At 49.1% G+C, this 238,254-nt stretch overlaps 2 protein-coding genes across 18 annotated transcripts; both read right to left on the bottom strand.

Annotated features, from left to right (window-relative positions):
• Positions 1 to 69,943: 69,943 nt before the first annotated feature.
• Positions 69,944 to 107,934, bottom strand: SDC3 (syndecan 3). Its single transcript, XM_084873103.1, has 5 exons — positions 107,629 to 107,934; positions 78,607 to 78,724; positions 76,338 to 76,954; positions 74,588 to 74,879; positions 69,944 to 73,703 (listed from the first exon to the last, which is right to left on the bottom strand). The coding sequence occupies exons 1-5, from the start codon at positions 107,749 to 107,751 to the stop codon at positions 73,537 to 73,539; spliced, it is 1,317 nt and encodes a 438-aa protein (XP_084729229.1). The 5' UTR covers positions 107,752 to 107,934; the 3' UTR covers positions 69,944 to 73,536.
• Positions 107,935 to 118,499: 10,565 nt separating this feature from the next.
• PUM1 (pumilio RNA binding family member 1) lies at positions 118,500 to 237,774 on the bottom strand. 17 transcript variants are annotated; one of them, XM_084873033.1, is made up of 23 exons: positions 237,530 to 237,771; positions 232,403 to 232,681; positions 207,375 to 207,443; positions 185,784 to 185,892; positions 184,645 to 184,823; positions 174,621 to 174,787; positions 172,414 to 172,684; positions 162,790 to 162,883; positions 161,565 to 161,681; positions 159,931 to 160,082; positions 156,358 to 156,496; positions 154,782 to 154,925; positions 153,371 to 153,667; positions 152,070 to 152,306; positions 141,010 to 141,277; positions 139,571 to 139,700; positions 137,429 to 137,563; positions 132,791 to 132,928; positions 129,834 to 129,959; positions 128,011 to 128,132; positions 124,247 to 124,439; positions 120,225 to 120,345; positions 118,500 to 118,880 (listed from the first exon to the last, which is right to left on the bottom strand). In XM_084873033.1, exons 2-23 carry the CDS (start codon positions 232,403 to 232,405, stop codon positions 118,813 to 118,815), a joined length of 3,279 nt encoding a protein of 1,092 aa, XP_084729159.1. In that variant the 5' UTR covers positions 232,406 to 232,681; positions 237,530 to 237,771; the 3' UTR covers positions 118,500 to 118,812. The 17 variants fall into 17 exon arrangements, with proteins under 17 accessions (XP_084729159.1, XP_084729171.1, XP_084729167.1 ...); XM_084873045.1 differs by having other exon boundaries at positions 137,435 to 137,563; positions 161,565 to 161,666; positions 232,308 to 232,681; positions 237,530 to 237,770; XM_084873041.1 differs by having other exon boundaries at positions 118,500 to 120,345; positions 137,435 to 137,563; positions 232,308 to 232,681; positions 237,530 to 237,766.
• Between the last annotated feature and the right edge of the window lie 480 nt (positions 237,775 to 238,254).

The raw sequence follows: 238,254 nt of genomic DNA, 5'->3' as shown, positions 1-238,254 counted from the left end.
ATTTTTTAAAAAAAAATTGGCTCTCAGAAGAATTTTCAATCGTTGTCCTGTCGATAGTTGGCTCTGCTGACGAATGAGTTTGCCGACCACGGCCCTAGGTGAACGAAGAACCGGAGCTCTGGAACCAGGCTGAGTACGAAGCCCAGCGGCCCCACTCCCAGCTGTGTGCCTCCCGCCTCACTTCCGCTCCTGCAAAACGGAGTCACTGCGGGGAGAGGGCAATGAATTTGCTCCTTTAAGGTGCTCATTGCCCTGACACCGCCCCAAGTGGTTCTGGTGAGGCTGTCGATCACAGGACCCCTCTTCCCAAGCCTAAGGGTGGACATGTGACCTGGATCTGGCCAATCAGAATATCTCATCTCCAATTGGCCACAGGAATTGGCCCAGCCAATCAGACTCTTTCCCCGGGACTTTACACTTGGGTGTTGGTGGAGACTCTGTTTCCCTGGCCCAGTGGTGCCGGTAGCCTGGCCCTCCCGTCCTCATTCACGGCATCGAGGAAGCCCACCGGCCATAGAAGGAAAGGAGGCCACCACCGAGCGACAAGCAGAGAGACCTAGAGGCGACTGAGAAACCAGGAGACACACGAAGATGACGGGGTGACTGGCAGGCAGAGAGGCCGCCAGTATTTCCACCCGAGACCAGCTGTACCCTCGTGCTTCCCAGACTGAGAATCCCGAGTTCTCCAGGGCTCCTTGTCTCCGTTGTACAAACGGGAAAACGGAGGCTCAGTCCGTTCAGGCTGCCGTAACAAACACCACAGACTGGTGACTCACAGCCACAGACACTTATTCCTCACCGTCCGGAAAGCTAGAAGTCCAAGGTCAAGCGTCTGGTGGGACCGGCTTCCTGCTCATAGACCACTGTCCTCACGTGCCCCCACGCGGCGGAAGGACAGGGAGCTCTCAGGTCCCTTCTGTAAGGGCACTGATCCCATGAGGGCATCTGTTCTCATCACTAATCACCTCCCAAGCTCCCCGCCTCCAAATACTATCCCCTTGGGGATTAGCTTTCAGCATATGAATGGCGGGGCCTAGAGCAGGGAGTGACCTGCCTGTGGGGGCAGAGCTAGCATGTGGACAGCCTAGTCCCAAGAGACCAAGGAGAGAAGAGCAAGGGAGGGAGGGAGGAGGGAGGAACGGAGGGAGGGAAGGGATGGAGGGAGGAAGGGAGGGAGGGAGGAGGGAGGAGGAGAAGGAAGGGAGGGTCAAAGGAAGGGAAGGATGAAGGGAGGGATGGAGTAGGGAGGAGAGAGGAGGGAGGGATGAGGGAGGGAGGGATGAAGGGAGGGAGGGAGGAGCAGGAGGGAGGGAGGGAGGCCACTCCGCCTCCTCACACTGCAGGCAGTCCTCTGTCTGGAAGAAGAGAGAGGACCTGGGTGTGCCGTCCAGCTCGGCCCTTGTCTGGCCACGTGAGCTGTGATCACTCACTCCCCTTCTCTGAGCCAGTTTCCTCCCTTTTAAAATGGGGATACCATTCGCTTTGTTACGCTGGCGCAGAACAAGAGGTCACGTGGAGCACCCAGCGCCCGCAGCACCTGGTAAATGCTCATTTCCCTATCCATCCCCACCCCCCTCCCCCATAGAGCATCCTTATGGAACCTCCAGGAAGCCAAAGTGCCTCCGCCTCCAAGGGCTTTCCTATTCTCTGTGGATCCTCAAGGCCCAGTGTCAGAGATGGGGAAACGGGGGTCCAGCCAGCTGGGCCACATGGCCCAGGACACACAGCTGGTTCACAGGCCTCTCAAACTTCCACACGATGCCGAGTCCCTGCCTCAGGCTCTCCGCAGCCAAGGACTGGGGTCCCAGTGGAGACACCGGAGCCAGGTGAGAGGTGGGAGGGGGGGGTGGCCAGTGCCCCTGGAGCCCCTCCCCACCTTCAGGGGCTCCTGAGCTCTGTCCTCCCACTCCCTCCAAACTTAGACTCTGGGTCCTGGGTCCAGGTCTCCCCCTTCTGGCCATGCAGGGAACCCCACGCCATGCTGCTGGTGAATCCCAGGGAAGACATCAGCAGGTAGTTTAGGAGCCTGAGGCGCCTACTCCAAGTGCCTCAGGTGAGGGACCCGCCCCCCTTCTCTGAGCCTCCGTTCTCCCAGCTGCCAAAATGAGATGATAATGACGACGACGCACTGGGTGAAACAATGCAGTGAGTGCTGGCACCCTGCCCCTCCTCCCCCAGCGGGGCGGGGAGAGTGTGTGAGAATCACCAGGCCTGTTCGCCTGTTCGAAGAAACACAGATGGCTGCCCCGCCCCAGAGCTGCCAGTGCGGTGGGCCCCAGGGTCTGAGAATTTGCATTCCTACCAAGTTCTCAGATGGTGCTCAAGCTGCTGGTTGGGAAAATAAGTGCTAGTTTTAAAATAAGAGACCAGTAAGTACACGAAAGGATTCTGAACAGCACAAATTAGTAAGGAAATGCAAATCCAAACCACTTCAGTGCGATTCCACTCCACACCCATTAGGATGGCTACTATGAGAGAGGGGGGGGGGTGAGAGGGAGAGAGAGAGGAAATAACAAGTATTGGCAAGGATATAGAGAAACTAGAGGCCCGGTGCACAAAATTTGTGCACAGGGGGGAAGGGGGGGGGTGTTGTTGGGGGGGGGCCTCAGTCCAGCCTGCATCCTCTCCAATCCGGGACCCCTCGAGAGATGTCGGACAGCCGGTTTAGGCCCAATTAAACCAGCAGTCGGACATCCCTCTCACAATCCAGGACAGCTGGCTCCCAACTATTCACCTGCCTGCCTTCCTGATTGCCCCTAACCACTTCTGCCTGCCAGCCTAATCACACCCTAACCACTCCCATGCCAGCCTGAGTGATGTCTAACTGCTCCCCTGCCAGACTGTTTGCCCCCAACTTCCCTCCTCTGCTGGCTTGGTTACCCCTAACTGCCCTCCCCTGCAGGGTTGATCACCTCCAACTGCCCTTCCTTGCAGGCCTGGTCCCTCTAACTGCCCTCCCTTGCAGGCCTGGTGCCTCCCAACTGCCCTCCCTTGCAGGCCTGGTGCCTCCCAACTGCCCTCCCCTGCTGGCCATCTTGTAGTGGTCATCTTGTCTTCACATAGGGGCAGGATCTTTGACCACATGGGGACAGCTATTGTGTGTTGGAGTGATGGTCAATCTGCATATTACTTTTTTTATTAGATAGAATAGAGGTCTGGTACATGGGTGGGGGTCAGCTGGTTTGCCCTGAATGGTGTCCTGGATCAGGGTGGGAGTTCCCTTGGGGCATGGGGTGGCCTGCGTGAGGGGCCTGTGGTGGTTTGCAGGCCAGCCATGCCCCCTGGTAACCCAAGCAGAGATCCTGGTATCTGGGGTTTATTTATCTTCTACAATTGAAACTTTGTAGCCTGGAGCAGAGCCAAGCCTCCTGCTCCCTCCGTAGCCAGAAGCCAATTCTGTTTAGATTTGTTTACTTTCGATAATTAAAACTTTGTAGCACTGAATGGAGGCTTAGACCGCTAAGGCAGGCAAAAAGCTTGGCTTCTTCCATTGCCTGGGAAACCCAAGCCTCCCTCCTGCTCTCTGTGGCTGTAGCCATCTTGGTTGGGTTTATTTGCATACTCGCTCTCATTGGCTGGTGGGCGTGGCTGGTGGGTGTAGTGGTGTGATGGTTAATTTGCATATTACTCTTTTATTAGGTAGGATTAGAACACTTGTACATTGCTGATAGGAATGTAAAATGGTACAGCCACAGTAGAAAATGGTGTAGGAATTCCTCAAAAAATATCAAACATAGAATCACCATGTAATCTAGCAATTCCACTTCTGGGTATATATATCCAAAAGAGTGAAAGCAAGGATTCTAATAGATACCTGTACACATGTGTTCATAGCAGCATTATTCACAACAGTCAACGGGGGAAGCAGCCCAGTCCCTCCACAGGTGAATGGATACCATGGGGTATTGTTCAGCCTTTGAAAGAAAGGCCATTTTCACACATGCTACAACATGGATGAACCTCGAAGACATGCTAAGTAAACTAAGCCAGTCACGAGTGGGCAACTATTGTGTGATTCTGCTTATAAGAGGGAGGCACCTAGAAGAGTCAAGTTCCTAGAGACAGGAAGTCAGAGAGTGGCTGCCAGGGGTTCGGGGAGGAGTTATTGTATAATTGGTGCAAATTTTGAGTTTGGGGAGATAGAAAGGGGTGGAGACGGATGGTGGTGATGGTTGCACACGTGAATGTCCATCATGCCACTAAACTGGACACTTAAAATGCTTAAAATTTTATATTTTACCATAAAAATAAGTAAAAGGTCACTTAAGCTAAGACCTACAGAATGGACATTCCTCAAAAAATGGAAGCGTGCTGAAACCGGTTTGGCTCAATGGATAGAGCGTCGGCTTGGAGACTGAAAGGTCCCAGGTTCGATTCCGGTCAAGGGCATGTACCTTGGTTGCGGGCACATCCCCAGTAGGGGTGTGGAAGAGGCAGCTGGTCGATGTTTCTAGCTCTCCATCTCCCTCCTTTCCTCTCTGTAAAAAAATCAATAAAATATATATATTTTTAAAAATGGAAGCGTAATTGATCAGAGGGAGCCAGGGAGGCCAGAGCCCCCGGACCGCCCAGGACAGAGCAGGTCTGAGGGCTGATTGGACAGGAACAAACTGACCCTGAGGCCCCTGAGACTCAGTCTCCTCACCCGCAACATGGGAAAGGTCCACTCACGGCACAGAGAGCATCCGCATCACCTCTCCGAAACTAGAGGAACATCCCAGCCAGGACCTCGGTCTCTCTGAGGTGGGGATGTTAGGAGCAGGGTTACATTTGGGGGCCCAAAAGTCTCCCCGAAACTATAGCAATCTCACCTCCTACCCCACCCCTACCCCTACGCCACCCCCTGAAGGAGAGAAAACTGCTTCCCCCAGTTCCTCCTGGCTCTGCCCACTCCAGCAGGAGACTGGGGCCAGGATGAGCAGTGTTCCGGGTCAGCCACCAGGGGGCGCTCCGCACACACGAACCCAGCCTGTGTTCTGCTCTGGACAGAGGAAGAGAGGATCCCAGCCCTGGGGCGCCTTCCTGGGCAGAGGGCTCCGGGGCACGTTGAAAGCTCTCCCCCGCCCCGTCCCTCTGGCCCTGGGGCGGGGAGCACCCTGAGTCTTGGAGTCACAGTCATGGAGACGGCTTGTGTGAAAGGGCTTAGAATGGGGGCCGTTTTTACAGGTGAGGAGCCCAGAGAACAGAAGGTACCCCCATGGTCATGGCAGGTCAGGGCAGATGGAGACTAGAAGTTCCCAGCACCTGCTCCTTCTCGCAAGGCCCCCAGAGAGCTCAACCCGGGAAGAGGCCAGGGTCCGAGACAAAACGGAATTGTGGGGCATGGGGCTATGGCATTCCCATAATCCTCTTCCCCAAAATGCTGAGTCACAAAGACACTGGGGCGCAGAGAGGCAGAAATCGTGTCCCTCCTAAGCAGGGCAAGGCCCCAGTGAGCCTGCCCAGTGCCTCCAAGGGGCTCATTTGGAGACAGTGCTGTGGCCAGCCAGGCAGGCCGGGCCACTCCAGCTGCTGGCTCAATGCCCAGCAGAAGCCATTGATGGGGCTGCGGTGGGGAGGGCACCGGGGTCACCCCATTACAGGCCCCCAGAGGCCACGCTCTCTGATGGGTCCCCGGGGCCCTCTGCAGGCAGCAGCAGGACCTGGAGGGGAGGGAGGGGAGTTCCATGGGCCTTGGCAAGCTCCGCCCCCCCTCCCCCCCCACACACACACACACCTCCCCCCGCCCCCCTCAGCTCCTGCTCCACCTCTCTCCTCAATCAGCACCTCCTCCGGGAGGAGCAGGAACCTCCAAAAGGAACTCACCTTCTGGGAACCGGTCCCAGACTGTCTAGGAAACCAGCCACAGAGACAGCCAGTGCGAGCTTCGCGCACACACGCGCTGAGTCTCCGAACGGCCCTGCGGCACAGGTAAGATTCGTTACCCCTTTTCTCCTGCTGGGGATTCCGATGCCCCCCTCCAGGCCCCCTTCCCCCCCTCCCTCCACGGGCCGGGCGCCTCGTGGTGCGTGCCCACGGGCGTGCTGTCTGATCCTCCAGGCCAGCCACCCTGCCAGCCTGGCTGGTCTGAGGCCACAGAGGAGGAAACTGAGGCCCAGAAAACACAGTGGTGCCCACGTTCAAGCCCTCTAGGCTTCCCGTCACTGCCCAGACCTGGATGGCAGAGGCACCTAAAAAGTCCCATGATCCCCCTGGCTGGACTGGAGCCCCCGCGGGGGACACAGAATGGGTGGGGAGACCACATCAGGCCAGGCGGGAGCGTGGGCTGGCCCCCAGCACCTTTGCCAGCCACCCCTCCAGGCTTCTGAAATGAGAGCTTTGAAGGCTGCTTCATGGTACACCTTCCCGCCAGACCGAGGGTGGGGGTGCTCTGGCCAAGAGATGGAGGTGGGGGTCTGCTAGGAAGGGCTGCTCTCCCCAAATCAAAAGACAACACCTCCCGAGGAGAAAATCTTGGCTCTTCCCACTGCCTTCCTGCCTGGAATGCAAACGCGAGGGCTGGGCCCGTGGCAGCCTCGCTGGAGCTCTAAGGGCAGACCCCACACGTTCCGCACCAGCCCCAGCCCTCTCATTGGGCGAGAAGGATCCGCCGCTGTCCCCTCGGCACGCCAAGGCACACAGCCGGTCCGGGTGTGCACGCCCCTCGGGTTCAGAGCAGCACCGCGGAGGGGTGCAGCGTTCACGCTTCCATCCTCAGCCCACCGGCCAGCCTCCGGGTCACGCCCGCCAGGAACAGCCAGCCACCGGCCCTTCCCCTCGAGCAAGTGGTTCTGTGGTCCGTCTCCTCTCCCAAATGCACCCGTGCACCGGCTGCGTAGGGTTGTGGGGAGGGTTCAACAGGACACCCGCCCGCCGAGGGCACCCCAGAGCCCAGGGCAGAGCTCCCCCACGTAGCCCTCAGCTGTTAGGAGGAAAAAGAAAAGGGCAGTGGGAGGGAACAGTGACCAGACGCCCTCTCCCCGGGAAACGACGCCTGGGAGTGAGGTTTCATTGGGGAAAATGGAACAGCGGCTCCTGACAGATCAGTGGCGCCCTGACACATACACACACACACACACACACACACACACCCGACCAGGGACTCCCCTCCCCTTTAATTAGGTGCAAAGTCCTGCCGACTCAGTTAGCCAGCCCACCAGGCCAGGGCGCTGCTTCTCCGTGGGGGCTGAACACACTGGCACCGTGGGAAGGGCCCCTACCCAGCAGCTGCAGCCTTCCAAGGCTCCCCTACCCCTGCCACATCCCACCATCAGGAACCCGCTCCTCGGGACAGGAAGGCTTAAGGAGCTGGGCTCAGCATCCTGGATGGGACTCGGGGCCCGGGTCTTTGGACAGCTCCCAGGTGACTGGGGCCGGTACTGACCGTGAGGGCTGCTCCAGAGGCCGCTGCTGAGGTGTGCGCGCCTCCGAACGCGCACCCCCCCCTGGGCCGTAGTCAGCAGGGGCGCCTGAGAGCGGGGAGGGGGCTCGCACCCTGAGGCCCTGCCCCACCCCAGCCACGGCCCAGCACGCTCGCCCCTCGCACCACTTAGCACACAGGGTCCTGCGAAAGGGCCTTACCGTCCCCAAGGTGAGGAAAAGGCCTCCGGAGAGGGGAGGCAGGTGGCCAGAGTCACACAAGTGACGTCAGGAGGCTGGGATTCGAACCCCGGCCTCCGCTCTCCATGCCGCGGCCTGGGCTCTGGCCCCGGCTCCATCGGTAGCCGGCTGTGTGATGTGGACAGTTACCTGCCCGCTCGGGGCCTCTCTAACATGCAGGGATTCGAAGTCATGATCTTGCATGAGCTCACCAAGTTAGACACTGCCTGCCCAGTGCCAAGCCCAGACCCACACCTCACCTGCGAACTTACTAATCCTGCTGGGCCTTCACTTGCTCATCTGAGAAATGGGGTAACAGCCTCGCCCTCACAGGGCTGTGAGGGTTAACGGAGTCTATACATGGACCATGCCCCGGGGGGCCTTGTCAGGCACACGTGGATTCTGTCACGCTGTGACTCATCTCGGTCGCTGGGTGGAGAGGGGAGGCGGGCAGCGGGGCTGGGTGTCCGAGCTGAGCTGGGACAGGAGGAGAGCACTCTCCAATCAGAAACAGCCTTGCCAGCGGCGGCGGCGCAGTCACGGAGGCCTGGGCTGGCCCTCGATGGCCCCACAGGAGCCAGGCAGATAAGTCCCAGTCCTCACTTCCTGCCCCTCAAAGGGGCCCTTTGTCAGCCGGCACCCGAGGCCGGTGCTGGTCCCTCCCCGGCCTGATCAGCCTGCAGCGCCGCCGGGACAAAGGGCCTCACAGGGCAGGGAGGCCGGCTCTGCCCCGGACACGCCTGCCGGCCCCCAGCTCCGCGGCCGGGCGGCCCAGGGCCCCACGCACGCACGCACGCACGCACGCACGCAGCCCGGAGAGACCAGAGGCAGGGGGCCAGCGGCTCTGGATAGCAAGACGCTCGGAGGAGGTCAGAGTCAGAGGCTCCTAAGTTCCCCGTTTGGAGCCAGAGAGCGCTTTCCAAACAAATAAAGGGCTCAGCGTCCTCCCAGCTTCCGGTCACCCCCACACCAGACGCCAGCCAGCTGCCCCAGGCCCCCAGCTCTGCCCAGACCGCTGCCCCGCCCTCTGCCTCCTCCCGCTCCCCCTCGGGGGCTCTCTGCCCCGCTCCCCCTCCGCCTGCAGAACTCTCCCCACCGCGTCCTGGTCCCTAGTTCCTGCCTCTCACTCAGGCTTTGCTCTAGGACACATTCCCTGACCCCTGACCTGTGACCCCCAACCCTTCTCTGGCACTGATTCCAGTCGCTCCTGTCCCTTTTCCCCTGGAGCCTACTCAAACTAGATTTTGTCCCCCCTGCTCCTGTCCAAGTCACAAACTACCTGCCTGTTACTGGTGGAAGACGGAGAGGGAGAGGAAGGGGAAGGGAGAGGGAGAGAGGGAGGGGGAGAGGGAGAGGCAGAGGGAGAGGGAGAGGCAGAGGGAGGGGGAGAGGGAGAGGGAGAGGGAGGATAAGAGGGAGGGGGAGAGGAAGAGGGAGAGGGAGAGGGAGAGGGAGAGGCAGAGGAAGGGGAAGGGAGAGGGAGAGAGGGAGGGGGAGAGGGAGAGGCAGAGGGAGAGGCAGAGGGAGAGGAAGAGGGAGAAGCAGAGGGAGAGGGAGAGGAGGGGGAGGGGGAGAGAGAGAGGGAGGGGGGAGAGAGAAAGGGAGGAGGAGGGGAAAAGGAGAGGAAGGGGGAGGGGAGAGGGAGGGGGAGGAGAGGGGAGGGGAGGGGAGAAGAGGGGGAGGGAGAGAGAGGGAGGGGAAGGGGGAAGGGGACAAGCAGGAGGAGGAGGAGGAGGAGGATGATGATTTGGCTCACAGAACTCGAATATTAAAGGGTAAACTTCAGGTACAGTTCAATCCAGGCCTCAGACCATGGCTGGCTCAGGTGGGACACAGGCCACCCCTTAAGCCAATCACTGGGCCAGCGGACTCAGCGCTCTCACTAGTCCAGCCCGGGTATAATACGCCTCCCCCTGGAGTGGGGGTGGGGGCTGTGTCAGCCCCACAGACACCCCAGGACTGAGCGAGGAGCCAGGTGGGACCCCAAAGGACTATCAGGGTGCTGACCCAATAAAAGGGGGAATGGAAGCAGGTGTCCCCCTCACCCGGGAACTCAGTGAGAGAACGAGACCAGAACCCCAGCCTCCTGACCCCATGCCCAGCATCCATCCCACCTCCCCCAACACATCAGCAGAATCAACTAGACATTAGCACGGGGGGGGGGGGGATGCATGGGCGGGAGGGGGGGATAGATAGGGCTGGGGGGGAGCTGGAGGCAGGGGGCGAGCAAAGAGGCCATCGGGACGCAGTAATGAGCCCCTGGGTAGAAACCAGCCAGTCTCCCGCCTCCCTAAGCCACCTCCCCCTCTGACTTTGCTGAGGAAGCATCCGTCCTTCCCGGAGATGAACTGCACACCCACACGGTGATTAATGTGTTTCTAAGTGGTGTTTAGAACCCCCTTCACTCTGAGTAAAAGAGACGACGTGGACCGCTCCTGCCGCGCAGAGAGCCTCGAGGCGCAGGCGCGATGTGGCTGCCTCACCACTCACCCGTGGCACAGCCTCCGCCGGGCGCCCGGGCCCTGCCCACTGTGACTGCCACGGAGAACCACTGCAGGGCGGCGTGCGGGCGAGGCATTGCCTGCTGCTGGGGCGTGTCCGCGCTGTTCTTCTCAAGTCGTTTCGCACGATATCTCCCACCTGTGCGAGGCCCCAGCCTGTGGCCAGCCACCCCTCCTGGGAAGACCTCCCGCAGGCATCGCCGGAGACGTAAAGGTGCTCAGCGCGGCATTGTTTATCACAGAAGCAGACGGGACCTGTGTCCCCCAGAGGACAACGGTGGTTGTGCAAACGAAGGCAGGTCCACTCAAGTGTTTCTCTCTGTTCAAAAAGCTTGCCTCCAGAGATTAGTGACTTCGGACGATTGGACTGGGAAAAGCAGAAGCTTAAGGAAGCTCCAATCAAAAGGAGGGTTCTTTTAAGCATCAGAGGAATTTCCCAGAATTCAGCGGCCAGCCGCACCGCTCGGAGACAGAAACCCTCAGGCAGCATGCATTAGTCACTTACTGCGGCGTAACAAACAGCTGCCCAGCGTTAGTGGCCTCACACAGGACTTCCTGTCTCTCACCGCCAGGGAAGGGTGGGGGGGGGGGGTGGTCAGGAGGGAGGGGCAGCGTAGCTGGTGGTTCTCACTCAGGGTCTCTCGTGATTTTGAAGCTGAGATGCCAGCCGAGCTTCGGTCTTCTGCCGACTCGGCGGGTCCTTGGCTGGAGGCAGCAAACAGGCCCCTCCACTGGCTGCTCGTGGCAGGCAGCTGGCCCCCAACCAATGACCAAGAGTGAGGCTGCAGTCTTTTCTGACCCAGGCTCACAAGTGTCACCCGCCATTCTTCCCCATCGATTTGGCCATACAGACCGCCCCTGGGACGGTGACGGGGGCTATGCGGGAGTGTGAGCACCCAGGGGCCAGTCACCACACATGGGAGACACAGCCTATAACGAGGGTTCCCAAAGCGGATGGTTTTTAATATGCAAATCAAGTGGGTGAACACAGCCCAAAAGAAAGCCTTTCTTGTAAAACTAGAGGCCTGGTGCACGAAATCTGTGCTTTGGGGAAATGGGGAGCCGTGTGTGTCCCTCAGCCCAGCCTGCACCCTCTCCAATCTCGGACCCAGGCTCCTAACCACACATCTGCCTGCCTGATTGCCCCTAACCACTCTCCTGCCAGCCTGATCAACACCTAACTGCTCCCCTGCTGGCCAGATTGCCCCTAACTGCTCTCTCTTGCCATCCTGGTTCTCCCCCCACCCCCCGCCCCAACTGCCCTCTGCTGCTGGCCATCTTGTGGTGGCCATCTTGTGGAAGCCATCTTTGACCACATGGGGGCGGCCATCTTATGTGTTGGAGTGATGGTCAATTTGCATATTACCTCTTTATTACACAGGTTAATGTGCCTTTGACTACTTCCACTAGGACCCCTCCAGCACGTGGGGTTGAGTGACACTCAGCATCCAGTTTTCCACGACCCACCACCAGGCCACATGGTGGCAGCAGGGCCAGAGAGCTTGGGCTCAGACTCAATCAGACACGAAGGGCGGACGCGCGGCAGGCCCCTCGGGGAAGCCAGGCAGGGCTGCCAGGAACCAAAGGCGAACTCTTCATGAGAGAACACAGAGGGCGGGGTGGGGCAGGCTCAGCAGCAGGGCCCCGACGGGGGGGGGGGGGGTGTGGGGGGGGGCGTCCTGGTGTGGACGCATCCCACCCGCGGGTCCCACCTGCTGCGGCGCGGTCACCGGCCCTGCGGGGAGGAGGCTGAGTGTGGCAGAGAGAGCTGAACCGCTGGGGGCCCCACCTCTTCACCCCGAACAGTGAGCTCCTGCAGAGACAGAGGACAGAGCCCGGAGCCGGGGGGCAGGACGGGTGGGATGGGCCTGGGGGAGAGCTGTGGCAGTGATGACTGATGGGGACGGAGGACAAGGCAGGTGAGACTGCCTCTTCTGATTCATTCAGGAGGAGGATTCGCCCACACGCTGGAGAACTCACCCGACATGTGGGGTTCCTGCAGGAGCAGGTGGGGTGTCGAGCCAGCAAGATGTAGATAAGAATGGTGCTAGCTGCCCGAGCTGGTTTGGCTCAGTGGTAGAGCATCTGTCTGCTGACTGCAAGATCCCAGGTTTGATTCCGGTCAGGGGCATGTACGTTGGTTGCGGGCACATCCCCGGTAGGGGGTGTGTAAGAGGCAGCTGGTTGATGTTTCTCTCTCATCGACGTTTCTAGCTCTCTATCTCTCTCCTTTCCTCTCTGTAAAAAATCAATAAAATATATAAAAAATAAAAAATAAAAAAATAAAAGAATGGTGCTAGCTGCCCGAGCTGATTTGGCTCAGTGGATAGAGCATTGGCCTGCAGACTGAAGGGTCCCGGGTTCGATTCCCTGTCAAAGGCACATGCCCAGGTTGCAGGCTCGATCCGCATTGGGGAGGGGGATGGGGCATGCAGGAGGCAGCCAATCAATGATTCTCTGTCATCATTGATGTTTCTGTCTCTCTCTCTCTCCCTCTCCCTTCCTCTCTAAAACCAATAAAAATATATTAAAAGGAAAACAAAACAAAAAAAAAACAAAACAGTGGTAATAGGGCATTTATCACTTATGGTCCTTAGAACCACAGGCTGGAGGAAGCTCCTTAGAAAGCCAGTCCATCCATCGTCTCGACCAGGCATTCAAAAGCTTGACTGCTCCCAGCAATGGTGGCCTTACTATTCCTTCAGGAAATCCATGTCCACTGGAAAGTTCTGACACGGGAAGTTCTTTCTGGAAATTGAGACAAAATCTGACTCCCCACGGAACCCCTCTGCATGGGGAGCGGGTCCCAGTTCTGCCCTCCAGGGCCTCCTAACACAAGTCAGCACCTGCCTGCCCCAGGGGCACCCTCTCCGTGTGCAGGCCGGCTCTCCCCAGCATGCAACAGGCCCCCAGACACCATTCACCGTCCAAAGCGTCAGCAGGAGCCACCTGCTCGCCACCACACACCCGCAGAACGGCTAAAAATGGAGCCCAACCATGGTAAGTGTCGGTGAGGTCACAGAGCGGCTGGAACGCCCCTGCCCGCCTGGCGGGGCTGCACATGGCACGGGCTGACCCCCTAGGGCACTAGTCTTTCCATTGCTAGGGATCACCCCACAGGAACAAAGCATACGCCCACACAGAGGCCTGTGTATCTGTGCTCCCAGCAGCTTTATTCATAGCAGTCAAAAACCGAAATGACCCCCCTTTCCATAAAGTGACCAGACGTCCCGCTTTCGGTGGGACAGTCCCGATTTTTAACAATGTGTCCCGCGTCCCAGGGCGTTTTAAAAAAAAAAGGTCCCGATTTTTGGAAAGGAAAAGATTCTTTCCAAAAATCAGGACTTCTTTAAAACGCTGCGAGATGTCTGGTCACCTTAACCTAAAGGCACCTGGCAGCCCCATGGTGGCAAGCCCACACCGTGGCATACTACCCAGCGGTGAAGCGGAATTCAGGACAAGACGGATGAATCTCAGAAAGTTTATGCTGAATAAAGGACGCGAGGTGCCAGGCCCACACTCTGTGTGATTAATTCTAGGTCTGCAAACGTCTAGAGAAGGCTGCGCTCTCGAGCGACAGGACACTGACCGGTGTGCGCCCGAGGGTGGCGGTGGAGGGGAAGGAGTCAGCGCGGAGAAGTGACAGAATCATTGCCGGATTGTGGGACTCCCGCCGGGGGTGCATCCAGCAACACTCAGCAGACCGAGCACTTTACACAAGACTGAGCTGTGCCCATTAGATAGGTACAACGCATTTTTTATTTTGTTTTTTATTGATTTTTCACAGAGAGGAAGAGAGAGGGATAGAGAGAAACATCGATGAGAGAGAAACATCGATTAGCTGCCTCCTACACGACCCCTACTGGGGATGTGCCCGCAACCAAAGTACATGCCCTTGACCAGAATCGAACCCGGAACCTTTCAGTTCGCAGGCCGACGCTCTATCCACCGAGCCAGGCCGGTTTCGGCTGTACAGCTTCTTTTTAGTTGTTTCTTTAAAACGCTAACGTGTCATCTCTCAGCCGAGCGCGAGGTCAGACCGTGGCCTCGCTGGAGGGCCCCGGGCCCGCACTGACGGTCCCTCTGTCATCCGCTCCTGGGCGGGCCGGCCCAGGCTGACCCAACGCCAGCTCCCCGGCAGGTTTGGACCTTGCCCATCCGAGACTTGTGTTTCCAGCGCTCACAAAGGCCATTCAGCAAGCGCGGGCCGCGGCCAGGGGGAAGCCCAGGCCTCTCCATTCAGCCGGCCAGCTCCTCTTGCCGCAGCGGAAGGAGAAACAGAAGCCGAGCCGTGGAGCGGTTCACAGCTCTCCAGGCCGCCTGACATCTGTAATCTCATTTCCTGGATTAATCCCATTTAACACAGTCGCGGGTGTAATGGAGGAGACGGCGCTGGGGAGACAGGGCTTGTTCGTTTGGGGCAGGCTCCTACTCTGATGGCTCCAGGCCCAGGCTGGGCCATGGTTACATATCTTTTTTTTTTTTTTTTTAATATATTTTTATTAATTTCAGAGAGGAAGGGAAAGGGAGAGAGAGACTGAAACATCGATGACGAGAGAGAATCATTGCAGCTGCCTCCTGCACGCCCCACACTGGGGATCAAGCCCGAAACCTGGGCATGTGCCCTGACCGGGAATCGAACCCTGACCTCCTGGTTCATAGGTCGACACTCAAGTACTGAGCCACACTGGCCAGGCTAGCCATCTTAAATAACCCTCCCGGCTGAAGCATCCTGGGCTTTGGAGTCAGACAGACCTGGGCCAGGATCCAGGCACTGCCGCTTACTAGTGGAAGACCTTGAGTGAGCCATTGAACCTCTCTGAGCCTCGGTTTCCCCCTCTGTAGAATTGGACATTAACTGTCTCACAGCGCTGCTGGGAAGATCAGATAGCAGCATCCAGCTCATAGGAAGCACTCAGAGCCGGGCAGCCTTTATCAGTGTTGTTATTACTGTTATCCTCACAACACTCTCCTGAAGGAGGCCCCTCGTCATCCCCATTTCATCTGCAAAGTGGGGACAATCGCCTCACCCTCACAGGGCTATGTAAACGTTACCTAAAGTCATTTCTCTAAAGCACCGCAAATGCTCAACCAGTGGGGGCTGCGTTAATGACTGTTTCCTGCCTCCATCATCTGAAGTGCCATTCAAGCCCTAATCGGTGTGGCTCAGGGGATAGAGCGTCGGCCTGTGGACTCAAGGGTCCCAGGTTCAATTCCGGTCAAGGGCATGTACCTGGGTTGTGGGCACATTCCCAGTAGGGAGTGAGTGTGCAGGAGGCAGCTGATCGATGTTTCTCTCTCATCGATGTCTCTAACTCTCTATCCCTCTTCCTTCCTCTCTGTAAAAAATCAATAAAACATATTTAAAAAAACAAACACACACACAAAAAAAGAAGTGGCATTCAAGTCGCTTCCCCGAGGGTCCCGGTCGCAGATTCCCCGCAAGTCCACCTGGAAGTTCTCCCAAATATCAGACCACAATCCTTCCTGCTGTTATCACTGCTGGAATGGGATCAAGGTCACAACTCCAGGGAACGCAAGCCCTGATGCATGGCAGAGGCCAGGATGAGGGTCCCCGGGAGAGCGGGGGCAACAGCGGGGAGAGGCACGCAGCCCCTGGGCCCGGGCGGTGGTCACCCAGCTGCTATACACGTTTCCTCAAACGGCCAGGCGTGAACCCACGTGCCCACCCCAGCGCCCAGCAGGCCTGCGCGGATGACAGTGCTCACCGACAGACACCCCCATGTGGGCGTCACCCCCACCTGCCGACGTGCCTCCCGGGCTCAGACACAGGGGTGCGTGCACACTCGCCCTCTCCCCGGCAATGCACACAGGGCCACGTGCCCAGAGCACACCCACGCACAGTCTCCGCGCCAGGGGGTGCGCACACAGCAGGAGGTGCTGGGGAAACACGGAACGTCCACAGATGCTCTGCTGACACCAGGTCTAGCCAGCTCCCCGCCAGGACTCCCCAAAGGGCGGAGACCCTTCCCCTCGTCTGCCCTGGGCTGCGGGAGGAGGCTGTGGCTTCAGTGCTGCTCCGGCAGATCTCTCCTCAAGCCTGCGGCCCGGCACCAACACCGGGGACCTGGTGGGAGGGGAGAAGCCAGAGTGCCCGGGAGGAGGATCCAGCTCTCCCTCCTTCTGGGCCAAGACTGTGCCAGGCCAGCCCTGGGGTTGGCTATGGAGTGGGGGAGTCCCCAGAAGGCCAGGATGGAGGGGCCCTGATGGGCAGGAGGTGGACAGAGTATTGGGGTCATCGTGGTAGGACTGCCTGGTGACGATCACGTGAGCCTTGGAGCAGGGGAGCCCTGCTGTGTGACCCTGGACAAGTTACTGAACCTCTCTGGGCTCAGCTGCCCACTTACCAAATGAAGATGAATATCGCCTAACAGGGTAATACTACAGGGCAGGGACACGGGGGTGGGGTGGGGTGGGGTGGGGAGAGAGCTCAATGACACCACACATGTCCCCCGACACAGTCACACTCACTGGTGTGTTACTGTTCCCAAGGGCCCGGGACCGGAAGGGGCCCCCAGTGGCCGGGTCACCCATGGAAAGTGACGCCCACAAGCCCACGGACAGCCCACAAACAGGCCTTGTTTGGCCCAGACAGTGTCTTTCATATTTTTTTTCCTTTCTCTTTTTAAGTTGTTGCCAAGATTTAAAAATCAGATTTTTCCCAGCAAAATCCAAATTTTCTGCTTCTCCTGAAAGCTCAAACATTTGGCAATCCTGGGCCCACATTCCCGCCAGCCCAGCTCACCCCAGCCCTCCCCAGATCCCGCCCAGCCCTGGGGCACTAGAGTGTGCACCCCCTGAACTGGTCTTGTGCCTTCACTGTGTAATGGGGAAACGGGGCTCCAGCGGGGACAGAGACCCAGCAGGGCCACACAGCCAGCCGGTGGCAGAGGGGGGGGTATGACCCGGTCAACAGATTCCCAGTGTGTCCCCCCGCCCCCCCGGAGTACTGGTGAGATGCTGAGGATAGAAACTGGCTGTGGCCCCTAAGCTCCTATCTCCACAGCCCTTACTGGAGAGACAAGGCCATCCCTGGGCATGTGACTGGCTTCTCTGAGCCTCGGTTTCTTCATCTGTAAAATGGGACAGTAAGAGTCCCTTCCTTGGGGAGATGATGAGGACAGCATGGGTCAAACAGTGGGGCCCTCAGAGCGGCACTGGCACACGGGAGCTGCTTGGTACGGGGCAGCCGACCTCATTGCAGCCGGCGGCTCCTGGCCCGTGGGATGCAGGCACGTGGCTCAGTGGTTCCTCAAACCAGCTGGCCCCGCCTGACAGCAGAGGAAACCGAGGACCAGAGGCTCCTGTCCCTGGTGCCAGGGGAGGGCGCTGAGGTCACAGAGAGGCAGAGACTGCCTGAGGCTGCCCCACGGGGGCAGATGGGCAGGTCTGGAGCTCCCTGCATCCGCCAGGGCAGAGACCTGGGTGTGAGCCCAGCAGGGACCACAGGGCCATTTCCCAGCCCAGCAGGCCTCCCCCTGGGGCCATAAGGCTCTCAAGGTCCCAGCTCTGGCAACACTGACCTTCCAGCCCAAGAGCACAGACATGCAGAGCTCACACACACACACACACACACACACAACTCGCATGTTCACAACAGCCCCGCCACGAAGCAGGGCTGGGGCAGGGGCAAGAGACATCAGGAGAAAAGAGCACTCTCCATAGGTAAGCCTCCAGGCCGAGGGGACTGTGGCAGGTGTCACCCCCCCTTTTCTGTCCCCCCTCCCCCCACACACACACTCCCCATCTCATTGAAGGGTACAACCCATGGCCCAGGCCAGAAGCCTGACACACCCTCAACTCACATCTCTCTACTCTCCCTGCCTCTGAGCTGCTACAGAGCCTCTGCCTTCTACCCTGGCTCTGGGGGCAGAACCTTCCGCCACACTGTCACCCTCCCGCTGGGGGACCGAGGCCCAGACAGAGGGGCAGCCCCCGGGGACCCGGAGGGCGTGCGTCAGTACCGTGGTGTCACCAGCCCAGGGCACCTGCTGACAAACACACTTTCACAAGCATGCACAGCAGGCACGCGCACACACACGCACATGCACACTCACACATATATACACACACACTCACACACACACACACACACTCACACACGCACACACGCACACACGCATACCCTTCCTAAGTTCCCATGTTCCCATTTCATGGCTATCAGGTTACAGTGACGCTGCTTCAAGACAAAACAGGAAATCCTACGACTGACCCAGCCAGATGGGGTGAGGGGCTGAGAATCTGAAACCCCCTCTGCTCTGTGAGATCACCCGCACCCCCTCCGCCCCACACATACGCTCCCCAGGCTGGAGCCCAGCTGCAAGGACCCTCCTGGGGGCGGGGCTCGCCTCCCCACTCCAGGTGTGGGGTTGAGGACCGGGAATTCCTGCTCTGTGCAGGCTCCCTGCCCCACACAGGGCCTCTGGCCTCCATCGCGAGGCGCGGGTGGACGAGCTCTGAGGGTCCTCCCCATTCAGACACCCCACCTTTTATGGACATTCGGTTCTCAGAGCCAGTGGCTGGGAGTCTCCAAAGTCGAAGGTGCAGTGAGCAGGAAGACCAGCAGAGGGCGCGCACACCTCGTTTACAGGCGATGAGATGGAGGCGCCAGGGCCCTGGAAACTGAGTTCCAGCTTGTGGGCGCCCTACGCTCGTTTTTGCAGAGCCCACACAGCTGCAGGGCCAGGCAGCCCCCCTGAAGCCTGTCCCCTCTCCTCTGGCACCACCTCCCCCAGAGCTCTGTATCTGGGTCCTCGGGTCCGTGGCAGCTCTGGCCCTGGACGGGATGGACACCTGGGTGGATGGCGGGCTGGTGAGAGAAAGCCAGCTGCACGCAGCCCTTGCCATTCTCCAAAGCAAACAGCATGCGGTGGGAAACCCCAGGGGAGGAGATCATCCTTTAAAATAATCACTTACTGCCGAAACCGGTTTGGCTCAGTGGATAGAGCGTTGGCCTGCGGACTGAAGGGTCCCAGGTTCGATTCCGGTCAAGGGCATGTACCTTGGTTGTGGGCATATCCCCGGTGGGGGGTGTGCAGGAGGCAGCTGATCGATGACTCTCTCTCATCGATGTTTCTAGCTCTCTATCCCTCTCCCTTCCTCTCTGTAAAAAATCAATAAAAAAAATATTTTTTTAAAAATAAAATAAATAAAATAAAACAATCACTTACTGCGGTCTGAAGGACTGGGCGGAGGCTTGTGCCCAGGATAATGACCCTATTAAGTCCCCCCCAAGCCCCTCTGGTGACAGTAACAATTCCCTCCCATCACAGATGGGGAAACTGAGGCTTCAAGAGGGCAATTGCGTCTCCCAGGTCACCGAGCAGATAAGGAAACGAGGCAGGACCAGAACTCGAGCCTGTTTCACTCTACGCTCTGTTGTCACCCACACGCCAACCGCGAGCTCACCCCATCTGAGCCCCCAGGGCCCTCTGGGGGACCCCAGGAAGCAGACAAACACATCCAGGCTCCAAGCGGATGGGCAGCCCTGGTCCTGGCTTCCCATCCATTCTGTCCTGACTCCCAGCCCAGCACCTTCCCGGGAGCGTGATTCTGAGCCCACACTGTGCGTGCAACCCTGTGATGCCTGTCGGAACCCAGCACAAGGTACATCATCCCGTTTTACAGGTGAGGCAAGCGATTGCCCCGCATTGCACCGCTAACAGGCCACAGAGGCAGGACCCAAGCCCTGGCTGTCTGTTTCCTAGCCCAAGCAACAGGGAAGGAATGTCTATCCAGACTCCCCAGCCTCTGCCTTCTACCCTGATCTGGGGGCAGAACCCTTCACCACGCTGTCACCCCTCCCACTGGAGGACCAGGGCCCAGACAGCGGTGGCAGCTCCCGGGGAGCCCGAGGGGTGCGTCAGTGCCATGGTGTCACGTGGGTAGGAGTGAAGGCTGGCACCGGCCAGCCTGCTTCCAACCTCAGCCCTGCCTTTGTGTGGCTGTGTGGCCTGAGGCCTCTCTGGGCCTCAGCTTCTCCCATCACCCAACTCAGCTTCTCCCACCCTCCCGCGTCTCCTGGCCACGCCTCAGCTGGCCTCATCCTGGAAACGGGGTGACCCTGCGCAGGCCCCGTGACAGCCGGAGTCCAGGCCATGGCTCTGAGACCCAGCTTCGGTGCACTTTCCTCTCTCCCAAGGAGGGGAGCTTTGGTGACGCCGAAAGGAGCCCCTCGCCCTCTCCAGACGCACAGGAGCCCCAGACCCGTGTCCCAAACTGGGATCTGAGTCACACAGATCCTGACTCTGCCATCAACGCTCTCTCTGGGCTTGGGGGGAGGAGGGGTCCTTTCACAGCCTCGTAACGTTGTCAAGCCCCCAGGGCTGCCGGGAAGTCTCCTGGTTCATCCAGAGGCTCACTCCATGCCTGTTCCCCTCCCTTGGACCTTCCAGAGCTGATCTAGAGACCTCCACTCATTCATTCACTCATTCACTCATTCATCCACCCCTTCAGCAAGCCTCTGTGCACAGCTGGTCCACGCTGGGCTCGCTGGGAAGAAGGAGGCAGCAGAGGGGGCTGGGGGAGGCGCTCCCTCTGCAGAGAGGCCAGCTATGCCACGTCAGCGCTGTGTGACCTTGGGCAAGTCACTCCCCCGTCTGTGTTCCCATTTGTCACGTACACAACGGGGACGGACGTGGTGCCCGCCTGGGGGCTGTTGGGAGAACAGTAAATCGTGCCGGTAAAGCCTTCGCCGCACCCACACGGCGAAGCCTGATGGCAGCCACTGGGACCGTGCCGAGGAGCTTCCCCGTCCAGGGAGGAACAGCCAATGGAATCACTGTCAGGCGGCGGGGCCCCTGCTCCCACCACGCTGAGCAGGGTGCTGGGGTGGGACACAGGGAAAGGAGCAGCTAGCCTTGCCTGGGAGAAATCAGGGAAGCCTGCCCAGAGGAGGGGCCGTTGCAGAATAAGTATTAATAGCATTTCGCCATAAGAGTGAGGGAGGAAGGGCGTGCCTGGCGGGGAACAGCAGTTACAGAAGCTCAGAGGCTCTCGGAGGCACAGGGTGCTCCATGAGGAGTTGGTTGTGCCTGTGAAGTTGCGAGACGCCGAGCTGGAAAGGCCTGCCCCCGGGGAGGCTGGGCCCCTCTCCCAGGCCACAGGGGGCAGGAGAGACAAGATCCAGTTTGTCTTTGAGAAAAACGCTCCCCGGGGCAGGGTCCGGGATGCAGAGACGGAGGAGGCTGCCCCTGAGGCGGGCACAGGGAATGGAGGAGACGGAGGAGTGAGGGGACGGGGAGCGGGATCAGACTCTGAGCCCCAAGGCCCCTGTCAGGAAAAGGGGGCTGAGGCAGGGAGAGGCGGGTGGGGTGACCAGACCCGTCAGCCGGGCCCAGAGCTGAGGCGCAGGCGGAGGCTGGGGCGGGAGGGGGCTGCTGGCACACTGAGTCACTCACTCGCTGGCTTATTGGATTTCTGAGAAATCGCTCCCCTCCCCCACGCCCTGGCAGCCGAGGCCGCTCCATTACAGCTGCGTCGTCCGCCAGCTCGGAGCGAGAACCCGGGGCCCAGCAGGGACCGGCCAGGCGCAGAGCGGAGGGAATCCGTGACCCGGGAATGGCGCTCGGGCTGATCCCACAGGGAGGCAGGAAGGGGACGGGGATTGGAGAGTGAAGGCTGGGACCGGCCAGCCTGCGTCCGACCCCAGCCCTGCCTTTGTGGGGCTGTGTGACCTGAGGCCACTGCCTTCACCTCTCTGGGCCTCAAATGGGGGTCATCCTAGGGCCTTCCCGAGACAGTGGGCTGCTCTGAGCATTGTTAAGTAAAACGTGCTGCCCCCGGGGGCCTCTGGGTGAGGGTTGGGTGCTACTGTCAGTGCTGAGAGGGGGGTTACCCGGCGCCCCGAACCCCGTCTCAAGCCTCAATGGCAAAGGCCCCGGAGACAGAATCCAAGCTCCTGGCTGGCGTCACGGCTGCTCACAAGGTGCCCAGTTCCCTTCACCGGCGCTGCCACGCTGGCCTCTGGCATTGCTGCCGCCTGTGTGAGGCTCACACCTCCCTTTGCCCACGCAGGTCCTGCCCGAGTGCCTGCCTGGCCCCGCCTCTCTGGTGAGCTCCTGTTCCTCCAGGGGCCGCGGAACCCCAGGCCTCCTCTTCACGGCTGCGGACCTGAGCCCCTCCTGCCTCTGTTAGGGTCTCCCCGGCCCCTCCATCCCCTCCACCAGGAGTGGTCCCTCCTCCCGCTGCCACGCACAGCCCTGGACTGGCATTTGCCATCCATGGCCTCTGTGTTTGCTCCCTTAGAAGACTGGGGGCCCCCTGAGGGCAGGGATGGTGTCCAAATCCCAGGCCCCACATACCTGTGGGTGACAGCAACTAGCGAACAGGTAAGCACCAACAGCCCGGACACCCGCCAGCTCCTAAGCCCCGCCTAGGAGACAGCTCCATGCCAGGCTCCGTGCCAGGCGCCCTGCACCAGCACTTCGCTCAGCCTCCCAGCTGCCTGGTGAAGCGGGGAGCAGGGTACTGCCCGCCCTACAGCGAGGGCGTCAGGGTCAACACCGAGCGCCGGTCCGAGGCCACCCAGGCGAGACGGGCCGAGCAGAGAGAACTCTGGTCTGACCCCCTCGACCAAGGTCATAGCCGCTGCCCCCGCTGCCTCCCCCCGGAGGCCCGCTCGGCTCTCCTCTGCCTGTCTCCCCCGCAGCTGCCCCGCTCTGCAGCTGGCCAGACACACAGCAGTGGCCTCTGTGGCTGCGAAAAGCCACGTAGAACAGGAGAGACCTCGCTTCCGACCCTGGCTCAGGACACGGGGACCGGGTGCCCGGCCGCAGGACCCTGAGCAGGTGGGAAGTAGGGTTATCGTGGGCTGACATCCCGCACATACAGCGCTGGCACCACCATGCCGGCCTCCCCATCATAATCGTCCGAGAGGGACATCTCCCCATTTTACAGATGAGGAGACTGAGGCTCCAAAAGCCGCCATGGCTTGCCCACGCTCACAGCAGGGGCCCCCCACCTTCCCCCCAGCCTCTCTCTCCACCCAGATCCCCCCTCCGGCTGTCTGTCCGAAAACACCCTCAGCGCTCAGTGCGCCCTCGCTGCGGGCCTGCTCTCAGCCGTGTACACAGGCCAACGTTTCACCTCACAGCCGCCCTGACGAGGTGTGTGACAGCCCCGTCCACGGGGCAATCGAGGCCGGGGAGCCTGGGTGACCTCTCCGAGTCGCCAGCTTGTGCGAGGCCGTGCAGGATGGAAGGCGCCCAGCGAGGTCTGGTCACTGAGAAGCCAGGGTGCGGGGAGGGGGGGGGGCGGCCCAGGACCCAAGCCAGAGGCCCTCCCCAGCCCCTCCCCCATCTCGCTGGCCATGCCTGTAGGTCTGGGGACCGGCAGAGGGTGGGCCAGGGGGCACACCTCCCCCTCCATGGACACACTGGGACACCCCCACCCACTATCAAGCTGCGCCTGGAGGGCCCCAAGGGCTCCCCATGACACCTCAGAAGCCAGGGCTGCGCGGCTCATTAGTGACTTGGCCCCCTGCCTGCCCCCAGCACTGGGGGCAGGATAGGAAACCCAGAGCCTTCCCGGGCCTGCCTGCCGCCTTCCCTCACAAGCACCCACCCCCTGGGACGCCTCCCCGCCCCGCCCTGCTCCCTGGCCAGCTGGCTAACCCGCTTCTGCTGGCCCAGCCCTGCCCGAGGCTCAGCTCACAGTCCTTCACCCTGAGGCTGAGGAAGTAGCAGCTCACCTGTGCCCGCAGGCGCTGTGCAGAGGGCTCAGCCCCCCCCCCCTCATGGTGAGGGCTCCGCCAGCTCCATCTGACAGGGGGGACACTGAGGCCCACAGGCACGCGCTTCAGCGGCGAGACCCGCTCTCTGGAAGCTTCCTCCACGCGAAGGAGAGCAGGCGATAGATGAGTGATATCCCTGTTCTACCGATGAGGAAACTGAGGCGCAAGCAGGCTGGGGAAGGCCCCAGGTCACACGGTTGCATGTTTCTAAGGGCTGGCAATGCCAGGGCCTGGGCAGGGCCGGGGCAGGGTCTGGGCAGGGCGGGGCGGGGCCGGGGCAGGGCCGGGGCAGGGCCGGGGCAGGGCTGGGCAGGGCCGGGGCAGGGCTGGGCAGGTGTGAAGGCTGCAGAGCAGAGAATGTCGGCCTCTGGTCCATGGGTTAAGGACAGGAGAGCTTGGCCAGGGCAGGCAGGGCGGCTGGAATGTGGGGGCAGCGCGGGCACTTGCTCTCTCCTCTTTCTGGAGCATTCTCTCCCGGCCCCTCGCCTGCTGGCCCCTCCTCCTGCGTCTGTCAGCTCCAATGTCAGCCCCTCAGAGAGCCGCCCCCCCTCCCTCGCCCCTTCCCCACCTGAAGGCGCCGCCCCCAGCATCTGATTCACTGTCCTCCGCCCCCCCACGCCCCCCGCACACCTGACGTCTATTTCCCGGCCCATTATCCGCCTCTGGCGTTGGGAGCCCCCTGAGAACGGGGCTCTGTGACTCCGTCGGTGCCTGTGTCCCAGGCCTAGAACGAGGCTTTTAATGAAATAATTAACTGTTTTCACTTGTGGGTCATCCGCCACCCAGCAGTCCCATCCCTGTCGTCATCAGTGTCCGGGCAGAGCTGGCCCCTCCCTGGCCGGCCCGCAGGCACCCCCACACCACTCACAGGAGGCCGGCCCAGCAGACTCTCCTGAGGCCTGTGGTCCCCCTCCCCCGCGCCCCCCCTTCCCCCCCCCACCCCCGCTGCCGCAGACTCTGCCCCCGGCGTCAGGGCTCCCCTCCCATAGGACTGAGCTCAGCATTCCGTTCCCTCAGAGTTAGAACAAGCTCACTCCCCTCTGACTGGCCCCCTAGACCCACTGGCTCCCCTGCTCCCCGAGGGGCCATCCCGGCCCGGTCCCCTGCGGGGCAGCAGGGCAGGGGACAGGCCGAGTCCCTCCAGGGCCCACTCCCCCTCAGGCCCCCCCACCCCCCGGGCTCCGTGCAGCAAAGGGAGTGTCTAGAATCTTATCTCCCCTGATGTGACTTACACCACCACCACCCTTGCCCGGCCTTAGAACAGGACCAGGAAGTGGTACAGATTGTCTGAGATTTTCATAGTAATTTTTTTAGAATATATTTTTATTGATTTCAGAGTGGAAGGAAGACGGAGAGAGAAACATCAATGATGACAGAGATTCGTTGATTGACTGCCTCCTGCACGCCCCCTACTGGGGATCGAGCCCGCAACCCAGGCACGTGCCCTTGACGGGAATCGAACCTGAGATCCTCCAGTTCGCAGGCCAATGCTCTATCCACTGAGCCAGACCGGCTAAGGCCATAGTAAGTTTTCCTCTCTCTGGCTGGGTGGCTCAGTTGGTTGGAGCATCAGCCTATTCACCAAGAGGTGGTGGGTTCGATTCCCGGTCAGGGCACATACCCAGGTTGCAGGCTCCATTCCGAGTTAGGGTGCAAGAGGAGGCAGCTGATCAATGTTTCTCTCATATCAATGTCTCTCCCCCCACCCTCTCTCTCCTCCTACCTCTCTCTAAAATCAATACAATAAATAATTTTTTCTCTCAAACCTCAAACCAGATCAGTCTACCATCACATAATAGCACTTGGCCTCCCAGGAGCCTCCTGTGTGAGCAGGAGCTGTGTCTCCGATTCTCAACGCCCGGTGCCACCTCCCTTCTTGCCAGTTCCCCTGTGGGCAAGGCCCGGGGACCCCCTGGGATGCCAAACGCCACCGCGGAGGCTCTGCTGCCAGCTCCACCCAAGTCACCAGCCGGTCCTTGTTGGCTGACAGCTGCACAGGCCCCAGGGAGAGGGGTCCGTGGGGTCCAAACGGGTTTCCATGTTCAGCGGGAGGAGAGACCGTTCCCTTTAAGAAGCCTGTTGGCCTGAATGAGCGGTTAAAACCGCCAGGCAAAGCACAGGAGTGATCCGGCGCTAATGAGTATTGATTACAGAGAGGAAGCAGGTTAATTGAGTGAGTTTGTAAGCTGGTTGCCACGGTAACGGCTGGGCTCAGAGTAAATTCATGAGCGCGGTGAGTGCCGCGCGGCTGTGCCTGGCTGAGGACCCGCGCGGTGCAGCCGAATCCTTCCCGGCCCAGGACTGGGAATCGGAAAGCTTGAAGCACCGGGAAGTGCTGGGGAAGGGAGGTTTCAAGTGTTCGCTTAAGCCGGGGCTGATTGCTATCCACCCGAAGGCGCTCGTGCTGGAGCTTGAGGACGGAAGCCTCTCCCCGCCTTTGGCTCTCACGGGAGAGGAACGTGGGGTGCCTCTCCGTGGGGTGTGGGCAGGTCCTCAGCTCTCCACCGGGGATGGCGGGAGAGAGAGAAAGGAACTCGCCTCCCGAGATTTCAAAGAAAAGCCAAGACTCTGTTTGCACAGAAGTTGATAGCAGGTTAATTTAGGAGAAAGGTGAGCGGTGGTGGCGAAGGTTTATAGCTTTTCATGTTTTGCTCTGTGTTAACTTGTGGGAAATGCTGAGAACAAGCCACGGGGAAGACCAGAGCAGCACTGACATCCAGTCTAGCAAGTCCTCAGCGCCTGAGGCCTGGGCTTTTATCTGCTAACGGGGCTCTTTGGTCTTATTTTCGTAATTAGCTTTTCTTCACCTCGATGGCCTCCATTGCTTTCATCCTATTACATCCATGTATAATTTAGCGAGTGCCTCAGATGCTTTTTGCAATGAGAGATGAGTATAGATAAATAAAATCCAGGATTTCTTGAAGGTGTTGTGATGATGTCAATTTTTTATTTTTATAATATATTTTATTGATTTCTTTACAGAGAGGAAGGGAGAGGGAGAGAGGGTTAGAGACAGCGATGAGAGATACACATCGATCAGCTGCCTCCTGCACGCCTCCTCCTGGGGATGTGCTTGCAACCAAGGTACACGCCCTTGATCAGAATCGAACCCGGGACCCTTCAGTCCACAGGCCAAAGCTCTATCCAGTGAGCCACACCGGTCAGGGCTGATGATGTCAATTTTTTTTAATATATATATTTTATTGATTTTCCACAGAGAGGAAGGAAGAGGGATAGAGAGCTAGAAATGTCGATGAGAGAGAAACATCGACCAGCTGCCTCCTGCACACCCCCTACTGGGGATGTTCCCGCAACCAATTTACATGCCCTTGACCGGAATCGAACCTGGGACCTTTCAGTCCACAGACCGACACTCTCTCCACTGAGCCAAACCGGTTTCAGCTGATGATGTCAATTTTTAATAGGAACACCAGAGAGGCTGGCTCTCAGGGTTGATCGCCTCCCTCTTGACGGCCTCCGCCTGGAGCAGGCCTCCTCACACACAGGGCTCTCCTGGCTGCAATCCACCGAACCCCAGAGCTCATGTCATGAAAGATAGGACAGACCTCTATTTGCAAACCATCCAGGGAATGGCACTGTCACAGCCTGTAAAACCGTGAGAAATTATTATTATTTTTTTTTGAACTGACGGTCGCCCTCGGTGGGAAGATTTGCAAAATAAGTACCGGTAAGAACACCAGTGGGATGGATGCGTGTGGATTGACGTGGGTGAGGCGCGATTTCATGACACCGCCAAAGTCACACGGATTGGAGCGAGGCGAGCTGTGAGCAGCTGCTCTCCGTCCCTGTGAGGACAGAGCCAGGGGCGGGAGGGCCGCCTCCCCATGTGAGAATCCCTGATGCCTGGGCGAGATTGCCAGTAACCAATTGTTTTTACGGTTGCACACCCCAGTTAGCACCTGGGTGATAAAAATCCCGGGTATTGCTCCCTGCACACAGGCCAACATAGCTCTTCCTAACAAAAATGGGGTTGCAGCGTGCCTCTCGGAAATGTGCTTTTTTATTCACATAGCCATACGTCGTGAACGTCCACGCCCATGAATGACCTTCTACAGCATCGTGTTAAAGGCTACCCTGAATTTCATCCTATGAATGGGGCATGTTTGATTCACTGATTCACCTATGTTTGTACATTGAAAGCAGAGGCTTTTCTCTGTTTGTGTTTTGGGGTATTTTTTTTTCCTGTTATAAACTTCAGATTTATTCTTGCAATTAAATCACTTGACACATCCATGATTATTTCCTTTGAATAAATTCTAAGAAGTGAAATTTCTGGGTCAATTTGTATGCAAATTATAAAGCCTCTCATAGATGGTTCCAAATTACAGAAAGTTTTTAAAATCCAATTTGCATCTAGAAACCATGTCTTTAAAAAGATAATTATTTAAGTACAGAGAGAGAAAAATCAGAAAGGATTATGAGCTGAAGTATGCAAGTCAAAATCACTCATAGTTTTACCACCCACACCTAATGTCTCTCACCGTCTTGGAATCTACCACCTCACTCTCTCTCTCTCTCCCTCCATCCTGCTCTCTCTCTCTCTCTCTTTCTCTCTCTCTCTCTTTTTGCTCACTCTGAGTCTCTGTCTCTCTATCTCTGTCTCTTTTCCTCACTTCTCTCTCAAATCTATCTACCTATCCTGCACCCAACCACCTATCCCTCCCTGTCTTTCTGTCTCTTTATAGATCTTTCTATCTCTACCGAGTCTCTGTCTCTCTGACTCAGTCTCTGTGTCTCTGTCTCTCCCCCCTGTCTTGTTTTCAGTCTCTTTGTCTCTGTTTTCAGTCTCTCTCTCTCTGTCTCATTTTGTCACCGTGTCTCTCTCTCTCCCCCTCTCCTCCCCCCCCCCCACCTCTTTTTCTCTCTCAACAAAATTGAGGTCACGCCCCACACAGAGCTCTGTAGCCTGGACAACTCTGATCATTCCTCACACTCGGCGGACCCTGGGAGCTGGCAGAGCATTGTCGCATGTTATTATCACCCTTTTCCAGGTGAGACCCCACGGCTCAGAGCGGCCGGCCTCATAACAGTCTCTAGGTCAGGCCTTCCAGGCCCCTGCTGTCCTCGCCATTATCCAAAACCACATATGTGCCTGCCAACACACATGCGTGCACACGCCTACGCAGCCTCCTCAGGGGCCGTGTGGCTGCCCCCAGCTGTCTCCGGATGCCCAGGGCCCCCTCAGGACCAGGACGGGAACAAGAAGCAGCTGCCAGAACTAGCCCGCTGTTGCTCCCTCCACCTCTGCTTCCCTCATCTCTCTTCTATCTTGCTTCCCACTCTGCACTTCCTCTCCCCCATCTGCCTCCCCTCCTCTCCTTCAAAAGAATGAGCCCTAGTTTGGCTCAGTGGATAGAGCATCGGCCTGTGGACTGGAGGGTTCCAGGTTCGAATTCGACCAAGGGCACATGCCCAAGTTGCAGGCTCAATCCCCAGTAGGGGGCGTGCAGGAGGCAGCCAATCAATGATTCTCTCTCATCATTGATGCTTCTATCTCTCTCTCCCTCTCCCTTCCTCTCTGAAATCAATAAAGAAATATATTTTTTTAAATGAATGAGCCTCCATCATACTCTATCTCAGCCCACCACTTACAACAACGTGTATTATATTTATTCCCACATCTCCCCTAACAGAGGTTCCATGGGGCAGAAACCAGGTCTCCACGTAGCAGGTGCTTAATAAAAAGGAACCGACCAAATGATCAAATGGTAAAAAGTGCAACCTCGGTGTCCGGGGAGCCTGCGTTCTCCTCCTGCTCTGCCACGTGACGTGGACCGGGCCCTGAACCCTTTTGCCTCGGCGTCATCAGTTATAAATCGGGGATCCTATCTCGTAGAGTTGCCATAAGAGATCTAGGAGGTGGTAACTGCAGTTCTTAGCAAAACAAATGCATCAGAAGCGCAGTAACTAGGTGCTCAGTAAATGTGGATATTTTTCAACACATGTGTTGCATGAATAACCAGCACATATTCGGAGGCGTGGAATCCACGGCTTCAAACCAGGAAGTGACTTGTTGGGGCTCCCAAGGCTAATGGTGTGGACTAGGTCCCCTCCCAAGTCTGTCCAACAGCAGGCGTGTCAACAGCGTGCGAATTCTCCAGAGCAGCGTTACGTGGGGCCGGGGGATGGAGATGGCAGATCGAACAGACAGGCCTCGGAGGCCAGCAGGGCCGGGGGGGAGGAGAATGAAGAGAACACCACTGTGCGAGTAGAACAGACCAGGGTGCAGGCACAGGCAGGCAGGCCGTCCAGCGGTGGCCACAGAAAGACTTGCCCCCAATTTGCTTAAATATAAGGGAATTTTGGTCTCTGTGTTTTTTTAAAAACATGTTTTTGTTGACTTTTAGAGTGAGAGGAAGGGAGAGAGAGAGAGAGAGAAACATCAGTGAGGGAGAAGCATTGATCGGCTGCCTCCCGCTCACCCCCTACTAGGGATCCAGCCTGCACCCCAGGCATGTGCCCTGACCAGGAATCAAACCGGGGACCTCTCGATGCATGGGATGTCCCTCAGCGAACTGAGCCACACCTGCCAGGGCTGGTCTCTGTATTTTATATACAGAGCAAGATGTGTTTTTTTAAATATATTTTATTGATTTTTTACAGAGAGGAAGGGAGAGAGATAGAAAGTTAGAAACATCGATCAGCTGCCTCCTGCACACCCCCTACTGGGGATGTGCCCTCAACAAAGGTACATGCCCTTGACCGGAATGGAACCTGGGACCTTTCAGTTCACAGGCTGGCGCTCTATCCACTGAGCAAAACTGGTTTCGGCTGGTCTCTGTATTTTGAGTTTATGTGGGAGCTTGGAGCCGCCTATGTACCCTGCACCCGGGAATTACCGCCTCTCTGACCTCGGGACCTGTCCTGGCCCCTGCAGGGTGGACGGATGGGGACGCAGCGGCACAGGGACCCCAAGGCGTGGAGGGGTCTGAGGCCATGGCAGATAACGCATCAGCAGGTGGGCCGGAGTCCAGGCCCATCCTAGAAAAGGCCACTGTGAGTTTCCATGGAGCCTGTAGCCATGGTAACCAAACCTCCGCGGCAGGACTCCAGCAGAGCCAGGAAAGACAAGCTCCTTTCTTGTCCATATCCCAGGAGCCTCACTGGAGGGGGCAGCGGGAAGTGGGGACAATCAGGCTTTCTGAGCTGGGACGGGGATGGGGGCAGGGAGGAGGGGAGGTCGTCATCCTATTCAATGGGCCAGCCATAAACCACCTGGACGTGGCACCCTATTTCACGCCTCTGTGCCTCTGCTCACACTATTCTCTCCTAGGGAAGCCCCCCCGCCCTGCCTCCCTGGAGCCCTCCCAACTGTCATTTGTGCCTCGCTCTTTACCTGCTGACCCTCCCCGGGGGAATCAGCCCCTCCCTCCACTGGCCACACACACTCCTCCTCCCGCACACATCCCCAGGATGCCTGGCTCACCCAGGAGCTTGGGGAGAGTGGTGGTGTTAAGAGTACACGCTCTAAGATCCGGGAGACCTGAGTTCAAGTCCCAGCTCTGCCATTAACATGTGGAGTGACGCGTAAGTCTCCCATCTTCTCAGAGCCTCAGCTTCCTCACCTGCCATTTTTCTGCTGTGTGATCGTGGGCAAGTTTCCCGACCTCTCTGATCCTCAGTGTCTTCTTCTGAAAAGTGAGGTGATGCCTGTGAGGTATCTAGGGCACAGCCAGCATTCTCACTGGTGTGAGCACTGCCTCTCTGTCCCCCTGGAGGGGACTTTAGCCCCACCAGGCCTGGGTCCCGGGCTCACACCGGGAGTCTGGCACACAGCACGGTGCTGGCATCTGCAGCCTGAGAGCAAGCATTGTGAAGAAGGCCAGCCTATGGGTTGTGTGCGTGCATGCGTGCATGTGTGTGAATGGTTCTAATATATGCACACACACGGACACATGTACACCCATGTTCTCACAAATTCTCTCACACACAAACATGACATAAGAGGGCGCGAGGACATCCCTGGACACTCTGGTCAGTCTCCAAAGACCACCCAATCACCCCATTTTCCCCCAAACTGCTCCCTCTGGAGCCCAACCTGAGGCTCTCCGCTGGTCATGGAACAGGTGAGGGGAGAAGCAATGGTCCTTCCAGTCTCACCAACCTGTGACTCCAGCTGTGGAAGTGAGCGGCCAGGGCACCATCCGGACAACTGGTCTACCTGAACACTGGTCTCTCCCTTAAGAGCCCCTGGAGACCTGGGACCATGCAGCTGGCACTCCTACTGAAGTGAGCCCTGCTAGGGCCTGTTACACCGCCTGCCCCCAAACCATCCTGCCGCCACCTCCCCCGGAGTTCCCCGGCCACGGGGTGGGGCTCCGGCCCCTAGCTCCCATGTGCTGTCCAGGGCATGCAAGTCCACAAGGCAAGGCCACACCCCTGCCCCCAAGGTCCCTCCATAACCATCCTGAGCAGCAGGCAGAGCAGGCGGTCACCTCCCTCAAGCCACGGCGCTGATAAGTGTGGGATGGCACCTTCCTCTGTGCCAGGTGCCGTGCTGGCACTTCACTGTATTACGCCTTGATCCTCACAACCTCCCTATGAGGGCGGCCGTGTCCTAACCCCCACTTTATAGATAGAGATGAGGCACAGAGAGGGTAAGAAACACAGCTAAGAGGGTGTCCCAATCAGAATTTTCATTGAGGCAGCCTGGGTGAAGGGCTCAAACTCTTGAGTATTTGTTACCACCTTAAGTCTTCTCAGCCCCACGAAGTAGAGAACAACCGGATCTCAAAAAGCGACACCCCAGCTACGGGCCTAAGACACAGCTACCTGCCCTGACCCGTGTTTAGATAGGGGTTTTTACGTTTGGACCAGCCCCTGTGGCTGCTTTTGGTCACGGAGTTTGTAAGACCCGCCATGCAGGTCTCCCCTAAACGTCTCAGATTTAGTATGTGGCCCCCTTTTAGTCCACACGCTTGACCGTTTGTCCAAGGAGAATATATTCATGATTAATTCTTATGGACTAAAGACATTTTCAGTGAGGGGGAGGGGTGGCATAGGGAGTCAACCCCTGTTGTGTGTACTTTTTCTCTGGAAGTCTTTGGGGACATTGGCCAAATACACTACGATGCAGACTTATGAATAGTTGATGGCTTGCCTTTTCCGAAGCGCATGTGCAGCCATTCTATATGTTGATGCCCCAATGGGGTGAGCTCTCTCTACCATCCTTCCCCCGGCCCAGGCTCCAGGTGAATGAACTACTTTGCAATTTAATTCAATTATGCCAGCAACTATTAAGTGCCGATCAAATGCTGAGACGGAGACCCTGAGAGGACGCAACCTGCCCAAGGGCCAGTGAAAGGCAGAGTTAGGGCTGAACACCGAATGCTCTTGAATCTGAGGACCTGAAAGAGGAGCAAGGAGAGGAAGGTGGCGGTGCTAGAACCCCAGTGGTGGGCTTTCCTCCTGTGGAAACCCAGAGGCCAGAGCTCAGCACGGCCCCGGATGCCTCCGGGAGGAAGGACTCAGAGCTGGGGACCAGCAGGGTCTGGCACAGAAGGGTGTGACTGTCTGGCTTAGGGCAAGAAGCAGCTCTTGCTAAAACTTGGGCCTTGGCTCAGCCCCTTCCCTCACCTTTCCTACCAAAGGGGCAATTACTCCAGGCCACCTGGAAGGCCATAACCAGGGGTCTAACTCACCAACATTGCTCTAATCTAGGCTTTTATCTCCAAATGAGGACATGCATGTTATCCTTTAACTTTGTTCACAATATTCTATATATATAAAAGCCTAAGTGACCAGTCAACTGTTAGACCAGTTGCTATGATTGCACTGACCACCAGGGGGCAGACGCTCAATGCAGGAGCTGCCCCCTGGTGGTCAGTGCCCTCCCACAGCAGGAGTGCTGCTCAGCTGACCGGGCTGACTTTTGAGCTGGTGGGAGTGGGAGAATGGCCAATAGCTTCTTTGGATCGCCTTGGGTGGTGCGGAAAGTGGGGCCGGGATGAGCAGGAGTGGCTTCTCCCTGGCCACCTGCCACTTTGCTCACTACTCCATCCCTCAGGGGATGTTGGATGCCAGTTTCAGCCCGATCCCTGCAGGCCACACGGAGGGACCCCACTGGTGCACGAATCCATGCACCGGGCCTCTAGTTAATTTATAAATGTAAACACATAAATAACCAGCATTTTTTTTTTTTTGTCCTGTTATTGGCACATCCTATTTTCTAAACCACATCCAGAAGCCTTAATACATGGCTCTGCTGACAGGTCAGGGGATGCAGCCCAGAGAGGAAGAGTGACTTTCCAGCAAGCCAGAGTCCAAGTCCAAGTGACCGTAGAACCCAGGACTCCCGGCCCCTAACCACGTTTCCCAAAGTTAAAGGGATAACATGCATGTCCTCATTTGGAGATAAAAGTCTAGATTAGAGCAATGTTGGTGAGTTAGACCCCTGGTTATGGCCTTCCAGGTGGCCTGGAGTAATTGCCCCTTTGGTAGGAAAGATGAGGGCAGGGGCTGAGCCAAGGCCCAAAACCTCGCCTGAAAACCTTGCTCTTCAACCTCCGAGTCCTTGCATAGCCTCAGGGACCACCTTTGTGCTGACCCCCCAGCCCAGACCTCTACCACAAACAGCCCCCCCCTGAACACCCCAAGAGACCTGTGGATCCTACCCTACATAAGTCACCTTTCCCTTGAACTCTGCCTCTGCCTGTGCTCCCGCTCCTGCCCCCTCCTCCGTGCTCAAACCAGAAACACAGGCGTTACCCTGGGCACCTCCCTCCCCATCTCCACCCAAGTTTCTAGTGAACCGGCGAGGCCCACTCACCCTACTGCGTTTCCATCTCCTGAGCCAGCCACGTTTCCCATCCCCCCACCGCCTCACGGATGCGGCCTCCTCATCTCACCCCTCACCATCACGGCAGCCTCTGTCCCTCCGGTTTGCGCTTTCCTTCCACAAGTGCCGAAGCGCCTTCTGTGTGCGGAGACTCAGCCTGGAGCAAGGACCCAGCCGCCAGGGTGGGTGCAGGAAAACCTCATCTAACCGCGCCCCTCCCCTCTCGTGGTCCCTTGTGTGGCTCGCCATCACCCCTGGGTTCAAGTGCAAACTCCCCATCCGGGTATTCACATCCCCGCGCCCTCTACCCGCCTCTGCATCTATCCAGACTGGACTCTTGCCTTTCTCACCACCCAAACCGATCCAAATAAGCCATTGGCCATTTTCCCACACACACCAGCTCCAAGGTCACCTCCTCCGTGAAGCCTTCCTGACTGAGCCCGGTGCACACCTGGCAGAGGGATTTTTCCCCTCAGGCATCCCATCTCCTTCCCCTCGGCCGCCCACCCTCCACCGCCACCCTCGGGCGGACACTGGTCAGTGTCCTGTCACTCAGGAGCGCAGCCTTCTCTAGACGTTTGCAGACCCGAAATCACGCAGAGTGTGGACCTGGCACCTGCAATCCTTCATTCAGCCTCATTCTTGGTCATTGGTTGGGTGGGGGCCAGCTGTCTGGCACGAGCAGCCAGTGGAGGGGCCTGTGTGCCGCCTCTAGCCAAGGGTCCGCCGAGTCGGCAGAAGACGGAAGCCTGGCTGGCATCTCAACTTCAACCTCATGAAAGACCCTGAGTGAGAACCACCAGCTATGCTGCCCTCCCTCCTGACCCCCGAGATGGTGAGAGACAGGAAGTCCTGCGTGACTTCCTGACTGAGCCCTGTGCACACCTGGCAGAGGGAGTTTTGTCCCCCTCAGGCATCCCATCAAAACCCAGGAGGTGCGTGTCTGCCTCCCGGAGCCCAGGGGACTGAGCCGGTGCCCGCCCAGAGTCTGGCCCTGAGAGGCACCGCTATGCTGAGATAGATGGACCCACAGGTAGAAGGGTATTGATTGGCTCATTCCAGTGCCTCCTGTTGGTGGTTTTCTGGGAGTCCCTCCAGTTGTCCAGCCGAACCCCCTCCCTCTGCTGTAGCTGCTGGTGTGTGTGCCTGCCCTTTCTCCCGTCTGTTCTCCGCACCCTTCCTGCCCCAAAGCACGGGACAGCCCGCCTCGCCCTCCATGCGGGACATGCCAACAAGAGCCATGTCTGCAAGGCTCTTCCGGGAAAGGCCAGCCGGGCCTCGCCAAGCACTGAGCCCCGGTGCGAGCTTTCCAGCCACGCGGGAGGGTGCCCCCGACGGGCGGCCGGCCGAGCGGTGTGAAGCACTGAGTCACCTTCTGGCTGCGAGTCAGGGCGCTCCCGGCGCCCTTGTTTGGAGAAGGCGCCGGCCGGCGAGGCTGGCGGGAGGGACGGGAGGGAAGCGGCGTGCAAGGCGATGGATACGCATTCACCGCAGAGACCGAGGGGCAGGGCCGAGGGTGGAGAGGATCGTCCAGACCCGCAGGGAGACAAACACAGAGAGAGACCGGGGCGCGGCGCAGAGAGCGCGATGGGAGAGGCAGAAGCAGCGGGGGGAAGGCCGAGGGGCGCAGGGGGTGCGGGGGGCGCGGGGGGCGCAGGGGTTCAGGGGTGCGGGACCTAACGGGCCGGCCCGGCAGAGACGGTCCCAGAGCTCCCCGCGCCCTTTCCAGCCGGTCCCCCTCCCGCAGCCCGGGCCGGGACGCGGTCAAATAGGAGCCAATGAGCTGGAAGATTTGAGCATTACCTCACCAGAACCGGCTGCCATTGGTTGGCCCAGCCGCCGGGGCGGGCTGTTGCTATGACAGCTCTGGCTGGCGCTGGGCAGGAAAGAGTGGGGCGCTCCTCCTGGCAGTCTCGTCCCTATCTCTCTCCAGCCTGTGGCGGGGCTCAGGGACCCCCATGGATCCCCAGGGACCTCTAATTATCCCCCAAGGGGAAAGCCGAGCTCCTGCAGCCCCAGGACCCAAACTCCTCCAGAAGTGCCCACCCACTCCCCTGCCACAGCCTGGCCCCGCTTCCAGTGCCAGCCCCACCCCACCTCCACCCCCCAGCCCGGAACCGAACACCCATCCATTCGCCCTGCAAACAGCGGGGAGCACCCTTCCCCTTCCAGGTGCTCTGGGTTCTGCTGATACAGAGATACGTTCCCGCCATCCCTCCCTGCCGGAGCCCCAGGCTGAGCAAGCACGCGCGCAGCAGCAGGAAATCCCAGGCGGCGTGTTCCAGACTAAAGGGAGGGGAGCCGGGGCCTGCCAGGTCTGGGAGGCTTCTGAAGGAAGGAATGCCGAGCTGCGGGACCTGAGGGAGCTAGCCAGAGGAGGAAGGGCGGGGAAGGGAGTTCTAGGTGGAGGGAGCAACCTTGCAAAGACAGGAGGTGGGAGAAAGCAAGGAGCACTTGGGGCCCTATGGCAGGAAATTAAATAATGGGGGGGGGGGCGGGAAAGGGGGGTGAGTTCAAGGTAAGGCTGAAAGGGGAAGCAGGAACAAGACCCCAAAGGGCTTGGAAGTCATGCCATGGGTCTTGGGCCGTCCTCCCGGGCAGCAGGAGGGATCTGAGGGAGGAGGCTCTGCGGAAGTTTGCGTTAGGAAGACTCCATGCCTGCTGCTCTGGAGAAGAGGGCTGGAGGGGGCGGGACCCATTATTGCAGGGGCTGGTGGAGTTGGGGGGTGGGGGGGAGAGAGACTTACACCCTAACGTGGAGATGAGAAGAACCCAGTTCAGGAGGGCATATAAAGGAGCCGCAGGTGTGGTGGCTGCGGGAACCCGGGACGCTGGGCGGGTTTTCCTGGGGCCAGACAGAATCACCTCCTCCATTTCCATCTGGCATTGATGTCGTATGGATGCAACTTCGGTGTGAAGGGTCCTGCTGCATCGAAAAGGTGTCTGTCTCTTTCCATGCCCTCCCCCACCACACGCCCAGACTGCTGTTCATCTCTGTGTTCCCAGCGCTGGACACAGAGCCTCTGCCGAGAACAACTCCACAAAGCAGATCTGAACCCCGTAAGTCCCCCACCCCATGACTGCCCCAGCCCCCACTCATTCTTCCCATCCTCTGTGCACCTCTCCCTCCCCGCCCCCCCCTTATAGTCATGATGTAGCCATGGCCCCGGAGCTGGGGCTGTCCCCTACCCCACATGGTCTCTCCCTTCTCTCACCCCCAAGCAGGGAAGACAGGTCGCCTGTCGTTGGGTCAGATTTCCGAAGACAAATGGGGCCTGTGTTCCGGTCAGCGGGGCATTATAAGACAATCACAGGGCCGTTAATTACCCAGTGAGTCAGCGATCATGATGACGTGATTAGTCCTGAGTGTCACAGGCTGGGAGAGAGGCCTGGCTAGGACTCTAATAGGACACAGCTTGGCACCTGGGATACGGGACGCTTGCTCAGCTCATCACAGAGTGGTGTGGAGATGTCCCATGGGTCACACACACCCTGGTGATACACTCTCTGGGGAAAACACAACACGGCGTATGATGGTCAGACAAGAATCCTGGATTTGTCCTGACGCCTCGTTAATACCACCCAAACCTCACCCAAACCCCAAGCAGGGTGGGTACAGGTGTCTGCTCCCAAGGAGCAAAGGGAAAACATCCTGGCGGCTCCTTGATGTCCTGAGAGTCCATCCAAATCTTCTACCCAAGGCATCTCAGGCCGTCCGAGCTGGCCGTGCCCACAGAACCCTCTCATTCCACCTTTGGTCTCACAGACGAGGAACTGCGGGCCAGAAAAGGGAAGTCACTGCCCAGAGTCACACAGCTGCCTTGCGGGGCAGCTCTGGGAGGTCTCCAGAGGCCCCAACTTCCGGCTCACCATGCGTTTCTGGCTCTGAACACTAGCTAGAACGCCCTGCAGCCGGGCACACGTGGGACCTTCGCATGCACCACTGCCCTCCCCATTCGTGACAGCCCCGCCGGGTGGCCATTATTGTTCCCGTTTGAACAGCTCAGAAAGACAAAGTGACTCACCCAAGACCACGCAGCATTGCTGGGTGGAACCCAGGTCTGCCAGATTGCAAGGTCCATGCCCTTGGCATGACAGCATGTCACCTCTAGAACCACTCGGTGTGGTTTGTTTGGGGCATCAGAGAGAGCTGCCAACGTCATCACTGAAAGGAGAAGGGGCCCTCGCATCTCTTGCATGTTTGCACGCCCACCTCGCTCTGCGGAAGCACTCCTTAAAGCAATAGGACGCAAAGAGTTCTGCCCCAGCCTGAGGGTCCAGGAAGGGGACCTCTGGGGGGGCTGGTTTAGAGACATGAGCGCATTTTCAGACAGAGACACCATCCCCACATTCTCTGGGCAGAGGGCTCTCAGAATGAAATGCAGGAGAATAAGTCTTTTTTTTTTTTTTAATATATTTTTTATTGATTTTTTTACAGAGAGGAAGAGAGAGGGACAGAGAGTTAGAAACATCGATGAGAGAGAATCATCAATCAGCTGCCTCTTGCACACCCCTTATTGGAGATGTGCCCGCAACCAAGGTACATGCCCTTGACCGGAATCGAACCTGGGACCTTTCAGTCCTCAGGCCAACGTTCTATCCACTGAGCTAAACCGGTTTCGGCGAAAATAAGTCTTATTGCGGTCTCTGCACGCGTCTGTGGGTCTTGAAGGGGTCATAGGTTCAGGGTGTCTTGGAAGAAGGGCCTGGAGGATGAGACCCACAAAACAAGCGTCTGATGAGGCTCCAGAGCGCAGTCCCCTGTGCCTCTTCCACGGTGGCAGCGGGAGGGGAGGGTCCCTCCGCTCTGGAGGAGATGCTGTCCTTCATTCACGAGAAATGGACGGTTCTCCGCCTTCAAGAGGTTCTGCTTCTAGCTCTAGCCAGCACCCTACCTCGGAACCAGGGGAAATGCTGTATGGAGCTTAGCAAGGCGGGCCAGGGAACGCCTCCTTTCGGGACCCTGGAGTTGAGACCTGGATGAGGAAAGGGAAGGTGCCGTGTGAAGGTCTGAATGAGTATTCCAAGCGCTTCTGGAATAGAAGGACTCCGAACAGGAGAGAAGGTGCCGGGCCAAGGAAGACAAGGAGGCCAGTGTGGCCAAAGCATGACACACAGGGAGGGGTCAGAGAGGTCAGCCAGGACAGGACCCTCCAGGGCCTTCAAGACCACAGGAAGGTGTTCGGGTTCCAGTCTGCCCTTCAGTGACAAGAGCATCGTGCATGGGGGGCAGGAAAGTAGAACCAGGAGAAAATGGGGGGCTATGTGAGGCATCCAGGCTGGAGATGGCGGGGACTTGAGGCAGTGAGGGGCGGAGTTATTGTTTAAATGTCTGTTAGCCTCTGATGATAGCTGGACAGCGTGCGATGACTCCAGATGGATGAAAGGCAGAACGCTTTCTTCCTTCAGCTCTGACCCAGAGAAGGCCTCGTAGGAGGATGCACCGAGAAAGAGTAGCAGCAAGCTGCAGCACAGGGGCAGCTCGTGTATGGCTGGGTGGTTTCGGGCCTCGTGTGGGTTGGGCCTTTGAACAATTCCATGGACTCAAGAAACGAGGTCATCCTTAGGTGCTTGGCCTCGGGGTCTCTGGCAGTTAGGTGTGTTGTAACCCAGGAGTGTGCGAGTCCAGCGGGGAAGCAAGGTGCCCATGCATGGGGATTGAGAGTTTTTAGCCAGCATCTCCAATCTGGGTCAAGGCGGCAGCGCTTGTGAAATGTCGCATTCCAGGCTGACAGCTGGAGAGCGGTGGGCGGGGCTGGGGTCTGTTTTAGAAGCAGAGCTGATGGGACTTCTCCCTGATGTGCTTGCTGCACCCTGGACATGAGGCAAACAGCGGAGTCTTGAGTGACTTCCAGAAGCTGAGGGCCAGCCCTCCCACCTCAAAAATAAAGATGCTTGATAAAAATGTAAAAAGCTTCTTCTTCAAAGCAATCAAGAGCTGACAAGATGATAAGAAATGACCAGGGCACATTGGAAAGAAATCTAAGAACCCAGAGAGGAAAGAGATGGCGGAAGCCACTTTGCCCTGAGGCCACTGACCAAGACTAACTCAGGGCTGGCACAAAGGAACAGTATCCCAAATAAAAGGGGGAGGGGCCACTGCGGATGCCGCAGACATCAGAAAGAACATGATGAAAACTTTCATGCCCAGCATATTTGAAACTGTAGGTGAAGTGGACAAATCTCCAGAAAAATATAGCTCACCAATACTGCCAAAAAAAAAAAAAAAAAAAGTGTTACAGTTAATTTAGAAAGGAGTTGGGCTTTTTCTGGGAGAGTTGAAAATAGATATACCCTGTAGCCAGCAATTATAGTTCTAGATATATACCTTCAACAAATTTGTGCATTTGTGTACCAAAAAAAATTATAAGAATATTTTTAGAAGCACAAACACACTGTGCTTAACAGCTGAAAACTGGAAACGACCCAAATATCCATCAAGAGTAGAATGTGGCATATACACTATAGTGGAATCACATGCACCAATTAATATGCATGAAAACAGTTACATACAACAACAGGATCAGTATTATAATGTTGAAAGGAAGAATGAAGACACAAAACAATGTATTAAACGTGACCCATCAATACAAAGTTCAACTAGAGGCAAGACTAGAATATTTATATGTACAGTGGATCCTTGAACAATACAAAGATTAGGGGAACTGAACCCCGCACAGTCGAAAGTCCATGTATAACTTTAGACTCCCCCAAAACTTAACTATTAATAGCCTACTGTTGACTTGAAACCTTACTGATGACATAAATGGTCAATTAACACGTATTTTGTATGATATATGTATTATATGTATTATATGTATTATATGTATTACAATAAAGTAAGCTAGAGAAAAGAAAATGTTATAAAAATCATAAGGAAAACACAATAACAATTTTTATTGAAAAAAAAATCATGTATAAGTGGACCCATGTTGGTTTTTTTTTCCAGTCCAAAATAAAAGTTTATTGAAAAGAAAAAAAAAAGACCTAGTAGATGCTTTACTTTCTTTATTCCACTGTGTGTAACTATTCTGTAGGATCAGAAAATAGGGCCCATGTAGTTTTGATTCTGCGTTTTTCAAGGGTCAACTCTGTGTGTGTGTGTGAGTGTGTGTGTGTGTGTGTGTGTGTAGATAAATAGATTTTTTTTAATTTAGCCATCTACAGGAACTTTGAGGCCTGGCAATGTATTTCTTCGCCTAGAGGATAGTGACATGGGTGTTTATTTATTAAATCATGCATACTGTTTTATGTACTTCCTGCATGTAATTTCTTTTCCACGATATAAAAAAGGATTCAAAGGAATGGAGCTAAGCAACTGGATGAAGAATGGTGTCAACTTCTGACTTGGAGATAGTTTCAGGAGAAGGGGTGAAGAGAGAAGATGGAGAACCTGGAAATGAGAGATCCATTTTGTCATGTAGTTCAACGTGTCCATTGGATGGACGTTCAAGAGGAGATCTTGAGTATGCAATTGAGTATAGGATTTCAGAAAAGAGACCAGACTCTTGCTTTCAATGGAGTGGAAGAAGATACTTACAACAGGCATATCTGGCAAAAAGCTCACATCCAGAATTCATAAAGAACTCCTGCAAATGAATGAATAAAATTTTAAATTGAGTAAGAGAGCCGAAACCAGTTTGGCTCAATGGATAGAGCATCGGCCTGTGGACCGAAAGGTCCCAGGTTCAATTCCAGTCCAGGGCATGTACCTTGGTTGAGGGTACATCTCCAGTAAGGGGTGTGCAAGAGGCAGCTGATCGATGATTCTCTCTCATCGATGTTTCTAACTCTCTGTCCCTCTCTCTTCCTCTCTGTAAAAAAATCAATAAAATATATTTTTTTAAATGAGTAAGAGACAGGCACACTAGGTTTTAATGTAAGAGATTACACAATTGGACTGTTTTATAGGAATGAAATGAAATTTAATGGTCTGGAATCCCCACCATGGGTTTCAGAGACTGGTCATTTCCAGGAAATGACCTTAGATGCAAGGAGTTGAAACATATCCAGGCAAAAGGCAAGAGTTTAAAGCGTACCCATGACATGGCCAACAGAATCTTAGCCTCAGATACCTGGAAAGTCCACCCATGACTGGGCCTCGGTTGTTCTTGAGTATGTTTGGCTCGTGTCTGTGGCCCCATATTTATAGGATTCAACCAAAGGTCACTCCGCCAATGTCACGGAACTGAGTTTCTGCCAAGAACTTTTGCTTTAATGTGACATAGTAAGGTGCTTCATTTTGAGAGGGGAGAGAAATTTATAGGTTGACCCACACATGTTTCTTTGACCATAACAAGATGTTAAAGAAACGAATAATAATGTTGATGCTTTTGTATGTGAGTTGTGTCTATAGTTGTAGTAAGAAATTTTATAATCGTTGTTTTGTTTTTATGTCGTTCTACTTGTTTTGTTTTGTTTTTTACCATGTTGGGAGCAAGATCCAAGCATTAATTTTATGTCTGATTAGATTTACAGAAGTTGTTTAAGTGCTTAGAAATAATTTGTTTGTCATAGTTGTAAATCTCCCTTGTCAGGTGTTTGAAGTGTCTGAATCAGACAAATTGAATTTGTAATTGTAGTTTGAAATATCTACAGGAATCTGCTTAATTAAATGTGTAAGTGGTGTTAAAAGTTTATGGGAATTTAATCTATCAAATTTATAAGTTAATTGAATATGAATCGATGAACAAGTAAATGTGATCTTGCTTTTATATAAAAATTGCTACGTTCATGAATAAAATATCAAGATCCATAAGTTGGAAGTAAGAGCGGAAGAGCTAGGCTCTAAGGTCTATAATTTTAATAAATTCAATATTGATTGAAATTTAAGTAATTGTAATTATGCCATATTAGCTGAATTCTCGTATCTGAATGGCTTACCAAAAACAAATGGCACCCCACGCATACTAAACAAACAGAATAGAGGCGGGAACCAGTGTTCATGTGTTCACTGCTGGACGCACTTCCAGTACACACAAGTCCAAGTGGGTGAAGGTAGCATGAGCAGCAGGTGAATCTCTGCTGTTCTCCTACAGGGACCAGGGGTTTTGCCCAATTGTTTTCCATACATTTTCCTTGCTTCTTCGAGACACCTGGGGGCACTCCCAGCCCAGATCCAACCCAGATGGACGGGAGCATCTCTAACCTGTCCGTCACCGGTTATTAACCCTGTGGCACATGATCATTGTGGTGCAGAAGATGGACCTCCCTCACACCCTACAGTGTCAGTGTGCACACCTACCCACCGCCCATTCATGCAGGGTTCAGTCATTGGATAATTTAAAAATAATCAAGCCGAAACCTTTTGGCTCAGTGGATAGAGCGTCAACCTGTGGATTGAAAGGTCCCGAGTTCGATTCTGGTCAAGGGTATGTACCTTGGTTGAGGGTACATCCCCAGTAGGGAGTGTGCAAGAGTCAGCTGATCGATGATTCTCTCTCATCAATGTTTCTAACTCTCTATCCTTCTCTCTTCCTCTCTGTAAAAAAAATCAATAAAATATATTAAAAAATAAAATAAAATAAAAATAATCACAAGTATACAAAAATAAAATGAAAATATTGAAAAACAGTAAGCAATTTGTATCGATTTTGGTTTAAAATGCTTCATTTTGCCCTAGCTGGTTTGGCTCAATGGATAGAGTGTCAGCCTGCGGACTGAAGGGTCCCAGGTTCGATTCCAGTCAAGGGCACATGCCAGAGTTGCGGGCTCCATCCCCAGTGAGGGGTGTGCAGGAGACAGCTGACCAATGAATCTCTCTCATCATTGATGTTTCTATCTCTCTCCTTCTCTCCCTTCCTCTCTGAAATCAATAAAATCATATTTTAAAAAATTAATGTATAATAATAAAAGCATAATATGCTAGAAAATTCGACATCAGAAAATCTTTCTGGACAAAGCTGGGGCTGCGAGGGAAGCCCGGGTCCTGGGTGCCGGAGGAAGCTGGTGCTGACAGCTGGGCGAAAAGGAAGGCCTACTCTTTTTTTTTTTTTTTTTTTTTTTTTTTTACAGAGCGGGATAGAGAGCTAGAAACATCGATGAGAGAGAAACACCGACCAGCTGCCTCCTGCACACCCCCACCGGGAATGTGCCCGCAACCAATGTACATGCCCTTGACCAGAATTGAACCTGGGACTCTTCAGTCCGCAGGCAGATGCTCAATCCACTAAGCCAAACCAGTTTCGGCTGGAAGGAAGGCCTACTCTTGCATGAATTTCGTGCATCAGGCCTCTAGTAAATAAATAACATGCTTTATTTTAAGCAGAAATCCTTGAGAGGATTTAGCAGTGAATTGGTTGGGAGTTTGGATGGGCGGGGAACACCTTCTCGCCTCCAAAGCGTTGCTTTCACACACCTTCAGGAGTGAAGTGCTCCAGGCAGGAGTCCTTCTCGGACCGGAAAGGCAGCCCTCTGCCCCCTTGTCACCGGGACCCTTTAACTTCCCATTTATGTTCCATCTTCGCGCTTAGAGATGTCTGGGGCCTCCGGAGGAAGGAGGATTGATTGGCCAGGAGGTGTCCTGCACTCCTAGGTCACCGTATTTATACCGAGAGAGCCTCACCTCACCCTCCAACACGATGGTGATGGATGTCCTTCCGGACGGCGAGCAGTGATTCAGCGCTCCCTGCGCAGAGGCCGGGCTGTGGGGCCGCTTTCTGAAGGCCAAGGTTCAGCTCATAGACAGTTAGCACGCGGCGGAGCCGGTGTGGGTATGAGCTGTCACTGCTCTCTGGACCCTTCTCACTGTGGGAAGCTGAGGGTCAGAGGAGGCAGTGAGGTCCCTGGGGACACGGGGTGCTGTTTCTGCTCACTGCCCTCATTGTGTCTTACATTTCTCAGAGGCTCCTGCTTCCTGGGGGGCTGCTGGGAGCTTCCCACACAGGGAGGGGGAGGAGGGAAGGGGGGGATGGGGCTGTGTTATGTGGCTGCTGTTCGTTCAATAATAAAACTGAAGAGCATTGGCCTGCGGACTGAAAGGTCCCAGGTTCGATTCCAGTCAAGGGCATGTACATTGGTTGCGGGCACATCCCCAGTGGGGGGGTGTGCAGGAGGCAGCTGATCGATGTTTCTCTCATCGATGTTTCTAGCTCTCTGTCCCTCTTCCTTCCTCTCTGTGAAAAATCAATAAAGTATATTAAAAATAAATAAATAAATAAATAAATAAAAGACAAGAAAGAAAACTGAAGCCCAGATGGGTCAGGAGCTGCCCGAGACCCCTCACCTGGATCCCACGATCCCGGCGCCCTTCTTCCTTCCAACATCCGGGCCTGCGCACTGCGATTTGTTTAGGGCAGGGGTCGGCAAACTCATTCGTCAACAGAGTCAAATATCAACGGTACAACGATTGAAATTTCTTTGGAGAGCCACATTTTTTTAAACTGAAACTTCTTCTAACGCCACTTCTTCAAAATAGACTCGCCCAGGCTGTGGTATTTTGTGGAAGAGCCACACTCAAGCGGCCAAAGAGCCCCATGTGGCTCGTGAGCCACAGTTTGCCGACCACGAGGTTAGGGCATGGGGGCACGTTACCAAGAAGTGATGGCCATGTAATGAAGGGGAAGAGGTCAGCGCCCCCGCTGGTGAGACGTTCAGAGGTCCTGGCTCTTAGACATTCTTCTCCACTGAAGCCAGGTGACCCCGTGAGCCTCCACTCTGGCCTGGGGGCCTGCAGCGGCATCCTGGGGCGTGTGGACCACGTTAGAGGTGATTCACACAGAGCGGGCCTGAGGTGTGATGAGCTCGCCATCCTGTGTGGGAGCCACAGAAGGAGCGTGGGGCGTGATGGGATCTGGGGGTGACCGTGGAGACCCTGAAGTACTGAGCACCAGACACCAGCACCGCAGAAATGCCATTCGGAACTCTGACCTCCAGCTTGAGGTTTTTTTCTCGCTTCCTCTGGAAAAGTCAATGGCTATGACCTGGGAAGTTGAGGGTGGGGGACTGTTCCTGGCTAAGAAAATTCTCAACCCCCAGCTCTGGAAAATTCTGTTCCCAAGTTTGGGAACATTTCTGTCTGTCGTCCTAGAAAACCCTCCATCTTAGATCTGGAAAGGGGTCCATCCTTGCATCTGGAGAACATTCCCGTGCAGGCTCCGGAAAACCCTGGTCCTGAGCCTAGAAATCAGTCCGTTGCCGGCTCTGGACCATACTCCGTCCTCAGCTGTAGGAATCACTCCCTTCGGGACTAGGAAAAAGTACTCTGCCCAGGGCTCTAGAAAATGCGACATCAGAAAACCCTTCCATCAGAAGATCTGGAATCCCCATCGCCCGTGGCTGCAGAGAGTCCTCCACCCCTAAACCTGGAGGGTCCCCCACTCAATCTGCAGGCCTCTGAGCCCAGGGCTGTGCTGGTGGATGTTTAACAATGGGCCCTTGGTGGGGGAGAGGGGCTGCTGATGGGTAGCGTCTGTCCATTTCCATGGTGTAAATGCTTCCACCATGGCTCATGCCAAGTTATCAGTGTGACATCACCAAGAATGAATTTAGGAGGAGATGCATGTAATTGCCTCATACGATGATCAGTACGAGCCAGCTCCATCACCCCACCAGCTCAGGGGTCCGGAGGCCTTCCAGGCCCGGGGTGTGGACAACACCACACAACGCATGTCCTAGTCTTTTATCACTTGATTTCCGATAACCAGCTTTGAAGCAATTACTTCAATTCCAAGATTTAAGGGGACATAAAAGGCAAGAAGGTCCTGAAGAGCTGACATCCCTAACACCCTAATAAGTCCTGGTATTATCCTAATGAGCTCGATACCACATACTCAATTCAGGTGTTTGCTCCCTAGTGGAAGGCCTAGAATGTGATCACTTGGGAGGTGAGACCTGTTTTCCAGCTAACTCGTGAAAGGAGATGGTTGTTACTCACGCAGGCCAACCCTCTGTCTGAACAGAGAGGGTCCCAGGGATGGAACAGGGGATGATGCGTCTTGATGGGCTGTCAGGTTGAACCTGGAGGTCCTTAGATGTTGCACAGACCAGTCGGTATATCAGGAAGTAAAGAAATGGGGCCTCTGAGTCAAAGACACATTTACATCTACCAACCTCACAGTCCCTGGAGGGCTGGCCAGGGACACTGCCCCGTTTGACAGAGAAAAATCTGGAACAAGTGGAGATGCCCGCTCTGTGCTGAACGAAGTACAGTTCTATCCTGCTATGCCCAGAAGCACCCTGCCTGTGGACTGAGAGAATCCACCCTGGCTCTGAGCAATACCCATTGCCAGCTCCGGAAAAACGCTCAGTCTGTTGTTCTAGAAAGACCCTGCCCTGTCTCTGGAAAAGCCTGTCTCCCTCACCCCAGAAGCAGCCGCCCCACAGCAAGCCTGACCTCAGCGAGCTCCTGGGTCTTGGCTCTGAGGAAGGCCCGAGAGATGCTTCATGCCTGCAGTTTGGTCTCTGCCTTGGGAGGGAGGGCTCTTTCTGACAAACGCAGGCAAAAGCACTTTGTAAATCTGAAAAGCTGGGCCTGGAGTGCGGCAGCTGCTCACCAGCGCGTGTGCGGAATGAAGGAGTGGTCCTGGGAGATCTTTGCAAAGTGCAATGCACAGCACGATCTTCAGATATTATTCTTACTGTGACTAAATAAAGCAGTTATCAGAGGTATTATGGGAAACTCCATATTTCTCCCTAACGAGATCTTTTTCTTGTGAGCTCCCACCAGACAGGAAGCAGAGGGACTGGCTTCACAGTGGGCATCAATAAATGTTTGATAGATGAATGAATGCATGGATGAATAAATGAGGGCTGTATAGATGGATGAATGGCTGTGTGGATGGTGAGTGAATGGGAAAGATGGATGGAGTGGCTGACACAGTTGCCTACTCATCAGCCACCTGCCTCTCCCCCATCCTTCTTCCTTGCTAAATGAGCCCAAATTATATTCCAGTCTTCTGAAGCTTAGGAGGAGACCAGGGCCCCAGGCAACTGATCTTGTTTAGTCTGAAGCCATCATGGTGATTTTCCCTCGCCAGATAGCGGTTTGGGAATAGCCTTGTGCTGTGATTCTGACCCAGGAGACGGGAGAGGATGTCTCCTGGGATCCTTCAGGAAAGCTTTCCTCGTTAGAGGAACACAAAGAGAGGGTGTTCTCGCTTCTGGCCTTTGGGCACTGATGGGTGAGGATGAGATGTTTAGAGATGCTGCAGCCATAGGAGATCAAATGGAGAACAAAAGCCTGACCTTCCAAGTACCCCAGAGCAAGAATGTAGAAAGAGCCTGGGTCCTTGAAGCTTCTCATTGAACCACTGAATTAACTGATCAGTGTAAGTATATGCATGGATGGATGAATGGATGGATGGATGGATGATGGATGGATGGATGATGGATGGATGAGAGTGGTTATACAGTAGATGGATGGATGGGTACGTGGATCAGTTGATGAATCAGTAGGTGAATGGAAAATGTTCATAGGAATGGGGACAGATGGATGGATGGATGGATGGATGGATGGATGGATGGACGGACGGGGAGCTGGATGGTTGGGTGGGTGGAAGTATGAATATATATATATATATATTAACATTAAAGGACCATCAGTAGTACTGGGCCCATTGTCTCTCTCTGAAGAACATTCAGTCCAAGGCACTCAAGGTCAGACCTGGCTGAGGAGAACTGAGCTTTCCCACCACTTCCCTCCAGGCCCTCATTCCTGCTCCCTATTTCACGTGCCCAAGGCCCACCTGTCAGAACCAACCCTTTTCTTCAGCACCTGTCCCCTGGCTCGAAGGACATGTGCCCACCTGACCCTCCTGTGCAGGCCTTACCCTGCCAGAGAGACGTTGAAGTTAAGAAGTTCCGGTGAGTTGAAAGGTGGCCTGGCACGGTGGACTCAGACAGTCCTGGGTCCAAATCCTGCTCTTGCTTTCCATGAGCTGCATGTTGGGTCAGCCTCCTAACCCACCTGAGCACCAGGCTTCTCATCTACAAAATGGGGATGACAGCACCACTGCAGGGGATGACTGCAGGGCTGCACTGGTGAGGAAAGCACGTATGAACGTGTCCAGCACCATCTGTACTTCCCCTTCCCCCCAGTAAATCCTCAACAAATGCCAAGCCCTCCGGTGTCCTCTGGCCAGCTCAGCCATGGCCGGGCAGCAGCCAACATGTGGCTGCAAAGGAGCCCGGGCTGGAAGAGCAGCCTGTGTCCCTCCCTCCATCCTGCTGTGCAAAGCTGCCTCGGGCGTTGGTCCAGGAGCAGCACAGAGACCATGGAAGGACCGGAGGAAACTGAGCAAACCAACATTGCTTCCTTCCTTCTCGTGCCACTGGATCTGGCAGGATGCGCCGGCGACCCCGGAGCCCCAGGAGCTCGCAGGTTCAGGGCTGACAGTGAACAGCTGGCTCAGCCGCTGGGGCGGGGCCAGCCCAGGGTCACCACCTCCCCTCCTGCAGCTTCCGGTGCCTCCTGGACAGAGACAAGTCATCCCAGAGAGCCAAGCTCTCCTGCACCTCCAGGCTATTCCCATGGCTTACCGATCCCTCCGGTCCCTGCCCCTCATCCTTTGATTGAGGTTCCCTCAAGACATTGATTCCTGGCCCTAAGAATTATTAACTGAGTGTCCTCACTGACGCCCCATGAGCCTAAATTTCTTATCTGTCACTCATTGATTCAACAAACACTTATGGAGAATCCACTGGAGGTCTGTTCCAGGGTTGCAGGTGCTAGGAATGCCAGCGTGAGTCAAAAATTATCTTGGCCTTGCCCTAGCTGGTTTGGCTCAGTGGATAGAGCATTGCCCTGTGGACTGAAGGGTCTCGGGTTTGATTCTGGTCAAGGGCACGTACCTCGGTTGCAAGCTTGATCCTTGGCCTTGGTCAGCGCGCATGCAGAGGGCAACCACTCAGTGTGTCTTTCTCACAACAATGCTTCACTTTCTGACTCTACCCTTCCCTTCCACTCTTTCTGAAAATCAATGGGAAAATATCCTTAGGTGAGGATTAAAAAAACAAAAAAAAACAAAAACCAATTTTTTTTTTCTTGGTCTTTGCAGAGCTCAGAGCGCAAGCAAAGAGATGGACCACTTAACCCCAGGACAGTAAAGACCCCATCAAAATCCATGGAATAGAAATATAAAGAGAGTCATCTGGCCCAACCCGGGGGCTCCAAGGAGGGCTTCCTGGAGGAGGTGGCCTTTTGTGCGATAGAAAGGGATTTCACAGCACATGTGAAGAGTCCGGACACAGCATCCATCATAGAGTAGGTGTCTGCTGAAGCGTCTCCTGTTTCCGTCCTTCCCCGTTTTCCATAGGAAGAAGCTAAGACCCAGGACGGGGAAGAGACAAATTCAAAGCTTCCTGCCAGCCAGAAACAAGGCAGGCGCCGGGCCTCACCCTGCTCATCCACGGGACCAGGGGGCTCCCCAGATGCCCGCACAGGCTGGCCTTGTGTCCTGCGGAGGCTGAGATGCCAGTCGGAACCTAGACCATCTCAGCCGCACCGGGCTCTCCTGAGACACTTCATAATCATACTTCATTCCGCGTTTGATAAATAAAGGCAATTGTGGGACAATTAGATTCCCTTCTCTCCCAACGTCTTAATTGGAGCAAGATGCATGAGTCCTCCCGGCGCGCCATCCTGCCAGGTGTACTGGAGGGTTTTCGCGTGGGCGCCCGAACGCGGCGCGGGAAGAGTGATGGCCGGGAGCCGCCGCCGCGACACGCCCCGGAGCCCGCAGGCGGTTCCCACGCGGCCCCTGACTGATCACCGCGGATGTCGCCCGACACACGCTGGGAGGCCCCCGAGTAGATCATGGCCTTGTAACCACCGTTATCAATCACATGGCTGTGGCGCTTTCCTCAGCCTGTGCGAGCGAGAGGCACGTGACTTCAGAGGCCTGAAGATCCAAGTTCAGATCCCAGCTCTGTGATCCCAGCTCTGAGACAGTTTGCTGTGTGAACTCGGGCAAATGGCTTAACCTCTCGGAGCCTCGGATGCCCCAAAGAGGGGAGCTCATCCAGACGCTATCAAATAAGACAACGCGTGTGACGCCTCCTGAAGGCCTGGGCAGTGAGCAACTGTGTGCCGCCTGCCCTCCCTGCCAGCCTCTGTCCACGTCACTGGCAAGACAAAACCCAACCAGGGAGAGGGAAGAACAAACATAAAAACCGACAGGCCCTTCTCTTGACATCAACAGCCCAAAACCGCACACGAGACTCAGGGGCACTCTGACTTCTCACAAAGGCTCCTACACGCCTCCCACTGGCGGAGGTGGGGGAGGGGGCTGTTAACTGGCAAGTTCATTGTCATTAAATATGACTTCCCCCTCCGGCTTCATATGGTCTCTCCGGAGGTAATTCGGTTGCTTTGGAGTGAATGCTCGGTACTTGAGGTTTCCCCTTCCCACTTCTCCTCCGCATACGGCAATGGGAGATGTGGAGAAGCTGGCTGAGCTTCCCGGAAGGGGGAAGGGGATCTCCCCTCTCTGTGACTCACCAGGTGTGACTCACCTGGCCCAGGGATTCCCCCCTGTCCCTGGCCACAAAGTACCCTTCTCTGCTGGTCTCTTGATCCTTGGGAGTTTGGATCCTGGACCTCCTGGTCACCTCACACAGGTCATGGGGACCCAGCAATGCCAGGTCAGCCTCACCTCACCAGACACCCCCTCCCACCAATGTCAGGTTCCCACCCCCACCATCTCATCACTTCCCCATGTTGGGAGTGGCCAAGTGCACTGTCAGCACTGAAGTCCTGGTCTCTGTGGTCTAGTCTCTTTCCCACTATAGGTTGGTGCCCAGGCCATGTCCTCACCCCGGGCCCTCCCCACCAGGATCCCTGTGAGGGCAGACCCCACTTCCTCTCCTTGCCTGGCGGGATCTCCCTCTCTTCATCTCCTCCGTCCTCCCCACGCTCCTCTTGTGATCCCGCAGGCAGCCAGGCTGGGCTCTTGATGTGCAAAGAGGACACTGGGACTGAGAAAGCCTCCCCACCTCTCCACAAAGCCCGGCTTTCAAGACGATTATCTGTCCAAGGACTGCAGGTCCCCATTCAGTCAGAAGCTGAACATCAATTCTTCCCTTTTGTATTCCTGCTCCTGATCCTATTCCTCTCAAAGACCCCGGGTGCCTCTGGCTGAAAAGGGAGAGAGGCACATAAAAGCAGCTGAGAAACACACAGGTGCACTAAAAAATGGTGCTGCTCCTGTGACGCAGGACTGCCTGGCTGCCAAAGAGAAAAGCGCCCGGAGAGAGCTCTCCTGCCCTCTCCAGAGACGACCAGAGAAGGCACGGACTGCCTCCGGCAACACAGCAAGGCCCTGGCTGGGAGGGGCAGGAAACCCGTCCTAGTGTGTCCCAGTGCCAGTCAAAGGCCCCTCCCACCAGCCGTGTCTCTCTCTCTCTCTCTCTCTCTCTCTCTCTCTCTCTCTCTCGGCACTTCCATCTCGGCCTCCTGAGTCTGCACACTTTCAGCTGCTCTTGGAAGCGGAGGCCATGTCTGTCTTACACGTCCCACCCAGCCCGGGGTCTAGAACATACATACAGATGGGCTTCTCCTCTGCGTCACATGGCCCCCGTGGGCCACATCGCCTTCTTCCTTCTGGGGCAGACGCCTCCTCCCATCCAGGGGAACTCCCCCTGTGGGTTCCGGGGCGGCCTGCTCCTGCCTGCCAGCCCCTCTCTCCACGCCAGGTGCTAGGGGCCTCTCTGTCCCACTCCTGCTGTCCTCAGCTTGCGTCAGCCATTGTCTGGCTGAGCCTCCGTTTTCCCACCTTTAACTACAGAGTCTGATGAGATGGTGGCTTTTAGACTTTTTTTTTTCCAGTGGAAAAACAGAGCTGCTTTTTATTTTTTAAGCAAGGAAATGGGGCCCTCACATACATACACATACATTCACATACATGTGTCCCCTGGATCCGCAGGTCTCCCAAAGCACACATGCAACACAAAATATGAAAACACCTGAACTAGCCACTTCCTCGATGTCCTCCCAACACCAGCTTGATTGGAATTAGGGACTCTGAGAATCTAGACACAAATAGGTCAGAAGTAGCTACGAGTCCCAAGACTGAAAAGAGAAAACGGAGTGGGGACTGGAATGAAAGAGGGGTGTGTTGGTTCCCATCTAACAAGGGGCCGGAGGAAGGCGGGCCTGCTGAGAGAGGGCCACCACGGCCACTGGGTGGTGTGGTCTGGGACGTGGCCCGTCACCACTCCAGGCCTGTTTCCCCATTTCTAAGCAGGAGAATTGAGCCAGATCCACCACCTACCAGCTGTGGGGTCTGGGGCAGCTTATTGGACCACCTGAGCCTCAGTTTCTTCATCTGTAAAATAGGGGTAATCATGGTGTCTGTCCCACAGGGTGTGAGGGCTGAGCAAGCTGTTCTGGGTAAGGTGCGCAGTGAGCCTGACAGACAGTCAGAAAGCGGTGTCTGTTCCCGCTGAGTCCCAGTCCAGCTCCGGCTTCTGCCTGCCCGGTGCTGAGTGGCCTGGGGCACGTCCCCTCCCCTCGGGGCCCTAGCAGCTCTGACCGTCGCTCTCAGAAGCAGGCTGGGCTGTTGACAGGACAGGGCTGGGACAGGGAGAGGAGGTCAGCTGTTTCCTGTGGCAGCACGCGCTTCCTGTTTCCCAGAGGGGATCCAGGGTCACCCGTCCCGCATTGTCATAGGGGGCAGCCTTCCCTGCATCAGGCAGCTCCCAGCACCAGCAACAATGGCCCTTTGTCTCCAGCTCTGCCGCCCCCGCCTGGGTCTCAGGCCGGGTCTCAGGCCCATCTTCCAGATGAGAACGTGTGGCACAGGGCGCTGAGGTCACTGCCCAGGGTCATGGGACTGGTGAGAAGTAGGGTTGGGTTGAGAACCTGAGTCATCTAAAAACAGGGGCCCGCCAAAACCAGTTTGGCTCAGTGGATAGAGCGTCAGCCTGCAGACTGAAAGGTTCCAGGTTCGATTCCGGTCAGGGGCATGTACCTTGGTTGCGGGCACATCCCCAGTAGGAGGTGTACAGGAGGCACCTGATGGACGTTTCTCTCTCATCGATGTTTCTAACTCTCTATCCCTCTCTCTTCCTCTCTGTAAAAAACCAATAAAATATATTTTAAAAATAAAAATAAATAAAAACAGGGGTTGGCTTCAGCCAGGGCTCTGAGCCCAGATGGACGCCCCGGATGCTCCAAGAGCTTAGGCCTTGGCCATTCAGGAGCCTGTTGCCCTCCAAGGGGACTCCCGGCCCCTGGACGCCCTGGCCCGCCCTCAGCACACACACGGAGCAGCCCCTTCTCTGACGCTCAGAGACCGAGGCTGTGCATCCTGAGCAAAATAACCAGCAAGCAAGGCAGCCAGGAGCAGGGGCTGGGGAGCAAAGCAGCCCAGGCTCGGACCCTGACCTGGGTGTTGGCCCACTGTGCACCTTGCTCTGCCGTAGCCTCTGGGAGCTTCCGTTTCCTGTCAGTGACGTGGGCTGTGTCCATTTCCTAAGCGGATGCACACACGACTACAAACGTGACAACTTCCAATGACAGCTACTGATTCTCCCACAGTTCTGGGGGCTGGAGTCTGAAATCAAGGTGTCCGGGGGCTGGCTCCTGCCTCTCCTGGCTCCCGCGGCTGCCAGCAATGCCTGGCCCTCCTTGGCTGCGGCAGCATCACCCCATCTCGGCCTCCACCTTCCCCTGGCCATCATCCCTGAGGACGCATCCAAGTTCCCCTGTTATGGGGACAAGAGTCATGGGATCCGGGCCCATCCTAATCGATCATGACCTCATTCTAGCTCGGTTCCACCTGCAAAGACCTTATTTCCAAATGAGGTCACGGTCACAGTCCGCAGGGGTCAGGACCTGAACATGTCCTTCTGGGGGCCACAGTGCAGGACAGGGGCCATGAGCTAACACTTGGGTGTCTGGATTGTGGTGCAGACCGTCTAAGTCAGGGGTCAGCAAACCTTTGGCCCTTTGAGTGTGGCTCTTCCACAAAATACCACGTGCGGCCATGCACGTACAGTGCGATTGGAAACTCCGTGGCCCATGCGCAGAAGTCAGTTTTCGCCTCTCAAATGAAATTTCAATCGTAAATTTGGCTCTGTTGACTAATGAGCTTGCTGACCACTGGTCTAAGTCATCCATGGAAAATGCCCAACCCTGCCTCCCAGTCAGTCCTCACACAACAAGTGCTCTCCCTCTGACTTTGCTGTCCTGGCGTTGACTGTCTGCCTGGTGCCCAGCACCTGTGGGTCCGAAATCCTGCCTGGTGCCGTAAGATGGAGCGAATCACAGCCTCCTTCCTGAAGTCATTCACAGACATTTACTGAGCATCTACTATGTGCCAGGCCCTGTGCTGAGAGCTGGGGATGCAGCAGGGAACACACCTTTAGCAGCATCTCAGGGCCACCTAATGAGCAGTGGGCCTTCCTGCCCCTGTGGGTGTGCCCTGCAGACTCCGGACCCTGCACCTTCGGGAAGAACAAGGTAAAGACCGGCAGGTGGTTCTCAGATGCTGTAACAAGAGGCTGTGGTGCTCAAGGTGCTGAAAAGAAAGGGTGAGAATTCCTCTCCAAGGCCCCCCTGCCTCTGTGTTTTCCAGAACTATCACCCTGCAGGCCAGCCGCTGTCCTGCTGTCAGAGGTGTGGCCACGTGGGAGGGAATGGAAGGCACAGGGCGGGGCTGGCTTCCAGCCAGGGTGGGGCGCAGGAAGCACTCAGTCTGCAGAGGGGAAGCCCCAGGATCCGTCCCAGCCCGCCTGCCCCGAAGAGGGCGCCCAGCCTTCCTTCCGAGGGCAGCCGAGGCAGCGGGCAGCCCCATGCAGGGCCACAGAAGGTCTCCAGATAGGCGTGTGCGTGTGTGCATGTGTGTTTGTGTGTGTGCGAGTGTGTAACCAGTGTGTCTATTTCTGTATGTTTGTGCCTATGTATTTGTTCAACTGGGTGTCTACGTTTGCATGTATCTATACTTCTGTGAAGGTCTGTGTGTGTATTTGTGTGTTACCAAGCCCCAGAGGGAGTGGCCCCTAGACCATCCTCTATACACAGTTACACTGAGGCAGACACAAAAAAATCCCCCTATTAAATCTCCACACAGACACATCCACAGTCTTATACACATACAGATGAACATATATGCATAGACACAGCATTCATAACCACAGACACACACACACAAACACACCTTCACACGGAAACATATTCAGAGACACATGCAGACACCCAAGAGTTGGCAGGTGAAGACTTCGGGGATGGGTGCTATCTAAGAGAGGACGGTGATGGCCTTCAAAAGGCTCACAGCCTAAAGGGACATGGGAATGTGGGTCCCTCACTGGAGCACCCGGCGAGCTATGCCCAGATAGAGGCCAGTAGCAGGAACACAGGGATCAGAGGAGGGAGCCACCAGCTCTGCCAGACTGTGGAGAAATCAAGGAGGGCTTCTGAGAGGAAGTGGCAAAGTGCTTTAGAAAGAGGAGTTTGGCATTTCTCAGCCCATCAGCTCTCAGGGGTATTGGTCTGATGCATCCTTTCCTTTTCTAAAAATTAAATAAGACACTAGGAGCTCAGAGAGAGAAAGGGGAGGGGGGGGAGTTGAGGTGCATTTGGAGTGTGCTCGCTGCTGGAGGAGAGGCACAGAAAGGTTACATCTCAGTCTCTCCCCACATTGGGCCTTCCCACCCCCATCCCTAGTCCTTGTCTCCCATCCCCCCATAGGCCCACTCTCCCCCTCCCTGTCTGCAGACTTTATTGATTGCTGCTGTCTACCCAGAGCCCCTGCCCCTAGTCTCCAGGGAACAGAAAAATGCTTCCTTCCTTAGAGGAATTTCTTTTCCCTTCCTGTGGGTGGCGTAATCCCAGAACCCCAATCCTTGGCCCCAGGCTGGACGAGGGGCCCAGGCCTAGCCATCATAGCATCCATCCCCCTGGCCACAGTGATGGGCCGTGGGTGGGCAGGCGACCCCAGCCAGGTCTCCCTCCCTCGGACTCACAGGTGGCTGCGGGAAGAAACAGGTTCTCGTGCAGGGGGCGAGACATGGCTGCTTGGAAGAAAGCTGCCTTTGGCCACGTCCACCTCCTGCCCCGAGCAGGGAGAAAGGCTGTCTGGAGTGGAAGGGAATGAGCGAACAGAGAAGCGGAGTGGGGAGAACGGCAGCCCAACAACTAACTGTGTGTGAGTCTCCAGTCTAAGGTGCTCTTCCCAGAGTGAGAGCCAGGAACGCTCCCTATTCACCGGTTCTGGTCTGGTCTCTGCTCCCTGCAACTAGAGGAGACCAGACCAGCACAGTCCCCTCATTCTTCCTCCACCTCCATCTCTCACCAAGGCCCCGCCCACTAGGCACTTCCCCACCACCTCTCACTCCTCAATCCCTCCCCCCCCTCACCCTCAGCCCTGCACTACCAGCCTCCCCAGGGGGCTCCTGGGCTCCTGGGCTCCCCGGCAGCTGAATGCCAGGTTCACAGGATCCACAGGTTCCACAGGCCTGCTTTCCAGGGCTGAGTGAGGAACCTGGCCCTCCCTCTGTCAGCAGGCACACACAGAGCAGGCCTGAGGGGTCGGGCCAGGAGGTCTGTGCCCCCTTCTAAGACACCAGCCGCCTCTCTGGTCTTCCCGCCTCCTGTCTCTCTCCTCTCCAACCCATCCTGCAGTCTGCTGCCAGACAGATCTCCCAAAAATGCAAATCTGACAATGTCACTACCTTCCCCCTCCCCCAGGACTCTAACAGCTCCCTGTGCTCTAGGGGATAACAGCCTTTCGCCTTGCTATTAGCTAGCACAAGGTTTAGCTCCTAACGCAGACCTCAAAGAGCAGTGACTAAAATAAGACAGAAGTGTATTTATCCCTCTATAATAATTCACCACATAAACCATCTGTCCTGTTGCTCTATAATTACTGGCTGTTGCCTTCGTTCACATGTCCCAAGAAGAAATGGAAAGAGTAAAGGTAGAAGAGAGGGCTCACCACTCCTGGAAGCAACCCTGAAACTGCCTACAATGCTCTACTCCTATCCTATTGGCCACATTAGTCACATGGCCCCACAGATGCAAGGGAGGCTGGGAAATGTAGTCTTTCTTCCAAGCAGCCATGTCTCATTAGTGTTGAAGGGAGAGTGGATATTAGGGCACAGCCACCGTCTCTGCAACAGCTTGGCATTCAGGGCCCTTCGCGGCCAGCCTTGTTCTGGGTCTTCACACCTAAGTACGTGCTGAGCTCCTGTGCCCACCCTCCTTTCTACCTTTGATTCTGGGAAGCCTTCCTGACCTCCACTGCCCCAGCCTGGATTAAGGGTCTGTGCCCACTGGTCAGATAGTATTGTAGGTAAGGGCCCATCACCCACACTGGATTGGGAGTAACTCAGGGAAGAGGCCACAACTGATTCGATTCAGTGACCCCTGCCCAACACCAAGCCTGAATGGGGTGGGCATTGGGTGATAGAGAATAAAGAGATGAATGAGAAGGTGAACTACCTAAATTGGAAGCTTTTAACTGATAACTGAGTATTGAATGAATGACGACAGCACTGGGGAGGCACCTGTGTGTTGGGTGCTGGCTGAGCAGGCGGCAAGGCCTCCGTGGATCTCGCCTCCACAGATGCCGTTCTCTCTGCCAGAAACGCTCTTGCTCCCTGTGGCTGCCCAGCTCCTGCTCAGCCTTCGTGTCTCATCTTAAATGTCTCTTCCTGAGAACGTCTCTCCTGATGCACCCTGTGCCCCAGCCGAACTGCAGCCCCAAGTCCAAGGCATCTCCCCCGTGGCAGGTCCATCCCACACTCCAGGCCTCTGTCCTGCCCTTGGGGTGTTCGGTCCCGCTGTAAGTAATAAATGTGCCCTTTACTGATTGTCCAGAGCCTGAAAACTCCATTAGGAGGGTTTGTCTCTCTCATCATGTGCCCACGAGGCTGGCACAGTGCCAGACACATACTCGCTGGCACAGTGATGGACGCACACTCACCAGCACAGTGCCGGACGCACACTCGCCAGCCAGTGAAAGTTAAAGTGAGTGAGCCTGACTTCTCAGAGTGTATCCAAAGGGGTTGGTGTTTGGGGCCTAAGTGGGTAGGTGGCAGCCTTAGCTTTGCATGGCAGGTGGCACTAAGGTCTGTGCCCAGCAGTAGGCCTGACTGAGGGCCAGTGGGGGACAAGGGACAAGAAGGAAGCTACGCCCAGGCCCCCAGGCCCAGCGCCCTCAGCTCAGGCCGCTACGGGGGAATAGCCGTGTTTGGAACTACACCCCCGTCTTGTCTGCTGGGAGGACAGGGCCCCCGGAGGCAGAAGACACCGCCGCAGGGATGTGAGTTCCTCAGCCGCTCTGTGCCTGCCTTCCCACTGCGGATAGGGAGCTGTGACGGTGAAAGTGTGAATCCACGGGCAGTGCCAGTTCGGGGCTCGCTCCACTGTAAACGTTGCAGATACGTTAAGAAGCAATAAGAGGAGAAGAAGAAGAAGAAGAAGAAGAAGAAGAAGAAGAAGAAGCAGCAATGAGAGTGCATGTGCCCTGGGCTCAGATAAGCATAAGGGGATCCCAGGCCACCCACCCTGAGCCTCAGTTTTCCCTTTTGTAAGGGGGAGGAGGGTTCCAGTACCTATGCTGGGGGCTTGGAAAGATGTAGTGAGACGAGGATGTCGAAGGCTCCGCTCCATGCCTGGTCCCAAGAAATCCTCTCCCCTTCCCGAGACAGAGACCCAGGCAGACAGAGCTCAGGCTGAGAACGCCTGCCTGCCGTGCCCATCATCAGGGGAAGGGGGAGGCGGCCTGGGGAGGAGGAGGCAGCCTGGTGGATAATCTTGTTAATAGTAATCATCACCCTGATGCTTGTTATCATAATAACACTGGGCTCGCAGCCCTGCCAGGCTGGAAGCTGGCTCCTCCTCGCCTCTCCTCGCGGCCTGGCGGGGGGGGCTCTGTAAACACTCATTACACCCCGGTCCCCGGGGAGGCCGCCAGGAGCGGAGCTATTCTGGGCGCACAGCTCCATGGTGGCGGCGGCTCTGCTCTGAATAACACCACTGCACGCGCTCAGGCACGCACCTGCGCACACGCCCGCTCACACTCTCGCACACACGCTCACACGCTCACAAGGGCTTTCACACATGCAGTCCTGCAGCACTTCCCAAGCTCCTCGCTCATGGTGATGGAGCCTCACAGTCCAGCAGTGGTAGCTGGGCACGTACCAAGCAGCTCCTCCCCCTTCCCCGACCAGGCCTGGTCAAGTGCTCCACTTGTGTTAACACGTTTACTCTAAATGAGAGCAGCTGCTGTGTCCTGTTTTGCTGCTGAGGAAACAGAAGTGCGTGCTGGTTATGGGACTTGCCCCCAATCACTGAGCCCTACCCACCGTGCCACCTCGGAGAGCCTTAGCTCCTTCCGTTCCCCTGGCACTCCCAGGACCTTGTCCTCCTGGTGGACTCAGAGGGGGATTGTCACCGGCCTAGGAACACACAGCGAGGGGCTGACTTCAGAGGAGTGGAAGCAGGGCGGGGAACACCAGTCCTTTCTAATAGATGGAGAAACTGGGGCCCAAGGAGAGTCAGTGGCTTGCCCAGGACGACACAGGGATTGGCTCAGAGAGCCAGGACTAGCTCAAAGGCCGGGAGTCCTCTCCTTCCCAGCTCCCATGCTCACCCCATCCGTGACCCTCTTGCTCAGAGAGAGACTTTATTTCAGACATGGAAGCAGCTGGCTCAGCCATAGCGGGAGCCGGCAACACAGGGTTCAGCCTGCCTGGCTTCCCTCCGGGCCCTCGCCACTCTCTGCCATTGATTCCTCAGCTGTGTGTCCCTGAGCAAGTCACTCCACCTCTCTGGGCCTGAGTTTCCTCAAAACAGAAACAACAGTGGACTCTCCTTAGCGAGCGTTTACATGCCGGGACTGGGCCCTGGCTTGCCAGCTAATGTTTCACTTTGTCTTCACCGCACCTCCGAAGGAAGGCATTTAAAATGTGACTTCGGACCCTGCTATCCTCCGGGAGTCTGTGGCTTCCACGGGGTCTATTATGAAAAATTTTCACCATCCTGAAAAGACTCCATTTCTCCGGGATTCTCAGGTGCTGAAAGTTTCCATCCATCAGTCTGTGGATCACGTTGTTAGAGGTTTTTACCAGTTGGTGATTTGTTGAGCCTCAAGGCAATTCATCAGCCTTCAGCCAGCCCCGAGGGCTGAAGGCCGAAGGCTGTGTTGTCCACCTGGCCCTGCCACGCCCCTCCCTCAGCTCTGACATCAGGACAGGGAGGAGGAGCAGCCTGTCTGTGCACAGCCTGGAGTCCGAGGCCACTGGGGCCCTGGAGGCCGCCTGAGCGCTAAGCGGGTAGGGGGTGACCGCTAACAAAGGGCTCCATGGACCCGCCCCCGCAGCCCAGCCTGGCCTCACACACAATGGAGGGCCCTTTCCAGGCTGCACCCAGCCCACCCCCTCCCTCAGCCAGCAGCACCCAGCAGGCAGCTGTGCTCAGGCTCAGAGCCGCTCTCTCCTGCTCAGAGGGCCCTGCAAGGAGGTGGGGAGGAGAGAACAGGAAGGAAGGTGTCTCACTCATCCTTATCCATCCCTCTCCCTCTCACCCAAGCTTGTCAAACTCAAAGGCTAACACGGACCAAATAAACGAGGCATGCGGCCCCTGGGCTGTGAGTTTGACATGCTTGCTGTAACCTCTCTTCCTCTGCTGTACTGTTCTCAAGCTGGGCACACCCCTCCCCCCGGGGAATCAAGGGCCGCCCCCTCCAGGAAGGCCTGCTGGGTTACTCTAACCCTCACTGATTTCCTCTCTCTCCAAAGCCTGCTGCATGCCATGGGGCACTCGGGTGTGGCTCCGAGTCCAGATCTTTCCTCTCCAGTCTATCTTCCCTGCCACCACAGGGTCTTTCTGGAACACAGATGTGACCTTGCCACGCTCTTTCTATAGACCTGACTCTGAAGCATGGGATTCAAAACCATCCCCAGCTGTGGTTTCTCCCTTCCCGCCAGCTTCCTCTTCTGCTTCGGAGCCACGTACGAAGGCCTGATGGGGTGAAGGGACACCTGCCTTGCAAACATCATGGCACCTGGGCAGCCCTTCTGAGGCTCGACAGCTGGGAGCCTGCCCTGATCCTCCCCCACCCATCACACACACACACACACACACACACACACACACACACACACACACACACGCCAAGACGCCCCCGGGAGGCCCCCAGGTTTGCCGCCTTCCTGTCCCCTAGTACCATGGACAGCGAGGCAGGCCAGGCGCTCCTAAAACCCACGGGCACACATGCTTGTCCCGGGGCGCGGGAACTGCACCCAGCAGGCATGTGTGGCACACCAGCTGCATGCCCCACCCCTGCCAGGAGCCGTGGAAATGCCAGAGGGAGAGACGTGGACTGTCACTGCCCCCAAGGCCCTTCCAGTCTGCTTGGAACATGGATTGCCTTGCCACCAATTTCTCACCTGCCTCTCTGTCGGCTGCCAGAGCCGTGCCTTCAAACCACACATCTGATCACATCGCTCTCAGAAAGGCTCCACGGCACTCCGCCCCTCGTTGCTTCAAGGTGAACTCCAAACCCTTTAGCATGGCATCCAAACCTGCCCGACCCAGGCCGTGCACGCCCCTGCCCCGGCCGGCCCACAGGCCCCCAGCACGCCAGCCTCCCTGACTCCCCCACCCTCTGCAAACATCCTGGGTGCTTTCTCACGCTTGCCCCCTCCTTTAAGGAATATTTCTCCTCTTCTTTCTACAGAGAACTCCTACATCCCTTTCAAAACGCAAGTCAAACACTCCCTCTTCCTGGAAACGCCGAAGGTCGTTGCTTTCTCCTCCCTCCTCCCTCAGGCTGCCTACACACCTGTGCCCCTGGCGCGGCGGAATTCTGGCTCAGGCGCATCCCTCGTTCCCACAGAAGGCGCTGGGCATGACGGGCCAGGTGGGAGGGGAGCGGCGGGTACCAGACCCACAGCGCCTTCCAGGAACCGGGTTACTGCCCACAGTGCCAGGGACTCAGGTTTCACCTCCGATTTCCTCGGAAACCTAAAAACAATGGCAAAGCTGTGCGCTTCGTGTCCGTTTGTCTCTCTAGACACCTGTCTGCCTTGTCTTGGGGAAGAGAGATCATGATTATGTAGACCAGTGGTCGGCAAACTCATGAGTCCCCAGAGCCAAATATCAACAGTACGACGATTGAAATTTCTTTGGAGAGCCACAGTTTTTAAACTTAAACTGCTTCTAGCGCCACTTCTTCAAAATGGACTTGCCCAGGCCGTGGTATTTTGTGGAAGAGCCACACTCAAGGGGCCAAAGAGCTGCCTGTGGCTCGCGAGCCACAGTTTACCGACCACTGATGTAGACCATAGGCCCGATAACAGCTGGAACATGACGAACTAAAACAGCCTCTGGTGGACTAAGGCAGGCGTGAGGCTCCGCCCTGCTCCTTCCGTCCTGTCTTCTCGAGAATCGGATTCCAGGTCCATGTGCCTGCCCCAGCCCGCGTGTCCCTGACGTGGGACTGTGCGTCTTTTATTGTTATTTTATTTTTTAATATATTCTATTGATTTTTTACAGAGAGGAAGAGAGAGGGATAGAGAGCTAGAAAGATCGATGAGAGAGAAACATCAATCAGCTGCCTCCTGCACACTCCCTACTGGGGATGTGCCCGCAACCAAGGTACACGCCCTTGACTGGAATCGAACCTGGGACCTTTCAGTCCACAGGCCGACGCTCTATCCACAGAGCCAAACCGGTTTCGGCGACTGTGCGTCTTTTAATCCCGTGGCCTTGACACTGAGCACAGTGGCTGGCACACAGCAGGCTGTAGGAATACTGGGCGAATGATGAAGAAGCTAGAATGAGTCGCACGGGCTCTGGCCAGGTTGCCTGGCTTCCAGTCCTCGCTTTCCCAGGTGCTGTCACTGTACACAGGCTTTGAGGCGGCCTGTTTGCTCACCTGTCCCGTAGGCGTATCAATAGGGTCTATGTCCCGGGGTTGCTATGACATCTCAGTGGAACACTGTATATAAAGGGCCAGGCACAGAGCCTGGCCAATAGTGAGTGCCCAATAAAGGGCCAACGTTATCGTCAGTGCTGGTGGCTGAGCTGAGTGTTTTTTTATGCGCAAGCTCATGGGACCCAGGGAAAAGAGAGCGCACCCTGCAGCGGAATAATTCAGGATGACCGTTAATGTTTACTAAGCATTTTTTAAAAATATATCTTATTGGTTTTCCACAGAGAGGAAGGAAGAGGGATAGAGAGCTAGAAACGTCGATGAGAGAGATAGATCCATCAGCTGCCTCCTGCACACCCCCTACTGAGAATGAGCCCGCAACCAAGGTACATGCCCCTGATAGGAATCGAACCTGGGACCCTTCAGTACCCAGACCAACGCTCTATCCACTGAGCCACGCCGATTTCGGCTACTAAGCATTTTTTATGTACCGTGCATGAACTTGATTATACCTCGGGACCATTTGACAGGATGGTCACTGTGGTCACCCCCATAAGGAAACTGAGAAGCTAAGTAACTTGCTTGAGATTACTGATAAGGAGAGGAGCCAGGATTCAAACCAGAGCCATTTGGCCCCTGTCTATTTCTTGACTTGTATGTGTACAGCTAGCCTCCCGAGAGCAGGAGACTGACCTTGACCTTGAAGAACAAGCCACGAAACAGAGGCACCCACCCGAGGTGGAAAGGACCAAGAACTTTCCCGTTCACACCCTTCCCAGCAGCCACCAGGGCTCTCTCTCAAGTCCCTGCCCCCTCCCTCAGATTCTCTTCCTCCCACCTTCTCCACCAGACCTCCTCCATCAGGCTCGCTCTTCTCCCTGTCTCACCCTTTCCCACATCTAAGCATTTCCTTCCGGCCTCTCTTCCCGCCCTCACCAGCCCCAACCACCACCTCCCTGGGAGTGTCCGGAGGGCGTAATGTCGGAGTGGGGCTTTGAAGGACCCGTAGCTAACCAGGGGAAGGGTGGAGGGGCAATCAGGTTGACTGTTTTCTTACCCAAAATGGCAACCTCCTTAGAATCTCTCTGCCTCAGTTTCCCCATCCATAGACCTGAGAGTAATAAGAGTACCTGATACCTCCCAGGGTTTGTGTAAAGACTGTGTTCATTCATCTGCTTGAGCTCTCCTAGCCAAATCTATAGACTGGTTTGACTGGTCTAAACAAGGGGGTTATTTTCTCACCGTTCTGGTGGCTGGACGTCGATGCAAGTATTTCTGGGAAGACATGATAAAGGTCTGGACTTGGCCGAGGCTTGAAAATGGGGGTGGAGGGAGGGGGCAGGAGTTGGGGGTGGGAATGACCAAACACAATGTCCTTCAAAGTCGGAGGAGTAATCCCCAACCGGCCCACGGGTTACATGAACTATAAACAAGACCGCGGAGTCCCTGGGACGAGCTCAGTGAGCCCTGGCCCTCTGCCCGCTGCCCATGGGGACGGGCATTCCAGTGTCCTCGCCTGAAGAAGACAAACGCCGGGGGAGGGCACTCACACACTCGCACATGCCCTTTGCCCTCTGTCATCAGCCTTCTCCACCCGCATCTGTGAAGGGGAGGGCGCAGGCCCCATGAAGGTGCTGGCCGTCTGGACGTGGGCGACATAAAGCCAGGGGAGAGCTGACACCGCAGGGGTCCCCGGGAGGGGCGGTGGGAGGGGCGGGGGCCCAGGCCAGGACTCAGGAACCCAGCTCTGCATCAACTGGAGGTGCCACCCTTGGCGCTTCCCGGTGCCCCTCTGGGAATCAATCTTTAACATTTTAATATGGAGCCGGGACATGTTTGGCTCAGAGGATAGAGCATTGGTCCTGGGTTCGATTCTGGGCAAGGGCATGTACCTTGGTTGCGGGCACATCCATGATTCTCTCTCATCGATGTTTCTGGCTCTCTATCCCTCTCTCTTCCTCTCTGTGAAAAAATCAATAAAACATATTTTAAAAAAAAATTTTAATATGGAGACTCTGAAAGTTAACTTAGAGTGGATAGAATTATATAATGATCCTTATGTGCCCAAATATGATCTCCAGCCCCGCTTTATTTCCTGCCACACACCCCTATCCCCCTCTCCCCCCCCACCCCAATCCTCTGTGAGCTAATCCAGATTTCAGTTGCTATAAAGATAAGGACTTTAAAATATATATATATTTTGTTATTGATTTCAGAGAAGAAGGGAGAGGGAGAGAGAGATAGAAACATCAATGATGAGAGAGAATTATTAATTGGCTGCCTCCTGCATGACCCCTTCTAGGGATAGAGCCCACAGCCCTGGGCATATGTCCTGATCAGGAATCGAACCGTGACCTCCTAGTTCAACCATTGAGCCATGCCCGCTGGGCGATAAGGACTTTTTTTAGAAACTGTAACTGGGGGACCATGATAACAGCTAAAAAACATTGACAATGGTTCCTTTATTAGAAGTATTCACTCACCATTCAAATTTCCACTTGTCTCATCTTTAGTATTTTTTTAGGAATTTGTGTGAACCACGCCTCGAATCAAGTTCTGCATTGATTGGCTGGCATGTCTTTGAGGCTTACCTATACATTCCCTCTGCGTTTCTCTCTTTTTCTTGCTTACACCGTGTGGATGTTGCTCATAGGGTCAGTGTGTTTGTCTGAGAATTAACTGAGACAGCGTCTGCGAATGGGCGCTCCCACTGGAAGGCACCCACCAACATCACTGGTTAATGGATATTTCCGGCCTTTCAGTAGCCTGAGGCTGCTGCTCGTTGCCCATAGAGCTGAGGGTCAGAGAAGCTGAGTAGCCTGCCATGCTCATTCAGCTGCTGGTGATAGAGGCAGGGATTGGCACGCTAGAACTGAGACTTTGACGTCAGGCAGAGACCCAGGTTCGAATCCCTCTGCCCCTCTTTCATAGCCTCGGGTTTCTGCTCTTTGCGCTCCCGTGCCTTCATTTGAGAGAAAACAGCCAGCAGGCCAGACCGCATGAGACTAAAAGGAGATGCTAATGTGAGAAGAGCCCTGTGGGGTGCCTGGCACAGCCAGGGCCTCACCGCATCAAGTCTGCAGCCCAGCCTCCGCCCTCACTCACGGCTCTGGCGGTGACCAACCTGGACCCTGGACCCTCCGGGGCTGCCCAGCCCCCCGCAGGCCAGCAGCCGGGTGGGCGGCCCCCAGAAGCTGAGCACACTCTGTTCTCAGGGCAGCTTGTGGCCTCTGGGCTCCGGGGAACAATCAGCCATTCTTCCTCCTTCCCCCTCTGTTTTGCTGCTCATCCCTGGGGCCCAGGAGTCCAGCGGGAACGCTCCGATGCCCAGCAGTGCCCGGCCCACCCTGCAGCCCAGATGTGTGGTTTCCAGGCATCGGCCTCAGCTCTAAGCCTGAGCCTAAGCCAGAGTTCAGACCAGAGCTGGCACCAACATTGCTTTGTCTACTCAGCCTCGTGTCCCTCACTCAGTATCTAGGCCCTGCAAATAATAACAAGCATCACAGCCCAAACTTACCCAGAGCCCACTCTGCGCCAGGCACAGCGCTGAGCACTGTGCCGATTAGGCAGGTACTACGATCGTTCCCATTTCACAGGCCCGGAAACTGAGCGCTTCAATAACTCACCCACGTCACACGGCCCGTGAGCGGCAGAGCTGGGGTTTGACTAAAGGTCTGCCTGCAAAGAGACAGACGTGACAGGGAGGGACTTAGCTCTAGCCGTCAGCTGCTACGGATGCCAAGCTTCGGGCTGGTTGCCTCAATTTATTATCTCATTTAGTCCCCACAACACGTGTGCATGTGGGAAACGGAGGCTCAGAGAGGCTGACGGGGTGCCTGCGTGCACACAGCTGCATCCATCTGACCCCGAGATCGTGCTTTCCAAGCTGAGAACGTGGGTGCTCAGCACTGGCCCGCAGGTGAGGAGGTGGAGGGCCTGCAGGCGGAGAGAACGGACAACGGGCTGCAGGAACCCAGGGGGAGAGCCGTTTCTCAAAGCTTCCTGGATGAGGGGTCGTGTGCAGAGCTGGGGCCCAGCCCAGTGTCAGGAGCCCCGGCGGCAGGGCTGGCCCTCGCCGGTTTGGGGCTGTGCAGACTGGACCTCCCAGGGAACAGGTGTCTGAAGACCCACAGTGAGGCCCAGGCCTCGGCACTCCTCCCTGAACCGTCTGGAAGCGAGGAGGGACTGGAAGGTGGTGGCTGCCCATGTCTTTACAGGCACGAGACTGGCTACTGTCTGTCTCCCCAGCAGACTCAGTGCTCGGAGGGCAGGGCTGGTCTGTCTCGGTGACCTCCCGTCATCCGGTTCCAAGCACAGCGTCGGGCACAGGGTGGGCACTCAGAGACTTCAGTGAAGGGAGGGAATGAGGGAGCGAGGGAGGATGGAAGGAGGTGTGTGTGTGGGGGGGAGGGGCAGCAATGGAGGAAGGGAGGGATAGGATCTTGGACCAAATCAGGGCCTTAGATTCCAACCCACCCAGGACCATCAGGAGCCTGGGTGAGTATCACCTTTCCGGAGGAGTAATTTCCAGAGGAAATATTTGCGGGACATGAGTCGTCTCCCCTGGAGAAGGGATGTTTGTGACTGGGACCTCCCGCCAGGGGCAGAGCCCAGCGTGCCCCAGAGACCGAGGACTGAAGGCGGGAGACGCCGGAGAGGCAGGCTGGCTGAGAAGAAGGAAGACCTTCCCGCCAGGGAGCAACCCACGGGCCAGGGTGCACCAGGCCTGGGTGTGCAAGCAGGCAGGGACAACCCCACTATGGGGCAGGGGCTGGCTCAGAGGCCCCCCTCTTCCCTCTCCTCCCCGCCCCCCTCTGTTCCCTGACTCTCCAAAGAAGTCGTCTGTGCTTCCAGGCCATGGACTCCTGTCCTGGCTCTGTTGCTCTGACACCATCACCCTGTGCCTAGGCCGCCTGTGCCAGGCCCTGTGCTAAGTGCCCCCCCCCGCCCCCCGCCCCACTGAACCCCTGCCCCACTCCATCTCTGGGACGTTGGTCACTGTGATCTCACCGCACTGATGAGAAAGCAGAGGCTCAGAGAGGCCAGGTCACTTCGGAGTCAGAGCCGGCAGATGCCACCGGAGCCAGAAACCAGGCCCACCAGATCCCAAAGCCGCCCCACTCGCCAGGCCGATGCCAGCACCCTCTGGTCCCGAGATTCGATCTCCGTGGCCCGAAACCACAGCTCTTCCTCCGGGGGTGGCCCTCAGGGCGTCCGGGGCCACCACAGCCTGGCCCTCCCCCAACCACAGCCCAGCCACAGCCCGCTCCGTGGTTTCCCGAACGAACGCTCCGCTGGCAGCAGCTTTCACCATAACAGCCCCCACAGGGGGCTGCCGGTCAATGTTCCCTGCTGGGTCCTCAGGTCCTTTAAAGCGGAAGGTGGCTGAGGTCCAAGGGGGGCCGTGGGCTGCTCCCTCCCCTTCCCCGCCCCCCCCCCCCGCCCTCACCCCCATAAATGACCTCTGTGTTTATCTCACACCGGCCACAGCACGTCATTTCAGCTTAATTTTATTTCCTCTTATAAATGGGCACAGCACGGGGCGTGTTAAAAAACCAACAAAAAACCCAAACGGTTCCTTCGCGGGCCTGGGACAGGGGGGCACCCACGGGGGCAGGCGCCTTGGTCGTTCTCCAGTCTTCCTCCTCGACTCCTCCTTAACGTTTTGGCCATGAACTCAGGGTGGGGGTGGTTAATCAACAGGTTATGGAGGGGCAGGGGGCAGGGAGGGCCCGGGGAGGGAGGGACAGACCCCCACCCGCCCCGGGACAGGTCCTCGGAGGGCTCTGTACAGGGGGAGGACGCATGGGAGGGACAGTCTTCGGGGGGCTCCCTGGAGCCACGCTGCCTACAGAAAGTATGTACATGCATTCGCCGCGCCGGGCCGGGGGCACTGCGCTGCCGGGTGGGCACCCAGGGGTGCTGGGCCGTCAGCCCTCAGGCAGTGACTCCGGGCCCGGTCTCAGCATCTCTGTCCATCTGTACAGTTTGTGAGCTCCTATTTACAGGCAGGAGGCCTGGAAAGCAAGTCCAGGGTGGTGGCTGCCAGGAGAAACTCAGAGAGCTGAGGCGGCGGCAGCCATTCCTGCCCGGAAGACAGGTGTGTTTGCTCCCTGTGCCCAGGGCCCCAGCTGGAGGCTGGGACAGAGGACTGTGCCAACCCCAGGGGGGTCCAGCGCTGAGCATCCCAGGCCACCGCCCGCAGACCTGCCTGGCCCAGCCTTTCGGTGAGGTGCTCCCTCTGGCCCCTGGGAAGACAGAGCCCGGCTCCAGACACCACAACTGGGGGTGGGGCCAACCTTCCCCTCCCAGCCAGGCCCCAGGGAGGTCCCCAATCCACCGTGATCCCCCTCCTTTGGCATCGGCCATGCTTCCAGGGAAGGCCAGGGCCCACCAGACACCCTCCCCGGGAGCACGGGGGTGTCTGGGGATCTGGGCAGGCCCTGCCCCCACATTGCACCTAGGAGAGCACCAGCTCATCCTTTGAACCGACCTCGTGGATCGCCTTGCCCGCCTCGGGCTGGCTGGAGTGAACTTGGGCTGGCAAGACCGTTGGATTGCCTAAGGATAAGGCCTGCACAGTGCCCAGGGCTCAGTGGAGGCCCTCAGCCTCTCCTCTCGAATGCTACGGGCGCAGAGAAGAGGTCGGGGCCAGAAGGTAACGCCCCAAGTTAGAAGCCAGGCCCTGAAGTGACCCACGCAGGCCACCCAAGCCCCCTCCAGCCAGTCCGAGCCCGTCACGCATCCTACGCTGGACCCGCCCCCATCCCGCCACAGGTCTCTGGTTTCCCAGCCTCGGCCTGCCCAGGCCTTCTCACCAGAGCTGCTGTCCCAAGACAGCAACCCGCCAGGGACCAGGGGAGGATGGGGCTGGGGCCTTGGTGCCATCCATCCGGGCCCCAGCCCTTCCTCTCCAGGGGTAATCGAGGCCAGGTCACCGTCAACAGTTTGTGGTCCTGGATGCCTCTCCCCATCACATCCCCCTCCAAGGCTGGGACCAGCTGGATTCCTCACAAGGCCCCCGGCCCCGCTGAGATGGGTTTGGGGTCTGCAAGATGGAGCCCCAGCCTGGGAAGAGGAGGAGGGTGAGCAGACAGGCCGTGGAAGCCCGGAGCCTCGCCCTCACCGCTGCAGGCACCCCGCCCTCACCCAGCAGAAGTCTGCTGCCGGTGCATCTTGAAAAGGGAACGGAAATAAAACCTGGGGTCCTGGCTTCCACCTGGGTTGCAGGTGAGGGGTGGGGGTGTGAGCACCAGCCAGCTACCGAGCAGACCACACCCCAGGCTCCAAGAGCCCACAAAGGAGAATTGTGACCCCACCTTTAAAACAGCCCCACTTGCAAGGGAAAAGAAGGGGGAGGTGGGCTGGGGGCCATGACACCCGTCCCCACCTGCTCTCAGCCCTCAGCCTGGGGCAGGGCGTCTGGATGGGCAGCTTCCAACTGCAGGTCTATCCAGCTGCAGCCGGAACTGCCAAGTTGTTTGGCCAAATACGCAGACAAGGTGTCAATGGGGGATGCCCAGGGAGGACCCTGGGCAGGGCTGAGGGGAGAGGGTGCAGAGGGCCCGGGCAGCAGGGCCCACCCTCACAGGCACTTTGGAGACTTGTGTCCTGGGAGGTAGTCAGCCCCTAGCTCAGAGCAGGAGGGGGGTGCAGGGAGGCCAGGAGCCAGACCACCTGCTCCCTCTCCCCCACCCCCACCCTCACCCGAGGCCTTTGGTCCTGGGAGATCCATGCCCCCTCCCCAGCCCTAGAATCCCAGGAACCAGCCTGCCTTCCTAAGCAAGGCTCCCTGCGAGCGGGGGCCTGGCCCCACACCAACCCCTTTGCAGGCTGGGGTGTGCAATGCTCTGAGGGGCCTCGTGGCATCTCCTCCCACGCGCTTTACGGGAAAGGCCAGTGCCCACCGGCCTTCCTCCAGCGTGAGCAGGCTGTGTGGGATGAGGCTGCATCCACGTGGGATTTGTGTCTGACACACCGGGGTTGGTGGCAAGTGGTTGGCGGGGGAGTCTATGGTGAGGGACTGAGTCTGACGGGGCAACTCGGGGGACCCAATATGGGCTGACTGCTGGGCCTGGTTCCACCCTCCCAGCGAGCCTGAAAGCTAGAGGACAGCGTGCCTGGTGCCGGATTGTGTGCACGTGAGTGAAGAGACACAGTGAGGGCAGCTGGCCACGCCGCCACCAGTGGGTGGCAGTGACTTGTGACTTGCATTGTCGTAGGCAGTCGGGGGTGCGTGAGAAACACGTGAGAAGAAACGTCTTTGGGAGGATGTGTGTCTGTGACCTATCTGGGCTGGCGGGGTGGTGTCAAGATGGCGTACGGTTTTGTCATTTCGTGCGTCGGTCTTTGGATGTGACAACATGTGTGACCTTGTGGGAGATGGTGTCTGTGCAGAGTCCACTTGCAAGAGGGAGGTACGAGCCCAGCCCGGCTCACCAGTGACTGCCAGGGCACTCTTGGGAAGCTAATTCCTCAGGGACAGACTGGGAAAGAGGTGAAACCTTCGGGTGCATGTGCAGTGGGTGCGGTGAGGGCTGAGTGAACCCACAACCGGGGCAGGCCAGGACAAAACACACTGCAACAAGGGGCACACTCTTACCCGGGTATCAAGGGGCCCTGGGAAGAAGCAACAGGTGGCAGTGTCTCCATTTCAAGGGCTGAGCTTATAAAGGCTTGTCCTGGAAACTAGCCTGAGTCCCTCTCTGCCCTTAAAAGAAGATCTCAGCAAAGCCCTGTGGGGCCAGGTTGGAGTTCAGGCCCAACCCAAGCCCCACCCTTTCTTCCACCAACCAATCAGGAGCTTCTTTCCTGCTACCCATCTGACACGAGGTCCTGAAGCCCCAGGCGAGTGGAAGACAAAAGATGAGCTCGTAAGGGCACAGTCTAGGGCAGAGGACAGTGTCCCCTGAGCCTTGGGGAAGATCTGTGTGAGGCTGACAGTCTGGGCAGACCTTGCGAGGGTGGGCAAAGATGGACTGGGGCCAGGCTTTCTCCCAGGCCCCGTCCGAGGCCAGGGCTGGTGGAACAGGCTGGGGACTGGGCAGAGGGGCGACGCTGAGGCTCTGGGGAGGCACTGTGGCTCCGCTAGGCGTAGAACTCCTCCTGCTTGTCAGGCTTCTGGTATGTGACGCTCGCCTGCTTGGGCTCCTCCAGAGTGTAGCTGCCCTCGTCTTTCTTCTTCATGCGGTAGATGAGCAGGGTGACCAGGAAGGCGGCGAAGAGGGCGCCCACCACCCCACCCACAATCACAGCTGTGGAGAAAGAGAGCAGAGGTCATGTCCAGAGGAGGGAGTTGGGCTGGGGGACGGGGGGAGAGGAGGTATGGCTTGGAGCCGAGGGGAGTGCCTAAGGAGAGGGGCAATGGCCTGAGGGAAAGGGGCAAGAGTGGGGAGAGGGCTAGGGGACTGGAATCTGAGACTAGAGTTGCTGCCATTGGTAGCCCTCACTGCAGCCTGGCCAGGTCTAGTTGCCTACCACACACTAACCCATCGAAGCCTCGTACAGCTCAAGGTTGGGGCTGTGGTCCCCATCGTCAGGGGAAAGATGCTCCAGTATTTCCTATACCGTTAGGAAAGAACAACTCTGCCAACTCAACTACCACCCATCCCAACCAGAGGCGTTAACGTATGAACAGATGTGCACTAAGAATTTAGTGCAAAACGATGATCTCCATTCTACAGAGGATGAAAGGGGAGCCTTGGGAGGGGAAGGACCTGCCCGAGGCCACACTGCTCCTCCTCAGTGGGGAGTGGGGAGTGGGGACTGGACCTTGTGTCCAGACTCTTCAGGAGCCTCAGCCAGGGCAGGTCCTCAGTGACTGGGGTCAAGGCTAGGGGCAGATCAAGTTAACGAATGGGCTCAGAAATCAAGACCCAAGGAGGAAGGTCCAGTGTGGCCCAAAAAAAAACGGGGGTCAAGGGCCAAGACTGAACTGGGGACAGCGGGTGCTGAGGAAGGTGCTGAAGGTAACATGAAGTCAGAGTCAGGCCCTGAGATGGGTGAAGGTCGAGGGCAGGTCCTGGGTAACTAGGCTCCTAGGAAACTCACACCCTGACCACCGTCCAGGGCTCCTGGAGGGCAAACCGAGGCCCAGCCAGCTGCCCCACCCTGAGCTCCTCCTGGGCCCATGTCTCACCTACAAGCACCTCCTTCCTCTCCAGGATGCTCTTCTGCGGCAGCTGAGCGGCCGAACTGCCCGAGTCGATGGCATTGTCCAGGAGGCCAGGGCCGGGGCGGGCCCCCTTGGGCAGCGTCCCAGGTGGAGGCGATGGCTTAGCCGCAGCCCCGCCCACGGCCACCACCTCATTGGCCGTGTCCGGCTGCGTGGTCTCTTCCTCTGGCAGCTCAAAGTCCCCGCTCGGCCCCCCACTCACTGGCACCTCCGGCTCATCCCGGGTCGTGGTCAGCAGGGACTCTGGAGTTGGGGTCTGTAGAGAGGATGGCATGAGCCCAGGCGCCAGACCCAGCACCCCCTGCCACAGGGCAGCCGCACACATACACACACGCACACACGCACACACACACACACAGTGGACTAGCACTTACCTAGCACCCTCTGTGCAGGCACTGTGCCAAGCACATTATGAGCATTTACCCTCATATGAAGGAAGTATTGTGAAGCCCAATTCACAGAACAGGAAATAGGCTCAGGAGGAAAGCTTCTTCCACAGCCAGTAAGTGGAAGCAGCAGAACTGAAATGCACATCTATCCAACGCCAGCATCTGTGTTCCTCACCATTTCCTGCTACACTGGCTCTGTTCTCCCCTGGCCACCTACTGTCCCCATCCCAGCTCCGTCACGTCCCCTTCCCACTGCCTTGGGGGACTGAGTGTCTATTCTGGGACTTCTGGGTGCAGCTGGGACACACTTGGACCGGGTCCCCAGTCCACATGCCTGAGGTGGAGGTGAGTCGCTTAGTCTAGAGGGGAGTCTGAGAGCACAACTGCAGAGTGTGATGCCCCGTGGGGCCAGGTGTCCGGTGTGAGAGAGAGGAGAAGGCACAGGTCAAGTACACAGCACTGAGCTTCAACCCAGCGACAAGGGGTCCCCAGGGGCAGGCTGCTCACTCAGACACCTTCAGACTAACACCACCACCAGTGCTATGACAATAATACAGAAACACGTGTTTTGTTGACCGCGGCCAGGCATTGTCCTCAGCCCGGTGGATATGTCAGGGAACTTAATTCTCTCAGCACTATGATTTGCATCCTTATTTTCTCCTTTCACAGATAAAGAACCAGAGGTACAGTCCTAGCTGGTTTGGCTCAGTGGATAAGAGTGTCGGCCTTCGGACTGAAGGGTCCCAGGTTCGATTCCGGTCAAGGGCACATGCCCGAGTTGCAGGCTTGATCCCCAGTAGGGGGCGTGCAGGAGGCAGCCGATCAATGATTCTCATCATTGATGTATTTCTCTCTCTCTCCCTTCCTCTCTGAAATAATTTTTTTTTAATTTTTTTTTTTTTTAAAGAAACAGAAGTATAGAAGATATAGAAAGGTTCGATGGCTTCCTGAAGTCCCGTGGCTAAAAGTGGCAGAGGAATTCTGACCTCGGCTGCCTGGGTCCCGAGTCTGCGCTGTTAACAGAACACGCAGGCCCTGGACACACATCACACACATCCCCACCAGCACACACATCACCCTGTTCCTTCCGAATATTCTAACACCCGGCCTGATCTCTCTTCCATCCCCCTCCCTCTCACCCTCCATCCTCATCCTGTGACTCACACCCAGCAGGGGCACTCCAGCCACATCCCTCTCTCGCCCTCCCCATCCAGTCTGGCTCATCTCCAGAACCTTCCCATCCTCACCTCTGCCCGGCTCCATGCCCCGTCCCCAGACCCCGGCCCCCTCCTCTGCTCTCACTCCCTGTCCTCCCCCTGGCTTACCTGAGCCACCTCGGTTGGTCCGGGGGCAGTGGTCCCCAGGGGCAGGGTGCTCTGCTCTGGGGTGCCAGGCTCCTGGGTGGCAGCTGGCCTGGAGGGAAGGGCCCTTGGCCTGGAGGTAGCTGAACTGACCAGCCTGGGTGTTGGGGCCTCAGTGTCCAAGACAGCTGCCGTGGTGGGAGGGGAGGGCGCCTCTGGGGTTGTGGCCGGGGCCGTGGCCGCCGTGGTCAGGGGGAGAGGAAGCAGCCTCCGTACGCCGGTGGTCCTTTCGACAGAGGTGGTGGCCGTGGGAGGGGGTGCTGCGGGGATGCTGGGAGCGGCGGTGGCCGCCGTGGCCGGCACCAAGGCCACGGTCGGGGCCCCTGTGGTGGTGGCGGCGGTGGTGGCCATGGGAGTGGAGATGGCGGTGGCTCTCCGGCTGGGCTCTTCTGGGACCTCCGTCACCACCGGGAGGCTCGTGGCTGGCTCTGGTGTGGGGCGCTCGGAGGGGAGCTCTTCCAACGGGGTGCCCACGGGCTGGACGTCCACGGTAGGCAGCACGGCCGGTGTGGTGGACACTGCCAGGGCCACGTCTGGGCTGAGCCGCATGGCCGTCTCAATGCCTGACTCCTGCTCGAAGTCTGAGGGGTGGGGAGAGGAGAGAGCTAGGGATCCGGGCATGGGGAGCCCAGGGAAGCAATGGCCATCCGTGATGAGCTCCCAACCCTCACTCCTTGCACGGTGCTCCCAGGACAAGAGGAGGGAGAGGGGGAAGGCAGAGTCTGGCCAGGGGTTACCAGGCGGCTGCTCCCCTGCTCCTCTCTGCCTAGCCCCAAGTTCCTCGAGGGGACCGTCTCCTCCAGGAAGCCCTCTCTGACTGCCCCAGCCACCCAGCCTGGAGCTTCTCACAGGCTGAACCAGGCAGTGGGAGGGCCGACTGGCCGCAAAGCTCACCAGAGGTTGGGGCAGCAGGGGAAGGGCATTCTGGGAGGAGGCTCCCTGAGGCACAGGCAGAGGGCAGGGGTAGAACGAGAGCTTCCTACAAGGGAACGCTTGAGCGATCTGGGGGACTCAAGCCTCGTCAAGTGGAAGGGACTTGGGTGGAAATGAGGAGAAAGAAGCTGCAGGCAGCTCCTCGGGGCTGAACCAGGCGCAGGAGGAGCGAGGAGGGGCCGCGAGGTTGGGAGTGGAGGCCGGACCCATCAGAGATGAAGTTAATGAAAATGAACTGGCAAGAGGCTTTGAAGAGTGAGCTAAGTGAGGAGACAGGTGGCGGCGGAGGGCCAGTTCTGTGGACGCACACCTCCCACCGCCTCCCGAGGCCCGTCCTGTCCTCTCCCTGGGCTCAGACCCAGCCACACCGCGCAGAGCTCCCTCTCCGTGCCAGAATCCTACGCGGAAGCCCTCCAGACTCCGCAAAGAAGGTGCATAGACTCTGAGAGGCCAGACTATTATGATCTCTGAACGAATAATAATCTGGCCACTCAGAGTGTGTGTGTGTGTGTGTGTGTGTGTGTGTGTACATATATACATATGCACACATATATACATACATATATACACATATACACGGATATATATCGGATATATATATATATATATATATATATATATATATATATAATAGAGGCCTGGTGCATGAATTCGTGCATGGGTGGGGTCCAGCCAGCCTGGCCAGGGGGAGAGGACAGGGTCAGTTGGCCAGCCTGCCTGCTGGTCTAATTCCTGGTCGAGGGGATAATTTGCATATTAGCCTTTTACTACATAGGATATACACTGAGTGGCCAGATGATTATGTGCTCAGGGATCGCTCTGTGTACATCACCTCTCACAGATAAGTCTCTGAGAGGAAAGGCTTTATAAAGGTGCTGCGGCTGTTGGGTGGTGAAGCTGGGATTTGAACCCACACTACTCCGCTGGCCCTTCCCAGGTGGGCGAGGACTTGCCCCGCCAAGTTCCCCCGAGTGCTGGAGCAGCACTGAACACCGGGCTCCTGGGGGGTGTCGGTTCCCACCGGGAGGCGAGGACACAGAGCAGAGCCGAGGGAGCTGCGAGTCCTGAGCTGCGAGTCCTGGGCGTGGAGGCCGTAGGGCCCTGGTTCCATCCCCAGGACAACTGGCCCTCCGGGAGCGTGAGGCCCACGGGCACCCCAGCCTGGCCTCCCCTCCTCCCCCCGACCGCCTCAGTGAGCCTGCGGGGCCCTGTGGCCTGGGACCAGCCTTGCGTGGGGACAGGAGGCAGACTGACGTGGCCAGCCCGCCCCGCTCGCACGAAGGGAAGGGGCGGTACTTACAGCCCGAGCCGGACCCCGAATACAGGTCGTCCAGCTCGTCGTCGGGAAAGGAGTCGTCGTCCCCGGAGCCCTCCAGGTCCACGGGCCGCTCAAAGTTCTCGCTGCGCCAGCGCTGCGTCTGCGGAGGGCGGACAGGGGCCTGGGCTCAGCGCGGAGGCCGCAGGCCGGACACCCCCACGGGGACAGAGGGGCACAGAGGGGCGGTGCCGGGCGTGGCCTCCAGGTGGGCGGAGCCGGTGGGCGTGGTTACCACTTCCTGCCCGCCCGCCCGGGGGCCAGGGGAGCAGCCCGGGGGCCAGGGGAGCAGCCCGTCCTGCTGACCGCCACCACGGAGGACCCACCGCTGCGCTGCCCCCGGATCAGAACCACTGGGCGGCAGAAGCAGGGTTAGAGCCGGAATGCTGGATGTGAGTCCTGGCTGCACCACTTACTACATCTGTGCCGGACGTGGGGCGAGTTACTTGGTCTCTCTGTGCCTTAGTTTACTCATTACTCAGAGCCAACAGCATCTGCCCTGTCCCGTAACGTGCTAAGAGGTGTGCAGGGCTGAGCACCTCGTATACAGCAGGTGCTCGGCACAGGCTAGTGCTACCCTCCACGTGGGCCCTCTTCCAGAGGACAGAGCGGAGGCCCAGGGGCCCCAGATGTGACCGTCAGACGTCAGATGTGGCTTGGGACCCAGCGTCTTACACCTTGAAAATCCAGACAGGACCATCAGCCCCAGCAGACAGGACCATCAGCCCCAGCAGACAGGCATGGCGCTGCTGAGATCTGGGGCTCTGGGAGGGAATTTCCATGGATAAATTTCCATGGATAGGGGGGACAGGCTCCAGCCCTAGGTCCTCCCCCAAACTAGAGGTCAGCTCCTCTCACCTCCCCACAAAGGATCTCAAAGGCGGAGTCAGCTCAGGGCCTGAGGCTGCCCCGGGGTCTCTGGGGGTCAGGAGAGCAGAGAGGGGCTCCTCCCAGGGTCCAGCTCACCAGGCCCAAGACTCCGCCACAATCAGAACCTGGGGAGACGGAGAACTGGGGCTCCTGGGTCCTTCCTGCAACCCTGGGCTGGGAGCCGCACTGAGACATCCAAGACAGGCCTGCAACCCCCCCCCCCCCCCAGAGGAGCAGGCTCGGCCCACCTCCGGCCACACCTTGACCTGATTCCAGACGGAGCCCAGCCGCAGCGCCTGCCCCTGAGGGCTTTCCAGAGGAAGGCGAGACTGACTCCTGCTGCTCAGAGCGGGAGGTTCGCACTGGAGTCTTCACAGAACACACAGAGGCTCGGGGACACACACACACACACACACACACACACAGCCTGTGCTTTGGCGCTGGTCCTGCCGCCTCCAGCCTCATCCAGGTCCCTCTGCACAGCCCATCACCGGTTCCAGCCGCCCTGGCCCCTCCGTGTCTGGCACAGGCCTGGTCTCTGCTGCCTCTTCCTCACACCATTCCCTCCACCTAGAACACTCTTCCTTCTCCATCTCTGTGCCACAAACCCCTTGCCCTTTCTTCCGAGAAGCCCTCCTGGTTTATCTTCCAGAGTGTTTCCTGCTGCTGGATTCACCTCTGTCACTGCTCTGAGCTGTGGCAGGTGAGACAGGGCGCGCTGAGGCTGGAGAAGGCTCACAGAGGCCTCCCGTGGCCACCTGATGGCTTTGAGTGCAGGCCGGGCACCCGCACCGTCCGGCTGGCATGGAAGCCATGCAGGGCATGTGAGCAGCAGAGGGACTGGATTAGCCCTCACCCGCCCTGACAGGCCCCTATGGAGTTCACACAGAGCCAGAGAGAGGATCCCAAGCCCAGCTCCCTGCCCGCCTCCACCACCTGCTCCAGAGCCCTACCCAGGCAGGGCGGGAGCCTGGGCAGGGGGCCAGGAGATCCCCCTCCCCGGCCCCGCCCCTGTTACCCCCACCACCACCACCACCACACACACAGTCTCAGAGTAATGAATTAATCAGTGTTTACTTGCTACCAGTGAGTCATGGAGTGGAACAATTAGTGTAATTGCTCTCGTGACTAATTGCTGGGCTTCCTCCTCTGAGACATTCCAGGGGCTCAGCGCGCACCCACCGACCAACTTTCCCCAGCTCCCGGCTCCACCGCCCCCACCCTCCCCCCACCCAGCCCAGAACAACCCCGAGCCCCCCCCCCCCACACCCACCCTGGGGTGAGAAGGCTAAAAGGAAGGCTCCCCACACTGCCAGCCTCCGAACCTGGGCCAGCTGAGCCAGAGTCCCTGGGAGACTCTGCTCAGTTCTGAGGCAAATTACCTGAAGCCAGAGACTCGGCTCCTGCCCAGGCCGCCCAGCGGGACGGGGACTGAGTGGGACCAGGGCTCAGCCTCCACTCCTGGGTGGGGCCACCCTCACTGTCTTTCCATCTTTCCAGGCAGGCCAGAGAGCTCTTTGGCTGGGAGGAGAGATTCTGAGAAGTCTGTGGTCCCCAGGGACTTCCAAACAGGGGTGAATGTGAGAGCCAAAGCAGGGCAGCCTATGGCGCCTCGGTGACAAGTGCCACACAGCAGCCCCGAAACCCTGACCCCAGAAAGACCTGCAGAAAAATCCAGAGACCCCCCCACCCCAAAGCCACACAGACCCTTGAAATGAAACACAGAGACACCCAGAAACACAGAGAAGACATATACAGACACACACTCACCTAAAGGCAGCCACAGAGGGTAGCGTGTGTTGGCGTGTCTTTGGGCACAAATAGGCACGTGCATGGGGGGCGGGCACTGGGTAAGGGGTGCATACAGTGTAGCTCTGAGGCTCAGAGACAAGCGTGGAGCCTCCTGTGAACCCATCAGCCTCCACGCAGGTAGCTCTCACCTAGATACCATTCATCCCCAGATCAGTAGCCATTGACATGACAACCGTTACCATGACGACCATCTCCTCCATGCTAAGGACCAGGAGCTCCAGCTCCCCACAGGGCGGGGGGTGGGGGGGAGCAGGAGAGGGAGAGATCACGGAGGAACAGAGAGGATGGCAGGGAGGGGGGAGGGCAGAGCCATGGGGCGAAGAGGCGGGGACAGCGAAGGCCAGGGGTCAGGAGTCCGGGGGGCGGGAGGGGGAAGAGTGGAGGGAGAGAATTCTCTCACATCTTAATTTAGACTCACACTCACCAGACAAAGCTGGGGAAGGGGCCACCTCGGTGATTTTCCAAACCTGCGTCCAGGAGAGCATTCTTTCCAGAAAATACGCAGCCCCTCGATGGGGGTGGGGGGGAGGGAGGGTGGCCAATAGCGCGGTCGCCCCTGAACTTGCCCTGGGAAGCTAGGCGCTGGGAGCCCCTGCAGGGGTGGGAGGTGGGACGCAGAATGCCATCTTGCCCAGCACCTCCCCCCAAGGTGACCGAGTGCCAGCGCTACCCGTCCCCGGGCCAGTGGGGCCCGCCCGGGTGCTGCTGTGGCTGCGGCTCCCAGGGGGACAAAAGGGCAGAGGGAAAAGATGGGGGCGGAGAACAGCCTGGGAGGCAGCAGGGAAAGCCTCAAAAGTCACAAAATGCCAGAGGAGGGCGGTGACAAACAGCCTGTGACCCCCAAATGACCTCTCATTTGCATGCCCATGCATAATTAGCATGATAATTATTCCATTCCCTTAAAGGAGAACTGATTCAGAATGCCCAGGATCCTTTGGCCTCCCCATGACCCTCACTGAACTCCTCCTCCAGGTAAACTCACACTCTCCTATGCCTCACACACACACACACACACACACACACACACACACGCACGCACACGCACACGCACACTGCGGCTAACAGACAATCCAGTGCCATTCTCATGCACACTCCACACACACATCCCAGCACACACAGCCACGCCCTATAAAACACACAGCTATGCCCTCATACTCCGGCGTGCACACACATAGTAATTATGGGCAATGTTTGCTGACCCCAACCTGCGTGCCTACCTTAGCGCTTAGACAACAGAGCCACGTGGGAAGTGGGTGACCATCCCATGATCGCCCACGTACTACACCCCTAGCTACATGTGCAAATGTGCGCGCGCGCACACACACACACAAATGCACCCTGTCCACACCTACCACACCACGAATGCCTCACACAACCTCAGCACCATCTCATCACTTCACCCGGGGCACCCACCGTCCCCTCCCTGTCCCACCACTCACCGCACACATCCCTTCGGAGGGACGCCTGCGGGCTGACACCGAGCCCCGACTTGGAAACGCCTGTTTGCACCCCCACCCCTTACACACAGACACGGAGAGGGTGCCTACAGCAGAAGCATGACCTCTGCTTCCCACATGGCCAGTCCCAGGAGCAATCAGCCAACCGGAGGCCCCTGGGCAGCCAGTGAGGGTCTGAGACCCCCGTGGAGCCGCCACAGCGTCCCTGCCCACCGGCTCTGCCCACCGCAGCCGAGGGCCGCCCTGCCCGGTGCCTCCTCCGGCCCTCACGGCCGCCCAAAGCTCAACTGTCCCCATTGCATAGGCGCAGACACCGGGGCTGAGGCACCAACAGGTCCTCGGTCTCTGGAACCCTTGCCCAGGGCCGTCCCCAACCCGCGGCTTACCCAGGGCTCCGGCACCCATGACCCACGGCCCCCGCACCCCTGCATGACCCCAGCTCAGAACCACCAGAGCCATCCACACACACGCAATGTCTATGCACACTGTGCACACACTCTAGCACCCAACAAACACCCCACCTGCTCTCACGCACCATCTTACCCACACGTTCCTGAAGGCGCCCGCCCCACCCTATGCATGACCCCTCTCTGCTGCCCCCAACCAGCCCCGGACACCTGCAGCCCAGCCCCCTCCACACATGGGCACCGTGCATGACACCTGACACATTCAAGCACAGACAATGCCAGGGGGACGTGGTGGCACCCTTCCCAGTGGACTGACACGGCCCTGTCCTCTTTCCTCACGTCCCCTCATCACCCACCATTCCTCACCCTGGAGGCACCTCAGGCCCCCCCAGCAGCCAGAGGGCTCCCCTCGCTCACCACTCACCCCTACAGAACCCTCCCCACAGAGTGTCAGGTGAGGCACCGAAGCAGCTGGATGTCAGGTAAGCCTCCTTGCTTCACAGCCACGCACTGAGGATGGTGGACGCCGTCCAGGAGAAAGCCGGGCACCTCCCTCTGCCCGCAGCCTTCTGCCAAGACCAGAGGTCCGGGTCTCTCATGCCCAACCCCCACCACCAGTCCTCCAACAGGACAGCACAGAGGGGAGGCCAGAATGGATCAGCGCTTCCCTTGCTACTCAAGGGAAAGCAGGCAAGCCACTTAAGCTCTGCAACCTCAGTTTTCTCATCTGTAAAATGGGGATAATAACAGGATGCCGCTCACAGACTTGCCAGGAGAATCAAATAAGATCATGCAGGCAGCTGAAGCCGGTTTGGCTCAGTGGATAGAGCGTCGGCCTGCAGACTAAAAGGTCCCAGGTTCGATTCTGGTCAAGGGCATGTACCTTGGTTGTGGGCACATCCCCAGTAAGGGGTGTGCAAGAGGCAGCTGATGGATGTTTCTCTCTCATCGATGTTTCTAACTCTATCTCTCTCTCTTCCTCTCTATAAAAAATCAATAAAATATATTTTTAAAAGTAAAATAAAATAAAAATAAATAAAATAGGCAGTTGTCTTAAAAAAAAAAAAAAAAAAAAGATCATGTAGGTAATGAGCCGAGCACTGGACCCAACACCTGGACCTGAGCCAGTCAGTGTAGCTGTGATTATTGTTAGATAGATGTCCATATTTCTATCATCGCTGTTTCTGAAGACCTGACCTCAGTGAGGCCTCCCCATCCTCATGGGGGGATAGAATCGGGACGACGGCACTGCAAATGAGGGTACAAACGCCCAGAGAGGCTGAGAGGCCTTGCCACGGCCACCCAGCAGGGGAGAGAGCAGAGGGAGAAAAGGAGAGGCGGGTGAGGGGAGAGGGTGAGTTACAGACACAGACGCAGACGCACAAATTAGGTCGGCTGGCAGGCCGCCGGGAGCCGACACCCTGTGAGCGCTAACCACGCTGCCAACGCCGGGAATAAACGCTGTGATTAATTCTGCGTGAGCTTCCCTCCCGGCGTTAGCCAGACGCAGGCACCGCTCTCCTGGCGGCTGGCGGGTGAGCAGGGGCTGGGATCCCAGCTTCAGACTCAGTCTTGGGTTCATGTCCAACTCTGCTTATTGGCTGGGTGACTCTGAGCAAGTTATTTAACTTCTCTGGGCAGCTAGTTTAAGACGTCCTGCTTTGGGCGGGACAGTCCCGACTTTTTAACAATTTGTCCCTCGTCCGAAGCCGTTTTAAAAAAGTTTTAAATCAGCCGAGACCGGTTTGGCTCAATGGATAGAGTGTCAGCTTGGGGACTGAAGGGACCCGGGTTCGATTCCGGTCAAGGGCATGTACCTTGGTTGCGGGCATATCCCCAGTAGGGGGTGTGCAAGAGGCAGCTGATCGATGACTCTCTCTCATCGATGTTTCTAACTCTCTATCTCTCACTTCCTCTCTGTACAAAATCAATAAAAAATATTAAAAAAAAAAAAAAGTTTTAAATCAGGACGTCCTTACTCTAGTTCAGGATCAGTGTTTCCCAAAGTGTGGTACGCGAACCCCCAGGGGTACGGGAAGAGGTTGGTGGGGGTACGCGTTGCACCGGAGTTTGGTGGGGAATTAGCTGCGCCTAAGCCTACGTTCTCATGAGTACGAGGGGTACTCAGCGTTACGAAAATTATAGAAGGGGGTACACATGTCAAAGGTTTGGGAAACCCTGCTAGTTGGTTAAATGGGGACAATAATAATGCATATCCCGTAGAGCAGCTGTGAGAGTCACGAGAGATAACGCACCAGACAAGGAGCTGGCCACCTGTTGGTATTTCCACCTTCCCGCCTCCGGGCTCAGGACTAAACCATAAGGCCCGAGTGACCACGGATTGTAACTCTCCCATCTCACAGATGTGGAAACTGAGGCCCCAGGAGGGGAACAGGGGCAGGGTGGGGAATGACCACATGAAGCAGCACTCAGAGAGGTAAGGTGATCTGTCCAAAGACACACGGGACTTAGCCACCAGCTCCTGGGAGCAGGCGGTCTGTGCAGAGAGAGACCCGTGGATCCGCCTGGGCTTCCTCCCCGCCAGTCCCCGTCCCCAAAAACCCTCGGCGCTGTGCGAACCCGGTGCCCCTCACGCTCAGCAGCTCCAGCCCGGAGACCGGAGCGTCACCGCGGGAATGTGGGCCTGGGCCAGGCTCCGGGCAGCGGGACAGCCCGGGCTACACAATGGACGGCCTGGCCCGGGGAGGGGAAGCCATGGTCTCCGCCCCCGCCCGGCCACAGCTGCCCTGGCCGGGGACCAGCTCCCACCGCATTCACTGGCTGCTGGAGGGGGTGAGGGGCGGGAAGGCTGCATCTGCTGGGGAAGGGGCCCCAGAACCCAGGACCCAGCCTGGAAGTGACAGACCATCCCCCCAGAAAACGATCAGCCCTAGCCAGTGTGGCTCCACTGGTGTGGCACCCTCCTGAGCACCGAAAGGTTGCCGGTTTGATTCCCGGGCAGGACACACGCCCAGGTTGCGGACATGCAGGATTCCCGGTGGTGGACATGCAGGAGGCAGCTGATCTATGTTTCGCTCTCACACCAATGTTTCACTCTCTCTCCCTCTCCTTTCCTCTATCAATAAATATATATATATATATATATATTTTTTTTTTTCTTTCTTTCTTTCTTTCTTTCTTTCTTTTAAAAGCCCAGGCATGCATTGTCACTGACACACCCTCTCTCCACTCTGATTCTCAACCCCTCCCCCCACCCCCAGACCTTCCGCAGGGCAGCTCTGAGGACAGGAAATACCCCTTTGGGCCCATCTCGTCTCAGCCAGCTGCTCTGCAGAGAACATCCTGGACATCTTGGCAGCGGAGGCCTCCCCACCCCACACCCCAACTCCATCAGCTCCAGCCCGCCTCCTCCACCACTCTCTCTCTCCACTGCCCACCCCACGGCCTCACCACCCTCTCAGAACTCCCCTCCCCACGGGCACTGCCCTCCTCCATGCCCACCCTGGGCCAGACAGGAGAGCAGGTAACGTCCCAGCTCAGGAGGCCACGGCCCCTGGGACCCGACAGTCTCCTTCTCCCCTCTCAGCACTCCCCTTGCCCCATCTGTAAAATGAACAGTCGAGCTGGATGCTCTAAGGCAGTGGTCGGCAACCTTTGGCCTCTTGAGTGTTCTGACACCACTTCTTCAAAAGAAGACTCGCCCAGGCCGAAAACCGATTTCGGCAAATGGGCCTTGAAGTTTCAATCACACTGGACGTGCGTGCCCGCACGTGGTGTTTTGTGGAAGAGCCACACTCAAGGGGCCAAAGAGCCGCATGTGGCTCGTGAGCCGCGGTTGGCCGACCACTGCTCTAAGGGCCTTTTTGATCCTGACGCTCTGGACATCTAAAAAGTCAACGTTGCTGGGCCGGCGGGGCTCAGTGGTTGAGCATCAACCTATAAACCAGGAGGTCACAGTTCAATTCCCGGTCAGAGCACATGCCCGGGTTGCGGGCTCGATCCCCAGTGTGGCGACGGAGGGAGGCAGCCAATCAATAAATCTCGCTCACGTTTCTATCTCTCTATCCCTCTCCCTTCTTCCCTGAAATCAATAAAAATGTATTTTCAGCCCTAACCGGTTTGGCTCTATCATCAGCCTGGAGACCGAAGGGTCCCAGGTTCGATTCCGGTCAAGGGAGTGTACCTTGGTTGCGGGCACATCCCCAGAGGCAGCTGATCGGTGTTTCTCTCTCATTGATGTTCCTAACTCTCTATCCCTCGCCCTTCCTCTCTGTAAAAAATCGATAAAATAAATATATTTTTAAAAAAATAAAAAATACGTATGTTTTCAAAATAAATAAAAAGTCAGCCCTCACTGGAAAAACCTACATTCCCAACAAGAGGGGCCTAGTTGAATCAGTGAGGGCCAGCCCCGCCCGGGAATATTATGCAGCATCAGTAACGGGGTTCTCACAAATCCACGCCGCTGAGTCGGGTCTTTCAAAGGCCTCTGTGCACATCGGAGGCTTTTATTTTTTCCTTATTTCGAAGGATAATTGAGGACGCGGGTCCGCATGCCCGGTTGTCAGGATGCTGTGTCTCCACACCTGGTGGCTGGGGCAGGCCCTTCCCTCTCAGCCGGGTTTGCCCGGTAAACAAAGGCAGCCACCACCTCTGGGGGGTTCGAGGCAAAAGACCAGGTGCCCACGCGTTAATGAATTGCACAACCAACGCTGGCTATTAATACTATCATCATCGAGTTCTGAAAAGGAAGTTACAACAAATAAATAAAGACCCTGATCCTGACTCGATCGTGCTTTGATGAACTCACTGCCTTCAAGGCTCCACGCAGAATTCCACCGGTGGCTCCCAGCACTCTCTCCGGCAGCCGGACTGCAGACCGCTTCCCATTTTTTGCTCAGGGCCTGGGTGTGAACCTGCCAATTTTCCACCGTGAGCTCCGGGTGCTGTGATCACTGGGAGAGCCCTGCCCTTCTGAGCGCCCAGCTCTGCCCCCTCCGGCCTGCGAAGCTCCCCGGCCCCTCATTCTGCCGAGGCCCTGTGGGGCCTGCCCCAGAGGAAACCGAGGAGCAAACAGAGGAACCGGCAGAGGAAACAGCACGGGAGCCTGGAGGGAGCCGGCGGGCCCGGCGGCCGGGCCCAGCGCCGGGCCTCACTGCAGACGGGCTGCCTGGCAGGGCCCGGCCGCCCCCTCCCTGGCATCGACGTGGCGGGCGGCCACGTTGGCCCGCAGCACCAGACGCCTCCCCCGCCCGCCGTCTCCTCCCGCCGGCCCAGTTCCCGGCCCTGCCACCCCCGCCAGCCCTGGTCAGGGTGCTGGCTGGCCACCCAGAGCTCACGCTGTCACCTAGGGCTCGCCGGAGGGTGACAACGAAACCCTGGGAAAGCCAGCCCCCGCCCCAGCCCGAGGCTGGGACCCTCCTCCCTTCCCGCTCCATCACTTCCCAGCCACCTGCCCTCGCAGCCCCCCTCGGCCGCCCGGAGTCACACTGCCCGTTTGTTCCTGTCCCCCAGCTCGTGCCCGAGCCAGGACCACCCACTGAGGCCCCGGGCAGACTCAGCAGCCTCCTCCCCGGCTGCCCACCCCCCGTGCTCCTCCCACACGGAACCCTTTATGGTTCTGGGAACGCAGGCACTTTCAGGCTTCCCACGTGCCAGTCCCGCTTCCCGGAACACCCTTCCCCGTCTCTGCCGCCAGCACCTACTCAGTGCAAGCAGTATGTACAAGCACCTACTCTGTGCCAAGCGCTGTTCTGGGCGCTTGGGGTCCCACGGTGAGCGTGTCGGGAATGTGCTCGGTCAGCGCCAACCGCACCCACCCCCTGCCCAGGGGGAGTCAGGGGCCCCTGCTTGGGGACGCCACCTCCACTGTGCGGTCATCCATCTGCGGTCATCACCAGCCACGCTCCCGCCGTGCACATGGGCCCCTCCCACCGCGGCTCACGGAGCCCACGCCGCCCCCGGGCAGCGAGCGCGGTGCCCATCCGAGGTGGGCGACAGCAGGATCTGGCCCCTGGCCTCACTGACACCAGGTCCTGTGCTCAGCAAATCCCCGAGCCCCTGAGAGTGCATGCAGGCTCCCAGGGTGTGACACAACCCTCATTTCACGGGGCTCTTAGCCAGAGAGCCTGGGCCATTCCATCCCGTCCCACGAACAACAGTTACAGCCGGCACTCGGGAGCATTCGCCGTGGGCCAGGCTCTCCGTACGTGCACTGCCTCGTTTCTCTCACCACGAGGCACTGCTATGCCCATTCCGCGGATGGGCACACCGAAGTCCAGAGAGGTAAAGCAACTGGCCCAACGCCACACAGCAACGGGGCCCTACTTGAACCCTGGATCAGCTGTGCCTTAAAGGCCAGGCCCTCTGTACTGCAGTGCACACCACCTCTCAGCCCTCACCAATATCCCCCCCCAGAGAGCTCCCCAAGGGGGAGCAGGTGTCAGAGGCCACACAGCCCCTCCTATCCCTGAACCGGGGCCCTGCACAGAGACACCAGACAGACGGACGAACGTCTGGGGATGAGCAGACAGGGAGGTCAGCCCCTGCTCCCATGGCAGGTGGCCTGGCTCAGGTGAGTGGCCCCACCCAGCACCCCATGGCTAGCCAGCAGGTGACTAGGATGGACCCTCCAGGCTCTGCAAACCATTCCTGCCAACAAGCGGGCAAGGGCCCACCCATTCCGGGGGCCTGTACGCCTCCAAGGGACACTCCAGTGTGGGTTAGCTATTCCCCCTCCCCAGCTCGCGGGGCGGGGCCTCCGTGTGCCCTCTGACAAGACGGGACAATGACTCCCAGCTCACGGAGGTGCCAGCTATGAGGTCGGAGCAGGTCCTGCACTGAGTAGGTGCCAGGACATGACACAGAGCCACTACTCAGAGCTCCTTTCCTGCCTGACCTCCAGGTCCACCCGAGTGACCCCACACCCGTCCCTGTCATGACCAGGGCTGCCTTGGAGCTCACCGCCGCCTGAAATTAGCTTGTTTACTGTCTGACGTCCGGCTCCCCTCCAGGGGCTCCTGGGAGCGGTGGCTGCGCCCGCCGAGGCCACGCCCAGGCCCCGGGCGCCCAGAGTATTCCTGGGATATAGTCGACCCCCATCGATATTTGTTCAATGAACACTGGGAGTGGGATCGCCCACTTCCTGCCCCCGGTCACCGCAGTCCTGGGCCGTGCCCTGTCCTCTGGCCTGGCTCCCCGTGTGTGAAACCAGGGCTTTGGGCCAAGGTTCTCTCTGGGGCCCCCAAAACCCAATAACAGGACCCCAACGGAGCTGGGAGGAGGAAAGAGAAATTGAGACCGATGTCAACCTATTTTTTCATGAAACGACTATGCAAATTATATGCAAAGCATGCAGATGAGCAAGCTCCCAGGAGAACCTACAATTCTGGCCACTTTACGAACAGGCTTGGGCTGGGTAGAAAGTAGTATTGACTGAGTCCTACTAAGCGCCAGGCCCCTTACCGACGGAGCCAGGTGAGATGGGCCTCCGTAGACTTAGAGAGGCCGTGCAGCTTGTGGAAGGCCGCAGAGAAACTAGCTTGAGCATCAGGATAGGGGTGACGGAGGGGCAAGGCCCGGGGGGGTGCAGGGGAAGAGGCTGAGAGAGCAGATGGAAGCCCCAGGCCATGTGTGTGGCTCCCATGCCCACAGGGCCTGAGGGGAGATCAGCCCAAAGGGCAGAAGGATCCTGGAGGCTCTCTGGAGCCAGGTGAGGGGGCTGCAGGGACCTCACCAGCCCACGGAACAGCCCTGCTGGAGCCTGCCCAAGCCACGCCCAGCCCTTCCAGCTGTGCTGGCCACTCCACGTGGCTCCGGCATCCTCCCCAGAGCCTCCCAGGCACATGCCAGCCTCACCCTGAGGTCACACAACGCGCACACACACTCCTACAACATTCCCGTCTGCGCGCGCGTGTGTCCGGCTCCCGAGCAGCGGGGCTGTGGCCCCCCTCACCTTCCCGGTTGCTAGGTTACTTAGAACCAGCACGAACGAACACAGGGTGAGATGTGACCCCCACCCCCACCAGCGGCTGCCCCCTGGCTTCTGAGCGGCTCCACTTCAAGACCAGGCGCGAGCGAGCCATGGGCCCCCAGGACCGCCACCACCATTGCCCCGATGGGAAACTGAGACGCAGAGCCTGGAATCAGACACAAAAACAAAAACCCCGGGGAGACGGGCATCGCCCCCAGAGACCCGCCCGGGCCACTCTGGTCTCCAGGGCCACCGCCCGCCCACGATGACACTCGGTGAGGCGCAGCGTGGCTCAGGAAAGGGACGGGACGGGCTGCGGCCCCACCCTCACCCTCGTCCCTTGAATCCCGGGAGGCAGGCAGGGCCTTGTCAAATATAGACGCCCTAAAAATACCTCCTGAGACGAAGCCGGTTTGGCTCAGTGGTAGAGAGTCGGTCTGAGGACTGAAAGGTCCCAGGTTCGATTCCGGTCAAGGGCATGTACCTTGGTTGCGGGCACATCCCCGGTAGGGGGTGTGCAAGAGGCAGCTGGTCGATGTATCTCTCTCATCGATGTTTCTAGCTCTCTATCCCTCTCCCTTCCTCTCTGTAAAAAATCAATAAAATATATATTTTTTAAAAATACCTCTGAAGGATGAATGGGAGCAAGAACGAATGTACAGAAGTCCGAAGCGCCGGCGAGGCTGTGGAGAAACCGGAGCCCTCGCGCTCCGCCGGTGGGGACGGAAAATGGTGCGGCCGCGTTGGAAAACAGTCTGGCGGTTCCTCAAAAGCCTAAACACAGCCCCCACCGCATCCGGCGATCCCACTCCTCAGGTGCCCGCCTCTCCCAGGGAACGGGAGACCTATGTCCACACGCCTTCTTAAATGGCAGCATTATTCATGACGGCCCACGCGTGCAAACAGCCCCTGCTCATCCACGGAGGGGTCGGCAGAAGGTGGGCTGCCCGTGCAATGGAATCTTTTTTAAAAGGAAGCGAGTGCTGCCAGATGGGGAACCCGGGGCACATTATGTTCAGGGGAAGAAGTCAGTCGCAAGAGGACCACATATGACATGTTCCCGTTTACGTGCGATGTCCAAGACGGGCAAACCCACAGAGACAGGAAGTCAGTCAGATGGCCTAGGGCTGGGGCATTGGGGAGAAGTAGGGAGTGACTGCTAATAGGTGTAGGGTTCGGGGTTTTTTGGAGGGATGGTGGGGGGGAGGGGTTGGAAATATATAAAATTGATGGTGACCTGGCTGGCATGGCTCAGTGGTTGAGCATCGACCTATGAAACAAGGAGGTCACAGTCCAATTCCCAGTCAGGATACATGCCCAGGTTGCAGGCTCCATCCCCAGTAGGGGGCGTGCAAGAGGCAGCCAAGCAATGATTCTCTCTCATCATTGATGTTTCTATCTCTTTCCCTCTCCCTTCGTCTCTGAAATCAATAAAAAAAAAAAATGGTGGTGTTTTGTTTTTTTTAAATTGATGGTGGTTTGTACAACTCTATCAGTAGGCTAAATTATATGCGTCAGATGGGTGAATTGCATGGTAGGTGAGTTAAATTTCAATAAACCTTTTGTTTAGAAAAAAAATAAGAAGGAATGTGGGAGTCAGGTTCAGAGAGGGCCAGGAAGCTGCCCAGGGTCACACAGCAGAGCTTGGACTCACATATTCACCTGGGAGCGGCGGTGAACCTTATCCCTGCTCCCCTCCCCTCCCCTCTCCTCCCCAGCGCCCAGGTCCCTGGGCAAACACTGGCTCTGCAGGCCAGGGCGGGAGCGGCCGGCACAGCACCCTCCTCAGTGTTTGTCAAAGGCCGCTCTGTCAGGTGGGACCACAGGAAGAGGGCAGGCTTGGCCCAGAATAACCCACGCGGAGGGCGGCCACTCTAAACCCAGGCCGGCTGCCACCTCCACTCCTACACCCAGCCTGCCCGCTCCAGCTCTCAGAGGTCCTCAGATGCCCCCGCCCTGGCCCTCCGGCCCTGGGGCTGGCCCCTGGCTCCCTCAGGAAGAGGCATGAGGGCACGTCCCTGCCAGGGAAGCGGACGGGATGGTGGCAGGGCCCAGCGTTGAAGCACATCCGAATCTGACAACAAGTCTCCCTGCCTCCCTTCCCCTCCCCCCCCCCCCCCCGCCCGCCCCTGTGGCTGTCTAGGGCGGCCGTGAGGGCAGACACGTCTCTGGGGCCCACCCCTCCTTCCCTGTCCTGCCGCCACTTGGCTCCCGGGCACCGGCCTCCGCCCAGCCCAGCTGGCAGCCACCGAGCCCCCGGCTGGTTTCCGCTTCCAAGTCTCTGCTCAGAGGCCCGTCTGTCCCAACGGCTGGGCCAGCCTCTGTCTGGCAGGTGTTCAGTCCCCACAAACCCCAACTAGGACAAACTCAGGCAAGAAGCCTGTGCCCCTCAGTCCCCTGCCTCCAGCCCACTGCCTCGGTGACCTTCCCATCCTGGCTCTGGCTCTGGTCCCTGTCTAGTCGCTAAGAGGGGAAGAGATGGCCCTAACCAGGTGGCTCAGTTGGTTGGAGTGTCGTCCTATATAATAAAAGGCTAATATGCAAATTGTACCCTGGGGAGTTCGAATGGGAGTCTGGGAATTCAATCACTCGCTATGACATGCACTGACCACCAGGGGGCAGCGCAGAACACAGCAGGTGACCAGCAGCAACAGTGGGGGCACTGAGGGAGCCAGGGAAGCAGGAGGCCAGGAGGCCGGGAGGCAGAGAACCTGATAGTCCCTGGTCACTGGCCAGGCCTGAGGACCCTACCCATGCACAAATTTCATGCACTGGGCCTCTAGTTTCATATATATATCAAAAGGTTGTGGGTTTGATTCCCAGTCAGGGTGCATGCAGGAAGTAACTGACTGATGTTTCTCTCACATCAATGTTTCTCTCTCTCTCTCTCTCTCTCTCTCTCTCTCTCTCTCTCTCTCTCTCTCTCTCTCTCTCTCTGTCTGTCTTCCACCCCCTTCCACTCTCCTTCTCTCTCTCTCAAATCAAGAAACATATCCTTGGGTGAGGATTTTATTAAAACGAGGGAAAGAGGTGACCTCACAGCCTTACAGAGCAGACTGCAGGGCGAGGCCACAAAGGGTCTTGAGGAGGGAAGCTGAGAATTCCACAAGGTCCCTCAGCCCCCCAGTCCCAGCGCTGGGGTAGAGGGAGCCCCAGAAAACCCCAGAGCACCACGTCCTCCCCGACATCACCGCCAGCCTCCTGTGGGCCCCGCACATCCCTCTGCCCAGCCAGCCCATGCTTAGCCCCCTGTCTTTCCGCAGAGCCCCTCCCACGGAGCTCAGCCAGAGGAGGCCAAACGCCCATTAGGAATTAGGGACCCTGAGTGTCTGGCCCCAGGTGCCCTGCAACCCAGCGACCAGGTCACATGTCACTCAAACGTGACCTCCCTGACCACACCCTCCTTCAGGTCTCAGCCCACACACCACCTGACCCTCCACAAGCAGGGTCAGAGGTCAGAGGCCGCAGCCCTGGGCTCCTACCTCCATCAGAGCCCCAATCATGCCAGCTTGCCTCGGCCCCTGCGGGAAACTCCATCAGGGCCAGCCCCAGCCTGACCAGGGCCCAGGGAGGCCCACATGCACGAGCCCTCGACGGTCCGGCCCCGTGTCTGTCTGGGGGGGAGACGAACCTGACTGGAGAAGCCGGCCTCCAAGCTGGACATCAGCAAGGGGCTGCTCCTGGAGCCCAGTCGTCTTCCCCAAACCCCAGGACGAGGACAGGGTGGCGACGGTCACCTCTGTGGGGACACAGCCTCTCATCCCCACTGCCCCATTCGTATCAGTCCTGGGCACCAGCTCCGGGCACTGCACCATGCTGGGCCTGGGCCGAGTGAGCCCTCGTGCTCGCAATGACCCCGCAGTAAGAGGGTCACCGTCAGCTTTACCGAGGGGACACGAGTGCGGTGAGCTGCCCCAGCCGCCCCGTGGACGCAGAGGCGGCAGTCAGGGCCCCAGCGGGCCGGTGCCCGGGCCGCCCTCTCTGCGCCGTCCCTCATGGCCACCCCGTACGGACACACAGACGTGCCTGTGTATCTCCCTCCAATGCCCAGCTCAGGCCTCACCGCCTGCGGGAAGCTCCCCATCCCAACCTTGTCTCGGTGACGCCCCTCCCTGCTCAAGGCCCCAAAGGCAGCATCCTGGGGTTCGGCCTCACCCTCCCACCGGTCCCGAAATGCTCTGATCAGAGTGCGGGATGCCGCGTGCTTAAGGTCGACTCAGGGGCTCAATGACGGGCCGCCTCCCCTGGCCTCTCTGACCCGCTGTCACATTCCTCAGGGACACACACCCCCTCCTGCTCCCCGCACATCTGCACCCCCGGGGTGAAGTCTGCCGGCGCCTGGAGGTCAGGCAGAAGACAAAGCCCTGAGGCCTCTGCACCCGCCCCGCCCCCTTAATCACTGCTGAGGCGGCAGGTGATCAGCCGCCCCTCTGGCCTGGGCTCCCTAGACTCGGGGATTAAGGGCTGGGATTAAGGACGGACACATTCCTGGTAGCTTAGAGTCCCAGATGTGTGTGTGCAGTGGGGAGAGGGGAGCGGGTTGTGGGCGTGCACACGCAGGTACATCCGTGCAAGCACATCCAGGGGTGTTTCTGGGCATGCGTGCAGATACATCTGTGCATGTACCCCTGCGGGCTGTCAGGTGGCTCAGATGCCTGTGTGGGCCTGGGTGCGTGCAGGTGAGTGTGGGGTGGGGGTGGGGGGGCGCAGAGTGTGTATTTCCCTGTCTCTGTGTGTCCAGGTATCTGTGCAGGCCTGTGTCTCCACATGTGTGCACAGGACAAGGGTGTGTGCTCAGGACAGCGTGTTACTTCATATACACAAATGGTCTGCAGGGGTGCACACTTCTACGTGTGCCTCGACTCCCCTGAGGTAGGGGGTGTCTCCAACCTCCTCCACTATCCTCCCAGGAGCTGCGAACACCTTGCCCACCTACCGGCTGGGGCCAGGCCCCCTGCAGCTGAGAAAGCGGAGACAGCCATTTTGGGGACTCGTGGAACTCCTTCTCCGGGAACTGAGATCACCCCCAAAAGCCTCCCAGCCCCACTCCTCCCATGAGCACAGGAGTCAGCCAGGCCAGGGCTCCGCTCCCAGAGGCACCGGGACCACAGCTGTGGGGGAGCCGCTCTCCGCTCAGCCCTGGGGGACCCCGAACAGCCGGCTCCGCCCTTGGGCTGTGTCGTCCTGTGAACAGCAAGGTGAGGGGCCCGCTTCCTGTGGCCTGGAGTCCTCGGAACTACACTTCTGGAGCGGGGGAGGGGGAAGGCAGTGAGAGGTCTCCAGCCCTGACCCACCACCCCTCGGCCCCTGAGGCCCAGGTCCCAGGACTCCTCCGGGCCTGGCCCCACTGAGCGGAGAGGTTCCAGCCAGTCAGGCGGGAGGGAGGCAGAGGCCTCTGGGGAGCAGGCAGGAGGAAGAATCGAGGTTGGGAAGCAGGGGTGCAGGGAGCAGACAGAGGAGGAGGAGGGTAGGTGTGCAGTGGGGAAGGAGGTGGCGGGCGGAGGGGGAAGGTCTCTTGTAACCAAGCCTGTGCCTCCACCATCTCCGGGACGTCCACCCTCTAAAAGGTGGAATCCAGCCGAAACTGGTTTGGCTCAATGGATAGAGCGTCGGCTTGGGGACTGAAAGGTCCCGGGTTCGATTCCAGTCAAGGGCCTGTACCTTGGTTGCGGGCACATCCCCAGTAGGGGGTGTGCAAGAGGCAGCTGATCGATGACTCTCTCTCATCGATGTTTCTAACTCTCTATCCCTCTCCCTTCCTCTCTGTACAAAAATCAATAAAATATATATTTTTAAAAATAATAAATAAATAAATAAAAGGTGGAATCCAGAGGGGCCCAGGCCACCCTCCGCTGCAGGAGGCAGGAAGGCTGCCGGCGGCCCTCGAGCCCACCCACGGCTCCCTGCGGCCCCTCCAGGCTCCTTCCTCTTCCACAAGCCCGGGGACCGCAGGGGCAGGGGGAGGGGAGAAGGACAGGGAGTGACAACAGGGTGAACTCGGAGTCAAGAAGATTGAGGATGTGCAGAAGCGTGCAAAAAAAGGTACAACGAAGCAATGTCAGAATTTGGGGAAATGAAGCCAAAGAGCGTGCGTGAGGCTGAACGGGGGTGATGTCACTGGGGGAGTAGCTGCTGCAACAACGTATCCCAGGGAGGCTCCGCGGAGATGAGGATGGAACCCGGCGGGGAGCCACACACGGGCAGCCATGAGCTCAGCTCAGCACAGATCCTCACGCCCCTCTCTCCTGCCCCCCCTCCTGCATTCCCAGCAAGACCCGACTGGCCTCAAACCGGTCCTCCGGAGACACCACGCTTCACTGTTTGCAACACGTGAGGCAGCGAGGAGCAGGGCTTGTGCACCAGGTGTGACGCCAAGGCAAGCTGCCTGGGTTCGAATCCTGGAGAGTGTGCTGCTTCCCGGCTCTGTGACCTTGGACAAGTTACTTCACCTCTCTGTGCTCCAATGTCTCTTTTAGGAAAATCAAGACAATGGTGCCGCCTTCCTAAGGCTGTTGTAAGGATTGCATTTTTTTGTTTTGTTTTGTTTTTTGTTTTTTGTTTGTGTGTGTGTGTGTGTATGTGCGTGCATTTGTTTTTGCTTTTAAATATATATTTTATTGGTTTTTTACAGAGAGGAAGGGAGAGGGATAGAGAGTTGGAAACATCGATGAGAGAGAGACATCGATCAGCTGCCTCCTGCACACCCCCGCACAGGGGATGTGCCTGCAACCAAGGTACATGCCCTTGACTGGAATTGAACCCGGGACCCTTGAGTCCGCAGGCCGACGCTCTATCCACTGAGCCAAACCAGTTAGGGCAGGATTTATATAGAAGACATTTGGCAGAGTATCCTGCATGTGGCTGGCTCTCAACAGGCATAACTCGATATTAATGTTATTGTACCTGTGCTCTTGCTGGCATCCCATGCCAGCCCCTCAGGGCAGCAGGGCTGCGCCCAGGTGATAGACCGGCATCCTCCACCTGCGGGATGGAGCCCAAAGCCTTGGTTTGGACTCGAAAGCCCATCTTGGGAGCCACTGGGGTCTTTCAGGCGGAGGCCCTGTGGGGTTCAGGCCCAGAACACCCCACGGCACAGGGCCAGGTGCCCAGCGAGTGCCTGTTAGACACAAGAAACAACCCACTCCCACTCACCATGTGCCCCCACACAACAGCCCCTTCACCCCAAGGGAGATACGTTCCCATCTTCCTCTATGGCCCGCCTCCTGGTTGGGGATTGCTACTTCTCACCACGCTACTTCCCTCATATGGCACCACCTTCCCCACCTCTGAGCCTCTGTCCACCCTGGCCCCTCTGCCTGTCCACGTGCTGCCATTCTTTAAGGCCTGGCACGAAAGACGCCTCCTCCAGGGAGCCCGCCCTGATTTCCCAACCTCTCAGTCCCCCCACGCATGTCCTCAGCCCTCTCGTGTGCCGGCTCCCTCACCTCCCTGGAGCTTCCGAAGGTGGGGTACCAGGTTCCCAGTGCTCAGCCCCGGCCAGACGTAGAGGGGCGTCAGCAAACAGAGGTAATGTGACTGCAGGTCTGCAGCTGAGCAGGGATACGGCCCAGGGTCCTGGATTCCCTCCCCAGAGCTCGCCCTCTGCCCAGGAACCAGACTTGCTCCCAGCCAGGTCGGCCAGAACTTGGCTGATCGTGTCTCAGAGGCTGGGAAGAGAAGTGGTGCTTGGCGTGATGGGCAAGGAGAGGGAACCCCACCCTGGCCCAGGAGGAACCACAGACAAGCCTCCCAGCCTCCCCCACCCACCCACCCCCCATCCTCACCCACCTCCCCACCCACACCCACCCCTGCAGCCCGCTCTCCCTCCCCACGGGGCCACCTCCGGTCAGGCCCTGCCCTCTCTGGCCTCGGGTTTCTGGCAGTTCCTCAAATGCAAACATGGAAGGGTCCCTGGGTCACCCGGTCCGAGCTCCCCACTTTACAAACGCAGAAGTAGAGGCTCAGGGGGGGGAAGGCTGCCCTCGGTCACTGGGTAAGCCAGGAGCAGACTCACCTCGGAGACGGCAAATCGCAGGGAAGGTAGAACAAAGAAAATGAGGAAATAAAATTGACTTACCCAGCAGCAGCTCCCTTCAACTAGCTGCCAGCTGCACCTCCCCCACACCACCCCTCAGCACAGCCCAGCGGGTGCGGCCTGGCTGCCCCCCGGGCAGCGGGGACAGAGGCTGTGCAAGGAGTCGCTGCCCCCAGTCACTCTGCAGAGCTGGGATCCGAATCTGCCTCAGAGCGGGAGGCAGGCCTTCCCTCCCTGCTGCTCTTCAATCGTCCCCCCCACCCCCACCCCCCAAAACCTCGCACACCCCTCCAGCAAGGCTCACGGACAAGATGCAGGACATGCCCCCAATAAGCTGCACACCCACAGCCCCCAGCACAGGGCCCGGCATACAGCTGGCGCCCAATAAGTGTGCAGAATGGATGAATCAGTCAAGCAAAAGACGGGCCCCCAAACAACCTGGCTTCTCGGGAAGGGCAGACGGCTGCTCGCTAACTACCTCACCCTGGGCATGTGACTCAACCTGTCGGGCCTCTGTGGGGCGGCAATGCCTACCTCAGGGGTCATGGTGAGAACGGAGATAGCACAGGCTAAGCGCTTAGAGCTGCCTGGTACGTAGCGTGCACTCTCTGAGTATTGGCACCGTCACTGTCAATGGTGTCACCATCTGTGCCTATTTCCCCAACACGGAGAGTATCTTGAGGGTAGAAGCCAGGTAGAATTCAGCTGCAGACATTCCCACCCCGCCATCAAACGCAGCCTGGCCCTGAGCAGGGGGGGAGGGGGTGATGGGCAGAGACAGACACAGTTACCCACACCCCAGCCGTGGGCCCTGGGGAGGGTGGCAGTTTATGGGTCCTGCCAGACACCCCATGAAGTCAGACTACCTTTCCCCGGCTCCCCTGTCACAGCCCCCAGCCCTGCAGCTCTGCCTGCTCAGCCCCCACACAGCCCCCCAGACCCCAGCCCAGGGAGGGCGGCCGGCCGAAGGAGCCACCCTGTGCCCACAGTCAAACTGGCAATCAGTTTGCTGCAATTCGATTTCCCAGATCCCGCTGGTGATTGGTTCTAAATTACCCTTATTAAAGTCTGGGCTGGTGACCAGGGCTGGAGGGGGGCGGGACTGGGGGAGCTGATTGGCAGTGGGTACAGAGAGCTCTCGGAGGCCTTGGGCTGGGCTGACCCCATGGAAAGCAAGTCCACGGCCCATCCCAGCAGCAGGACAGTGGGACGAAGGCCCTTGCCCCGCCCCATCTTAGAAAACGCGGCCCTGAAGGGTGACAGGCCAGCAGAGGGCATCTGGCTCAGGCGGACTCCCCAACGAGAAGGGGGTCCCTGGCCTCATTTCGTGGCACAGCCTGGGGTCACCCTATCTGCTCAACAGGGGCCGCCGCCCCCAGGACGAAGGGGAGGCAGCAGGCCCAGCCCCCAGCCTCAGGCCAGCACCCCCGGGCTCAGGACGAGGAACTCCATCTACTCAGACTGGAACTCCTACATCCCCCAGCCTCTGCCCCTAGCAGTTGGGGCGCGTGAAGTTCAACCCCAAGGTCAGCGGAGGCTGAGTCCTGACCTTCCTCGGGGGGCTCCAGCCCCCGCTTCTTTCTAATTAACTTCCCTCCTGCTCGCTCGCTCGCGGCTCCCGCCCAATTCCTGAGCGACTCCCGTCTCACAAAGGGGGCGTGAGGACACGGTCAGCAATGGGACAGACCGCGTCCCGACGAGGCGAAGGGGCAGTTGAGCCGCCCGGCAGGGGGTGGCACATCTCCAGGCCTTCGAGTGCGGGATCGCCGCCCGCATCCGTCTGAGAGGCCGGAAGGCTCAGTGCGACCACTGCAGGCGAGACCCAGGCCATCGCGGGCCTCAGGGCGCCCTCCGAGAGGGGCAGGCTGTGGGGCTGGCCGGCTCCCACCTCTGAGCGCCTGTGCAAACGTCACCGTCACCTGCTGGGCGCAGCGCAGGTGCGGCGAGAGGAGCCCAGCCCAGGTGCTCCCCGCAGGCGGGACACAGAAGGAGACAGTGCTCCAGGTCCCGGGCTGATGCTGCAGACAGCACGGCCGCTCTGGGGTCCAGGCTGGGAGAACCTCAGGTGCGGCCCAGCCCGATCCTGTGGCTCCAGGCTGCACCGCAGGCCGCCCACAGCCCCGGAGAAGCAGGGCCCCGGGAACGCAGCCCCGCGAGGGCCTGGGAAGTGCCAGCCTGGCCCCCACCCGCCGGCTCCGCCTGGAGTCCTGGCCCACGTCCGCACTCCCCGGGCGGCCCCCACCCCCGGGGTTCTGCTCTGGGTCGTCGGATCATTCAAACTGGGTCCCCACTCTCCAAAGGAAAGCCTTACCCGCACCCCCAAAAGCAACTCCTCCGGTGAGACCGAGAGGGACAGGAAAGGAGCAAAACGGAAGCGGGTACGTGAGAGAAATGGGCACTTTATTATTTCGTGTTGCTCATTCCCAAATGACCGAGGCACTTTAAAAAAAAAGAGGAGACGGCCGAAACCGGTTTGGCTCAGTGGTAGAACGTCGGCCTGCGGACTAAAGGGTCCCGGGTTCAATTCCGGTCAAGGGCATGTACCTTGGTTGCGGGCACATCCCCAGTGGGGGGTAGGGGGGTGGTGCAAGAGGCAGCCAATTGATGTTTCTAACTCTCTATCCCTCTCTCTTCCTCTCTGTAAAAAATCAATAAAATATATTTTTAAACAAAGAGGAGATGGAGGCTCAGAGAGGTTAAGGGAACTCGCCAAGGTCACACAGCAAGGAATTGGCAGAATTGGAATTGGAGTGTCTGCCCCTTCTACTACCTCAGGCCTGGAGAACCCAAAACAGACGGCACAGAGGCCTGGGGAGGGACTCAGGGTGGGGAGGCAGACCTCAGCCAGCTGGGGCACGGATGCTGTAGAACCCTCAGCAGCTGCTCTAAAAGGCCAGCTGTGCCCTCCACCCTCAGCAGCCAGGTAGGGAAGGGGCCAGAGCGTTTGTCCTGGGCCACCCCCGCCCCCATCCCCCAGCTGGGCCCTCCGCCATGGCCGCTCAGACTCCCCTGTAATCACAGCTTCCTGTTTGGCGCTGAGAATAGGCCTGGCCGGTGGGGGAGGGGAGCGGCCATCCCTCTGGCCAGGGCCTGCTCTGGAGCGAGAGAGGGCCGGAAGTCGAGGCTACCCCGCCCCCCTGGAATCTCGGGAGGCTGGGAGCCAAGGCAAGGGGGTCGGAGGGGTGTCAGTGAACAAGTATTTCCCCGGCACTGGCCCCCGATGACCCCAGGATGTGGGGGCCATCAGAGGGACAGCAAGCCAAGCCAGGTGGCCGAGGACCAGCCCGGCCCTGCTTCCTTACAGGGGTGGGAGTTGGGATGAGTGGGAATAAGGGGGCAGGACTTGGGAGAGCTCCTGCCTCTGGCCACCCTGCCCCCCTCCCCAGACACAAAATCACCAGGCTCCGAGCGGCTGGGCCGGAGCCCAGGGCCGCCACAGCACCTCCGTCCCACCCCGTGTGGTGAGCGAGTCCCGGCACTCCGACCACAGGCTCGCCCGCCCCGCGCGGACCCCGGCACCTCCCAGCCCTCAGGTACGCGCCTTGGACCCAGCAGGAGTCTGCCAGCCTCGGTCTGTGCCCCCAGCCCACCTCCACCGGAGAGAACACACAGCGCCATCCTCCTGGCCTCCTGCCCGCCCTCCTGCACTCACCCTTTCATTCATTCAGACCACACAAAGCAGGCCTTGGGGGTTCGGCAAAGAACAAGGCGGCGCCGGCGGAGGCTGCCCCTGGGGGCCCGGGGTCTGTCCAGAAGGCATTCCGACTCTTCTCCCGAAGAGTGTGACTTCCACCGGGTCACTCCTCCTCTCCGAGCCTCCATCGCTCAGGCCAGAGAGAACCGTAGGTGCAGCGGGGCCAGGACTCAAGGCCGGGGCAGCAAGGAGGTAGAGGTGAGCCCCACATAGAGTTCGAAGGACCAGAGGGGACTGAAGGCAGGCAGAGCGACCCCCATCCCTGGGGCACCACGGCGTGTCCAGGGGGAATGGTGGCATTTCGAAGCCCTCTCTCTCATCCTCCGTTCTAAACAGTCCCGTCGCCTGTGCCATGATCACATGGCCCAGACATGAGGCCCCCTCGCACCCCCATTTTGGGGACAGCCTGCACAATCCACAGAGAGCTCTCCTGGGCCCACCCCCCAGGGAGGCTCACAGCGGCCCATTTAACAGGTGACCGAGCATCACCCACCTCCAAGGCCACGGTGGGAACTAAATGAGAAAATACATGGGGCACACCTGGCCCGGAGCTGGGCGGAAAGCAGCCGTTGAGGAAACAGTGGAAACACGGTCCTGATGTGGGGGGGTGGAGGCCCCAGAGGTGACGGGACTTGCCCAAGGTCACTCATAAGGAGGAGAGGCAGCCCGGGTCTACCAGCTGGCCGGGCCGCGGCTCAGCCCAGCTCTGCCACTCGCCGCTGTGTGACCAGGAGCAGTCAACTCCGTGCCTCAGATTCCTCCTCTGTAAACGGGGGTTCTATAACCCCTGCCTCCAAAGGCGATCATGATTAAATAAATGCAGGTTCTCTTATTCAGCCCTCAGAGGACAGGAGGCGCCCTCCAAATCGAACCCTCAGCCCCCACCGGGCTGGGGAGATGGAGACTTCCCACGTCCCGCCCCAGCCCCGTCCCCAGCCTCTTCCCCAGAATGCTCCGCAGCCCCTTCCAGGAGGACCCGAACCTCTCCCCCCGCAGCTCTGGGGGAGGCCCCAGCTCCAGGCCTGTGCCCGACCCGGCTTCTGGGGGAAGCTCAGTCTTACCCTTCTTCACCCTTCAGGTGCCCTCAGCCACCCCCTGCTGCTCTGGCATGGTCCAGAGCCCCAGCCAGAGCTGCCCTGCCCAGAGCTGCCCGCACCCCGAAGGCCCCCGTGCCCCGGTCCCTGGGGTGGAAGGAGCCTTTTGTTTTCAAGCGGTCGAAGTCTCTTCTCCAGCAGGGCTCAGCCCCCACCAAACCCCAACACGAGGAACCGGGAACGAGCTGGGTTCACAGCCGGAGGCAGGTTCCAGCCCAGCTACGCCATGAGGCTGTGGTCACCCCAGCTCAGTCCTGTAAGCCAGTGTTTGTCCCCAGTTGGCAGGTAAGAAAGCCAAGGATCAGGGCGCCCTCCTCCTTTCTCCCCTTCCCTTTCCCCCTCATCCTCTTCCTCCTCCTCCTTCTCTTCCTCCTCCTCCTCCTTTCCCCTCCCTGACCCCGGCTCCCTCCTGGAAAGGCCCCATCTCCTGAGCGCTCTCGGCGTGCAGGTGTGCTCGTCACTCAGGCGCTCACTTCCCATCACCTCCGCGCGGCGGGCACTGTGACTGTCCCCGTTTCACACACGAGGAAGCTGAGACAGAAAGCACTGACCCAAAACCGCACAGCAGTGTCTGTCCCCAGAGCCCCTGCCGGCCGGGAGCTGAGAGCAGCAGACCCTGTGGTGTGCCTTGTCGGGCGCTGGCACAGGGGTCCCTGACTTTTCATTCTGACCGTGAGAACAAGCGTGCCCGAGGAACCCCGCGTTCAGAGAGCACTGGAGGGGAAACGGGTGGGAGCCCTGGGTGATGGACATGGTCGGTGGGGAAGGAGCAGACCACCAGGCCCGAATGAATTCCCATCCTCATGGTCCCTCACCCCCACCCCTACCCCTACCACAGGCCCAGCCACAGAACGGCCACCTTGCGAAGAACAAGAAATTGGTACGTGCAGACATTGTGTTTCGAGCTTTACACGTGAACTCCTTTCATTCTCCCGTTCTCCCCATTTTACAGAGGTGGAAGCGAAGGCTCAGAGAGGGTAAGGAACTCGCACGAGGTCACACAGCCACCAAGTGGTGAACTCCATCACAGGGAGCGTTCCAGCAGGACTCAGGCGCCCCTCCATTCCCTGCCAGCCCCGAGCCTCTCGGCTCCCGTTCCCAGGACCCCGCACGCCAGGCCTTTCTGGGCGGGGCCTTGAGCACAGCAGCTGAGGTGGCCCCAGGCAGATGTCCCTGGGAGTTGCAGTCACGTGGTCTCTCAGAAGAGAAGGCTCCCCCAAGCAGATGCCAGGACACACACACACACACACACACACACACACACACGCGCGCGTCAACGCACCGCCATCTGCAGCATGAATGAGATCTGCTCTTTAACTGAGGTCACTCTGGAAGCCACACACACACACACACACTCTCACACTCACACTCCCTTTCAAGCTGGTGGGCAGACCGAGGGGCCATCTTGGCCCTCTGAGTCAGCCACTCCCCACCTCCATAGTCTCCTCAGAGGACCCGCCACAGAGGCCTCACCCAGCGGAGGCCGTCCCAGCCGGGCTGTCCCAGCTGGGGCTCTGCAAGTCTCACTCAGCCCCTCCTCCGCAGGCATCACCCTTCTCCTCTGGGGCGGCATCCCTGGCTCTGGGCACCACCTATTAACCCTCTGCCTCCCAGGCAGATGAGATGATCCCCCTCCTCCACAGCCGGACCCCAGGGCAGGTGTGAGGCCTGGGGGGAGGCTCGCCGCCCCCCCTCACCCACAGCCTCACCCCTCCTCTCCTTCAAGTCAAGCCCAGCCACATGGGCCTCCAGACCCAGAGTCCCAGGTTTTGCTTCCTCTGCCACCCAGCTCTGTGTCTGAACCACCCCCTCTCCTTCACCCCCAGATCCAGCCTCCCCCCCCATCCCCACCACGCTGAGCCCGCACCACACCGGGGCTGTCACCTGGCACCCTCGCAGACCATCCCTCCCACCGCCTCCCGGGGAACGAATGCTTGGTTTTCGCTTACGAACAAGGAGCAGTCGTTCACGAGGGACGGGGCCTGCCCAGGGTCCCACAGCTCCAGACTCCGGCTGGGCCCCCACGTCCAAAGCATCTTGTCCTGAGCCCCCCTCACTCCGGTGCACACCTCGCACTTCCCGAGCTCCTTCCGAGTATGAAAACACACGTCCTCTCATTTGGTCTTCGAGGAGGGTGTTATTAGCCCCATTTCACAGAGGGGAAAAGAGAGGCTAGTAGGATTCTGAGAGGTGAGATGAGTGGTCAAAGGTCAGATCATGAGCCAGGGGCAGTCGCAGGAGGAGATGGGTCCCATGTGTGTGACCAGGCTGAGTCCGAGGTTGTGTGGCCTTCCGGAAGTGTAGCTGAGAAAGAGACCCTCCTGCCAGGCTGGGCTGGCCTTCAGTCCCTCCCGGGACCTTCTCTCCACACCTCCCCCCGGGAGCCTGGGCTGAAGCATACAGCCACCTGCAGGTACTTCCCCTGGCACTGAGCACCCCTCCCCCTGCCCCAAGCCCCCAGGTGGGCACGGCTGGTGAGCAGCGGCTGCCCAAGAAGCAACCTCTGAGCCCTGCCCGCCCGCCTGGCAGTGTATGGGCTGGCCGGCGGAGGCTCCGGGGAACTTGCAGGGGTAAGTGGGTGCCCTGACGTGGACCCTGAGAGATCTGGGTCCATGTCAGCCGGAGGGGGGCAGGCCGAGTTCCTGGTGGAACCGGAGAGAACGGGCCCAGAAACCCCGGCTCACTCCCAGCCAGGCTGCTGGCAAGTGCCCACGGGGGACTCACGGGGAACCTGAGTTCCTCAGAGGGAGAGGCCCTGGCTCCCTCTTCTCTCCTCCTCCCGCTCCCCCTGTGGAGCTGGGACAGAGCTGACCCCTCCCGGCTGCTGCCTGGTCACCCGAAGGGACACCCAGGAGTCACCTCCTACATCCGCACTCCCCTCTACCTGCACACACCGCCCCCTCCGGTGTGCACGCCCAGGAGCAGCCACCCAGCAGCACCTGCAAGCACACGGGCACCCACTCCCATGGGTGCAAGCACACGCCCACCACGGAGTCTCCCCACACGCACCCCTGCAGCACACACCGCCAGCGCCAGCAGCCACCAGCCCCGGCACCATAGGCGCCATGCACAACGGGTCACCCTCACACCTCCACACACACACAGGTAGGACACGACGGCACTGCCCACCCCTTTCTCCCACACGCACCCCACAGGTCCCAGCACCCTTCACCGGAGGGGGGACACACCCTCCCTGTGTCCCTCTCCCCCTCAGGTCACCTTCACACAGTCACCTTCCACCCCTCCTCTTCTCCGGGCCCCCCTACCCCCATCCAAGCTGCCCGGGCAGGAACCAAAGGCACCCCATCCCCGGGGCGGGAGCAGCCCCCACGCCCTAAAAGTGGCCGCGGTCTGGACACACCCACGAGCGAGCAAAATCCACGTTCACTCCAGACCCGAGACACACCCAGCCCCGGCCACGCGCCCGCGCCCCCGGCCCGCCGCCCGGCCTCCCCGCGCCCCCCGCCCGGGGCGGGCACCCCGCTCGCCGGGAGGGGGCTCCCCGGGCCGCCGGGGGGGGGGGGGGCAGCGGCGCGGGCTCCCGCGGGCCTCCCGCCGCGGAGGGTCCCGCAGGAAGGGGACGAGCCCCCCTAAACGGCCACCGGCGCGGGGTGGTCTCCCCCCTTCCCGATGCACCGCGGGGGCGATCCGGGGGGGTGGGGCGATGGGGGAGGGTCCCGGGTCCGAGCGGCGCGCGGCACTCACCCCCGCGGCGCGCCCGGCCAGCAGCAGCAGCAGCAGCGGCGGCAGCAGCCCGCGGGCCCCGGGCCGGGCCCCAGCGCCTGCCCCGCGGGCGGCGCGGGCGCGGCGCGGCGGCCCCGGATCCATGGCGGCGGCGGCGGCGGCGGCGCCTTTGTTCCCGCGGCGGCGGGGCGGCTGCTCGGCGGCGGCGCGGCCCGGCGGCTGGACCCACCGCGCGCGGCTCTCGCTCGGGGCTCCCGGCTCGGCGGCCCGGCTCCGCCTCGCGGCTCCGCGCCCACGGCCGCCGCGCCCGCCGCCCGCCCGCAGGAAGCGCGCGCCGCCGCCGGGCCGCCCCCAGCGCGGGCGGGGCGCGAGGAGGCGGGGCGGGGCGAGCGCCCCCAGCCCGGGGTCCCCGCCCCCCGCCCCCCGCCCCGGCCCCGGCCCGGCCCCCCGCCCCGGCCCCCCGCCCGGCCCCCGCCCGGAGCCCGCGCAGGGGCCCCGCGCCCCGCACAGGCCGCCCCGCCGCCCCGGCTCCGGCGCCCGGGCCTGGGACGCGGACCCGCCTCGCTGAGCTCGGCCTGGAGGACGGGGTCCCTCGGAAGGCGCCTCCCCGGGCGGCGGGGCGCGAAGGGAAGGCCCCCCCGTGGGGGTGCGGGGCGGGGAACGGCGGGCTGCCTCCTTAGAGGGTCTGAGCGGATGGGTGGCACCGGCGTGATCATCACCATCCTCCCCTAAGGGCTCCTTCGCACAGCACCTCCGGGACAACCGCCACCCCAGAGCCGCCCACCCGGGCCCGGACAGTGGTGTCTCCAAGACGCGGGTGTGCTGGGTGACCTCAGGTGTGGGCAACCCTCTCTGGGCCTCCTCTCCCCTCTGCACCGCGGGGGGCGGACTTCCCGGCCTCCCTGGGCTGCAGAGGGAAAGCTGGGCAGACCTCGAGAAGCTCCACACACACACACTGACCTCTCCCCTCTCCCCCTGAGCCTCAGGTTCCTGGGGTAGAAGGGAGACCCTACCCTCCAGGGCAGGTGCTGTGAGAATATGTCCCTGGGTGGCGTGGTCATCGCGCACTTGTCTCTGGGCCTTATCCCCTGCTTCCCTGGCCTACTATGCGCTTGACTTACTCGCTGGAGTCTCCCACCACTCACCGGTACCTAACCCCGGGAGGGCAGGGCTTGGGGTCACCTTGTTTGCTCTGTGTCCCCAATACCAGCTCAGGGACTGGCACATAGTGGGTGCTCAACACACATTTCTTGAATCAGTGAGTGTGTTTCCCATTCACCTGAGCTCCCCCCCCCCCCCCCAGCTGTCCTGGGAGGAGAAGGCAGGATTTTTTAAGCTCCAACCAGGTGTGGCCCCCAAGGCCTTAAGTGGGTTATTAATTCCTTCAGCAACCCCGTGAAATAGGGGGAGTGGGTATCTCCCCCTCCTTGATGGGAATCTGAGGCTGGAGGTCTCTGCCCTCAGCCCCTGTGTGCGGGGCCCAAAGGAAGGAGGAACTGGCTTGAGCTGAATCTGGAACAATTCCCCGGAGGAAAAGGGAACTGAAACCAGGACGAGTGGAGCCAGGAGCGGAGTGTGCCGGGTGGGCCCGGAGGAACAGACTCTGGGGCGCCAGCCAAGATATGGGGGTGCCAGGGGGCCCGGCTTTGTCCTCGGAGGCCCGTGGAGGAGGACCAGGAGACAAACGGAGCTGGATTCGGAGGTGTTTCCTGAGCGGCAGTGAGAGCCACGTCCCTAAAGGCCCTGTCGGCCAAGCCAGCTACCCTTTGGCAGGGAGATCCTGGAGAGGAAGGGTGGGAAGCCTCCCAGCTCAGATCGAAAATCCCCCTAGGAATTCCGAGGTCTCAGCCTCTGGAGCTCCCATCCCCGGGAACCTTCAGGAATTCTGACCCGGGGCCCCTGGGGGAGCTGGGCCGAGAGAGGCCCAGTGGGTGGGGATTTGGGTGAGACAGCACAGCTGGGAGCTGAGGCGCTCTGACTCGGGGTTGGGCACAGGCCTGGGTTCGAACCCCAGATCGGCCAGCTATGCGCTGTGTGACAGCGGGCGAGTAGCTTTGGCTCTCTGAGCCTCCGCTTCCCAGCTGTAACGTGAGACTAATGACCACAAGGGATCCATTCATCCACTCTCCAGATATCAACTGAGTGTCTGCCTGTGTGCCAGACCCGGGCCAGGAGCCAGGGGTTGAGGTTTAAGGGAGCTCTTCCCGCCCTTGTCCCGGGGTTCAATGCCGGTGGCTGGATGATGCTGGTAAAGGAAGGGGCCTGGGTGAGGGAATAGTCACCCCCAGAGGGGCTGCTCAGGCCCGGGAACAGACTGGCTCTGAGGTGGCCCCAAAGGGCAGTGTTAGCCGCGTGTCAGATCAGTGTCAGGAAGGCCTTGGGGATAGTTGGAGCTGGTCACACAGCAATGGCTACTCTGAGGCAGTGGCCACTGTCCTGGGAGCTGTGCCGGGCTCAGGGAGGCCGTCAGGACCGGCTCCTGGCCGAGGGGAGGGTGAGCATTGCCCATCTTCCCAGGTCCCTGCCTGTCCTGAGCCTCCCCTGACATCCTGGGAGAGCGGGCTGTGGACGCTTTGGGCTGGGCAGGAGCGCCACCTGCTGGTCCTCAAAGATACTGGTCACAGCCCGAAGCAAAGCAGGTCTGGGCCCTGAGTCTCATTCTGCCTCTCAACCCCTGCTCCAGCGCTCCGTGGGGTTCACAGGCGTACACACCCACCCGTTCTCCAGCACAAGGTGCAGTCACACCTCCCCTCCCCCATGGTTACCTGTGCATCGGGCCCCAGGCCAGCATCTCAGGTCTCCCTTCGCCTTCACCACCATGCAGGCATGCCCCCCTTCCAGGCATTCCCCCCGCCCCTGGACCACTTGGGGCCTCTGGGGGGCTGTCCTGACTCCCATCAGGCAGGGCTGGTCCCACCCGGCCCAGCGCCCCAGACAAGCCCCGTCCGTGCGCTCCCCACGCAGCTGCTTTTCGTCTCCGCTGTCCCCCCGGAGGGGGAGCGCCTCAGGGTCCCCGTGGGCAATGACCACAGACTCCGCCGAGCGGACGGGGCGGCAGGGCTCTGCGAGGTGCACACTGAGCTGCCCCCGGTGTGAAAGTGGCAAACCAGGCACGTTCGGAGGTGTTTTAGAAGAGGTGCCCACGCTCACAGCTGGTGAGTGAGAGCGAGATCCTGACCAAACGCGGCAGTTACACTGACACCGCGTCCCGAAGCATTTGGTGAGTGAGTTGGGCTTGGTGTAGGGGTCACACTGTCACATGGACACAGCCAACCCACAGGCATACCCAGATGAGCCTGGAACCCAGATAACTCGGGACAGCACGCCTGGCAGCCATGCCTACCCTCCTCCCCCATCCTATCAGACCCCCCTCCCATCCCCCCTTCCCCGGGGGGCCTCCTGGCTCTAACAAGGCAGCAAAGGGGAGGGGAGGTCTCTGAGCTCCAGCCGGAGACCCTTAGGCAGAGCTGCACCTCCAGGCCTGGCCCATGGTGGGTGCTCAGTCGTTACTGCCTGCCTGCCCCCAGCGGTTCGGCTAAACAGACTGGCTGGTTGAACTCGGGTGACGATGAGAGCCAGGGTCGACCGAGGGCTTCCCCTCCACCAGGCGCTGTCTGGCACCTGCCAGCACCGCGCTGGTTCATCTTCATCCTTCGACGTGGGAACAGCAAGCGGGCTCGCCTCCGGGGCTGCTGCCTTGAGGATCGGGCAGAGCCTGGCCCGCGGTGAGCACGGCGTTCACGTCTGCGCTTCACTTCCTCCTGCTGTGCAGTCCATCCGCTGGGTTCTGGGGGGCTGGGTGATGTGCCCCAGGTCACATAGCCTCGCACCAGGGAACTGGGGGGTCCTCACTGGCAACAAGCCCCTGTCTCCCCAGGGCGCCCCACCTCCCCCTGCTCGCTCCCACCATCCTTCTCCATCACACCGTCCAGCCTTGCTCAAGACTCAGGAAGGAGACCGGAGCCGGGTGTGCTTCTGAGAAAGTCGGGGTGGAGGCTGCCCTGAGGTCAGTGACCCCAAAATCAGGAACCGAAACAGGATTCTGGCAAACGGGCCGCCCCAACACGTAGGGCCCTGCCCATCCCGACGGCGAGGGTCTCACGGGCCAGGCCTCCAGCGGTGTGCTAGCCTGTCAGTGAGACTGGGCGATGTCCCTGGGCACGGAGCTGCCAGGCCCGGGGTCAGAATTGGAGCCCTGGCCTCTTAGGTTTGTAAGCTGGAGCCCAGAGCGATCCCTGAGGCCCCCCGGCAGATGTGGGTGAGACCCGAGGGAGGGACCTGTGGGCACAGAGCACGGCTGGGCTGGCCTCGACGGAGGAGAGCAGAGGCTGCAGAGGCTGAGGCTTCGCCCGGGTCAGCTCTGGCCCAGGCGCCGGGCCAGCTGGGGGCGGGGCGGCACTCTGGCACCTCGAGCTGAGTATGGATGAGGTCAGGCGGGGGTCCCCACTCTGTAGGGCCCTGAAGTTGTACAGTTTGAGGGGATCCCAACGAGGAACAAGGCCTTGGATGGGGGCGCTCTGCAGGCGCGGGGCCCTGAAGCTCAAGCTTCACCCATTTCACTGTAATTTGCCTCTAAATGGAGGCCCACAGGCCAGCCCATTAGACCGTCACATTAGACGGGCAGAGTCCTCCGGGGGGATGCAGGGTAGGGAGGAAGGAGCGGTGGACTGGGCAGGGTAGGGCTAACACCGCTCTGAGGGCTGGGATGTTGCAGAGAGAATCCAGCAAGCCTCGGGGTGTGGTGACACCTTCCCTGAGCCCTGGCGGGCAGGCCTTGGAGAGCGGGTGCTCGGAAGGGTCACACTGAGGCAGAGTCTCCCCTGGGAGGAGGCCTCCGAGGCCCGATATGAGGACACTCCACCCGCTCCGTCTGCCCATTTCACAGGGGAGAACACTGAGGCCCCGAAGGGGAAGAGACTGTGCCAAGGTCACACAGTATGTGGCAGAACACGGGCTGCTCTGCCCTGCCCTGGGGGCTCTCCCCAAACCACCCCCTTCTCCTAGAGTCCAGACCAATCGCCCTATGATTTGGGAAAAGTCAGGGTGGGACCTGCCCCACAACCAAGGCCCTCATTCAAGCCCTCTCCGGATCCCAGGGCTAGGGAATGGCTGTGTGGGGGTGGGGGGAACCCTGACCCAGGAGCGGGTGTTCTCTCCCACCTCTTCCCTGTGAGGGGGGGGGGGGGGAGCGGGGATGTGGAGGAAGAGAGGAAGGGAAGGCAGAATGGTCAGGGAGGGAGAGGGGGGCGAGAAAGGGAGAGAGAGGAGAGAGAGAGAGAGAGAGAGAGAGAGAGAGAGAGAGAGAGAGAGAGAGAGAGAGAGAAAGAGAGAGAGAGAGGGAGAGAGAGGGAGAGAGAGGAAGAGGGAGAGAGAAGGGCCGAGGGCACTGCCGTAGCAGAAGCCGTTCTGCTAACATACCCCGTTCCCTTTTTCCTGGGAATCAATTGGACATTTGGAATCATTTTCCTGGAGGAAAAAATTGCCTCTAAAAATATGTTTCCTTTCTCGTCCCATGCTGGGGCTAGAGCCGCCCAGCTGGTGCCAAGCAGGAGAGTGGCCGGTGCGAGGGCCCCCTGGGCCCCGGAATCCGAGGGAGCACAGCTGTCCTCGCCATATGTAACGTGTCCTGTGGGTGTCTCGGCTTTTTGCAATTTATAGAGACCGGCATTCCGACCCCACCCTGTCGTGGCTGAGCCCTGGGAAGGTCCAGCTGTTCAGACCTGGGCACCCAGGGAGCTGGCATTCCAGGACAGGAGGTAACCCCGTTCACGTGGGACCAGTCCGGCCTCTGTCCCCCACCAGCTGGTGGCCCCGAGCAGGTCACTCCCCTCACCTGGGCCTCGGCCTCCTCCCCTGTAAACAGGAGACCCACTGGAATTGCCCGCAGGGCCCTGGGGCAGGGCCTGGCCAGGGGGCACCAGGTATGGCTCTCGGGAGAGGCCTAGGGGGCTCTGGGGTCAAACCTTGTTGCCTACCACTTCCTGCCAGTGCCCTGGGGCCTCTTTGCTCCCATTGAAGTTAGACTGAGTGACTGCTGTACCTCTCCCCCCGGGTTTGAGGAAGGTAAACAAGATGGCACCCAGCTCAGAGCAAGACCCACAGTCACAACGCCACTGGCCATCATTCCCAGTCTCTCCCTCCGTGCTTGGGACACGCCAGGCCGGAGGTGGGTGGGTCAGGTCAGCAGCGGGCAGGGCAGCCTATGCCTCGGAGAAGAGATGGGAAACGGCCTTCCGATCGGCCCGGGCCGGGCCTGGGTCGCCCGAGGTTGTGTGCTGTGTATTTGTTATCTCCTGATCCATCACGAATTACCCCAACACAGCGGCTTCAAACCACAATGACCTCTAAGTGCTTCACCTGGCTTCTGTGGGGCAGGAGTCCGGAGCAGCTGAGCGGGTGGTTCTGGTTGGGGGCGGCGGGGGGTCTCTCCTGCGGGGGGAGCCGGGCTGGTGGCCCCTGCAGCAGGCGTGGGGAGATCTCTGCTCCCCAGAGGCCTGTGGGACTGGCCAATGGACCCCGGCTAACGGCAGGCGGCTCGGCTCCTCCCTCGTGGCCCTCGCCCCCCTGCGTCCCGGAAAGGGATGGAGTGATCCTAGAGCAAGGTGACCAGACCTCAAAGCGGGACACTCCCGATTTTCACCAATTAGTCCCGTGTCCCGTGGCGTTTTAAAAAAGTCCCGAAATCGGGACTTTTTTATTTTATTTTATTTTTTATTTTATTGAGTTTCCACAGAGAGGAAGGGAGAGGGATAGAGAGCTAGAAACATCGACCAGCTGCCTCCTGCACACCCCCTACCGGGGATGTGCCCGCAACCAAGGTACATGCCCTTGACCGGAATCGAACCCGGGACCCCTCAATCCGCAGACCAACGCTCTATCCACTGAGCCAAACCGGTTTTGGCAATCGGGACTTTTTTTAAAACGCGCGGGACGCGGGACAAATTGGTAAAAATCGGGACTGTCCCGCCAAAAGCGGGACGCCTGGTCACCTTACCCTAGAGAGCACGCTGGAGAGACCGGGTCCTGTGTGACTCGCTCCACCCCGTGCACAACGCTGCTTCCAGGCAGCCCCATCCCGCGGACAGGAGGGTGAGACCCCCAGAAGGCGGGGCCGCTTGGAGGGCGCATACCACACGTGGTCATGATTTAGCGCATCCGCTTTCATGCCTAACAGCATCCCAGTTTGCAGGATACACGAAACGGCCACACTAGTAAAAATTCTGATGTTCCCAACATAGCAGGGGGAAGTGGGAGGCACTAATAATAACTAATAATAATAAAAGCAACCCCTATGTTTGGCTCACTCTGCACCCAGCCCTGTGCCTAGTGCTTCCAATGCTCCCTTCGAAGTAGGCCTGTTGTTGTTCCTGTTTTCCAGGTGAGGACAACGAGAGGGCAGATGTACTTACAAAGGCCACCTGGAGCCCGTGGAGCTGGGAGCTGAGGCGAGGCAGCTATCCGTGCTGAAAAGACCTGGTGGTTTCGGCTGTTTGCAAGCTTGGTGCATGAGATCGGGACGTGGCCCGGCAAGAATCAGCAGGACTCGGGTCACATTAACAGAGCCCCGACCGTCTGGCCTCACACCAGCCCTGAGACGGTGGGAGGGCTGGGCTACCTGGAGAGGGTAGCAGTTGGGGAAACGGAGAAGCCAGTGATTTGCCAGAGGTGACAAAGGCAAAGTTAGGGTCTGAGCCAGATCTGTGACCATCCCAAGCCAGAGTGAGGGACTAGCCCTACGCCCAGGAGCAGCTGTGGAGGACGGAGGGGAAAAGGGGGGTAGCTTAGTCTTAGGGCAGATGCCAGACCTCTGGTCTCTGGGAAAGCCATCTCAGCCCTGGCCTGGCACCTTGAGCCATTAGGTCGCTGTGCATAAAGCTTTCTTTAGGCAGCAGCACCCTCCTGTGGTTATAGCCGGTAACCACAGGTTTCCCGCCCCCAAATGCTTCTCTCTCCAGCGCTTCACACACCTGAAACCCAACACCCAATAGAGACTGTTATTCCTGGGGCTGGCCTTGGAGTCAGGATCCCTCAGATACAACCCTTACTTGGGGTCTCAAACTTTTCACCTGTGAGATGGACTGATAACCTCATGCTACCTTGCTCTGCCAGGCTTTCGTGAGGGTCAGAGGACTCTGTGCATGTGCTCTGTAAAGCACTGACCAGGTAAAGGATTGTTTAAACTGTGGGGAATCTATCTTGGGGGGGGTGGGGGGGACTCTGCAAGGGAGACCAAGAATGCAGGCATCCGTTGGTGGCAGTCCAGTACCCACATCCTTGAGCGGAGTTGGTGGCAGTGGACAGCAGTGACCAGTCAAATGAGGAAGCGGGTGCTGAGCTGAGTTCAGCCCACTCTGCAAAACTCAGTCCTGCAGAGGGAGGGGCGTGCCCCGGGGGGAAGCCTCAGGCCCAGAGTTGGTCTGATCCATCAGAACCCAGAACCGGCCTGCATATCTATGAAATGGGGGGCGGGGGGACCACATTCCTGCAGGACTGTTGTGAATAAAAGGGGGAGGGGACAGTAGTAAAAAAGAGAAAGAACTAATGAACAGACAACAGGGGGAAGGGAGGAGAAGTGGAGGGAGGTAGAAAAGGTAGGGGGGATTAATGATGATGGGGGGAAAAATCAAATCTAATTTTTTAAGAATACATTTATTGATTTTTTACAGAGAGGAAGAGAGAGGGATAGAGAGTTAGAAACATCGACCAGCTACCTCTTGCACACCCCCTACTAGGGATGTGCCCGCAGCCAATGTACATGCCCTTGACCTGAATGGAACCTGGGACCCTTCAGTCCGCAGGTCAATGCTCTATCCACTGAGCCAAACCAGTTTCGGCTCAAATCTAATTTTTTTAAAATATCTATAAACCACCTCTTTAGGTGCCTGGCAGAGTTGGTTCAAGACAAGTGACTTTACGGTAACTTCTTTACATCATGGACAAGGATTGTGCTTCTCACCAAAGCCTGGTGCTGACGGTGAAAGACGATAAATGCATTTATTTAAAACATGTGTGCGGGCCCTGCACGGGACGTGATTTCATCCTTAAAACCAAACTTTGGCATTGGTACTCTGATTTACTTCCCTCCTTTTGCAGAGAAGGAACAGCCTCAGAAAGACGATCCAGGTAATAAAAGGCAGTTGAAATCACACCCTGTATTTATCCGACTGAAAAGCCTGCCAGGACACGGGCTTCCAATAAGGGTTAAGGGAATGATCCTCTTTCTAAGTGCGTACCTTGCTTTGTTACCACTAAAAAAACCCACAGAAATGAAATATTTCATTCAATGCTAAGAGTATTAAGGATATTTTTGTTTAAAAAAACAACCACCGCCGGGACCGGTTTGGCTCAATGGATAGAGCGTCGGCTTGGGGACTGAAGGGCCCTGGGTTTGATTCCGGTCAAGGGCATGTACCTTGGTTGCGGGCATATCCCCAGTGCGGGGGTGTGCAAGAGGCAGCTGATCGATGACTCTCTCTCACTGATGTTTCTAACTATCTCTCTCCCTTCCTCTCTGTACAAAAATCAATAAAAAATATATATATTTAATAAAAAACAAAACAACCACCACCCATGTTATGCATAAACAGTCCAGGTGGAAGAGAAAACCAGCCCGGGAGTGCCCACTGCGCGCCAGGCAGTTGGCGTTTACTGACAACTCTGTCCCACCACAGCGCCTGCAGTCTTAGAGGAAACAGCTCGACAGGAGGCAGATGGGGAGAAACCCAAGCCCCTGCTTGCTCAGCGGCTTCTGCACAGGTCTAGTAAAACCATTCTTTAGTAGCCACGACTTTCCATGACGTGATGGGAGAGCCACTTTGCATATATTTTCACCTTCAACCCATTTCCAGCAAGGAATTTGGTTAAAGAGAGCGTGCACCCAAGGGCACACAGTGAGAAGGGGTTGGACGCATACTGGAACCCAGTCTGATTGCAGAGCCACCGTCGGCAATGCCCCAGCATGCTCTCTGGTGGGCCCACTACCACCTCCGCGGAAGGCTGGGGGAAAGACCTCAGCTTCCATCTATTCCTGTTAGTGACCCTCCCTTACTCCGGGAGGGGAGCACACAGTGATCTTCAGCTTCCACCCTGAGGCTCCACTTCCGGACATGCGGCCACATGGCTCCCCACTGGCCTCCCTGATCCTGTAATGGCCAACACAGAATATTTCAGTGGCCGTTTTTGCCAAAGCCACGTGGCAGTCGAGGGAAGGTGGGCACCCTTAGGCACAGGTGACAGTCACCTTAGTGGCCCAGAGCCTCCGGTACTAAGAGCTGGAAAAGGTCCCCAATTGGAGGAGAAGTTGAGCAAGCTAGGATACTAGGCCAGCCTGCACCAGCCTCAGATGTGGGTGCGGTGGGAGGGTGAGCACGGGAGCAGCCTGGAGGGGAAGGGGCTCGGAGAGGGGGGCCTGGGGAGCTATCCAGAAGCCTCACCTACAGCCCTGCCTCAGCGAAGCAGGTCCCCAACACTTCACTCGGTGGTGACATTTGCCTCTGACTGCATCGTAATCTGGACCCTGGGCTCAGAGATGCTGCCGAGGCCAGGAGGAAGCTGTGATTGCCAGAGGGAACGGGGCAAGCGGCAGGGCACATGCTGACGGTGCTCCCGGTGGTTGGTGCGGACCCCGGCCCAGGGAGGCGAATATTCCGAGTGCTCAGTAGAAGATGGAAATCTGGATTAATGTGGAGTGTCTTGATTTTGAAAGCACTCAGCAGGCTAAACCCAACATCTTTGGGTCAAACTGGACTCAAGAACCAGTTTGACACCCTGTCCCTATTTCAAGTCCTTTCCCCTCCCACTCCTGTTCCCTCACAAAACAAGCAGGAAGAAGGAGGCACAAACCACAGGGCTGTCCTGGGCCCTATATTAGAGAAAGAAGTTAGAGCACAGACTCAGATTCCAAAGTTCTGTATTTTTCAAAATAAAGATCACACATTGTTTAGAGACAATCTACACAAGAGTTACAAAAAATAGTTGCCCAGGCATAAGCATACACAGGTTTGTTAATTATACACATATGGTTACAAGTGTGCTTGCAAAAAAGTTCATTGGAAATATACACAAGGCTCTGGAAATGTACACCGTTTAGTGTTACAATTCTATATTCAAACAAGGAAATTTGACAGTATGTTACATTCACTTACAAGTAGACAAAATGCAAAATACAGTTCATCTTCTGTACAAAAAGGAAGGGCCGTTCACACTTTACAAGGTGAGAGGGCGCTGATTGTAAGGAAAGCTGGGGCAGGGCCGGCCTTTGCACGTCCTTTTGACTGTCACAAAATAAGCAAAACATTACTTTTTAGGATTAAAAAAACACTACTGCGAACTGAATCATCTTAAGTAACATTTAGAAAGGATCCCGCTACAGTCTGACTAGGTGACAAATAAAACCAAGCTACTTTTTTTCCTTTTTAAACATGTAACTAGGCTGTATAAAGAACATTTATTCCTTCAAAAGAAAAAATTTACTTCTGGTTGAAATTACAATTTACAATATACAACACTATATGCTACGACCATAAAAGGTGTGAATATACACTGAATGCACAGGGCTGGCTAATTCTCTTTTCATACCAAAAAACGTGTTTATGTTGATTCAAACTTCTCCACATTTACATTACAGGTATACAAATGTACAATTGTACAATCAAAAGTATGTTCGACTACTAGGGTACATTATAGATACAGATTAGACATCAAAACAAGAAAATACTACAAATTTGTATATATGCAAAGTCTACACCAAGTATACACTATATATTTATAGAAGCAAGACCAAAAGCAGAGTTGGATTTTTTTTCCTCATGCTAAATAATCAAGATTTTGCCTTTCAATGTTAAAAGAAAAATCCAACAGGCAGTAAACAATTACACCCGCCCGGCCTTGAAAGACATTCTGGGAGTTCATGTCTCCTCATCACAAAACAGACTACACCATCTTCTTCAGCATAATAGTCTCCAAAAAAGGCAATTTTGGACGTTTCATAAACTTAATGTCATAAAATGAAGCTTTAGCAACTCTGAAACAATTTTCATTATATATATATATATATATATATATATATATGTATATTTTATAAACAGTGTTAAATGCCAGGTTGGGCTCATTTAACTAAAATTCAAACTTCCCAGGTTTTTTTTTGTTTGTTTTTGTTTTTTACTAAAATGAGGAGTGGGGAAGAGCTATTTGCAAAACTTGCCAGCAAGGCAAATGAGTTAAAAACCTTTTTTCGGTGTTTTTTTAAACTTTTTTTGTTAAACCAACCACCCTGAAAGTTTCCACATGTGGAATATAGATACAACATTGAACAAAATATGTGGCCTCCCATGTACATTGGTTACCTATGTACAAGTATCCTATACACCAGTAAAACAACAGGGCAATTAGTCAATTAAAAAAAATAATTAGTACGTTATGTGTAATAAAATTAAACAAATTTACAAAGGCGTTTCCACTTGTGGATTTGATTCCTTTTTTGGAGGGTAAGCCTGGCGCAACCATTTACCATTCCAGATTCTACGTTAGAACATCTCTGGTTGCTGGCTAGATTCGCCAGTGGGCCAGTGAGGTCAGTGGGAATGAGGGGACAGGGCTGACACTGCTTCAGATAATACCATTAGGGGGGCCACAGATGGGCCCTAAGTCGACGCCATTCTTCATGTAGTACTTCTCCAGCTTGGCCAGGATGTGCTTGCCATACGTGTACTTGCGAAGAGTCGCGATGTGGGGCCGGATCTAGGGAGGAAGCACAGTTTTGTCACTCTGGACTGGAAGCAGAGTTGGGCATGCTCCCAGGAATGCTTCCGGGCACTGCAAATGCCAGGCCACAGCAACACCTCTCACCGGTGCAGCCAGAACACCGAATTCTAGGGCCCCGCTAACCCCTCAGAGGAGAGTCAGCACGTATCCTGAGCGCTGATGCAGGATGTGAGGGCTTTGGAGACTGAACAGCCACGGACCTCACCCAGGACAGTATGTGCAGAAAGGACATCCTCACTGACAGTCACACTGCCCATTGCCCCACCCCACCGCACTGAGCCTTCCTGAGGCAGCTCTCAGCCCTCTGCGAGGGGGGCTTTCAGGGCACCTCGGGTCCTCAGCTCACCGCCTAATCCTGCCCTCCAGTTCACAGAGGATCGCAGAAAGCTACTAGCGACAATGAAAAATGATTCACGTGAGCCAGGTTGGTTCCTGTAAGCCTCCTGAGGGAGGTATGATTGTCTCCATTTTATCGACGAGAAAGATGAAGGCCTAGTGGTGAAGTCACTCACCCAAAGTGAAACGCTAACAAGGGATGGCACAGGCATTTGAGCCCAACTCCCTGGCTCCTCCAGAAACTGTTTCTCTGCCCTGTGCTCTCATGGCACTGCCTCCTGCACCAGCCTCATCCTTCACCCACTGCAAGCCCAGCTGGGCTCAGCTCTCCGCGTTCTCCTGTCTCCCCGCCCAGAGCAGGTCCACGTGGAGAATTACTGTGCATCCCAGACAAGCAGAAAGAGCCACCTTTCCTCTGTGAGCTCACGGAGTTGTCTATATGTCAGTGAGCATGTCGCCCAGGTGCTCACAGCCACTTGCTGGACCTTCCAGCCTCGCACACGCATCTGCATTCCATACTTCGTCCTCAAACACCCTGGACAAGCTCTCTAGATTGCGAGTCCCACGAGGACAGTGGTTTGTCTCTTTATCTGTGTCCTCAAAGCAAGGAAGGGTCAAGTAGCCCTAGAAATCACTTCTGTAGCCCATAAAGGAGACAGACCTGTAGCAGCTATGGCATTCTCACTGAGAAGCCTACGAGGAAAACTTACTCATAATAGTCCTTGGCTTGAATCCTGAGCTGTGCAACCCAGACATCTACCTAGCATCCCTAAACTCATCTGTTAAAAAAAAATCTATAATGCTTCCCTTTCATTTGGATGTAGTGAGGACTGTGTGCGCGCTAATGCTTTATTCATTAGAATGTGCAACTCACCCCCTACTCTCCCTGGGACTGGATGACTAATGAGCTCAGCCACTTAACCTTTACACCTCTCCCTATCAGGACAAAAACACTAACCACCATGTGTACGCACGCACATGTTAATATTATGGAACCCATTTTTCACTTGACTTAATGGGAGGTGAAGAGTAATTAATCACCTGCTCCATTCCCAATGCTTCCTCTGCTACAGAGGATAGAGCTTAGCAGCGAAAGAGCTCAAACCGCTTAGATTTTTAGATTCTCTTCCTCCTCTCTCAACTTCCTCAACCCACTTAACTGCTAACCCGCATTCCATCCACTTCTCTTCAATCCCAAAGCCACCTCCACCTCTTGGCTTAACTATTTCTGTGTGTTTTTCGTTTTTTAGAAAATTCCGTTTTTATTTGGCTTTGTTAACTAATTTCTTCTAGACTGTGGATAGATGGCTCAGATCACTTCCCTGGTGGTTTTGCTGTTTGCCTTTTATGTATTCTGAACGGCTTCCAACGTGCAAGTGCTGGCCTGCCACATACCCCACTAATCACTAAGAACGTCCCCCGAGCTCGGCCCCCACAGAGCTCCCGGGGCTCGAGCTAGGACTCTGGAAACTCTGGGGAAGCTCGGATGTCCGGAAAACGTGCTACCTGTTAGTCTGGGAGACAGGTTTGACTGGCTCTTGGCTTAACGATTTAACAGCCTCCCACCCAGTCTCCTCACTGCCTCCTCAGCTTCCCACGCCCCGGGGTCCTCACCAGCCAGACAGTGATTTGAAATGTAAATGTGACTCTGGCACCCCAGTCCTGCCCTAATGAACGTGCCCGACTGCGTGAAATATTCTGTCCTGTCTCCTGCTTCCAAACCTTCACAACCCAGGTTCCCTCGGCCTCGAGAGCGACATTACTGAAAGGTCCCTCTTGGGGAGCCATCTCTGTGCCCCGCGTTGGAAGAGGCCCTTTGAGCAGTCACACCGCCCTCCCACATTCCCCCGCAGTGCCATGTGAGCTAACACTGTCGTTCTCACCAAGAGAGCGACATGAAGCACACGCATGGAGTCTGTGCTTCATGAGTCTTTGTTGGGTGAATGGACATGTTTTAAATTTCTGCATATTTCCTATATTCCGCCTTCACCAGCCTCTTACCCCAAATTTCTAGGAGCCTCACAGCACAAGGACTTTGGACTCCCCCGCCTCCAACCGCCGTCACCAACACCAATGCAGCGTTTTGTTTTGTTCTGCTTTGAACTGGAAGAGGAGGGTGCTTCGTCTGGCTCAGAACTCGAGTCCATAACAAAGATTCTCGTCACTGAACTTTGTTCTCAGTGAGGGCAAGTGGCTCATCACTGCCAGACCAGGCCACCCCCTTCCCCTGAGAAGGGCTGAGTGAGTTCCCAGTCCAAAGGCTGAGGGTCCAGACCAGAGGCACCCCAAGGCTCGCAGCACAGGCGCAGCTGTAGCGCCCCTATCTGCAGGTTAGTGTGGCTGCCTGCCCGGTGGTCTCTGTGGGGCTGGAGGACCTGCTCTGACTGTTCCTGAATCGCTGGCCTCTGCAGGTGCTTTCTCGGTCAGCTCCCACTCACAGGACCCAACACTTTAGATTTCTGTCCCTGTTCTCTTCTCCTGTCTGACTCCTCTTTAGAGTAGACTTCTCCTCATGCAAAGCCTTCCTTCAGCCCTGACCAGTGTCTCAGTGATTAGAGCCTATATACCAAAGAACTGTGGGTTCGATTCCCAGCCTAGGCACGTCCTTGGGTTGCAGGTTCAATCCCCAGCCCCAGTCAGGGTGCATGAAGGAGGCAACCAAACAATGCATCGCTTTCACATCATTGTTTCTCTCTTCCTCTCTCTCGCACAACCCTCATCCCCTTCCACTCTCTCTAAAAATCAATTAAAAAAAAAAAAAGATTGCTCTGGCCGGTTTGGCTGAGTGGATAAAGCGTCGGCCTGCGGACTCATGGGCCCCAGCTTTGATTCCGGTCAAGGGCATGTACCTTGGTTGCGGGCACATCCCCAGTAGGGGGTGTGCAGGAGGCAGCTGATTGATGTTTCTCTCTCATCGATGTTTCTAACTCTCTCCCTCTCCCTTCCTCTTAAAATATATATATTTTAAAACTATCCTCAGGTTAAAAAAAACAAACAAAACAAAACAAAACAAAACAAAAAACCTTCCTTCAAAGACTCGGGGCATGTGCTGTCACCCCTGCTTTCCATCGCTCTTCCCAAACTGTGCTCTGAGGGCAGGGATCATCTTGGTCATCTCTGTGCTGGTGTCTGGCACAAAGTGGGTATAGGTCAGAGGGGCAGGCCCTCAGTCGGTAAATGGTGGTGGGTGAATAAATAAGAAAGGAGGGAAAAAGGAAATGAGGCAGGCAGGCTGATGTGTCGGACTGAGAAGCTGGTTTCCCAGGAGCAAATGGATGAAAGCATGGCCTAAAATCAGGGAGGGAAATCCCTCTCTAGGACTGAGTTTAAGATTCGTTCACAACAGTGAGTTACTGATAAAAGGAACAATGGGACAATGGCCACTTCAGATCAAAGGAAAAAGGAGCACAGCATGAGACACAGCTCGTGACAAAGTCTGCAAAAAGAAGGAAGATGTCCGCCCTCCTCTGATTTCAGAAATATGAGAACCCAAGGCCTTACACATTTCCCCTCTCACTGCCATCTGCCCAGCCTGGCCTACCTTATGCATGACTATCTTCCGCTGGGCTGGCTCTGCCACATCGATCATCTTCTGGACCACGTAGTTGGCGTACTGGTCCTTCATCATGGTGTATAAGGCACTGTGGGGACCGTCGTTCATGGTGCAGACCTCATCGATGAGCACAGCACGCTCCGTGCGGGAGGCGTGGGTGACACACTTTTCCACAACATTGCTGCAATGACACAAACCCAGGAGCATCACTTAGAAAAGGGACCCAGTGCTTGTCTGGCCTCCGCCCTGACCTCAGAATCAGCAGCAAAAGAGCTTAACATTTTCGGCAGATGAATCCATCAACAGTTTGGCTCGGAGACTCCACCTTTGCCATCTGTGGCTTCCCATGTGAACCATGGCTGAGACCAGCCTCTCACAGAGGAGGGTAACAGGCCCAGGTAAGTGAAGGAACTTGAACACAAGGTTCACAGGCTGGTTAATAGCTGAACGAGTTAATGAGCGTAATTTCATCATGAATAAAAATCTGTCGTCACCTATGTGGGCTTATGAAGCCGGAAACAAGTCTTACTTATGTCTATATACCTAGTGCCAAGCTCTGCTTGGGACTTCACACATTGTGGACAGTAGTTTTATTGCTAGCTTTACCCAGTGGCCAGATTAAGTTTCTATTGAAAGAGTACAAAAAACTTTTTATTTAAATGTTAAAGGCACACTTTAAAATTAAATACCCATTGCATTTTGAGGTTATTTATTACATGTTCTCACAAGCTATTATCTTTTTAAAGTACGATACTTTGGAAAACACTGTGTAATATGAAACGAGAATTCTCGTGCTCTGTCCACAATGTGTTAGCAGAGGCTCTACAGACCTATTAAGTGAAGAAACATTATCATATCTGGCCAGTTAACCTATCAAGTCTAATTAAGACAACAGCCTCTTCCATCTGATACAGCAACATATAAAAACTTTCCCCCCACCTTCCTTCTACAGAACTGTGCAATTCTACCCTGGGCTGGAGGCATGGCAATGTGGCTATGAATCACTGACAGCTAGTGGCTTCTCCCTTAGCAGCAAAGGGAGTTAAAGCATTACCAGGCTGGCTCAGAGAGCACAAAGCCAGCCATAATCTTCAGTTGTTCTGACAAAGAACTCCACACTTTTCACGGCTGCTTGGCTGGGTGTATCTTCGCCCACCCCAGGCCCACTTCCCCTACAAAGCGGTGAGGAACAGAACATGGCCTTCTGCTAAACGGGCTGGGGTCAGGAAAGTCATTCTGGCTGGAAAGCAAGCAGGTAATCAGCTACCACTATGGGATCCCATTTGACTCCCACCTTAATACACAAGAGATATCGTTTCAGTCTTTAAAGTTTATTCTAGTATTTCTGAAACTGTGGTTCCCAGACCATTTGTAGGGCTAAAATCAACTTAGTGATTTGTGAACGGCTTTATTTTAAAAAATGAAAACAGAAGAGTAAGCATCAGGATCAACCACAGACAACACAGCTTCAGTTATGTGTGTGTGTGCCTGTGCATGCAAAGTCAATGAAAAATTTACTTTGTACTCTGAGTCACAACCAAAAATGTATGAAAGCCACTAACCTGTTTTTTTTATATACTCCTACTGATCTGTTTTCCATTTTAATGGCTCTTTCTTCCGGTATCTCTAATTTGATCTTAAGGCTAACCAGTGAATTTTATTTCAGATTACATATTTTTCTATTATAAAACTTTGTTCCTTTTATAATAAAGCTTCCAATTCTCTACTAACATTTCTTATATTTTAATTCATTACCAGCATATTTTCCTTCACATCCTTGAGTGTAAGTATACTAGCTACTTTATAATCGCCTCTGCTAACTTATATTTTAATTCATTACCAGCATATTTTCCTTCACATCCTTGAGTGTAAGTATACTAGCTACTTTATAATCGTCTCTGCTAACTCCAACATCTGGGTGGTGGTATGTTGTTTTGCTCTCTTTTCATTTTACATTTTTTCACTTTTGTTGAGGACAAGTCACATTCTCCTATTATCTAGACATAGAAGATGATATACTGTAGAAACTAAGTTCCGTTGTGTTCCTCCAAAGAATATCACTCCTCCACCCCGCCCCCTTTTTTCCTGGTGGAGTTCAGTTGACTAAACTTCTCCCACACAGGAGGCAGCAGGTGAGCTCTGTTTATTGCTTTTAGACTTTGCTGGGCTGCTCAGAGTGTACAGGAGTGTGACTTAGGAGTCAACCAGATACTGAGAAAGTTTAAATAGAGGCCTCCCACCTCCTCCATGGCTCTCTTCCTTTCCAGATTTCTTCCCTGTCATTTTGTCAATTCTATTGCCATGACTGCCCCCAAACTCTGCCTTCTGGGAATACTAGAGATTTTCTATCCCAATTTAGGAGCCCAGCATGGAGCAGACTTGGAAGGGCCTATAAGCTAAAGGCCAATAAAAACAGGAAATTTCCTGATTATAGTCAACAATACTATATTATAAACTTCAAAGCTGCTAAGAGACAACATCACAATGGTTCTCAACATAATGTCTTAGTGTGACATTAAGGTGCTAGCTAATGCCAACTGCAGTTACAGTGCAATATATAAATATATCAAACCGACACACTGTGCACCGCAAAGTTGCACATTGTTATATGTCAATTTTATCTTAATTAAAAAAAAAATTTCAGATGGGGAAGGGCAATTTCCTCAGTGCAATTACCTGCTTCCAAGTATCAACAGTTCCATCCCCCAATGTACCGCTCTTGTTTCTTCTCTAATGCCTTCATAGTTTTTGGGTTCTGTTTTATTATTTTTATTTTTTTTTGGCATTTTGTTCATAATTTATAATTGTTATCTGTGGGACAACAGGGCCCACAATAGCTGCTAGGTCCTTATCTGAACCCAAGTCTATTGTAATATTAACACTATGTTATATCCAAGGGTGATATTAAATACAATGAACAAAAAAGTAAATAGGACAGTGACCCAAACAAGAGACCTCAGAGATTCTGATCCCTATTTCCTATGGTCATTGGGGGTGGGGGTGGGGGATAACACAGGATCTAAGAGATGACCCTGAAAGGGTTAGGCTATTGAGACAATGACTCTTTTTATTTCTTTTCTGTATTTCCTATGCTATACTGGTATAAGATTTTTACAAACTAAAAATAAGCCATTTAAAAACATCAAGATTATGTCACACATGCCTTGAAGCCTTGAAATTTACCCTAAAAACCAGGGAAGAAAATATTCCAAAAATATGGACTACTATGTTATGTGTATAACAGCATATGCAGATTCCATTTAGAAGACCATACCACTAAGCTATTGGCGGGCCATCAATTTCTTCTCCAGCCTCTGCTACTTATAAGTTATCTACTTTCACAACCTGGGAATAACTAGTGCATTTTACTCTTGAGCTGGCAATATGAAGACTGAGAAAGAGATTCTAAGAATACAAAGGCCTATACACAGATACGATATACTGCTTTGTAATTCAGGTGCGGAAGAGGAAACTGAGTAAAGAACATGTCACAATTCTGAACAAATAAGTTAAGGAAAGTTCAGTTTACCAAAGAACAAAACTTATGTTATGTGCTGACTCTAAGGAAATGAGGACCCCCACTACATGACTTGTTATGTTTTATACTTTGATAGAACCACCTGTTTTAATTAAATTATGCATATTTTAAGAAAATTAAACATTATTTTAAAAGAATGAAAACTATTTTCCTCTCTAAACCCAAAATATTTAATCCTCTCTTTTAGAAAACTATTATAATTCAAAGCCCATACCTTGCAAATTTGTGCTGACTCAATACGAGTACATTTCCTCGAATTTCTGCTACAATTTTACTTTTATCCTCAGGACGGCCATGCTCCAATACATGCTGGATTACATAATTTCCATATTGATCCTGTTTAACAAACAACAAAAGAAATAAAATTCATATAGAAATGAGTTCAGTGGATTACCAAAATCCTTACATCTAATTAACACCTATTTTCCTATAGAACTATGACGGCTTACCTGAATACTAATGAACACATAAGAATTTTTAAATAGGTAATGACAATTTTCCTATGATCACATAATAGGAATACATCACTATTATACAATAGAATAGTTCTAATATATTTATGCCCAAAAGATCTAATTTGATTCTTCATAAAATATTATCTACAAAGAAGCAAGTCTCCTCGAATTTGGAGGAAAATGGAGGGATAAAGAGATACTTTCCTTAAACAGAAAGTACAAATTTCCCTGTTGCTACGTATAACAAAGAAACACTGAAACAAAGCTTATGCCCAACAAAACAGACAATGCCTGATTAAATAATATTACAAATATATAATGGATTTACTCATTCATCTAAAGTGGAAGAGCTTTGAGAGAATAAATGTGAACAAGCAATTCTAGAGGCAAAAATATTTATTTGTAAGATGTAAAAAATTGCCCTAACCGGTTTGGCTCAGTGGATAGAGCGTCAGCCTGCAGACTGAGGGGTCCCAGGTTAGATTCCAGTCAAGTGCATGTACCTTGGTTGCGGGCAACTGTGCAGGAGGCAGCTGATCGATGTTTCTCTCTCATCAATGTTTCTAACTCTCTATCACTCTCCCTTCCTGTCTGTAAAAAAAATCAATAAAATATATATTTTTTAAAGATGTAGCCAAAACCGGTTTGGCTCAATGGATAGAGCGTAGGCTTGGGGACTGAAGGGTCCGGGTTCGATTCCAGTCAAGGGCATGTACCTTGGTTGCGGGCATATCCCCAGTAGGGGGTGTGCAAGAGGCAGCTGATCAATGTCTCTCTCTCATTAATGTTTCTAACTCTCTTATCTCTCTCCCTTCCTATCTGTACAAAATCAATAAAATATATTAAAAAAAAAAAAAAAGATGTAAAAAATTAAGAACATACAAGTAGTATTTTTTTAATGGCCAATGCCAAATGTGTTTGCTTCTGGATGGTAGGATTATGGATTGTTTCTTTTGTTTTGTTGCTGCTTTCTGCACTTTCAAATTCTTCTACAAGGTCTACTGAATAATTTACAATATCATACTTCTCACCAAACAAACAACACCTACAAGACAAACTCCTCCAGGACATCTTTGGACCTTTGAGCCTTTTTAAAGTCTCTTGAAATTTCAAATAGAAACAAATTCTGGCTTAAAAAAAAATTTTTTTTCTTAGTATAACATTCTACATGTAGAAAATGGACAAATGGTTAGTATGTGGAAGAAATTTCTACTGGTAGATGCAAGACAAAGTATCAAAGCTAGAAAGAAATCGATTCATCCATTTAGTTCGTTTTAAACGATAAAACAGACCCAGGCAAATTAAATGACCTGCCCATGAGGACATAGCTTTTGAGTCCATAGCAGAGCTCTGGCAGGCACATCCTCTTTGCTCCAAGACCAGGCTCTATTCACTACCCATATTCACAAAACAACAAGCAGGCTGGTGTAAATGAAAACTTGCCCAGACGCTTCAGTGGGCATGTTAAACACATTAGCATTAGCCTTTACTGGAACGGGTACCTGTGTTGAGAAAACACACAAGCTCTGGGCCTGCACGAGCCCCCAGGCGTTTGCAGTTACTCTACTGGCAACTCCACTACCTGCACAAGTTGCTCGGTGTGCTGGTGCAGCTCCTCCAGGATAGGCAGTGTCTGGTCAGGGAGGCAGTGCTCCAGGATCCGCTGAATCACTCGGCAGCCGTAAGGATGCGTGGACAAGGCAAACACCTAGGCAGACAAACGTAAGAAAGCCAAAACTGACACCTGCTTCTTTTAATGCTTCATATTAATATACATAACCCCACTAATCTTCTCAATGACGTTGAGAGATAATCATGGTATTCTCGGCATACAGATGAGAAAATTGAAGATCCTGTAAGTCTACATGATATACAGTCATACAGATAGTAAATGATAGAGCCAGGATGTGATGTCCTAGTCAAAAGCCCAAATTGTAAATATTACATTAAGTTCTCTCTACAAATAAGGTATGTATGTAAACCCATTTCTTTACTACTCTAGGAAGTCACACATACAAATATTCAGAGATGAAAAATACTTAAGATCATTAAAAACAGTTAAGAGTTCACTGTGTCAAAGGGCAGAGGTAAAAGACATATAAATTTAAAAAACACATAACAACAACAACAGAAAAAGGTCTGTGATCAAATCCTAAGAGCTTTCACATAATCACAGAGCAATGTCCTGAACTGAACTGGGGTGTAGCGGAACTCTTCTATTGGGTCTGGCGCAAGATAAGACACAGGCTTCAGGTGCCCTATCTCAATTCTGCCCTTCCTAGTCAAACTCGCACCTCAGATCTGTTATCCTATATAATAAAGGGCTAATATGCAAATCAACCAAACAGCAGAACGACCAGTCACTACGACAGGCATTGACCACCAGAGCGCAGACGCTCAATGCAAGGGGTGCCACCTGGTGGTCAGTGCGCTGGCTCCCACAGGGGGAGCACTGCTCAGCCAAAAGCCAGGCTCACAGCTGGTGAGCACAGCAGCGGTGGCAGTAGTCTCTCCTGCCTCCGCAGCAGCACTAAGAATGTCCAGCTGCTGGCTTAGGCCCAAGGGGAGCGGGCCTAAACCATCAGTCGGCTATCCCCTAAGGGCTCCAAGACTGTGAAAGGGTGCAGGGCTGAGGGACCCCCCCATGCACAAATTTCGTGTACCGGGCCTCTAGTCAAGTATAATAACAACTGTCCTAGTGGTGTGGCTTAATGGTTAAAAGTGTTGGCCAGGCCGAAACCGGTTTGGCTCAATGGTAGAGCGTCGGTCCCGGGTTCGATTCCGGTCAAGGGCATGTACCTTGGTTGTAGGCACATCCCCGGTAGAGGGTGTGCAAGAGGCAGCTGGTCGATGTTTCTCTCGTCGACATTTCTAGCTCTCTCTCTCCCTTCCTCTCTGTAAAAAATCAATAAAAATATATTAAAAAAAAAAAAAAAGTGTTGGCCAGTGAACCAAAGGGTCGCAGTCTGATTCCTGGTCAAGGGCACGATTCTGGGTTGTAGATTCAATCACTGGCCCCAGTTGAGGCGAATGCGATTGCAACCAATCTCAATCTCTATCTCTATCTCTATCTCTATCTCTATCTCTCTCTCTTTCTCTTTCTCTTTCTCTCCCGCCCCTCCAAATACACACCCCTCCCCCATGCTCTCTGAAGATCAATGGAAAAAATGTGTTCATTGTGAGGATTTTAAAAACAAGTATAGCCTGGATAGTGTGGCTCAGTGGTTGAGTGTCAACCTATGAACCAGGAAGTCACAGCACAATTCCTGGTCAGGGAACATGCCCAGGTTGCAGTGTACAGGAGAAAGCCAAGCAATGATTGCACCATTGCTGTTTCTGTCTCTCTCCCTTTCCCTTCCCCTCTGAAATCAATAAAAATAGAAAATATAAAAATGAACCTGAGCTAGTTTGGCTCAGTGGATAGAGCATCAGCTTGTGAACTGAAAGGTCCCTGGGTTGCGGGCTCAATCCCCCGTAGGGAGTGAGCAGGAGGCAGCTAATCAATGGGTTCTCTCGCATTGATATTTCCATCTTTCTCTCCCTTTCCCTTCCTCTCTGAAATCAATAAAAATTTTTAAGAAAAAGAATGACAGTAATTGTAAGAACAGTAACAACAGCTAACACTTATTAAATGTTTACCATCAGTCACTGCACTAAGTGCTTTATATATGATTTTATGTACGTAGCTTCATGTGCAAAACTAAATACTTTAATGGTATACTGTATGATTCTAAACAATTATAACATTATAAATATGATAAACACAAACAGTCTGAAACAACTTATTTTACTCAACAATACGTTTTAAATATTTACTTATAATACTGTATACTTCCACAGTTTACTCTAGTTATATAGTATAATGTTGAGTAAGTACACAAGGGTTTGTGGGGGGTTTTTAAGGGTCACCAGTTCCAATTCCTGATCAGGGCACATGTCTGGATTTCAGGCTCAATCCTCAATAAGGGGTGTGTTTCTCTCCCCCGTCCTGTTTCTCTCTCTTCCTCCCTCCCTCCCCATCTCTAAAAATATTTTTTAAACTGTCCACTGCATTAACAAAAAAAAAAACAAAACAAAACAAAAAAAAAGCACATATAGGCTCTTATGACATACAGCTAAATCAGAAAAATTTAAAGCTATCTCTACTTATATTGTCACTTAATACAGTTCAAATAAACCTGGTCACCATCCCATCCCCCCCCAAATTAAGCAGGAAACGTGATCAAAACTTTCAAATATCAACATAAATAGTACTTAACCAAAGGAAAAAAATCTATTCATCAAATATGAGATTTACCTTTAACAACTCTGATGTCTAACTCATCCCAATATGAGCAGACATCTGCAGTAATGACAGATGATCCAGACACTTAAAGGAAGAAAGAGACTTGGGTACACAGAGCTAGGCACTTGACACAAATGAACAGAGCTGCAATTTGCTGCAGCACTTGAGAACACCCCAAAATCCTATCTTATTCTCAGCTCACAGTGGAAATATAACATCGATTTGTCCCCTCATTTCTTCCCCAAGTCACTTACCTGTCCCTTAAATGCATCAATAATAAACTGCAAAGACTGAGGCTGCACACATTCAATGCATTTCTGAACCACATGATTGCCGTTCTGGTCTTTCACACACTTCAGGACGTGGCCATCTAGTTCCCGAACCATCTCATTCTAGTGGAGACAAGGAAAGAAAGCACCACCAGAATCATAGCGAGCAAACAGCTGGACAATCAATGTTCTCCTTACCAAACACAAAAGCACTGAAGAGGGAGAGAATCCATGATAATGAAAGTGGGACAACTCAGGAACGACACACTCTGGCAATAAATGATAGTGTTTTTCCACGTTAGCAAACCTCCTGCAAACTATTCTAACTCACAAAAAGCTCTGGGAGATTACAATGTAGACATCTTGCCCTGGCTGGTCTGGCTCAGTGGATATACCATCGGCCTGCAGACTAAAGGGTCTCAGGTTTGATTTCAGTCAAGGGCACATGCCTGGGTTGCGAGCTTGATCCCCAGTAGGGGGACGTGCAGGAGGTAGCTGATCAATAATTTGCTCTCATCACTGATGTTTCTATTTCTCTCCCTCTCCCTTCCTCTCTGAGATCAATAAAAATATATATTTTTAAATGTAGACATCTTCAAATAGAATGAATTTCACAAGCAATTCAACATGTTTCTATTATGATAGTTCTGTGATATGTAATATTAATAATGATAGTTGTTAATCTAGAGCTCACTATAGGCTAGGCATAGTTCTAAGTGCTTAACATACTTTGACTCAATGAACCCCCATAATAATCCTATGGACTAGACACTATTATAGATAAGAAAACCAAGACAGCCCACTAGTGTTGCTCAGTGGTTGAGGATCGACCCATGAACCAGGAGGTCATGGTTCAATTCCCGGGTGGGGTGTATGCCCAGGTTTCAGGTTCAATCCGATTTTTGGCGGGGAAGGGGGGAGGGGTTAGTGGAGACTTGCATGTAGGAGGCAGCCTATCAATGTTTCCCTCTCTCTCTCTCTCCCCCCTTTAAATGAATAAAAACATACTTTTTAAAATAAGAAAAACCCAAGACAGACAAATTAAATGACCTGTTAAAGTCACAGACCTAAACCGCCAAGATTCAAGCCCAAACAATATGATTCCTGTGTGTAACAAAACAGTGTGTGTCAGTTATATATTATCTAGATCCCCTTGCAACCTATATATAAAGAAATTAAATCTCACTCTAGCTGGTTTGGCTCAGAGGCTTGAGCATCCGCCTGGGGACCAAAGGCTCCCAGGTTCGATTCCAGTCAAAGGGTGTGTACCTCAATTGCAGGCTCCTCCCCCGGCCCAGGCCCAGGCCCTGGTCAGGCATCGTGCAAGAGGCAACCAATCGATGTGTTCCTCTCAACATCGATATTTCTCTCTGTCTTTCCCTCTCTCTCAAAATCAATGGGAAAAGGTCCTCAGGTGAGGATTAAGAAATTACTTAAGCCGAAACCGGTTTGGCTCAGTAGATATTGCCTTAGTCTGTGGACTGAAAGGTCCCAGGTTCAATTCCGGTCAAGGGCATGTACCTTGGTTGTAGGCACATCCTCAGTAGGGGGTGTGCACGAGGCAGCTGGTCGATGTTTCTCTCTCATTTCTCTCTCATCGACGTTTCTAGCTCTCTATCCCTCTCCCTTACACTCTGTGGAAAATCAATAAAATATATTTTTTTTTAAAAAGGAAATTAAATCTCAAAGGATTAAGCAAGATATTTAAAACTATAGATAGTGACAAATCAGAATTATAGCCCAGGTCTGTGGTGCCAACACACTTCCACCAGCCACAGTGACTGCAATATCAGCAGCAGCAACAGTGCCCTCAATTAACTGATGAAAAGTGTCCAAAGTTAGGGAACACAAGAGCAGGACTGGCATTGAGGGGTTTGTGTGAGGTTATGAGGGAGATGACCAGGGTACAGAAAACGGAATGATGAGATTTTGACTAGAACCTTCCCCCAAACTTGCTGCCTCAGGTCTCATTTATCTGAAAGCTGAATATCTGCACCACCCATGTCTGGAGCCTGGTGCTTGCTATCCAATTCCTTTGCTATACCCAATCTCTATACATTAGCTCCACTATAATGACTCTATATTTAAGGCTACAAGCCAATTTAAAATGGTGACATTTATGAATGCAATGTCTTAAATTCCAGAGATGTTGAATATGTCAAGGCATCTAACAGATTCTTCTAATTAAAAAAAAAAAAAAAAAAAAAACACAAAAAACCAAGGTTACAATGCCAAAGAGAAGCAAAAGGCAAGAAAATTGGGAAAATTTTCTAAAGCAATCAAATGTCAAACACACCCACACACCCCCACACACACACACAAAAAAAACAAAAACAAAAAACAAAAAAAACAAAACAACAACACACAAACAACAACAACAACAAAAACCAACTTTATCCTGGAAATGCAATTATAGGAATAATTAGAGAATGATGTCTATATAAAGCAAAGACTTATCATGGAAATGAAGGGAGGTGGCTTCCCTAAATATTTTCTTGAGCACAAAGAAACCACTAGAGATTAAATAATTTCACACAAAATAATAAACTTGTATCTGGAAAACAAACAATTATCCATAGCAGGAAGAGGAGTTCAGACGCAGAACAAGTTATCACAGAGAAACAGACCAGGACAAGACGTACAGAAATGCAGGGCAGAAAGGACAACAGCTGGGGAATGGGAAGGGTGGCAGAAAACTACTATAATGTTGGGATCCAATCAGAAAACAATAAAATCTGAAAAGTTGGGAGTCCAACAAGTTATCACAATCATGAGAGAGAGAGCAAAGATGGAAAAAATAGCCAAAAAACTATAATATTCCTGGTATCTTTCAGTAAATGGGCTTTAAGGTTGTTAAAATATATACATAACAGAAAGAAACTTCCATGTTCAAAAACTAAAGAGATATTTGATCATGACATTCTTATCCCTGAAAATCCCAGGTAAAATTAAAACCGTAATAATCTGAACATTAGAAGAAAACTAGTAGCAGCCTCACCCTGCTTCTATGTACTTCCACACCACACCGTGTCCCTGCAGCAACTCCAACACCAGGCCCTGAACGAACCAACTCCAAGCCGCTGTGCATCTCCAATGTTCCCTCCGCCTTCACCTCCTGGCCCACATTTCTAGGAGCCTCACAGCACAAGGACTTTGGACTCCCCAGCCTCCAACCCCCGTCACCAACACCAATGTGGCGTTTTGTTTTGTTCTGCTTTCAACTGGAGGAGGAGGGTGCTTCGTCTGGCTCAGAACTCGAGTCCATAACAAAGATTCTCGTCACTGAACTTTGTTCTCAGTGAGGGCAAGTGGCTCATCACTGCCAGACCAGGCCACCCCCTTCCCCTGAGAAGGGCTGAGTGAGTTCCCAGTCCAAAGGCTGAGGGTTCAGACCAGAGGCACCCCAAGGCTCGCAGCACAGGCGCAGCTGTAGCGCCCCTATCTGCAGGTTAGTGTGGCTGCCTGCCCTGTGGTCTCTGTGGGGCTGGAGGACCTGCTCTGACTGTACCTGAACCGCTGGCCTCTGCAAGTGCTTTCTCGGTCAGCTCCCACTCACAGGACCCAACACTTTAGATTTCTGTCCCTGTTCTCTTCTCCTGTCTGACTCCTCTTTAGAGTGGACTTCTCCTCATGCAAAGCCTTCCTTCAGCCTTGGCCAATGTTGCTCAGAGTTAGAGCATTGGCATACGCACCAAAGGATCGCAGATTCGATCCCCAGCCCATCGGGTGCATGCAGGAGGTAACCAAGCAATATACCTCTCTCACATCAATGTTTCTCTCTCTGTCACACTCCCCTCCCTCCCTTCCATTCTCTCTAAAATTCAAAGGAACTCCTAGCCAGTTTTGCTTAGTGGATAGAGCATCGTCCTACAGAATGAAAGGTCCCGGGTTCAATTCCAGTCTAGAGCACATGTCCAGGTTGCGGGCTCAAACCCCAATGAGGGGCTTGCTCCCAAGTGTGGGACATGCGGGAGGCAGCCGATAATTCTGTCTCATCATTGATGTTTCTATCTCTCTCTCTCTCTCTCTCTCCCCCTTCCTCTCTGAAAGCAATAACAAAAATTTTTTTTTTAAATATCCTCTGGTGAGTTGTTTTTTTAAGCCTTCCTTCAAAGACTCAGGGCATGTGCTCTCACCACTGCTTCCCATCACTCTTCTCCACTGTGCCGGGCACAAAGAGAGCCTTAGGTCAATGTGCCAGGCTAGCCCACTGCACTGGGCAGACACTCACTGGGTAAATGGTGGTGTGGTGGATGAATAAGAGAGTAAATGAAGGAAAATGGAAGGTGGTTTGGAATAAAGTTTGATTTGTTGAAATGTCAGTTCAGGCTGAAGAAAATGACAAGTTACTAGTATTTTACAGCCTTCAACTCTTGCCAAACAAAAACCCACCTGTAAAATTGCACCTACTAAAGACTGTTGAAGAGTGTTTGAAACCACTGGTTTTAACACAAGACACTTGATCTACTATAAATTTACAAGTTGCACAATTCATGCTTGCCATGCACAGAACGGCAGCCACAAGCACCAAAGAAAACTAAAAGCTGGCAAGTTCAGAGGGTTCACTACATGTGCCATGGAGAAACATCAAACACCAAGAGAAAAGTTAAAGTGGAAACTTACAATTACCTGCTGGTCTGAGGGAATAAATTCAAGAGCTTTCTGGATGACACGGCAGCCATACATTTGCAGTGCCAATGACAGGACATGACCTCGAATCCTTTCTGCCAAAGCCAGCTTCTGTTCAAGGCTGCCAAACTAGACAGAATGTTTGGGTGAACACCATTACTTAGGTAGAAGGAAAGAAACCAGACAAAGCAAAGCATTCGTTATTCTGTATAAAACCATTGGTATACCTCTTTTAGCCTGGTCACCTATGATTAAAATCTTTTTTTTTTTTTTTAAGTCTATGTTTTTGCCCTAGCCAGTTTGGCTCAGTGGATAGTGTCATCCTACGGACTGAAGGATCCCAGGTACAATTCCAGTCAAAGGCATATGCCCAGATTTCGGGCTCAATCCCCAGTAGGGGGCATGCAGGACACAGCTAATCAATGATTCTCTCACTGTTTCTCTCTCCCCTTCTGAAATTTGTGTGTTTATATATGTGGCATTTGTTTTTTCAAGAGAATAATTTTCAGTATCTGGTTATGAGGAACTTTTTAATTTTAAAAAAAATTATCAGTTATCAACAGTAGTGGTTTCACTATTAATATCTGCCAAACAAAAATATGTAATTCATCAAAGCTGCCATTAATTCATTAGTACCATTAAATACATCTACACTAGATTAATTACCAGATCATTTATGTTTACTCTAAAATAATAATACATATGGTAGACAGTGTTCATTAGGGCTTTACACAATGTCTGGGGAAGATTCAAAGACTTCTTACAGAAAATCAACAGCACTTTAGGTGTCTGAGGTCCAGGGAATGAAAAGTTCTTTCATCTATATGAAATTTAAGCCACAGCACATATGGGCACTCTGTTTTGAATTACTGTTCAATATCATTCCAAGAACTGATATGTAACATCTATTATACAATGAAATCAAGTCAGGGAGAAAAAGAAAATCAAAAGGTAAGGCTGCATAATATTAAAACTCTTCCTAGGATGATTTTCCATCCTAGCTTTTTAGTTTTGTTTTAATAGCATAATCATCAGACTGAAGAGACTTTATGCCCAACCCACTGATTTTCTATACAAGGGAACTAATGTCCGCTTTCTCTAAGTCTGGGACCTTTATCTGGCTTGTCCCAAACCACATGGCTGTAATCCACTGTTCATTCAGCCATCACTGGCTGCAGAGATCTGGAGCTGGAGACCCCTATATTTTTCTACCTATGACAAAAAATCATCTATGAAAAATTATCTATGAAAAGATAATTCTAAATCAAAATTACAAGTCGTGTGTAGGTTGGTCTCTTAGTCCACAGCTGGAGAATTAAGTGTCAAAGAACTTAAGTCTTTAAGAGACAAGTTAGGAAGATAGAAGCTATGAGTGACCCACTTTTTAAATCTTCACATAAATCAAACAAAATCATAAATAATAAGTTAAAAATTTTATTTTGTTCTGTGGCAAATACTGTACAATTCCAGTACTTCTCCCTTGTACTCATTTCCTCACCTCAATGTTTCATTTCTTTCTGGATTTACAGCTGGGAGTTGTTGATCCAGTGCACCAGGGCTATAATGGTAAGGCAAGAATCCCTGCCTTTCTGAGAGGTTAGTTAACTAAGGGAACAGACCTAAGCCAACAATCTCACTCATGCTTTCCAAAGACAATGATAACAGAGGTGGACATTCATGGAGGAAAACTAAGAAACCAAGGTCAAAGGATGACCCAGTGTTTAACAATCTTCAGACTATAGTTTATGATGAAAAACAGTGGAGTTGGTGTTCAAAGATAATTCTATGGGAATCCTAAAAAAATTTTTCATTTTTTAGAACACTTTATTGTGGACTTGCTAAAATTATCTTACAAGAATTACTTCCTCAAAAAATAACATTTTAGTGAAACTATTTAACAATCAGAAATAACATACTAGAGATCCTAAATGGGGACAATGATTCTCCATACACATTTCTAAATTAGACTGGCATCATCTGCTGCAAATGAATTGGGAAACATTTAAAAAATGTAAAAGCCCACACACATTTCATTTTGAGGACTGGAATGGGATGGCAATTCTAAAAACAGCTAATGAAAATCAAAAAGCTCTGGAGATTCTCTAAAGTCAAAGGATGGAAAGTACAAAGGCTTACTTCAAAGAACTTCTGAATGACATAATTTCCAAATACATCCACCATTAGCTGGTAAGCGGCCTGGAGGATTTCATTGAAGACAAGCTGGCGCTCAGCTGGTGTGGCCCGCTCTAGTTTCAGCTGAATAAATCTGGAGTGCAAAGTAAAAAGGGCAATCACAGCATTTTAGAAAGACTTGGAATAAATAATCAGCTCAATCTGTATAATGAATCACTTCTGAAAATATGTGTATGTACATTTACACAGGTGCAGGTGCACGTGGGTGTACAAATACAACTGTTATTTAAATGAATCCCATGAGCTCACTTAATTGAAGAATTCCTAAAAAGGAAAAAATGTTTATAATGTGAAGTATACCCTAACGTAACTGAGCTTTTAAATGTAGATTTAAGTGTGAGCATATTCATTACAATGGGACATGTGTACAAAATTGTATTTATATGTGGGTTTGAGGGAAAGAGACGAAAGGGAGAAATAGGGAGAGGGGAGGGTGAAGATGAGCATAACACAAGGAGAACTTTTCCTTTAGAAACTAGTCCCGCATTAAGAGGATCAAAGTTTATGGACCTTGCTGTATTATTTACCTCAGTACTCATTAAGGATATGGAACAGTTGTTATAAATGTCTGCAGGGTGTTCTGAAGTAGTAGCTACTCAATCTGCCAATCTAAATAACAATTCTTTGATTCAGGTGATTATCAGAAAAATCATGTTGTCTCTCAATCTGGTCTACAGGATCCAAATATGAGAAACCCTTGCCCAGTAGCAAGCTGGCAGAACTTAGAGAGAAAATAGGTATTTTAGAAGCTGTTTCAGTGGGCACAGTCAGAGAGAAAGAGAAATGAAGACAAATAGGAAAGGATGGGCAACATCATAAACATGCTTTCTCCCCAGGACCAGAGTCCCTTCTGGGAGGCCCACAAGCTAAAATCCATTTTGTAAGAGCTGCTTCTCTCACCTCTATGCAGACTCTCACTTCCACTGAATAAAACAACAACCAAGTGATGGAGTTGTCTTAATCCTGAGCAGCAGAGGTCCAAACTTGTATCTGAGTAGCTCTTAATAGGGACTCAATTAGCAAACATGTGCGGACATATGTCTTTGTGGTAGCGTTTGTTTCTTAGATTGTAGCCATTCTGTGAGGTTCTGGTAAATTAGAAACATCAGGCTAATCTTTCAGAAAGGTAAAAAGGCTTGTTTGAAAACAGAAAGTTTATTTTATTCATGTGATCCCAACTTCAATTCTAAAGGACTCTTTTCAATCGCTTGTGTATCTGGTGACCTTCACAATGCCACGTTTCTCTGAAATAATGGAAAGTACACTAAGAAGCTACTGCTTCAATTATTTTATAGCAATTTACTCAGTGTATACGTATTTGAGGAATGGGATTTAAGGCATTAAAATTTCAGTTACCTTAAGTGCCAAAGCCAAGTCCTCACCTGGACCCATGTTGGTCTTGGGAAAATTCCATTATATGCCCAGCAATTTCTCGCAGTTGTAAATTGGGGTACCGGTTATTTCGAAAATCTTCCAAAAGCCTGCTCCTGCCAGAGGGCATGACATCAGACATTCCATATCGCAAACGGGAGGAAGAAAAGAGGGTGCTGCTAGGGCTGAAGAGGCTGGAGGCGCTGCTCGCACTGCGGTACTTGGCTTCCGCGCCGGGAGCAGCAGAGATGTATCTTCCACTGCCGTTCGTGAGTCCTCCTGTTGGTTACAGAACAGGAGAACTCAGGACTCGTTCTTAAGGAGCTTTGTTGAAGAGTGGAAAAAGCGTCCCACACATGAGAGCCTACATCATCTCTAACACCTCTTCGATTCTGTTGCTTTTGTATTAAGATTAAATTCTATTAGTGCCATGACTTCCACAAGGGCAATGCAGCAAGCTGAAAAGAAACTTTAGCGCAAACGTTATCTGGGGAATGCTTTTAACCGCTGATAGGATACTGCTAGCAAAAGCGGAGGAACAGTCAGTGAAGCCATTAAAACTCATGCGTGTGAACCAGGACCTGAGCACCAAGAATCAGAAAACACAAAATGCATGGAGACTGCAGTGGCTTTCCACTCTGTGTTCTGTGGAGATTCTTGCCCTTAGAGAATATTCCCCACTCTCCCATCTGAAACTCACCCCTTAAAAAAATTGGGGTTCCCAGATTTGCCTGTCTTATAGACTGTCACCAAAAAAAAAAAAACAAAAAAAAAACAATCATTGAGGAAATGATTCTGGAGCCAAAGAGAAGTCTGAAAATTATAGTCTGAAAATTATTAAGGCACCTTAGGCCAAGGGTTACACATCGGGGGGGAGGGACATATGCTTTGGAATAGAAGGTTTTCCAGTTCTTCATCAGGAATGGCAGCTCTTAACACCTCCTGTTGAGACACAGCCTGAAATGATACAGTAGCAACAACTTTCATGCCACTGATACTGCTGCAGTGACTGATGACCAGGGAGCAATAATTGTGAATTCCTAAACTGATAAAACAGAGATAAGACCAAAAGGCTTATCAAAATGTAAAGCAGCCCTGGCTGGTGTGGCTGTTGGTTGGGCCTCACCCCATGCACCAAAATGTTGCTGGTTTGATTCCTGGTCAGGACACATGCTCGGGTTGCAGGCTCGATTCCTTATAAGGGGTGTGCAGGAGGCAGATGATCAATGTTTCTCTGCCCCCCCACTCCAGCTCCTTTCCTCTTTCCAAAAATCAACTTAAAAACTAATCTTTAAAACAACTATGTAAAGCAGAGTAATAAATTATATTGAATATATAAATATATATTCCCAATATAGGCATGTTTTTTACATTACATAAAAATACCGTAATGTGCCGAAACCGGTTTGGCTCAGTGGATAGAGCGTCGGTCTGCGGACTGAAAGGTCCCAGGTTCGATTCCGGTCAAGGGCATGTACATTGGTTGCGGGCACATCCCCGGTAGGGGGTGTGCAAGAGGCAGCTGATCGATGATTCTCTCTCATCGATGTTTCTAGCTCTCTATCCCTCTCCCTTCCTCTCTGTAAAAAATCAATAAAATATATTAAAAAAAAAAAAAAAGAATACTTATAAAAAAAAAAAAATACCGTAATGTAAGGCCTTTTATAAAATGAATGTGAAGCCTTTTCTTTTGTCATCCCCCACCCAACTCCTTTTAAACAAAAAGCAAAGTAGATAAGAAATACACATAAACCAAAAAGTGTGTGCAGATGAATAACAATTCAGGATCCGAGAGGAAGTCACTTAAGGTGAACTTCTTCATGAGTTTTAATTAACGCCTGGTTTGGAGATTAATGGTGTCTACAAAAATATACCCAGCTTGGATTTCTCCACAGAATTCTAAGGCTCATCTTCAAACTTCTGAGTCTCAACGAAAGTGGTGAGACCAACCAGAAAAGGCTCAGCGTTAAAATTTGTAAAACATTTTTATTGAGCATTTGTCCTAAGCCAGGCTCTATCATAAAGCATCTTATAGAAGCACTTCAGGAAATTTTTTAGGAAGATTTTAAATTCCCATGTATATAACAGAACATTAAGACCCAAAGAGGTGCATGCTCACCCAAAGACACAAACAATCATGGCCAGAATTGTCACAGGACTCTTGATTTCAGAGTCAGTGCCCTTGCAACTAGACAGGTCCCATTTTCAGACTCAGCTATATCAAGTTTGCTTATTCTAAAGGACACTGTTATTCTTGTCAAATTCCACAATATTTCTTAATCCAAATGGAAAACATTTCTTTAAGTAAAGAAAGAGAAGGGTTTATAAGAAAAAAGAACAGTGGCCATATGGGTATTATAATCAACAAAATGACACAGTCACAGGTATATTTGCTGAGCCAACTAATTTTTCTGTAAATATTCAACTAATGTAGATTTTTGTTTAAAATCGCAGTTTCCTGATTGTTTATGTAAAGGTAACTGGAAAATAGTAGGCCATCAGTAAGTATATCTCCTTTAGATGAGGAATATGCAGGGCACCATCGTTTATCTATCTACATAGTCTTGTAACCAAACTACTACCCCTGGAGGTGGCTCCTAAAAGTGTTTGAATTTATAATCCATTTTAAAAGAAGTATTTCACACAGGGCCTCCAAAGGAGCCTCTTAGTGATCTCAAGTTTTCCCGGTATTACGACATTCCACTCACATTAAGGGCTCAAATGCTTTGTTTAAATTAGTACAAGCAGGTTTCCAGTTCCACATGTAAGTAGCTTGGAGTCACCACTCCACCCTAACAACAAGTTTAAAGCTAACCAGACCGAAAAATCAGGAGTTCTTGGGTCCATCAGAGAAGAAGGATAAGAGCAAACCATGCCCTCCAAGACTGGAAAGACAGGCGAATACAAGTCATATCACAGCTTACCAAAACAGGAACTTAAACAAAACCACCACCAGAACCAGTATTGAATAGGAACACCTGCATTGCAACTGACAAATTGCTAGAGGTTCAGTGAGTTCAGACAACCCTGAGAGCTTTAACTGCAGGGGGACCCAGGCACATTGGGAATGGGGAACACAAGTGCACAATAAATACCAGAGAGAATTTTCCTCAGCCTTCCAGCAGACTGAAGGGAAAAGAAACATGCCAGAGAACTATAACCTTAATTAACAAAGCCTGTCCTCTGAGAAAACTAGTAAACCAGAGCCTAACCTGCAGGGTTTTATTTTAACTGACCTGGGGAAGGGAAACATGTAACTCTAGCTTACACAAACCATCATGCCCCTCGGGGTAGGGGGCGTGCCGCTAAGAAATGCTTGTGTGCCCTAGCTGGTTTGACTCAGTGGATAATACATCCGCCTGCGGACTGAAGGGTTTCAGGTTCTATTCCAGTCAAGGGTATATGCCTGGTTGTGGGCTCAATTCCCAGTAGGGGGCCTGCTCATCATTGATGTTTCTTTCTATCCTTATCCCTTCCTCTCTGAATCAATAAAAATATATTTTTTAAAAGAAAGAAACACTTGATAGTCAGTGCACATCATAGTGAGCAGGTGAGCAGCCTTAGCATATCATTAGCATATTATACTTTGATTGGTTGAATGGATGAACGGACACATGGACACTTAGCATATTAGGCTTTTGTTATATAGGGTTAAGAGAGTCTTGATTCTCCAGTTGGTCTTCTATTATTTTTAGCTGTCTGTTCATAGTGCTCAAATAAAGGTTTGATATGAAGCTAAAAAAAAATAAAAAGAACATCATACTTAATGACTTAAAAATAAAAACTTTAATTTATTCTGAATTGATCTGACAAGTTTGTTCAAAATAATAGCAACAATGTGTTCAATTATGTATGCTATATCACATTTATGTGCTTATCTAAGTGAAATGAATGGCAGCAATGGATGAAGGAACTAGAACTGTTTTCTTATTTTAAGGTTTTTGCACTACTTGTGAAGTGGTATAGTCTTATTTGAAAGTGAACCTGGATTAGTTGTAAATGTGTAACGCAAACTCTAGGGCAACCACTAAAAAAAAGTTTTAAGCCCTGGCCGGGTAGCGCATTTTGTTGGAGTGGCATCCCAATGTGCCAAAGTTGCAGGTTAAGTCCCTAATAGTCAGGACACATACATGAAGCAACTAATGGATGTACAATGAGTGGAACAATAAATCAATGTTTCTCATCTCTCCCCTCCACGATTCCTCTCTCCCTAAAAATCAGCCAATAAGTAAGAAATGTTAAAGTTTTTAAAAATAAAGTATAACTGATATGTTAAGAAAGAAAATAGGATCATATAAAAGCCCAAGTCAAACCACAAAAGACAGAAAAAGTGTGAAAGACAAAAATAGGGACAAAGAACAAAGACAACAAATAGAAAACAATAATAAATATGGTAGACATTAATCCAACTATACCAATTATTTTAATGTCAATGGTATAAATATGCCAATTGAAAAAAAGATTGTTAATGTGATCACAAAACACATCTCACCTATATGTTGTCTACAAGAAACCTACCTTCAAAATACACATATATACTTAAAGTAAATGATTATTAATAAACACAGAAAAAGTACTTAACAAAATCCAAAACCCATTCTTGAAAAAACTCTTAAACAGAAGGGAACTGAACCTACGTAAAGGCATCTACGAAAACAAACAAAAAACAAAAACAAAAAAAAACACACACACAATGCTCAGACTTAAAAGCAAAAGAGGAACACTTTGTCCCCAAGATCAAGAACAAGGCATGGATGTGTGCTCTCATCTACCCCCTTTAACACAGTACCAAGATTCTAGCTAGTGAAATCAGGCCAGAAAAAGAAATAAAAGGCATCAAGATTGAAAATCTGTCTTTATTCACAGGTGACATGAACCTATATATAGAAAATCCTCAGGAAACCACCCAAAACTATTAGAATAAATAAGTACAGCAAATGTGTTGAATACAAGATCAATATTCAAAAATCAATTGTATTTCTATTAACAAGCTGAAAAAAATCTAAAAGTAAAATTAGAATACAATTTCACTAATTACGGGGGGGGGGGGGGGGGGAGGGAATAAGCTATGTAGGAACGAATTTAACAAAAAGACTTGTTAGACCTGTATACCAAACATTTCAAAACTTTGCTGAGGAAAATGTCCTTTGCAAAACAATGAGCCATCACCTCACATAATGTAACTCAAAATGAATCATATACTTATTTATAAGAACTAAAATACTAAAACTTTTAGAAAACATGTAAGAAAATCTGTAAGAAATTGAGCTGGCCAAAGATTTCTATCCCAGAAATCATGATAAACTGGCCCTCATCAAAATTAAATTATTACTTCCAAAGACACCATTTAAAAAATGAAAAGACAAACAAAAGACCAAAAGACTTCATATGCAAAACATATACCTAGTGAAGAACTTGTATCCAGAATATATAAAAAATGCTTACAACTCAATAACTTATTAAGACAAACAATCTGAATCAAAAATTGGGCAAAAAACATGAGCAGACATTTCACCAAAGATACATGAGTTGTTAATAAGCACATGAAAAGATGCTCAGCATTATTAGTCATTAGGGAAACGGAAATTAAAACTACAATGATATACCATTTCATGATCACTAGAACAGCTATATTAATAAGACAAATAAGAACAAATGTTGGTGAGAAATCCTCACACATTGCTGGTGGGAATGTAAAATGGTACACTAACTTGGAAAACAGGTTGGCAGTTTCTTTAAAAGTTTAACTTAAAAACAACAACAACATACATATCAGCAATTCTACTCCCAGAGAAATGAAAGCAAGTGTTCACAGAAAGATTGGCATACAAATGTTCATAACATCATAAACTATTTTTTATTGATGTTAGAGAGAAAGGGAGAGGAAGAGAAAGATAGAAACATCAATGATGAGAATCACTGATCTGCTTCTTCCTGCAAGCCCTCCCTACCAATGGGGATTGAGCCCACAACCCAGACATGTGTGCAACCCAGACATGTGCGCTGACAGGAAACCATGACGATCGGTCGTAGCAGCATAATTTATAATAACCAAAAACCATAACCAATAAATATCCTTCAATTGTGAATGGTTAGACAAAATGTGGTATAGCATAAAATTGAAGAGGAGTCAGCAACAAAATGTAACAAAATACTGAAACACATTATATCAAGGATGAATTCTCAAGAACATGAGAAGGTACAGAGGCCAAACAAACGAGGTCACATAGTGTATGCTTCTATTTATATGAAATGTCCAGAAAATGCAAATTTAAAAACAGAACGTAGATCAGTGGTATGAACAGGGATTAACTATAAAATGTCACGAGGAATCTTACTGAGGTACTGAAGATAGTCTAAAACCACTTTTTTGATGATGGTTGTACAATTCAGAAAGTTACTAAAAATCACTAAATTATACAGTTGAAATGAGTGAACTTTATGACTTAATTTTATGGTGAGATAAAACTCATTAAGTTGTTTTAAAAAGTATGGTCCTCTAAGTAACAGGTAATGCGAAAAGTAGTATTGTAGTAGTATTGAAGGCAGTCAACAAGTGATTGCTTAATCAATAATGAGAGAAAAATAACTTAAGCAGGGCACTGATTTTTCTGAGTATCCTAGTTTATCTCTGACCACTAGGAAGAAGTGTGAAAACGCTATCACAGATAATAGATCCACCCTGGGATAACAAAAATACTGGCTGAAATGTGCATACAAACATTTACTAGCTGTGTGGTTTTATGAAACCATGCTGAGTTTAAGTTTCCCTCTGTAGAATAGTCTTTTGAATATTTATTTATTTTTTTTAAAATATATTTTATTGATTTTGTACAGAGAGGAAGGGAGAGAGATAGAGAGCTAGAAACATCAATGAGAGAGAGTCATCGATCAGCTGCCTCTTGCACACCCCCTACTGGGGATATGCCCGCAACCAAGGTACATGCCCTTGACCGGAATCGAACCCGGAACCCTTCAGTCCCCAAGCCAACGCTCTATCCATTGAGCTAAACCGGTTTCGGCAGTCTTTTGAATATTTAATACACTGAACGAACACAATGAATAAATTTTGAGGATAGTTGTTAAGTGATCGAAGAATTGATGGCTAGTGGCAGCAGTGAAGTAGTATTAATAGTAAAAGCTACCGGTATATGAGGTGTGACCCAATATACACTGAGTGGCCAGATTTATTATGATCTCTAAACGCATAATAATCTGGCACTCAGAACATGAATATTAGAGGCCCAGTGCATAAATTCGTACATGGGTGGGGTCTGGCCAGCCTGGCTAGGGGGAGGGGACATGGGCCGGCCTGCCTGCTAGTCAAACTACTGGTCACGGGGACAATTTGCATATTAGCCTTTTATTATATAGGATATACAATGAGTGGCCAGATTATTATGCATTCAGAGATCATAATAATCTGGCCACTCAGTGTGTGTGTGTGTGTGTGTGTGTGTGTGTGTGTGTGTGTGTATATATATATATGGTAAAGAAGTGCTAAGTTTCTTGCACCAAGATGTGTTTAGTGTCTTTGTATAAGTACTGCTAGAAACCAAGTACCACACCTCATATAGTAAGGAAAAAGCATACAAGAACCCTTTTCTAAAGGAGACTGAGTTAAGGCAAAGCTCTAGCCAATAAAGATGCTAAATTCCTTAAGAACGATGTGTACAATTTTGTAGTATATGCAGCAATTCAAGTCCAATGCAAAAACATACAACAAAATTGTTTAAACAAGGTACACGTTTTTAAGGAGATGATATGTTAAAAATAAATCTGGGCAGAAAGCAAGAGTCATTAAGAAATAACTTGCCCAATAATTATTTCCTGCTTCACAAGAGGAACATAAATTAAGACTATGGCAATATTTCATTAGATTGCTAATATATTGGAAAGAGAAAAGGTACCATGCATGCAAGTATTATTTCCAGCTCCATTTTCAAACACTCAAGAGCCACAACATTAGTTCAGGGGTTGACAAGCTTTGGCCCACAGAAAAATCTGGCCCGCTACCTATTTTTGTAAATAAAGTTTCATTTTCAACAGCAGCATTGAATATTCACAGAGATCATCTGATCTCACAGATTTAGTTTGTTTAGTACTCAATAAGAGCTGACATAGTTCAAATGTTTAAACCAATTAAAAGATTACTGCATCTGATAATGCACTGGTTTAAAATATATCCTGGGCACATCATGTGACAGGATATACACTGATAATTGCTGCTTTGGAATAAAAAAGTTTGACACTAATTCTGTTCAGATATGAGACCTCGGCATGATATTTAGGTCAGTTTCCTGACTTCTGTATCATAGGCATAATGCCTTCCAGAGGTACAGCAGCTAAAACCATTAGTAGTGTCAGGTAATAACTACTCAATAAATGTTAGTTCCTTCCATCTACACACTAAACTGACACTTCCCCCTGGTTGGTTTGACTCAGTGGATAGCGTGTCGGCCTACTGACTGAAGGGTCCAGGGTTCGATTCTGGTCAAGGGTATATGCCCAGGTTGTGGGCTCGATCTCCCAATAGGGGGCCTGCAGGAGGCAGCAGATCAATGATTCTCTCTCATCATTGATGTTTCTATCTCTTTCCCTCTCCCCCTCCTTTCTGAAATCAATAAAAATATATTTTAAAAAAAACCAAAAACTGACACTTTCATCTATCCCTTATGTTTCTGGATTAGTCCTGAGTCTTTAAAGCCAGGCATTCTGTCACTAGAAAACACTGTTATACAATAAACCCACATCCATTAGCTATTATCCAATATGGATTTAGCAACCTGGAATGTCCCTACAACTTTCCTAATATCCTGAAACAATAAGTTCTATAACCATATAGTTCTTAACTTAGGAAATTTTTAGGACGGACACACACACACACACACACACACACACGCACAAATGTGTATGTACTTATATAGATAGATAATGTTGCCTCAAAACTCATCTCCAAACTCAGAAATAGCATTAGTTCTAGAATAATAACTATTATCTTAACCCTTCTTCAAGCCTAACTTTTATATTTTTATAAATCATTTCCAAATATTTGTCTTTCCAAATGAAAGCATACTATTTGTTTATAGCCTGTCCTCATTTCTGAGTTCATAAAGCCACTTTTAATCTTGCTAGTTAAAAAGTGGGAAAAAGTCCTGCTGGTGTGGCTTAGAGGCTGAGCATTGACCCATGAGCCAGGAGACCACAGTTCAATTCCTGGTCAGGGCACATGCCCAGGTTGTGGGCTCGCCTGCAGGAAGCAGCCAAATTATGATTCTTTCTCATCATTGATATTTCTGTCCTTCTCTCACTTTCCCTTCCTCTCTCTAAAATCAATAAAAACATAGTTAAAAAAAAAAAAGTAAATGTAAACTAGAATAGGTGATTTGTTTTGTTTTGTTTTAATTTTATTTTAAACTAGAGGCTCGGTGCATGAAATTCATGCACTTTGGCGAGGAGAGGAGGGTGTGTGTGTGTGTGTACCCCTCAGCCTGGCCTGCGCCCTCTCACAGTCCAAGATCGGGCCTACGCCAGCAGTCAGATATCCCTTTCACAGACCTGAACTCTGGCAGTCTAGGATCCCTCACTCCTGAACTGCCCGCCTGCAGCAGAGGTGGGAGAGGCTCCCACAACCGCCACTGCACTCCCCAGCCGTGAGCCCAGCTTCTGGCTGAGCAGTACTCGCCTCTGTGGGAGCACACTGACCACCAGGGGGCAGTTCCTGCACTGAGCTTCTGCCCCTGGTGGTCAGTGTGTGTCACAGCAACTGGTCGTTCCTTTGCTCAGTCGATTTGCATATTAGGAGGATAGGGACGGTCTATATTTAGGCACGTCTTATAGAATAGTAAGTAACAGAACCCCCAATTCAGTGTCAAAAGTGTCCTGGGCTGCATGATAAATTACATACCCTGTTTCCCCGAAAATAAGACAGTGTCTTATATTAATTTTTTCTCCCAAAGTTGTGCTAGGTCTTATTTTCAGGGGATGTCTTATCTTTCCATGCGCTAGGTCTTATTTTCAGAGGATGTCTTATTTTCAGGGAAACACGATAGTTACTCCATGTCTATGCCTCAACCTAAGAAATAAATCGGTATTTCCTGACAAATAACTGGGAGAAGGGAGTGTAAACCATTTCCTATTTCTTCAAAGACTTAGAAATTTGTCCTCTAACATGATAATAAAGTGCCTCTACATTCTTACAGCTTGCTCATTAAGGAGCCTCTTTATCCTCATTTTCTAGGATCTAGATAGTAACATTTAAAAATCCTATACATTTAACCACCAAAACATAAAATTAGAAAATATACATCTATACTCATTAGCATGCTATATAATTTAAGAAAACATATACAAATATATTGGCGGCCCTAGCTGGTTTGGCTCAGTGGGTAGAGCACTGGCCTGGGGACTGAAGGGTCCCAGGTTAGATTCTGGTCAAGAGCACATGCCCAAGTTGTGGACTTGATCCCCAGTAGGGGGCATGCAGGAAGCAGCTGATCAATGATTCTCATCATTGATGTTTCTATCTCTATCTCCTTCTCCCTCTCCCTTCCTCTCTGAAATCAAAAAAAGAAAATGCCTTAAAAAACAAAAACAAACAAACAAAAACCTGGCAAACTTTTTAAAATAAAATGCTTTATGTGCAAAAGATATTAAATGTATAAATGTGGGGTGGAGTGAAGAGAGTCTGAAAATTAAGGCAAAATAATCATGATGATATTTAAGTGTTAATACTAGGTGAATACATTCTTTTTCTCTATCTTTGTTTTCCAGTTTTATTTAAAATGAATCTGGACTGTGTTTATAATGAAAGATTCTCACATGCAGCCAGAGAACAAGATGTTTATACTAAAGTGAAAATATAGGGGACACATCCAAACTTTAATAAATCCAAAACTGTTATGCCATCTAGGAACAGCCTAAATAACATGAGGCACTCAAGGAAGGAACAGAACACTCAGGACACTTCCGGGATAAAGGGATTGTGCTTTGCTTATGCAAAGTACTTCTAATGGCATCGGTGGCAAGAGATTTCTCGAGTTCAAGGTGGTGGTAGAGTAATGGTTCTTACCCAGGTTTAAGCTTGAAGAGGATCCATGTGAAGAGAGGGAAGGAGGTGGTGTCTGTGAATGTCCTGGTCCCTGACTAGGGAGAGGCATGCCCACGGGTCCAGGAGAGGAGGAAAAGCTAAGGCCGTTATAAAAACTGTGTCCAATGGGGGTCAAGCTGCTCGATGTCCTCTTATAAAGGTCACTGCTGCCAGTCAGGGAGTCACGGCGGGAGCCACTGCCAGTGTTGGAGTTTGCAACTAAAATGGAATTAAAACAATGCAGATAAGAACAGGCCTGTTCCTTGAAGAACAAGCCCAGTGACCTGTTCCTGACACTTTGATCCAGACTCCCTACCACCGCAAATTTGTCAGCAGAGACAGCCTAGCTAGTCATGTGGCAGTTCTAGGGGCAGGTGAGGTAACAAAGAGGACATGGCTCAGTTTAACATGAAACTTTTGTTCAAACCATCACACATATGCTAAATTTACCTTCCTTTTGTGTCATAAATTATGGGGTGGGGTGGGTTAAAAATCTCTTGACGGACGGCCACATAAGCTTTGGGAAAGGTGAAAGAAAATGGGCTAAAAAGAATGCCTTTCATCAATCCAAAGGTTCTAGTAGAAAAAATGGGAGTACAGAAAACATTTGTAAATGGAACACTGTCCCATACACAAGATTTATATATGAAAGCCTATTTTCTCAATGGGTTCGTTCAATCAAGAGTTATTACTAGACTCCAATTCCAATTTAAGATACCTTCTCACAAATGTGCCCTTCAGTTTCCACATCAGTGTTTTACAAACACTGTATTTATCCCATTGTTTACTTTACTACTTTCCTAATTTTTTTTCTCCCATAAAGCGTTAAAAATATACTGATCTAATTTCCTTCCATTTTTCCCTTCTTCTCTTTAAAAGACTGCAGAATACTCATGAGTCCTCAAGGCTTGCAGATTGTACAGTCCACTACCCTGTGATCTTTGGTAAGCTGTCCTCCAAGTTTTTAACATCCACATTTCTATGCTTCCCTCCACGCTCTCCCCAATGCCAGTGAAAACCTCCCCTGCTTTCCTAATTCCTATAACAAATCGACTATGAAATATAAATAAGTAGCAACACAAGCAAAAACTTGCAACAGGCCCCAACTGTATATCTTGGTTTTAATAGTCCATCATCTCAAAGATATGTGGGATGGCTGGATTCCCACGGGGCCCCGTCCAGATCTGCCTGTGGAATCTGTCCAGGTTTCCATGCATCGTCAGTATTCCATAAAGATTGTAAAAGTAATTATAAGTGTTAAAGCACATCAGTCTGATTTCTACCTGCTGTTCCAAACCCTCCAAGGGCCGATCCCAGGGTGGCGCCGAGAGAATTGCTACTTCCAAATCCCAAGGACGTGTTGGCAGGCTGGGCAGAGCCCTGGGAGAAGAGGGAGGTGCTCTGGGAATTGCTGCTCAGAGAGTTGTTGCCATAGAAAGAGCTGGACGCCAAGCTGTTGTTGGGCTGCTGCTGGGGCTGGGGCTGAGGCTGCTGGGTTCCTAAAGGGCGAAATGGTCCATTTGTTGTTCCAGCAAGACCACCGGCTGCTCCATTTGCTGAAGCTGCGGCCGCTGCAACAGCTATAAAGAAAGCAAATCATCTAGCTATAAAACGGATTGGCCACATTTCCAAACTACATTGCTATCCTTTTTTGAAAACCTTTTAATTCTACTGTATCTATTCAAAGTAGACACAAACCTTGTAAAAAGCTACACAGTTCTGTCTTTGATCCCCTCATTTGAAGCTCATTTTCTATTTCTACTTTCAAAATAGCAGCAGAGCAAGTTCAGTATGTTGTGGCTTTAAAGAGTCTGTGGTTTAAAATAGGTACAATATCAAATATACCCATTTTAAATATATCTACTTCCCAGAAGTTCATTTCACAAATATCTACGGAAAAAAACATTTCTCTAGCTCTAGCTGGCTTGGCTCAGTGGATAGGGTGTTGGCCTGCGGACTGAAGGGTCCCCGGGTTTGATTACAGTCAAGGGCACATACCTCGACTGCAGGTTCCTTGCCCTGGTCAGGGGCATGTGGGAAGCAACCAATCGATGTGTCTCTCTCACATCAATGTTTCTCTCTGTCTCTCCCTCTCTCTTTCAGTTTCTCTAAAAGTCAATGGGAAAAATATCCTTGGGTGAGGATTAAAAAAAAAAAAACACTACCCATAATTCTAGAATCAATGTCATCCATATGCTAAAGTCCCTCAAACTCCTAAGACATTTAAGCATGTGGCTTCTCTTCTAGATTTTCCCACTATTAATTCCTAATTAAAAGTACATAGCTTAAAATAAAAACTTATCTCCCTGCCCCTACCAAAACCTATTATTGTCATGTCTCTCTACTCTTCTCCCCCTTTCTCTATCCTTGCGCCCTGGGCAGGGGGGTAGGGGAGTGAATCTACATTATTTGAAGAGAATGACAGATTTCTGTGAAATTAGCCTTGGGCTTCTGCCAATGGTGCCATTTTACATTACTAATCTAACTTCCTGTGTGTGCAGCGGAAGGAGTCCTTGCTCTTCACTGACTGGTACATGCCACAACATCAGAACCTATCAATACCGTTTTTTGCTTCTGATTCTTTTTCAAGTATCACAGGGTAGAAAAGCTATATTGAGAACTGTCAAATGAAGTGCAGTTCAACCTATTTTAAGAATGTCATTCATCACCCCTTTACCCTGGATAGAAGCTCACCTGCTTGTGCAGCTGAGGAGCTGATGATGACGGGGGCAGGAGCTACAAGTCGTACAGGAGCTCCAAGACCGTTTCTCGCTCCTGCATTCACCACAAGGGCGCCGGTTTGGTCATAGTAAGCGGCAGGAGCCAAGACTGGATAACCTGGAATAGAAAGGCAACATACTGTAAGCACATATAAACTGACAATGCCTCCTGGGCACCAGCATATTGTAAACAGTCACAAACTCAGCTCTGGGGACGGACAGACAGACTTAGGTGTATAGGCTGGCATCAACACTTAGTTGTATGACCTTGAATCTCCGGCTATCCATTTCCTCGTTTGTTCTCGTGAAGATTAAGCTAAAGATGAATGTAAAAGATATAGTATACTATCTAGCACAATAAGAATAGCATTATTTTTCATCCACTGGGTGCTAGAAAGAGAATTTGGAGCAACAGAGAATATCTACACTCTTCAAAGTGCTAACCAAGCATTCATTGACAATTTTTTAATGTTTTCCTGCCCACACAAATAACAGAGGGAACAAATGATTACAACAATCATAGTATTTCCATACCACTTAATAATCTAAGCACAAATATGCTGCAAGTTAGCATGAAAAACCTAGTAGGATCTTTTCATGCCATATGAGATGGAATCTCCAAATCATATTAAGAAATTATAGGTGAGTTCTTAATACATAAATGCTTAGTAACTAACAAAATAATACAAGTCAATTTACTCAGAAAATAATAAATGAATTAGTTTAATTTGGCTACACCCCATGCTCAGTAAGGATCCATAAAATTATGCTGAAATTTCATAAGTACCTATTTCAAAGGAAGAACCTCAAACTACATCCAACCCATGCAAAGAATAAAATCAGGTGACAGTGAGCCAAAAATGACATATATTCAATATATATATATCATAGGTTGGCACTACAAATCATCTTTATAGTGGTTCAGAATAAATAATAATGACAAACAAGACATACCATAAATTTCTTCCTAATAATGCTGTTCAAAAATATCATCATAACCCTAGCCAGTTTGGCTCAGTGGATAGAGCGTCAGCCTGCAGACTGAAGGGTCCCTAGTACGATTCCGATCAAGGAATTCTGGGTTGCGGGAGGCATGCAGCAGGCAGCTGATCAATGATTCTTTCTCATCATTGATATTTTTCTTTCTCTCCCTCTCCCTTCCTCTCTGAAATCAATAAAAACATACTTTAAAAAGAACAAAACATCATCCTAACGACTACAGGCTTGGAGTAATTATAAAGTGGCTAGGGCACTCCTTCTATACCTAATCCTGAGAGGGAAAATAGATCAACACCAGTGAAAACAGCATAGTCTCAGCAATGTGTGGAGATGTGCATGTTTCCACCAACTGAGATTAAGACTGGCTCAGACCAATTAGGTGCTCTCATCAACGAACTGCGGTCTAAGTGAGGGCAAGTGTGTGTCATCCTTGCCAGTCATGAAATTATGACAAACCTAAACAAGCTAAAAGCACTGCTTATTCTCTGAAACTCTCCCAACATGCAAACCTTATTTCTCCTCAAAGTATTGGGAACAAAATTCAGCCTCACCTGGCATGCCTGCAGCCAGTCCTTGTCCAAAAGCAAGGGCAGAATTCACAGCTGCAGCTGCCACTAGTGGATCTGTTTGCTGTCCTTGTTGATTCTGATTTGGAGTCAAAGGACGCTGGCTGGCTCCTCCACGGAGAACCTGAAAGACAGAAATAAATCAACCACTTTTTCTCATTCGGTATATCTAAGACCCACCACATGCTTAAGTTGGGTACACTTTTAAAAAAAATTAAAATTCTTGAGATGATATCCTATATAATAAAAGGCTAAGATACAAATTGTCCCTTCTATCTTGAGTTCGAAAAGGGGGCCAGGCCGGGCCGGTCGGCCAACCATAGGTGAACAATATTGTTTATATTGATAAGACATTTAGATTACCCTAAGTCTATTATTTCCTTATATATAAAAATAGTGAGAATAACAGCTTATCTTGCAGAAAGTATGAGAGTTAATGTATTACCCAGGAGCTAATCAGTAAACCAATAGCCAATTATTATCAAAATATTAGGCAATTTATTTCTACTGTAACCTAAAGAATCTACCCAACTTGCCGAAACCGGTTTGGCTCAGTGGACTGAAAGGTCCCAGGTTTGATTCCTGTCAAGGGCATGTACCTTGGTTGCGGGCACATCCCCAGTAGGGGGCGTGCAAGAGGCAGCTGATCAATGACGCTTTCTCATCGATGCTTCTAACTCTCTATCTCTCTCCCTTCCTCTCTGTAAAAAAAAAAATCACTAAAATATATTTAAAAAAAAAAAAAAAAAAAAAAAAAGAATCTACCCAACTTTATGGGAGAAAGAATATTTCAATCCACAACTATAGAAGAGGTTGCACAGGCGAGTGTTTGGGCAAGACTTATAAGATATATAACCAATAACCCAGAAGAGCCTCACTCTAGAAAAAGTAAACAGCATGCACAGAGATAGGTAAATACTTATAGTTCAAAACTACTAGAGAACTAATTAAGCATCGTGCAAGCATCATTTTTATTGGGCATGATAAACATGGCTTATGTTTGGTTAGGAGTTGTAGAAAGGTCAGGGGACAGGTAAATGGACATGGTGCCTGAAAAAAAGAGGAATTCCTGACGATTGAATCCTGTATTAATGAGAGCAACATGTTTCCTTTTGGTACACTCTTTAGAAATCTATGTAGAACTTTGATTAAAAAAAAAAAACACACCATAGTTCTTAAGTATTTTAATTTTATCAATCAGTGTCAAATCTGGGTTTTATGGAAACAAATATATAAAATTGAGCAAGTAACATTTTTAACATGTAATAAAACCATTAAAAAATGTCTGAAAATCTATTTGTAAAAACTATCCAAGGAGTTAAGTTTGCTACCTATCTTCAGAGAAGTTACACAACTTGCCCTAGATACAACCAGTTAGTGGCAGAAAAGAGACCAGATTACAGGTTATACATAACTCCAGATATCACAATATGGTCAGAAAACAGCAAAAATTGTGAAATAACAGACTTCTGTAACCTTAGCAACTTCATATTTGTGTGACCCTAGGCACACGAATTCTATTTCTTTAATCTTATGATGGGAAGTCATATAATCATTAGAAGCAGGGTAAAGAAAAAAAGAAGTAGAGCTCTTAGCTTTAAAAAGAAAGCTTTCAATAGGAAAAACTTATTAGTATCTTTGTTGTTCGCTTTATTAGAACTCAATTTAAAATGGTAATTACTTCAGTCTTTCAAATCCATAAGTATTTGGCATCCATTTGAACACAAAGATCGTCTCAGAAATAAATACAGACTACCTACAAAGAGGAGCTATTAACAAATTCATTAATAGGGATTACCCATTCTGCCAACAAATTCCCTTACATACTCGGTACTAAAATTGTATCTACTGCAAAGAAAATCATGCATTAGCTTCCCCAAAATGATCATACTATAAAAATACTGGACCAAGATAAAGTAACTAGAATTTCAAAACACGTGTTTTCCCTGTAATTTTGTGGAATCTAAAAAAATAAATATGCTCTCTTAGTGAGACTAATAAAAAGCAGATGATTCTTATTATATCATATAAACACATATGAACATGGTATGTTTCAAAAGACAGCTTTAATTAGACAATGAATATGAAAAGCCTAATGCTCATTTTATTGCATGAAAAATATTCTATTTTTAAGAATTTAGTCCATGAAATAATGCAAAGCACTTATGCAACTGATACTTATCAGTATTATTTTTTAAATATATTTTTATTGACTTTAGGGAAGAGGGGAAGATGAGGGAGAGAGATGAACTTCAATGAGAGAGAACCATGGGTCTGCTGTTGGGGATGGAGCCTGCAACCCAGCATGTGCCTTGACGGGGAATCAAACAGCAACCTTCTGGTGCAGGGAGATGATGCCCAACCAACTGAGCCACTCTGGTCAGGGCTCACTCTTATTTATAACACCACAATATTGCTATGTTAAATATGAAATAATAATGGACTTGTCAAAATAAAGTATGTGATATTCTTTGATGGATTTAAATATAGTAAATGTTATTAAAATGAACATTAAATAACATGGAAAACTGTAAAAGCAGTAGGCAAAACCACATGAACAGAATAATCCCAATTTTATTATTTTAAAAAAATATATATTCTATTGATTTTTTACAGAGAGGAAGAGAGAGGGATAGAGAGTCAGAAACATCGATGAGAGAGAATCATCGATCAGCTGCCTCCTGCACACCCCCCACTGGGTACATGCCCTTGACCGGAATCAAACCCGGGACCCTTGGGTCCGCAGGCCGACGCACTATCCATTGAGCCAAACCGGTCTCAGCCCAATTTTATTTTAAAAATTCATTTAAAAAATTCATTTAATAATGCTAAAATACCAACCACTAATACATTAATATTGGTTTCTTCTCACATTGTGTGTGTGTGTGTGTGTGTGTGTGTGTGTGTATGAATGTATGTATATGTGTGTGTTGTTTGTTTTTTGTTTTTTTAGTTTTGCAATTCACCACAATATTCAGCAATAGGTGGTATTCTAGTAAGCAGAAGAAAATTACTTATTTAAAATAAAAAAGATATACTCAGTTTTGCATTTAATTATCCTTTCCCAACTCAATTTAAAAGCTCTGATTACTGTAAGTTAAAACAGACATAAGAGACTTATATCCAATCCAATAGATGTTATAAATAAGCAGTCTGAAGAACCAGTCCCTCCCCTTCAATGGCAAGTGACTTGTAACAGAGCCAGAGTGATGTGAGGATGCTGTTGAGCAGTTAACTACAGTCTGGAGAAAGAAAATTTACTGTCAGTATGACACTCACTTTGCCACTAGATAATCATATACTCTTAACTGGACAGTTCTCTAAGCAGCATTCTCATATGTAAATTGTATGATATCATTATTTCAACTATTTACATTAACCGAGAACCTGATTCATAAATGGCATTCAGTAAGCACAGCTAAGTCTAAGCCTAAACTCAGAGACAAACATGAGAGGGAAGTCACCATTCAGTGCTTCTCTATTTAAACCAACATTACCTTTCAATTAATAAATAACTAAAATTCACACTTATGCAGGATAAATTTTGTTAACACTTACCTGCTGCTGCCCTTGCTGAGCCTGGGGGGTGGTCTGCTGGTTAGCAGAATTTGTTGCTGCAGCAGCAGCAGCAGCTTGCTGCTGGAAAAGACTGGCAGGGTAGACGCCCCAGGGAGTAACTCCATAATACTGGTGAGGGACCACAGCTGGGCCTAAAAACAGCCAAGAGAAAGGTAAGATAAGTTAAGACTAATCTCAAAGTTTCCAAAGACTACATCTGACTCAGCAGATCCGAATGCAAAATATTAATTTAAGAATATATTGATTTGTTCTACCTAATCATTACTTCTATTTTTTTAAATAGAAAATTTTATGCATGTTCCCCACACCAAAGTCTTCTCAAGTAATAGACCAGCCCTAGAGGAAGAAGCTAATGAAGAATGAAATATTGGAGGTAACAGGGAACATGCCTGATAGAAGTAGGAAGGGGTGGGTTTAAGAATACATGGAAAATTCGGCCTTGATCAGGAAGAAGGAAAAAGCATGCTTGTCCACTTTTGGAAAGCATTGGCTTGTCCTAACACTGACTTCAATTTACCACACATTAATGTCTATGGAGATAGCAACTATGCCTGAGTCAAATAACAAAAATGGCTACTTTTGGAAAAGTTCAGTCTCAAGGGAAAAAACACTTATGTATGTATAAAACCACAAGCAAATGAATACGGAACAATAATAAGTAACAGGAAAGGGTTAGCAAAGGAAGGCTTTCTAGAGCAGTGGTCGCCAACCGGTAGTCTGCGGACAACTGGTGGTCCGTGAGGCTCGAAAGGTTGGCGACCACTGTTCTAGAGGTGGCAATGCCAGTTAAGGAGCTTTTCAGGCAAAGAATTTACTCAGGAGACCATAGGGTCCAAAAATACTGAGACCTAACCCACCATGTTATTTACAACAAGCTAAAATCAGGTTAATATTGCTAGAATGAACATCGTGAGCCAATGGCAGCCAGTTTGAAGGGGAGAAAGCGGCCCGCATGTCAAGAGATCAATGTACAGATCATGGAGAGATACCTATACATAATGGGTCCCAATCCTCCTTAATCCTCTGAATGCCATGGCACCTCATTAAAAATACTGATTCCAAAGAACAAGACACCACTGTCACCACCCTAGTAGATTATAGTGATCAACTGTGTTTGATAATAAACAATATTTGCTACACGAGGGTCGATAATACAAAAAGCAATGAACAGTTTAAGCACAAGAACAAAGGGATAAGATACAGTTTTCTTGAGCAATTTTGGGGAGGCAGAAGAGGGGGAAGCAGCAAGGGAACTAGGATTATATGAGAACAGCTGCAAAAGTTTAGGTAAAGCAAATAAGAACCTGAGCTGTGATAGACTAGAGGTAGTAGGAAGACCTGGGTAAGGGGGAAAATTCCCAAAATATATTTAGCAACTGGTGGTTTGATCAAAAAATACCTATACAAGAGGTGACTAACTAGTTTGCCTTAGGACAGGTTCAAGTCTGAGGTTACAGCTAAGCAGAGCTACACAGCTAGCATGGAGATGGCGCTGGAAGTCAGGAGAGAAATCCTCACTGGAAACATGGATTCGTGAAAGAGTATAAAGGACATGCCCAATTCAAATGGCTTTCAGCAGGTGAGAAAACCCCTCGTGCAGCCGAAGGTCTCACCGAGTGTTGCTGCTGCGGCCAATCCAGCTGTGTAGGGATCCGTCCCTGGGTGACCAGCGCTGATGATGTATGGATTGGGGACAAACGCAGCGGGAGCTAAACCTGCTGAAAACATACCTGTCAGTAAAAACAAACTTGACTAAAACTGCAGTCCTACCAAACACCTACATAATGTAGGTATTCATTCCAGGCTGTAGGTAAGAGCGGGGAGACAATATAGGTTGAGACTGACTAAACAATTTTTAAAGTAAATAATTCCTGTACTAAAAATTATGGTGACATTTTTCTTTTGTCTTTTTTTCCCTAACTTTGCTAAAAATTATAATTAATATATTGGGCAGCTTTAAATTCTCACAATTTCTAAAATAATATTAAAATTAGAGCAATTAAAAAGATGTAATGGGATGGAGGGAAGGATTTATTTCCATTTATAACCATTTCCCAGTTTACCTCAAAGAAAACGTATGGGTATTTATAAAGACAACTATTTTCAATTATAAAATACTAGACCCAAGCAAAGGCTCTGTGCCTGGCCTTCACATATCTAGGTGGAAACTAGGCTTTTCTTACACAGCATACCACAATCCATGACTGGCAGTCTCCTTCTAATCAATCATGTCATTTAAACACATTAAAAAAATACTTCTACTTGTACTTGTTTACACATATAATGTTGTGTGTTCTTCAGATCTTAAAAATATCGGGATGGGGTGTATAGGCAGCAATATGAAAATATGCAGGTCAAAGGAATTGCTACAAAAGGACAAAGCTACTTTAAAAACCAGTAATTAAATAAGAAGACTTTAAGAAAATACATGCTGCTAGGAAAATGGACTTATAGGTACTTCTTGTTACTTAATAAGAGAAGTTGATATATTCACATTCAATAAAACCCCAACATGGACAAAATTATTATTTAATCTATTTCATCCAATCTTACCAACAGAATTGATGCTAGTCACCACAGCAGTAACTACTTTTAAATCCGGAAAGAACTGAGGTAGAGCAATAGTAACTGAATACTAAGAAATGAGTTGAGGTACAGAAAATGTGTCAAAAATAAAGGATGTAGCTAGAGACGACTGAACAAAAGGAAAAAGGGATTCACTTTGAGGGATTTTTGCCTAGACTTTTATACTCAGTCTACTGGATTTCACAGCAGCCAGTATCCTAAAATGATGGCCACACTGATAATAACAAAGGAGGCATAGTCTTAAGGACTTACCAATATGAGGTTGATGAGCAGCTGCTAGTGCATACTGCTGCTGCTGAGCAGCTGTCAACTGCTGGACAGCAAGCGCGTTAGGTCTTTGGAACAGCTGAGGTAAGAAAAAGACATGGTGAGGTTAGAGAAACTGTCTCAAGAATAATTTTAAAATCTCTCTGGATAAAAATTTCTGCACGACCCATTGAGGCATCATACTTTACACAAAAATGTTCTCATGTTCTACCTATTCATGTAGTATCACAATGCTTCATAGTTCTGCTTTCCGTCTTTCTTTACCTCAGTTTGGTGTATCCAGCTCCCACGTGCTGAGTATTTCACAAATTATATGTCCCTGAACCACACACATACATACAAATGCCACAGTGGTTGTCCCAGGTCTGAGGAAACTGCCTAATCCAAGACACACAAAAATTAAACAAAGGTACAACAAAATGACTTACCACATTGCCCCTAGTGCTGTTATCTCCCTACCATTCTTTACAAAACCCCAAAAAACTTGGGATTAATCCTTACCTACTCACATTCCGGAAAGGAAAATGAAAAGAATTCATGTGGTCCTCTGGTTGCCTCTTCCTGAGGAAATGATATTGAATACCTACCTCAGCTAGTGGCTTATGAGTTAACTGGACAACTACCTAACTTTGGGGGGCTCTTGAGTTTCCAGGGAAGTACAGCTGCTTCTAACAAAATCTGGATTATGAACTCAGACCTAGCACCGTTCTTAGTTCGCAAAAAAAAGGAGTTCAAAGAATCTTAATACAAAGTCAGTCATTCACTCACTCCTAAAATATTTATGAAACAAGTAATACCTACTAGGCATTGTGCAAGAAATTAAGGATCCTATATAATAAAAGCCTAATATGCTTTTATTTAAAAGCCCAAATTGTCCCCTGGGGCAGTAGCTAGACTGCGAGTTTGACTGGGAGACCAGGAGTTCCAATGATCACTATGATGTGCGCTGACCACCAGGGGGCAGCATAGAACATGGCGGAAATCAGAGATGGGGTGCTGGTAGTAGGCAGCAGTACAGGCACTGCTGGTCCCAATGGGCCCCAACAAGAGCAGGATGGTGGAGCAGGTGAGTGGACGGTGCGAGGCCAAGATGGGTGCAATCAGAGGCTTGACTGCCCCATCGATCGCCCTACAGATGGCGATTAACGGAGGCAGGTGGGGCTGCTGGGGTGCCAGGCGGGACTGTGAGGCCGGGGGCATGAGCAGGGGCCCAATCCCTGGCAGGCACCAGGATTCGAATCCATACATCGGGCCTCTAGTATAACAATAAGTAAAATGTTCATACATTTCAGTATGAATAGTACTGGTACAAAGAAAGGGGAAGCCAGTAACCTGACTTTGGATTGCTCTGACAAGCCTCCTTCACAGCAGTCATACTGAAGACTTCTGTATTTGCTGGAATCAGACAGAGAGCACTTACTGAAAGGACCTCCCTAGGAAAGGTCTTCAACCTACCTGCTTTCTAAAGCACATTTCAACAGCTCTGCTGACATCATTGGATGATATAAAACAGACACCACGGATCTTGAGTTACAGATGTCCTCATAAAGAGAGCCGATTATTTCAGACACTGGGAGCTAATGGCATTCTACCAACTCAGCTTAATTTTCGTCACCACTGAAGTTTTAATAGAAAGACTATCCTATGATTTAACTACTTCTATGCCTCAACTCTATATATGAGTAGACTGATTTTAAATAAAAAGAAAACAAAAAGTGAATATTTTGAACATACTCACCAACTTCACCTTTTACCTCTTTTCTACATATTTATCTTTCTAAAAACCAGAATAGAACTTAGTCTTTTCTTTTACAATGTCAAAAATAACCATGTAGAGATTCCAGAGTCCACCCAAGAGGGGCAGCCAGGAAAACAAGTAAAAATTATGAGAAGTTGATTTTTTGAAGATAATAAAAATACCTCAATGTTCCACTACTATCTCTTCAATGGCTCTCCAAAATTCTTCTAGCCTAAAAGATTCTGAATTATTTAACATCTCAGAAATGCCAAACCTCTTCTCTCCACCCTGCTATAAACAAAATAATTCACTTCATTTAACAAACATTATTAGCTAGATGCTGTGACATAGGAAATAAAGATGGTCCATTCAAAACCTAAATCTTGACGTTTTCTTAATAAAAAATAGTACGTACTCCAATGCCATTCCATGACTTCTCTTTGCTTCATTATATGTCTGTATACTATATCTTGTAAATACAAATAGTGGGTAAATACCATAAAAGTAGTAATTCCACATGAGTTTACGGTTCTAACTACCAAGTTATCACTCTTTGAGAATACACCCTATATTTGAGAGTTGGTTAACATGACAATGATTATGGTGACTAGAGAAGGAATTATTTTTCGAGTGCATTTTGCAGTAAACAATTAACTAAAGTAAATTACTTATCTACTGTAGGCAGATTTGATTATACATTACAGTAGTAATTCTGGCAATTCTTCTTATGTAAATGTTCCAATATTAACTGGAAATACAGGGTACTGAAAACAAAATTGGGTAATTGGCAAGTGATGGATTCCAAATAATCCTGAAAAACTCATACAAATGCCATCTGCTGGGCAAAGCACTGAGCTCTGTAAATATTTTCATGATTTCCACAAAGCAAGCTAATCACAACTGAGAAACACAATACTGTGAGATTTGGAGAAAATGCTTATTTTAAGGTTGGTATAATGATAAATGTACCACTACTGATTAAAATTTACTTGGGTAGAATACATAAATTCTTTAAGAGACAGAATACAGAGAAAAACTTATCAACTATTTCAAGATTTAGAAACCACGCAAGGAGACTGGTTTGACTCTCTTCTCTACCATTGTATAGCCTTAACAGAAGAGATCCTTGTGAAAGTTCCCCCTACTCCCCCAAAAAAAGCTGGGCAGTCAAAAACTATGTGTCTGACATATAGGTGACATCTTATAAAATATAGCTACACCATTACGTTGTTATCAATAATTGTTGGCATAAAAACATATCTGAGTTTTCAGAATATGAAGAAGTATATGGAGCTAGCAAATGTAAAAAACCATCCCTCCCTCTCCCCAAAATAAAATATACTTCCAGCCTGGCTTTTTACCAGTCTAAGGCTATATACATAGTGGATAAGGAATAAGGACAGACACTGAGGCCAGAAAGTCTGGATTCATATTTCAGCTCCACCACTAACTTTCTATGTGACTTGGGCAAGACAATCTCTCTATGCCTCTCTCTCTTCCTCTTAATAGAGAAAATAAAGGCATGTCTAACTTAGGGGTGTCGAACTCAATCAGAGAAGGGGCCAAAATCTAAAATCCAGCCTAAATCGCGGGCCGAATGGTTTACTGAACAGTCATAAACTGACAATGTCATAAACTGACAGCGGAGTGCAGTGATGACAGCGCGGTGCGGGCCACATTGCAAGGCCTGGAGGGCTGGATTTGGCCCGCGGGCCTTGTGTTTGACACGTGTGGACTCTAACTCATAACGTTGTTGTAATAAAATTAATAGATGTGTAACAGAATAATATTTTATGTGTTATGTTCTCATTGACAAAATGGGAAGAGCACCCGCACACAGACACATGGCTTCTGTGAGTCAACTCTTATAGCTCCTCTCCCAACAGGGCAGCCCAGGAAGGGAAAAACAGAAGGTAAAACTGTTCAGAGTCAATGTTAAAATAAAACTCCAGAGTTTCATGAGCACCTTCTCTCAGCAGATCATAAAGATAATGGAGAACCAGATATTTTCTTGTTATTGTTGATTGGTCCTTTTTAAAATATCTCCATGCAGGAAAAAAACAACAACAAAACAACAAACTATGAAAGTAGTGGAATTTGAAGGTGAAACAATTCCACATTATCAAAAGGCTTGGTAGTCTAGCTAGCACCAGGTCCAAAAGAAACAGCCTGGAGCAAGAAACCAAAACTTAGAGATGTTTGCACAGCTTACAGAATATACGTAACCTTTCAGTAAGTCTTTTAGCTTCAATTTCCTTATCTGTAAAAACATAATAGCTGCCCTCCCTCAGCGGGCTGTTGTCAAGATTCAGAGAGAGAAGCCCTCTGAATCAACTAAAGCAGGCATCTTCAAACTGCGGCCCCTGATCCGGCCCGCCAGGTTTTTTGGGCAGTGAGGGCAGCCGAGGTGTTACAGTAGGAATTAGTAGTTCATATAGTCCGGCCCTCCAGCTCTCTGAGGGACCGTGATCTGGCCCCCACTTTAAAAAGTTTGAGGACCCCTGAACTAAAGTATTATATCAATGGTGAAACTATAAATTTTTAATTAAAAAGTATTATCTTGGAGCCAGTCCTCAGTACATGACATTCGTAAAAGTTCGCTATTGTTTAAAGCTTCCAGGTCAAAGCCCACTTTTTTTTTAAACAGGTTATTTGAACAACTGCTTAATGCTTCACAATACTTCACCAGATTAAAAGACCAATTAATGATTTCTGATTTACCAGGTACACACAAACCATGCTGCAGACTATTTTAAAAAAGAAACTTCTTTACATTTTTTAAAAGACCAAGAATCTCATTCCGTAAAAAATGATTCCTAAATAAGGTACAAAAAAAACAAAACATAGCCTTCCTCCAAGTAACTTAATATCTAAGAAAATCACATCATAAAATTTCAATGACAAATAACATTAAAGATAAGCTTCAACCGGCCAAATTGCTTTCTAATATAAGTATTTAACAGTGATTATACACAACATTAATCGAATAACCTTCTCAACTGTAAACTGAAAGACAAGCCAAGAATAGTCAATTCCTGTTAAAACTATGCACAAACTTGTCCTCATAAGAATGACATTTAATCACTACCGTACTGTTAGTGCATGCCATTTCCTCTCCTATCTGACTAGGGCTGTGAAGGAAAAAATACAGTATTTCAATTATGACTTTCAGCGTTATTTTCTCTTTGTTAAAATTCATGCTTAACAGGGTGAGAGTTTTAGTACATTGGTATGCAATTTTATAAGACATGCTACATTAGGCTATTTTTAGATTAACTGAATTCTAAATAAAGAATATCAACAATTAATTGGATTAATCTGTAATGACAATAACCTTGGCTTTGTTTCTGCTATCTAGGACTGTATTTTAACGAAACCTGTATAAATTTTCTAAAATATACTTATGAAAATGACAGTTGTATAGCTCTTTATTACAATAAAAAACGTTGCTCAAGCTCAAGCATCATAACACAAATGGTATCAAACACCACATATGAACTGTTTACTGTGTTTTCCAGAATTGAGGAGAAGACAGTAAGGGGAAAGTATGAAGAAAAAAGGAGAATAGTCCAGAAATATCAATAAGCATTTCAAACTACCCTGAATTAGGGCTCTTTACCCCAATTCTTTGTATTTGAGATAGGCAAAATTATCTTTATTTTCACAAAATTTAGCATGTCTTTCAATCAGCATTATAAGCAACCAACTACATTAACATCTGTGACTTAATCACCAACAGAAATCACATATATTTTCAGGTTACTTAACAATTGTTACACATCTCAAAATCTTGTTTATGCTCACTAAGATAGTTAGTACACCTAACTCTTTTTCGTGCTTCAAATGATAGATATTTTTATATAATTGGATTATTTTGTAATCCTACTTACACTATACATTTTAAAACATTCTGAGAATTCAGTCCACAGATCTCACGTAATTTCTAAGGGATTCACTGCCCCCAAAAAAGGAATCCCTGATCTAAATCAATTTAGAAAGAATAAGTTTATGATTAGCCATGACTAGACAAGTAGCAGTTTGCAAAAAACTAAAGTTACCTTTTCTATATTTTGAGGCTGCTCTATATTACATATCTCAATATAAACAGATATGAAAACAACTTATATATCAAATTAAACCTGATTTGAAGGAAATAAGACAAAAGAAATTATTTTGTCAATCTGCAAGCCAGATCCCCTCATAAAATCACAAATAAAGTTATCCTACCAATTGTAACAAACAACTAAAAACTAAAAACAGATAGCCTTAGCCTTAAATACCCATTTAAGATAGTGAAAAGAATAGAATGTACAAAAAAAAATATGTGCCACACTAGACATCCAGTTCAATGCTCACAATCACTAATACTGTCAGGGACCCAGGCTTGGCTCTCAAGGCTTCTGTGACCTGGACTGAGTAACCAGGTACTTATCTCCTTTTCCCTTATCATGTATGTACCTTCGACTGTTGTCAGCCCATAACCACACCAGTCACTTCCAGCTCCACACCTCCACTCTCTTAACTGCAGCAGTATCACTCCATCTGTCTTTCAAATTAAATCTATGCAACCTTGATCTTCATCAAGCCCTCCCCTGGTCTGACGGCATTCTACTCAGAAACGCAATGGGATAAACAACAATGATCACATATATGCTGGTGGAATCTCTGTGCAACAATGCCCTATGTTGCAGCAACCAAGACATGTATCGGAAGCAAGAACCCAACAACAGTTTAACTTTCAAAATAATAATGTTCACTTTCAAAAACTGCTGAATTGGGGTTTCTGGTGAAGGCACCTGGGTTTTTATAAATTTGAATAGGTGTTGTTTGATATAATCATGCTCAACTACGTGTGTATGTTTAACAGTACATTTCTGTTGTTTAAGTTCTAATAATTATCCAGCCTCCAAAAAAAATTGATAAAAATTTTGAAGCCAATAAATTAAAAGAGAATCCCAACTCTGACTATGAAGTAAAGAACAACTAAATAAACGAGAATCAGATTTCATTTGTAAGAGATTGGACACAAATATTTCTTAAACAATAAGCTAAAAATTAGATCGGGAATGGAAGCCAAGAACCAAAAACTGCCTCAGCACTAAGTGTGGCCAGGGAATTTCAGACCAAAAAGACAGAGTAAATAATTCAGATAAAACTTCTTGGTATTAACTAGGACAGTGGTAGGCAAACTCATTAGTCAAAAGAGCCAAATATCAACAGTACAACGATTGAAATTTCTTTTGAGAGCCAAATTTTTTAAATGTAAACTTCTTCTAACACCACTTCTTCAAAATACTCACACAGGCTGTGGTATTTTGTGGAAGAGCCACACTCAAGGGGCTAAAGAGCCGCATGTGGTTCGAAAGCCGCAGTTTGCCAACCACGGAACTAGGTTAAAGGATCTGATTAGGAATAGCCTACACTCATGAACCTCAAATTAGATAAAGAAATTGCCAAATTAATTTCCTAAGCTGGACAAGTTAAAGTCAATACAATAATATCATGTCCCTATATTTGATGTGACACAAAATATTTTGAAATATAGTATATCTTCAACACTGAAAGTAATTTCTGGCTTCATGCAAAACTCCTGTTTTGAGGATTTATTTATTTTTTTATTAATTTCAGAGAGGAAGGAAGGAAAGGGTGATAGAAACATCAATGATGAGAATCATCGATCGGCTGCCTCCCACATGCCCCACAATGGGGACTGAGCCTGAAACCCAGACATATGAATTGAGCAGTGATCTATTGGTTCATAGGTCAACACTCAATCACTAAGCCATGCTAGCTGGCCTTGAGGATTTCTTCAAAAAGGGCAAAACCATGAAAGAAGATTATTTCTTATAAAGATGATAAAACCACTGCAAGTCAATTCTTATGGAAAAGTGGGCAAATCTATTGTAAACTACAGGAAAAGTAATGTACACATTCAGTTTACTCTCTCTAAAAAAAGTGTGGAATTACTAACATCCATCTGATAGGTGCACAAAGCATATGTACATCAGAAAATCCCTTGCGCCCCAACCGGTTTGGCTCAATGGATAGAACATTGGCCTGCGGACTGAAAGGTCCCGCGTTCAATTCCAGTCAAGGATACATGCCCTAGTTGTGGGCTTGATCCCCAGTGTGGGGTGGGTAGGAGACAGCTGATCAATGACTCTCATCATTGATGTTTCTATATCTCTCCCTCTCTCCCCTCTCTGAAATCAATAAAAAAAAGTATTTTAAAAAAGAAAATCCCTTGCCCTGGCCGATGTAGGTCAGTGGACAGAGCATTGGTCCATGCACTGAAGTGTCACAGGTTTGCAGGTTTGATCCCCAGCCCAGGATGGTTGGTCAGATGGCTTCGAGAGCCTAGAGGCAACCAATCTATGTGTCTCTCACACATAAATGTTTCTTTCTTTCTTTCTTTCTCTCTCTCTCCACCCACTCCCCTTCTTTCCACTATCTCTGCAAAGCAATGGGGAAAAATGTAACTTTGGGTGAGGATTAACAAAAAAGAAAGAAAAAAAGAAAATCCCGCCCTAACTGGTTTGGCTAAGTAGATAGAGCATTGGCCTGAGGATTGAAGGGTCCCGGGTTCAGTTCCGGTCAAGGGCATGTACCTTGGTTGTGGCCACATCCCAGTGGGGATTGTGCAGGAGGCAGCTGATTGGTGTTTCTCTCTCATCGATGTTTCTAACTCTCTATCCCTCTCCCTTCCTCTCTGTAAAAAGAAAATCAATATAAATGCATATTTAAAAAGAAAGAAAATCCCTTAAAGGGATTTCATTTTGTAAACTTCATATGGTTAACCTTATTATCCAGTTGTCTATCATTCAAAACTCACTTGAAATCAGCTCTTTAGCCCTGCTTGGTTTGGCTCAGTGGATAGAGCACAGGCCTACAGACTAAAGGGTCCCAGGTTTGATTCTGACCAGGGGCACATGCCTGGGTTGCGGGCTTCGTTTCCAGTAGGGGGCGTGCAGGAGGCAGCCAATCAGTGATTCAATCTCATCATTGATGTTTCTATCTATCTCTCCTTCTCCCTTCCTCTCTAAAATCAATAAAATATATTTTTAAAAAATAAAAAATAAATAAAATCAGCTATTTATGACAACTAACGGAACAGTATGGTCTCAAAGATCATAAGCCAATTTCCCCACACATCAAGAATTTCTAAATGTCAAAATGAGATGTTAACCTTTCACACCTAGAAATTTATATTTATGTTCCAGTCCAAAATTAAGATGTATCAGAAATTCATGGTCCATCAAATGGCTTCTAGCCATAAGACAGAACTTATGGTACTTAACAAGATAGGAAAGCTACCAGGCCCCCTTTTAATAATTCAGACAACTAATTTTACTTTTAAAATTTTTTAAAGGAAGGACCAAAAAACCCTAGAGGTTAGTCATATTGTGCCTTCAAAATCAGAAGGCACACAAGCAGTATTTTCCAGGGGTTTATGAATAAAAGAGCCAAGTAATTTCACTATAAGGTACTAACTTTCAAAATGCAGTGACTCACTTAATTAAAAGACATAACTAATAACAGAGTTTGCACATTTCAAACACAAAGCATTACAATCACATTACTCTTCAAAGAGATTAACATAGCATCCAAGAGGACTGTTATAAAAGATAATACCAACTCACTCTCCAAGCCCTGGGGCAAGAGAGGACCTAGTACTTGTAGAAGAAAGTGGTTTAATAACCTCAGCAATGGGAATCAGAGGCTTTGTAAACCCATATCACCATTGGGCTAATAGAGTCTAGCTATCAATAGCCTAAAATAAAGCCACCCTCCTCCCATCCCCCCATTCTTATTACTTGATAACGTGCTGGCTAGAGGGAGAGTAAAGAGAGTGACAGAGACACACACAATACCTGTTGTTGAGAATTGTAGTCAAAAAGTCCCACAGTTGCTGCTGCTGAGTCCACAGGTACCTGCGTGCCTGAATAATCAAACTGCAGAGGCTCCATGCCCACATGTTCCATGGGGTCCAAGGGGACACTCTGGGACTCCATGTTGGAGAAATCCTCCACGGGCTTGGCACCATTGGTGCTGGTCAGCTGGGCTAAGCCCTCAGAACCATTCTGGTTTGGACCCAGAAGATCCACTTCATTAGCAGAGTTCTGGCAATTACCAGGGGTACGGCTAAACAGAGAAAGTAAAGGGCATTAAACCTTATTTTGAGCAGGGAGGAACACTACAGAAAGCCAAGTTTAAGGACAACGTCCACGATATAACTTATTATCAATAGTACTTAAAACTATTCCTACAAAACAACCAAGACCATTTATGGTGTTACCATGTTATACCATAAAATGAATTTTTCATTGCTTGCCTTCCCACCACAGCCCACCCCTTAAATTTGCATTTACTGCTATTAAACTATAATCCCTTCAACCAAGAGACTCAGATTTGAGAACAATGGATAAACTGGAAAAATCACTAACTGTGGCATCCATGAAAAAGAGATCCCAAAATGCAGATAGTAAAATATGCGCCCCAAAATCAACATCTTAAACATAAAAGTAATGAAAGAGTAGTTTCTAAGGGGGAAATTCCACATGTGAGAATGAGTCTATTTCAAAAAATAATTTTCATGTAAGTGGAAATTCTTTTTCTGTATTATGTGAATATATTGGCCAATGCTAAAACTGTCTCCTCCCCTTCTAAGAAACTAGAAGAATCAGACCATTACAAAATAGTACAAAATAAATTATTTATTTAGGATATGCACCTGCTAAGGAGATAAGTCTAAGAATTAAAAATAATATGATAATATGAAGATATAATTTATCATCCAAACTAGGACACTCCTAAAAGAAGCAAAAAAAAAAAAGTACACTATTAATAAATATCCTGGGAAACCCAGGGCACATGATCACCCTATCCAATCATATTGTAGAACAATATGATTGATTCCAAATCAGACTAATATAGAATAATACTATAATACAGAGGACTATAACCTATAACATGTATTTCATGTCTAAAAGAAATCCTAAAGCTGGTACAATTAAAGCTATTGTGTTCCTTGACACACTCAAGCCCTGCGACCACATGCTATCCCAAGTCAAATTCCAGAAAACACTGCTGCAGGCCGCCTGAGAGTCAAGATGGAGAGGCTACCCAAACTCATCTGAAAGACTTAGGTAACTCTATAATTCTGTGCCTCAAATTTCTTCAAAAGACTGTGATTCTTTAAAATAACAAGACACAAAAACTAGATTAGAAATATTAAATAATTGAACATTTTCCTACAAACAATGACCCAAAGTATATATTAATTTTGACTTTGATAGATATTAGGGTAAGATTTTAGATTAACTTAAAACTAGTCAAAATTAAATTCTCTATCTGTACATTACTGACCGAGGAGTTTCAGATTTTTAAAATTATATACTAAAGTTTATCTATATAAATGAAGAAAAGAAGAACTTGCCAAATGTGGAAGACAAATATACAATATCATTTAAATACTGCATAAATTGAATCACAGATTAAAACCTGCAATTATGACCAGAGACAAAATGAGAGGCCATCTATGGAAGGGGTATATTTAAGAAAAGCCATTTAATTTCTATCTCTGGTTCTTCAAAATGAGAAAAATGATATCTGATTTAACTACCCCAAAGGGAGCTTATCAGTTTCAAATAAGTTCTCAGATGTTTTTCCATCTACTCTAGCATGGCAGAGAAATATGTCAAACTCCCATTAGTAACCATGGTTTCTCCCAAGAGAGTGGTTTGGGAGAAACTTGGGGAAAGTCCCAAAGCACCCGTTCCAGGTAATTTTGATATTTGAGAATCATGGAATGTTCTTTATGGAATTAATCTACTACCTATAGTCCTATAGAAATGTTGTTTTAGCAAAGCACCAGGTATTGACAAGTCTTAGAAAATTCTATCTTACCAATCAATTTATAATCTTTGTAGTATGGCCTACACTAGACCCAATTCTTAAAAAGGACACATAAGAAGGAAAAAAGAAAACTAAAGTAAAAATTAAAAAAAAAAAAAAAAAACTTAATCAAAACAAAACCCATAGCCCCGATTCAAAAATCAGAAGTGTAAAACATACAAACCTAAAATCTTTGACGTCTGCATCAATCCCATTCTGCACTGGTAAACCATTGGTCTTGTCCATCACATCACCCTCCTCCTTCAAATCTCCTAGCTTATCTCCATCAAACGTACCCTTGTTCTTCTTTTCATTTTTGTCGTTTTCATCACTGTCTGCATCCCTTGGGCCCTGTTTAAAAAATAGCTTCAGCTTCACTAATCATCAACTAATGATAGTGGGCAACCACTATGGACACCAGACTACACTACATGCTAATTAGGACAGGATAGTGTCTAGATCCTTTTAATACATTACAACCTAATAACAGACAACAAAAAGGCAGGAACACTGTAGAAAGTCTTGCCAAATAGGGGAGACAGACATACATTTATGTTACAGTTTAGGACAGTCTTACCATGCCCAATGTCCCACCATCCCACTTTATTTTTCCTTTCTACCCAAAGCCCAGCCAAAACTGTGTATCTCTTGGTCTTACTTTTCTACTCTCAAATCTAACTCTATGTAATAGCATGACTAAGAAGATCCAGGTATGGCAGCTAATAATATAGTTGAAAAACTGTTAAGTCTACAAAAAAAAAATCTCCGACTCCACACTGCCTATGTAAATTCCCCCTTCTGAATATTAAACTAAGTGTAGTATGACATCATTCAAGTTCAATTACTCTTATCTTGGTATATAAACCCTGCGAATTTGTACTATCACCACCACCCCAGTTCCACCTATGTCTCACAGTTCATCAATAATTCACCAATCACCTTAAATATAACATTTTTAATCCTTCAAAACATGTTAAATCCAGCTATGAAATTCTTTCACCAATAACTGTTGTCTTCTTCTATTGGCCTGCCCCATACCACATTATTTTGGGACTACCTCGTTTATACTGAATCGGTGATGCAAAAGAAGTTATCTTTAAAGTGTTTCAAACTGTGGCTAATGAAAGATTGGACCCAAAAGAATTGTGATGTCAAGTACATTGATGTCCAATCTGTGATCTAAGGAAATTAAATCTGTCTCCTCTTACCAACACCCTCACTTACGACCTGGACATATAAAACAAATGTGCCTTGATTTCCAAAAGGAAAAGAAGATTTGGTACAGTGACTTAATGTGGTACAGAGAGCTTGGTACAATCTTACCAAAGAGTAATAAGTAACTACTGTTTTAGTAAAAGTAGAGAGAAGCAACCTCACTTGTCCCCACAACTGACCTGCGGTTTAAAGGAGAATAAACACACACAGACCAATTAAAGCTCAGGTAAAAGGCAAAATCCAATCAGAAAAAGATGAGAGCTGCTGCACAGCATTTCCAGTCACCACAACCAAATTTCACTGGGGAGAACTCAATAATGGGGGCCGGTTCAGCAGGTACAAAGTTGTGATTGGGTAGGCTTACAAATGCAAAATAAACAAATGCTCTCAGAGTAGTCCTTAAAGATCTCTAGCCCAGAAAGGGGGGCTCATACCTTGACATGCTTACACCTTTCAACTGCCAGTTCAGAGCCCAATGTGCTTTCAAAATCATGCTCCGTTCAAATGCAACACAGAAAAAGAAAGATGGCATGGCTAATATGAACAAAGGAACATATACAAGAAGAATATGCCACTCATTTCAAGTGGCATCAAGATGATAAATTGCAGTTTTAGCAACCATTGAGATGTAACTTTCACAGCAGAATCTTCAAAGTATAAGACTGTCAGTGGTTCAAAAGGAGGGAGTGACAGCTAGTTAAGCACCACAATGAAATTCCTAAGCAGAGATAAAAATATGACAGGATTCTGGAGACAGAAAGATGCTTCAAGGTGTCCAGAGACAATAGCTCCCTCCTACCTCAAAGGTAAAACTGACGGAAGCTGTGTATTCATTTTCATATCCTCAACACTATAAATACAGTGCCTGGCAGAAGTTTAGAAACTATGACAAAGAAAACTGAATGACCACAAAATTCCTACAAAACTGAACTGCTAACACAAGGATCCTTCCATTGTCCGTTAAGAATCCCAGGGGTGGAGATATGGTCTAGATAACAAACAGGTCTACATAAATTAGACACCACTGATGTCAACAATAAGAGTATTAGAAGGATTCCCAACTAACACACCTAAATCATCTTCCACAAATCTACAAGTCACTGGCTTGGAAGGAGCAGTTCAGCTCCAATTCCTCATAAATTCAAAAGGTCTGTGTGCAAAACTGGAAAGATAATGGGATAAAGAAGTAGTTGGAAGTTTTGCTAACAAGAAATCGGGTGAAAGCGACACTCACCAAATCACGGAATGCTGTGTGTTAACTTTCCTCAGTGACCCTTTACAAGGGATTGCTGAGAAGCTGCTCAGATGATCTGGAAGCCAACTGCTCTGGCCCGAAAATGTGGCCTCTGATAACTGCCAAAGATTAGGTTTTTCAAATGTAGTTCTGTTTATTATACAGTCCATTCAACTAAAATACAGTCGTGTCCTTTTCTACTCTGAGTAGAAATGCCTCAGAAGAATAGTAGGTTCCTTTTATTTGAAGGTGGGGGCTTCAAGGGAGTCTTCCATTTCTTGATGTGGATGCAAGGTGTGTATTCATTTTGTGGAAATTCATAATGATAAACCATTTATGACTTATACACTTTCCAATACACAAGTCATATTTCTCTTTTATATATATTTTTTTTATTGATTTCAGAGAGGAAGGGAGAGGGAGAGAGAAACATCAATGATGAGAATCATTGACTGTCGGCCTCCTGCACACCCCCTACGAGGGATCGAGCCTGCAACCCAGGCATGTGCCCTTGACCGGAATTGAACCCAGGACCCTTCAGTCCTCAAGCCAGGGCTCTATCCACGGAGCCAAACCTGGTAGGGACATAAGTCATATTTCAATTCTAAGTTTTCTTAGGAGAAAAAAGTTCAGCAAATCAACAACTTTAAAAATAAATGACATGAAGTCTGATTTCTAAATAAGAGAATACAGGTTTCAGTATCATAAAAATAGTCTCAGAAATGTAAGGGCTGTAAAAAGAGTATATATGAGCTGGTACATTTTATGGGATTTAAATTTTTTATTTTAATATTTAAGGTGCCTGTAACTACATGGTGTTTAAGAAAGTATTAACCCAGATAGCACAGAATCTATATTCTATCTCAACTGCTAACCTTTACTGGTCACAAGGCTTTGGAAGATTATTAAATTTGAACCTTAAAACAGGGATAATTTTGTTTAAAACATAGTTACAAACATCAGTAAAATAATACAAGTATAAAAGTTTTATAAAGTATAATAATGTTATACAAAGGTAATATATTAGTAAAAGTTATGCACTAGGATGTATTTATGTACTATTATCTAAGATACCAAGATTAAAATCTTAAATGACCCAATTAAGTGATTTAACTAAGTATATAGTCAATCTGACCCTACAGGACACTGTCATTTTCCATAATGCAATAGCTCTATGATTAGTGTTGGGTATTACATTCTTTTTAAAATTTACAAGTGTCTGGGCTCATTCCCAGAGTGTCTGACTTAATTGGTCTACACCGGCTCCCACAAGTATTATAAACAGCTCTCCAGTAACTCCGATAAGCAGTCACAATTAAGAACCACTGTAAGTAAGTCCAAAATAAATTATCATACATACAGAGTTTATGCTTTGCTTTTTTTTTTTTTGTCACATATTACCTAGTACATAACAGTACTGGAATTCTATTCAGTAAATGAAAGAAAAAACAAAAAGTATTAAAAGCATCTTTTTATTGTGGGTTTCAATACTGTAGTAGTCAAACACAGGCTTCAGTGAGTGCTCAAAATGCAAGTTGCCAAACCCAATCAAAATCTCAAGAGTCGGGTCAGGAAGGGGTCTGTGAGAGCCAAGATCCTAAGAGGCAGAGGGAAGAAAATGTTCCATTGCTAGACATTAAAGAACTGAGATAAGAACAAACTGAGTGAAGAACTATATGTTGTAGAAATCATAGCACATCCAATTTATGGCTCAGCTTCCTCAAAAGCCTCATAAACAGGAGGAATATTTCAGAGAAAATATCTATTAATTCTGAGTGAAGTCAGAGAAATGAGAATTGAATTTCTTCTCTTACTGCAGTGATCTTACCACAAAGCTCCATATGACAGAAGTTACATTCAATAAAATAATCTCCCCCCCCCTTTTTTTTAAAAAAAGAAAAAGAATATTTATCATTATTTGCTCGACACACTGAGTCTAGAAATAATAACATTAACTAAAAAAGTGGTTTCACCTAATACATTTGCCTGGTTTTGGGTGATTTTTTTTTTTTTTTTAAATCTTCCTCAAGGAGTGAGGATATTTTTTCCCATTGATTTTCAGAGAGACAATGGAAAGGAGGAGGGTGGAAAAGAGAGAAAGAGAGAGAGGAGAGAGAAACAAAAACATTAATGTGAAAGATATACACGGATTGATTGCCTCTTGCACCAGCCTAGACAGAGGCGTGGATCAAACTTCCAACCTAGTTACCCATCCTTGACCAGGAATCAACCCCCCCCCCTTTCTTTCTTTCTTTCTTTCTCTCTCTCTCTCTCTCTCTCTCTCTCTCTCTCTCTCTCTCTCTCTCTCTCTCACACACACACACACACACACACACACACACACACCCTCACTCCCCCTTCATGGGCCAACGCTCTAAACACTGAGCAACACTGGTCAGGCCTGTTACCTGTTGTGAGGAACTTGACTGACCAGTGTGGCATAAGAGAAAACAGTATTGTTAAGAACTGAAATTAGAATAAAGTTTGAATCCAGGCACCATCACTTCCCTTCAAAGCTTCAGTTTTCCCGTCTCTAAATTCAGGGCCAAAGGTTACCTCAAAGGGTTGTTTCAAGGATTAAAAATAAGGAAATTCATGAAAGTGCAATTCTTTAAAAAAAACAAACAAAACCTTAGCAGTACTTAATCCAATTTTCATTTTTTGCCACTGCCTTTTTCAAACAAATTCACCCTCATCTCTACTTTCCCAAAGCTTCAAAATGGCTAGACAGCTCATGTCCCCTTGTTCTCACTACCCCCCACAAGAAACTGTTACAGAATCAAGCCACCACCAACTACATCTCACCAAATCAGAGACACCATCAGTTTGTGCTGCTGAAAAGGAAACACTGACAATTAAGCTATGACAGACTTACATTTGAAAGATGCATCCCAACTTCAAAATGAACAGAGTAAGAAAGAAGGTGTGCACTTTAGAAAGTGAAGCACAAACAATACCAGGCTCTACCTATATGATCACCAAATTCCTGATGTGCAGAGAGGAAAAGAAGAGCATGCCCCTCTGCTGTGATACCACCAGACCGAAAAGAAAAAGATGTATCTTACGTATGTAGAATGCTATTTATTATTACAAAAATGAAAAACAAAAACTGGCTTTCAAAAAGGTGTTATTTTAACTTTTTATCTAGTCAATGTCTAAAAGCTTGACACTGCAAAGTATAACATGTACATCTCTTTTTTTTAAAATATATTTTATTAATTTTTTACAGGGAGTAAGGGAGAGAGATAGAGAGCTAGAAACGTCAATGAGAGAGAAACATCGACCAGCTGCCTCTTGCACACCCCCTACCTGCCTCTTGCACACCCGCAACCAACGTACATGCCCCTGACTGGAATCGAACCTGGGACCTTTCAGTCCGCAGACCGACGCTCTACCACTGAGCCAAACCGGCTTCGGCAACATGTACATTTCTTGTTCAAGGGAAGCTCAAATCTGAAGGAACCCCCCCTGCAAATAAAAGTTTCTCAATTTGATCCATAGCTTCCTGGTAATTTAAACTTCCAAGAAAATTATGTCTGATAGTAGTCTTTTTTAAGACATTAATGTACATAAAAAATCACTCGAGAGACTTGTCAAAATGCAGATTCTGATTCAATAGGTCTGGGGTAGTCTGAGGTGTTACATTTTTATTCCCGTGTGATGATGATGATGCTATTGGCCCATGGACTTTGAGGAGCAAGATTTCATAAAGTTTACAAAGCGTTTTTTAAATATATCACCTAGACATATGAATTAGACTTTTGGTGTTTTAATTACCCACATTTTGCAGATGAGAAAATTAAGATCCAGGTGAGACTTAAACCCCTGACTTCTATCTGCATATCACTGCACAAAGTTTTTAAAGTAGAACTGAATACCTAAAATAAATGCAGTGGAGTCCAGAAAAGCAAGTCATCAAGTTTTATGACCCAAATGAATTGCTAGGAGTGTGCATGCATTCTCCAGGTCAGAAGGCAGAAAGGACTTCCCAAAATGTTTTTTCTAAAAATCTTTCTTCCAAGGTTAGAGAGATCTTCACCCTAGCCCAACTTTACAGTGGTCTTTCTTATTTCCTGGGCCCCATAAACCAGGACAGAAATTATGGAGGATAGCCCTGGCCAGTGTAGCTCAATTGGTTGAGTATTATCCTACACACCAAAAGATTTCTGGTTTGATTCCCGATCAGGGAACAAGCCTAAGTTGTGGGCTCGGTCCCCAGTGGGGGGTATGCAGGAGGCAGCCAATCAATGATTCTCTCTCATCAATGATGTTTCTATCTCCCTCTCCCTTCCTCTCTGAAATCAATAAAAATATATTAAATAAATAAAATAACTTGACCCTGGCTTAACTGGTCTTCTGAGGTTTCCCATTCTGAAAACTGCTATCCTAAAGTCCTGGTTCATAGCTATCTGCAATATCACCAAAAATTTACAGTATTAAGAACAAAATACTGTTGTCGAATTCTTGTCAGCTGAAAGTACTCTTATCACGGAAGCCGTAACTAAATCCATTTGCACAATCAAATGAATCTTAAAAGGCTAGACAAGAGTTAAATACCTTCATTCAAGTTGCAATCAGTAAACAACCTAAATGAAAATGGAAAACCACTGTACAATGAGTAGATTACTTGGGTTCTAAACCTCCTTTAATTGGAAAATTAATCAGGGCCTGAATTGTCTGTTGTCAGTATCTGAGAATGACCACTAAGTACTTGTTCTGAGGTCTATCTACACTCATTCGGTCATCAGAAATGATGTTTTCAGCTCTACGGAGACTCAAATGAGGCTTCTCCATGCCTTATGGAGGTAATGTTGGTACAGCTACCCAAAAAGTAAAAAAGACCTGAGTGCTCTGGCCCATAAACCACCCTTTACCCACCCTTTAGTACAATTAGCTATAAGCAGCAGATATTCTTTTTGGCCTCTATACTCAACACTTTGAAGGACAGGTTAGATTTTTTTTTTTTTTTAAGTTCAACTTTTCCAAGAAGATACATGCATATTATGACAACCAAAAAGTGACTAAGGTTTCCATAATCAGAATTTTGGTCAAATGTCATCCTAACCAACAGGTAGAGCAAAAGCCAGGTTAGGTATAAGATTAACAGGATACAACCTCAAAGCGAAAAAGTAGTTCCCTCATCCTCAAGCATCCATCCACTAGTGAATATGCCAATGTTGTAGCTTGCAGTCCTATGTCATCCTTTAGATCAGCGGCCGCCAACCTTTTGGACCTCGCAGACCACCAGTGGTCCCAGTCTACCGACCACTGATTGGCGACGGCTGCTTTAGATGGCACTCACATCAAAATATGGAATATTTCATTACCCACAACCTTCCTATGAGAAGAAGCTGGAACACAAATGTACAGAATTTTCATTTATCCTAATGCAAACTTCAGAACCTGAGTAGATTATCTGACTTATTAGAGTACAATTTTCCAACCTCTGTCCTGAGGTCTTAACTTCTGGTGATAATATTTTAAGAGCTAAAAATCATCAACCAAGACAACAAAGGATGACAGTTGCCTTCATAAATACAAATTCAAGACACAATGCAAAGATACAGCTTTGTCAAAGAATAATGAAACAATTGTTCAAAAAGAGAAAAACAGACAAAAATATTAACTCAATCCCAGATCTTTATCTCTCTCTTTATTTCAATTATTTTTCTACCTCATGCAAACCTCATAGTAACCCAGGCACATGCCACCTTGGATAATGGACAAGAATTAAAAACGGATCACGTAAATAGCCGAAACCAGTTTGGCTCAGTGGATAGAGCGTCGGCCTGCGGACTGAAAGGTCCCAGGTTCGATTACGGTCAAGGGCATGTACCTTGGTTGCGGGCACATCCCTTGTGTGGGGTGTGCAGGAGGCAGCTGATAAATGTTTCTAACTCTCTATCCCTCTCTCTTCCTCTCTGTAAAAAAAAATCAATAAAATATATTTAAAAAAAGAAAAAAAAAAACAGCACGAAAGAAAGTCTTTAAAAAAACAACTGATCACACAAATAACCAGGATCCAGTTTACGACAGAAACAACTTACCTACACACAAGACTCACTTGTCTTCTACAGTAAATAACTAAAAGTTATAGGCAGGAATAGACAGCACTTCCTATGAGAAATCTGGGTTCATGAGATAAAAATGTATGAGGACCAAAAAAAAAGTAAGCTAGATAAAGTGAAAGAAGAGAAGTAGTTAACACCATTCTTCCTATGGCACAATAGGCAAATGAGCATTTTTGCCTGATCCATTCCCACATCCAACGGGTAGATCCTTTCTTCCCAAGCAGTCGCCTGGGAAGGTTCAAATTAAAAGTCTTTTCCTATCTGATCCACAAGCCACTAAATCTGACCTCCGTCTTTATGGCATCAAAAGACTGAAAAAACAATCAAGTCAGCTTCGGAATGGCTAGTTCTCAAGATTAAGACAAAAGCCCCAGCTTAGTTCCTTGATCTTCCTAAGAGTTATTATAAAAGATCCTCTTCTGGCTAAATTCCTCACACCAAACTTCTAAGTGCGGAGCTGAGAGAAAACCAAACTAGTCTCTTAAAGAAGTTCATTTCATTTTTTTTCTGGTTTTTCTACGAATTAAAAGCTCTAGGTCATGTCAATGTCAGTTGAAGCAACACCTTAGATGTGCCTAGAATAAAGCTAACTCTGTGTATACCTGGTTCTCTTCATGCCAACCAAGTCAACAATCATTCATTTAATATCACCAACATATTAAAGAATTGTACTTTGACACTTGAGGAAGCTGCACCAAAAACAAACTACTGTTACTCTAAAGAAGTTTCGAGTGGAATGGGGGAAATAGGACCAAGCCTCTGACACATAGCAACAGATATATGCCAATAAAAATATTGACAACAAATGCTATATGATAAAGATAGTTATGAAGGAAAAATTATGATTTGAAAGAAAAAATATTTCTTAAATTATTGCCAAGTACGATTAGACCAAAAAGACTTCAGGGAGAAAGAGCTTTAAAAATGTACAAAACAAACTGACCTGGGGGAAAAAGGAGGGGAAACAGAGTCATGGGGCCTCTCATGGCCTTCCTGTCACAGATGAGGAAGTCACAGATGAGGAAGACTCAAATGTTTCCATCTTAAGACTTCTAGATCTGGAAAGTGGATGCCAGAGAAAGGGCTGGTTTCGAGAAAGGCTATCAAGGATGCCTGAGGAGGACTGCTTAGACTTAAGAGGGACAGGCAAGCTGGTCAATGGTGATAGAACACAAAAATCACAGATATAGAATTAACAGAATTTTTAATTTTTTAATTTCCTGACAGGCTGGGGTGAGAAGTATAGCTGTTCAAAGAAGGTAAAAGATCATTCTATAATTAAAACCTAGCTAGCAAAACAAGAATGATCCTACATAGCTGATCCATTTTAAGGGTTTTTGGGTGCTGACAAATCACTGCTCTCCAATCACTACTGACACGTTTCTTTTTTCAAATTCCTACACGTGTGTACTTTTGTTGTTTTAAACTAAAAATGGTATTTTCTGATAGACCAATGAATTGAAATCTAGATTTCAGTTCCTACCTCACATTACTATCAATGTGTCTCCCAAAAAATATCATTTGTCTATGTTTAATAGTTTGGTTTACATCCCCTATTAATTTTAGTAAGTGTTTTTATAATACCCTTCAATTAGTGCTGTGAATATCTAAGGAAACTAAACAGGCATATTTTGTTTTGGGGGTTAAAAAAAGAGAGATATAGGAACAAGTTCCTCAAGCCAACTTACAAATCCTCCTTTTCTTAGACAGGAATCTCCCGGGGATGAGCTCAACACATACTCCACCATGCTAACGCCTAGTCCCCCACTCTCCGACCGTGGGGACAGTACAGAATTGACCTCACTGTTCACATGGAAACTCTGACCAGGTCTTCTCTGCACCATGATTGGCTGGGAAACTGAATGATCTACAAAAAAGATACACAAGCATGATACAGTGCAGCCAGAGGCTCAAACAAATTATGAGTGATGTCTCAGGGATAAACCAATGACTGGGAATCAGGAAACCTGCTATGGTCAGTTGAGCCGAAACCTCCTATTGTGTTTTTCCCTAAGTATAATATACTAAATAACTAAGAAAACAGAACACACCCCTCATATATCCAGGATAGCAGAGCAATACAGCAGTTCACATAACTGGTTTTCCTAGCTAAGTGAATAAATATGTTTGCTCCTTTCAAGTGGCAGAATTTCTTTTTAATGTATTTTATTGGTGATATTACTAAAACAAAATATGGTTTTACTGCCCTTTTTAAACATAATTTGATTTTTCTGATGACTTGCTGTTATCTGAGGATCCATTCTTATACTGTGCTATAACAGCATGTCAGCTTTTGGATTTTCTGACTCCTTCCTCCCTGTGATCTATCATTTCTTTCTGCTGTCAGTGTGTCTGCCTCTTCAAGTTCTCCCATCCCTCTTCAAGGGTAATCTGTCAGAAGAGCATCTGTGCCCAGTGACTTGATTTGGCCTCATCCACATTCACAGATAGATCATCCCATACACGTTATGCAGGGGGGAAGAGGGGGAAAAGAAGCATGACTTCAAAAGGCAGGCATGGATTTTCTAGTTCCAAGTATGCTGACAGCAGTACAGAACAAGAAGTTACAGCTGAAATTATGGTCATTTCAAATAAGACCATTCCCCTGTGGCTAGCACTTCAATAAAATACTGAAGATTTGATTTTGCTTATTTATGTTTTAATAAATTATATCACATAAGCTCCTTCATGGTAATTATATATTACAGGACAGGACACTGCTTGACATGCTTATGTCACTGATGTACAATTTATGACTTGCCAATTGCTGAGGAAAGGAGCTCTAAGACAGGCATAAATCACAGTACAGATGCTAGATCTAGATTACCTGATGTTCCCCAGGCACTGTCTCGCCATTGATCACCCAGGAATATTCCTTTTGGTCCATCTTTGCTGGATTCATCTGTTTCCCAAAACTTTTTACCTGGCAAGAGCTGCTGCAAATTAAAAATAATAGACGCTTTTAAAGAATTCATAAAGGATGAAAGTACAGCAGTCAACACTTTCTTTTAGACAAGGGTACTGAAGATGCTCATCTGCCCTGAAAGTTTGTAATCAGTGTTCTGGCTACACAGATTGTGGTCAGAACACTATTGTACATTTGGCAAAAGTCACAGAGAGGTCTATGGCAAGGGTGGCAGGTTGGGGAGGGCCCTGCACAGATCAGGCCATTACAATAGATGCTCAGCTTAAATATCTAGGATTTTTCACTTAACCTATGCCAAGATTTTTTAATGGGGGGGAAAGGGGACTCATATTAGACCTATGAGCTAACTGCTTGCTAAGAAGTTTCTTACTGAAAAAAGAAAAATGCCTACAACTAACTACTAAAACACTTTAGCCTACATGTGTACTAACTAACCATACAAAGTTACTCAGAATGCTACTGGCAAAATCCACCTCCTTTATACACCGAGATTCTGTTAACTAAAAAATTTTCATCACCAGAAAGAAAGAAAAAAAAACACACACAAAAAAAAAACCTTCCTAATCACATCATTAACCTATTCCAAAATTTTGGAAAGACAGAACAGTTGTCTTTCCCCATTATTGGAAGAGAAATAAAATCTCAGATCCTCAATTAATTTTAACAATACTTAGTAATACCATTAAAGTGACTTCACAAAACATTCTATACTTCATAGAAATGCAGGCATCACTGGCCATAAACTTACAATGTGAGAACTTTAAACTAACTTCAACCAAATAAATGCAAAGTAGCATTCAAGCAAAACACAGTACAGTTTTACACAAGAGCAAAGCATTTGTGATCAGAGTTACAAAATAAAATTCCACTAGAATGCCATCACTCTTCATTCTGGTCATCAGCTTTACTTACTAAAATGTCCCTCTTTAATTCCTCTAATTATGTTTTCATTTCAGCTCCTACTAGTCAGACAAGAAACTCAGGTGTTTGAGACAGTACTTAATCACTGCTTTTGAGCCTAAATGAGCACACCTGGACAGCTGAATTTCTCAGAGGTTGACAGTTAAAAACCAGGAAGCATAAAATGTTTGCTTTCCTCCTATCTTTCCGATTTAAAACCCATAACCCAATGATAATGGAGGAATAACTCAACTTTGCCCTCACTAAAATAAATCTCAACTTTCCAAACAGAAATTCTACGTTCTCAGCATAACTTAAGTCTAGATAATCTAGCTCTATAAATCTGATAGACATGGGCTACTACCCCCTACCTACACCAAAGCAGTTTCCCACACTTTTCTCTTCAGGTCCTAATTTATTTCTAAGCCAACAAGATCATGACAAAATACAGGTTTGGGTCTGGCATTTTAATACACAGAAGCATAGATTTGCTTGAAGATAAGCAAGTTGTAAGCAGTCAATTCCTAGTGAGCCCCTTGGGTTCATTCTTAGGGGGAAACAAAGAAAGAACTGATCTGTTAACTTGAGATTTGGGAAGCAGGGGAGGAACAAACAAGAGAAAGAGCCTAGATCATAGCTAAGTAGTGGAATAAGGAAGCCTTAGACCAGACAACTTTGATGTGTGTCCTAAGACAAATCATTGAACTATCCTGGGTGCCTCATTCTCTTTGTACTGATAAAGGAAATATTTTCCAAGTTGTTGGGATGATTATAAGTTTTGTTGATGAGTGCCCAGTACAATGCCTGTCACAAAGTAGGTTCTCAATAAATGTATTCAATGGTATGACATCAAGGCAAATAGCTGTAAGTCACGGAAGTGACACTGAAAATTAATGAGAACTACTCGAGCACAATTCAAGAATTCTTGTTTTTAAACAACTTCTCCTTTTAGTCTCAAAAATGCCCTCTCAGAAGATTACAAACAGAATTTACTTCCCTATTGGTTGTCCCTTTCCAACTAACATTTTTCTTTTTCTCCTCCATTTTGTAGGGAGTGTGAGCAAACAGAAGTTCCCATCAACTTCTCTGTACCAGAAGAATGTCTGTACCTCATTAGTTGGTTTATTTGTGGAAAGAGAGAAAATGTGATTATATATATATTCATTATAGTGCTCATCCCTTTCTACACAAATTGCAAAATCTTTATCCAAAGCTCAAGGAAAAGATTCTGTGAGTGCCGAACTCCATGTGCAAAATAATGTAATCTATCCATAGTTGGTCAAGTTGCTTACTGAGGGTAGCAGTCCTTGAACTCAAGACTTCAAAAATGGCTTCTGAAATCCTGTCATCTTTCACTGTTACTTGCCAGGCTGTCATAACACTAAGCTAGCAAAAGCAGGTGAACATATAAACAAGGTTGTTTCCAGATGAAATTCTCTCCAAGGAAACAACTATACTAGTACAACATAGAAAGGTATTAAAAAGTGAAGATTCTATTTCAAAGTAGGGATAAATGCAACAAATCTCATAGAAACCCACATCAAAATTCATGACCCTAGTCAGACACCAAGAGGCCATATATCCCACTATTAACAATTGGTATAAATATAAATCCTAAGCTGATGCTAGGAACAGCCCCAAAAGTACTAGAACTCCTTATGCTTTGGCATAGTGGCAACAAGAAGATCCAATTGTTATTATCAATGAAAACAGCAGGCACTGGTAAGGCAAGAGTCCCTGCAAGTAGAAAGGAAAGGGAAAGTGCTGCACCGACGTACTTGAGCAAAAACAGAAGCAACTTCTTCAGAGTTTCTGGATCTCACACAGAACCTAATATTTACTTCTTTTCTCCAAAACATCCCCATCCCCATCCCCACTCCTCATGTGTGTGGTTAGCAGATTTGAAATGATTCCTCTGGTAATCTCCTTCCCTTTACTGTGGGCTAGACCTTGTGACTCTGCTTCTAAGGAATAGCATAAGGCAAAAGTGATAGGTTGTCTCTCAAGATTGTTATAAAAAACTACCAGTTTTGCTACTCCTTCTTACCCTCTTACATCTATCTTGCATGCTCCCTTTGATGAAGCTAGCTGCCGGAACCACGAGAAGTCATTGGACATCAATTCATTATGAATTGAGGCTCTCAGTCCAACAACGTGTAAAGAACTTAATCCTGGCATCAGTTATGTGAGTGAGCTTGGAGGCGACCTTTTCCCCAATTGACTTTAAGATGGCTGCAGCTCACAAGGGACTCTACAATAGAGGTTCTTCCAAAGCGATGATTGGGTTCTTGACCTCCAGAAAGGTGAGGCTTACACTGTGTTGTTTTAAGCCCCTAAATTTTGGGGTAATTTGTAATGTAGCAATAGGTAACAGATACGGTTGTCAATATATAGTGCTTTCTTATATTCAAAATACTTCTTTAAGAGTCTGGCTTCAATTCAAGAAGCACTTCTTGTTCTAGTTCTAATATCCAAAATCCAAGTACTACTTTTGAATTTGGAAAAAATTATATCCATTCCATTTCATGTTCTCCCTACCAGACCTTATTTTAAAAATGAATGTTTTTAAATTCTCCTAAGTCAAATCAACTCAGAGACATTAAGCTCACTGAGAATTAGTAGCAATCACATATTCAAGAGTCAACTAAAATACATTACTGCTCAAATCTGATCATAGTAAAAAGAGCTAACCATAATCTACTGAATTATACAGCAAAGTGATGCTGAATATCCAGCTGTTATTTCAAATTCAGCAGCAACTTTCTGGAGGTAATGCCATCCACAGCACGGGCTAAAAATCCTAGGATTCACCAACCCACTGGCAAAATGCCAGGAGCTGCCAAACCTTCACTTAAACCACACCTCCAATTCAATCACCAAAAACTGAAGTACAACTAGTGGATGAGAAGAGTCACTGCTCACCCCATCAAGAACTTGGAAATAAATACTGCTCTTTGACAGAACAAAAAAGATCACAGCAGAGGTTTACTAACTTCACTTTAAAAAAATATTAGGTAATAAGAGGATTAAAAGATGTGACAATTCTAAAGGAAGATAGTGGGAATTAGGAATTGGTCCAACAAAAGCAAAGGAGACCCAGGGAGTCAGAGAGAGGCATTATTATCCAGTTGGCATGTTTACACATATGATGCACAAACAATTCTATCCTTATAAAAAGCAATTAATGCAACAGGCTATATAGTAGCTTGACCACAGCAGCTACTAAAAACAACCAAGTAACTTCCCTGGCTCAAAATCTGCTTACCAAGCAAACTTTTTGTAAGAACTTGGTTTCCTCCTGTAGCCAAGCATGCTGAGCACTGGATGCAATCCTCCTGTTCACTTGAGAGTTGTTCACTTCTCCTTATAAATCAGTAAATTACATCATGGTTTTTGTTTGGTTTTTTGGTTTTTTGGTGTGTTTTTTTACATTAGTCTCTTGTAGTTCTGGTTGGTGTGTGTTAACTTCATAACCCTATCATCTATGATTTTCGGATCTAAAGCCCTTTCAAGATCTACTAAGAACCAAGACTTGGGAGAGCCTACATCCTCCCCAGCAACACAAGGCCCTTGTACTCCTCTTTGTTATTATCCCATTAAATTATCCGAATTACCCCCTTTTTCAAATCCTTGGGAGAAACACACACTGTTTTCCCAGCTTAAACTATAGGTTTGTAAAAGACTTTAAAAAAGACTTAAGATGTAAAGCAAGCTTAGTCATGAGGCTTCTGGAGAACAAATCAGAAATCAAGCATAGGTTTACAAATACTGCTATCTGCTTGAGAAACCTCTAAAATTTTATTAGAAACACCTTCTTTATTTTATCATGTAACAAAAAGACACTACACAAAGCCACAGTTGCATAATCAATCATCACATTAACTCCTACTAAGATCCCTTTAAACAGAGGTAGAGACAATTAAGAGCTGAGAATGTCAAGAACTCTAGGCTTCTTATTTTAAGACTAATATAGTGGTAAAGCACACACGTGCTTTAAAATCATTTTTTAAACGGTTTTAAATCCCAACTGTGTGAGTTTAACCCCTCTAAGCCTCAGTTTTCTCATCTATAAAATGAACTGTTATGAACATTAAATGAGATAGTGTATAATGTATAATGCTAAACACGGAGTAACCATCCAAAAAATTAGCTGCTATTATTATTTAAAAAACCAAACTAGTACTTTGTTCTTTTAATAATACTGATAAAACTACTGACTGGCCGATGGAAATGCTCCCATGTGCCCAGCACAGCATCACCCACCCACTTCAGTGCAAATCCCATGAAATTGAGAGCCCTCACAAAACACCCAAGAAGAACCATGACTAAAGCTTTGCAGAAACTAAGAGGCAGGATGATTATTATTAAGATTGGGAGCTTTGACCATACCATCACTAATATTTGCATAGGGAAGTATCAATGAAGTTTTCAGATGGTCTCAACACTAAATGCACATTTAACAAGTACTCTGCTCAAGAGGCATAAAATATCAGGTCACTGCTTATAGACTCAGCATAAATTGCATAGAGCTATCCCTCAGCAGAAATGTGGCTTCTCAAGGAATACTATTCACAGGAATGCTACAACCCTGCAGGCATGCTGAGGTCTGATCATGTCATGGCAATGCACACTTCCAACACAAGCTTCCTTTCATTGGAGTGTAGCAAATCAAGTCAAATACCTGATATTTTAACTAGCTGGTAAGATACAGACACACACACCCCATTTTTAATTTCTTAGTAAATATCTCATTACATTAAAAGAATTTTATATTAACTCAGAAAAAGGAGAGCTCAGAACTGAGTGAAATAGTTTTACTGGTTTGTGCTGTCAATCACATGTTCTAGTCATAGCTCTGATGTGTGAAAATTTTCAGAAATCCCTTCTCAAAATCTTATTGTCCTTAGGGGATTTACCTAGCCATCCATATCAAAGAGGGTTGTTATGAAATCAAGTAAGATAGTATACAAAGTGCTTTCACAAATACTACGAACTACACTCAAATAATTATTAAAGCTTTAACCAAAACCAGTTTAAATGTAAAAGTATAATTTAGCCTGGCCGGTGTGGTTCAGTGGTTGAGCATCAACCCATAAACCAAGTGGTCACAGGATTGATTCCTGGTCAGGGCACATGCCCAGGTTGAGGGGTTGATCCCCAGTAGGGGGTGTGCAAGAGACAGCCAATCTATGTTTGTATCTCTTTATCCCTTACCCTTCCTCTTTCTAAAATCAATAAAAACATTTTTTAAAAGTATAATTTACAAAGCTTAAAGAAAAGGTATATCCATTCAATGTCACAATTCTTTTTATATCAGAAAATATATACATTAAAAATCGTGTTCATTCCTGAGAATTTATCTCAATGACAAAAAAAAAAAAAAATCAAAAGAAAAAAATCTACATTCAACCTATGAAAGCAAAAAAACTGGGAGCAAAATAAATGTTTCAATAGACAGCTGCTAAGTACTATGTAAGCTCACTCCTTGACCAGTCCTATCTCAGGTTATTATTCCTTTCTTCATCTGCAGTGGATTGTAAAGTTTAACATTCTGTACCATACTATTAGAGTGTTTACTCTAAAATGCTGTGTAATTGTGTCAGTTTGACTCTTGGTAGGTTTTTATTTTTAATCATTTCTTTCAGGACAAAGAAGTCTTTTATTACTTTCATTATTCCAGCAGTGGCTAATGCAGGCTATTCAAGTAATAGTTTTCACACTTTTAAAAACTGGGGGGATGGAAGGGATGGGGGATGGAGGGGAGATTGAGAGTGAGAAGATAGTGAAAAGGGCTTTCCACAAAGAGCAAAGCAGGTGTCCACCAATAAAAAAGGCTGGTATTGACATAGGAAAGGAGTAAGCAGGTGAAAAAGCACAACTAGTCCAGTTGCCAGTGAGTCTTTATGGAACACTGATAAATTGGGCTCTAATCCATTAGGGAATAACATCATAAGAACTATTTTTTAAAAATTAATCTGACATTTCTCCTTAAAATGGGGTATGGGAAAGCATTTGTATGCTGGGAGGCTAAGCAAAGAGGTCACTATAGTAATCTAGGCAAAAATGGTTAGAGAAGAGACCTATAGAAATGGGGGCAAGGAACTGCTGCTTAGATGCCTGTTTTCAAAGCATCCTATCCTCTATAGTAGGGGTGTCGAACTCAATCAGAGAAGGGGCCAAAATCTAAAATCCAGCCTAAATTGCGGGCCGAATGGTTTACTGAACAGTCATAAACTGACAATGTCATAAACTGACAGCATAGTGCAGTGATGACAGCGCGGTGCGGGCCACATTGCAAGGCCAGGCGGGCTGGATTTGGCCTGCGGGCCTTGTGTTTGACATATGTGCTCTATAGTAAAAGCCTAATATGCTGCATCCAGTAATCCTTTCAACCAATCAAAGCATAATATGCTAATGATATGTTAAGGCTGTTCAATTGCTCACTATGACATGCACTGACCACTAAGGGGCAGAAAGTTGACCAGTTGCTATGAGGGGAACTGACCACCAGGGGGTAGATGCTCCAATTGGTAGGTTAACTTGCTGCTGGGGTCCAGCCTATCAGGACTGAGGGAGACAGGCTAGACATGCACTGGAGCTCTCCCACGGTCTGCCCCCCCCCCGCCCCCCTCCCTGGCCACAAATGTGCACAGCCTGGCCTGCACCCTCTCGCAATCAGGTATGTTGGAGAGCCAGCCAGTTTCGGCTCTATCCTGCAGGCCAGGCTGAGGGACCCCACTGGTGCATGAATTCGTGCACCGGGCCTCTGGTTAAAAAATAAAGCTATGTAATTTCAAAAGTGAAGACTCGTAGCTTATTACAATAATTAAGAATAAAGTTTCTGCCGAGACCGGTTTGGCTCAATGGATAGAGCGTCGGCTTAGGGACTGAAAGGTCCCGGGTTCGATTCCGGTCAAGGGCATGTACCTTGGTTGCGGGCATATCCCCCGTGGGGGGTGTGCAAGAGGCGGCTGATCGATGACTCTCTCATCGATGTTTCTAGCTCTCTATCTCTCTCTCCCTTCCTCTCTGTACAAAATCAATAAAATATATTTTAAAAAAAAAAAGAATAAAGTTTCTAAGTATACATAAGCCTATCATTGAAGTTCTTTTAATCAGCAATTGATTCTGTAGAATCAACTAAGTGCAAAGGCTAGGATGAAAAACCAGACAGAAATATGTAAGAAGATGGTGTTGCAAGTTTCAATTTACAAGTCCAATGGTAAAGTTTTAAGGTTGTCCTGTCCACTGTGGGTTGCGGGAGTTTTTTTTTTTTAAAAAAAAAAGCAATTAAGAAAAATTTAGTAGCTCTTCAATTTTAGAACCACAAATTAGATAAAATTGCAAACAGTTCTTCAATTGATGATTATAGTGAGAATGCATTCTACTCAAAGGAGCACAGGGGTTTCCCAGTGTTCTTTACCACACAGAGTACACATTCATTGTTAACAAATTTATCCTTAAAAAGAAACACAAAAATGACATTGGCTGTACTTTCATAAAACATGCTCTTCAAAAAAATTCAGTTACTGTTAGCATCTCAATTTCCATGTTATTTTGTGATAAATTAACCTATGGCAAATTCCATAGTAATCCTTTCTCCACTGCTAAATCCACTGAAAATAAAATTTTCTTTATACCTTCCTAGTTCAAGTTATTGGAACACTGCCAAAAGAAACTTCTTCATAAAACTTGACAGATAGCAAACTATGTTCAAAATATGAAGAAATGCCCAGTGACCCAGGCTTTTTCTTCAGGGTATACGAAAAGCATGTAAGTAAACAGAGGACTATGTCACCTCTGCTATTTACCTATACATAAGGCCATTTGTTTTCATGTATGTTTAAGCGAATGGTTTGATCTATACCAGAACTACATTCATGTTAAACTACATCCAGACTTTAATAGTTATATAAACGATTTTTGTTACAGTACCTGAGAGCCCAGTGCACAAAAGATAAGCTTCCAGATTACTTAAGAAACCTGGAAAGCTCACAAAACCATGAGAACATCTAGATTGTTTCATGATCTACCCGACTTCAAATCCAGTCAGCCTCAGAGTATTTTTTTATTCAATTGGCAAGGATCTCAGTATGCCATATATGGACAAGCATTCCAGGAGATGAATATTTCATAGATATGGCTACTATATATGTATTGGTAAGACCAATACAAAATAAACTTCTACGTGCTTTGTTATAAGAACCACAGAATGCATTCATTAACCAAGAGACAATGAATTAAACTTTGGTACTCTGGTTCCTCATCAATAAAATAACAATATATGAGAATTATACACAACATAGTCTAGCACATGCTTAAACAAGAAATATAACAAAAATAATTTCAGTTTTTTAAATACTCTTATGTCTGGTAGTATATATGTAATAAGGATATTTCCATACCCCAGCAAATAGCCCAGAGAAAGTGTCCTATTGATCTGTAATAAACAAAAGTAATTATCTAATAGTTCAAAAATATAAAAATTTGCAGAGAAAGTTGAATAAATATTTTTCAGTTATATGTTTCTCATCCTCCCCTTTCATACCCCTTATCCCTGAGGGTAAAAAAATATTCTGAACAGAGCATACAAAGACTTTCAGAATTGGACTATGGTCCCTTGAGAAGAGGGCAATTCCAACTTCTGAAATAAAGAGGAATCCATGCTTAGAAAAAGGTATTTACTGGTATAAGTTTCACTCAAAACAATGTATTAGGCATCCATTATTTACAAAGTACATTATTAGCTAAAGCCCCTGCTCTCAGCAAACTTAAGTGCAATAAAATAGAAAACATTTACACAAATCATTATGTATAAAATAAATGAGAGCCATAAGAATTATACAAATAGCTTGCTACTTGAATTCATTTCCATAACTTCTGGTTGGTGAGAGCAAGAAAGCTTTATTAAAAAGAGTACAGCTGGCTCACGCGGCATGGCTCAGTGGCTGAGCGTTGAACTATGAACCAGGAGGTCATGGTTTGATTCCCAGTCAGGGCACCTGCCCAGGTTGTGGGCTTGGTCCCAGGTGGGGCATGCAGGAGTTAGACTATCAATGATTTTGTCATCATTGACATTTCCATCTCTCTACCTCTCCCTTCCTCTCTGAAATCAATTAAAAAAAAAAAAATTGAAGGGTACATCTGTAATACTTTCAACAATAAAGATAAATTTAAAATGATAAAAAATTAATTAATAATTATAAGACAACTTTTATAGAGGAACTGATAATTAAGGCTGGATTTTGAATAATGGGTAGACTTTGGACATGTAAAAATTCAGGTTTTGGATTGAGATCTGCATTCAAACAACTGCCTCATGATCACGTTAACCTCTCTAATCACTTTTGCCTGGTCTATAACAAGGCATCATAATATTGAAGGACCACGCTGAAGATAGTAATGGATATAAAATGATTAGCATAGTACACGGAAAATTACATATGCTCAACATACTGCAGCTATTATTTCTGAGCCTAATGAAATAAAACTTAGTCAATCCAACAGCTTGACACTTATGACCTTAGCTAGAATCACGTGATCTTAGGACTAATTTTCCTCATGTAAAAAAATGGTATTAATATCTCACAAAAACCTATTGGGAGATTGACAGAGGTAATGAAATCAACAGCAAGGTGTCTCAAAAGTGTTAATGTTTTATTTTAGTTATTTAGGATTACCTCTACTCATATAAAGTATACTTTTTGTGAAAACATTTTAGCAAAAGGGGAATCAAAGGGGAGAAATTAAATGAAGACAGATTACACAGTATGTGGATGTTATATTCTGCTTCAAAGGAGCATGTTTTGTCGCAAACCTTCCAAGACAGCTCAAAATACACGGTGGTGAGTCTGCCTGGTGCCCAGACTCCCCACTGCAGGATAGAAGACAGATATTGGAATGAGTGGGGTTCCACACAGGTCTCAAAGTGACAGGACAGAACCAGGAAACAGATTCCAAATGTCACTTGTACCCACCTTCTCAGGGTTAGAAAACACCTTCTTATCTAATTCCTCAAAAGTCCAATCCCCAAACTATTAGAATATCCCAGGAACTTTTCCAAATACGACTCATGAAGAGGTCACTTCACCTCTTACCCACAGTCATTAATCTAATACAGAAAAATTATTAAGTAAAATGGCATTCCTCCAGTTAACTTGGCATGGCTATGTTTTCTCTAAACATTTCATTTTAATAGCACGATGTCAAAAATGCCCCAACAACTAAATGGTACTGTAGGAAAAGGGCCTCTGGATCCATCTTCAGCATGGTTGGCTTTTGATGGAAACAGCTGATGAATTATCCCAGGAAAAACTGAACGTAGGGAGGAGGGAAGAGGATATAGGAACAAGAACTGTGGGCATGTGCCAGCAGCATGGTGGAAACCCCCCCTCGCACCCCAAACCAGGTGCCTGCCTCAGACAGATGGGAAGGTGGAGGCAACTTGAAAAGGCCTAACCCCATTTTTTTTTAAATGGCCCAATGGGAGACATATGAGGAAACAGGTGACCCCATAGTACTCAGCCAATGAGAACCTGGAAGAGGGACTGAATAAATAGGCTGTGTTCGCTGCCCCAGGTGTGCCTGTGCACCCTGACAGATACCCGCTCTCGAGGATGTATTAAATGTCTTGTTTTTGCCATATTTGTCTCCAAGTCTGTTATTTGAATTTGAACAGGTGAGCATTCTCACAGTATTAATACAAAGTTATGGAAGCAAAGCAGCTTTTAGCATTACTATCTGTACTCAAAAGCTACATTTTGGGGGGGAAAGGATTTGTTACACTGCTTGGTCAGATATTTTTATATTAATACATGACAAGGCGCTATCACTTTTTCCTCCCTTCTGTAAGAAAGGTTGTAGGATCTTGCTGGCGGACAACATCCTTTCCAAAATTCAATCCTGAGATACTCCATTATGGAGTCACCTTAGTTATTCTGACACTGCAAGGAACCGACAGTGTGAAGCAGGACTACAGGTCTGGGAAGTACTTTTGGCTACCCAAAAGCCTCCAATTCTATGAGCCATTCTGTTTGCCATGATGGAAAGATATGGGGGGAAATTTAACAGACTTCGTATCCACATTACGCTCTCCCTTGTCTTGATTTCAGAATTACCAAGCCACAAGCCCTAAAGACAGCCGATGTCTTAGGCAGCTGCAGACTGGTGAATGCGTCTCAGAGAATACAATGAAAAGTTAGAACTCTCTACACTAGGGGTGTCAAACTCAATCAGAGAAGGGGCCAAAATCTAAAATCCAGCCTAAATCGCGGGCCGAATGGTTTACTGAACAGTCATAAACTGACAATCTCATAAACTGACAGCGGAGTGCAGTGATGACAGCGCAGTGCGGGCCACATTGCAAGGCCTGGCGGGCAAAAAGGCATAAGGGCAAAAAGGCATCTTTTAGATGTCCTACGGAATATCCTAGAAAAAGGAGAACTATTCCTGTTTTTGATTTGTTTTCTTTATTGAATTTATTGGGCTGGCATTGGTTTCAAGTGTACAACTCGACAGCACATTGTAAGCTCACCGCCCAAAGTCAAGTCTCTTCCCGCCACCATTTATCCCCTTCGGATAATCAACCATACCAACTGCCTGTGTCAATTGATGTGTTTTTTGTGTGGTTTTTTTTTTTTTTTTTTGGGGGGGGGGGTGTTGTTGTTGTGTGTGCGTTTGATCCCTTCATCTTTTTCACCCAGCCCCCTGAGAGAGAGCTGTCAGACTGTTTTATGTATTTATTTGTAAGTCTATTTCTATTTTATTTATTTTGTTCACTGGATTCCACAAATAAGTGAAATCATATGGTATTTGTCTTTCTCTCTTCGCTTATTTTACTTAGGTCCATCCAGGCTATCACAAAACATAAGATTCCCTTCATTTTGACAGCAGAGTTTTTATCCACTTATCTACAGATGGGCATTGAGCTGCTTCCAAACTTGGCTATTGTAAATAATGCTGCAATGAACCCAGGGATGATAGTCTTCCAAATTAGTGTTTCAGGTTTCATCAGATATATCCCCAGAAGTGGAATCTCTGAGTCATAAGTCAACTCCATTTTTAATTTTCTGAGGTAACTCCATACTGTTTTCCACAATATATACCAATATACATTCCCACCAAGTGCCCAAGAGTTCCCTATTTTCTACATCCTCACCAACACTTGTTTACTGATTTATTAATGATAGATATCCTGACAGGAGTGAGGTATTATCTCACTATGGTTTTAATTTGCATTTCTCTGATGATTAGTTACATTGAGCATCTTTTCATACATTTATTGGCCATCTGTATGTCCTCTTTGGAGATGTGTCTATTCAAGTCTTTTACAGTTTTTTAATTGGACTGTTTTCTCTGTTTTGAGTTGTACAAGTTTTTTATTTTTTAACATATTTTTATTGATTTCAGAGAGGAAGAGGGAGAGAGGTAGGAACATCAATGACGAGAGAGAATCATTGATCGGCTGCCTCCTGCACACCCTTTACTGGGGATTGAGCCCACAACCCGGGCATGTGCTGCTGACCAGAATCGAACCCAGGACCCTTCAGTCTGCAGGCCAATGATCTACCCACTGAGCCAAACCATCTAGGCCTGTACAAGTTCTTCATAAATTTTGGATATGAACCCCCTCTCAAATACATCACTGGCAAATATGTTCTCCCATTCAGTGGGTTGTCTTTTTCATTTTGTTGGTTTCCTTTGCTGTGCAAAAGCTTTTGTCTTATGTGGTCCCATTTGTTTATTTTGTCTTTTGTTTTCCTTGTCCAAGGTGATTTACACACACACATACACACACACACACACACACACACACACACACACACACACATATATATATATATATATTGCTATGGGAAATGTCAAGGGTTTTATTGTCTTTGTTTCCTTCTAGGATCTTTATGGTTTCATGACCTACATTTGAGTCTTTAATACATTTTGAATTTATTCTTGTGTATAGGATAAGAAGGTGGTCTAGTTTCAATTTTTTTGCATATATCTGTCCAATATTCTCAACACCGTTTATTAACTTGACTGTCTCTACCCCATTGTATGTTCTTGCCGCCTTTGTTAAATATTAATTAACCATGAAGACCTTTACTAGGAAAATTATCGGATACTCAAGAAATTAAAAGAAAACACAAATAAGTGGAAGCATATACCATGTTCATAGATAGGAAGAATTAACAACATTTAAAATGTCCATACCAAAAGCAATCTATAGATTCGACAAAAATCCTATTAAAATACAATAGTATATCTCTCAGAATTAGAAAAATATTTCAAAAACTTATATGGAACCACACAAGACCCCAAATTACCTCAGCAACCTTTAGGGGGAAAAAGAATAAAATTGGAAGAATGATGCTATCTAATATCTACTGCAAGGCCATAGTAATCAATACAGCATAGTCCTGACATAAAAATAGGCATATAGGTCAATGAAACAGAATGGAGAGACCAGAAATAAACTGTTTTGTATTTTTTTATTATTTATGAAACTTACTGAGGTGACATTGGTTAACATGAACATACAGGTTTTAGGTGTGTTGTTTTGTATATTTTTAAAAACAGACTTATGGGCAAAATCCAAGAATCTTAGATTGAAAGGATCCTGGGACACTATTTGTCCCACTTTGTCTTACAGATGGAAAAAAACAAAGTCCAAAGAAGATGAATGTCTGAGCCAAGGCTGGAAGCTGTGGCTTCAAAATTCTAAACCAGTGAGAACTCTTATCTCACCAAGTTATGCCTTTCGTTGGGTTATCAGCTCTCCAAATCGCTATCACATTCCTCCCTCTACAAGTCATTCTGCTGTCTCACACTAATGGATAGAATCCCCATGGAATGTCCATTAGAATCTGAAGCTTTATTTTAATTACCGGAGGCCTGAAGCACGAAATTTGTGCAACAGTAACTAGGCCTTACTTCTTCCCCCAGCTGCTGGCAGCCAGGACCCGGGCTTCCCTCACAGCCCTGGCTTAGTCCAGAAGGTCATCCAGAAGGCCATCTGGTCTAATTAGCATATTGCACTTTTATTACATACTAGAAGCCCCGGTACACGAAATTCGTGCACAGGGAGGGTGGATCCTTCAGCCCGGCCTGCACCCTCTCCAGTCCAGGACCCCTCCAAGGGATGTCGACTGCCTCTCGCAATCTGGGACCACTAGCTCCTAACTGCTCACCTACCTGCCTACCTGATGGCCCTAACTACCTTTGCCTGCCTGATTGCCCCTAACCACCTCTGCCTGCCTGCCTGATCACTCCTAACTCCTCCCCTGCTGGCCTGATCACTCCTAGCCTCTGCCTCACCCTGCACCTGGGACCCAGGATTCCCTCCTCTGGTTGGTCGCATGCACCAAGGACCCAGGCTGGCTTTGCCCAGGCACAGCCACTGGCACCCAAGACCGTAGAGCGTGCAGCTTGTTCCTCTCCCAGGCCACAGCCCTAGCCGCTTGTGCCCAGGACAGTGGGGCAGGTGGCTTGTAACTCTCCTGAGCCACAGCCTGGCTGGTCCTCATTCCTCTACCTCCAGTGTTGAGTGTCTGAGCTGTTACTGCGTGACAGCATGAGGGCACGATGGCCATTTGCATATCAGCTGTTTATTATATAGGATACCTCACTTTATTCTACTTTCAGGGAACACTTCAGTATTCAGTATTCATTATATACAGGCGCACTTTTCAGATTTCCATTCTCAGATGTCAAATTTGTCTATTATGTAGGTAAGTTTTTCTATGCTTCAGTATTCTAAAACAAAGATGAAGGGCCACGTCTAATCACATTCTGTTTCCCCCAGAAATAATCACTACTATCTTAACTTGAAGGCTGTCACATTTACCACATATAAGACATTAAGTAACATTAAAAAGAAAAAAGTCCTTAGTTTTTAAGTTAGAAAACCAATTACACAGAATAAAGTGCCTTTTCTGTCAAAGGCTCTCAAAGTACTTTCCAATTAGAACTGTTCTCCTCTTTACAAATCCATCTCTTTTTAGGACATGAACAGTAATAATGCCGCCCTCCTACAGGTGGAGCAAATAGGTCATGCAAGATCATAAACCAAACCAATGTAGAAGCAGAGCTCCAAAACCCAAAGGTTAATGATCTCTTAAAACACTCAGCTACTGACTTCTCCTTTCATATGTAAATAAAGGCTCAAACATGTGCCTTTAAACTTTTCAGCACTTTGACTTTATGTCAAATGAAAGGGGCTAAGCAAGCAGTGGAAGAAATATCTGAAAATAATTTATTGCTTAAGCCTAAAATATTTCCCTATCTTCCTTTTTCTGCTGGCATTCTAGAACAGTGGACCACCGGTGTTCCATGAAGTCTGAAAAGTTGGCGACCGCTATTCTAGAATAGGGGGCAATTAAAGCACTTGTTCTGAGTCTTTCAGCTAAGAGCTGTAATTCAGACAACCAGCAAAGTTTGGTGGAGATGTTTTAAGCCACTTCTTTAGCAAGATTTCTAAGACAGGCTCCAAATCTTCCAAAATGACACTAAGAGTCTACTAGTGGCTTTGATGAAAAAAATAAATAAATAACAAGAGGCAAGTAGCCTGAACGTTACTTCAATTACTTTAATATAGCCAATTCTCTGAATTCTAAAGATTCCTATTCTTGGACATAGGTATTGACTCTAATGAAGTGTCCTTTTCCTTCTTCTCTTTTCCTCCTCCCCCCACCCCATACAAATACACATAAAATAACTGCAGCAAAAATATACCATGCCTAGTTTAAGTTCATGCAATGTACTTGAAATTTTAGAGTTTATATGGGTAAGGCTGTATTTATACCACCTCCCCCCCCCCCCGCCCCAGATAGATGTTTTATTGCTTAAAGGGAAGAAAATTTAATAAAGTTAAACTATAATAGAAGCTGTGCTTTTTTTAAAAAAATTTATTATAAATATTATCTTCATTTCTCTTATACTAGAGGCCCGGTGCACAAAATTCGTGCAGGGGGTGGGGAGGTGTCCCTCAGCCCATCCTGCACCCTCTCCAATCTGGAACCCCTCAAGGGGCGTTAAACTGCCCACCGGGATCAGGTCTAAACAGGCAGTCGGACATCCCTCTCACAATCCAGGACTGCTGGCTCCCAACTGCTCGCCTGCCTGCCTTCCTGATTGCCCCTACCCGCTTCTGTCTGCCAGCCTGATCACCCCCTAACCACTCCCATGCCAGCCTGATTGATGTCTAACTGCTCCCCTGCCAGCCTGTTTGCTCTAACTTCCCTCCTCTGACCACACCTAACTGCCCTCCCCTAGAGGATTGATTGACTCCAATTGCCCTTCCTTGCAGACCTGGTGCCTCCCAACTGCCCCCCCCCCCCCCCCCCCGCGTTGCTGGCCATCTTGTGTCCACATAGGGGCAGGATCTTTGACCACATGGGGGCAGCCATCTTGTGTGTTGGAGTAATAGTCAATCTGCATATTACTCTTTTATTAGATAGGATAGAGGCCTGGTGCATGGGTGGGTCCTGTTGATTTGCTCTGAAGGGTGCCCTGGATCAGGGTCCCTTGGGGTGTGGGGTGGCCTGGGCGAGGGGCCTGTGATGGTTTGCAGGCCGGCCATGCCCCCCAGCGACCCAAGCAGAGGCCCTGGTTTCTGGAATTTATTTACCTTCTACAATTGAAACTTTGTAGCCTGGAGCAGATCCAAGGCCCCTGCTGCCGCCATTTCTGTTCGGTTTTATGTATCTTCTATAATTGAAACTTTGTATCCTTGAGTGGAGGCCTAAGCCGGCTAGGGTGTGTGAAAAATGATGGGGAAACCCAAGCCTCCCAACTGCTCTCTGTGGCTGCAGCCATCTTGTTTGGGGTTAATTTGCATAATCACTCTGATTGGCTGGGGGCTTGATTAGGGTGTGGTTTGAGCGGAGTGATGGTTAATCTGCATATTACTCTTTTATTAGGTAGTATGCCAATCTCCCTTTTATCGCTCCCAACTTGCACCTATGCAAATCCTAACTAGATGTTTCCCAAACCTTATTCCCCCCTCCATTCACATAATCATAAATTAGTCCTGCCAATACTGATCACTTCCCCAGCCCTTGTTTTTTAATCCTCACTATGGACATGGTCACTGAATTTTAGAGAGGGAAATTGGGGGGGGGGGGGGGGGGGAGAGGATTGATTTCCAAGTATCAAACCCCCAACCTGTGTCTTGACTGGAAATGGAACAAACCCAACACTCCAACCAACTGAGCCACACTAGCCAGAGCCCAATCACTCCCTTTTCTAAACTCAGAAAAATACATAGAAAAAACGTACACTTGCCAAAACCGGTTTGGCTCAGTGCATAGAGCGTCAGCCTGTGGACTGAAGGGTCCCGGGTTCGATTCTGGTCAAGGGCATGTACATTGGTTGCAAGCACATCCCCAGTAGGGGATGTGCAGGAGGCAGCTGGTCGATGTCTCTCTCTCATCGATGTTTCTAGCTCTCTATCCCTCTCTCTTCCTCTCTGTAAAAAAATCACAATAAGATATATTTAAAAAAAGAAAAGAAAGAAAAAACGTACACTTTTCTGTTGTCATATATATTCACTGCTTCCTCAACTAGTTAAAGAAAGTTCCTTGTGAACAGAAACTACTCCATACCTAGTTTGTCCCCTTGGTGCCTAGACACTGGAAATGCTTCAAAAAATAATTTCAGTAAGTATTTGCATTTTCAGAGGGAAGTATATTAAGCATTTTTTGAATACTCCCAAAAATCAAGTTTTATAAAGCTTATTAAAATGAAATTTCAGCCGAAACCGGTTTGGCTCAGTGGTAGAGCGTCGGTCTGTGGACTGAAAGGTCCCAGGTTCGATTCCGGTCAAGGGCATGTACCTTGGTTGCAGGCACATCCCCGGTAGGGGGTGTGCATGAGGCAGCTGGTCAATGTTACTCTCCCATCCACGTTTCTAGCTCTCTATCTCTCTCCCTTCCTCTCTGTAAAAAATCAATAAAATATATTTTTTTAAAAAAATAAAAAATAAAATAAAAAAAAATAAAATGAAATTTCATAATCAATCATTTTACAAGTATTGACTTTCTTATTCTAAGGGCACATGCTTTGGAGAAGAAGCGTGTCAGAATCACAGCTCCACCACTTAATAGCTCTGTGATCCTGAGCAAATTAATTCATTTTTTTATTGGCCTTTTTCCTTATCTACATAATAGCACCAACCTGATCGTTACTGATGAGATAATGCATGAATGTTTTATTACTCGAGGACCAGTGCATGAAATTCGTGCAGGGGGGAAGAGGAGTCCCCTCAGGCCAGCCTGCACCCTGTCCAATCCGGGACCCCTCGGGGGATGTCCAACTGCCAGTTTAGGTCCCATCCCCAGGATCAGGTCTAAGTTGGCAGTAGGACATCCCTCTCACAATCCTGGACCACTGGCTCCTAATCACTCACCTGCCTGCCTGCCTGGTTGCCTCTAACTGCCCAACCCCCTGCCAGCCTGATTGCCCCTCACTGCCTCTGCGTGCAGGCCTGATCCCCGTCCAGCTTGCACAGGGGGACCTGAGGCTGCACCCCATCCCCCACACTCTAGAGGATTTGACAAAAAGACCGGAGGCTGCGCCACGGGACCTGAGGCTGCACCCCCCACCCGGCGGGGCTTTGCCAAGGGTGGGGCCGGCCAGGACTGGATCTCGCCCAATTGGGATGAGGCCAGCAGGGTCTGGGTATCACATGATTTTGAGGTGCCGCAGGTGGGCGGGAACTTGACTCTGGGTCCTGCGGCACACCCAAATTCTGACAGGAGGAAGATTTTCATATAATTTTACTAATTTTCTTTCACCTCTGATACTTCTATTATAGAGAAAGGACAAATAGCAATATTAAAATGTTTCCTCTAATCCCCTTTTAATGTGTATGAACTTCATGTACCAGGCCACTAGTGTGTGTGTGTGTGTGTGTGTGTGTGTGTGTGTGTGTATCCAAAAATAGCATTTCTAGGGAAAAAATAAGAAGAATGAGGTTTGGAGATCTTTTAAAAGAAGCATTTTGAGACCAAAAAAAGAAAGATTTTAAAAAATATTTATTTTAAGTGTCATTTAAATAAAATTCACTGTTCACTATTTTTCAATTAGAATTCATCTTTAGAGATTACAAAGACTTGCTTGCAAAACAGCAACAGGACATTATTTTGATTTTGTGTAATTAATTTTTAAAACCTGGGATTAGATTTTTAGGGGAATGGACCAGATTCAAATCACAAGTGGAGAAGATAAATGTGGTTTTCCCATCTATACTTAATATCAGACAGTCTGTTAACTTTCTGCTCAAACTTTGCTCCAGTAGTTAAATCAGAAAATCTATTACCCAATAACCAATATGGTTTGTTGATATGTACTGTTTCAATGATATTAGACAGGCACAGGAAACACAATGACACCTTACCAATATTCTCTTAAAGCTCTAGGGAAAAAGAACAAGAACAGACCAAAAACCCATGAATCTAAGAGGATTCATACACATTGGAAACAAAATATTTTAACAAAGGAAGAAAGAATCTCAGGACCAAAAAAAAAAAGAGAGAGAGTTTAACTATTAAATATCTATCCACAAGGGCAGTCTACAAATATTTGCTATAAATCAGGAAAGGAATTATCTTCATTTTGAATCCTCAGAACCTAGCACAGTGCCTGGGTCAAAGAATACTGGCTAAGTCAAAGAACAAATGTATTTAATGAATGGTATCAAAAAAGAATTCAGAATATAGCTATTATCTCTTTATTTAAAACATTAAAATAGATGTGGAAAACTTTAAATATCTGATACACAAAAAATAAAACAGAAGGAAAAAATGTAAGGTAACTCTCTAGAACAAGAAAATCACAAGCCAGAGCCCCCAGTTTAGGAACCTGTAACATCTTAAGCAAAGCAAACTGTATGTTCTACCTTATCACCAATACATTCTTTTTGTAAACAACTAGAATCACTAGAAATCAACTGTACTTCATCTATACTCCCCTTTCTTTTAGAATTATGGCAATATTCCCTGCCAATATAATGGATGATAGTAAGTTTTGTTTTTGCAAATTTTAAACATTACCAACAAACCAAAATTCTTGTTTCTGAATTCTATGTACACAAGGAATGACTGGCTCAGGCCTCTACTTTGGAATTATTTTGCCAGAAGCCTAACACCTTCCTTTTCACAATGGAGCTCTAAACAACTTCCTCAAAAATGACACTACTCTAAAAATAGTTTATCAACCTATTTTGATTAACAACCAATCTAAATCTCCCTTCCTCCAGCAAATGAAAAATGAAGCAAAGGTAAGGACGTTGGATGCATATAAAATTAAATTATTTTGTAAAATTTTAACACCTCAATTTACAACTCACTAGTTGAGCACAAATAATTTGTGCTCATATTTTGATTGCTTTATCTTGTTTTTAGGACATTAGGTTAAGGTTAACATTCTTATGAAATCCTTTTGGCAACATTCTGCAATATTCCGCTCCTATCATGAGAATGGCAACAAGGAAAAGCAAGCACATACTTCTGAAGACTAGATTCTAACACATCTGAAGAAAGACAGTTCCAACCTTCCCTTAAAAACAGGCCTATTTTTCTGACACTCCAATTCACTTACCTCTCCCATCGCTCTTCCCTCCAGAGCAAGTGCTTGAAAATCATGATTCAGTTCATCCATAGATCGTACCTATTGTTCAGAATAGAGAAGGGAAAAGTTTCAGGTTAGCATCTTGAATTTTACATACACATTAAACAACTGAAAAGCTTTTGTTGACTTTCAGATATTGATAAAGACTAACAATTTTCAAGTGATTGAGATTAAACACTCACTTACCTTTAGCCATCAGGGTTCAGCAATGACCCCTGCTTTCTCCCCTCCCATTCCCTTTTGTTTTCAAAACATGAAAAACATGTAATCCAAACAAAGAAAAAGCAAATTACAGCATGATAATTATGTTAGCTATTTTTCATACATTTTAATTTAATTAAAGACCAACATACTGAAAAACAATTACACATGAAGATGATTATGTAACCTAAACTTGGTCACTAAATCAAAGACCAAATACTTGTCCCCTTGTCCCCAAACAGGAGCATATAAGTGAGGGAACTCATTTGATCCAAATTAAATACATTTGTTCTTTGACTTAGCCAGTATTCTTTGATCCAGGGACTGTGCTAGGTTCTGAAGATTCAAAATGAAGATAATTCCTTTCCTGATTTATAGCAAATATTTGTAGACTGCCCTTGTGGATAGATGTAAGATATGGTATTTCTTTCATAAACCACGGGGAGAGGGGTGCCAACTATAACAGAGTGCCCCAACATTTCTCCATACTGGAAGATTTGGGAAGGCTCCTAGAATCTCAAATTCAGACGGGAAAAATAACATATTACAAGAATTCCTTCAAACTTTACCTATCAGTAAATGTACTACCTACATCATAACCTTACTGGGGGCTTCCATTAACTCATTCCTGTCATTACTACAAGGTAATGTTAAGATCAAGGATGAAGCATGAAATAGATTCAAAACATTCAAAATTAGCCCTAGCTCAGTTTGTTGGGAGTGTCATCCCACACACCAAAAGGTTGTGAGTTCAATTCCCCGTCAGGACACATCCTAGGTTAAGAGCTCAATCCCCAGTCGGGGCGTGTACCAGAGGCAACCAATCTCTCTCCTCGCCCCCCACCCCCACCCCACCCCCGCCCCTCTCTCTCCCTCCCTTCCCCCCCTCTCTTTCTCTCTGTCTCTCTGCAATCAGTAAATGCAAAGAAGGTCAGGCTTGGGCCAGGCAGGGAGAGGGAAAAGTACAGAGAAGAGGAACCAGAATTCAGCTCAGGGAACCAATGTAAGGATTTATTAACATGCTGCCTACTAGTATTTATCACCAATAATCTTAATTTAACTGAACTGACACCACATAAAAATACATTTGCATTGTTTTAAATCACATTCTTTTCAAAACTCAAAACTGACACTATGCTACAAATGGCACCTTGTGTCACTAAGATGTAACAGCTCTGAGATGCTTGCTAAATATATAAATTTATAAAATTTAAAATGGCCTTGGCCAATGTGCCTCAGTTGCCTGGGCACTGTCTGGTGCACTAAAAGGTTGCAGGTTTGATTCCTGGTCAGGGCATATGCCTGGGTTATGGGCTTGATTCTGATAGGGAATGTGAGGGAACCAACTCATCAATGTTTCACTCTCACATTGATGTTTCTTTTTCCCTTCCTCTCTCTCTAAAAATCCATTTAATAATAAAAATAATTTTTTTAATTTTAAAAATGAACTTAAAATTGAGTCGAGAGAACAAAGATAGAGACAACCCTTGTTACTGTAGAGAAACAGTTTGAAAAGGCCTTCAAACAGAAAGTGTGACCACACTGTAAAGTGTTTAAGTAAGCTTAAATATTTATTTATTTATTGAATAAGCTCTAAACACTATGCAGTAAAAATAAAGGAATGAGGATAGGATGTTAGCTGGAAACTCTACATGTTACATGAAATCATTTTGAGTTTTAAGGTCAAAGTTAACATTTACAAAGCATGTAAATCAAATGCACAAAGCTCTGAATCTAGCTCTTTCTGAGGAATCTGATAATACATTTAATTAGAGCTAGACATTTCTTAAAAATCCAAAAATCTCAAATAGTTTTAACCAAGAACACTGAAAATTCTATTATTTCACAAGGAAAATGTAGGACTAAGCAAAGACATAACATGCAATATCCATATTTATGTAATCATCACAACATTCTCACAGATTATTCCCAGTTAAGAGATTAAAAAATAGCCCAGCTGACACGGCTCAGTGGTCAACCTATGAACCAGGAGGTCACAGTTCGATCCCCAGTCAGGGCACATGCCCAGGTTGCTGGCTTGGACCCCCAGTGTGGAGTGTGCAGGAGGCAACCAATCAATAATTTTCTTTCATCATTGATGTTTCTATCTCTCTCTCCCTCTCCCTTCATCTCTGAATTCAATAAGCAAAATTTTTTTAAAAGGTATTATAAAAAAAACAGAGCATCAGCCCTAACTGGTTTGGCTCAGTGGATAGGGCATCGGCCTGCGGACTGAAAGGTCCCGGGTTCGATTCTGGTCATCCCCAGTGGGAGATGTGCAGGAGGCAGCTGATCGATGTTTCTCTCTCATCGATGTTTCTCTCTAACCCTCCCCCTTCCTCTCTGTAAAAAAAAAAAATCAATAAAATACTATATTAAAATAAAATAAAAAACACAGAGCATCAGATAAATGACTTCCCCAACCATTGCTAAGTGGGGAAGAGGACTTAAATGGCATTGCTGGGATCTAAACCCAGGTCTTCCCATTTAAAGAGCAAGGTCCTTTCTTCCTACATCACCAGCTGCCTGCATGGTAGCCACAGAAGTTTCCACCCCTGGATAAAACTGCTGCCTGCTTCTGCTGTTGGTTTTGATAAGTATGCTTTCATGGTCTTTCTTGTCTTTGCTTTCCACTTCTCTCCCCCCTAACTTCAAAATATTCCCACCCTCCCCTTGCAGCAATTTCCACTCCTTTCTATTCTATCTTCCCACTCATTCTCTCTCACCATTCATTTGTTCACTGGCTCACCCTCTCAGGGCTCCTCTCACTCACTTTAGCTCTCTCTTCACTGCCTTCCTACCTCCTGAGGAGGACTGTTGGGGAAGCAGCCTCACTTTGTGAAGTTTTCTTTGCTGGTCCAGAACCTCCATTTTAAAACTACTGTCCATAGTTGTCTACACCAGAAAGACCAAATCATTATCACAAAACTGTTTTTAATTAGTAAGGAACTTATTGTTTAAAATGGGAGCTGCACCTGGTATGGTCAACACCATGCAGACTCTGCAGCCAAAATTCTTCCTAGAAAACATAACTACGATCAGAAATCAGATGCTTAGAAATTCAGATAAATCAAAGAATGAAGACAGAGAAATGTAAATAATATTATTATAAGCAGATAACAAAAAGCCTTTTCTATCATAAAGGAGAAAGGCTGGCTGTAAATTACTATTATCAGAGTAAATGCTCTCATGAAGATAGAATAATCTTTTCAAGTTCTTGTACTCAAACTCTTCTTCTTCTAGAATTCAATCTGAGTGGCCAATGTTAATTTCCAGTATTACTTACTAAAATTCCTTCACGTTTGCTAAATGTTTCTAAGACTCCACTAACTGATCTTATCTATCTCCTTTGATTTCACAAAATTATTTTCTATTTTTCTCTTAGGGCTACTTGCCAGTAATAACTTTCTCATGTCCATCCAGGACTTTCTCTTCTGCTACTCCTCCCCATAAAGGCATTTCCCACTCCTTTTATTAAAGAATCAAAGCAAGCCGAAGCCGGTTTGGCTCAGTGGTAGAGGTCAGTCTGCGGACTGAAAGGTCCCAAGTTCGATTCCGGTCAAGGGCATGTACTTGGTTGCGGGCACATCCTCGGTAGGGGGTGTGCAAGAGGCAGCTGCTCGATGTTTCTCTCTCTCATGGACGTTTCTAGGTCTCTATCTCGTTCCCTTTCTCTCTGTTAAAAATCAATAAAATATATTAAAAAAAAAAAAAAAGAGAGAGAGAATCAAAGCAAGAGGCCACTTCAGTGCCTGACCTATCTCTATATTCTTCTCTTCATCCCACCCAATGACACATGACCTATGCTTCAGTTTCCTTCCATTTCCAGTTTCCAGAACTTTACTCTGTAAAGCCTTCTTCTAACAGGGATTCCGTCTTAATTCGAACTATAATTTAGCATATTAAGTGTGCGCTTAACCACTCAGTAAATTATAAAACCAAAACAAATATACTCAGAACTATACATCACATCACCCTAAAGGAGACCCTGTCCCCAAGGCAGCCAATCCCTATCCTTCCCTTCCCTATGCCCCTCGCTCATGCCCTGGCAACCACCAATCTGCTTTCTGTCTCTATGGATCTACCTATTCTGCACATCCTATATAATAAGAGCGTAATATGCTAAGTGTCCAACCACTTGACCAATAGCTATGATACACCCTGACCACCAGGGGACAGTTGCTCCAACCGGTAGGTTAGCTTGCTACTGGGGTCCAGCTGACATGCCCTGGAGTCTTCCCTTGGTCCCTCAATGGCCAGCTCCAACTGGGACTAGGCAAGATGGTCCCAATCTCCAACCAGGCTGAGGGACCCCACCCGTGCACAAATTTGTGCACCAGGCCTCTAGTATGGGGAAAAAGAAAAAGAAAAAAAAAAGAAAGAAAAAAAAAAACCCTAGCCCTAGGCTAAGTGGATAGAGCTTCAGCCTCTGGACTGAAGGGTCCCAGGTTCAATTCAGGTCAAAGGCACATGCCTGGGTTGCAGGTTCAATCCCCAGTAGGGGTTGTGCAGGAGGCAGCCAAACAATTATTCTCTCTTATCATTGATGTTTCCATCTCTCCCTTTCCCTTACTCTCTGAAATCAATAAAAACATATTTTTAAAAAGAATTAAAAGGTTCTAAAGCCAAGAAAAATAATTGAAAAATAAATTAAGCAAAAATATCACAAATCTTTATTTTAAAAACCATATATTCTAAAGTGCCTACCCTATCCATCACCCCTTGAGAAGCCCTACTTACCATATCCAATGTCCCATATATATACTTATCCGAATCATCAATGAATGTTACACACTTCACTGTTTCCTCATATGTAAAACTGAGATAATGGGCTATTTTAAGGTTTGTTATAATGATTAAATGATGTAAAATGTCCAACTTAGTAGGCACTTACTCAACTGGACCCACTTCACAGGTCATTCTCTTTAAGAGACTAAAATGCCTCCATAGATTCATCCCTTCTTACCCTACCCTTAGTTAGTACAGGGCAAGCTTTGCTCATTTATTGGGTAAAAGGAGGAAGGGGGCAGGGCGCAAGAGCAGCAGGAGGTTCTATTCTGGCATTTCCATAATCAATACATTAGAAGTACCTAGATCATGTGAACATCTAACTTATTGTCTTTTTTTTTTTTTTTTTAACATGTCTTTACTGATTTTTAGAGAGAGGAAAGGAGGAGGAGAGAAACATCAAATGGCTGCCTCCTGTATACCTCCTACTGGTGATTGAGCCTACAACCTGGGCATATGCCCTGATCAGGAATCGAACCCTGGTTCCTGCATCGGTGCTAACCACTGAGCACCACACCAGCTGGGCCTAACTTATTTTCTAAAACTTAGCATTTCAAAAGTACTTTCATTTTTCTCTCTTCTCAATTCCCAGCTAAATAATCCGGAGAAACTTCCATTCTCCATTCTTATCCAATCCGAAACTTAAAAAAAATCATAGCATGTTCTTTCAGTTCTCATTTCGTGAAAAACAATCTCAGTAGCCCTAACTGGTTTGGCTCAGTGGCTAGTGAGTCGGCCTGTAGACTCAAGAGTCCCAGGTTCAATTCCGGTCAAGGGTATATGCAGCACATACCCAGTATGGAGTGTACAGGGGGCAACTGATCTATGTTTCTCTCTCAACAATGTTTCTGAATCTCTATCCCTCTCCCTTTCTCTCTGTAAAAATTCAATAAAATATTTTTTTTAAAGAATCTCAGTAAAGCCGGGACCGGTTTGGCTCAATGGATAGAGCGTCGGCTTGGGGACTGAAAGGTCCCGGGTTCGATTCCGGTCAAGGGCATGTACCTTGGTTGCGGGCATATCCCCAGTAGGGGGTGTGCAAGAGGCAGCTGATCAATGACTCTCTCTCATCGATGTTTCTAACTCTCTATCTCTCTCCCTTCCTCTCTGTACAAAATCAATAAAATATATTTAAAAAAAAAAAAAAAGAATCTCAGTAAAGTCACCATCTAAAATTCCTTTATTCCTTGGCTTACTAGTAAATACTACGTACTATGTCTCCTGATTTTCTTTTTCCTCTCTATTTAGATTTTGTCTCTCTTTTTGCCAGCCAACATTGCTATCAAAAAATTGAAACTTGCCGAAACCGGTTTGGCTCAGTGGATAGAGTGTTGGCCTGCGGACTGAAAGGTCCCAGGCTCGATTCCAGTCAGGGGCATGTACATTGGTTGCGGGCACATCCCCAGTAGGGGGTGTGCAGGAGGCAGCTGGTCGATGTCTCTCTCTCATCGATGTTTCTAGCTCTCTATCCCTCTCCTTTCCTCTCTGTAAAAAATCTATAAAAAATATATTTTTTTTAATTGAAACTTAAACGTAGGCACAAAGGAAACCTAATGTAAGAAGTTAATGACACAAAAACATTATGAATTATAATCTATTAGTTTTTCAAGCAAATACTATTGATCATTAAACCACAAAGAACAAAATAAAGCATATACATGGTGCAACATCCAAAAATCAACGATCTAAAAGAGACTTAATTTTTTTTCAATACTACTTCCCTAGCCAGTTTGGCTCAGTGGACAGAGCATCCACCTGGGGAATGAAGGGTCCTGGGTTCAATTCCAGTCAAAGAAATGTACCTCAGTTGCTGGCTCAATCCCCACGTAAGAGACAACCAGTCAATGTGTCTCTCTCACATCTATGTTTCTCTCTTTGTGTCTCTCCCACTCCACTCTCTCTAAAAATGAGTGGAAAAATATTCTTCGGTGAGGGTTAACAAAAAAAAAAAGAAGAAAAAAAAACACAAAACTATAATTCTCAGCCTTTTCTTTAAGAGAGAAGGAAAGAAAGAGAGCAAAACACTGATGTATAAGAGAAACACTGACCAGTGGGATCCCCCATGTGCCTGACCAGCTATCAAACACAAAACATGGTATGTGCCCTGAGAGGAATCAAACCAGAGACCACATTCAAACAAGTCACACTGGCAAGGGCTAAAAGAGACCAGGTTTGATAGCATCCTTGGCCTTACTTTGCTAGCATTCCTGTCCTTGGATTACTGTCCCATAACTGCTCACTGTGTCTTTACAATGAAGGTCCCTTTACTTGAGCCAGTTAAACCAGCTGGCTGTTGCTTGTACACAAGAACCAAACTCAGACTAAAGGCTATCACTGAATTAGTATTTATTAACACTGGAAGTTTATATATTAAAAAAGAGTAGCCCTAGTCGGTTTGGCTCAGTGGATAGATCCTCGGCCTGTGGACTGAAGGGTCCCAGGTTCAATTCCAATCAAGGGCACATGTCCGGATTGCAGGCTCAATCCCCGTGGGGGGAGAGGAGAAAAGCGGGGGCATGCAGGAGGAAGCCAATTAATGATTCTCTCTCATCATTGATGTTTCTTTCTCTCTTCTCCCTTCTTCTCTCTGAAATCAAAAAAATAAATAATTTAGAGCTATATAATACACTTGGAAAAATAAAATTCAAAAACCCAGCACTTTTTTATTATTTCCTATAACAGAATGTTGGAGGACTCCTGTCTAGAAAGGGAATAAACTGTGGTTCTCACAGCCTCTGGCCACAAACAACTATACCAATAGTATTCCCCTGGTACCTGGTTAAAAAAGATGATAAACTGACCAAATCAGATTCTTCTCTTAGCAATTCTTATAGCTATAGAAATAAATGAAATTTCCTGAAGACTTGGCAGTTGTGGCTGTCACTTTTGGTCAAGTTTAACCTGTGAATAAGCAGAGGAGGACAACACAGAGAAGAGAAAGGATGCACTGAAAAAAAATAGACAAAGGCCAGGGAACCCCTAAGGAAACAGAAAGCCTCCCAGTGTCCAAGAGGCCCACTTATACAGATTTCCTGCTCTGGGGTTCAGAAAGAATCCCTGATCTTTAACCTGATCTTTAATGTCCTGAGTTTTTGCTAACTAGAATAGAGTTCTCTACCCTGAGACTAAAACTGATTTTACTGAAATATTTATTTCCTCAATTACTGCATCTAAATTGTCAGGCACTTTTCTCCTCCACACCTACTTTTCTTTGCTCTGCTGGAGCAGTTTTTGCACAGGCAAGCCTAGATCATGATGGCTCTATTTCACAAACACAGGTCCAGAACAATATAAGCAAAAGAGCTAGTGCAGTTTAAAAAAGCAAGAGAAACTTGAGCAATGAGAAAATGAAATAAAATATGAGACTTAACCTAATTTGAACTCAATCATTGGGAGGAGGGAACCTATTAAGTCTGTATCACAGCACCTACTGTTACACTATATATTATACACAACAGCAACAATATTCACTGCGACTTCATGCCGGGTCCAGCCCTACAAATTCTTGATATGCCTTATCATGATCTCCTGAATAATCTTAAAGATCTAAAAATGCAGGCACTCTTACCCTATTTTGTAAGAAAAGCAAGAAGTTATTACAATGCTCAGTTTCTTGATTACTGGAGAGGAAAAAACAAAAAGCTTCCCTTTTGGCTCTTGTGGCCACAAACCCTATTACATTACTATCATATTTATGAATTTCCCATTCACTGTCAATAACAACACTAAATACCAGCATTTGCTGAGTTTGAAGCAGTCATTATTCCATTTTATATATAGGAAAACCAAGGTTCAAAGAAGTAATTTGTCGAAAGTCATATAGTTGATAAAGATCAGAAGTGGAATTCAAATTCAGGCTTATATACCCTTTACTACTCTGTTCTCTCACAGGCAAGCATAAAAATTCCACCACACCTGGTTTACCCAGCTGTTGTTCCAGATCACTATACTATTTATATAATTTATTTCATGATGGGGTAAGGATAGGATATAAAGGGGGCGGGGGGATTAAAGTCACCACAGCAGCCAGAATTAGGCTGCACTTTCAATTTTTCATGTCATTAAAATTGCTACTGCCTTTAGCGATTAAAGTAAATACTATGAAGGTTACAGATTATCTGTGTTGAATAGCATTCTGCTAGGATGGCTAACAGACCTAAGTGATAAACTATAATTAAGTTACCAAAACTTAATTTTGCTGCCAGATTACCAGAATGTGTACACCTCATGTAAAAATATCAGCACTTCTGAGACATAAAAGACAATTTAGGAAGTAGAAATAATATATTTATTTTCAAAATAAGTTAGTGAACCTATCTATGCTACTAGTGACCTTTAAATACAAAAACCTCACCATAGCTAGTTCTGCCAGTCTTTTTCTTCTAATTTCACCAATCATGATCAAACTGAAATCAATAATGAGGGCAAGACCATTTTAATCAGAGAGACTGTTTTAATTGCTATCAAAGAACCTAATAAAAAGTTTAAAACTTTAGATAAGAAGTCTTATCTCTGCTTATCTAGAAAGTACTACCTATAGTCATCTAGCTGAATGGCTTTTTTTTTTTTTCTTTTTTAATTTATTTCAGAAAGGAAGAAAGAGGGAGAGATAGAAATATCAATGAGAGATTCACTGATCAGGGGATTGTGCCTCCAGGGGATCGTGCCCACAACCCGGGCATGTTCCCGACTGGGAATCAAACCATGACCTCCTGGTTCACAGATCAACACTCAAACATGCCGGCTGGGCCTGAATGGCATATTTCTGACTTGCAAAAGAACTAATTCCAAAAGTATGAGACTCATATACAACTATACAGAAGATCATGTTTATATTTAAATAATGGTTATTTGCACTTGGAGAAGAAGACATCAAAGCATATTCATTAGCAATAAAAAGTTTCATTCTAAAATATCGGTCTCAAAAGATGACAGATAGAAACGACAAAAATAGTTAAAACCAGTTTTGCTCAATGGATAGAGCATCGGCTTGCAGACTGAAAGGTTCCAGGTTCGATTCCGGTCAAGGGCATGTACCTTGGTTGTAGATATATCCCCAGTAGGATGTTTCTCTCATTGATGTTTCTAACTCTCTATCCCCCCCCCCGCCTTCCTCTCTGTAAAAAAAATCAATAAAATATATTTTTTATTTTTTATTTTTTAAATATATTTTTTAAAAAAGAAAAGGCAAAAATAAAAATAAAAAATGTTCACCCAAAAGTTTTTTTGTAGTTTTTGTTTTGTTTTGTTTTTTCTACACCCAAAAGCTCTTAATACTAAAAGTATCAGGCTGTTTTCAAAAAATGAAATGAAACTAATGTATCTGCCATCACTGGAATCAGGAACAATCTTACAAGCAGAGTACAAGAATCCATTTAATTGTCTGGTTGGTGTGGTTCAGTTGGCTGCCAGTTAGATTCCAGATACATTTTAAATGGGTGAATTGTATAGCATGTGAATTTTATCTCAATCAAGTTGTTTTTAAAATTTCACTTTGTAACAAAATCCACAACCATAATATAGTACACATTTTGCATTTTAATAGATACACTGTCGCCGGGACCGGTTTGGCTCAATGGATAGAGCGTCGGCTTGGGGACTGAAGGGCCCCGGGTTCGATTCCGGTCAAGGGCATGTACCTTGGTTGCGGGCATATCCCCAGTAGGGGGTGTGCAAGAGGCAGCTGATCAATGACTCTCTCTCATTGATGCTTCTAACTCTCTATTTCTCTCCCTTCCTCTATGTACAAAAATCAATAAAATATAAAAAAAAAAAAAAATAGATACACTGTCTATACTTTATATTGTCCCAATAGAAACTTTAAACCCAAACTGCACTCTTAAAAAGCTTCTAATGAGAAAAATAAGCCCACTAGTCTGAACAGCAGTTAAAGATTGACATTATACAGATAAATTACAACCTTCATCCTATCTTCATAAGGATGCTATCTTCTTTAACTAGCCTAGATGATAAAATTCACTTCTGGGTAGGAGGAGGTAGCAGAAGGGTATCAGGGGGAATAAATGGTGATGGAAGACTGGACTTGGCATGGTGAACACACAATATACAGATGAGGTATTATAGAATTGTACACCTGAAACCTATGTAATTTTATTAACCAACTAGAGGCCCAATGCATGAAATTCGTGCAAGGGCCTTGGCCCCAGCCCCCACCCATCACTGCCAGGGACCTCTGCTCCGGCCCCCTCCAGCTCACTGCAGGTTGTCTGGAAGGAATGATGTCTGCTCCAATTAGCATATTACGCTTTTATTATTATAGATGTCACTCCAACTTTTTAAAATTCACCTTTTAAAAATCACTTCTGAGAACAGGAATGAACCTTAAAAATTTGAAATGGATATGGCACCATTTCCCAATATGTGATGTGACTGGGAACAGAAACAAAGTTTCAATGTTTTACAAATTTAGGAAAGTAAATCTTGTTCCCACAGCCCCTTGGTATGGCTACCTCTAATATGATTTAAAAAAAAAAGGCAAGCCAAAAAGAACATAAAATCTTATATAATAAAAGGGTAGTATGCAAATTATCCCCTCGACCAGGAGTTGTCCGGGAGTTCGACCAGGGGTAGGGCCAGCCAGGGGAAGGGAGGACCCCGCAGCAGCTAGAGACCCTACCAGTGCACAAATTTTGTACTCTGGGCCTTTGGTCCGTAATAAGAGCTGATAGCAATTATTTTCAAATTTTAGCCCTAGCCAGTTTAGCTCAGTGGATAGAGCATCAGCCTGCAGACCAAAAGGTCCCAGGTACCATTCCAGTCAAGGGCATGTACCTCAGTTGCAGGCTTCTCCTGGGTCTGGGTCCTGGACGGGGCATTTGCAGGAGGCAACCAATCAATGTGTTTCTCTCACATCAATATTTCTCTCTGTCTTTCCCTCTCTCTTACACTCTCTAAAAATCAATGGGAAAATATTCTTGAGTGAGGATAAAAAAAAAATTGTTTTTTAATGTAGCCCTTCAAAGAAATGCTGACTGACTCCTTACCTTCAGGCCTAAAAGCCTCTCAGTATTCAAGAGCCTACATTCTGTTCTATCTCATACCCATCAGTTCTAAATGGCATGTTAATAGTCTTCAAAATAAAACACTTCAATCAATAAGTCTCTTCAATATGCCCTGATGACATAATGTATGCATTCATCATTTATGAGATACATACTATTTGCCAGGTGCTGAAGACACAAGGCTGAAAGATTATTCAAGAGGTGGATCTTAACCAAGGTGCACAGGATCGCCAGGGAGTGCTTTTTAAAAAATACATGAACTGTATCTCATCACTGGAGATTTTGATTCAGTAAGTCTGGACTTCAGCCTAAGAATCTCTTTACTGCAACTTCCTAGTACTAATTGGTGAAGGAAAAAGTATTCAACTCCACACACAGAGCTAAACGCTTCGCTTCAATTAGATGTGTACTAAACATAAACATGATGGTGGCACCAGAAGAGGCACCTGCCTTTACAAAAAGAAGAGGTAAAGGGGGAGGTTCACCAGAGACGGAAATACTTAGTTGAAGTTTGAACGTTGAGAGAGTTGCTAGGGGGGAAAAAGGGGGAAGGGAATTCCAAGCAGAGAAACTACATACATAAAAACAGCACAGCTACTATGTTGAGTAATTGCACAAATCATAAAAATAACATGTGTGTTCAGAAAGTTACAAATACTTCAGTACAGCTGAAGTGGAGTACCAGTAAACACTGGAGAGGGAAACTGGTTCAAAACACAAAAGGGCCTCCATTATGCTATGCTGAGGAGCTTGCAAGTTATCTAAAAGCAATTGAAGCCCTAGTCAGTTTGGCTCAGTGGATACAGTGTCAGCCTGCAGACTGAAGGGGTCCCAGGTTCAATTTTGGCCAAGGGCACATACCCAGGTTTTGGGCTTGATCCCCAGTGTGGGGTGTTCAGGAGGCAATCAAACAACGATTCTCTCTCATCACTAATATTTCTCTCTCTCTCCCTCTCCCTTCCTCTTTGTAAACAATAAAAATATATTTTTTAAAAAATACATAGAGATTAAAGCCACTTTCTAGATAATAAATGAACTGTAACATAAAATTCCTCACTCCATAGCTCATCTCAGCATCCATTTCAATATAGACACTCTCTGAAATTCTCATTTTAAAACAACTTTATATTTATTCCTCCCTTCATGAAACTAAGTTTCTTCAGAGACAGAATATAATAATTTCATCATTTTAAATTGTGATAGGCTTCTGACAGATATAGTGTCTTCCTAATTTGGACAATTGGGAAGGAAAAAACAATTTGAATCAATAAATTCTTAGCAAATTAAATAACTTTTTTTAGTAACATCATATATGGTGCTTTTAAATACATACAATAACTAGAATTAGGTTAATGAACTGGTAAAGTCCTTAGGGAACTTACTTCAATAGAGAAAAATATCTAAACATAGAGCTCCCCTGAAAACACCTGTTCTCTACATAATTTAAATATTTCTCTTTCCAGGGTTATAAACAAGTTATTTCTGCTGTCAACCTAAAAAAAATAAACTTTCTTAAGACAAAGAAACTTACCATTAGCCCCAGTAAATGAATTTTTTCACTTGAAAAAACTCCAAATCCATGGTGTAAAGTAGATTAACTAATCCTCCCTACCTCTATTTATAAAAAACACTTGGCACCACTAATAATATCCCTGTTTGTTTTTTATCTGTACATTAGACCAGCGTTTTTCAACCGCTGTTGCGCGGCACACTAGTGTGCCGCGAGATGTTGCCTGGTGTGCCGTAGGTGCAGACAAGACAAGAATTTTATAATTTTTCACTATTTTGTTTACTTAATATTTCATAATAAAGTAATTATAAAATACTTTCTTTGTGTTTATTTGATTCCTATTCAAGAGAATTACTTTATATATAGTCAATATAGGCACAGAGTTAAATTTTTTAACATTTTCCAATGGTGGTGTGCCTCGTGATTTTTTTCATGAAACAAGTGTGCCTTTGCCCAAAAAAGGTTGAAAAACACTGCATTAGACACATAGGCACCTTTAAAAATTGTTATGTCTAAACAAAAAAATTGTACACGAATGTTTATAGTATTACTTATAATAGCCAAAAAAGTAGAAAAAAAAAACACAAAGGTTCATCAACTGTTAAATGTATATATAAAATATGGTATATATATATCTATATAATGTACTATTATTTCAGCAATAAAAAGAAAAGAGGCACTGATACATGCTACAACATGGGTAAATGTTCAAAACCTGCTAAGTGAAGGAGCCAGTCACAAAGGACCATCTACACTAATAAAAGAGTAAGATTGGATCAAACCTCGCCGGAGGATCCAAGATGGCTGCTCGGGTAGACACCTAACCGCAGCAGCACACAACAATTTCAATGGAATACAACTAAAATGTAGAGTGGACATCGCCCAGAGCTACAGGTAGTCGACTGACTGAAAATTCTACAACAAGAAGGAAAGAGAAAACCAGAAGGAAAATCAGAGGAGCTGAAAAAAAGCCTAAGGTACGGAGACATGCTGAGCGCTCGCACGCACACGCGCGCGGAGAGGTCGCAGCCGGAGAGGAGGAGAGGGCTAAGTGCTGCCTGGCGTTCCCTAGCAGGAAGGAAATAAAACCCCCAGCCTGGGCTGAACCCCCGAACCAGCAGCGCTGAGCCCCAGTTATGGGCCAGACCCTGGGGACCCAGGCTCCAGCAGGGGGAGACGGGGCTGTGAGGCGGAATCCCAGTGGAGCAGCAAAAAGCAGGGCCCCCGGAGTCGCGCGGAGGACTGAATGTTGACTCTGATACTGGATTACCCTAGCCGGAAGGAACAGGGCCTCCGGCTGCGCTGAGCCTCAGTCCGGACTGCTCTGAATCCCAGTTCTGGGCCAATCCCTGGGGACCCAGGCTCAAGCAGAGGGAGACAAGGCTGTGAGGTGGAGTCCTGGGAGACCGGCGAAAGGCCGAGCCCCCGGAGTCACACACATTGCTTGCAAGGGAAGGAATGTTGATTCTGATGCAGGATTGCTCTGGAGGGAAGGAAACAGGAGCCCCGGCTGTGTTGGGCCCCAGTTTCGACTGCTCTGAACCCCAGTCCTGGACCAGACCCTGGGGACCCAGGCTCGGGCAGGGGGAGACGGGGCTGTGAGGCGGAATCCCAGGGGAGTGGCGAAAAGCGGAGGCCCCAGAGTCGCGCGCACTGTGTGCAGAGGACAGTCTGTTGACTCTGATCCTAGACTCCCCTAGCAGGAAGGAGAAAAAAAAGCTCCAGACTGGAGGAATGCGACAGGGAGCAGGAGCCCCTGCTGGACATCGGCCAGCCAGGCACCGGCAGGGAGCCGGGCGACAGGGCCCCCAGGGGGGGGTAGTGCCCCTGAGCCTTCGACCTCTGAGCGCGGGCAACGGAGCCAAGGCCCGGGGCTGCTTCCTGGGCGGCGCCGACCCCGGCAACAGGCTGGAGCAGCGCGGGAGCCCGCGGAGAACAAAGGGGTGCCACAGGCCAACCTGCTGAGCTCCCAGGACAAGGAAGAAGAAACCAAAGAAGTTCTCAATGTGAAGAAATCAAGTGAGAGCAAAAGATAGTAAAATTACTTAAGAAAGAATACAAAGAAGATCTTGAAAAATCAAAGACTAAGTCAGGACTCAACTCACCAGCCAACATTGCAGCATTTATAAAAAAAAAAAAAAAAAAAGGCAGAATGTTGGAACAGCGGCTGCCAGGCCTAGAGTGCCCAGGCACAAGGCAGTGGCAACCGGGCCCGGAGCAGCAACGGCCAGGCCCCAGAGCAGTAGCAGCCAGAACCAGAGCAACAACAGCCAGCACTGGAACAGCCAAACCTGGGGCAGTGGCAGCCAGGCCTGAGGCGGAGGCAGCCAAGCCCAGGGTGGCCAGTCCAGGAACACCCAGACCCGGAGTGGCCGGGCCCGGAGTGGCCGGGCCCGGAGAAGCCGGGCCCGGAGAAGCCGGGCCCAGAGCAGCCGGGTTGGGAGCAGCCAGGCCCAGAACAGCAGTAGCCAAGCCCGGAGCATCCAGGCTGGGAGCAGCCAGGCCCGGAGCAGCCGGGTCTGGTGCGACCAGGCCCGGAGCAGCGGTTGCTAGGCTGGGAGCGGCCAGGCCCGGAGCAGCCGGGTCTGGTGCGGCCAGGCCCGGAGCAGCGGCTGCCAGGCTGGGAGCGGCCAGGCCCAGAGCAGCCAGGTCGGGTGCGGCCAGGCCCGGAGCAGCAGCAGCCAAGTCCAGAGCAACTAGGTCGGGAGCGGCAGTGACCAGACCCGGAGCAGCTGGTTGTGGAATGAACCAGAGTAACAGAGGCCAGGCCCGGAACAGCTCGCTCCTCGCCTGCCCCTGCCCCACGGCTGCCTCTCAGACATGGCTGGAAACTTTTGTGGGAACTTGAGGGTCTACTGAATCAAGTTATGAAGGCTTAGATCTGGATGTGTTGAGTTAGTATAGGGCTGGGGTGTTGATCTGTGAGTGCCTTGGGTGGGGCCTGGATGAGGCTGGTTGACCTATTTGGAAATGTCTTTTGTGTGAAATGTATCATTGGGCATGTGGAGGTATTATTGATATGAGAAAATGCTAAGTAACTGATTTACTATCTGAAAAGGGATTTACTATGGGGGAAAGGGAGGGAGGAAGAGACTGAACATAAACTGCACCTACGGATGAGGACAATGGGGGATGGGTAGGAGGCGGCGGGTGGGGTGAGAACCTGGTGGAGGGGGCAACAAATGAGTAACCTTTGTAATAATATGAACAATAAAGATTGATTTTTAAAAAATAAATAAAATTAAAAATTAAAAAAAAAGAGTAAGATTGACCATAACATCACACCAACCAACCGATCAGGAGTGAGTATGCAAATTAACCCAGCAAAGATAGTGGGTTAATTTGCACATGCAGGCTCCAAGGCCTGGGGCATTCCGCTCTGGGGCTCTGGGCCTCTGGGAAGGTGGAAAGGCGGTGCCAGCAGCCAGAGGAAGGAAGGCCCATTCTTACATGAATCTTTGTGCATCAGGCCTCTAGTATATTGTAAAATTCCATTTGGCCTGGCCAGTGTGGCTCATTTCGTTGAGTATTGTCATAGGCACGAAAAGGTTGTGGGTTCAGTTCCCACTTTGGGCACATATCCACGTCAAGGGTTCAATCCCCAGTCTGGGTGCATGCAAGAGATAACCAATGGATATGCAGGAGATAACCAATGGATGTCTCTCTCTCTCTCTCTCCCTCTCACATCGCTAGTCCTCTCCCCCTTTCTCTCTATTTCCCTCCTATATTTCCTCCTTCCCCCCCTCTCTAAAACCAATAAAAATATGTTTTTTTAAAAATGTGTTTAGCCAAAACCGGTTTGGCTCAGTGGATAGAGCGTCGGTCTGTGGACTGAAAGGTCCCAGGTTTGATTCCAGTCAAGGGCATGTACCTTGGTTGTGGCACATCCCCAGTAGGGGGTGTGCAAGAGGTAGCTGGTGGATGTTTCTCTCTAATTGATGTTTCTAGCTCTCTATCCCTCTCCCTTCCTCTCTGTCAAAAATCAATAAAATATATTTTTTTAAATGTGTTTAATACTGTAAATTCCATTTGTATACAATGTCCAAAAGAGCCAAATCCACAGACAGAGAAAGTAATCTCTGGTCTAGGACAAGAGAGCAACTGCTACTGGGTACAGGATTTTGGGGATGATGAAAATGTTCTAAAATTGATAGTGGTGATGACTGCACAACTCTAATATACTAAAAACCACTGAATTATATATATATATATTTTTTTTTTTTTAAATATATTTTATTGGTTTTTTACAGAGAGGAAGAGAGAGGAATAGAGAGTTAGAAACATCGATGAGAGAGAATCATGGATCAGCTGCCTCTTGCACATCCCCAAGGTACATGCCCTTGACCAGAATCGAACCCGGGACCTTTCAGTCCGCAGGCCGACGCTCTATCCACTGAGCCAAACCGGTTTCGACCTGAATTATATATTTTAAATGGATGGATTATATATCACCAAAGCAGTTCTTTAAAAAATCTTTAGGGCTCCCAATTTCCACAAATTTAAAAAAGTTTTCGTGATGAGATTTGTAAAGACATTAAGAAAGATACTTTAACCATAAAAGAGTACTTATTAAAGGCCATAAACAGACAAATCTATGTCTGCTAAATCTTCAGGAACCATTAATAAGATACTTCAACAGTTCTCAAAAAGTATTACATGAAAAAATAAGAACACTTCCCTGGAAAAGGTCCAATAACTCTTCAACTGCAGGTTTTATCACCAATGTCATATACTAATACATCCTTCAAGCTCAAGTTCTTAAATCTAATTCCCAAATGTTAAACTTCCCCAACCTATTGCCAATCACTTCTCACAATATTCTCAGCAGAAAGCAAAATGCCAGAGCAGTCCAGTGAGCTGAAACCCAGAAGATAAGGAAATTGAATATAAAAATTGAGAAGAGTGGATAAGAAATCCCTTAACAACAAAAACTCTTACCCTGTCTCCAGCACTTATTACTCTTTTGGCATTGTGTTTTCAGTCTATGTTATTCTGAGGGTGTTAAGCCATTTCTCATGAGTGAACAGATAGATTCTCGACTTTTTGTTTTAAGTATTCTGTTCTCAGTCTCAGCCTGTAGAAAAGTATTCAGTAAATGCTGTTGCCTGAGAAAATGGACACATGCACAAAAGATGTGTGTCTCTTCTGCAAGTACAGAGAGGTGTGAGGAAAAACAGTATGTTACTTTACAGCTTACAATGCACTTCAACCATATCCATAATTGAAATCTTAAACAGTTCTTCCTAACTACTGTTTTTCTTTTGCTAAAAATCATTCCACTTCCCTCTTTTCTTTGGCCACAGGGCACCCAGAGCAAATTCTGTAATCCACCACTGATACATATTTCTAAATTCTAAATATACCCCCTTCATTTCCTGAAATACTCTTATTTTCCCACTGTTACATTTCAGTACCACCAATCCATATTTTTCCTAATTCCACACCAAAAACCTTTAAAACAAAACAGCATTTGAGTGAATACTTTTTTTTTTTAACACTGGAACCTAGTTCTTAAAATTGGAAAATCTTTCTTAGTTTAATATTTATTTATTTACTAGTGGCCCAGTGCACAACATTTGTGCAGAGGGGGTGGGGGTTGACCCTCAGCCCTGCACCCTCTCCAATCTGGGACATCCCTCTCACAATCCTAAGCCCTCACCTGCCTACCTGCCTGATCACCCCCAACTGTGTTCCCCCCACCCCCGCCGGCCTGCTTGCCCTCTTGGCCTGATCACCCCTAACCGCCGCTGCCTCAGCCCTGCCACCATGGTTTTGTCCAGGTCTCCCGGTCTAATTAGCATATTATCCTTTTATTAATATAGATTTTAGAGAAAGTGAATAGGTGGAGAAAGAAACATCAACTTGTTGTTCCTCCCATTTATACATTCACTGGTTGCTTCTTTAATGAGTCCTAACTGAGAATCAAACCCGAAACACCTTGGCGTATCTGGATAATGCTCTAGCAAACTGTGCCACTCGTCCGGGGCTCAAAGTGGAAATCTTAGTCAAAGAAGGCCTACTAATGGTCCTGTTGACCAGGAGTATAACATTAAGACTTAGTTAACACCAAATACAATTTTTTTAAAGGCTCTAAGAGTGTCCTGGAGGGTGCGGCTCAGCTAGTGGAAGCATTGTCCTGTACACCGAGAGCTGGCAGGTTTGATTCTCGGTCAGGTTGCAGGTCAGATCTGATCAGGGCGAGTACAGGAAGCAACCAAGCAATGTTTTTCTCTCACATCGATATTTGTTTCTCTTTCTCTCTAAAAATAAAAATCAATTTAAAAAAAATTTTAAAGGCTCTCAGAGTACAGGTGTGGGGGGAGGAAGAACATGGAAGCATGATTTATTCAGTTTTATCACATGATGTTAACTAAATGCCACTGTACCAAATGCTGGGGCCCTTTAACAATCTTCCCAGAAAGATAAGAGACTCAAGTAATCTCAAGTCATTCAGCAGGGAAAACAGAAAAGGATTCCAGGGGAATGTCCAAACGTCAGTGTGGAGAATGCTTGAGCTCCCTTCCAGTCTAACACAGTTCTTACTAATTACAAGTGTAAGGATTATCACACAGTCTCGAAGGGTAAGGAGAGACATGTCCAAGGTGGTGTCCGAATACCACTAGAAGATGGCAGCACCAAGTGGAAGAAAGAGGGGGTACAAATAGAGCCAAAAAGATTCACCCACAAAATTTTGCCTGGAAATATAGAATTATCTGTCAAGCTGTCAATTCACAGTAGATAATGATACATCCTAACGCTACAAGACTACACGCAAAAGTGAGAAAGCTGTGGTGTTGTCCTCTAAATTTTTCCCCCCCCTATCTCTGCCCCTTAAAATCCAGTAGAGACCATAGTTCAACTAACCTGAGGACCTTAAAATGTTTTCCCTATTTCATCACCCACTTTATCTCACAGAACTTTACAGAGAAAACAGATTTCGCAATAAGAGAATAAAACTATCACAACAAGTCAAAGACTGACCTTGGGCTTTGCACATTGAAACTTTTAATACTATTCAGGGGGGGAAAAAATCAATTTTAAGAATTACTGTTAAATATGTACTTTTTTTTGTACGTAACATTTAAAATGTTATTCACTTAAGAAGGTGTGTTTTCTAATGTTCTATATCTTGATCCATATCCACTGTCTTGTTTGCAATGGGTAAGCTAATAGAAAAAAATAAATAAATCTTATTCAACGGGACTTCTTTCCCTCACTCCTCTCCAAAAACCTCAATTTGGCCCAAAAATGGAGGCTTTTAAGTTTCTGAGAATACTAGCTACAATAATTTTATGTACTTCAAGTGATATTTATTATTTTTAATCATAAGGTAGAAAAAAAAAACAGAAATACCATAGTCTGCAAATGCTACAACTTTAAAGTACCGCATATTACTTCAATACAAGTTCTCAAGCTGTTGATGTTTTACATTCATTTAAAAGTCTTCATGCAAATTATCTGTCAATTTTCATACTTAAAAAATTAAATATTGAAAGGGGAGGGGCATGGGGGGAAAAACTTAACTATTAAAAAAGTCACATATATATTTGGGCACATCTTAAAGAGTTCACTATTAAAATGTGAGAAAACTCAAACATTAAGAGAATTTCTACATCAGGTTTTAAAAAATGTTTTAGGCTGAAACCAGTTTGGCTCAGTTGATAGAGCGTAGGCTTGTTGACTGAAGGGTCCTGGGTTCAATTCCAGTCAAGGGCATGTACCTTGGTTGCGGGCACATCCCCAGAACGGGGTGTGCAGGAGGCAGCTGATCGATGTTTCTAACTCTCTATCCCTCTCCCTTCCTCTCTGTAAAAAATCAATAAAACATAGTTTTAAAAAATGTTTTAATACTAGTATAAAAAAGTGATTGCTCACAAATGTGAGTAATAATGAGAGAAATGAACGTAAAGTACCTGACACTATAAATAGTTCCCTTCCCGCCAACACTGCTGTTGGCGTCACAACCTGTGATATTCTTGACTTCACCAGATCATTGGTAAAAGCATTCTGACAATCTGATCTTAAATTTTGTTCCATTATGCCAAAAGCCCTTTATAAAAAGGCACAGAAGGTATGCTCTCCTGAGGGCCTTTCCTTTCCCCGAGTCCTTCCCCCACAGGTATGCATCTCCTAAAAGATCCCTCAAGACTTGCAACCAGGAGAGCAATGTTGGCCCGGGCTAACCACCTGAACCTGTCTCCAACGCCCCTTTTCTCTGGCTTCTCAGTAAGCCAAAACAGCCCCCCCAGACTCATTTCTTTCCTATAACACTAGTAGTGAGCCAAAGCAGCCCACTTAGGCTCTCTCCTGTTGCTTCTTCTATCCTAAGCCTTCCTGTTCCACTGTCCCCAGCTCTAACAAACATACTTTCAAAATGAAAAGGGGGGAGGGGTGCACGCCAAAGCTCTCAGCACATCATTAATTTGGCTCAAATAAACTCTTGGTATTGCAGAATGTGCTGGCACTAGTATCACTTTATACTGAGTCATTCTGTCTCAATAGAGAAAAGTTTCCCACAGTTACTACTTAGAATAAACATTTGGATGGAAAGGGGGGGGTGTTAATGGGAAGAAAACAAAGGGGTGTATACTTTCAACAATAAAGATAAATTTTATAAAAAGGATACACATGTAATAAAAACAAAAATGGAAAAATTTTAGCATTAATGCTCCTGTGGGGGGAAAGGGAGAGCTCTTGCAATTATAGGAGAAAAGTCAACGTCTGTATCCATCTCCTTATTATCAAGTTTATTATTTCTAAAATTAAAGCAAAATAATTATTTAGGATGCGTTACTTTGTTGCAATAGTTTGGTTTGGTTTAATTTTTAAGGCTAGAAATATGTTTAAAGAGACAGAAATACACAGAGAGCATGGGCACTGGAATCAGAGAACTAATTTAAAAACCAGGTTCTACCTGGTAACTACACTTCATTTTCTCATCTCTCAGAAAAGGATATTACTTCCCTCATGGGACTTTTCTGAGGATTAAATACAGGAAATATATAACCAATACCTAGAACATAAGTGCTTAGTAAATCTATTTATCATCAGTGCTTCTCAATCTCTTTTGTACTCCCACCTGACAGACACCTTATTCCAATCTTAACAGTGGCTACTGAGGGCAGTAGAGATATCCCCCTCAACTCTTTAACTACATTACATTCACCGCTGCTACTTGTCTAAGTGGCTTTACCTATTGCCACAAATTTCCCAACAGGATATCCGAGCTCTAAGTTCCACTACTTTACCTGGTACAAATCTGAAGAACTTAGTCGTTTTTCCCTCATTCAATCAACACAAAAATTTCAGGCAACACATGGGAAAGGGACATGACAAATACAATAGCCTCTGCCCCAGCGCAGTTCAGTCCAAGACATGAGATCAACAACAAAACCAATAGATTATAATACACTGGAATGACTGCAGAAGTAATTTGTGGGTGACCAACATCTGCCACATAGCAACTACCCTCAATTCCCTAAATGCTGTTGATTGTATATTGTGTCCAGCCCAACAGAATTGTTATGATGAGTCCAATTCAACACCTCCCTACCTTGGTTTCTTTCTCCCTCTCTCTTTCTCTCTCTCTCTATCTATACAGCTGCCTAAATCTTACTCAACATGTATACTACTAAATTCAATTACCTTGTCCCCAAATCATATCCTTTTGAATTCCTTTTCCTGTATTACTTCATCTTTCCCAAGACCTAAGATTTCTAACTCAGTCACTAAATTCAGTGTATTTTTCTCAGTGTTATCCATACCTTCTTTTTCCATTGCTCATAACTGTTAAAGTTATTATCCAACTAGTATCACCCCTTACCCACTCCAACCTTTTATTGCCAACTCAATCTTCCTAAAACACTACTAAAAGCCACGCCAGCCCGTCCGGTGTGGCTCAATGGTTAAGCGTCGACCTATGAATGGTTGGATTCCCAGTCAGGGCACATCCTCGGGTTGCAGGCTCCATCCCAAGTGGGGGGCATGCAAGAGGCAGCTGATCAATGATTCTCTGTCATCAATGATGTTTTTCTCTCAATCTCCCTATCCTTTCCTCTGAAATCAATAAAAATATATTAAAAAAAAAAACAAAAAAAACCCTGCTGCCTACTTAATTAAATTTTAGCCTGGCACTCAAGGCCTACATCTTTATGACAATGTCTTTTTCCCCAACTTTATTTTAAGGCCAAAGGATTAGGTACTCAAACATTCAATAAATTCCTGAAACTCTATTATAGGCCAAATTCTAGGAACTGGGATACTGACATGAATAAAATTTGACCCCCTCAACTACTGCAAGAAAACAGAAAACAAATATAGTGCCTCAAAAGTTTTACAAGAAGCCCCGTATACTCATACTTCTAAGTACGTATCCCTCACCTACACATAGTAGGTGTTTATGAAGCAGCATTGATATTGAAGATTGATTGAATAAAATAAACCAAAGACCACTGATCAATGTGCTCTATATGTTCCTGTGGGATAAGAGGATAAATTCCCCCTCTGATTTCTACTATGGTACATAGGCTACTTTTATGAAGGGACTGGGGAAGCACAACTGAGATTCAGATTTGCAAATATGTTTGTGCCTAATTTGTTTCTGGAGCAGAACAGAAGCACTAGAGGCCTAGTAACAGATGTCAGTTCTTTTTGCCAGTCAGTACTCACATAGTAGCAATATAAAATGAACCTTGGTAAATTCAACCTGTGTACAATTTCAAAGAATAGCCTGATTAAAACATCCTAATCCTTTCGTCACTATCAGGAAGTTAGGAAATACAGATCAGGATACTCTTGTCAGTAAAATATGCTGTGACCCCAGGTATATTTCTGGATTAGTAAAGGTAAGCATCTTAAAATTAACCAAGTGAAACAAGTCTTAGAACAAGAGAATGAAGATGGTTAAAATCTAAAAGCCACAACCACTCCTCTGACACAAAACATTAGATATACATCAAGTTCACGTTAAATTTCACTTGAGCAGCTGATTTGTTATCAACTTCCTACTACTTTCAACTATAACATCGTAAAAAACAAAAGTCACCCTCACGCAACAGGAAAGGCTCTACAATATGTATATGGTCTATAAACAGCCCAAAGAGTTCTTAAAAGACTATATCAAGAGGATAAAAAGTTTTCTTATTAAGCATATCTACAAATACAATGTGCACATTATAACAATCTTAAGTATTTTTTAATGAATTGGTCATTTACTATTTAGCAACAGATTGATATGACCCAGTGACATTAAAACAATCATCCTTTAAAACAAGTGACTAATTCAGATCACATGAAATTAGCAATTTAGGCTTTTGAAGACAGTCACTAAAAGCAGATTGATTACAAAAGAGTTTCAAAGCTGAAATAGTGAACTTTTTTTACCTGATGTTCTGCATGAATGTTATCCCCAGTAGGCCATCGATGTTTGCTATTATTATAGCCGCCTCCACCACTTCCTCCTCCCCCAAGCTGCTCACCATGCTGCCTCTGAAAGAAGTAGTCCACCATTGCGTCGTCCTGGGAACGGCCTGCAACTCCTATGGATCCTGGGACAGGGCTGGAGTGTGTCCCAGCTGCAAGAGCTTGGTTTGCAGCTGGTTGTGGCTGCGCTTGCGACCCTGTTCCAGATGTCAAAACAACAGGCATGTTGGGATTAGCTGGTTCTTGAGGGTGATGTTTCAGGTGGGGGCTGAAAGAGTCCTGCCAAAGCACTGCTTTTCTCTTCAAGACACATGCAACGCTCATTCCACCAACACCTAAGGACAAATAAGTTACAAATTGTTAAAATTTGGACTTTTTTAAATTTATCTTTATTGTTGAACATATTATAGATACCCCCTTTTTTCCCCCATTGACTCCCTCCACCTATTCCTGACCCCTAAAATTGGCACTTTTAAAACATTACTTGATATTCACCAAGATAAAAGTGAGCTCCTTGTCTTTTGCGATATATTATCTACAACTAGTTCATACCAAGCAGCTATATGTTTTAAAATAAATAACACAATTTTTTCTAAACTGAAACTTCCACTTTTAAGTTGCTGGTGTGTGTGTGTGTGTGTGTGTGTGTGTGAGAGAGAGAGAGAGAGAGAGAGAGAGAGAGAGAGAGAGAGAGAGAATAAATGTGGTTGGTGGCAGGTACTCAAACAAGGTATGACCAGGACTCAATACGGCAACTTCAGGGAAACTTATTCTGTTACCAAATGTAGCAATACAGAATTCAACTTCAACTTATTTACACCTTAAGCCAACTGTGGTGATACTTTTTAAATAAGTAAGAGCTGTATTAAATATCACTTTAGGTGTTTTAATGCTGAAGCAGATATAAGGCAATAAACAAAAATCAAACCCCATGTATAATCAGCAAAGACTCAGATTGTCTAAAACTTGACAGGACCCTTTAAAACAGTGGTTCTCAACTTTTTTAATGCTGCGACCCTTTAATAACAGTTCCTCATGTTGTGGTGACTCCCAACCATAAAATTATTTTAGTTGCTACTTCATAACTATAATTTTGCTATTGTTATAAATCGTAATGTAAATATCTGTGTTTCTGATGGCTTTAGGCTCTACAGCAGCAGTTCTCAACCTGTGGGTAACAGTAGCACAATTATAGTTATGAAGTAGCAACGAAAATAATTTTATGATTGGGGGTCACCTCAACATGAGGAACTGTATTAAAGGGTCGCGGCATTAAAAAGGTGGAGAACCACTGCTTTAAAATGTCCAACGAATTTATAAGATGTCCTTGAAGAAACAATAAGGCCCCCTGTCCCGGAAGAGGAACAGAATGTTCTTAGCCTGAAACTTGTCCTCAACTTTTGATGGAGGGGTTAGAAGGGAGAGTCAACATTTTTACCAATAATTTACAATTGCAATCGCCATCACATTATTCCATTAGTACTTTGACTCCTAAAAACAGGATGAGACCAAACCGAATGCTAGAGTAGAAAGCCCCACTGTAAAAACAACCACCACCAAAAAAGAAAAACAAGAAAAAAAGAAACATGCCACAGCAGGTATAACTACTTGGTTGGAGCATCTTCCCATACACAGAAGGGTCTCAGGTTCAATACCCAGTCAGGGCATATACCCAGGTTGAGGATTTGATCACTGGTCAGGGTGTGTACTGAAGGCTGAATGAGTTTTTCCTCTCACTTTGATGTATCTCCCTTCTCCTTTCCCCTCTTTCTCTAAAGATGGATAAGATAGATATAGATAGATAGATAGATAGACAGACAGACAGATAGATAGGTGATAGATAGATAATAAATCAGATGCCTCAACATAATAATTGTATGGCAAACATACTTCAGACTTTAATTAATCTTCCCTATTTTACAGAAGAAAACATTAAGGGACAGAAAAGTTATATGATCTGCCCAAAGCCATTCAGCTAGTGAGTGTGGATAAAGTATTCAAAGGTAAGTCTATTTTGCACCCAAACCTAGTTCTTTCTATCAACCCCTTGCTACACCCCAGTACCTCTACACAGATACTATTTCTCTCACCCACATCTGCTACTCTTTCTTCTCTGGAAGGCTCAACAAAGAACCTCCAATTTATTATTGTGAAACATTACTACTTAAGTTTCTTCAAAATAAAAAACTACATTTGTACTACATTTCTACATAAGCTAGAACACTTGTCACTCTGTGGGTGCTAAAAATTGCTACGAAGTAATTAACCTGTGACCAATTAGGACACATCTACAGATGCCTTCTCTCTCCCTAACCCAACTGCAACATTTCAAAAACTGGCCATAAGAGTTATGAGAAATCTCTTCTTTCTTCATAGATAATTAAACCTTCTCTAAAGAAGCATTTGCTTCTCACAACTAATTCATGTTTTGAAGCCAGACGTAAAAAAGGCACGGCGGAATCGGTCATTTGTTCAAAGCCTAATTTGGAAATGCCCAGTCTCAGTTAACAATTCCTGTGCATCAGAACCTTACCAGCGAACTGAGTTCGTTTAGCTTTCTAGAGTTCAGTTTCTGCTTTCAAGTATTGAATTGTGTCCGTGGTTAAGTACCAAAATCAGAGAGTCATTGCTGTGTTTACATCGATCTTTGCAAAGTGCTAACCAGCCAAATGCCTTCCGGTTTGATTTTCAAAAGAACTTACTGCCCTCTTATTACCAGCGGTAGTAGCCAGATCCATTTTCTCCTACAAGGTGGGGTCAACCTAACAGTCTTTGTTTGAGAAGGCAAGCCAAGAATCTCAAACCCCAAGTTTTACCATTACACAGCTTCTCTGAGGCCGTTTCCTCGTGTAGAAAATGATTTCTAAAAAATCCTTTATTCTTCACAAGTTTGATTTTGAATCAAAATAAAATAAATGTAAAAGTTTTTTGTAAACATAGTCATTATGCTGAGACCCCAGGAATCCAGTTACCCTCGGTGAAGGCCATTATGGCACTTCAGTCCCTGAGAAGATTTCTCAAACAGCCAAAGCAATCTTTTCTGAAATAAAGGATTTGCCATAATTTCCATATGGAACGGGGGTTTCACCTCTGAAACACAACTTCATTCCCACAAAGGATGGGGGCGGGGAGAAGATTCCCATAAAAATGTTCAAACAAAACAATCGGCTTTTGTAAAGCTATCTGCCCCGAGACTTCCTGCTTTACCTAATGAGGCAAGACAGTTTTCTCAAACCAGAGAACACCTGGCAGAAGGGACAGTTTGAAAGTGAGCAAATTAACATGTCTCGAGTAATTTTGTAATATCTTGGCAACTACAGCACAAAAATTTTTAAATCGGTCACGTAAATAGTATTAGAAAACCGTCAAACTGCTGATGCCTTTGAAGTCCACTAAAACGTTGTGTGTAGCATTTCAAATGTGCCTTTTTTACAAATGGCACATGATAAAAATTAGTAGTTTAAGCAACTAGAAATAAGGGCTGATTCTAATTACTCCACCAGTTTTCAAACTGTTTACATCACGGGTTGGTTTGTTGTTGTTTTTTTAATAACACAGATTTCAAACAAAGGAACACGATTTAATCTACCTCCAATGGCCCATCTTTTTTTTTCTACAAAAAATGCTTAGTGTTCTGAAAAGTGGTGTGGTTTTCTTTACTACCCTGGGGGATCCGAGGAGGGAGTTTGTGGTCATCCATTTATTTTAAAACAGTTCATCTCAAACCCAAATTAAACTTCAAACCCAACTTGATGGGGGGGGAAAAACTGTGGCCCCAGACATGAATTCAACGAAGGCGAAATACTAACTCAAAGTTCAGAATCCCGTGAGTTATGTCCCAAAGATCCAGATAAACAAGAGTATTTTATGAAGATAAAATTCGCAATGGATCGAATGTTTTGTGTTCTGCTTACTAAAACGGCACCGAGAACTACATGTCCTGGCGGAGGGCTTGTCTCGGTGCGTTTTTGTTTTGTTTTGTTTTCCACAAAATAGAAAGAAAGAAAAAAAAGAAAAGAAAAAGCTACATGGACAAACCTACTGCTTCAAACGTAAAGGACTTCAGAACAGAACCCCAAAGAAACCTCATCAACTATCACTCTTAAAAAGGAGTAAGAAATGTACGAATTGTATCGACCACGGAAAACAGTGTCTTCTTGGAACAATGAAAAAAAAGCAACAACCCTTCGCCAAGTTACCGGGAGGGGACAACCTTCCCGGAGAGTGTTGTGTGCGAGCGTGCTGCGGGGGGAGGGAGGAAAGCCACGGAGGAGGGGGGGAAAAGTTACAAGAGTGGCTTCATCCCTGGACGTGGGAGTGGTACCGACCAGTGGGACACACGATCTCTGTTTACCAAGAACGTGTGTGATGAGGACTACAACTCCGATCTCGCACCGTGTATCTGCCTGCCTTCCTACTACGGAGGGGTGAGCCCCGCTCCGAGTCCAGACACACGCGCCCCGGCACCGGGAGGATCAAAGAGGAAGAGCACACCCCAAAAGCCCCGGCTCTCACGGAAACAAAAGGCCGCTAGCAGCACCCAGCAGCCTGAAAAAAAGAAAAAGAAAAAAAAAACCCGATCTGAAACTTCCTGATCGCTACTTCACGTCCAGGCTCCAAAGTTCCCCCCACGGCGGGTCTCGCCCGGAGACAAGGAGCCATGGCCGCGGGCCGGAGCGATGTATTTATTGTTCCTCCTGCTCCGGCGCCGCCGCCCGCGGGAGCCCGAGGAGTCGAAGAAACCCAGAGCGGCACGAAACCACACTTCACGGCCACACACACACACGCACACCAGACTCGGGGCTCCTTCGCAAACCCATCAAAAAATAAGATAAAAAAAAGCAACCCCAATGGCAACATCAATCTTCGAGGGTTGCAAAGGGAGCCGATCAGAAATGTGGAGGGGCGCCCGAGCCCCGGGCCGAGGCCCAAACCCCCGGCGTTTTCCTCGCTCCGACCCCGCTCCCCGCCCCCTCCCTCCTTGGATAACAATAGGGGCCTTGCTGCCGACTCCAAAACATGTACGAGGAACATCGAGCGAGGAGCCCGAGCCAGGGCCCCGGCGGCTTTTTTCCAAAGCCCTCCTGGCCCCCCCAATCGCTCCCAAACGCCAATACAACGGGACCATCGGCTCGCGGGGGGCCCGGGGCAGCGTTCAGGGCAGGCGGGGTGCGGATACTCACGGGCGGAGCGGTAGGATGAAGATGGATTTCAGCCCCCCGTTCTCCTCTCTCCGGCGCTCTCGCTCCCCCTTACCTTTCACTCCGACAACATGGCGGCCCACTGGGGACGGGGCTGGCGCAGTGCATCATGGGATGGGCTCTGGCCCCGGCTCCGGCGGCGGTGGCCGCGGCGTGTGCGCGGAGAAGGCGGGCGGCTCTGGAACAGGTTGCCCGGTTGCCATGCCAACCCGAGGCCTGTGTGAACTTGGGGGAACTCGCAGGCGGCGCGGCCGGCCGCGGCGCGCGTGGAGCGGCCCGCCCGCTGGGCGAGCGCGGCGGCGGCGTGGGATCCCGCGCGGGCCCGCCCCGGGGCGCGCGGGGCACGGAGCTGGGCACGCGGGGCCGCGGCGGGGGCGCCCCTCGGAGCGGCCTCGGGAGGGAACAGCCCGCTCCTCCGGCCCCGCGCCCGCCCGGCTTCCCCCCGAGAGTCCCGGGCAGCCGGGCTCCCCGACGCTTACTCCCCGGGCTCGGGCGTGACAGGTGCTGGGAGCAGAGCCTTTGCTGCAGCGTTTTGGTGCCGAGGCTTGCTACTGACTTCATCTCCCCGGCTCCACGGGCCCCGTTTGCAAAATGAAGAGGGGAAGGAGCCCTGGCTGGGGTGGCCCAGTGGATAGAGCGTCGGGTCCCGGGTTCGATTCCTGTCAAGGGCACAAGCCGGAGTTGCGGGCTCCGTCCCCAGGAGGCAG

Source organism: Pipistrellus hanaki, assembly GCF_964339955.1.
Source record: "Pipistrellus hanaki genome assembly, chromosome: 2".
Taxonomy (NCBI): Eukaryota; Metazoa; Chordata; class Mammalia; order Chiroptera; family Vespertilionidae; genus Pipistrellus; species Pipistrellus hanaki.
The sequence above is the reverse complement of the archived record's forward strand: the minus strand, read 5'-3'. Positions and strand labels throughout refer to the sequence as shown.

Coding starts and splice junctions, on each gene's coding strand:
- SDC3 (XM_084873103.1), bottom strand. CDS start 107,751: ATGGATCCGGGGCCGCCGCGCCGCGCCCGCGCCGCCCGCGGGGCAGGC. Junction 76,955..78,606: donor TTCGGGGTCCGGCTCGGGCT/GTAAGTACCGCC, acceptor CCCACCCCTCAG/ACTTCGAGCAGGAGTCAGGC. Junction 74,880..76,337: donor GACCAACCGAGGTGGCTCAG/GTAAGCCAGGGG, acceptor TCCTCTCTACAG/ACCCCAACTCCAGAGTCCCT.
- PUM1 (XM_084873045.1), bottom strand. CDS start 232,670: ATGAGCGTTGCATGTGTCTTGAAGAGAAAAGCAGTGCTTTGGCAGGAC. Junction 185,893..207,374: donor AGGGAAGAGCGATGGGAGAG/GTAAGTGAATTG, acceptor TTTAATTTGCAG/CAGCTCTTGCCAGGTAAAAA. Junction 141,278..152,069: donor CTCTTCAAGCTTAAACCTGG/GTAAGAACCATT, acceptor TGTAACCAACAG/GAGGACTCACGAACGGCAGT.